General features: G+C 41.0%; 46 protein-coding genes across 46 annotated transcripts; 20 read left to right on the top strand and 26 right to left on the bottom strand.

Moving 5' to 3' along the window:
* Positions 1–1,965: 1,965 nt before the first annotated feature.
* MELLADRAFT_88096 (uncharacterized protein) lies at positions 1,966–2,396 on the top strand (the record flags this gene model as incomplete). The annotated part of the gene is made up of 4 exons (XM_007411278.1): positions 1,966–1,992; positions 2,062–2,172; positions 2,248–2,307; positions 2,379–2,396. The coding sequence occupies 4 exons, from the start codon at positions 1,966–1,968 to the stop codon at positions 2,394–2,396; spliced, it is 216 nt and encodes a 71-aa protein (XP_007411340.1).
* A 736-nt stretch (positions 2,397–3,132) lies between these two features.
* On the top strand, positions 3,133–6,180 carry MELLADRAFT_78123 (uncharacterized protein; the record flags this gene model as incomplete). The annotated part of the gene is made up of 4 exons (XM_007411279.1): positions 3,133–3,292; positions 3,429–3,881; positions 3,954–4,680; positions 4,758–6,180. The coding sequence occupies 3 exons, from the start codon at positions 3,536–3,538 to the stop codon at positions 6,178–6,180; spliced, it is 2,496 nt and encodes an 831-aa protein (XP_007411341.1).
* A 53-nt stretch (positions 6,181–6,233) lies between these two features.
* MELLADRAFT_36766 (uncharacterized protein) lies at positions 6,234–6,398 on the top strand (the record flags this gene model as incomplete). Its single annotated transcript, XM_007411280.1, has 1 exon — positions 6,234–6,398. A coding segment is annotated over one exon (165 nt), but the record flags the coding sequence as incomplete, so codon positions are not given.
* A 10,835-nt stretch (positions 6,399–17,233) lies between these two features.
* Positions 17,234–18,981, bottom strand: MELLADRAFT_88094 (uncharacterized protein; the record flags this gene model as incomplete). Its single annotated transcript, XM_007411257.1, has 5 exons — positions 17,234–17,481; positions 17,562–17,862; positions 17,982–18,349; positions 18,417–18,496; positions 18,569–18,981. 5 exons carry the CDS (start codon positions 18,979–18,981, stop codon positions 17,234–17,236), a joined length of 1,410 nt encoding a protein of 469 aa, XP_007411319.1.
* Positions 18,982–28,231: 9,250 nt separating this feature from the next.
* Positions 28,232–30,152, bottom strand: MELLADRAFT_64212 (uncharacterized protein; the record flags this gene model as incomplete). Its single annotated transcript, XM_007411256.1, has 6 exons — positions 28,232–28,656; positions 28,793–28,902; positions 28,969–29,358; positions 29,433–29,796; positions 29,878–29,964; positions 30,056–30,152. The coding sequence occupies 6 exons, from the start codon at positions 30,150–30,152 to the stop codon at positions 28,232–28,234; spliced, it is 1,473 nt and encodes a 490-aa protein (XP_007411318.1).
* A 4,708-nt stretch (positions 30,153–34,860) lies between these two features.
* On the bottom strand, positions 34,861–36,748 carry MELLADRAFT_88092 (uncharacterized protein; the record flags this gene model as incomplete). Its single annotated transcript, XM_007411255.1, has 2 exons — positions 34,861–35,268; positions 35,366–36,748. 2 exons carry the CDS (start codon positions 36,746–36,748, stop codon positions 34,861–34,863), a joined length of 1,791 nt encoding a protein of 596 aa, XP_007411317.1.
* Positions 36,749–37,995: 1,247 nt separating this feature from the next.
* Positions 37,996–39,936, top strand: MELLADRAFT_56433 (uncharacterized protein; the record flags this gene model as incomplete). The annotated part of the gene is made up of 9 exons (XM_007411281.1): positions 37,996–38,139; positions 38,211–38,244; positions 38,331–38,362; positions 38,432–38,500; positions 38,579–38,725; positions 38,794–38,942; positions 39,011–39,446; positions 39,521–39,622; positions 39,694–39,936. The coding sequence occupies 9 exons, from the start codon at positions 38,137–38,139 to the stop codon at positions 39,718–39,720; spliced, it is 999 nt and encodes a 332-aa protein (XP_007411343.1).
* A 4,314-nt stretch (positions 39,937–44,250) lies between these two features.
* MELLADRAFT_72166 (uncharacterized protein) lies at positions 44,251–46,261 on the bottom strand (the record flags this gene model as incomplete). Its single annotated transcript, XM_007411254.1, has 7 exons — positions 44,251–44,941; positions 45,009–45,144; positions 45,209–45,334; positions 45,414–45,584; positions 45,653–45,732; positions 45,816–45,923; positions 45,996–46,261. The coding sequence occupies 7 exons, from the start codon at positions 46,069–46,071 to the stop codon at positions 44,706–44,708; spliced, it is 933 nt and encodes a 310-aa protein (XP_007411316.1).
* Positions 46,262–46,485: 224 nt separating this feature from the next.
* Positions 46,486–47,989, top strand: MELLADRAFT_72165 (uncharacterized protein; the record flags this gene model as incomplete). Its single annotated transcript, XM_007411282.1, has 8 exons — positions 46,486–46,553; positions 46,639–46,688; positions 46,780–47,151; positions 47,233–47,282; positions 47,362–47,372; positions 47,451–47,541; positions 47,620–47,687; positions 47,784–47,989. The coding sequence occupies 7 exons, from the start codon at positions 46,551–46,553 to the stop codon at positions 47,667–47,669; spliced, it is 627 nt and encodes a 208-aa protein (XP_007411344.1).
* Positions 47,990–51,061: 3,072 nt separating this feature from the next.
* MELLADRAFT_107676 (uncharacterized protein) lies at positions 51,062–51,379 on the top strand (the record flags this gene model as incomplete). The annotated part of the gene is made up of 1 exon (XM_007411283.1): positions 51,062–51,379. One exon carries the CDS (start codon positions 51,062–51,064, stop codon positions 51,377–51,379), a length of 318 nt encoding a protein of 105 aa, XP_007411345.1.
* A 3,103-nt stretch (positions 51,380–54,482) lies between these two features.
* On the bottom strand, positions 54,483–55,033 carry MELLADRAFT_88088 (uncharacterized protein; the record flags this gene model as incomplete). Its single annotated transcript, XM_007411253.1, has 2 exons — positions 54,483–54,561; positions 54,630–55,033. The coding sequence occupies 2 exons, from the start codon at positions 55,031–55,033 to the stop codon at positions 54,483–54,485; spliced, it is 483 nt and encodes a 160-aa protein (XP_007411315.1).
* A 10,149-nt stretch (positions 55,034–65,182) lies between these two features.
* On the bottom strand, positions 65,183–66,829 carry MELLADRAFT_56427 (uncharacterized protein; the record flags this gene model as incomplete). The annotated part of the gene is made up of 6 exons (XM_007411252.1): positions 65,183–65,433; positions 65,524–65,738; positions 65,829–65,873; positions 65,949–66,228; positions 66,341–66,523; positions 66,599–66,829. 3 exons carry the CDS (start codon positions 66,663–66,665, stop codon positions 66,137–66,139), a joined length of 342 nt encoding a protein of 113 aa, XP_007411314.1.
* Positions 66,830–78,780: 11,951 nt separating this feature from the next.
* Positions 78,781–82,515, bottom strand: MELLADRAFT_116842 (uncharacterized protein; the record flags this gene model as incomplete). The annotated part of the gene is made up of 10 exons (XM_007411251.1): positions 78,781–79,061; positions 79,176–79,674; positions 80,067–80,771; positions 80,846–80,900; positions 81,012–81,103; positions 81,211–81,320; positions 81,439–81,491; positions 81,580–81,811; positions 81,895–81,950; positions 82,176–82,515. 10 exons carry the CDS (start codon positions 82,513–82,515, stop codon positions 78,948–78,950), a joined length of 2,256 nt encoding a protein of 751 aa, XP_007411313.1.
* Positions 82,516–84,417: 1,902 nt separating this feature from the next.
* Positions 84,418–84,909, bottom strand: MELLADRAFT_124538 (uncharacterized protein; the record flags this gene model as incomplete). The annotated part of the gene is made up of 4 exons (XM_007411250.1): positions 84,418–84,511; positions 84,617–84,679; positions 84,764–84,800; positions 84,870–84,909. The coding sequence occupies 4 exons, from the start codon at positions 84,907–84,909 to the stop codon at positions 84,418–84,420; spliced, it is 234 nt and encodes a 77-aa protein (XP_007411312.1).
* A 10,211-nt stretch (positions 84,910–95,120) lies between these two features.
* On the bottom strand, positions 95,121–97,238 carry MELLADRAFT_88084 (uncharacterized protein; the record flags this gene model as incomplete). The annotated part of the gene is made up of 6 exons (XM_007411249.1): positions 95,121–95,350; positions 95,413–95,517; positions 95,568–95,621; positions 95,694–96,512; positions 96,579–96,912; positions 96,978–97,238. 6 exons carry the CDS (start codon positions 97,236–97,238, stop codon positions 95,121–95,123), a joined length of 1,803 nt encoding a protein of 600 aa, XP_007411311.1.
* A 2,899-nt stretch (positions 97,239–100,137) lies between these two features.
* On the top strand, positions 100,138–104,002 carry MELLADRAFT_88083 (uncharacterized protein; the record flags this gene model as incomplete). Its single annotated transcript, XM_007411284.1, has 2 exons — positions 100,138–102,032; positions 102,082–104,002. 2 exons carry the CDS (start codon positions 100,138–100,140, stop codon positions 104,000–104,002), a joined length of 3,816 nt encoding a protein of 1,271 aa, XP_007411346.1.
* Positions 104,003–107,211: 3,209 nt separating this feature from the next.
* MELLADRAFT_107671 (uncharacterized protein) lies at positions 107,212–108,629 on the top strand (the record flags this gene model as incomplete). The annotated part of the gene is made up of 6 exons (XM_007411285.1): positions 107,212–107,443; positions 107,535–107,582; positions 107,675–107,767; positions 107,824–108,048; positions 108,125–108,334; positions 108,478–108,629. The coding sequence occupies 6 exons, from the start codon at positions 107,212–107,214 to the stop codon at positions 108,627–108,629; spliced, it is 960 nt and encodes a 319-aa protein (XP_007411347.1).
* A 1,589-nt stretch (positions 108,630–110,218) lies between these two features.
* MELLADRAFT_88082 (uncharacterized protein) lies at positions 110,219–110,997 on the bottom strand (the record flags this gene model as incomplete). Its single annotated transcript, XM_007411248.1, has 3 exons — positions 110,219–110,633; positions 110,724–110,796; positions 110,883–110,997. 3 exons carry the CDS (start codon positions 110,995–110,997, stop codon positions 110,219–110,221), a joined length of 603 nt encoding a protein of 200 aa, XP_007411310.1.
* A 1,449-nt stretch (positions 110,998–112,446) lies between these two features.
* MELLADRAFT_88081 (uncharacterized protein) lies at positions 112,447–115,927 on the top strand (the record flags this gene model as incomplete). Its single annotated transcript, XM_007411286.1, has 13 exons — positions 112,447–112,486; positions 112,576–112,673; positions 112,756–112,869; positions 112,964–112,978; positions 113,165–113,410; positions 113,522–113,791; positions 113,916–113,994; positions 114,081–114,294; positions 114,384–114,549; positions 114,641–114,832; positions 114,964–115,140; positions 115,223–115,401; positions 115,537–115,927. The coding sequence occupies 13 exons, from the start codon at positions 112,447–112,449 to the stop codon at positions 115,925–115,927; spliced, it is 2,181 nt and encodes a 726-aa protein (XP_007411348.1).
* A 1,603-nt stretch (positions 115,928–117,530) lies between these two features.
* On the bottom strand, positions 117,531–118,118 carry MELLADRAFT_107668 (Cu/Zn superoxide dismutase; the record flags this gene model as incomplete). The annotated part of the gene is made up of 1 exon (XM_007411247.1): positions 117,531–118,118. One exon carries the CDS (start codon positions 118,116–118,118, stop codon positions 117,531–117,533), a length of 588 nt encoding a protein of 195 aa, XP_007411309.1.
* An 860-nt stretch (positions 118,119–118,978) lies between these two features.
* MELLADRAFT_88080 (uncharacterized protein) lies at positions 118,979–121,326 on the bottom strand (the record flags this gene model as incomplete). The annotated part of the gene is made up of 11 exons (XM_007411246.1): positions 118,979–119,064; positions 119,253–119,276; positions 119,339–119,840; positions 119,923–120,025; positions 120,099–120,162; positions 120,247–120,323; positions 120,406–120,517; positions 120,604–120,750; positions 120,825–121,130; positions 121,205–121,233; positions 121,304–121,326. 11 exons carry the CDS (start codon positions 121,324–121,326, stop codon positions 118,979–118,981), a joined length of 1,473 nt encoding a protein of 490 aa, XP_007411308.1.
* A 10,202-nt stretch (positions 121,327–131,528) lies between these two features.
* Positions 131,529–133,461, top strand: MELLADRAFT_88079 (uncharacterized protein; the record flags this gene model as incomplete). Its single annotated transcript, XM_007411287.1, has 8 exons — positions 131,529–131,753; positions 131,877–131,971; positions 132,095–132,155; positions 132,248–132,415; positions 132,497–132,645; positions 132,750–132,978; positions 133,077–133,209; positions 133,316–133,461. 8 exons carry the CDS (start codon positions 131,529–131,531, stop codon positions 133,459–133,461), a joined length of 1,206 nt encoding a protein of 401 aa, XP_007411349.1.
* Positions 133,462–137,359: 3,898 nt separating this feature from the next.
* Positions 137,360–138,517, top strand: MELLADRAFT_107665 (uncharacterized protein; the record flags this gene model as incomplete). Its single annotated transcript, XM_007411288.1, has 3 exons — positions 137,360–137,491; positions 137,560–137,637; positions 137,708–138,517. 3 exons carry the CDS (start codon positions 137,360–137,362, stop codon positions 138,515–138,517), a joined length of 1,020 nt encoding a protein of 339 aa, XP_007411350.1.
* A 1,204-nt stretch (positions 138,518–139,721) lies between these two features.
* On the bottom strand, positions 139,722–140,871 carry MELLADRAFT_107664 (uncharacterized protein; the record flags this gene model as incomplete). Its single annotated transcript, XM_007411245.1, has 3 exons — positions 139,722–140,516; positions 140,593–140,670; positions 140,740–140,871. 3 exons carry the CDS (start codon positions 140,869–140,871, stop codon positions 139,722–139,724), a joined length of 1,005 nt encoding a protein of 334 aa, XP_007411307.1.
* Positions 140,872–142,112: 1,241 nt separating this feature from the next.
* Positions 142,113–147,900, bottom strand: MELLADRAFT_43904 (uncharacterized protein; the record flags this gene model as incomplete). Its single annotated transcript, XM_007411244.1, has 16 exons — positions 142,113–143,698; positions 143,763–143,938; positions 144,012–144,129; positions 144,196–144,374; positions 144,451–144,472; positions 144,556–145,204; positions 145,274–145,326; positions 145,387–145,473; positions 145,552–146,316; positions 146,378–146,570; positions 146,634–146,796; positions 146,884–147,061; positions 147,134–147,298; positions 147,385–147,556; positions 147,619–147,702; positions 147,791–147,900. 16 exons carry the CDS (start codon positions 147,877–147,879, stop codon positions 142,535–142,537), a joined length of 4,257 nt encoding a protein of 1,418 aa, XP_007411306.1.
* A 6,397-nt stretch (positions 147,901–154,297) lies between these two features.
* Positions 154,298–156,705, top strand: MELLADRAFT_107662 (uncharacterized protein; the record flags this gene model as incomplete). The annotated part of the gene is made up of 5 exons (XM_007411289.1): positions 154,298–154,378; positions 154,473–154,545; positions 154,633–155,141; positions 155,204–155,620; positions 155,830–156,705. The coding sequence occupies 5 exons, from the start codon at positions 154,298–154,300 to the stop codon at positions 156,703–156,705; spliced, it is 1,956 nt and encodes a 651-aa protein (XP_007411351.1).
* Positions 156,706–158,090: 1,385 nt separating this feature from the next.
* MELLADRAFT_64198 (uncharacterized protein) lies at positions 158,091–158,639 on the top strand (the record flags this gene model as incomplete). The annotated part of the gene is made up of 2 exons (XM_007411290.1): positions 158,091–158,393; positions 158,466–158,639. 2 exons carry the CDS (start codon positions 158,091–158,093, stop codon positions 158,637–158,639), a joined length of 477 nt encoding a protein of 158 aa, XP_007411352.1.
* A 58-nt stretch (positions 158,640–158,697) lies between these two features.
* MELLADRAFT_107661 (uncharacterized protein) lies at positions 158,698–162,909 on the bottom strand (the record flags this gene model as incomplete). The annotated part of the gene is made up of 2 exons (XM_007411243.1): positions 158,698–159,422; positions 161,901–162,909. 2 exons carry the CDS (start codon positions 162,907–162,909, stop codon positions 158,698–158,700), a joined length of 1,734 nt encoding a protein of 577 aa, XP_007411305.1.
* Positions 162,910–167,963: 5,054 nt separating this feature from the next.
* Positions 167,964–171,833, top strand: MELLADRAFT_88075 (uncharacterized protein; the record flags this gene model as incomplete). Its single annotated transcript, XM_007411291.1, has 6 exons — positions 167,964–168,435; positions 168,536–169,798; positions 169,950–170,140; positions 170,215–170,426; positions 170,506–171,232; positions 171,312–171,833. 6 exons carry the CDS (start codon positions 167,964–167,966, stop codon positions 171,831–171,833), a joined length of 3,387 nt encoding a protein of 1,128 aa, XP_007411353.1.
* An 822-nt stretch (positions 171,834–172,655) lies between these two features.
* MELLADRAFT_107659 (uncharacterized protein) lies at positions 172,656–173,425 on the bottom strand (the record flags this gene model as incomplete). Its single annotated transcript, XM_007411242.1, has 5 exons — positions 172,656–172,681; positions 172,750–172,818; positions 172,909–173,028; positions 173,128–173,184; positions 173,284–173,425. 5 exons carry the CDS (start codon positions 173,423–173,425, stop codon positions 172,656–172,658), a joined length of 414 nt encoding a protein of 137 aa, XP_007411304.1.
* Positions 173,426–178,963: 5,538 nt separating this feature from the next.
* Positions 178,964–180,705, bottom strand: MELLADRAFT_107658 (uncharacterized protein; the record flags this gene model as incomplete). The annotated part of the gene is made up of 4 exons (XM_007411241.1): positions 178,964–179,668; positions 179,745–179,822; positions 179,890–179,993; positions 180,534–180,705. The coding sequence occupies 4 exons, from the start codon at positions 180,703–180,705 to the stop codon at positions 178,964–178,966; spliced, it is 1,059 nt and encodes a 352-aa protein (XP_007411303.1).
* Positions 180,706–182,014: 1,309 nt separating this feature from the next.
* MELLADRAFT_56424 (uncharacterized protein) lies at positions 182,015–183,324 on the bottom strand (the record flags this gene model as incomplete). The annotated part of the gene is made up of 1 exon (XM_007411240.1): positions 182,015–183,324. The coding sequence occupies one exon, from the start codon at positions 183,285–183,287 to the stop codon at positions 182,712–182,714; it is 576 nt and encodes a 191-aa protein (XP_007411302.1).
* A 211-nt stretch (positions 183,325–183,535) lies between these two features.
* On the top strand, positions 183,536–186,108 carry MELLADRAFT_116836 (uncharacterized protein; the record flags this gene model as incomplete). The annotated part of the gene is made up of 11 exons (XM_007411292.1): positions 183,536–183,584; positions 183,656–183,692; positions 183,765–184,177; positions 184,268–184,378; positions 184,445–184,524; positions 184,565–184,697; positions 184,776–184,918; positions 184,994–185,334; positions 185,429–185,540; positions 185,613–185,829; positions 185,897–186,108. 11 exons carry the CDS (start codon positions 183,579–183,581, stop codon positions 185,984–185,986), a joined length of 1,683 nt encoding a protein of 560 aa, XP_007411354.1.
* Positions 186,109–186,806: 698 nt separating this feature from the next.
* Positions 186,807–189,824, bottom strand: MELLADRAFT_22633 (uncharacterized protein; the record flags this gene model as incomplete). The annotated part of the gene is made up of 4 exons (XM_007411239.1): positions 186,807–187,009; positions 187,106–189,516; positions 189,603–189,697; positions 189,786–189,824. Coding segments are annotated over 4 exons (2,748 nt in total), but the record flags the coding sequence as incomplete, so codon positions are not given.
* A 3,971-nt stretch (positions 189,825–193,795) lies between these two features.
* MELLADRAFT_88071 (uncharacterized protein) lies at positions 193,796–195,223 on the bottom strand (the record flags this gene model as incomplete). Its single annotated transcript, XM_007411238.1, has 4 exons — positions 193,796–193,910; positions 193,982–194,253; positions 194,318–194,790; positions 194,872–195,223. 4 exons carry the CDS (start codon positions 195,221–195,223, stop codon positions 193,796–193,798), a joined length of 1,212 nt encoding a protein of 403 aa, XP_007411300.1.
* An 892-nt stretch (positions 195,224–196,115) lies between these two features.
* On the bottom strand, positions 196,116–197,977 carry MELLADRAFT_107653 (uncharacterized protein; the record flags this gene model as incomplete). Its single annotated transcript, XM_007411237.1, has 5 exons — positions 196,116–196,211; positions 196,747–196,828; positions 196,904–197,172; positions 197,239–197,585; positions 197,773–197,977. 5 exons carry the CDS (start codon positions 197,975–197,977, stop codon positions 196,116–196,118), a joined length of 999 nt encoding a protein of 332 aa, XP_007411299.1.
* An 859-nt stretch (positions 197,978–198,836) lies between these two features.
* On the bottom strand, positions 198,837–200,838 carry MELLADRAFT_64188 (uncharacterized protein; the record flags this gene model as incomplete). Its single annotated transcript, XM_007411236.1, has 4 exons — positions 198,837–199,529; positions 199,594–199,752; positions 199,820–200,206; positions 200,266–200,838. 4 exons carry the CDS (start codon positions 200,836–200,838, stop codon positions 198,837–198,839), a joined length of 1,812 nt encoding a protein of 603 aa, XP_007411298.1.
* A 27,569-nt stretch (positions 200,839–228,407) lies between these two features.
* MELLADRAFT_123847 (putative peroxisomal biogenesis factor 6) lies at positions 228,408–231,437 on the top strand (the record flags this gene model as incomplete). The annotated part of the gene is made up of 5 exons (XM_007411293.1): positions 228,408–228,664; positions 228,854–228,979; positions 229,059–229,351; positions 229,453–230,691; positions 230,737–231,437. 5 exons carry the CDS (start codon positions 228,408–228,410, stop codon positions 231,435–231,437), a joined length of 2,616 nt encoding a protein of 871 aa, XP_007411355.1.
* A 7,024-nt stretch (positions 231,438–238,461) lies between these two features.
* Positions 238,462–239,086, top strand: MELLADRAFT_107650 (uncharacterized protein; the record flags this gene model as incomplete). The annotated part of the gene is made up of 4 exons (XM_007411294.1): positions 238,462–238,473; positions 238,548–238,643; positions 238,707–238,825; positions 238,897–239,086. 4 exons carry the CDS (start codon positions 238,462–238,464, stop codon positions 239,084–239,086), a joined length of 417 nt encoding a protein of 138 aa, XP_007411356.1.
* A 2,056-nt stretch (positions 239,087–241,142) lies between these two features.
* MELLADRAFT_56421 (uncharacterized protein) lies at positions 241,143–244,111 on the top strand (the record flags this gene model as incomplete). Its single annotated transcript, XM_007411295.1, has 8 exons — positions 241,143–241,246; positions 241,335–241,570; positions 241,651–241,763; positions 242,309–242,569; positions 242,644–242,967; positions 243,031–243,372; positions 243,445–243,510; positions 243,603–244,111. The coding sequence occupies 7 exons, from the start codon at positions 241,561–241,563 to the stop codon at positions 243,750–243,752; spliced, it is 1,266 nt and encodes a 421-aa protein (XP_007411357.1).
* Positions 244,112–245,061: 950 nt separating this feature from the next.
* MELLADRAFT_64185 (uncharacterized protein) lies at positions 245,062–245,946 on the bottom strand (the record flags this gene model as incomplete). Its single annotated transcript, XM_007411235.1, has 2 exons — positions 245,062–245,389; positions 245,480–245,946. The coding sequence occupies 2 exons, from the start codon at positions 245,944–245,946 to the stop codon at positions 245,062–245,064; spliced, it is 795 nt and encodes a 264-aa protein (XP_007411297.1).
* Positions 245,947–247,202: 1,256 nt separating this feature from the next.
* On the bottom strand, positions 247,203–248,545 carry MELLADRAFT_72156 (uncharacterized protein; the record flags this gene model as incomplete). The annotated part of the gene is made up of 5 exons (XM_007411234.1): positions 247,203–247,609; positions 247,834–247,935; positions 248,000–248,021; positions 248,177–248,277; positions 248,448–248,545. Coding segments are annotated over 5 exons (446 nt in total), but the record flags the coding sequence as incomplete, so codon positions are not given.
* Positions 248,546–250,263: 1,718 nt separating this feature from the next.
* Positions 250,264–253,381, top strand: MELLADRAFT_64183 (uncharacterized protein; the record flags this gene model as incomplete). Its single annotated transcript, XM_007411296.1, has 7 exons — positions 250,264–251,485; positions 251,574–251,618; positions 251,699–252,106; positions 252,208–252,267; positions 252,391–252,657; positions 252,884–252,940; positions 253,035–253,381. 7 exons carry the CDS (start codon positions 250,264–250,266, stop codon positions 253,379–253,381), a joined length of 2,406 nt encoding a protein of 801 aa, XP_007411358.1.
* A 1,275-nt stretch (positions 253,382–254,656) lies between these two features.
* MELLADRAFT_72155 (uncharacterized protein) lies at positions 254,657–257,611 on the bottom strand (the record flags this gene model as incomplete). The annotated part of the gene is made up of 3 exons (XM_007411233.1): positions 254,657–256,623; positions 256,689–257,169; positions 257,277–257,611. Coding segments are annotated over 2 exons (1,350 nt in total).
* Positions 257,612–260,638: 3,027 nt separating this feature from the next.
* Positions 260,639–262,659, bottom strand: MELLADRAFT_88063 (uncharacterized protein; the record flags this gene model as incomplete). The annotated part of the gene is made up of 5 exons (XM_007411232.1): positions 260,639–261,163; positions 261,244–261,519; positions 261,568–261,793; positions 261,848–262,300; positions 262,373–262,659. The coding sequence occupies 5 exons, from the start codon at positions 262,657–262,659 to the stop codon at positions 260,639–260,641; spliced, it is 1,767 nt and encodes a 588-aa protein (XP_007411294.1).
* An 11,048-nt stretch (positions 262,660–273,707) lies between these two features.
* On the top strand, positions 273,708–274,297 carry MELLADRAFT_64180 (uncharacterized protein; the record flags this gene model as incomplete). Its single annotated transcript, XM_007411297.1, has 2 exons — positions 273,708–274,016; positions 274,250–274,297. The coding sequence occupies 2 exons, from the start codon at positions 273,708–273,710 to the stop codon at positions 274,295–274,297; spliced, it is 357 nt and encodes a 118-aa protein (XP_007411359.1).
* Between the last annotated feature and the right edge of the window lie 10,626 nt (positions 274,298–284,923).

The following is a 284,923-nucleotide window of genomic DNA, read 5'->3' as shown; positions in this document are numbered from 1 at the left end:
CATCATCATCAACTACGCGAAGGCTCTTTAATCAAACTGTGGAGATCATCGAATTCATCGAAATCAGCCAGATGAATGTCTGGCAGTTCATCTTCAACTTTTTGGATCATCGTTTCCTCCGCCGAAGACCCCAACGACATGACCTGCGTGGGAATAGCCCAGTTTCGCGCCGCTTGATACGAAGTGTCTTGATGAGTATACGAGGTTGCATATATGATGCAGGCAACGGGGATACTATATGGCGTGAATTCGTGCAAGAGCAGGTGATTCTATGCTCGTCATATGCCTGTGTAAGCAATTGACTTAATGCTCTCCTTTGCCCGTCCTTTGCTTTAATGTTGCTCAGGCAGATGAACTTCAAATCAACATCAACAAACTGGGTAGCCCCCAAGAATTCTCCGTCTGAAAGGTAGAGTGCTTGCGCAGCTACTAGGATTGTGTGGTCAGTTATATTGCCTGACCCAATGACCTCATGTTGCAACATTCATACTGACATATTACTCACTTCCAGCTCGGGCCTACTGGATCTGTTATGAGCAATGTACTGTGAATCATGCCAAATGCCAAAGCCAAACTGCATTTCCAACTGTAGTTAAATCTTTCGCTGAGGCAAAGCTTTCTGACGCGCAGCGTTGGGAGCACATGTAACCTCAGGCGGCCCCGGTGATGGCCCAGAACCTTTTTTGGGATCTATTATTAAAACGTGATGGGCCGCTGGGGAATTGAGCATGGCAAATTATAGAAGGCAGTCCTGCGCGTCTTTTTCATTATAGTCTCAACATGTGTTGATAAGTGTTTGAAGTGAGGGAGTGAGACAAGAGATTTTGGGCAGAAGCCCTCCCTGATCTCACGCCAGATTTTGGAGATTGCGCGTAAGTCCCTCGCTGGCGCTCGGAGGTACGTGGTACTTGTACCGTCGGGGCCACGCGAGTTGGACTTATATAAGTTTGGTCCTTTCCCCATCTTTTGGGTTGCTACTACGTTTCGATATTGCGTCTCTTTGAGACGATACTTCTCCGCTCCCAAGCCATGGCAACTGAATATTTACCCAAATTAGTGTGACTCCCCCGCTGGCCAAGATGTGCAAAATTGTCATTTCCTTTATTGTGCAAGCGTACTGCGTGGCGATGCTGACCATGAGTTGATGGAGGCCAAAGGTCGCGCAAGACCAACCCAATACTTCTTACTCAATGAGCCAAAACTGCTTGCCTGACTTTCACCTGAAAATCATTGGTGATCCCCATCCGCGCATTGGTATGTCATCAATTTCATGTCTTGTTCAAAAATTCACAAGTGTCCCAAACATCTTCATGAGAGCTGCCCTCAATTCGTAGACCCCAGGTTGGAGATACTTTTTACGTACGTTTTCAAGCTGATGTATGTCGCTTCATATACCTCAAAACTATCAGCTTGAAACCCCTCATCGAATCAAACTTCTGTGAAGACGAACACTTTGATTCATATATGAGTTTTACCATAGCAAGTGCTGTTAGGATATCAAAAGGCCTCATGAGTTTACTGTCTCTCATCTGCGAGTGAAGCAAGTTGATGATGGCTTTTTGGCTCGGTTATCGTTTGTGCCGGATCGACAGACCGTGATTTACCTTTCTTTAGTGAGCGCCGATCTTCATCGAGTGGAGAATGGTGTAAGCCATTACCGGGTTAAGTTCTATTTGAAGTTGACGTCATTCTTCATTTTCAGAGCCTGTTGACCGTTTACTTTCGACTACAAAAGCTGACCTCAATCGTCGCTTTCTTTCCTCCTCCCATCCCCAAGTCATCATTCAAATCACCAACAACCAATCTTTCAAAAACTCACTTTGTGCGTTTTACCTCTTACTCCAGACTCTCTCTTTTCTTTCTCTTACTTTTCTTCTTTACCATTGTCTCATCTTAATCATACCATTGCTTTCTCTTCATTCTCTTTCGTCTTTAGCACAGCCCAAAAATCTCATCCATATCATCATGCAAACTGTTAAAGACAGCCTAAACGTCAGTACTCATGTCTTGCTTTCTGTCTGTTATCATTGATCTAATTCTGATTAATGTTCGAGTGATTAGTACGTCGGTGACAAGGCCAGCGAGCTCACAAACACTGCTTCCAAAGAAGCTAACAAGGATGTGGCGAAAGACAGCGACGCTAGCATGGGTACCAGGGCATCTGCTGCTAAAGTAAGTTTTGAATTATTTTCTCATCTTTGCTTTTAACGTGATCAAGATTTCTAATACGTTTTTGTCAACTTTTAGGATGCAGTTGGTGACAAGATGAATGAGGCTAAAGATGGTGCATCGGCCACTGCTAACAAGGTGAGTCATAACTCTAATGTCCACTCGTGGTGTTCAATTTCTGAACCTTTGAAATATTTGCATTTCTTTAGGAAAAAGCTAAACATTAGAGATGATTTGTTGTCATTATAATCTATATATTGCTTTGTAATTGCATTATTATTATCAACAGTTGGTCAAATTGAATTTTAGAACTATTCCCCCTTATCTATGCTTTGCTGTTGACCTTCGTCCACCTGTTCACCTTGGCCTTTTTAATCTCTGCCGATGCTGAGTATATTTGAGGACCTCTCTTGTGAGATTTCTAAATTCTCTCACTGAAGACGTTTTCCGCGTCCAAGACTGTCACGGTCTCAACTTTTGCCTTTTGTTGACTTACCTTTCAATCCAGTACTCATCTTGTCAACTCATTTCAACCAAAATGCGGCGTCTTGTCTGAGTCATATGTGATGATGTGTTTATTCCTCATTCGTCCTCATTTTAGAATTTACATTGTAGTGGAGGGCATGGGTTTGAGAATTCTGAGATTATCACTGGAGAGTGAATTCAAGAGCCCATGGTTTTGTCAAAGTGAAAGAAGAATACAAGAAGATGATTTATGCATATTAGGAGTGGCGGATGAGTGAGGAAGACAGGTAGTGAATGAGTGATTTATGTGAGAAGAGTAGATTGGTAGAATGGATGGGTTGTTAGGGTTAATGAATTGAATTTGACAATCCGATTGGTTGAGATTCTCATTCAAAACCATAACAACTCAATCTTTACTCGACAACGACAACCAAATCAAAGAAACAAGAGAGAGAGATAGAGTGGAATATCTCAGATTACTTTTACTTTCTCAATCCAATCCAAGCTATCATCACCAAGACTATATCAACTCGATTGAGCTTCACTACTTCACTTGACTTGACTCTTGAAGATGATCAAATCAGATTCATCAAAAAAGAAAATCAACTCTTCATCTTCATCATCTTCATCATCTGACTCATCAGTCTTCGATAGATTAGTAGGTTCATTTGCTAAACTAATCTCAACCAACTCATCAACTCATCATCATTCAACTTCTTCAACTTTGATCAATCACTCATCCAACTCATCTGATTCTTCATCTCTCATTAACTCATTCGATTCATCATCTTCAGATTCAAACACAACAACCAATCATCCTACTTCATTCAACTCTTCTCAACTAGAACTCTCTTCAGATCTCGATTCATCTCTCATCACTCCTACTCAATCTATCACCAAGATGATGAATCTCAATCTACATCAACTTCAACCTCCTACTCCTACTTTCAACTCAATCTCAATTTATCAATCATCTTCACCTAAACCCGTCTTATCTCTCGATTCAAACTCAAACTGGCACTCCTCATCGTCTGATCCTTCTCTAAATCAAAATCAAGATCATATCATCAGTCCTTTAACTTCAATCAAAACTCCAACTGCTTCATCATCTTCTCCAATCCAACAACTCACCCCTTCCAACTTGACTAAATCATTCAAGTCACAATCTATCTTGGGATCTCATTCTTGTGACTCTAAACGATTTCAACATAGATGGAGTTCAGGTTCACATTCCATCAGTCCAAAAGGTTAGAATCAACTATTCTACTCACTCTCTCCCTTCCAATATCTTACTGACCAAATACTCTTCAATTCTTCAGATGCCATCTCATTGGAATCCTCCTCACCACGTCTACATCACCTTTCGCCACTCAGTCCTAAAGCTTTCATCCATCCGAACACTGTCCTTGGACCTCATCCTTCCTCATCTTCTCCACATCGTCGTACTCACTCTGGAGCTCCACTCCTCTCATCTCTTTTATCTCCTGCCTCAAAACGAATCTCATGGAATCCGACCCCAAACGATCCTTCTACTCCTGTTCGAAATCGTGCTCATTTCTCTTGGGCTTCACCTTACGTTGCTTCTTCACCCGAACCGGCAATGCCTATGACCGAAGATGAGATTCAATCTATTGAAAGTCTGGGTGTTAAAATCGTAGACTGTACATCAACAAGTCATCTCAATCATACTTCAAGTCCTTTTCTCTCTACCAGACCATCAAGGTCAACATCCATCAATTGCAAAAGTCCTTCTCATCGAAATTCGATTGCATCTGCTAAACGTCGAAGATCACTCAAACTTCAATCTGATGGTTCAAACCTTTCCCCTCTTGGTCCGATTACTGGATCACTTCTTAGTTTACCGGACCGAATTTCAAATGCAGCTACTCCTATCCAACCTACACCTGTCAATGCAGATCAACTAATAGATTTGATGAACAGAGCTGGAAGAGGGAAAGAAAACGATATTCACTCGTCTCTTTTGATCATTGATCTTAGGAGCTTACCTCAGTATCTAGGGTCTGAAGGTCGACTCAAAGGGTCCATGTGAGCTCTTTTTTTATAAAATTGTCTTCCAAGTATCCATTCATCGTGTTCTGACTTTTTTCTCTTTCATTATCAAGTAATGTTAACTTTCCATCATTGTTAATCAAGCGATTTCGAAAAGGACATCATGGTCAATTTCAACTTGGCTCTTTCATCACTACCGAAGTTGGTAAACGATATTATGCAAAGCTAGAGAAAACTCATCGATCCCGCCATGAAACGAGTCAAGTTTTAGATGAAGTGGACATCTGTGTCATTGATGATGATTTGGCGTCGGATGAGAATTCAAGACAGAAACCCAAAGAAGCCATTGGTACAATCTTGTTGGATGTGTTACATCAACGAAAACGTATCAATCATGGACTTTACTTTCTCAATGAATCTTTCAAGAGATTTGTTGATAATCCGGATGCTAAACGATGGCTAGTGACTGGTGAATGTGAAAGAAACAGTTACGACTCGAGTGAGGCTTTTGACATGATCAGTCCTACGGATCGATCAGAGCAGTACGAGGTTTCAAGTGGATCAGGACCTCAAGGCTTAAGAAGGTTACAACCTAGTGGACCTTTGAAAGGGTCACTTCCGTCGATTGAAAAAGGTCCCAAGTTGATTATTCCGGAGACGACATCATCAGCTAGTTCATCAGCTTGTGATTCATCTACTTCGAATACACAATCACTTCGATTAATGTTGGGAAATAAGCTTACGGTTCAAAGTAGTAAAAAGAACAAACCACCTAAACTTCGAAGGATTGATACTTCTGAATCATCACTTAGTGCACCAAGATCACATCATCTGAATGAAAATGGCACAAGTGCAGCATCGTCATCTAAATTATCATCTGAAGGAGGATACACTAGATTATCACCCAACACAGGAGGTTCTAGATTACCATCACCACTTGGAGCAGGAGTAGGAGCAAGACCAGTATCATGTCATACACCTAGAGTCGATCGAACCAACCTTGGTGTAGGTCGTTCAAGTGGGTTTTGTTTTCCACCCAAAAACCATACCAACAGTTCACCCATTCAAAAAAGACCGTTCTCACATCACACACAACCCATCAATCGAGCTTCATCTTTATCTTGTACATCAATTCCTGCATCAATTTTCCAACATCATCCACCATCTGAATCATCACCCACACAAGTAGGCAAACTAGTTTCACCGGATTCAGCTACACAAGCATTGAGTCATCAAAGTAATTCAAGGTTTAAGACCTCGACGATCATACCTGGATTTCTTTATTTAGGACCTGAACCGATTGAAAGTGAAGATTATGAAAAATTAAATCAAATGAAAATCAAACGAATCTTAAATGTAGCCATTGAAGTTGAATCATATAAATCAAATGAAACTGATGATCATCCAAATGAAACTGAATTTATTGAAAAATATATGAAGATTTCATTGAGAGATTTTGTCGAAGAAGTAGGAGTACAGGATGGAATTGATTTAGCTAATAAGTTTTTAGGTAAAGCCATTGCCAAATACTTTTGACCCATCATCTGTTTCAAAGATTGAACTGATGGATTTCTTTTTCTTTCACAACAGATGATGCATTATTACATTCATCAGCCGTTTATGTACATTGTAAAGCAGGTAAATCTAGATCGGTGACCATCGTCTTGGCTTATTTGATTCATCGGTATAAGATCTCATTAAAAGAATCGTATGAGTTTGTTTCGAATCGAAGAAAAGGAATTTGTCCAAGTTGAGTTTATAGATTTGGTTTAAGATTTGATTCAAACCAATGAATGAAAAGGGAAAGAAGTTGATGTGATGTGACTTTTTTTCTTTGGGTTAGATATCGGATTCTTGGCTGAATTAATGAGGTTTCAAGAACGAGAATTAGGTACGAATGGTGTTGGAGGGAATGGCGGAGGAGGAACAGGAGGAGCAGGAGGAGGAGTGGTAGGGAATTTGATGGGCAATGGGAATGGAAAAGGGTTAGGTAGTATGACACGATCTATGAGTTATCAGTTTCCTTCGAATCATTTTCTTAAAAAGTAAACTTTCAAAGGGATTTTTTTCTTCGAATGGGAAGAGTATCGGAGTATGTAGTAGATTGTAGTGAGTATGGGTTAAGTCAATCGAATTGGAATGGGAAACCTAGAAGAAATGAAGAAGTGAATCAGTAAGGAAGAATAAATGAATAAATAGGAAGGAAGGAATGAAGGAAAGGATGGATGTTTTTTTTTGGGGGGGTTTTGCCATTGGAAAAAAAAATATTCAAGTTACATTGAAAAGGCTTTCATTTTGTCGTTTTTTTTTTCTTTTTGGATTTTGTAAATGTTTTGATCTTTTTCTTCTTTTTTTGTGATTTTTACTCAATTGGGTTGATTTGTTGGATTGTTAAAATGTTTGAAAAAATATGTGGGTATATGTGTGTGTGTATAAATTGTTGTTTTTTGTTTTTTTTGGAATTGATTTTTTTTTGCAGTAAAAGTAAAGTAAAATGATGATTTCATACTATCTATCACCAAAAGCACAATGAGTGAATGCTTTCCATTGTTTGTACAATTTAAGAAGGTAAAAGAGAGACTATGGCTGAGGCTGTAGATGATGTAAGTTTAACATGATAAAGTCATCAGAGCTTGGAAAAAGAGAAAGAAGAGTGTGTTGGAACTTGAAATGTTTTCTGTTACTTCTTCCTGTATATGTATTAGGTAATCCTCACTTAACTGGTCTCATAAAGTAGTATACAAGTGGTTTGACAAGATTTTTGGTTCCTAGTCTTTTTCTTTTGTCTTACTCATTATTTTTGTAGGCTAGGACTTCTAAGTCCTCTGGGTCCTTTCAAGCTTAGAGCCCAGAGGGAACTGGATCTTTGAGACAACTCAGGGCCCTGGAAACTAGAGCCTCAAAGTGTTACTGAAGCTACATAGGCTCAAGACACCCCCCAGCTCTGCCAACAGAGTACTCTTGACTTAGGAGAATCTCTACTAGAGAGTTAGAGTAGTGTAAAACAGTAGGCTGAGAGTCTGGAAAAGAAATTAAAAATCAAGTTGGAATCTAAGACTTTTTTAAATGTAGAATTCAAATGGATTATATTCATACATTCATTCAAGAGACTTGTACTACCATTCCATTACTACATTAGTAATCAAGGTATGTTCAGGTAAATGGTGTCACTGTCTTGCTTGAAGAAAATATAACTTTCTTTTTTTTTCATGTTTTGGTTTTTCTGGATGATTTTGTATGTAGTACCTACTTTGACCTAACATTACATATGGCTTCTTAACATTTAGATAGTTCTTGTTCAATTAAGTGTAAGTCTTTTGCCCTACCCCTCCCCAAAATTCCTTGATCTATGAGTTTCAAACATATGTTGAAGTTTACTGAGCCTGTGCTTGCAAATATCAGATCAGAGGAATAGAAGCATGAAGAAGAAGATGTGCATACTTTGAAAAGGTTTTGAAGGATTTTGTTTGGGTACTGATCATAGAGAAAGAAGAATACATACAGTGGAGATGGTATAGATATGGATTTCAAAAGATCTATGTATACAGAAAAATCTTAGCTCAAATGAATGTCAAACCTGTCAATTTGAAAGACTATTGCAACTAAACACACCCATCAGGGTTAAGAATCTTACAGCTTTTTGCAACACAAATTGCTAGGTTATCAATTCATAAAAACTCACATACATTTGGTATCTCACACCAAAAGCTTAATGACTACAAAATATGATATAGGTTCCATCAATCAGTGGCAGAATGACTGCTTCATCACATTCAGAGCACAGTATGATGTATATCCACACTGGGATCACCATGTGTTTACTTGACCAGATGGTGCTTTTCCAATTTGCAAGCTCTTTCAGTTGTTGAACTATTGTAGGGTTTAATAATCAAGGGGAAGTTGGTTTGGTGGAGACTTGTACACAGAGGGGACAGGGATCCTTGGTAGCATATATCATCAGGATGTTACTGGAAAACCTTAGCAGATTTGGTCTGAGCAAAATCCCCATTGATGATGCTGCTGAAAAAATTGGTAGTGATGTCTGAACAATATCCAAAAGTCTTCATTAGATGGACCTTGTTTTTGATTTCATGCTCATAAATTCATTACATATGAGCATAAGATTTTTTCCAAGAACTTCTTGTGATGCTATGAGAATTTTTTTTTTTTTTTTTGGAAAATTCTAATTATAAGGTATATTGTATTGGTAAGCTGAGAATTGGACCACAAGAATGGTAAGAAATTTGAAAAAAAAAATGAGAAGAAAGATACTTTTACCATTTTGAAGTTTTGGAATATGGTCTTGATCTTTTTCAGCTTTGATCAAAGAACTAAAGGTGTGTTTGAGTTCTGTTTTGAACTTCTTGGTCCAATAATAACAGAGGTAGTGATTGTATACAGAGAAGTGAGAGTCTTAAGACATGGAGATATTGGTAGCAAGGGCCGGATGAGAGCTTGTAAAATGTTTAAGTGGAAATCTATCAACAGACAGTTTTGAAGAGGGCTTTGTGGCTTTGAGTCAAGTTGGGGCCCCATAGAGACACTACAAAGATTAATGTATGTCTCCAATGTGAAAAATAATTGGATTTTAATCTACAAAATGATTAATAATACAGAATGAAAGTAGAAAAATATAGAATGAATGCTGACTTAATGCATTCTTAATCATTTTCTAAATTAAATGTAATCATTTTTCACCTTTGAAAAATACATCATATTTGCAGTGAGATTATCTGGCCTTTGAAAGAGAAGTGTGGATTGTGTAAATTTCTTCCTGATCTAGTGTAATCATGCCACAGGACACTCCTATTTGAAACATTCTGTCTTTGCATAGTGTTTGAATTTGAGAAAGGGCTAACAGTTGAGGAGTTGCAGAACTATCAATGGCAGCTGCGACTTTCTCAAGATTGGTGTATGAGGTGGCAAAGAATTGCATACTTGCTTTGTCAGCTGGGAGTGGAGATGACTTGACCTTCAAAATCCCTCAAAGGACTTTGATGTTAACTTCAAATACAGTCTAGAGTTCAAAAGAAACTCAATGGATATTTACCAGCTGAGAGATAATTGATCACATTTCCTTGTTTTTTTCAAACCTGTCTGCATACTCAGCAGTAACTACTTGATGGGGACCTCTTCTGTGGCTTTTCCAAGCCTGCCTTGACACTGGCTTTTGCCTTTGATGAACCTACATGCAGCTCCAATACATCTCTAACAGGTCTTACCAAACCAATGTTGACAGAATTTTGGGGGACTGGTTTCTTGGTGGTGGTGGTTTGGGGTTGGGCAGAGCCTAAGGTACTGTTGGATGGAGTGGGAGATTTTCTTAATCTTGAACCCTTCTAACTGAGATAACAGTTTCTCTATGAGCAAGTTTCAAGATTGAAGTTTTGCCTCAAACTTTTGGCTTTTAGATTTAAGAGCCTGAGACATATGCAGCCTGGATATCAGATGGGGGAGAAGTGGTGATATCAGGTTTCTGAGAATAGTTAGGATTAATGTGAGGAACTATAGACATGATGTAGAATGATTATGATTTCAATGATTATTGGATATAGGTGAAGAGTGTTTATAAGCATTATGAATTAGGGTAATACTAATGATATGAACTTATTGTATGATATGTGGGTATTGAAAGTGATGTGAAATTGATAACAATTTGATTTATCAGCAAGACAACTTTTTGGGGATTTACACTGTTTCAACACAGTTGGTAGATAATAGGCTCATAACCTCTTGTAATCATCTAGAGCACATAGAAAATGACCAGCCAGTTGTCCCTCAGCATAAGGGTGAGGAAATATATCCCCTCAGAAGTTGAACTCTCTTGTTATTTTCAGAATTTGCCTTTTGGTTGATGGCTCAAGTGCACCTCCTGCTCACACAAAGGTCAACTTTTCATGAATTCCACATCCCCCATGCCCACTGTGGTACCTCCTAAATGCACTATCAGGTTTGACTTTTGGATCAGTGGTGTGCCTAAGCAGAATTATTGATCAAACAAGGAAATTGAAAGCAAAAAAAGATACAAAGTTTTGACATCCAGAACTTGAAGAAGGAGTGATATCTAAGCAATCTTGGGGTCAATTTCAGGTCTACTTGTTCAGGTCACAGCAAAATCTCAGAAAGATTAAGGCATCATTCTGATCTGAATGGTGCATCACAGCTCAGCCCTAATCATCATAAGAACCAAACATCACAGAGAACACAATGTATAGATATGTAGAAACATAGATATATAGCAAGCCACAAACACAGGAAATCTAAACTAGGGAAGTGAAAATCCAGTGAGTATCTAGTGTCAACCTGTCTGACCCTATTGATACCATTAATAGCAAACATTTTGAATTTATACCTGGACCAAGCCTGGCTCGCAGCGCTACGCAGCGCCACTGGCGTTAAAATGAGAGGCGTAGCGCATAAAAAAGTCGGCCAGGCTTGGTAGCTCTGGCAGTAGTGACCAACTATCCTTTGGCTGAAAAGGTAGTTGGTAGCGTATTTTTTTTGCGCAGCGCTACTCAGCGTTACAGGCAAAAAAGTAGCGGTTTTTTTGTTGAAAATAAAAATCTCTTTCAAAGATGAAAATAAAAGAAAACTAGTGATAAAGGAGTGTAAAGAAAGGAGAAAACAACTATGTGAAGGAGTGTAGAGAAACAAGTAATATAAAAGAGATGTAAATTTTTTTTTTTCAATTGAAATAAAATGAAAACTCAAGAGTAATTAACTCTGGATTTCTTCATGAGCGCTTTCTTTGCAAAATCAATAACTTTTCCAACCTCTGCAAAATCACCTGTGAGAGGGATGCCTTCGCCCATCCAGAGAGTGCTACTAACTAACATTTCAGTCATTCTAGGTTTCAATCCACCTCGTTTGTCAGTACAGATCCGGCCAGCGATTGAAAACGATTGCTCTGGAGCAGACGAAGCAGCCGGAGTTGCCAAGTAGTCCCGAGCCAAGCGTGACAGAACAGGGTATTTGCCTTCTAACGACTAGAAACAAAATATGATTGGTAAGGGACTAGTTAACTTTAGTTACAAAGATATAACAGAAGAATCTTATGCTTACCTTCCACCAGTCCAAAGCGTGTTGGGGATTATTGACATTACGAGATTTGACTGGATCGATTCCTTGAAGGTATCGGTCGAGCTCATTGAGGTTGCTCTCCGTAGCTGGCTCATTGTAAAAATCAAGGAAACCCGGCGAAAACAATCTGGGAGGGGAATTGACTTGGACTGGAGAGGTGGTGACCGGTGCAACATTGGCTTGACGCTCAGCCTCGGATGTGAAGGCAATTTCCAGAAGTGATTCGGCTTGAATGTGCTCAGGAGAGCCCTCGCCAAAAGAATGGGAGAAGAAACGCACTCGTAGACCTGGATGAAAAACAGCGGCTAGAACTAAAGTGTCACACGCCAGGGCCTCTTCTAAATATAGTCGGATTTTTTCTAGCATGATGTCGACCATTGGATAAAGCGGATTGTTCAAGTGCATCACCTTTAGTCAATTCTCCATAGATATCTTGAGCTGCACGTACTTTACAAGCACCAAACAACCTGTAGGTATATTACCTTCCATTTCTCGGGTTAAAATCTTGTATGGCTGTAGAGTGCGTCAGAACAATCAGTATCTGAGATCAATAAAAGAGGAACATGAAGTACTTACTGTGAGAATGTCCAGCATGTCTCGCATTGCTTGCCAATCAGCAACTGAGAATATGACCTCCTCAAAATACCTGTGTCTCTTAGCATCCTTGCGTGGTCGGCGTCTCTTTGAATGAACATCAGCCAAATCTTCTTTCATCACTCCATCAATCAGCTGAAAATAAAATATACTTGTCAGAAGTATATTTGCAAGAGAAGATGGTGGAGGTGATTGGGTACCCACATCCCTTGCTTCCCACATTCGTTCCCATCTTTCAGCACGAATTCCCCACCGTATCCCATGGCCAGATAAGAGGGCCTTGAGAGGTGGTAAGTCGTCAAGCTTATGTTGAATGTTGGCTCTTTCGCGGCGTCGATTGAAGTCGGCACGGTGGCCACTAGAACGGGTAAGCTTTTTATTTACAGTGTCCATCTAAAAAACAAAAAAATGAACAAAAGAAACTGGGATTGAGAAGATGGTTTAGTTGAAAGACTCACATCTTTAGCCAACTGCTTCATGTATGTATCACCAAGTAAATAATCAGCTTTGCGTTGTCGATATTGTCCAGGTTCATCATCTTGTTCCATGTCTTCTTCCTCAGAGTCTGAATTGGAATTGTGGTCGGAATTCGAGTCAGAGTCACTGCTGTTGTTGAAGTCGTCTTCAACTTGACTATCAACAACATCTTCATCTGAATTGGGTTCTTCGGATCCAGCAACAGTCGCTCCTTCCAACGGATCCTCGTCAATAACCGCCATGACTTCGACCGGAGGAAATTGGCCCAAGTTGCTGTGGCGAATACGCCTGGGTTTCATTCCCAGCGCGTCGAGTCCTGCCTTAACAATGAGCCCCATCTTGTGGCAGAAGCATCGCACCGACATGCGCTTGGGGTTCCAAGTAAATTCAAAACCGGTCTGATGGCCTGTGTCCCGAAGTTGTCGTTGCATCTCACGGCCAAGGGTTATGTTGTTACTTCCTGAATCAGACACGCCAGCAAGCATGTAAAGAAAATTTTCATGTCAGCAAATAAACAAACAAAATCAAGATGACAAGAGCAATAGAAAGAAATAGTTCAAAAGAAAAACCGATAAATCAAAAGGAAAAGGGTGACTCATCTTTTGATAAAGATCATTCTTTTTCAAGATCGTCACCATGGGCTCAGCAAGGAGATGACCCTTGTGATGCCATGCAACGAGTTTGAGAGACAAGTGCCTAACTACATATGTCCAGTCCTTTCGGATGAAGGACACAGATGCACCAATGAACGCGTGAAGGTTCCCCTTCACGGTCCACACATCCTGAACTAAGCAAAATTTGCTATCTAACTCCTACAAAGGTCAAAAGAAATGTGGTCAATCAACTAGTCTGGTAATAATATACGAGAATTGAAACAACAATAATTGAAAGATGGAATGTTACCTTGAGCTCCTTCTCAATTACCAAATCCCTGAGGGAGAGATAAAGTCGCTTGGCTTCTTCAGCTGACCACTTTCGACCAAAGACACGGGCATCCGGGCACATCCAATACATAATAGACTTGAGGATCGGGTCGTTGATGCGTTTGAATGGTAACGCCTGAGCTACTTGCCATACCGCTAAGCATTGATTTAAGGTCCGATTTGAAAACTGAGGTGCCGAGGTTATGAAAGACGCCAGAGAGCCTTGATGTCCTTCCTGAAGATGTTGATGACGTAGCTCGGATACAGTTGGAGGGAGCTTTGCACCTGCTGCAATAGCCTGTGCACGGCGAGGACACCCCGCTCCTGACTTACCAGCTTGATTGGAACCATCACAATGTCCCTTAAGATTCGATCTACGTGAGCTCGCACTCACTCGAACAACCTTCCTGCACCAGAGGCATGGATAGGACAGTCCGGGTTGATCGAGTGGCTACACATCATAAAGTGTTCAATATCAGCAGTGATTCATATACTTATGAATAACTAAATAGAAATATTAAAGCTTACATCATTTTTTCCATGAGTAGGTGGTCCAAAATGTTTGAATGGACAATCATACTCCTGAGGCACCACCTGGTTTCGTTTTCTTTTGCGGAGCCGCAAGTTGTCTTCATCCGAATCTTGGGCCAAGTCCACGTCAGGAGGGCCCACAGGTGCATGATCCTGTAAGTAAAGTGATAACATTCAGAGATTTTGATATATACAAATAAGCGATGACTATTGAAAAGAACTTACATTGCTTATGGGTTTGTCAACTCCAGCATCGGAAACCGAAAGAGAGCGGGCTCTCTGGGTACCTGTAGCCTATGATATGTACATATAAAGATGAAATAAGTATATATGTGAGACAGATCAAAAGAGATGAATCGAAAGAGATTGACCAAAAGAGGAGATTTATCAAAAGTGATTGATGAAAAGAATATGTAAAGAAAATGACTTACGGTAGATGTAGAAGATGCACGTGAAACCGTTTTAGATCGTCTCCGAGCTGGTTCACGAGCTGGTTCACGAGCTGGTTCATCGCCTGGCAAAGAGACAGAACGATCGCGCCGACGATGGACATGCGCGTCCCTGACATCTCGGACCCCGCCAAAAAGACCACGGCGAGAGTCAGAAGACGGCGTAATCATTCCAGGGGCTTGTCTCGCCGGTGTAACTACACGAGATGAGCGTCTAGGAGCAGGGTTGCCGTGATCGGTCTCGTATCCAGACAATACAAAAGAATTGATAGTCGGTTGCTTGTGCGATGTAGACATGTTCAAGATGAGGTTGTTTGGAATTTGGTTTAGTTGATAGATAGAGGTTATAATGGGAATGGGTTGGTGTGGTTTGAAGATCTTCAAATGAGAAAATTGATAATGGGTAACGAGATTCAGAGTCAGTCAAGTGAAATACTATGAAAAACTGTAGTCAATGCTGGTGAAGTTGGAAAGGAAGCTCACCTTTGTATCCCAAGAGCACGGTCGATGAGAGATGCATCTGTTGTCAAAAATGTTGAAGATGTGGACATTCACATTCAGATCGATCAGATTCATGGAAACCATACACGGAGACTGATTTGATTTGTTCGGTATTGAGAGTGATTTGTGTTGAATGATGGCTTGCTGACGCCAGATATGGCGGTACTGATCGAAAGATCGATCGTACTTCCAATGTTCCATAATTGATCATATGGAGTTGGGTGGCTGAGAGGTGGAAAGTCGAGTAGCTTACAAGATAGTGGGGAGGGCTATCCAGTGGCGAAAGGCGCTGCGGAACAAATCCCGGGCCCGGAAAGTTGGCGTGGGGCGTAGTGCCCCAGTTTTGCAAATTTCGAGTAACGGGGCGGCAGCCCCGTGCCGCAGCTCCGCGCTACCGTTGGCGCTGCGAGCCAGACTTGCCTGGACCACTTCCTTCATTATCTTGCTGATTCCTGTTGAGTTGGAGCAGAATTTTGAGGCTCCCTCCACCTGTGCGCCTCAGATCCTTCGGCACTTAGTCGACCATACAGATGTACTGTACGGTCGGCTACGAGCCCCAATGGTATACGCAGACGTCTGCAGACTCAGCAGATGTCCCACTTCTAGCACTCCTAGAAGAAAACCGCTCTAGTATCCTCTATTTCAGCTAAAAACAGTACATTTCCTCAAGTTTTGTGCCTTTAACGCTGCAGGATGACTAATGCCGTTTACATCATCTTTCAACGGTCTGAAAGTACATGGTGCAGACAGATCTGCATCTGTATAGTTGAATTACAGACACATCTTACACTACACCGACACAACTACACAGATCTGTCCGCATCGCTCCAGACAGATCTGGCCCTCTCAGCCTGCCAAGTCAAAGAACGCAGACAGATCTGCGTCTTTATACAGACGGATCTGGCACTCTAAGAAACAACCAGATGGATCTGGATCATGTATCTCCATAGCCAGACACATCTGTGTAGTCAGATGGTTCCGGCTCTAATCACCGTTCCCCCTAGATATGATTACGAATCTTCAAACCACAACCCGGCATGAACTTTCAAAGATTTGGAAATCTTTGATGTTAGTCGAATCGAGTCTTTGGGTACATACTTGATCTTACTTCCTCAATGATATACATATTGACCTGTGTCGTCCTTCACAATTACTAAACAGAAGTTTGATACACTTTGAGATCCTACAAGATCTATCTGATCTCATCGAGCTTTTCTCCAGGTTGACTAATGACTCGAAAATGCTGATTCAAACCATTAGTACCCTGATGCGATTTGTCAACTTGAGCACAGTAAATTTTCACAACACTAAACACAACCAGGTGAGATGTGGTCATTCGGAGGATTGAGCCCAAATACACACTTCCAAAAGGCTTGCAAACTTACAAAAGTCAAAGTCTGATGTGATCTCATCTCAGAAAACGAGCACGTGTGTCTCGGTTGAAGTTGAATAGATGTGATCAATACAATTCACACAACTGATTAAACTCCTATGTATAACTTTCAAGATCATGACACGCTACATTTTGCAGATTTTTCAACATCAAAAGCAAAAGACATTGCTTTGGTTAGTGAGTTGAAGTGGTAATTAACCTTACTCAGATCTCACTGCATAGGATCCTCGCGGTGTCATTATAATCCGTGTTCATCACAAGGATCAATTCTCACAAATACATATCAGATGAGTGTGCTTGCAACAACTCGGAAGCTAAAATACTATCATGTATTTCACAAAATACAACGTTGAACTAATTGATCTTATGTTAGATAATTGTCAAGAAATCTTCAGTTGACAAGATACAGTAAAGTAGACTGTCTTGTGTCATAGAATTTGAAGCGATTTAATTTGATATAGATAAACTGATTTAGAGTCCCCATTTAAGACATCCCACAACCTGCATTCCCATTAGTAGACGAGTTTGTAGATTCATTGTTGCCACCAGCTGAGTTATTACCAGTGTTAACTTCATTGTTACCGCCAGCTGAGTTATTACCATTGTTAGACGAGTCTGTAGATTCAGTGTTATCACCAGGGTTAGACGGTACAGGAGTTGCTTGTGGGACCTGCTTCACAATCTTGAACTTCCCCATTGGTGAAGTCTTCAATCCAATGGCGTCGACCCAAAGTCTTCATCCCATCAAAGCCACGTATGAATTCGTCGTCGGTCATTGCTGAATCGGGACTACGCTCAAAGTTGACATTGATCTTGTTCTTCTTGAATGCGGCCACCGGATCAGGGCCTCGAGGAATTCCGTTTGGTGGCGCATGACCCAGCGCGTTCACTTCCCAAGGAAGCAGTTGTATCATATCAGTCAATAGGCTGTTCAGAATAGAGATAAAATGAGAAAAAACGACTGCTCACCTATGTTTAGAGAGATCAGCTCTGTGAGCTGAGCCTTCTCAAGATCACACTTGTTTACGCGGCGTCGCTTTTGGACATCTGACTCAGCGTCCTCTTCAGCAGCCGCGGCGTCCACGTCCTCGATAGTGTCCAACTTCGATTGAGAGTAGATTGGGAATATTGCCTGGAAGTTGTGACGCCGCTTCAACCACTTACTAATCTCAGGCCGAGTAGTTGCCTCTTCACACCAGCCAGGACCAAGAGTTTTGCTGGAGGCGATGATGTAAAAATCGAAGTTTGTTAAGATGGCCTCCTGGTTTAGCTACATAATACAAGCAGCAAGGGGTGAAACAAAGCGAATGAAGTCAGAATGTATTATATTCTGACGCAATATCTTTGAATATCAAGGAGGATGAGACAACGAGAAAGGGAACTACGGACCTGATGTGCTCTTTTTTTGAAAGCTTGTAACGATCGTTGCTCCATTTGGCCAGCCGAAGGAGCTTTGTTATGCTCGCGGTCTTTGGCCACCTTGGTTGTGTCAACAAGATCATCATAAAGTGGTCGGAAACGTTGTTCTTCTTCTTCGGTAAGCTTGGGCACCTCAGGTATGAGTACTTCGAAATCGCCAGAGGTCTGATGATCAGCAACTCGGATTGCCGAATAATCCGGATAGCCTCCTAAAGCAAAGAAGATTCGGGACGAGAAGACCAGATTCTCATCGTCAGTTAAAGCTTCGTATGCCCGACGATTGGCTGAGTTCCTTCTGCTCAGAATTTCACTAGCATTGGGATCGTTTCGTGCAGGCACTATAGGACACATAAGAAGTGTCAGTGTGATAAGAGTAATTAGGAGGATAAATGAAAATATACATACTTGCTATAGTGTTGGCAGCTTTGGCAAAGGAAAGGAAACGAAGCCACGGATTTCCCTCCCGACTGCCATTAAGAATTCCACTAGACCATGGTAAAGGTTGTCAATAAAAAGTTGTTTAGAGATAAGTAATTTAAAGAAATCAAATTACTTACACCTTGCGTTTCAAAGTGTCAACACTAACTTCACCAACCATGGCAAGCATGTTGATGCTATGAATAAAAGCCGTGTAAAGGGCGGTTGCCTCGGCAACAATCAGGGGACTCGGTTTACTGTTGTTAATGGGGGATTGCCTGGCGAGTTGTTCCTCAATGCGCGGTAAAGGCCAGAATTGCTTCTGTAGATTGTAGTTGTGAACGGTGACTTTGTGAAGTTCAAGCTCGGCAGTGGCTGGTTGGGGATCAATTGTGCGAGTAGGCTGGGTAAGAGGTGGAGATGGTGGTCGAATATCATCAGGGCGAGGTTGCGAGTTGACACGGTGACGTTTGGTTTGATTGGTTTTCTTAGGTCGATTGTTGAATTCCGCTTGCACTTGAGCTTGAGCTTGGCCTCTGGTGGTCCGACGCATGGCAAATGGGGGATTAGTGAAAAGGCTATATGATATGAATTAGGGATGTGGATATGAAGCTAAGAACAATGTAGAAAGAAGATGTGTCTGGCCTGAGGGGTAAGTCCGATGACTATGGCCATTGGACCAGACGGATTTACTGCGCAGCCAGATACAGACCTATCTGCTTCTCCGACATTTGGACCTATAGAGTGAGTCTGGTTCTGTATCTGAAATCCATCTGGGTTTGTTTCAAGAACATTGAATCCCACCATGTATATGCTGAGCCTAGTGTACACTGCGTGAAAAACCCTGTCGGAACCGGCCCCGCGACAGCCTGTCGCCCGGCATAGGTATATAGTTACATAGCCAGCGACAGATACACTTTTGGCCAGCGACACTTCAAGTTTTTGTGCGACAGTTGGTTCGGTTTTGCGACATCTCATCCCTGTTCAGCTCATAGGTCGGTGCTGCGACACCTTTGCCCTTTAACCGATCTTGACTTTGATTGTCCAGCTTATTAGATATCACAACTCACCTCAATTTGCGATCTCATTTCACCACGTCCGACTTTGGATTCCACCTCGTAGCCGATCCATCTCCATCTTTCAATGGGAGATCCGCCGAGTAAGTACCTTTGTCATCTACGCTGATTTTAGGATCAATATCACTCATTGACCTCTTTGATTTCTCCCAGAAATCATTTGCACCTGCTTGCAATGTGTGATCAAAACATGCACGGGTCCAGATGGAAAAACCATACAAGGCCAATTTCAGTCACGTAGAACTCAACTGAGTCATCATCAACGCGATATCAGACTACCTCAATTACCTCATCTACCCCAAGCTTCACACTTGACTTCTGCAAGAGACAATAACGATAGCGACTCAGATTCAGTAACATCACAAGCCGACTCAGATTATCATCATAATGACTCAACGCCTACTGGTAAGCTAACTCACTTGATCAGAAACCAGGTTACTCAAGCTAATCCCTCAATTGCCATCAGTCATAACCCTCATTTCGATATTTCTCGCTTGGCTTCATCTTTTCTGCGGACTTAGTCACATCAACTGTCAAAAAGCCCGAAGGTTTGTCTTGCGTATAACAGACATTGTACAGTCCGAAAGCAAAACGAAGGAGCGAAATGATTACACTCGTGTCCCCAAGGATATCCGTACGATACTCAAACGACTAGCCATCATACCTGAATTAAATGAACAAATCTGTTGTCCTGCATGTTTCTCTTTGTATACCCCGGCCGAAGCACCTCAAACAATTAAAAAACAAAGAGAAGAGGAAAGGGGTTAGGGTCGTCAATGTAGAACTGTTCACCATCAAGACAAGGTTTATGAAATGGGTATACAAGAGTGGAAAGAGTTCTAGAAAAGACGGGGGAAAACAAATGTATGATGAGCGGTGAGAAGACACCAGATCGTAGGGGTATATATACGCAAGCAAGTAGGCTGGTGAGATCTTCAGACGGCTCGGGTATGACAAGACCCTTTGAGATTGACCGCTCATGTGACGAGCTTCCCCTTCAGGAAAATTTGCCATTGTGCTGTGAGAAAATAAATGAAAACAGTGAGGGATGTGAAAGGAAAACCGGACTAACCTGGCCTGAGACGTTTGATCCTTTACGTCACTGATGATTTCAACTGCTGCTGTACTGCTAAAGTCGTTCGAGATTTGGAGTCTGGACTGCTGGAGTGGTTCGAGAAGGATTTGGCGGATCCAGATCAAGAGGTGCGATGAAGAGGGAAGAAGGGCGAAGGAGATGTCGCAGGCAGATCGGAGGGGGAGTGGGGATGAGATGTCGCAAAACCAAACCAGCTGTCGCAGGAAAACTTGAAGTGTCGCTGGCCAAAAGTGTATCTGTCGCTGGCTATGTAAATATATACATATGCCGGGCGACAGGCTGTCGCGGGGCCGGTTCCGACAGGGTTTTTCACGCAGTGTGTAGTGGGTTGTGCGAGCAGTGGAGCATGGTGTTGGTCTGATGGTGCTGCAGGGGCTTTGTGTTCAAATCCCCTTGGAGACATTTTTGAACAACTGTTAGTTTCTAGCCAACTTGATTGGTTTTTTTTGTTTCATGTTGAGATAAATTTGCAATAGATAATATATGTGAGTATATTGCTCACAAATTTCACAATTTATCATATGATCCTATTGCAGTACCCAATGCTCATGAGAGCAAATCTTTCCATTGTCTTTGAAGCAACCAAAAAAGTCAATTAGTCAGGTATGTGATTTTACGGAGTGCTTATGAAACTTTGTTTGGCAGTTTTTTCATGAACAAGCGGTGGGATTTTTATTCCTATAGGGCGATAGTGAACCTATTATATGTCTTTACACCAGAATATTTCTCATAGTTGGACCTAGGATCCAATGGAGTGAGCAATTCCATCAAATAGTACAGTTTGTAATTTTACGGAGTGCATATGAAACTATGGCAGTTTTTGACATACACTAGAAGTTGAACCAGATTTTCAATTCTGTAAAGTGGTAGTAAGAACTATTGTATTGTATTACAACAAATCATATCTTAAATTTGTACTTCAGGGCAAATCAAATGATAAAAATCAACAAATAGTACTGTATCTGATGTTACGGAGTGCTTATAAAACATTTGCAGTTTTTGACATCAACTGAAAGTTGAACCTGTTTTATATTTCTATATAAATATTTTAGGAACTATTGGATCACATTGCATCAAATGGTAGCTTACAGTGGCACTTTGGGGCCACTTAAGTGGAACAAAATCAACAAATAGTACTGTGTGTGTTTTTACGGAGTGCTTATGAAACTTTGGCATTTCTCGACATAAAATGACAACTTAACATGTTTTATATTTCTATAACATTGTAGGAGAAACTATTTTATTGCATTACAACAAATGTTATCTTACAGTAATACTTAGGGACTATAGGAGTGATAAATGGCACGTTTAGGGAGAGGCGGAGCTCCAATGAAACTTGGTCAATTTTCAAGATGAATCAAAATTTGAACTGGAATCATCTTTGGATAGCATGGTGCTAAAAAGTGATCAGGAGTTTGAATCTTCTTTTTTCATAAGTTTTTTTTTGGTGCAGGTGACACAGCATATCATATACTTGGTATGGTGTTAATTCAGTATTTCACCATTGGGAATTACCTTGACTCTGATCTTGGCTATATATGACAAGGTTGACAAAGCTTTTTTTGGAAGGTGTGCTCTTTGTGTGTTCAAAATTAAAAGCCATTCAGTCATTGGGACACACAGTCAGCAAGTAATGGTTTGTAACAATTGCTTGATTTCCTATCAAAACATGCAAGCTCAAGTTTGGAGAGATATGAATGACTTTTCCAATTAATTGTTATTCATTATTTCCAATTAATCAACCCTCAATACCCATGTGATTGAGGCAGCTAAGCAAATTGATGAACACAGATTCAGGTTTTCGAAGTACGGGTATTGGGACCCTTACTTTGAATGTAAAGGACATTACACATATTTGAGCCTAAGGAAAGCACACATATCATTAGCTATTCAGCGCGTATAGCAATTATACCAAGCTGAGCATATCTTCTGCTGACTGTTATTAACGGAACATTTGATTTTCTTCGTGCAATGCATGAACAGTTTGATTGAAATAGATGAGATAGCATTGTGGGTTGCTTTGAACCCACAATGTGACACCTATTGAAGTGCTGAAATAGATGAGATAGCATTGTGGGTTCAAAGCAACCCACAATGTGACACCTATTGAAGTGCTGATAGTGCAAAGTGACAGATTGATCAGACAAACTACTCTAATGAAGTTCATATATAAAACAAAATGAAAATGAAATGAACAACTTAAGAAGTGTCCCCCAAATTGATAGAAGAAGGATGTCCCCCCCCTACGGACAGTGGAAAATTTGCCCCTTTTTTGAATCTTCAAACCACCATCTACACATCCTTCACCCCGGTCCCAAAGTAGCTGGAATCCCTGCGATTGTACCATTTTCACCGTTGAGGAAACCACAACATGCCAACTTCGTCAAAGTCAATTAAGCTCCCTCAAGCTCGGCAAAAGAAGAAAGCCAAGTTACACACCGAAGCATCTCAAACAAAAGAACGGCTTGAACAAGCAGCCCACCTGTGGTGTGAACGCAAATTCGACAAACTCCATCGTGATCACCTTGCTAAGAACAATCCCCCTCCTCCTAACCCCCCCAATCAACTTGCTGCGGTCGAAAACCCCAACGAAAACGAACCAATTGTTGCAAATGACCTGAACCCAGATGACGTAAATATCACCAACAAAAGAGAAGACAAGGTCCCTCAAGAAGACAATCAACATGCACGTAACATGGGTGAGTTTGTAGCAGCCCCTGCTTACTCGAGACAAAGAGTAAGAGAGGAACGTGCTTGGGAGCGAAACATGCGTTCGATGTTCATCACCTGGATGCGATGCTCAAGCCTGACTTCTCAATGGGGGCACAAAGCAAATTGGGATCGGAATCATTTTGAAAATGAATCGTGTTACTGTCCGGGGAGTACTAAAGTCAAGCGCCAAGTGGATCTAGTGGACCTTTGTGGTAATCAATACCTCACTTTTGATCACATTTCATCATTTCATTGCTTACATGACCAACCAAATATATCAGGTCGCGAACAGAGGGAGATAGAATTTTGTAGTTGTACACCTGATCAGGTTCGACTTATTGCCCAGGGTTATCTCGGAGGCTCCCCAACCCACCCTTGAACAGCCTTCTCTCTCAGATTACTGCGAGCGTACCACATCTTATGGAAATACAAACCAATCGGAATCCAGCCCTTTGCTTTGGCCATTGACGAAATATTAGATGCCTTTAGTGCTGTGATAATGGTTAAAGGTACAAACCAGGTGTGTCCAAGTTTTTTACGAATCGTTTAATCAATTTCGATTTTGTTTTGATGAACCAATTTTGAGTTTGTTTTGATTATTTAATTTTGTTTTCTATCCATTTCTCTTATACTTATCCCCAACACAGCCTCGACGATGGAGAAAACCTCTATCTTGCGCTGTTCACGCCTACAGACAACTTTTGAAGATGCATGAGGAGTTGAAAACGCAAGCACTTGAAATGAAACCGATTGAATCACTGGCAAGCATCTGTCCACGCTGCTTTGGACCCGGCGAACGATCCAAACGAGAAGCAGAGCCTGATTCGATAGTGTGCATGGATGCGAACTTTCAGCAAAGAAGACATGCGGCTGCAAGTCGAGAATCAAATGATATCGCACCAAAAATGCCTTCCTTGTTTCTCAGCGACGAATATGTTCAACTGTGGGCTGACCGAGCCGCTGCCAGGGGACAGGTAGATGAACATGTAGTGCGTCCACTTGATATCAAATGTGTAGAGCTTTTTGTTGTACATTAGAGCACTAACATTGTTTTTCAAACAGGATCCGTACACCCAGCAGCACACTGCTGCTGCAGACACCCGAACTGGCCAAACGTGGCGAGCATGCGACGAAACTGGTTTGATGGCATTGATATGTAGGCATGACCAATGTCTGTCATACATCAATATTGTGAGGAGCGGCGAGAAGTATGTGACAAATAGAAGTGGCACAATCGGCCGGTATCAATCTGACATGATCTATATTTTGATTCCAGGTCTTACTTTGCACATGCCTTGCTAGGCTCTATAGTAGATTGTACAAAAGAGCCAGATCAGCCTCTGTGGCGCTTTGGGGTATTGTATGACATTGGTTGCACCCTGGAAAAGGGTATCAAGAGGGTGAGACTCTCGTGTATTTGCTGAATGAGACTGCCAGAAGATGACAATTTTCATCTGGACTATACACAGCACAATCTCTTTGTTGATGAGCGTGCCAATGCTCAATTCAAGTTTGGTACCAGCGCTTTCCACGCTTCTGTCCATCGGTGGGGCTGTCAGCTTGAATACAATCCCCGACTCAACCTTGGTTGGGGTTTATCAGATGGCGAAGGGTGCGAAAGGAACTGGTCGTTCCAATCATTCCTTGTTTCTCAGCTTCGATTTGCTACCAAACAAACCCGAGCTGACGCATTGCACTTGCGAGCCGGTCATAAAAACAGTCTTGGTCTCACAAATGCGGGTATGTGATTACTCTGTTGTGTAATACACCTCAAAAGCTCATCATGTTCTATATGACAGCTTGCCTGATGTCTAAGAAATTCGATGAGGTTTTGAGGGATAAGCGTGAAACACAAGCAAAACTTACCAAACTAGAAGCATCTCACCAACTTAACGTCGAATACTTTGCACAACAGTGGGAAAGGCAGCGTACTTGCCAGCTTCAATTGATGGCGATCACTAACATTCAACAGCTTGAAAATCGATTAGGCCGGCTAATTGAACTTGAGGAGAATTTTCGAGAGGCCCAGTGTGTTCAAATATTTGTCATCTGTTCCTATCCGTTCCCAACACACTGATACACAAGTATCATGTTTTCGGATTTTTCAATACAGCGCTCGACTTGCTTTCCTACGAGGACAGCGGCGGCGCACATTGTCAGAAGCTGAACATGCTGAGCTGGCTGCTTTACCAGCTTCGGTTGTGGCTTTTGAGCATGCAATCGACGACATCGTTGCTGAATTGGGGGGAGAGGAGTTTCGGGACATGGCTGAGGTTAGGCGTGCGTGGATCACACTGCACTGTACTGGAAGTTTTTTCACTGCAAACTCACACACCAAACTCACACACTCTTCAAACCTCAGACCCATGTGCACGAGCGCGTTTTCGAATTCGCTTGGCAAAACAAAATCTGTACGAAGCTAAAGTGGGAGTCATTGAGCATCGAAAGAAGTGGGATCAGCCTGGTATCGGTTAGTGACCTCTAAAGCTCAACCTTACATTTAAAAATTCATGTTTTTTTTTTTGGATTGACAGGCACTACAGATCAAGAGCGATATAAGACTGCAATGGTCAAAAAACAGAGCAACTTGAAAACTAAGTGGACAACTTATGACTTTCACATAAAGCAGTTTCACACACGGTTTCCAGATGAGGAAGCATTACAGCTTCCGACTTTTGAAGAGATCTCACACTTCAGCCTCGAAGACCCATTTTGGAACATCGGTCACTTAACCCATCCTGACGAGCTATGGGCTACAGATGTGACCACTCAGCGTTCAGCATGAGCCCCGTTTCCCGCGGGCTCGGGGATCTCCGGCTTCCGTACCGTCGGTACGGTGCCTCGGGCTAGGTATCTCAGCCCCCCGGCACCGTACCGACTCCGACGGAGCGGGGACCGGGCAAGAGTATGAGGATCCCCGGTTTTTATCGGGGAACCGAGCTATAGCAGAGAGCTGTAGAATCGAGGGCAGATAGAGAGAAATGAAAGGTGAGGAAGGCCTCGTAACAACTCATACATCAGTATAAGGAATCAAATACAATGAAATACCTGTACGAAACAGTAGAATATCAGCCGGAACTTGCTCGTGAAGCAGATTTATGAATTTTTTTGATCTAGCAAGCTCTACTGACTAACACTCGACGGGGAACCGACGGGGAACCGATATTTCGGTAGGCCCCCGATTTTTGGTGGCGGGGGACGGTCTGAAGACGTACATGAAGATCCCCGACGGGGAGGGGTCGGCTCGGAAGCCGGGATGCATTTCCAAAAAGTGCTCGGGGTGGATTTTCGCCGGTCCCCGCTCCCGAGCGAGCGGGGCTCATGCTGACTCAGCGTGGGATTCAATTGTACCGCAGGTGGCGAAGTTGCAATGAGGAAGTTCGTCGGATTTCACGTGAAGTCAGGAATACTGTGTTCGATTCTATTCGGTTGGAAGAGAAGCTGGAGAATCTCAAGATCACTGCTGAAATGCGTAAGCAATCAAGGCTCACTGGATCTGTATATTTTGAGATTGAGCAATGACTTGGTCCCCTCAAAATGCTTAAGCTTGGATCCCTGGATTTCCGAACGGAACTCGGCCAGTAGAGTTAGTTCAGAAGGGTGGCATTCTTTCGGAAAAAGCTTGGAATCAAAGCCAAGAGGTTTTGAAAGCTTTGCACCAGGAGATCTCTCTTGATTACTGCCGAAGATGGATGGTCTGGGATGTGGACATTCAGAATATGCTTGACAAGTCAGAAAACTATTGCGATCAGCCTGTAGAATCAAATTCTATCTTAAAGACTCGCTGGATAGCTCTAATTGGAAAAAATCGAGCAAGGTGGGAGAATTATTGCTTTCCAGTTTTGACGGAAGGTGTAGACGATGAAGATCTAGAGGAACATCGGTTCCCTGTGGGTGATGATGAAGAGGGCTACCGAGGAAATCTCTTTGATGTCATGAACGATGTAGGATTGGAATGGATAGTGGTCTAGCTAGGTCTAGCTATACCGTATTGTTTCTGATTTTGACTGATCCATTCAAAACTTCCTGTTTTTTTTGTTCATTCCTTTTCATTTTGGTCATTCTCTTTTTTCAATCAATGGTTCATCTCTTTATTTGGTACATACGTACATAGTAACTACATCGCTCTGATATTGATATCAATTCCTTGTGAGATACTCAGGATCCTTTGAAATGAGTGAGCGAACATACGTGAGAACAGAGATTGATTTGGACATAGCGTTAGCGTGGGTGAGCAGAGCCAATGGAGGAGTTCTCAGTGAGTCTAGAATGACCTGAAGACCAGATCGATCTGTAGGTTTTGGGTATCAAAGACTTGTGAGGTGGAAGGAGCAGATCCATCTGAATGTGCAGATGAGTCTGTCCAGTAATGTGGGGAACCGATCTGTGGCCCAGATCCATCTGGTTGTTTCTTAGAGTGCCAGATCCGTCTGTATAAAGACGCAGATCTGTCTGCGTTCTTTGACTTGGCAGGCTGAGAGGGCCAGATCTGTCTGGAGCGATGCAGACAGATCTGTGTAGTTGTGTCGGTGTAGTGTAAGATGTGTCTGTAATTCAACTATACAGATGCAGATCTGTCTGCACCATGTACTTTCAGACCGTTGAAAGATGATGTAAACGGCATTAGTCATCCTGCAGCGTTAAAGGCACAAAACTTGAGGAAATGTACTGTTTTTAGCTGAAATAGAGGATACTAGAGCGGTTTTCTTCTAGGAGTGCTAGAAGTGGAACATCTGCTGAGTCTGCAGACGTCTGCGTATACCATTGGGGCTCGTAGCCGACCGTACAGTACATCTGTATGGTCGGCTAAGTGCCGAAGGATCTGAGGCGCACAGGTGGCTCCCTCTGTGATAATAGTGAATCATGTTACCCAGTATGTCTTAGATTCCATAAATATTCAACAATCTTCAAGAGTTTTTTCAGTTGCCCCCAAAACACCTGTAGATTGCATGCAGTTTGAGTTGTTTCCTGGGGTGAGATAGAGCTTTCTCAGCAACTTGGTTCTTTGCAGACTGATCATTTGCCCCATCAGCTCTTTCATTGTTGACAAAATGATCTTGCAACTCCTCAGGAACTTCATGGGTATCCACAGACTGATCTGGCAACTCCTCAAGAACTTCATTATTCACAGGCTGATCTTGAGCCTCCTTAGCAACTGATTTTTTCACAAACTCGTCCAAAGCCTTCTCAGCAACTTCCTTTGTCTCTGTAGATTGGGTGTTGATTGAATAAAACTTGAGAAATTGGGCTAGGGCAGTGTTCCTGGCAGTACAAATAGGAACTGTTTTGAGGAACTCCCTCATTTTGTGTGAAACCTCATCAAAGTCCTTCACCACAAAATCCTCTATGATTGTTTGAAGAGGTTTGGTGTCTTCAAGTTTGTTGATGAGCAGGAATATATCCACATCTTCCACCAAACACACAAACACACACATTAGCTTTCTAAATTTTAAAATTTACTTCAAATGAAACAGGCTCACGAGTTGCCCAAAATTGGATGACTTTCATTTGATCCACATCTGTTCTGTTGTCAATTTCTAATCCATATGGAGAGATGTAATTTTGTGTTCTGATAAACTGACCAATATTCCTGTTCATTTCAAAACTTTAAGCAACTTGAAAACCCATCAAGTTGACTCAATATAAAAAACCTTACACATCACATTTCAGCGATTTGATGTAATTGACAACAGTCTCGGACTTTTCCAACAAATCAGAACGAGAATGGGCCAATACTTGGCGTCCTACCTCATGGGCATATCTGCCAATGTGCTTCAGCCGAATAAGCCTTGTCTGCAAATACTGAGTTTCCAAAACAAGTTGTAACTCTGGCTGGTGTTTCACCTGGTTGTAAAGTTCCCTTCTATCTTCATGGGGCCCGGGGAATCCCATTGAAAGAGTTAAAATAGTGTAACAAGCAAAAACATTGTACGACTCACAAGGCATCCAGAACTCAGCAAGTTCCCTTTGATTTGTTGAAGACCAATCACCAGCCAGAAATATACCTCCCAGTCTTTTCTGGGTGCTCTGGAAATCCTTGAGTATTCTGTGATTTTAAGAATTTGATGAAATGAGATAGTCAGAGATATCCTTGTTGCATTTCTGAAAAATCTGACTTACTCTCCATGACCAAGGCTGCTTATGTAATCCATGTACTTACCTTGAGAAATTTTGATAAATCCCTCAATCTTCTCCCTCAATTGAGCTGCACGAGGTGAATCAACATGAGTAATTTCAACATAAATCTCCAGTAACCAGTGATGAATTCGTTGCAATACATTAAATGGTATCTTCTCCAATGTAAGAAGTTGATGTATAACCTTGCAAGGTCCACCGTTGTACTTGAGGAACATTGGCTTAACAGCTTGAAGGATTGTGGTCATTTTACCAGCCCATCTTTCATTTTTTGATATGATAAGGTCATTTGTCTTTGCTATCAAGGATGGGTAGTAAACCAGAAGGTCATGCAAATCCTTGGGTATGTCTGTATCACCTGGTGAGATGTGTCTGCATTAAATTGATTGAAGGTGTGGTCTAACTGCCAGGACTTTCAAGGGTGACATACTTCTTTTCCAAAACGCAATGATAGTGTCATGTTGTGATTGTTTTAGTTTTTTTAGGGGACTGATTTTCTTGGTGAAATCCTCCCAGTCTATAGATGACTTCCAAGTTAAATCTACACATTTAATTTGTGGGTGGAAGTTTCATGAAGTTCATTGCCAAGTATGTCAATCATTACTCACCTGATTTTAGAAATGGATTTCTTCCAATGCTCCCAAGATGGCAGAAAGTTGATTGAAACATTGACAGCAGAAAAATGTACCAATGGATTGTTGTCATCTTGTCCCTTTCAAACTCAATGAATAAGGCTTCTTGCTAGGTGATCTTTTGATTCAAGACAAGGAAGGTGTACCAAAGACAAGGAAATGATTTTTGTAAAAACCAACCAATGAGCAAACACCAAATTCTTTATGTTTTAGAAATAAAAACTTTCATGTGCACAGTTTTCATAAACCTGATTGTCTACAAGTTCCAAATTGTGATTCTGATATTGTACATTTTACCTCACTGTTTCTTATGTAATGTGCTCTATATGAAATCCTCACTGTGACATGAATGTGATTCAACAGGATGCTCAGCTGCATATGTTACATGTACCACCACATGACAAGTTCTGCAAGATTTAACAGTTGTGAGATCTGGTTGTCTTGCACAGTGCCTATGGTACTGCAAGTCATAACTGACAGACACTACAACAATACAACACTGCTTTGCCTGTGGTCTGGTATTTTTCAATGAAGTCATATACATTGGCACATTTCATATGGTAGTTACCTGCTTCTGTATTCTTGTGGCATAACTGCAATTTTGCTTGGACCTAGGGAGTGTTGAGTTTGGCCCAAAATAGGGCTCCCTGTGGACAATCAAATTAAGTATGTAGCAGTATTTGCTACAGTTGAGATATGGTGTAGAAATATATGCTGGCCATAGAGTGGGTGCAATAAATCTTACAATATTGAGGTGTTTCTTGAATCAATGAAAACCCTAGGTGAAAAGAATAGCATAGGTGAGTAACTGAATATTCTTGTTGGGAGCAGATATATAGATATATGGGAATGGGTCTGGCTCAGTTTGCTATGGCAACTTGGGTTTTTACGCTTGTACTGCCGTGTGGCAAGTCTATTAGCGTGCATTGAGAGAAAGAGAAGGCCGCATAGTAAGACTGAAAAGGAGAAAAAAGCGTGAAAATCTGGAGATAGCCGGAGCAGAAAACATGAGGATCTTGAGTTCTGCGGGTGGTTACTCAGCTATTTTACAACGTAAGTGAGCCGTTTGCGGCTTTTTTGAAAGGAGGAAGAAAAAAGAACACAAAAAAGAGTAGAAGCATTTTTGATGAATAGGAAGATTACAATTTCTCGGTGTGAGCTATCTAGTTAGAGAAAAAAAAAATTCTTTTGACGTGCCAGGAACAAGTTTGCCAGGGCGGGTGGGAGGTAAATGAAAAAATGAAGATATGATGTTTTTCGAATTTTGGAGTTGATAGCAAGGCTTGGAGAGAAAGCCGCGGAGACACGAAGAGAAATTTTTTAGAATTGACTTTTCGATGGGGAACAGATTCCTTGATGGGGAACGGGCGTTGTCTTTATAGGAATCTTTTTCCTCAACCCTTGACGTCCATCCTTTTTCGTATGTGAGATATGGTTGATCACGCGAGGAGGATGGACGTCTAGGTTGGGCCCGCGTGCTTTCACTACCCGACGCCGTTTCGACCCATTCCCGTGTGTCAATACCCGTACCGACTCTCAGGAATGGGTCTGGCTCAGTTTGCTATGGCAACTTGGGTTTTTACGCTTGTACTGCCGTGTGGCAAGTCTATTAGCGTGCATTGAGAGAAAGAGAAGGCCGCATAGTAAGACTGAAAAAGAGAAAAAAGCGTGAAAATCTGGAGATAGCCGGAGCAGAAAACATGAGGATCTTGAGTTCAACCACCCTCGTAGGGAGGAGAGTTGGTGATGGTATTTGAAGAGTGGTGATGTCGAAACCATTGAATGGTTGAGTGGTGGAGAACTTCCGAACGTTTTCTGTTGGTGGCAATCAGGATGTACATCCGTTGATTTGTGTTAGAGGTACTCTCGAATGTGAGTGAGGAAGTCGTAGACTTTCCGTACCTTGGATGGTGATTGCTAGATCAACGCTTTCCGTTAGGGGACCGATGATCACGCCCTATGAAAGATACCTAGGACGGGTACTTTGTCAGATAAGAGGTGTGGTACGGTTATTGTAGATAACTCACCTTATGCTGCCGGCGACTGCGATGGTCGCTACGGGTTACAGCTTTATCGCTGGTCCACGGCTGTGAAACAGGAAGACATGTAATGAAGAAGATTGTCAGTGACTATTGACTTTGTTAGCCGAGGCTATGGTAGGGTCGCAGGGAGTATCGGGCTGCTTACGAGAGCGGCTCCTGGAAACTCGACCTGCTCTCCTATGGACATTCCCTCGTTCTGGGCGAAACGTTGGGCGTTATTGAGATTTAAGAGCGGGTGCGTTCTGATATATGTTTCGAAAGCATTTGATGACCAACGGCCGATTTGTTGTATGGTGTTCAATTCCATTCCGCTTTGAGCGAACGCCGTTGCTCCTCCTGCTCGCAGGGAGTGGCCCGTGCGAGTGCGTTGGAAGAGGGCTTGCAGTCGCATGATGAACCACGTTCGAGTTGGTTGGGTTCCGTCTTCTTGGACTAGCATCAAAGGTTCGCAAGGGAAGCAGTGATCTCGCCAGACTGTGTAGTAAAGCAGGGTCTTTACAGGGCAATATGGGTCTTTCGGCCTATCAGTGATCGAGACGGAGGCGCCCGAGTAGCAGTTATCGGCTTTTTGGAAAGGGAGGTTGTAGCAGGCCACCGATCCGCACAGCGAAAAAACCAGGGAAGATCTTCGGATTGATTTTCGGCTGTTTTGTAAAGCGATTGAATCTGGTACGGTCAGTTCTCCCAATCTATGTAGTCCGGAGAACCCTAAAGCGACGATGGTGTTGAATAAAGCGTCGTCAAATGTTTTGTTGTAGAATTCCGCGCACGATTTTACGTCTCGGAGTGTCATGGCATTCGCTTGGGTTGACGGAAGTGAGAATCCTTTATAGCAGCCTTTTAGAGATTGTTTGACTCGCGATGATTCACGGGCTGAGTCCACGAAGGGAAATTCGGCGCGCATGACGTGGGCTATGCCCGTAAGATATTTGCCTACTGTTGAGGGTCGTAGAACCCGTGATATTGAAGATACAAAGTGAGCGAGGGTGGTTTCATCCGGGCGTAGGGCGTAGCCTTATGCGGAGCAATTTTTTTGGAATTGGCGATACCCTGATTGGTATTTTGATTTGGTGTTTGGATCGAGAGCGTTGTTGATGTCTTCTTCGTTTTTCGTTTCGTTTTCGAAGAAGTTCAGTGCTGCCTTTCGGCTGCTTTTGGTTTTTCCCATGATGGCGGGAGCGATTTGAATGAAAAAGGATTTTAGAGAGAATAAATGGAATGGAAACGGATTTGAGACAGCGAGCCGAAAATAAACGAGTTTAGAAGACTAGGCGGAAATGAAAAGTTTTTGGGTGCTTTTTGGATGGCCTTCTTTCAGATCAAAGAGAGGAACAATCGGCTGTTTGATCCTCCCACTAGTAAAGATGAAGGGGGTTCGATTTTGGTAACTGACAAGTTTGGAGCTAGAAGTTTCGTCCGGTCTGAGTTGTTTCTAGATATGGCGTCGGCTATTTGGTTATCGTCTGCCGAAACGTGCCGGACCTTGACATCGATTGAGTTCTTGAGCATGAGGTCCACTGCATATTTGAAGATGATCCGTATCGATGGTATTGGCTTGTGAGAGCTGAATAAGTGGGAGACTGATTGGTTGTCGGTGAAAATCAGGGCTCTTTTTGCTTTAAGCCCGACAGCAAGTTGGATGGCCAGAGTGACTGCCAGCAACTCGGCCCAATATATGTCACGGGCTGGGGGAGGTAGGGTGTGACTCCATCCTCTTGCTGCCGCCGGCCTCCAGATTCCGAGGCCGTGAGGGCATGCATCGCAGAAGAACACGCAATCTGCCGATTGCAGAGGCCAGTGAAGGGTTTGTAAGACAAGGCGCCCTTCCCATGCTTCCAGAGCGTCGGCCAGCCAGGTCAGATCTTCCTTGTTTGTCCGGTTGAGTGGTATATGAGCTCGTCTGATTGTTTTTCCAGATGTCTTGTCCCAAGATGACTGCAAGGACCATCTTCCTAACGGAAAGGTATTGAGAGCCCAATTGGCCCAACCTGTCAGACGCTGCCATTCTATCAGAGGATGGGATATTTTTGACGTAAAGGCACGGAGTGCTTGGATTAGCTCTGATCTTTTCTTCTCCGATAGTGATATTGATAGGTCATTGCAGCTAATTGTGTGTCCGATGATTTCTAGGACTGGGCCTGAGAGTTGTTTTTCCCAAGCCCACGGGATTCCCAGGAATTCAAAGATTGACAAGAACTTGGCTTGCTATAGGGGAATTTTTTGGCCTTTGAATAGGACCACGTCGGATGCGAGGCTTGCGCCCCACGAATCATCCATATAGGAATTCAAGTTTTGAATACCAAACTTTTTTGATGCGATCCATAAGACCAAGGAGAAAAATGAGCACCACAGCTTCGGTGAGCTGGAGCATCCGAAATTTACTCTCCTGTCTGCATGGAAGGCTTTTCCTACTCGCACGATTTGGCGGAACTGCCATTGTCGCGAAACCGGTAGGATTCTGAACGCCCCGTCCACGTCCGATTTCCATAGGATCATAACTTGATTTGATTTGTGATGGATTATTAGAACCGGTACGAAGGAGGCTATGGAGTCAAGATCAATTTTTATTTGGCTTTTGTCGATAAGGTCGTTTGGGGAGGGATTTCCGAAGGACATGTTTGTGCATGTCCTAATTTTTCCCGAGTTTGGGTTTGTCGCTAGGCACAATGGGGACACTTTCATGCCTGGCAGGAGGGTGTAGAAGGGTGGAGAGTACCTTCCCAGTTGTACTTCCTTGTCTCATGCCTTTTCAAGAATTTGTTCTTCTTCTTTATTGGACACGTGGTTGTTAGGGCAGGTAGTTTCGTTGGAGGGTAGCGATGAGATTGGCCAGAAGCCTTTGGTTAGGCCCTGCAATACTGAGTCGACAAATGGCCGATTTGGATGGTTGGTTAGTAAAAATGAGAGGTTGGTTACGTTGATTGGGCAGCTGATGGAGAACAGGTCCGGCCTGCGTTCGATGGCGTAAGCTGCTAGGGGGTCCGAGGAGAGCGAAGGTGGGGATGGTAAAGGCTCAGCCTTTAAGGATGATTCGACTGAGGCTGAGAACCCGTCGGAGAGTTCGTCGATTTCCAGGCCTCGCAGATAGCGTCGTCCGTTTGGTTCATTTGTGCTCTCGGCTTCCTTGATGAGAGCCATTGCATCCAACTTTGTTGCAGATATTGTGGATTCGCTCGCAGTCACGGTCCGAGTTGGGACAAACGCCAAGATTCCAGTTGTTACAGATTTGATCAGCAATAGGAACATTTTTTGCCGGTTTGACCTCATAGTTTGGTTTCTTTCGTTTGCCTTTGGTTTTCTTTGCTGGAGCAGGGCGTGACGAAGTGGACTGATAGCTCTCCGGCTCGGTAGTGATGCGAGGCGCCAAAGGGGTTGAAGCTGAGGTTCTGTGAGAGCGAGAAAATCGGCTGGCTGCACTGTAAAGGACTCGATTGTCGATGCCTCGTAAGCTGTCGTGGGTGTAGTCTCCCCACACCAGCCATGGCCTGGATGAAAATTCTTTTCTGAGCTCGACGTCGAAGTCTCTAACATCTTCCCAGTTGACCTTTGCTTGGAAGAGTCCCGGCAACCCGAAAATGTAATCGAAGTACTTTTTGATGGAGTTTGCCGCTGGGGGATACGCCGCGATGTATGCATGTCGTAGTACCCCCATGAGGTCCTTCCAATGGTTGTTGTCGTTGATATCTTTAGGTGTGGCACCATCGATACTCTTGAGTTTGCCGGAATTGTTAACCTTAAGGAAGGATTCCGAGGGGGTGGAGGATGAAACTTCGCCATACAATTTTCGAAGATCCACAAAATTATACTCCAGAAGGTCTCTTGTGAGGGAGTTATGCCAGTTGCCTGGTTTATTGCCACAGGAATTGAAAAGCGAGACATATTTTTTGATGTTTGATTTATACAAGAGTGTGATTTTTTGGACTTCTCGAGATAGAGGAGTAAATGCTTTGGGGGAGAGATGCTCATTGTGAGCCAAGAACGGAGCCAAGCCGTCATCGTCATCCCCGTCCGACCCAGAGATGGCTGGTGCCCCAGAGACAGCTGGTGCTGGATTAGGAGGAGGGGAGAAATCGTCGTCTGACGACGAATCTGATGAAGAAGGCGGAGGAGAAGAGTTTCTTCTGCGTTTGGATTTTCCAACGGTTGGTGGTGGAGTTTCCTTGAATCCTCCGGATGGCCCAGGAGCCATACGGTCAAACAAGCTACCGCTGTGCTGGGTAGCGACTGGATGAGGGTTTGATGTTCCTGTTGTAGATTGAGTAGGCGGCGCAACTCGAACGGACAAGGGCACAGCTGAGGTTGAAGGTATTTGTTTCGTAGAGATAATGCTAGAACGTTTTTGGCGTCGGCGCCGGTTCTTCCCCTTCCCTGACGATGGAGGAGGGTCTGGTGAAGGAAGTTTTGGATTGAAGGGCGGTGGTGGAGGTGACGATGAAGCCGGGGTTTTTGTGTGATGTGATACTCCTGCAGGGAACATGGAGTTATCCTCGATTTCCTCTGGAAATCCGTCTTTGGTTTTGACTCCCGCCGGCATTCGTTCCCCAATGAATCCTTGTGGAGGACGGTAGTATTCCACCTCGAAAGGTGTTTCAACCTTCCTGCTGAGGACGATGGCTGGTTTCCCCATGGGGTCAGCGTTCCGGGGGATCTCATCCACGGTGTGTATTCGATCCTCCGGTGCTTGTGATTGAGGGCGATTGCGACCCTAGCAACTGCAGACCAGTGGTACAAGAAGTCTGGCGCCTTTGGATTGTATACCTGTGCCACTTGGTCACGGAGCTCGACCATGCTGACATGGGAGCTGCCGCCTTTGACACGGTAGTTTTCCAGGATCGCATCGATGGCTTTATAACGATCATTATGCGAATTTGCTTCAGCTATCATAGCCTTAAAACGAAAAAGTTTGAATCAAGAAGAAAAATCGGGTCTCTGAAGGCTTTATATATGGCAATTAAATCTATGTCGCGATGTACTCTGAACGTATTGTCTTAAGAAGGCAAGACTACGTTTCTCTAAACGAAAAAATGAAGATATGATGTTTTTCGAATTTTGGAGTTGATAGCAAGGCTTGGAGAGAAAGCCGCGGAGACACGAAGAGAAATTTTTTAGAATTGACTTTTCGATGGGGAACAGATTCCTTGATGGGGAACGGGCGTTGTCTTTATAGGAATCTTTTTCCTCAACCCTTGACGTCCATCCTTTTTCGTATGTGAGATATGGTTGATCACGCGAGGAGGATGGACGTCTAGGTTGGGCCCGCGTGCTTTCACTACCCGACGCCGTTTCGACCCATTCCCGTGTGTCAATACCCGTACCGACTCTCAAGGATACATATTGCTACTCATTGGAGATCATTGTGAATCCGAGACTGAGTCTTCTGAAATATTGGGTTCCGAGCTGTCCCGATGGTGACTCGTGCAGATTCTTGGAAGACTCAGTGCTGCACAGGATACTAAGCTTATCCAAGTCCCTTGCTCTCCTTTGCTGCTTCTCGCACGGAAGGGACTTGGATAAGTTTAATAGGATACCAAAAATCAAATTCTTGGAAATTCTGCAGCTAACACTCACACAAGAGTTTATTGATTGTCCTAGATATGGCATCATGGAATTTGGTCATTCACACATGATATTCAACTCAGGCTAAGCCTAATTAAAGTATGAAAGAAGTGACTAATGATGCCAAGGTTTAAGAGTACTTGGCATCAAGTTTATATCAACTTGGCGTGGGGCTCAAGTTAACTGAACGTTCCCAACTTCCCAGATAAACATCTTGCATCGTATGTTGTGTAACACTTGTGAAGTGTGTATGTATGTAAACTGTACAAACATAGTTTGATCGATTTCCTTCCAAACGATCGACAATCAGTTGTTTAACCCCAACCACTCAGTCATCATATCAAGTCATAGCATACCACACTATAAAACAACAAGTTCTATCGTACAAAAGATAACAAATCTACCACCATCTTCATATCCATTTACCCATCCTATCAATCCACTCATTCAATTTCTATCATGGTTGGTTTGTCATAAACTATACACGCAATCACTCTTTTATTGATTTGACTTTCGTGATCTTGCCTTTTTAGCCTCTCAAAGTAGCTGTTTTGGGTGCTGCCGGTGGTCAGTTTAACTTGATATCTCAAAATCTAGACTTCCATCCCGATCAATTGGCTGAATAACTTCATTTCTTTTCAATCTGATCTCAGGCATTGGCCAACCCTTGTCACTGTTACTCAAGGTGAGCTTTTGAATTCAAGAAGTTCTGATGAGACAAGTTCAATAGACTAACCGATCGGGTTATCTTTAGCAAAACCCTCATATCACTGAATTGGCTTTATTCGATGTGGCAACTATGGTAAAGGGAGTGGCGGTAGATGTAAGCATGACGTCATCCAGTCATAATCTCAATCACGTCGATGCGGACGAAAGTTGATGAATGGGATGTTTGAAACAGATTGCTCATATCAATACCCCTAGCACAGTTTGTGGTTACTCGGCGGATGACGAAGGATTATCGAAGGCTCTCAAAGGAGCCGATTTGGTCGTCATCCCTGCAGGTGTACCTCGAAAGCCCGGAATGACCCGAGATGATTTGTTCAATGTTAGTCTCTTTCCGAATCTCGAAAACTTAATTCCGTTCATATAATCTTATTCATGTCTCTTTGCTAGATTAATGCAGGGATCGTAAGAGACTTGGCCAATGGAATGGTGGCTCATTGTCCAAAGGCTTTTATCTTGGTGATTTCTAATCCAGTGAATTCGACTGTTCCGGTTGTGGCCGAAGTCTTCAAGAAGGCTGGTGTCTTTGACCCTAAGAGGTAAGACTTCTCCCATGAACCGATGAAAATTTGAGAAATATCTAATTTTGATGACGCGTAAACTCTAGATTGTTCGGTGTTACCACACTCGATGTAGTAAGAGCATCTGCCTTCACAGCTGAAGTAGCAGGTCAACCCGAAAAAGCACACCAATACAAGGTCCCAGTGATCGGTGGTCATTCGGGTCACACGATCCTACCACTCTTATCGCAATCCTCTCCATCCCTACCATCATCTATCTTATCAGATGAAACCAAACTTAAGGAACTTATCAATCGAATCCAATTTGGTGGGGATGAAGTCGTCGAAGCTAAAGAAGGGAAAGGTAGTGCTACCTTGAGTATGGCTTACGCTGGTTTCCGATTTGCCGACAGTTTGATCAAAGCTAAATGGGAAGGAAAGACTGGAGTGACAGAGATGGCTTATATTGCTGTTCAATCTGAAGCTCATATTGCCAGTGTGGTGGAGGGACTTGGGTATTTTGCAGTTCCAATTGAACTTGGAGTAAGTGAAAATCCATTGATGACTCAGACCTCGAAATTTCATGAAATTTCACTGATGATGACTTTGGTTCATAGAGCAATGGGGTTGAAAAAGTCTTGCCAATCGGAAACCTTTCTTCTCTTGAACAAGAAATGCTTAAAACTTGCATTGCTGAACTTAAGGGTAACATCTCCAAGGTAACTTTACATTAATTCAACTTTTTTTGTCAAATTGTTACCTGATGTTCACTTTTTTTAATTTTTCGCAGGGTGTTGGCTTTATCAACAAGCTCTAAATCGGGTTTTCTTCCCGAGTGTTTTTGGAAGATTTACTCTTGATTTGGGGTTGTGTAAGAATGATTACAAAAGTTGAATGAATTCAAAGGAATATGATGATGTGTGTAGGATATTGAAAGATTGTTTTGACTGTGTGATTTCAAAAAAGAGAAATGTAAAAAAAACAAAAGATGGTGATGACTGAAATGAATTGGTTCTTAAAATTGGGATGAAAGATGAATGATGGGAAATTTATTTCTATATATAACCTAAAAGAGTCTCTCGGCGAGTGAGCCTGCAAAAGAGGGACTTATGAGCTATCCACAAAATTTGGCCTGTGAGCAAGAAACTTATGGCTGGGGCGTTTATAAACCTGTCATAACTTTTTACCCTACAAATAAACAGTCTTTTGATCAAAGCAAGGTATTGTGTGTCTGCTCAACCTGCATACATTCACATGGATGATTGTGTATTTGATGCAATGATTGCAAAGCAATGGAAGGTTGAAGTTTGCAAACAAGACCAAAATCTCTGAGCAACCTGTTCAACCTGTCAAAAGCTGCAAGCTGAGATGTTACATGTAAACACATTTATCAAAGTGGAATAGGTTCACTATCATTGACCAATCAGCACTTAGTATTTGGACTAACTTAACTAAGTCCCTCTCGGACGAACGAGTAGTCGAGACTAAGTCCCTCTCGGACAAACGAGTAGTCGAGAGAGGGACTTATACCTTATACCACATCTTTGGCGGATGAGCCGGAAACATTTGGCTGGGGACTTTTTCAATGCGCCATATCTGTGGATCCTGCAAACAAATGTCCTTGGGACCAAAGAAAAGAGCTATGCGCCTGCTTAATCTACACACATGTGTGTAGCCTACATCTAATTTGATTGAGAACTCACGGAGCAATGCAATTGTGAAGTTTGCAAAAATCACCAAAATCGGACAGAAAGCTGTCCAGCCTGTCAAAAGCTCACACCAAACGCGCTGAAATGTTACACAAAAACAATTTTTCAAGTCGGTTTTTAAGGGCTTCCCTGGCGGCAAAGAAGGGATTTGAAAAGATGTGCGTGTGTAAGATGATCAGGCGCAGAGGACTTTTCTTTGGTACAGAGGATATTTGTTTGTAGGCTATAGAGATATAGAAGATTGAAAAGGTGCCCAGCCAAACTTCTCCGGCTCATACGCCAAAGTTGTGGTATAAGGTATAAGTCCCTCTCTCGACTACTCGTTCGTCCGAGAGGGACTTAGTTAAGTTAGGTATTTGGACGTATATTAGTGGTCTTCAAAACTCGTGTTTTGTGTCCCAGAAGTGTCAAGAAGTGACATCCAGAAACTTCTGGGACACCTCCAAAATGTTTTTGGATGTCACTTCTGAACCTTTCTTGATAGATTTGAGAGCGTGACTATTCCCCCATCCCCATCCCCTCCCTTCTGTCTTGCCACAAACGCCTCTTAGCAGGTGACTATCATCTCACTTCCCACTCTGCAAATGACAAACTTTGACTGCCATTGCCATACAACACTTCAAGGAATCAACTCAGTCTTTGTACCAATCTCATGGAGGAGCTATCTGTCCAACTATTTGTGTCAGTCATTCTCTTATTCATCTTGTCCATGGTTGCTTTGTTTCTAATTTGAAAATTGCTTTTGCCATCAATTCATCTCACCTTTTGTTTGCTCAATCACTTCAAGAAAAACAATCACATTGAATCAGAATTCAAGTAAAACAATCAATCATTCAAATAATCGATCAAAGTCAAACAATTGATTAAAATTGAACAATTGATTAAAATTGAACAATCGATCAAAATCCAACAATCTACCGGAATCCAACGATAGATCAAAAGTTCACAATTGATTCAAAATCTAACAATCAATCAAATTTCAACAACTAACTTTGCCACCCTCCCTATTCCATCTTTCAAAAGTGATTTGTTTGTTGTATCTTGTCATATCCACATTGGTATAAAAGATTGCATTTAGGTATGGCTTATATAGCTTTGAAATGAAAATGAAATGAAAGGTATAATTGAGAATGAGCACTTATAGATATGTGGTGTGATGATTGATGAGACCTCTGGAGAAAGAAACACAGGAGCAAGTGAGGATTGATGGGTGAGTGATGGGTACAGTGGATGCTGTGGTGTTTGAATGTAAAGTGGTGGGAGATTTGAGGAGGGTCCGTTGGTTATGAACACACAGGTGTGAAGATGCTTCTGAAGCCCAGAAACCTCAAAAACCCAAAAACATCTTGGAGGTGTCCCAGAAGGTTCTGGATGTCACTTCTGGACACTTCTGGGACACCGAACACGAGTTTTGAAGACCACTATTATAGGTAATGAGCTGTACATGTAGCAGTGGCACAAAACCAAAATAGAAATTGCAACATGAGAAACTAGAGAGAAAAGCAAACAGTATGAAGCAGACAAGTCAGCCCTTATGGGGAAGCGGAAGCCTGAGGCCTGAAACACAACCTGTAACCACTTCCTGAGAACAAAGCAAAATACAAAACACATGAAAAAATATACAGCAAACTGAAAAAAAACAGAAGCAAAGAACCAGAAACAGCAAAAGATACGGAGACAAAAAACACAATAGCGCCCCATTAAAACAAACAATTAGAAAATGAAAAGAAAAAGAGAAATAAAACTACACAAATTTGAGACTATCTGGTAGAAACACTACACAGGTGAGGGAGGGCAGGAAAATAAAAATTGGCTAGTTATGAAAATTCTAGCAAAACCACTATTGAGTGTGCCTAAGAAGCTTGATATCAAAGATGAGAATAAGTGAGAAGAAAATTATTTGGGAAGGAGAGATTGAAAAAAGTTTTGCCTAACTTCAGCTGGATAATTACCTATAGGTGAATCTAGCTGACATCTTGATATAACCCATGGCATGGATCCCTAAACTTCATAGATAATTGGGTGTGAATTTTAATACAACTATAGCCTTTCTATTGCAACACTTCACCATATTCCACTAGGTTAATAGAACACTGAGCCCAAAGAAACCCAGCTTTTTTCAAGTTTCCCAACTTGGACTTTTTGGCTGTAGTGAAGCTTGGAAACTGGGTGACTGTTCACAGTTTTTTTCAACTTTGAATCCATGATCAGACAAATCTTCACCTCACTTCCATTCCAACTTCATGTTGAGTGTGATCTTGACTAACCCAGTCACACCTCACACCTCACACCTCCATCCTAATTCTTAATTCACAACCACCACCTTCAACTATGCCTTGTGTTGAAGATTGAATCAACAACAACACTTGGTCTTTCCTGTCAATTGATTTTGAATTATGAGCAAAGCAAGATGTATGCTCTTCTCCTCCCATTATTTATCACTAAAAACAGAACTAAAGGAATGAAATCTAATGATCAATGTTGCTTATTCTTCTCTTGCAAATCATGAAAAAATGATGTTGATCAATTGATTTCAACCATCTTTTGAGTTTCACAGACCGACTTGAAATCTCATTACCCATGATTTTTTTGGTCAAAACAGACTTGAAATCACACATTCGACTTCAGGTTTCAAGTACAATTTCAATACACTTTCAACTTCAGCTCTTACTTGTAGATCCAACAGAAATTTCAAAAGCCAGGTGTAAGGAAACAAACCCATCCTTTACAAGACCCTTGATCATCTTGAATTGAACACAATCTTCAGTTCTTTGTTCATGTCTTTCCTCTATGTGTTTATGGGGCCAATTCTCCAGTGTTATTTGAGAATGACTGAGAGCAACTGAGAACAAGGGGAATTGACTACATACAAGTTGTGCTTAAATCTTCCCTTGATTTGACTTGTAGTCAGGCAATACATGGTTCTGTGGTGTGTTTACTGAGATTTAATGTTATGGTCAATGTGGTGTTGTGGGGCAAAGTTTTGAGAACATTGAGCTCAAATTCTAGGGCTCTCGATCTCCTTACCAAGTTTCCCAGTTGTGAATGGGGAAACTTGGAAACTTGTGAAATCCTCTAGGTTTCTACTTTGTATTCCTAAATTTTTTGAGTTTTTCTGTAGCACTTTCCTGAAACCAAGAGAGAGATTCCAAAGAACAAGTATGTGTAGGTTGTGTTAAAGTATTGAGAGTTGTGATTGTCACAGAGTAAGTGCAGATTTGTCAGTCTTGAAGTGTTTTCTGACTCAATCAAAAGCTTACGTGAAATGAAGACCATTCGCACTGTAAACATATGGATTTTTCAATCTGAGGTATGATTCCAAACCTTGGACAGAAGCTTTCTGTTTTAATCTGAGGTCATTCTCACTGCAGAAGAATACCTTGGAGAAAAAGCTTGAACAAGGTCTTTCTGAGGATTTACATTCAATGATTCCTCCCATGTCTCAACCCAAGGCCTCTATGTTGGCAGTGCTGCAGAGGATTACGGCCTGGAGACGTGGTCTTTGGGCATCACAAAGGTAAGCTTAACCCAAAGGCCATATTTCACAATCACCGCATATTTCAACAGGTTGCATCGTACCTCACTGTGAGTCAACCATACTATTACCAGGAGGCTCATGGCCAAGGCCAAATAGATATGGGCCAAAATCACCAACAAGTTTGAATCAAAAAATCAGCAATAGTCTATAGAGCTGAATACTGAATTATCAAACAGAAGAGAGTGAGTTTTGAAAACCTTGAGGATTCAACAAAGAAAAATGACTTCATTGACATAAGTGTTAGATCATTCAGACTCAAATTCTAGTCAGATTTTAAATTCAAATCATCATGTCTACTGTTCAACATGACTTTATGAAGAAAAATCTAAATAAAAAAGATAGACTCATTTTGTAAACTTCATGATAACTGACTGTTTTGTAAATTGCGAAAAAGGATTAAAAGAGAATCTCCATAATTGTACAAAAAAATACAATGTAAAAAGAAAAAAAGGAAACACTTATTTTTTATGATTTAGAAATGTTACAAAAACACACAAAATACCAACGCTCCACACCATCCTTCAAAAACAAGAGATTCAAGTTTGAATTCGATTTTCATTTTTTCTGAGATCCCACAGGTACATAATCTTTACTAAGATCAATCCCCAAGTCTTTCAAATGAGTATTAGTAATTTTAACTTTACCACCTTTACCTTTCTTTTTAGATTTCTTTTGAACGATATGTGGTTTGATGATTTCTGAATTAGATGAACTTAATCCAGCTTCTTGTAATTCTTGTGGTAAAGTATGGATCGGTGGTGTTTCTAGCGAATGCCACATGTCTTTGAATTCTAAGAAATTAAAAAGACGTTTAGTTGATATCAAATTGACAAAGAAGAAAGGGGAGTTTGAGCTCACCTTGATCTAGTGCACCTCTTGTAGGTCCTAAGTTTTCTCTACAACCTAATTCATCATAGAAAACGGTTTTGACCATTCCTTCTTTACCAGGTAAACCTTCAGTTCTGAATACCAAAACTTTTCCTTCGTTCTCAAGCTACACAAACACAAGAACGATTCATGAGAAGTTGGAATGATTGATAAAGAGATAGAAAACTAACCTCAGTGATTGCTGACATTACATTTGGCCAAGATTGTTTCAAGGTGACGATGGGCATTCCACCCCTACTTGAAAACCTTTGAAGTAATTCAAGCACTTGTTGAGGATTACTGATTAAGTAATCAGGCTAAACGTCAAAACGGAGAAAAAAAGGTTTTAATCAGCTCAAGAAAACTAAACCAAAGATGGGAAGAGGAATGACATACTCTGTAACTCCATAATTTTACCATACCTCTTTCAGTCACATTGACTCGATCATGATTATTGAATGCATCATAAAGGTCTGGATTGAACGGTACATCTGTGTGTTCGGAAAGTAAACCTCTTACACCTGTTACTGCTTCTAAATCTGATAAATTCATAGGTCCTCCATTGGTCTAAGAATAAACAGATCAAATAGAATGAGTTTTTCTCCAGGTCAGGGGAGGATATGATTTGGTTTTACTTTTAATGCATCGACTAGTTTGAAAATTTGTGTTGCAAATTGTTTTCCTGGTGCAGCAGAATCAAGAGCAGCCACTGAAACTGTCCCGAAACAAATGATCAGATCTTTGATTAGTAAGAGTTTGATAATGGTTTGGGGTTATTTTTGCTTAGATATGTCATACCTGGTTGTACTTTCTTCTTCGATTTCTTTTTAGTTTTTGTATCGATTGGCGAAGTAACAGCAGAGGAAGAAGTTGATTTTATTTGTTGTTCAGGTTTAATAAGATCGACTATATATATCATAAAAAACGTAGGATTAGAATTAGGTGACCAAAGGTTGTTCTGATGATTCAAAAACTTACCAGTTTTTTGACTTAATGGTGATGGTTTTTGAGGAGCGAATCTAGGGGCAGGTAATGATGGAAATTTGTTGGCCATTTTTTTCTCTTTTGTTCAAGTTTCGAATTTGAGTTGAATTGTAAATCAAAGAAGTCAAAAGTATTCAAGTTTGATTTGGTAAGATGGAGTTGATAAGTCGGAGAGAAAGGTTTAGATTTCAAGAGAATTGATTGGTGTTGAGGAAGATGGTAAATGAGGGATGAGTTGAGAATATTAAATGAAGATGGATGGAATCTGAATGAAGACTGACACTGTGCCTGTTCCTGAACAAGGCAAATCGTACCATGGCCCCGATCATGCCCTCAGAGGTTGGGCTACTACACCTCGGGTAGGGCTCGGGTCCTGCTTGGCCGCATACATATAACACGTTGCAGATTTACATACAAACGTAGAGAGATTATCAAACTTACCCGAGTCGGCCTTCTAAAGCTCAATCACATTCACACCATCACACTCAACTTCACCATTTGACATTCATCAATCAAGTTAAAAGAAGATACCAAAGAACAATCAACAAAATGGTAAGAAAGACCATGCTCATATGATTTAACAAGCACATCGAATTCATTTGCCTGATTGTTCTGCTCCATTGTGAATTATAAATAGGTTCGAAATGCTGGAAAATTTGGAAAACCTAAACGTGGAGGTGGAAAGATGTTAGTGCCAGAAACCGTTTAAAACATGCTTCATTTCCTTAGTTTTCCATTACTAAAAACATTCAAATTCTGTCAATGATTTTATAAATAGGTTTTCAAGGGACCTTAAGCCTTTAGAAGATAATGAAGGACAAGAAGAAGGTTCAGGTTCAGGTTCAGAAGAAAGTGAAGGATCTGAATCTTCAGAATCAGAAGTAGAAGAACCTACAAGAATGAACAATCCGAATTACGGTTCGACTGCTGTTCCAAATGAATCAAGTAGTTCTATGACCACTGCCGAAGCACGTGCAGCTCGTAAAGCAGCAAAGAAAGGTGGGAAAGGGGCCAAGAAAAATGAATCGGATGATGGATCCGAAGATGAAGGATTAGAAGAATTGGCTAATTCTAATAGGACTCAGAAAAAAGTGGTGAAAGTGACTGAAATTGAAAAAGTGGCGTCTGGTCCTATGAATCGTAAAGAAAGGTACGTTCTTTTGTAGATGTTTACAAATCAGGTTTTTGATTATAAGATTTTTGACTTGGTTGATAATTTTGATGAATTTAGAGAGGCAGCTGAAAAGAAAGCGGCACAAGAACGATATTGGAAATTACATCGTATGTTTTAATTTAGGTTAATTTCAACTCAATTCATACTGACTAAGATTTCTCAACTTGTCCAATTTAACAATAATAGAGGCTGGAAAGGTTAGATAAGAAACTTGATCTTTCAAAATGTACCTTTCAGATTTGCTTATTGAAGTTTTCGTTTCTTTCTTTTCTAAGACTGATGAAGCAAAGGTCGATTTAGCAAGACTCGCTAAAATTCGTGAACAAAGAGAACATGCAGCAGCAGTAAGGAAAGCAGAAGCTGAGGGTTTGTGATCTTTTTTCCTTCTTTCGGTTTGAATTTTGATCTGAAATTGACTGTGCGTGTTTCTTGGATGAATGATAGCCAAAGATAAAGAAGCTGCTGAAAAAGCTGCAGCTCGTAAGAAACGATGAAATTTTTAAACTCTTGATGTAAGTTTTCTTCAGTTTACGTTCTTTTTTTTGACTTATTTGGTTTTCAATTGGTTGATTCTTAAATTGAATGTATTTCAAATTCGTAAAAAGAAGAGAAAAAATCATCAAAAGTTGTAACAATATATAGGACTAGAAAGATAGGAAGATACATGTTCACTTTGTATTTGTGACCTTCAAGAAGATTTTTTTTTGAAAGAACTTATGGGGGGAAAGTTTCGATTCTTAAACTCTTACTTACTGTTTTCTAAGTGTACTTTGTGAATGGATGCTGAAATTCAATACCTAATTTCTTGGAGGCTCATTTTGGTTGATATACTTGAAGCTTTCAATTACATATTCTTTGAAGCTCTTCTCCAATATATTCTAATGAGGTATCACAATCTTTAATCCTAGATCTGGTAGTGGAAGCAGACCATTTTGAAAGAGGTGAAGAATCTATCCAGGGTCAGGCCTTGACCGTGATTCTTGAAAACGAAATGCAATTCACACTTTTCTGTGTGGTCCTTCACCACGCCTTTATGATGGATGACATGTTGCACATGTATGATGTAGAGGACTTCGTTGATTTAAAATCTCGTGCTTGTACATATACCAGATGTGTATGGATCAACGTACAATCAAGCCTCGCGAAATAACAAGCGATGATACTAAGTCTTCAGCACTTATACTTCAGCACTTATAGAGAACACTATTGAACACATGCAAAAACTCCTCAGACCAAACATAACCGTTTTCAAGTTAAGAGATCAACAAAACAAGTACTTAAAAGCATACGCCAGCGCTTATAAAATTGACTAGAGTTCAGATAATATTAATCATGTAGAAATAAAAAAGTGATAAAAAACGTCGTGAGAAGATGGATAATATAACTCAGAGACATGTGGATGATGAAGGCATTTGTGGCAAATTGGGATAAAAAAGAGTAGGGATTGCTTGATTTGTTTGGTTTCGAAAAGAATAAAATTTGGTTAAGCTAAGATATATTCTGGTATGGAAAGAATCATTGGTTAGCACGATGTGCCGTTGAACAGAGGATAAATATGAACAAAAAGATCAAGCTTAGATTTACCTAATCAAAGTACTTTTAAGCATTGAACAATTAGACAAAGACCTCTTCAGCTTGACTTGAACTGTGTAGAATAAAGTAGGATTTAGATAACATATCACGTTGATTGATGATTGGTGCCTGAAGTAGATACTTGTTCTTCTTTCATGTTGATTTGATTGATTGATCGTTCATTTACTCGAGACAAGACGCTTGACTCTCGAACCGTATCTTGAAGGTTTGAGTCCATAGGATTCAAGGACCGTTTTGTATATATTGATCACCTATCTCTTCCATCTGATGATCATTTTGGTCTATTCCACCTATGGACCGCTTTAATCACATCCATCTCAGACGGGAGAAGCGAGAATCTAAACCACGTCGGAATAGTTCGACCTTATCTCTAAGATCTTTGAATCCATCTTCACCTCTTGGAGTGAGAGTTAGAGATGGGTGATAGGTCAAGAAGGAAGTGAATAAGATCATAGCAGAGATAAAGCGAAATGATAGCATAGTTGATCTAATTTGAGGATCTCAAGGATTGCAATTGATGTTTGAATAAATTAGTCTAGCTATTGAAAAGAAGAAACAATTAAAGATAACAAAGTGTTATCTTGATGAGAAGGTATATTTCAGCCAGCCGAGAATTTTTTTCAAGGTAATAATCAATCTCAATCCTCGAGGTCTGAAGCAGTTTTTATACATAGGAGCTTTTTTGTCGAATGGTTTTTTTCTCTTCGTCAGAATCAGATAGAATTTCTATGGAAGAGAACAAAAATTAAGCAGTGGAAAGATCTTATACCGCCATATATTGAATATTGAGGGATCACCACCATTTTCACCATGTAATAGCTTGTGCTCTTTTTTCATAGAGCTTGGTCTCTAAAAGGCTTTATTGACTTTTTTAAACAATCTGCATGGCTATTCATTTTCTATCTTCTTCTTTCAAACTGTTATCCGCTGGCTTCTCCTGTTCCTTCGAATTAAATTCTTCAGCGTTCTTTTGTTTGTAGTCTGCCCAATCAATATAAGTCTCATCTTTTGTCATTTTCAATCACAGATTTAAATCCTTCGGTTGCTTCTTCTTTGGGAACCTATTTCTTTTGCTTTCTTTATTTTTATTCATCTTCATCTTCTGCTTGATTCTTAAAACTGATAATCTTTCTTTGATGTTGCTTTATATTTGATTTCCTACAGTTATCTTATCTCCGAGTCCGATTCAGCTACTTCTCTAACGTCTTTCTTACGTAAGTCTTCATCCTATTTTTATCATATTCTTTGATTTTTTGGTTTCCTTCTTGTTTACTGGTATCTGTATTGGATATGATATTGATTCAGTCAAAAACAATGAAAGAATAAAACCGATTTTTAGACTAACATACGCAAAAGGGTTTGGCCAAAAAACTACTTTCTTTGGTTTGAGGCTCGTTTTTTGAAATGATATTTTTCGGTGTATTTGACAGGTCTGCTCAATAAAAACGACCACGGCGTCAAGAATGAGTGATACAGTTATTGTTGTTGTGTTGGACAATATCTTTCCACGGAGGGTACAGATGTAAATTTCGAAATCTGAATCTTATCATCAATCTGGATCAAAAAGCCATTTCTATCCTTGCTGAATTGATATCAGGTAAGTTTGATTCGCAGGCTTTGCAACCAGGACACAAATTTATCTTGCATATCTAGTCTGGTATCTGGGTTTTATGGTGATAGGATGTGAACTCTTTCAGACGCGATTGTGTGGATGTAATTTGACAATTCAATGTCAACCTGATATGCACAACAGCTATATGACGAGTGTGCTGGGACAGGTGCTCTCATTTGACACAATCAATTATGCAGACATCTGCACAGCTGTGCCATATGTACAACAAGAAACTATCAAACAAACTTCTGTGCCAAAGTGCTGTTGGATCTTGGTAGATATGTATTGACAGTTCTAAACCCACTGAGTACTAGCTTTCAAAGCATTGGCATGCATCCTTGAGGCATATAGACTTTTTAGAGAGTCTGACAGATGAAATCAAGGAAGCTGCAATTTACTTCTGAGAAACAGCAAAGGCTGACCACGGTTGAGGTCAATCAGCTCCACATAGCCGGTGAGAAGATAAAGGAGCTATAATAGCATGGCAATTCAACATACAACCTGATTCAAAGACTGGTGATGGAAAAGGTAAGCAGAAACTCAAAGTACCCATAAATCACACAGATCTGGAACAAAAAAAGACAATCAACCATACTATATTTCCTGAGCCTTTACATCTGAATTAGGCAGTAAATGTCTCAGAGAAAGAGCTGAATTACATAGATAATAGCTTAGTATACCATGCAACTACCTCAGCCTCTTAGTATTACCGAATCCATGTATATCACAGATACACATACTTCCTCAAGACATAATCATAGCACTGTAAATTGTGTGGCAAATTGTGACAATTTACGGCCCTGGATCTCCTTACCATGCGGTGGATCCATTCTATCCCAGAATTTATCAGTATGTATTTCTGGTAATAAATTAAAAGCAACCACTCATACCTTTGATTCATTTTTCACTTTCCGACGTATAGCAAGGAATGTTGCACAGAAAGCCAATGCTGCTCCACTACCAATTGACAATTTTTCCCAGAGGGGAAGAGATTTATAATGTTCTGGTTGTATTGAAAGTTCTTTGGCAATGATGGATGGTGCTGGTGCAGTCTCAAATTGATTGCTAGGTGCTTCAGCAATGAATTTCTCACTAAAACCCTTCCCCAATCTTCTGTGATAAATTTGAGGAGCTGGCCCATAAGCCTTCTGTGCCTGTGCAGCAATCTGTTTTGCAGATTCCATATTTTCTTTCAATTGGATACCTGCTGCTGATAATACCACTCCACTTGATCCAAAAGCTTCTTGACTAGCTAATTCATTAGGTCTTGCATTGTGTTCCAAGTTTAGGAGATTGATAAATGCACCAGATACCTGGTGATCCATCAAGAGATTGATAGAAATGAAAGTCTGTCCAAATTTCATCCTGTGGTGGCTATCATGTCAAGATGTCAGCACCCAAGAGTAGCAATCTCAAAAACCTCCCCCGGACAGGACATCCAACTTTGAGAATAGCAGATCAATATGAGAGAATATGAGCTGACTGGTTTAGATCAGAAGATGTGTTCACACTTAGTGACTGGGTCACAGCCAATGTAGAAAAGATTTATGAAGGTCTGGGGTGATTTCTGTCAAAAGGAAAAGACTAGTAATAAGAGATCTGAAAATGTTCCACAACTATAATGAAAGATATTGGAAGTGCAAGGGGTTGTTGATCTGGGAGCATGGAATCATTACCCACCAATCAATAATATTCTATATGGGAGTAATATCTCAGCTCAGAAACAAATTTTGGAAGTTGAAGAAAAGAAAAAGATCAAAGGTGGAGATAAATGACCAGGGAACAATTCAAATACAGAAATTGAAGTAAAGCTGTTCTGAGCAAGGTTACAAGTGCAGCAAGGAGGCACTATTTGAGTTGGAACATGATATCCACCACACTCCCTTCATGAATACCCTGAAGCAACTTGTGCATTCTGTTCAACTGAATTAGTCAGAATCCAGATAATGCTGCGCATTCACACATGCACAGATGGAATGATTTTTTTGATACCAAAACTTTGCTTAAAAATGTTGCAAGCTTCATATGATCTTTCATCAATTCATTTAAATCTTTCTATTGATTCATAACCCAATTTATTAAACCTGTGTTCTGAAATTAATTTTTCACTATCAATTTATGTAAGAGACTTTTAGTCCAACTTGTTTCAAGTTGTACTCATATAAGTTGGTGTAAAAGCCCAGAGTGTCTCATGGGCTTCCCTGATGTCACATCCAGCGGCAAACCCGCAGCGTGTTAGGACTGCTCTCGGGGTTTGGTTCTGACGGAGGGTTAAGGAGTTCTTCCGTATATCTATCCTAGTAATGCAAATTGTCGGATGAAGAAGAAAGAGAGGCTCTCGCCGTACAACGTGGACTACACTATGAGGTATCTGTGATATGTAGCATCGTAGCTTTTTCACTGCTGTCTTTCTTTTTTTCTATTTTCCACCGTTACTAACATCACAACTCTTGACCTAGAATTCAATTATTATTTCTGTTTATCTAATACCTTCTACGCGTGCTCCTCACGATTCCTTTCGAGCTCGCAGGTCAGTGCTTGATCATTGTCGTAGACTAGCTTGTTCCGCTGTAGTCTTACACAGATTCCTGTGCCCTCAGGTCAGTGCTTGATCATTGTCGTAGACTAGCTTGTTCCGCTGTAGTCTTACGCATATTCCTGTGCCCTCAGGTTTCCTTCTCTGAACTACACACAGATCTTTAGCAGTCAAGACTCTGATTCTTAAGAATCTCAAGACACAAACTACAACTAGAATTTATAGATCTTGTCTGAGGTTTTTTTCCGAGGTATTTTTATGCTTTGAACAATACCTTGGATGAAAACCTTGGAATGTTTCTGTCCAAGGTTTGAGAGCCAAGGATACCTTGGACTTGCCAATCTGAGGCAAATTCGTTAGCGGTGCACAAGGTATGGAAACAAAAGAATATGTTCTAAGGTCATGGTTGCTTTCTAGTTTGGTTTGAAAAGGTGTTCTGAGTCCCCTGGATGTGGACTTGATTTGTGGTCTTTGAAACTAGACTCTAAGGTGTTATGTATGAGTTTATTGTGTTGTAATAGTTGTGCTAGTGTAATAGAAGTAGACGGAGTGGGTTCCCATTTTACATTTCTTGTGGTTCACTGGCAAGCATTTTTTGTGGTATTTGAAACTAGAGGCAAAGGTGTTAATATAATTCATGGTGTTTTTTATCATTTTTCCAGAAGAATCAATATTCTTGTGGAAGCTCTCTTGGCTTTGACTTTGTCAAAGCTTGAGGCTGACAGGGGCACTCTCCACGGGTGCTGTGAAGAACACACAATCAGGGTAAGGAAAGCTAGAAGATGTACTCAAGACCTTTTCGCAACAAATACTACTTATTAATCTGTGGGTAGGAAGTAGTTTGTGAAGAGCACAAAAAATGCTGTAAAATGAGTGAAGGCAAATGCCAAAGATCAATTTGACCAAAGACAAATAAATCTGAGGGTAAGTGTGAATTGCATAAGAGTAAATGGATAGATCAAGTGAATGAAAATGAATGATAGAAGACTGTGGGAGCAAATTGAAAGATCACAAGCTCACAGCAGTTGGTGAAAATTGATGAGGGATATCCTAACCCTCAGAAGCTCCTGATCAATCAATCATGGCATCTCTCAGTCTTTGTTAACTGGGATACTCAGTATTGTTACTATGTCAAAGCAAAATCAAAACAGAGTTGAAGCAAATTGAGACTATTTACCCTTCTGATCAACATCAAGTTTGGAGGTGGTGGATGCAGTGCATAGTACTTGCAAAAATGGGGACAAGAGATAAAAAGATGACTAGCAGTGGAACAATTGAACTCATAAAGCTTTTATAAAGCACACTTTACTGGAAAGCTGGGCATTCAAGATAAGATAAAATTGGTACAAAAGGAGTGAATTACCAAAAACATTCAATCTGATAAGGTTTTGAGAAAGTGGACTAGACAGAAAATTTGGGAATTCTAGAAAGAATGAAATCGGTACAGAAGGAGTGAGTTACCAATAATATTCATCCTTATAAGGACATGTGAAAGAAAATATGAGGTTCTATAGATTCCATTTAGCTCTCTTCTTTGATATGCTTTGAAGTTTTGTTTGGGTGTCTTCAGTGTTTTGCTCGGCCTAGCTCACATGTGTGCACCTCATTAGGGTCTGAGTCATATTGTGAACATGGGTCGTTATCCCTAATTATGCACAAAACAAATGTTGGTCATGATATTTGCAAGGATAAATTGAAGATGAAGTCTCATACCTTGATTTTTTTTTGATACAGAGGCAGGCAATTACACCAGACAATAAAGCTAATGAACCCCCAACTACTCCTAGTATGATTTTGTTCATGGATACACCGGATGAACTATCATCTGGTGGTGCATAACCAACACTCCCAGGCAAAATTGGGGGTGTATTGTAAATTCCCTCCTGCAATTTTCTATTATTATAGATGTGACCAGTTGTAGGTTGATACTGCTGTTCTGCCCCTGCTTTCATTTGAGCTGCATATTCCAATTTTTGATTGTGTGCTTGAGTGATGAGTGGGTAGACCACATCACTGGGTGCATGAGGTGCTGGGCTAGCTAATCCAGTTTGCGTGGCAAAGCTGGCCCTATCAAGTTGAGGAATCATGGCACCAGAAGCAGTGTGGTCCATCAACATATTGATTGTAACAAAGATCTGTCGAAATCTCATCTTGGGTAGGCTGTTGAATACACAGATAATGTTAGCACCAAAACTTGATCATATTTAAAGCTCCTAATCAATTTTATAGATTAGGAACTGAACATGGGAAAGGACTAGAGTTTTATTGAGATCACCAGATGTAGGGGAATGGAAGAAACTGATCATCTCTTTGGACCAGCAGATGAAGTAGGGTATATCAAGGTTGTAAAAATATCTCAGAGAAGAATATTAGGGATCTAAGCAAAGTTGATATTTGATGACTGCCCAAGTTCTAACAAGTGAAAGAGTGTTGGTGTATAGTAGAAGGATAGACACAAAGAGCAGATTTTATGGGAAAGAATATGAGGGAACTGAGGCAAATTGATATCTCATCTGCCTAACAAGTGAAATTATCTTAGAAGGAGAGGAAGAGAGAGCAGAATTTTGGGAAAACTCAAAAAATACTGACCAAAATCAACTCTTGTAGCTAGAACTTATGTATATATTGAGCTCTAAATTTGACAAGATTTTAGAGATATAGTATGAGCTTATGAACAAATAATTGGAAGCAAAAGGGAAGGAATTGAGTTTGACTCTGTGGGATATGATGTTGAGCAAGAAAAGTCCAAACTTTTTATAATCATGAAAATTTACACAACACTTTCCCCTCCAACAGGTGTAGGCCCGTTGAGACATTGTTTTCAAGGGAAGATGCCCAATAAAACGCGCGGGGATTGATCAACTTTGATTGTAAAATTTCACTCAATGTGATGTCCCAAGATGTACCTAACTCATCACCACATTTTGATTTGGGATTGTTTGTTGGTAAGCGCATTTGATTTGTAAAAATTCAATAGGGATATCATTCTAGCACTTTTCATCAACTTCAAACCATTTCACCATTACAATTAATTCTATAAATAAGTCATATTCCAAGGGAAGTTTCATTCCACCGAGGTGTTGCAATATCTTACCAGGTGTGACATTTGAACCAGACCCGCATGTGCCAGATCACAATCTAGCGGGTGGGGAGTATCAGCCTTGCAAGCTGAAAAAACTGCCTTTTTTGCCACCATTACCCCCTCCTCAGACTATGTTCCATCTCCTGTTCCTTTAACTTTGAACTACAAATTCAGTGGCGGGCGCCGCCCTGAGGACATCAAGTTTGATCCAGAATAATTAAGTGAACTCACACCCACACAGTATGTTGACAGACCCAAAAACTTTGGAATCAACTTCAGTTGTGAATCATGTTGTCCCACGGAGAGGCAGACAAATTAGAGAAATGATGAGGATTTATTCTACAGAATCTTTGGAAGTTTTATAATCAGGATACTACTCTGACACACACAATCTTAATTTTTGATCAATTTAACACTACACCAAATTGAAAATTTACCGCTGAGTTTAGAAAATTGAGCAGACATAAAAAAAAATTGGAAAAGCTGGGAGGGGTCAGAAAAATATGAAAAATATTGGTTGGACCCTTTGGTGCATTCCAATCATCTAGCATATTTTTCATATTTTTACAACCACAATACAAATAATATCAGAAACCCAATTTTGGTCCAAAACTGGCAGGTAGAGAGACAGTGACCTTGCAACACCAACAAAATCATCAATTTTGCTCCAACACATGTAGTGTCTTGACATTCTGAATGCCAAATTCTGGCTCTACAGTTTGGGTGCACAAAAAAGCTGTGTGTCTCCAAGAATGGGTGAGATATATCAAGAGACGTACACAGCAGGAACCATATATAAGCATAGAAGTCATTACTACAATGGCTGCAGCACCTTAATGAAACGCAATATGGATCTTTGGGGGGTTCTTTGATAACACAAGAAAAGTGAACAGATGTATACTTCAGATCCATCACCTACTCTAACGTTTGAAAGATTAAAGAATTTATTAATAAAAGAATTTATTAATACAATTTGAAAAATTGATTAATGAGATCTCGTTAAGTGGATTTGGTGGGTTACCCATTGATTCACTTTATAATCTTCATACACTATTCAATTCTAAAGAACGAGAAGTTCAAGAGCTTTATGTCGAACGACAAAAACGACGTGATGGATCGAATATCGTGATGGGAATCTTACAGTCTTCGAATAATTCCAATGGGAATACTAATCCACCGGCTATCTGTTGTAGAGAGGTGTGTGCGTGCACGACTGCGCCTCAGCCAGTCACGTGATCGTTGTACAGTTCTAGTAGATGTAGTCTCTCCTCCTCGGCCGAAGCTTCCACATCATCATCTGTGTGGAAGCCAACTCCTTGGAGAGAGAACTGACGTGTCCGTCGTCCTATTCGCTATAGGTAATATATCATCATCTGTGTGGAAGCCAACTCCTTGGAGAGAGAACTGACGTGTCCGTCGTCCTATTCGCTATAGGTTATGAGCAGCGCTGTCTTTTGTACGTTTTTTCTCGCTGAAGCTCATAGTGTAAGACCGACCGCCATCGGCATCCGAATCTATGTCAATACCTCGAACTCCACCAAAGAAGTTGCAATCCACGTCGCAGATAGGAGCTCAAACTCGATCACAGTCACGTTCAAGATCAGCATCAATCAATCCTGAAGAACAACAGACGCTAACTCGAGAAGCTACTCCAGAATCAGATCAGGGTACTCCCAAGAACATCTTCGTTAAACCCCCTCCATCAAATTTCTTGTTAAATCAACCACCTCCATTCCAATCCAATATCACAACACGTAACTTACCTCACATTCGTACTCACAACCGTCAATCAACCAACGAAGACGAATTCGAAAACACGTTCACGATGACCGATTCTACTCCCACGCCAGATCGTTTAAAATCTCTTCTCGATAATCATAAAGACGTAAACAAATTTATCAGCGGAATCGACAAACTTGAATTAGATGGAAGCAATCTTGCAAGATGGAAACTACGCACGGCCACGGCTATCTACGACATGACCAACATCTCTGACTACTGGACTGCGGATAAGCCTGACGAGAACTCTAACGTTGAGATGGCTATCGATAAGTGTGCTTGTAGAGTGATCAACTCGACAATCAGCGAAGAACTCAAGGATATGATCTCCGGCAAACGTCTAGCTCATGACGCAATGGCTACCTTGGAGGATTTATTTCAACAAGGTGGTCGCACAGCCCAATATGTGGTGTTTAGGTCAATCATGTTAAGAAAATGTGATGCTGGTACGATGGATCTCATGACTTTTGTAAATCAAGTTAATAAGGATTTCGAACGCCTCAAATCTGTTGGTTTCAAATGGGAGGAGGATACTGTAAAAGGAATGATCTATCAACTTTGCTCTCCTACTACCGGTGAATACGGGATGGACGTACTCAATTCAACTCTCGACACACGATACCGCACCGACAAATCTCAATTCTCATCTGCGGAGATACGAACTGCTTTGTCAAACCTGATCCTAACTCGTAAGACAGTGAACAAAAACAAAAACGTTCAAGCTTTGGCAGCCTCATTCGATTGTACTATGAATCCTTCTTCATGGACGCCAAATCGTTCGACAGTTCATGGTCCGGCTGCTACTCCAAACGCTTACCAGACTCCCCATTTCCAATCACCTCCCCCCCATCAATCGTCACGTAGTAACCGTCAGACACCACCCGGCCCGATAACGACGTTGGAGGAAAGAACGGCATCGGAGAAGGAGAGAATCGTTCCAGGACCACGTGCGGCGAAGGAATGTCACAGTGGCGTCTGGCAATGTTTTCACTGCGCAGCTTTTGGTCATGGCAAGAGCGTTTGTCCTCTGGATAAACGTGGTGTCCCGCGTTCAGCGCCGCATTTCTACGACTGGCGCAAATGTACCAACAATAGGTGGTATAGCATCATCTCTCTCGGTCTTTATCCCCCGCAAATTTCGGCTCGAGCAGCAGAAGTCGAAGAACCAGCACTTTCATCCTCATCAGCACAACCGTCCCAAATCTCGGCATCAACTGTGGCATGGAGTGCTGAAGGAAACGAACTCGACGAAAGTTATCCAGAATATCTTCTGGACAGTGGCGCTACACACCATGTGAGCAATGCCATTAAATCACTGATCAATTACACTCCCCTCCCCACTCCAATCAAAATGAAAACGGCAGCTCATGGGGATTCCGCTTCCATAGTAGGAAAAGGATCACTCAGAGTGAAGACGGAAGAAGGAACCGATCACATCATCCACGACGTCTACTACAGTCCTCAAGCCACCGGCACACTTATATCTCAAGCGGCGTTGGTGGAGAGTGGTGCAAAGCTATGGTTCTGGGATAATCACGTTGTAATCCGAACACCTTCTAAAAAATCAATTGTTGCTTCTTATTCTGATCGTCGCTGGATTATACACGCAATGAAACCTGTCATCATCCCAAATGTAGAGCCTGAGAGAGTTGGAAGAATAAGTGCCATGAGTAGTCAACAGAAAGTGGAGGATGTTGCATATATGTGGCATCGACGTTTTGGTCATGTGGATATGAAACGTATACGAAAGCTATGTGCCGAGCAAATGGGGATGGGTTTACCATCTTCAATCCCATCTGCTGATTTCACTTGCGAAGATTGCCTCACGTGCAAAAGTACTCGACAACAAAAACTGGGACGAACCGGCCGGGAATATGGGCTACTCGATGTCATTGTTTCTGATGTCATGGGTCCCTTTCCAGAGGATGTGAGCGGAAATCGGTTCACGGTAACTTTCAGGGATGTGGCTACGACTTACTCCGATATCGTCATCATCAAGAACAAATCAGACGTACCTGATACTTTCACGAAAATCATCAACAAATGGGAACGTGAGACAGGATATAAGGTCAAGCATGTAAGGACGGATGGTGGAGGTGAATACGTTAAGACAACTTTTGCAAATTGGCTGAAAGGAAAGGGTATTGTACACGAACACTCTAATCCATACGAACCAGAACAAAACGGAGTCGCAGAAAGACTCAACCGCACGATCAGCGACATGGGTAGGACGATGCTGGCGGCTTCGCATCTACCGCAGTTGTTTTGGTCGTTTGCGTACGTGGCAGCTTGTTACCTCCATAACAGGTTACCAAATACTTTGACTGGAAACAAAACCCCTTATGAGTTATTTTACGGCCAAAAACCACAGCTCGATATCATTCGAACCTTCGGAGCAACGGCTTTTGTTCATCAACACGACGCTCAAAGACAAGGGAAGTTGGATGAGAGAGGTAGAAAATGTGTTATGGTTGGTTACCTTGAGGGTAGTAAGGGGTGGGTGTTTTATGATGCTGGATCAAAGGTTCTGCTGAAGACTGGTATAGCGACGTTCCCTTACGAGGATAAATTCTCTAATCCCACTATCGAAAATACCCCGACCACGCCAACTTCTTCGACATCCCTCAACAGAATACTAGATCTACCACCAAAGAAGGGAGGTTTGGAATTTATCGTCAACGCCTTACGACTCGGTGACTTTTCAGGTGAAATGAAAGCACAAGCGGAAGACGCTCTAGTCGAATCTCTAACAAGCAGGGTAGACCTGTCAGCTGGCATCAAAGAACCATTGACGTACTCAGCTGCGATGAAAGATGAATTTTCAAGAGAGTGGAACAAGGCAATGGAGGCTGAACTGAATGCAATGGAGGAGATGGGAGTATGGAAAATTGTTGATAAGCCTGATAACGTCAATGCACTAGGCCTGAAATGGGTTTACAAACATAAGCAACTGGACTCAAACGGAACACCAATAAAATTTAAAGCACGGCTTGTAGCTCAAGGTTTTTCTCAAAAAGAAGGCATCGACTACGATGAAACTTTCGCGCCGACCGCGTGCATGGCATCTCTACGTTTCCTCTTAGTTCTAGCAGCGAGAATGGGGTGGGAGGTACATTCGTTTGACGTGACGGCAGCATACTTACACAGCGACATCACAGGAAAGGTCTATTTCAAATTACCACCGGGTGCTATGGAGGAAGCTAGAAAGGCAAACAAGATTTTAGAAGCGGTGAAGGATCTCTATGGGACGAAGCAGGGTGCACGTTGTTGGTGGAAGCACTTCGAGAAGATTTTGAGAAAGTTAGGTTTCAATCCTTGTCAGTTCGATCAGTCATTGTATTTCTGTAAGAGGGGTGATGGAATCTGTATAATCTGGGCTCATGTTGACGATGGAGCGGTGACGGGTAACAGTGTAGAGTTATTAAGAGAGGTTGCAAAGGCTTTGACGGAGGATCTGAAAATTAGATGGTCTGAGACTTTAGATTGCATAATCGGAATTGATGTGAAGAGGCTCGAGGATGGATCCTTTCAACTTTCGCAGGAGGGTCTCACGAACAAGATCATCAACTCGTTTCTGGAGACACCGGGTAAAGCGTCCACGCCGTTAAACCCTTCAGCCTTGCCGACGTCGCCAGTGGAAGAAGAAGAAGATATCGACAAAACAAGGTTCTTATCGGTGATTGGCAGTTTGAACTATCTTGCTGTAGGAACAAGACCTGATTTGACGTATGCAACTAATTTTTTGGCAAGATTTTTGGCTCGGCCAACAACTCAACACTGGACAGCAATCCAAAATGTTCTGCGTTATCTAAAGACTACCGGTTGTATCAAATTACATTTGAAGCCTTTAATGGGGGAAGTCAAGACAGGTTTGCATACTTATGTCGACGCAAACTGGGGTGGAGAATATTCAAAATCTGTCCATGGATTCACAACATTTTTTCTAGGATGTCCTTTAGCTTGGAGTTCCAAACGTCAAGGGTGTGTAGCAACGTCGACTTGTCACGCGGAGTATATGGCTTTGGGAACAGCGGCGAGGGAGGCAGTTTGGTTGAGAAATTTAGTAGGAGAGGTGTTGGGTGCAATGGGACCGGTAAAGATGTTTTGTGACAATACTGCGGCGATTCACGTTTCAAAAGATAATTCATCAAATAAACGAACAAGGCACACGGATAGGGAGTTTTACTATGTGAATGAACAATTATTTAAGGGCACAGTGACTTTGCATTGGGTAGAATCAAAGCATCAAAAGGCGGATATACTTACAAAAGCATTAGGACCTATGCTCTTCGCAGCTGGAAGGAAGAATTTAATGTTGACGGAATGATTCATGTTTTTTTTCTTAAATTTCTTATTTTTTTGTTTTTATTATTTCATTTTTTTGTTGTTTATGTTGTTCGGGAGAGGTTGTCTGAGGCTTGTCGTGGGGGGGGTGTTGTAGAGAGGTGTGTGCGTGCACGACTGCGCCTCAGCCAGTCACGTGATCGTTGTACAGTTCTAGTAGATGTAGTCTCTCCTCCTCGGCCGAAGCTTCCACATCATCATCTGTGTGGAAGCCAACTCCTTGGAGAGAGAACTGACGTGTCCGTCGTCCTATTCGCTATACTATCTTGGTCACTGGAGACTCTGGAGTGGTATGATCCTTTGGTATTGGAATCGATCACTTGGACACATGGAACATTTCTTGGCTTACGGATCAAGGAACTACGATAGACATCACCCATTGAGCATAGTCAACATGGTGAAACATTGCCAAAACATTAAACATATTGACCATGAATGCTACCAAAGCGCGCGAGAAGGTTGTACTCAGCTGGATCACATTACATGACTCGTCTACATAGGCTCAATGATCGAGGACGAAACTGACCTCAGACAAATCCCAAGCATACATTCGTGTTTAGTTTATGTAGTAGGCAAAGTTTTGTAAAATATATAGGTTGATATCCATCTTCAGATTTCTTGGACATACAATTTGATGTATTCATGCGCTGATGGTTTGTTGAAAGAGTTGTTATTGTGTAATGTATATCGCCATTCCCTTTAAGTATCTTTCCAAACAATCTGGTGAGATCATGATCGCAAGTCCAAAATCAAAGCCCTAGCTGTACACAGATAGAAACATAGATGTTTCCCTCCTTGTTTTTTGGACAGCTTTCAAACTACCTGAAGCAGAGCCTGAGGGCCATAAGTATACGCCTGTTGAAATTATCATTATTATCAGATTTTCATCATCTTTTGTGAATTGATTTTGGACTTTGAAATAACTAGAAGAAACGTATCGAGGCCAAGCCTTCTTGAAACAAGCTCAAAAATCTGACACCGTGATATGATTAGTACGTCTGATAATTTTGTGATATGCAACATTTCCTCATGCTTCACCTTTTCCAAGTGCAGTCAAAGCGCGCATTCATCATATCAACCCCTCCGTTCTCCTTGGCATCAGCTTGTACCGTACTCATGCCGGAGTTTTGACTTCGTAAGTTTGTTGAACAAATTTATTTGCCAGGTAATTTGCATTAAAACCTTTCTCTGACGGTATCCTTCCGCCTTGGACTTATTGTTAAACAGGGAGGGATGGACGTGGCAAGTAGCAGTGTTCACAGACCAATTCCGCATAGCAAGTGTTATCTCTAAAAGACTGCAGAAAGCCGCGCCCATCTTCTTATGAATTTGGTCTTTCCTTTAAGCATTCAGAGTAGAGCTTCTTCTATAAATTCCCTTCTATTTCATTACCAACTTTTCTTCCTACACTCCAACGAAACTCATTCTAGCTTCCATTTATATCATTGCCTCGTGTATATCTGTATATCAATTTTGATTCGAGATCATTAAATTTGAACATATTTGTTTTCCAAATCAACCCATTTATTTCAACTTTTTGTTTACCAATCATACAAGGAGTCCTTTAATCTCTTTCATAACTACCAAAAAATATGTTATCTTATCTTTCACCTCGTTTCATGACTCTTGCTTTACTCATCACAATGATGTTTGGAGCTTATAATGGAATTCCATGTGACAACAAAGTACAAAATGAAGCAGGAAGAACCATAGAAGAAGGACCAAGACCATTGAATGATTTACCTTCGAGTCAATCAGAACCTCAAGATTTCACTCCTGTAAGTTTGATTCGAATCCTTCTTGGATCCTATATCATCGTTTTTTCCAATCAGATCTTTTTCTTTTTTGAAATTCATTAGCTTCGAAAACAAAGACCTGTACAAGATCGACTGGTCCGACGACAAAATGGATCTATGGGAGGATATTATACTAAGAAAAATCATTGATCGTGGCACTGCCAACATAGATGCCTCGGGTTGCGGAATCCGAGGCATCATCGGAGGTAAAACCTCGGACAAGGTCTGTCCGAGGTTTTTGTCCGAGGTAATCTTCTGCGCTGGGAGTTGCCTCGGATCAAAACCTCGGACAGCTTCTGTCGGAGGTTGGTAATCCGATAATACCTCGGATTTTCCAATCCGAGGTAAATATGTTGGCGGTGTGGTGTTGGTCACTAACGGTGTTGGAAATTTATGGCACATCGAATGATGGACATCTTGATCACTTGACAAGCATCATACCAATATCTCTTTTTGATTTCTTTGATAGAAAGATTTGTATATATATAAATGTAAAAAGCATGAGTTGAGACAATAAAGAATATTCATCAGTTTCAGTAGAAATTTCTTGACAAAGTACAACTGGTTTTCCAATGATTTTTATCAACAACCAAAGACATTTGGAAATCATAAGTAACAATAATAGAATGAGTTTTGAAAATGATTATTCTTCTAAACTCCGAAGTAAACATTGAATAAAAAAACTTGCAATCTCTCTCAAAAACCTGGCAAGGAATGTACTTCATAAAAAATGACTTTTTTCTCTAAGAAGCAAATGTCAATGAACTTTCTCTAATTCTTAATCTACATGATCTATTAGTGACCCATCCTAAAATTGCTCCACGACTCATCATACCTAACCAAAACACAGATTTAAACAAGATCAGCTTTTCCTCTAAACCTCTCAAGTTCAACATTTCATCTTGAAAGAAGATCTACTAACCTTCTTCATCAACACTGATACAATCACCCTTTCTACAATTATTTTTAGAGAGGAGAAGGATTGGAGCTATTGAATGTGGGTATGCTAGAGTATCATATACTCAAGAAAGTGTCTTTATCTTCTGGAATGTAAACTCCCGCCGGCTTGCCCTCATTCCAGACTTCTAAATTCAAGTCTTCAAATTAGATGACATTTGACTTTTCATAGTCTTTTTTCCGTTCAATTGAGGAGAGTACTTCCAACGGTGCGGACCTTCTAACAGGGCAAACCGCAACTGCAGCTGGACCACGCAATCACAATATTTATCAGCTACTCCGCTGTCTCATAGGTGCACAAGATTTATGCAAAAGTACCAAAGTACAGTACAACCTTTGATTGTGCTGTAGGAAGTTCTTGGTAAGACGTCATAGAGAATCTATAGCAATTCTTACACTATTGGTCCCAATTTGTTTTACTTACAATAATGGTACTATGAGCCTTTTCAAGTTCAGGAACACAGTTTTGTCGAATATAGTCAATAAGTCCAATGGTATCTTTTATAGATTCCTCCACCAAATTTTGCTTATAACTTTCAGATGTTTCATTCCGATCCATCTACAACCACCAAAAAACAAAATATCAAATCAACCATCATCCTTGGAGCAAAAAAAACAATCTTTCTGGGTTTTTCGCGGTTCAACTCACATTACATTTTCCAATAAATGCACGTGGACCAGCATTAAAACAAACTTGACTTGAAACTTTAGAAGCCGAAAGATGTATCGAACTAAAATAACAACAAGTAGTTGTACCTGAATTCAATAATCTCTTGACAACTTTTTCAAAAATCCTTTGTGAATAACCCTTAGACAAATACTTTGTTTCTTCTAAAAAGGTTACATTCTTAAGCCAATCAAGTACTAAACCGTCATCAAACAAATTTTTAAGTTGGAAATCAATGAGTCTTGAGTCTTTGATTGGGTATGAAAGGTTTCGGATTGGGTGCTCACATTCGTATTGTTGTCCAACTGCTACGTTCGTGTACTGTACAGTATCTAAAAACCTCATAAAGATCTCATTAAACATCCAAGCAAACCTTTCCAAACCCCATGAAAAAATCAAGAACTCACGAGTATGAGTATCAATAAAGCCAAGTAAAAGAAACTCTCCATTTCTCAATCTAATCAACCACAATCGATCAACATCTTCTGCTTGAATCCATTTCTTTTTCAATAAACATTGAATCACATCACTTTTTCGATTGCATTCTTGATTTGTTAAGTTTTCTTTTTCGATCCCAATGATCTTTCCATTTGAATTAAAAACAATGAAACCGGTTTTGATGATTTCTAGGTCTTCTGGTGAGATCGAATGAATGAATGATCCTATCAAGACTGGGATTGTTCCGGACTGTATTGATTGACAAGTCGATCGAGAAGTTTAGTGATGTTCGATTGAGATAGGTGTGTGTGTGAGTGAGTAGAATTGTGAAGAACAAAAAGGTGATACAGGGTTGACTTACATTCAGTTGGATCAGATAAAGTAGAGGTACCAGCCGATTTACGAGCTCGATCACGAGCACGTTGTTTGGCGCGTCCCTTTTTAGTTGAAGTTGAGATGGCAGTAGAAGGTGTTCGATGTGATGGAATGTTCGGAGTGGTTTGTGAATCGCTTTCTGAATCTGATTCGATTGATTGGACTGCCACTAAACTCACCATGAAAGAGATTGGGTCAGTATATTTATTATGGAACGATGAGTTGAATGGGTCTATCGACTTACAAGCTTGAAATGAACCACCAGTTGAGAAACCAGGTTTGAGTGAATTGGTTTGATTTGATTTTGGCATCGTACTTGATTGATTGATTGGTTTGAGGAAGTGCTACTTTGACTGCTGAGCTGGTATTTCCTTGACTCTTCCCTGTCGTTTGTCTCCAACCCTCTTGACCCAAATATGAAAGGTAATCAAAAGCTTAAGTACTACTTACTTACTCATGAAGACTGACAGTCGACGTTAAGGGGTTAAATACTCAATCAACAAACATTCAAATTTTAACAATTCATCTGGATCCATTCACCCTTTTGGTATTTTAGTTTCAGGAGTTCTTCTCAAGTTGAACGAACTTCTTACACTATATCTCTCATTTGAACAATCCATATATCATCTCGAGTGGACTCAATCCATGCAGTCTTATAGCAAAACATATCATTACCCATCTTCAATGACCTACGTACCTGTCATGTGTTTCTGAGAAAATGGAAGGATTTTGATAAAGAGCTGTGACGCGTTCAGCTTAAGGCTATCAATCAACTTTTGATTCATTCAAACTACTCTTGATCACACATTGGATTGTTTCCGTGTGATAACTACGCCTGAATACGCATCAAGAAGAAGAAAGCTCCGAGATAATAGCAAACAGAATTTGGACTCCGTGTGATCGGACACCTGGGCGGAAAATCCTTTACTTCCTCTTAGACTCGTGTAGACCTTGTCGATGAGAGAGGGCAACAAACAAATCATTGTCCTACTCATCTAGCGTAGGGCTGTTCAATCATCTGTGAATCGGATATAATGCAGATATCTCGGAGAACGAGAGACTCAGTACGAGATATTCCAGTCGAAACTCACAAACCAGCCACTTCAAACCGAACAATTCCTTACAAGCAATGATCACTAGGATTGTTAATCCCACGAGACTTATACTTCTTTGATGCATAACTGAGCTGTGCCAAAATACAATATATGACCATTCCGGATCAAGGCAGATCTTGAAGCTTTGAAATATCTTGCCTTCTTTTTGGAGTTCTTGAGATGAGAAGATCACATTGATTTCAATTATCATGACTCGACGTGAGTCTGATCAACAAAAGTCAATTTTTGTTACTAGACTCGCTGAGCTGCCTGTAGAAATCATACGACTTCATCAACATCGTATTCAGTACACTGAAGAGTGCAACTTCAAGTAAAGCTGAAGCAGAATGAGTCCAAAGAACTTCCTCTTCCAGTCTCGGTTTGTGGTTTGGTATGAATGCGAGATACCGGACTGGACTCTGAGATCAAATCGATACATTGAAATTGACTAGCTTTGAGGATATAAACGCTTGTTTACACCACCAAAACTGCCACAAGAAACTCCCACTCAGAAACTCAGAAGAACCCATGATGTTTAAGACATACACAATTCAGAACTTCCTCCTCCAGTCTCAGTTTGGAAGTTTGGTATAAATACAAAATACCGGACTGGACTCTGAGATCAAATCGATCCATTGCAGTTGATTGGCTTTGAGCATATAAACAGATTTTGCACCACCAGAAATGCCACAAGAAACTCCGACTCAGAACCTCAGAAGATCCCACAAATCGTAAATTTCTCCAAAAATAATGGGAAACTCTTTTAAGACATAAATGTTTTTCCCAGTTTTTGTTCAATGTAGACCTTCAAACTAAGACTAAGGTTTTAAAACTTTACCATTTTGTTCTCCGAAAGGCAATATCAGACTACTAAAGCCAAGAATTTTGAAAAGAAAGTCTTAAGTTGTCAAGAAAGGCTTTGAGTACATTTCTTGTCGAGTAATTTTGCAGATCCGATGAATAACATCTTGTGTCAAAAAAAATCATCTAAAATAACCAATTGGTATATGAAGACTCGCTACATGACAGAAACCCAGGGGAAAAATCTAATGTTCAGGACCTCTGAATCTTTTCCAGTGCTTATAGATAAGATTATCTCTTATGGGTTCCTGATGGGATGAAGATACGACACAGTTGTAACTTGAACAGATATCTCCGGGTATTCCTACCTAGCTGCTTAGTGTTACGATGGAACGCTCCGTTTTGAAAAGCATATGACAACTCCAATCGATGATGGAAAGCTTCTCTGGCTGAGAAGAGGGGATAGTGAATGTAGGGAATTTAATCGTGTTGTGAAACTTGGATATGAACTTTGTATATATATATATATAAGCAAATTCCCTCCTGCCTCCGCACCTGTTGTTTTTGTAATGTGGTCTTGAATGATAAGTCTGACCGATAATCATATACAAACCAATTGTAAAGAATAAGTTTCAGTTGAAGCGAGGGCTATTGATTTTTATACTTTAATGAATGACTCCTTGCCCCTCTCAATCCCAACTACTTGTTACCATGGAATACTTGAGGGCCACCCATCTGACCAAGTCGGCAGATCCAAGAGCGACACATGCACAGTTCCTCACCTATATGGTTGATTTTTCATCATTTGTTTTATCAAAAAAATAGAGAGAGTTATAGTGATCAAGCATTGCGGATCCCGGATGGATACCATTTACTGCTGAGATGCTTAAGCTTTGCTGAAGTAAAAGGTATGGTGTTTTTGGCGCAATCTTCGGATTTTGAACTATTCAGTGAATCTCCTTGTGGATATGAAGCTGAATGAAGCGCGATCTACGATATGAAAGAGGAGCATTGAAAAATGAGAAGCAAAATAGATTTTTAGCCTAGCTACCTGACATTTATCCAGCTCTTTGAGAAATCAATGAAAAGCTATCGGACCTGTGAGAATAGGAGATGATTTTGACGATCAGAACACGAGTTGAGTTTAAAGATTGAGAAGAGAGAAATATCTCTTTGCATGTCTTCCCTTGAAAGATTCGCCAGAAAAAAGGTCCCAGCTGCAGACAGAGGCAGGTAGTACTAGAACGCTCGGTCAATCGTCATGGGAGTATTATGAAAGCTCCACAATCCAAATTAGTGAATGGACACGTTGGTTAAATAATCCATTCGGTCTTGAGGGAAGCGTGTTTTTCAACCTCTGGACTCAAATAGTTTGAATTATCAAAATGTATCAATAGAGTGGATTGACGCAAGCTGGAGGTGGGTATCAACAATTGAGGTCGAGAAGGGGCAACTATATCACCTTTATCACATTATTATCTTTCTATCCAACACAGACTGATCAGCTCGCGTCAATCAGTACATATGTATTTCTTTGCGTGTATATAAGCTTTATGATCCAAACAAAAATAATGACTCACGTGACGCGCGTTGAAGCTGATCCGGCAACTCAGTATCTGAGCCATATAAATACCGCTCATCTTTCAGAGCGATCCGAATTTCACTTCATCATCCGTACCACCAGCTTCCGATTCCATTCCTCCAATCCCCCTTTCACTTTTCTTTACCTTTCACTTCCAATCTCACTTAACAAACTTCTCCGATTTCAAAAATGTCTCTTCCCCAGTTTAAAAAGATTTCCTTTCGTGATAGTCTTCTCGCTTTTCCATTCTATTTGGTCGTTGCCTTCTGTCTTCACGCCGCCTTATTAAACTTTGGTCATCTCGAACTTCATCCTGTCACCAACTTCTTCACCGTCTTTGTCTTCGACATTATCTTTACCACCTTCACCTTTCCTCTCTTCTACTTTCTCTACTCTTCCTTCATCGATTTCTTATCCTGGATGATGGATCGTCGCTCTCGTAACCAAGATCTCGACATTCCTCTCCATCGATTTTATCCTGCCATCTCTCCACCTATCGCTTGTTTATGGGCTCCTTTGATTAACGTTACTCGTCCTACTGAACCTCCTTTGACCAACTTACCACCACCTTTTCCCATGCAGGACCCCGACTTTCTTCGTACTATCTATGAGCCTCGTCTTAGACAATATGTACCCCCGATTCAATTATTCGAGGTCTCTGAATCATCTGAAGTCGAAGTATCGAGGCCCTTTGTTCTATTCGACCTCTCAGACACTACCTCTTCACCATGTATGTCTCCTTCTCCTTCTCCTTCTCCTTCTCCTTCTCCTTGTCTTTCCCTTCCTCTTCTCATTTGATCATTTACTGATTTGTTTGATTTTGCTCGATTTCAATCACAGCTCAATTTTGTGCGGTGAATGTAGATGAAAACATCTTGGGCTTTGTTCCATTGGATTGAGGTGAGCACTTCTTTCCTTTCATTCTTATGAGTTGTGTACTGATTTCTTTCCATTTCTTCATCATGTATAGTTTGATCTTGACTATTTCACATCCTCTCATTTTCTCTATTCCTCCATGTCTATGATCTTTGGACATGAGAATTAGCGGATCCTTCCGTCTTTGCTCGTTCACTTAAGGAAGAGCAAGATGACTACGCCGAATGTCCTGGTGGTGAAGGAATGCACCAGGATGATAAAAATTGTAATCAATTTCTCTCTCGATGAATATCTTGTTCAAACTGCCTTATCAACTTCTTCACGTACACTCCTTGTCTTTATTATTTTTTGTAAAACAGTTTTCATCTTCTCTCAACTGTCAATCGTTTCTAAAAAAAAATATACATGTATTGGTTTTTTGTTATTCATTTTGGGTCTGCTTCATTGATAACTCGTTATTGTTTGTTGCTAAACTCCTAAAACGTGCCCAATTGACCCGGTTTCCAAAATGATGAGAGCCTCAGTGAACTTTGATGTAAGTTAGACTCGATCTGAGATTTGAGAGAAATATCTTTGTGTGACAGGATCTGATGTTAATCGTTGCAAAAGATCCTCAACCCACTGAAACAAACACCCTATCTACAAGTATCTTTGGGAATAAGAAGATTTGAAAATATTCACTGTGCGTAGCTAAAGTATCATACCCTCGAGAAAGCGTTTTTATCTTGTGGAAAGTAAACTCCCGCCACTGGAGCTACGCCAAAGTCGTATCTTGCCCTGATTGCAGAGTCCTCGATTTGACTTTTCAAATGAAATGATATTTGACTTTTCATAGTCTTTTTTCCGTTCAATTGAGGAGAGTACTTCCAACGGTGCGGACCTTCTAACCGGGCAAACCGCAAGTGCAGCTGAACCACACAATCACAGTATTTATCAGCTACTCCACTGTCTCATATTGCACAAGATTGATGCAAAAGTACCAAAGTACAACCTATGATTGTGCTGTAGGAAGTTCTTGGTAAGATCTCATAGAGAATCTATAGCAATTCTTACACTATTGGTCCCAATTTGTTTTACTTACAATGATATACAACACACTTAAGAAAAAGATGATATAGAGATGTTTGTTCAAAAAGATTTCAAGTAATTATTAATCAAATTATTGAGAAATTTTACAAATTAATAATGAAAGAAGGATGAAAAGAAAAAGAATATCAATCCATAATCATCTTACAGTCAATCTCAAATTCAAATCTCAATTTCTAAAAAGAGAGAAGAAAAAAACAAGAAAGAACGAGGACCGAAAAATCAAAGACAAAAAACCTCTAGGACAACCAAAAAAGAATCATTAAATACTTATTAACCCACTCTAGTGCGCATGGTTTGGCGAGTTGGTACCATTCGTCCCATGGCTTAGGAATTGGAAGAGATGGGGAACTTTTCATAGTTAGAGACAAGCAATGCAAACCATTTTGATCGAAGCATAGAAAAATTGGAGGGTTGTCATTTACAGGACTGTCCAGAGGGAATGCTGAAAAGGTTCCATTACCAGGACCATAGACGCAGAATAACCGCTGGTACGTGGTTGCGATGAGGTATAGCATTTGGGCCGAATTGAGCCGGAGGGTTGGGGTGTCCAACACTTCTGGCCTTTGAGTTCTGATTAGCGAGATGTGTTCAGGGATACCCCCATCGCCTCTCTTGCGTGAATTAAGTGAGATTCATAAAAATCGGGTTTTCCCAGTAGCTCAGCGATGAGCTCTTCTCGCACTGCATGCCAGTCATCTTCAGATTGTCCCAAACCGATTGCGATCGCGCGATAACCACAATGACCATCCGCTCGTGGGTTGGAGACTGAAGAAACATGGTTACAAAGCCAATGCGGTAGACGGGAGTCCTGTAAAAAGGTTGTATTGGATCAACCCGACTGTCAAGAAAAAATGCAAGGTGTGATGATTCCAATATGACGTACACACATTTTTGGTAACACATGTTCGGGCGGACCTCCAAGGTACACATACAGAAGTTGCATCTGTCGTAACTTCTGTCTTATTGTGCCTAGCGGACCTTCGAAGATGGGCCTCTCCTTGAACTTGGATTGCAACCTTGGCCTTCTTGGGTGGGAGAGTTTACGTTTGTTGGTTTAACAGTGAAATATCAATGTGTTTGTTGTAAAGACCAACTTACCTTTGAGGAGACTTGGATTGGAGAAATCGGGGTGTTTTCGTCCTGGTGATGGGCCAAGGGAGGTGGTAGCAATGATTCCAGCGCGAAGCTGCCATCACCTTCGTCAGCCTCACCGATAGTCGATAGCTGATCTGTGTTGCTGAGGTAAATATTGGTCGTTAAAGGCTAAAGAGAAAACGAGTGGTTGGTGTTGGATACTTGGGGTGATGACCGAACAAACAACTAACCTCAACTACTGTGCTTGCAGTGTGGGTGGTGGGGAAAAGTGTAGGTGAAGGCTAGTATACATATTCGATGTGTCGGTCAGTAAGGACTATTCCTTCATGAAATTTTGGACATTTCACTTACCAAACAGTCCGAGTCTGGAGCAGGCTCCGACTCGTAGTCTACCAAAGGGTCATGGCCTACTGAAGTTTCAAGGGTGTCTTGAATGTCTCGTGATTGATGCACCGGATGGGATTTGGGCAAAGGCGCGGGTTCTGAATTATAAAAAAGATCTGGGGCCTGTGTTGGGGGTGAGGGTGGTGGAGGTTCTTTCTTAACTCTTTTGCGTTTCTTCTTAACAATCAAATGTACCTCTTCGTCTGTCTGCTGAGTGTGGGTGTTTAGAACGGGTATGATGTTGATGTGGTAATGGATTGATCGGGATCTGGAGACCAAACTGCTTGAGAGTGAGGAAAAGTAGAATGTGACAAAGGTACGATGTTTGAAGCTCGCGGTTGAGGTTGGGGTAACGGTGGGTTAGTGTGTTCTTCACCTGGTGAAGTGAGGTGTGAGGATCCTATGACGACGTTGGGTGGGAAGTGATTGGTTGTTGAGGTTGGAATGGGTGAGTTGGGGGTTCAATATTTTGCAATGACCACTTCAATCTCAGCAAGGGCAACGGACCAAAGAGCTTCTGGAAGCCGAGATAACTGTTGTGATATCTAGAGCAATAGTGTGGGTTTGATATGTCAATAGATGTAAAAAGGTTTGTTAAGAGATTGGACTCACCACAACTGATCGTTGCTTGATGACTGTCAACGTGTTGACACGTGAATTGGTTGTTGGCTACAACATTAGGAGATTTTGATTTAATACACCGTAGGACATAGAATTCAAAAGATTGTTAGAATTGTACCAAAGATCCAATTGGTTCATGGTTGTGAGTGGGATTTTTGATCTTGATGATCCAGCACCCAACCAGAGGTAGTGATTTGGAGGTATCCTCATTCGTTACTAAAGCTTGAAGATAACTTGGAACATTGGGAGCAAGGACCTTAGATATAGTGAAGGCGAATGGACAGTCGGTTTTGCGGGAGGAGGAAGTGTTGGTTGGTTTATTTCCTGATTGTTGACATTCATATTGGACACTGATGGTTTCTAAGTTTTGTTTGTCTTTTTCGGAAGATCGTATGACAAGTTTGTATCCATTGGTGACAGCATGCTCTTTGAGTATTGTTTGCATTGCTGTTAAAGATGGTGCGGTAAGGTCATGTGGCGGAGGTTGAAGGAGGGTATTATTGTTGGTTGTGGTCATGTTGAAGGTTAACTTAGCGAAGTGGGTCTTTGGTCCGTTGATCAAGCTGGGGTCTATTGTTTAACAGTGGTAGGGTTGGGGTGTAACATGTGCGGGTGGGGGTATTCGTGTGTAAGGTGCAACTGGGGTTGTCTGGTGTACCAAGTTTGAAATTTGGGAGTTAGGGTAGGTTTTGACTGGCGTGGTGAGGATGGATGTGTGTAGCATCAAAAGGTATTTGTGAGGTGTGATATTAATGATAAGGTGGTGGGTTTGTGTATGAGGTGGTGGGTGATTTTACAATGGTGGTATGTTTTGAGGTTGTCTTGCTATTCAGATTTTAGATCGAGTTTGGTATTGGATGGGGTGGTGGGAAAGAAATGTATACAGTGGTGGGTTTTGACATCAAGGGTGGTGGACTACTTGTAGGGTGGTGTTGTGTGCTGTGTGGGCACTCGAGGCTGGTGTGGATCTCCTTAAGGGAAGATGGGACTTAGCCAAATTTGGAGGTCACCAGGATCCTTCTTAAGATGATGCATCATCTTGGCAGGGGAGGTCGAACCCCATTGGGTCATACAGACGTCTGTATGGCCCAATGGTATAGGGTACAAACATAACTGTACAGGTGCAAAAAACTTCAAGACCAATTTGTTGGACCATTTGTAATACTAAAATTCCATGGAAGCAACGCAGTAGAAGTAGCATTGACAGAGGAATTTGGGTGCAAACACCCAGTATTCCCAATTTCATTAATCAAGAAATTTCACCCTTCAGATAAAAGCAAATTCCCTGACAGGGAAATACCCAAGAAAGCTCCCATCAGGTTTGAGACTGACGGAGAAAAATTTTTCTCACATATAATAAAACAAAGAGAGACACAAGTCAATGGTAAATCTGCAACACTTTACCTTGTGAGGTACAAAAACAGGAGTGCAGATGAAGATGAGTGGCTCCCAGCTGATAAGGTACCCAATGGAAAACCCACCTTAAGGGACTTCAGAGCACAAAAAAGAGCCCATAAACCTTCTGAAAAGAAGTAATGACCTCCTTTGAGGGTGGGGAATGTCAGCCCTGAGTACACATACATGTACCCAAAACTAACTTGTAACATTAAAAACATTATGTGTAAAATTAATTACATGTACATACTGAGCTTAAACGGTATGTAGCATGTAATACAATGTACCAAAACACTTATTACATATACATGTGCACTTAAAACAACATGTAATATGTAATAAAACACCATTTACACCTCATAACTCAGTGTCAAGAGTTAAAATGCTTATATTACATATTACACATAACATGTATATGTAATCAAACACTGTTAATAATAATCATTAACACATAGTAATGATTAGCCCTGAACCAATGTAGTGATAATAACAAATATCACTACAGTTAGGTTTAGAGAGAAGAGTATATAAACCCCTCCTCTCTCAGCCTTCAGACAATCCCCCAAGCAATTTATTACACCCATCTTTTAAAGAACCCTTTAAAGTTCAATTGAAGTACACAATCAAAAGTCTTATAATAATAAGACTAGTGATTCACTTCATATCTTTAAAGCAGCTTCCTGACTAAAAGATAAAGTAATCTCTTCCTTCCCCTTTCTGGATCCTCTACTTTCCCTAAGTAGAACATCTCTAGGTTAGTGACCTTCCAATTAACTTCAAGGTTAGTTACCTCTTGAACAACTACAGGTTAGTGACCTATATCAACTCACAGGTTGGTGTACCTTCTGAACAACCGTAGGTTAGTGACCTATATCAACTCTCAGGTTGGTGTACCTTCTGAATAACCATAAGTTGGTGACTTTGTAACAACCAGACTAGTGACTCTATACCTCACTCTTCAATCAGTCATTTGAAGATTGAAGGAAAGCCCTGGATCCAGCTGTCATATTCCTTATAATTATAATCTCCTCTTCAGGAGTCATTTAACTGTAGCCTGTCTGGATTTACCCAAACAGGCCAGACCCCTTCTCCTTCCCTCCTCTTCTTCCCTATAATCTTATTGTAATTACATTATATTGAAATATACATATAATTATTTGAGATTACAAACTACCCTGACCACCTTTAGTGAGCATTGAGTATCCTTTTGAATACCCAACCCTCACAAATACTATTACATAAGTTATAAAACCTAACTTGCCCAAATTGGTGAGCCTTGAGCACTCAATAGAGTTCCCAACCCTCACAACAAGACAGAAGGTTGAAGATTCAAGGTTTGTAGAATCAGGCTTTTAAAAAGTTTAAAAGTTTCTAGGAAGATGAAATGAGCAATCTGTAAAGTTGTTAAATGTTAAAGTGATGATTCAAATCTGGTGTGATCTTTGCCCACAAATTGTGGTTTTAAGGTTAGGTTAATTACAGTAACACAGTTACTATTGGGTCATAAGTATATTTCACTTGTTACATATGTGTTGGGGTTGGGAAATACAGCTATTTCAACAAAGATTCTTTTTTTTAACTCTCATCAATGTGCAAAACCCCGGTTTTGTCCCTCACCTGATTTTGTCTCTTGGTGAATTGGAAGAATACAAGTTGTCATTCTTTGTTGGTACAGCTGTATATGTAGCTTTGGTTCACATCAAAGTTGTGTACATACACATTCTCTGATGTAAGTATTGCACCTGTTACATACATATGACAAATTATATGTAACTGGACTCTTGAAACTGAGCCTTGAGTTGTAGCTAGTGCCGAGAAGTGTGTAATTTTGGACCGGATATTTTGAAAATGTAATGATTTTCATATTTGATTTTGTGTGATGGTGGTACATTATGCACCACAACCAATCAATTCAGCCAAAATATGCAATACAAAACACAATCATTTGTTTGAACATGCATCCAGCATGCTTGAGAAAAGGCCAGCATTCTCAAAATTTGGAACAGAGAAAGCAAGTCAAGTTTGATCCACCCAAGCCTTGGCTCAATCTACCCAGCAATCTGGATATGGCCTCTGATTGTCAATCAAGTTTATTGTCTCCCTCCAAATCCAAAACCGATTTTGTTTCATCATCTGCCTTGGACAACAACAATTTGTGGAACCTTTCTGATTTCAGCTCAACACTCTCTCTGACTCTGATTCAAACTCACTCTCCGGCTTTGATACATGTGACTTCAAGAGGCCAAGGACTTGTTTGAAAGACTCAGGAAAACCAGTCCTCTGGCAACTATCCATTGCTTCTTTCGTCATGCTGATGGAAAGATGTATGAACTTGTGTATCTTCATCTTGTCTTGATTTCAAAGTTTTCTTTGCTCATCCCGACTTTGTTGATGTGCCCAGAGAGGCTATGAAAGCCCAACCTGCCCCAACCCCAAAACTCAGCTTTACAAGTCTCATTGAGCAGTTTCACTCAAATCGGAAACTGATGCCAATTCAAGATGATTTTTTTTCCTTTTTTTTTGTATTTTCATCAACCATGGATGTTTCCTTTCCATTTTTGGATTGCATACTCATTGTATCACCAGCAATTCATAACATATTTAGTTATCAATTTTTATTAAGAATTACATTTTTCAGAGGCCAATTTGTAAAGCTGTAGAACCCAAGTAAAACAAGAATACGTAATTTTCATGTTTTGATTGCATTTCCTCATTGCCACTGATGCCAGGGTTTCAACAGTATCCTTGGCTCCCAAATCGAGTGAGTTTTGTGACTTGGCATTGATTTTCCAGAAATTATCCGCTCAGTCCAAGATTACAGCCGTTCCAACAATTAACGGCAGAATTCTTTGATCGTGTGTTGCTCTCAAGGTTAAATCTAGAGAGGTCAAAACTGGATTAAACCCAGTTTTGCACGCAAATGAACAAGGAGGCCTGGGAGACCTGTCACTTTGAGCCGGCTTTAACTAGTTTTTGACTTTTAGATTAAATTTGGATGCAACACACCAATGAAGATTTCTGCTGTTAATTGTTGGAACGGCTGTACATGCTTCTCGGGACTAGCAGATGATGGGTAGTGCCTAAACGTGTGAAATCAGGTAATTTGAGAAAAAAGTTTATAAAACCCACAAAATTGATCCAGGTTTGAAGCCGAGGGCAGATTTGGAATTCTCACATCAATAGCAATCCAAAATTGTATTGAACATATTGTTTTCAACAATTTTTACAGTAGAGAAAGTTCTTTTCATACAATGGAGTTTTTGATAAATCAGCTTCTTGGGCGGCCCAACATTACCCGCTTTTAGACACTACCCACTATATGTACACATACATACTTGCTTTCAGTACGCTAACTGACTTCAAAATTATATAAAACCCCAACTGATGTATCATCATGATTTTGTTTTTCCTTTCAAAAGAATTAAAATCGATCAATGCAAAAAAAATAAAACAAGTTACATTATTTGGTATGTGTATATCAATTTCATTCAGGAAAACAATCAAATGATAATCAAATTTCATGAGAAAAAAAAACCTCAATTATTCTACAAACACATTTAAAAGATTGATGATTTCAAAACAAAAAGAAAAAACCAAAAAACCAACCCAAAAACAAAACCAACTGGATTTCTTCATTCATTTCTTCATTCATTTCTTCATTTCGGTTTTGATGTTTTATTTTGACAAGTTTCATATGCAAAAAGGATTTCATCTTTCCATCTTTGAGCTGATTCACTTGGATCTTCAAATTTGAAGGTTTTTCCATTCGACTGAAAAAACAAAACACACACGAATTGATCATTAAGCTCAAGAAACGAAGAAGAAAAAAAGATGTAGAAAAGAAGCAGAAGGAGAAGGAGAAGGAAGAATCAAGCTTCACGAACGGTTTTCACTTCAAATGTGTTACAACTAATCAAATCAACTTGTTTAAATAAAAAATAATCTAATCCTTTCTTATCAATTTGATTCTGATCAATCTGATTCTGATTCCTATGATTTCCAATTTGATCCTGATTTCTATCAATCTGATTCGGATTCCGAGTTCGATTAATTAGATCTTGATCATTTCGAGTTTCATCAACTTCAATTTGATTTCCAAGTAAAGGTAATTCTCTAAACAAGATCTCAATTTCAATCTTGACCATCAATTTATTCAAATCTTCCGAAACAAATAACAATCTAGGAAAATCAGTTAAGACTAATGTATAATTCATTTTACCTTCTTTCTTCTTTTTCATCTTCTTGGTCCGTTTAAATAATCTTTGAAATATTTTAGGTTTGCTTTCTTCACTTGTGCTGCTCTCTTTAATGAATGTTTTGGTTTTTTCCTTCATCGGACTGGTTGAATAGATCATCAATTCATTTGGTAAGAAAACTTCTGGCCTGTGTTGTTTCGGTATGGTGTGGTGTGAAGTATAGTATAATTTGGGTTTTGGTTTTTTTGATATCACTTTTGGTATGGTTTTTTTTGCATGTGCGTATGAGTAAGTGTATTTGATGAATTCCTAAATCAGTCAGTGTTTTTTTGTCCTCCCTAGTTTATCTAGAGAAGAATTTAATAAATAAAGAAAAAAAGGACGAACCGGTTTTTTAGGATTGGTTTGGTGGTTTGGTTTGGTTTTCGAGTACGATGAAAGTCGGAAAATGACGATTTGTAAAAAAGAAGATTGGAGTAAGATCAATTAAAACCAAATTATCAATAAAAAAATAAACGCAAGGTTTTCATTGGAAAAACTTGATGAATAATCAAAAAAAAAGAAAATCATGAGATGTACCAAGTAGAACCCACTTCCGGACCACCATCACTTCCACTACTCTCTCCAGCAGCATCCCCAGCAGCAGCAACGCCAGCTTTCCTATTCCCATGACTTCCTCCAAGCCACGCTTTCTTTGTTGCACTAAGTGAACTTTCTAATCTACTTTTCCTTCTATCCAACTTTTTCTCGACCTTTAAATCTCCACCTTTCCTACCTTCATTATCCACTTCAATCTTATTCATAACCCTTTCCCCTTCCGCTCCTTCTTCTTCTGGTTCTTCTGGTTCATGATGATGTTCTTCTCTGCCTTCTTCTTCTTCTAGATTATTTCCTCTAAGATCAGGAGAAACATTCACAGAAACTGGTAAGGGAGGTAAAGTTAAAAAATCTTCAATCTTAACTTGGTTTGAGGTTAAAGATTTATTCAAACTAGCTTTCACAATCCCAGTTTCAAATTTAGGTACATCACCAATCCAAATCGAATTCCAATCTAAACCAAAAAAGAACCCATGTGATTTAATTTCGCTTAAACTTAATCTTTCTTTTGGTTCGATTAATAGAATCTTTTCTATTAGATCTCTTCCGATTGATGGAAATTCAGGTAAGAATTCGTAGTCCAAGTTGGTAATTTTTTGAAATGTTAAATATTCACTTCTAGTTCTGAATGGTGGGGTTCCTGATAACATTTGAAAAATTATACATCCATATGCCCATAGATCTGAACTAGAATTTCGTAAGAAAAAAGATCAGATTAAGATCTATGTAGAATAACAAGATAATCATCGGGAAAAACTTACCTTTTGGTGGTAGTCTTGTGAAGTAGAAGTTCGGGGCTTACATATTCCGCTGTACCTACAAATGAATTTGATCTCTCTTAATTGAGAACCAAAGGAATAAAATCCAAAACATAGAGAGTTTTAGTTGAATTGATTACAAAATGAAACACATGAAAAAAAGACTAACGAGGTTCAGTAGATGATTCTTCTTCAGGTTTCAAGATCTTTGCACTACCGAAATCAGCAATCTTAATTCTCATATGACTATCTAATAAAATACTATTAAAGAACCCATCCCAAAAGAAAAAATCAAAAACATTAAATTTTAACATCTTGTGTTAAATTCTTTTTGGAAGTTCGAAAATTGAGAAAAGTTGAAGACTTACTTTTCTGGTTTTAGATCACGATGGATCACTCCACGTGAATGCATATGATCTATTGCATCTAGAATTTCAGCAGCATAAAATATCGTACAATCTAATGATAATGAACCGTACTATCAGCAAAAGAAAAGAAAAAAAGGAAAAGAAGTCAGAATAAGACTGATTATCAATCGAAGATGTTTGTGATGGGTAATGAAAGAAAAAAATCCAATCCGAATTACAATCACTCACATCTTTGATGACTTTTAAAATCTCACCATTAGCAGCATACTCTAAAACGAAATCTAAAAGTCAAACCAATCCCAAATCAGTTTAAAACTCACTTCCAGAACCTTTCAAAAAAATTAAACTAAAAAAAACTCTGATTCTTACATAATGAAAAATCGTCTTGAAAAGTAGCAAACAGTTTAATACAACCAGGATGATGATGTAATAAATTAAGCGTATCTCTCTCAACTGTAACATATTTCGTTTTCTTTTCTTTTTGAATATGACGTTTATCTAAAACTTTAATGGCATATTGTTCTATGATCGAATTGGGTTTGGTTTTGTCGATTGCTTGGTATACTGTTGAATAAGATCCTTCTCCTAAAATTTCTCCAATCTTTTTTGAATCGAAAAATCAAAGGTTAGGAATTCGAAAGATTGGACTTCAGGTTTAAAGAAAAGTCGAAAAGATTCACTCACATGATAATCTTTGATTGTCTTACGAGTTTGTTTTTGGGTTTGGGTTGAGGTAGATGCTGAGGTTGAAGATGATGAAGAAGGGAGTTGATATGAAATTGAGCTTAAGATTGAATGAGTATCGATAGAAGGACTGTTCCTTATCATAAGAGAAGGAGAAGCTGAAGGTAAAGGAGAATTGATTAAAGATGGTGAAGTGATTGAAGGTGGTAAAGGATTATGATCAGATTGTAGAATCGAAAGGTTTGCGATCGGAGGGAATTGATAAGAAGTCAAACTAGAACTGATCAAAGTTTCAGTATAGTGTTCGGTTGGAGTTGGTACGATGATAGTTTGATTTTGAGATGGTGTTTGAGAAGGTCTTCTAGAGGGTCTTTTGATGGGTACTGCTTGTACACTTGAAGTTGATCTTGCTGAGCTTGCGCTACTGATAGTTGATGATGAGTTGATGTGATGGTCATAGTGTTCTGATGAAGGAGTGGTTAAATGAGTGGGTGATGTTAAAGTGTGATGAAGTTCAGTTTGGATTGAGTTGATTGTTGGTCTGCTTGGTTTGGATTCGATTTCTTCTCTTGACCGTTCTTGCTGAGCTTCAAGTTCTACTGAGTCATCCTTGGAATTCATTCTGATAGTTCTTTGGCTTACCTTCTTGGTTCTTTGCTGTTCTTTGCTTTGGTCTCTTCGTTGTCCTTCATCATCGTCCTGATCCCCTCATAATCCCATATCCCATAGCCACCTTCATAAACACATAATCACGTGTGAATCGCTCCAGACAGGTTTACCGTTTAACGGTAGGGCTAGAGCCTAGAAGAAGGTCTATCAGGTGTTCTCTGTGATTTGGCCAAAATTGAATACAGAACTGATGGTGCGGATGAGCCCCAGATTTTCAAAGTCATGGGACTTCAAAGAAATTTCAGACCCCATCCTGTTCACCCATCAACACGCGCCCACCACCTGACTTGTTGGTTGATCTCAATTGTGTCTTAGGGTGTGGTTTAAATATTTAGGGAAATGATTAAAGAAAGTTTATAATTCCTTCAAAGTGAAGCTTGCTTACAAGCCTTGTCAATCTTGCAGTGCCAGTTGAATCACTTGGTATCTCCATTTTTGATGAAAAAGTAATGAATAATTAAAAGGCATTTCATGATTTAATTGTCAGTTTTTATGAACCAATGTTGTGATGGAATGAGATAGAACAAATACAATTTGAAATCAATCACATCTATCTTTTAATCTCAAGCAATTGATTCATATATTGAGATAACTGTGATGTGATGATTGATTAAATGTGCAAGAGGTGAGAATACCAATTCGTTCAAATATCTTCAGTGATCAATCTTAAAAAATTCTCAAATTGTTTATAAATTTGAAAATCAATGAAAAATAAAATCAAAACCAATAAAGAAATTACAAGTGAAATTGAAGTTTTAGGTAAGAAACCAAAATAAACCGCTTCGATTAGTACATCTAGATCGATTGATTTCGTCAAAGAATCATGGTTAGATTCAATCAAGATTAATAAACGGTTAAGTTGATGATAAGATGAATTGATATCTATATGATCTGATGCACTCCAACTTGTACGAACAGTATATGTTTTAATATTATGAAGTGAGAGATGATTTGAAATGGATGTGAAGTGTTGAAGAAATGAATTTGGTGAAAATGGATTGCTTTGAGGTTTAGGGGTGGTGATATGATTTAGGTGAAGACAAAACGATTTGGTGATTGAATGATTGATTAAATCTGTTGTGATATGAATCCAACCTGGAACCGAAAAGAATTCATCGAAGTCAGAACTAAGGAAGAAGAAAAACGAACGGATTTTTAGATTTGTTTGTTTAGTAACTCTTTTAAAGAATGTTTGATGGAGAGAGACTTACCATTCTTGGTTTAAGAAAGGTGGAATTAAGTTTTTAATTTTTATAATTTCAGTGTTTGATTGAACGAAAGAAATGATGATGGTAAGAAGAATGATAAGAATCTTGATGGATGTTTTTAAAGAAATCATCTTTTTACATTGCTTGCTTGAATAGTTTGAAGTAAGTGATCGATCAAGATTCTAATTTCTCACTCAACGATAGAGGTCGGTACTTGTATATATGTAAATTAAGACCTCGCGAGGGACTCAGAGTGAGTAAGGTTAAGCAAGGCCCTCTTCCGACGCGACCACGTTGAGAATCAGAACGATCCTTCGAAGAACTTAGGTGAACAGACACCTTAATCAAATCAAGATTGATCAATACGAAGACTAAACAAATACATTTGACATTGCCAATTTCCACTGATTCAGAACAATCAGAGTAGTGAAACTTTTGATGAGAAACTACTAAAGTTGGGACAAGATTGTCATAGGCGTACAAAAAAATAAATTGGTATGATGATGGCTATGAAGAAAGCAAGCCGAGTTCAAAATTTGGCCAGGAGAATGCATAGAAGAGTCTTCTCGAGGAAAGAAATCCTTGCATGTTATAATAAGGTCTGCGTTCACGTTCACCTATAGCCCTCTTGAACTTGTCACAAACGTCAATAACAACAAACGGTTCCACATAGTTCGCAGGGTTTATTGAAACCGGGTCCACCACGGGGAACCATTTGGGAGGCACGAGTTTTGAGAGGTCTTGAGGTAGTCCGATTTGTTTTGTGTAGACGGGTATCATATCAATCAGTCAAATGATGTAGGAGAGTAGAGTGACGAGAGTTGATGCTCATAACATTCACTTACGATCTCTTTTCAATGATGGGACTAAATTCTACAAATCGACGTTGTAGGACTTCACGAGTGAAACTGAAATCAAGCAAGTCATGCGTTAGGCAAGGTTTCTGAGAGCGGTTGCACCAACACAGAGAAATATGCCAAGGCTATCCTCACGTTTGGTCATCTTGGACCGGGCTGCCGGAGGTTGTGGCTGTAATAATAGATAGAGAACTGAGTAACATCGAGTGCGAATGGAGGTATGGTGGATGAATTCACTGACCTGCTAGAACAGCAGCAATGACAATTTTGAAGAAAAGCATGGCAAGTTCTTTCAATTGTTGAAGAATGAGACAGGTTTGATGAGATATTTTAAGATGTAAGGTCTGGACTCTGGAGGAGACTGACAAGTTTTGGTGTGAGAGGGAATGAACGACATGTCGAAAAATGTCAGAGAAAGTTGGAAGTGACAGCAGGACCCAGGAAAGCTCCTGTAGATGTTGGTGTCGAAAATTCCGACCTTAAGGGATTGCCAGTACGGGTGACTCCCAAAAAATCCTCAGATTCCGACATTTTTCGACACCTACATCCCTCACCGGGAAAACTCATAAGCCCGGCCCGGCCCGGCCCGGCATAGTACCGGGGCTGACGTACAAACAGCCCTGTTTGCAGCTCTCAGAAGCACGAAGCAGGAAGATTTCCTTATAGCAAGATAAAAAAACAACTTTTAGAGCATGTAGACAAGGATAAACAATTGTTATTCAACTACGTAGGCAGAGATGAAATGAAAATAGAAACATGTATTGAGAGACGTGATATAAAATAAAAGTAAAAGTAAAAACAAAAGATTCACGATTCATCTTCTTGATGGACTGTCGATTTCAACTTGTTTCTTTCTTGATTGTGACGTTGAATGAGCATGTCAATGTTGATACTTCGCAACATCTCACGGATGATTCTAGGAATGGAATAACATCCTTGATGGAACCAATAAGGCACGTTTGGTTCCAAAGCCCATGGGGACTTAGCAAGGGTTAAGAGTAGACCTTAAGAGCCTGTACGCAACATCTCCCACGGAGAATTTGATACAGCACCCAAAGGGAAAATTCACCACAACAATTTTCACTCTGCAAACACCCTTCGGCCTAAGTCACATTCTCATCAATACACGCTCAATAGTGCTACATTCATATCAATTTCAAAGATAAGAAGCAAGATTAAGAAGAATTGAAAACATAGAAAAAATTTTCTCTAGGCACAAGATGAGCGGTACAAATGAAGAACTGGCCGCAAGACTGGAATTGGCAGAAGAAAATGTGGCCCAAATCACTCGATCAACCTCAGCAGCGACAGGGGTCCTGCCAGGCCCCGCACTTGCACCAGCAAGCAGAGGAAATGGTAACAAGAAGACGACCGGGAAAGGAGCAAACGTCGAAAACGTTATCTTGGAAGAAGAAGAAGGCGAAGAAGACGGAGAACCCATTGACTACGATCTTCTCTTAGACGGAGAACTGATTGAATCCGATGCTGACAACGAATCATACCGACCAGAGGTAGAACCAAAAGGAAAAGAGAGAGCTAGATCTGAAACCGAAGACCGTTCATCAATGGGTAAGTCAGAAGAAACAAAGTCATACCTCCCCACCACCAATCAATCAATCCCTACCTCGAAACATTTCATCTTCATCAGTCATCTTGAATCACACGAAATTTTGCATACACCCGAACACATTCTCCACGGGGCAAATCTTGAAGTTTCTGACGAGTAAGACCAAAGGTCTGAAAGCAGGGTCCTGGGTGACATGCCACGTTGATAGTAATCAAGAGTTGGCGAGCTTAATTGCTAGAAAGCCACGCAGTGGCGGCCATGTCAAAAAGACCGCTGGCGGATTCGCATATTGAATCGATCACGTTAAGTGATGGCTATGTTGATCAGTAGACAACCTCTAGCGAAGCCAGAAATGGTGGATGCGTAGGAGGGAACGCAGTTAGCTCCAGTTATAGTCGTCAAAATAGAGGAGTGACATGAATGACTAACACACTGGGTAATTTCTGACCTTTCCAGACGACGGTGACGTCATGATACGGATGCAAGCAGAGATAGATGACCTATACTCAGCAGGGAAGGTGACTCAAGGAGCAGCGCTATTGGCATACTTCAGTGACACGTTCCTACGTGAGCCACGAGGGCGAACATCTAGAGGGCCAACCCCAGGCCTGAGCAAAGCGAGAAATCCCCTACAGACACAACGGGGCACACCTCCACCAAAAGCTCCCCATCACGGGAACCCCACGATGTCCACGCGCCCTTCACCCCCTCCACCACCACAACCTCTTCCCGCGCCCCCACCAGTGGCACCACGACGGAGTCCCTATACGTTGATCCAAGAAGATCTTTCAGACGCGACGTCCGAGGCACCGAGGATGCAAACGTCTATACAACGTACCTTGCCGCAACGAGCCATCATCCAAGCTCGCCAAGAACCAAACCGTAGAGACGACTCCTCATCACCGCCTCGTAGACACCGACGGGACAGATCGGTTACGCCCCCGCACACTCAGCCACCACGCCACGATCCCAGAAATGATGTTCGACCATCTAGAGCAGAAGTCGAAGGCGGGAGGACGGCAGAGAAGAACACCGACCAAAATGGGCAAAATGACTCTCCAACAGCAGCCCCGGCAAGATCGGAAGAAGAACTGGCAAAAGCCATGCTAGAATCGGGTAGAGGCCGGATGGTTCTGTCAAACGGCGACGTAATAGAAAATGGTCGAAGAATCTTAAACAACGACGCCGAACAAATGGAGAAGATTCTCACCCCATTGTCCCAAGTTCTGCAAGTGTGGATGAAAACATTTAAAGCATACATACCGTTAACAGTCTTCAACAAACGGTGGTTACGTGACAATCAAAAGGAGTGGGAAATCAAGGAACCCCTAACGGAAGCAAAGATATTGAAAGGTGGTGCGAACGTGAAGGCGTACGGAGGAAAACCCCCACCGGATGAACTCCTGATGCAGTTTGAACAATGGCTGGATAGTATGAAGTTATTCGTTAGATACGTAGAAGAGGCAGGTTGGATCACCCAAGCATCAAGGTTCAAGTCACACATGGACATAGTGATGGACTTACGGGAAAATATTGGATGGATGGTAGCTCTTAGGTACTGCAGACAAATCCGGCAAGGCGTGATGAGGATCACGGTTGATCAGAAGATATGTAACATATCGAAAGTCCAGACACGAATCCTAGAAGAAGTGAAGTTAGTGTGTGACAACATGGGGGAGAGAGCGTATCAGACGAACCCTTACGCAGCGGGTGGCCCAAAAGAGCACATCGACCCAGACACGGGACTTCCAAGAACATCCACGTCGACGTCAGGTGCCGCAAAGAAGGCAAACGTACCGGTGTAGAACTTATAACCCAACAAGGGTTATACAGAGCTGGAAGAGGATAATCTACTAATAAAATGACTAGTAGAAGTTGTCTAAGGACTGCTCTTCTAAAACAACACAATCAGAAAGAGCTCTGTTGTATTGAGTACTGATAAGGCACCAGAGAAACATAACTTCACACGTAATTTTAACTTCAAAAGCACACTTTGTATTACTATCAACACTGCTATAGTGTTATTCCCAATTGATAACTGAAAAAAAATAAGCAATATCTGATTGATATTATTCCCAATAAGTCTTTATGACTATAAAACTAAAGTAAATTTCTCTTTATAACTGTAATAAAGGGCGTATTTAAGTGAACAGGTACTATTAAAATAAGTTTATGATGATAAACAAAATAATAATGGCGTAAATGATAAAGAAAAAAAAAGGGGAACAACAGTCCCAAAACCCTCTCAAAGTATATATAACAATGTACTAGAACTTTTACAATGGTCAACAGCCTCAAAACCAATCAAATCCGCCCAAAATTCCCTAAAAACCCTATGATGACGCAATGTAATGGTTTTGTTACTAATAAATGATGTAATTTTCACAGCTAAAAGTGATCAATGACGCAATAATATGATGTACAGCACTTCTTATGATGAATACAGGTGATTTTTTCCTTGTAAACTAGCTGAAAACCAATTTTTGAGATTACGAATTTTTTCAGATGTGCTCCAATTTTTGATTACTAAAGTGCATCTTGTAGTCCACGTGTTACTGATCATTTCTGACACCTACATGACCTACTTCTGATGAGTGATGAGTAAGATATTGAGTTGTGAAGTTAAGGTTTTTAGTGTTACATATGACTTGTGACTGTAAATTCGAGATTCACACCAATTCTTTATTTGCCTTATAACTTTTTACACACACCTCCTTTACTAATGATTTAAAGTTTGTACATTATGTAATCCACTCTTCTGCGTTGAATGAGCCATCTACCAACCTATTCTGACGTCATTTGACATATATAATTAGCTGAAAACCTCCATTTTCCACGAATTTCACCCATTTTCTTCACTTTTCACAGCTACTACTAAGCCTTTCTTGCTCATGTAATATTACATCATCATCTATAGCCTTAAAAATCCCGGAAAATCCTCTTGGCAACCTTAAATTCCATCACTACCACTATTACACAACCAAACTACACGTGTACCTCTTGTTTACCAACTTCGAAAAAGTGCTTTCTTCCTAATAACTTCTGTTTCTACTTATCAACCTTGAAGATTAAAATTTTCATAGTATCATATAATGTTGTTCTTTCATATTCTAACCTCATAATACCCATAACTTTATTTTTACTAACCTAAAAACCATTTTCCAACCTTTATACCTATAATTTCGAATTTTTCTTATGTTTTTCTTTCTTTCTTTTTGTAATAAATTTGTAAGTAAACTATAATGATCTTAATATATAATGTGAAATAAAATAATGTAATGTTGACCTAATGACCAATACATAAGCCTACAAGAGCTTCAATTGATCAAAAACCTCCATTTCGAATTTTCTTTCCTGCTGAATCCTGCTAATAAACTGGTAAACTGGTAATTGTGAATTTTTTAATTGATCCCATAAATTGATCACCACACCGGAAGCCACAACATCTGATTCTGATCGCAAACCAAAACGGAAGTGGCTGCCCGACGACGTTTGGGAAGCTAAGAAGAAGGCGGAGAAGGCTGCCAGGAGTACGAAGAAAGAAGACTGGAGCAAAGCAGCCGGCCGGTATGCTGATCGCGGTAGTTGGAGAGACGAGAAGAAACGTGAGCGTAGTCGTAGCCGTAGCCAAGAAAGAGGTAGTGGATACAAGTACGGAGGGGGGAGAGGAGGAAAAGGGAGATACTAGTGAGTATTGTGTCATGATTGACGATTCAAATTCAGAAGCTGTGAAATGGAATAGAAACACACCAGACACATTCCTTGAGACTTGAGACGCGTCCAGACCACATGAGTCCAACATGAGTGGTGTGACTATGATTCAAGTAAGAATTGAGCCTTGACTGAAATATTGAACGTTCCCCTCCCACGTGCTTAGCGAAACACCAGGTAATCCAGCTATCCACAAAGCTATTCCAGAGAAGTTAGTAAGATGGCCATCGCGAGTAAGGTGCGAAATGAATATCAAAAAATGGATAGAAGAACTGAGGAAAGCGGGCATACTCGATGAATTCTGGCACGTGATCAAAGGTTTTGAGAATGGCTTTGATCAAGGGATCCCAGAAGTGCCAATCAACGGAATGAAGTTCTATTGTCCACCTAACCATTCCTCAGCCGCCGAAGCAAGGGAGGAAATAGAAACAAGCTTGAGAGAGGAAATAAAAGCGGGGAGGATGTATGGACCCTTTACAAAAGAGGAAGCTTACGAGAAGCTAGGTTTCTTTCGTTCCAGCCCACTCGGCGCCGTCACAAACGGAGATGGCTCCCTTAGGCCGATTAACGATCTCTCGTTTCCAAGAAGAGACTCATATATAACGTCAGTAAACGCAAAAGTGGATAAAGACGATTTTATTACCTCATGGGACGACTTTGAAAGGGTAGCCGCGTTCTTCTTATCAACCAAAGGTGAACTATTGCTCGGGATCTTTGACTGGGCCAAAGCCTACAGACAAATCCCAACATTGCTGTCACAATGGCCCTTCTTGATGATTCTCGACTTCAACGGCGATGTGATATTGGACACAAGAGTAACTTTCGGAGGTGTTGCTGGATGCGGTACGTTCGGTATGGCCGCGGACGCTTGGAAACGAGTGGTGCTAGCAAAGTTTGGATTTACGGCCGGGTTCCGGTGGGTCGATGACACTTTATTCATAAAACCGAACGACGGTAGCAATAGCGCGACCATGAAAGACATCGCTGCCCTCAGTGAATTGATGGGAGTAGTAACCAACACAAAGAAGTGGCGCGAATTCGATTCGACACAAAAACATCTTGGGTTCCTGTGGGACGGTAAAAACAAGACAGTCAGTATACCAAAAGACAAGCGAGAGGAACGACTCAGACAAATAGACAACTTCTACCAGGCGAAAGCAGTGAGGTTCAAGGAAGTAGAGAAACTGGCTGGGAGGTTGGCGCACATGATGCTAGTATACCCACAACTAAAGTGTTACTGCATGGCGATATACAGATGGATGGCAGAGTGGGTACACAGATCAGCCCTACGCGACATTCCAGACGAAGTGAGGGAGGATCTGAAGGTCTGGAGACTTACACTGATAGAGGCCGATCCGAGACGGTTGATACCACATAAAGGAGTAAGGAACGTCGCGTGGGTGGGCGACGCTTCGACATCTTATGGAATTGGAATCATAATTGGCAAGAGGTGGGCCAGATTCAGGCTGAGAAGAGGATGGGATCTCCCAGACGAAAACGGCGACCGCCGAGAGATCGCGTGGGCCGAAACGGTGGCCGCACGCTTAGGTCTGTTGATGCTAACAAAGCTGGTTGACGTACGGGGGTACGAGTTCTTGATGTTGACAGATAACGCGGTGACTGAAGCAGCAGTGAGGAACGGGAAGTCGAGAAACTTGTTAGTGAACAGGGAGTGGATGAAAATCCAGAAAGAGCTCATAACACTAGACTGCAGGATAAAACAAAAACGAGTCATTTCGGAGGATAATGCGGCAGATAAATTGTCAAGAGGAGAAGACTCATCTAAAAAATGGTATGATGAGGTTTCGGTGGAAGTACCCCATGACCTGAGAGCCTTCCTGAAACAGGAGTGAAATGCAATGAAACATCATTTGACCGCACATGAATCGGACTTGCGAAGCGTGAAGACAGAGTGAGATTGACCTGAGACACACGGAGATCAAACCCCGCGCCGGGTACAAAAAGGTTAGATGAGCCCAACGAAGTCGTACAACCCACACGGGTACTAACGAACTCACTCGCAACACTCCAAGATCGCAAGTTACCTCGTAGTAGAACCCAGACGCGCCATAAGATGAAGAGGTTACCAAAACACTTCAAAGCAGCGAAGGAGACGGCAGGACCGGCAGGCAGACACGTCGCCCTGAGCGGATGGGCCGGGACAACCTTAAGCGGCTATTCCAGCGGAATGTCAAAATTCATAGAATTCAAGATCAAAACCACAGGAGAATTCAACGAAAACGACCCAATCAGCAATGAAGAAATTTATGAGTTCATAGCGTGGGCTGGAGAGTCGAAAGTGGGAAAAGCAAACGGACCAAAGAGAGCAATAGCCGCAGTCACGATTAAGAAATATTTAGATGGCATCCGAGCATGGCACATCATAAAACACCTATCAAAACCATCCGCAGATAAGGACGTAGTGTCAGTTTTGTTAAATGCAACAAAGAGGAACGAAGAAGAGAAAGAATTAGTTACCGAGAAACAACCGATAATGATCCGACAATTGTTTGAACTCTTCAAGTACGCTGCATGTAAAACCGACGAGCTAGAATTGGTGGCATCAATAGTGGTGATAGCTTTCTGGGGGATGGCCCGACTAGGAGAGCTATTGAGGCATTCAAAAGAGGATGGCGCGATCTTAAGGAGGCACGTTGAATTTGGAGAAAGAGACGGCAAACGTTTCGCTCGATTGCATCTACGGAAGGCAAAGACAGCTGCCCCGGGAGAAATTCAAATAATACACCTACAACAGCAGAGGAACGTGTTAGATCCGGTGTCAGCTCTAGAAAGGGTGTTGCGACTGAACGAGGTGGGTGATAGGGACGACTTACTGTTCGCCACACGAGGTCCAGAAGGCATATGCCCAATGAAAAAACCGAGATTCATAAAACTAGTGGAAGAGTGCTGGGGAAGATCAGGAGTAGGCAGATGGTCTGGACACTCTTTTCGAGTAGGAGGTGCGTCGATAAGGTACAATCTGGGCACACCAGTGAAGAAAATCGCAAAGCTAGGTAGATGGAAATCTTTAGCTTACTTACAATATTTCAAGGTATACTCGGAGGAGGAGATTGAAGATACAATAAAGTTCTTACAAGCGATAGAAGAGGACTGACGTTTCAATGAATAGAACCTTGCTGCATGCGTAGTTCAGTTGAACAGATTGAACTGAAACCTAACTGAGTGCCACGCGATGATCACCCAAATAGCGGAACTTTAATTATGGCAACAACTGTAAATCAATTAAAGTAGAACTTCTCGGTGTTAAGGGAGAGCTCCTGGAAGGCTAGGCACCGCGAACGTTCGGTGGCCCAGGTGAAGGGATTCAAGGAGCCGATGGAAAAACCCCTCGAACAAAAAAGGGGGGGGCGGGCTGGCAGGTGAGAGCCCAGTCAGAAGAATCTTCCTTGGTTCGAAGGAACCAATTGGTTTCTCAGAACCAAAGGGAGACGGCTGGGCTCCGCCGCTACCGCAAACAACATCTATCTGACATGAGGTAAGAGATGTTTTCCGGGCGTAAAGATTCTCAGAATCAGTTTGAGGAAGTCACCTCAACAAGAATTGAGAGTGTAACTCTCAATGAAACACAGCTCACAATATTGAGCGCAACTCGCAGCTATATGAGGAATGGGTTCCTCAAGTAATGCGAAGTTTGAGCCGTCAGAAGGCTTGAAGACATAGATGATGTCAGGGGCGTCGAGGAGGGCATAGACCCAGGTATTAGGATCGTCGTCTTTGGTAGCCATTGCCACTGGAGACCCTGGTTGATAGTATAAGACTTGTACGCCGATGTGCGATAACTTCTTTCTTGATGTAGCACTCGTAATAAAGGCGTGTTTTCCTGCCACATATTCATAGACAACTATTGTCCGCGCAAGATATAACGTCTGAGTCACATAAAACATCAGCAACAGGCTACTATACTTTCAAAAAAAGATGAAATACTTACGTTGTTCTTGATAAAGATGATGATTTTACCCGGCTCAATTGGGTTTTCAACCCCAATAGAGCCCCCATCAAATAACTGCTGCATATCCACAGCTCGATCTTTGGTGGTGTTTGTGATGATACCCGCCAGATTCATCTTGACGTGCATGTTCCACCGGTGTCGACGTGCAGCACCAGCTGGGGTTCCAGAGAAACTCTTCATGAAGACCGCGATAGCTTTTGAGCATACGCTAGGTTTCATGCTGCCATCATTTATAGTCGATGTCAGCCTGAGTCTTAAAAGGGTGTTCTTTTAAGGATTCAGAGGTGAATAAAACAGACTTACGTAGTTAGTCTGGCAGGCTTTGTTACGATGAGGTTGGTTATCGAGGTAAATTCTAGCCTATGTATAAAACAAGTTAGTCGTTGAAGATAAGTTTTCAAACAAGTTATCTTAACTTGGAGGGAGGTACTCACTAATTGTTCAACAATCAGAGGTCTTCTGCGAAATAGTCTCGTGAACTATTCCTAGGGCTATCTATTTCTACGAGGTCGTTTGATAAGTGAATTATCAAACTAACACGATCTACAAAAATGTTAGATAAGGTGGTAATGGTTTGTCGAGGATGGTCTTAAATTCGTTAAGCGTTGATTTACTACTTTAGGTATTTCGAAAGGTTAAAAAGATCTTTGTTAAACAAACAAAAGAAGCAAATAGGAGAGACAACAATAGTGCTTGTTAAATCTAATCTAAATGTATTGAGCTGGTTTGGTTTTCAAAGTTTTTATAGCTGTGAAATTCTAAATTGTAATGGTGCGGTTAAGATATAAGATGCCTCTTCTCTTCTACGCAAAAGGAGAGGTTTATTTATACTCGTTTGTTGCTTTACACTGTTACTCCGAAATCCTAGTTATTCAGTAGTCGTTATGAAACGGGTTCAGGTGGTTTCAGTCTTGGCTAGTCAGGGTTCGAATGGTCCTGACTGGTGATTTCATTTGTGGCTTCTACCCAGTTGGGTTTTGAGATAAGGGTCTATTACCTAACCTGGGTATTGTTAGGGAATGATACCCTAGATTGGTAATTATCGGTCGATATCGACGGTTTTATCATTCTTCTTTTATGTTTCGTTATGTTTAAGGGTCTTTTGTTGTTTCACTCTTGAAACTTGAGTGGGAGGTGTGATCTCTCGAAGCTCCTTAGGTAGTTTCGAGAAGGAATTTTTTATTGTTCTTTTTTGTATATATTTTTATAGGGTTTTTCTTGTATGGTGAGTGTATCATGTCTTCCTAGGGAGTGTTGATTCTACTCTCTGGGTTGACAGTCGAATTGAGCTCTAGTCGTAGATTATCACCGTTGGTCAGCATTCTATCATTGCCTTTGTTCTTTGCTACTTGACTATTGTGCTGTTTTCGTAATTCGATTATGTTCTTGACATGAAGTCGGTCATTATCAATCAGGCAAAACGTAGCTTCTTTTCCCAATCCAGAAACAAGACCATTTGGATTCTGAGGCTCATCTGTTTTGTAAGAGATGATCAGTCAGTTTATGGACCAAATTTGATGCTAAAACAAAACATACCACTCGAGTTGAGAAGGTTTGAAATGGACATCGCAGAGTTCTGGACCACTTCACCCTCAAACGTCTCGGGTACTTGATCCAGCATGACACTGAGAGCATTCTGCTCTTTTGTCAATGTTGCAGCCGTTTCAAAAGCCACATTTTCAGGAATTCACCATGTTCATAGCTATAGTTGATCTCGTAATCTTTTGCAGCACTAGTCAAAACATCTGAAAAATTGAGACGTTCATCAGCTCTACAATCAAAAGCTATTGATATTAGAATTTTTCAGGGCAACATACCTGGAGAGTGTTCTTGAGCGTTATGTACAGTGGAGCCAAGGATTTCTTCAACTTCGTTGTCTGAATTGTTGAGCTTGATCACAACCATTCCACAGAATTCAGCTAAACTCATAGCTCGTTTCTTAGCGATGGACAGGTCTTCTGATATCTCCTTATTCGAAGGAAAATCACGCAAATGATCGAGGTTATCAGCATTATCTTCATGAAGATCGATCTGGTACCCTGCATGCACATGTTCGGAAGGTGGAATCTTGATCCTCCCACTCATGATGCTCTTGACAACTGCAATGATTTTGGGCATCATGAGACGGGCATCGAGAACACTAAAGTTTGGAGAGATGATTCTCATCCACCCAAATATATGTTCGCATGCTTCGGTTCCATGTTTCCATGGACAGAACGGGAAATCTGGATAGTACTCTCGATGTGAGATTATTAACGCTATCAATGATTCAGCCAGAGTCGAAAAGATCTTGAAGCTTGCGTGAGAGCTTCCGTTGAGGTGAAAGCTCATTAAACCATCGGTATCTGACTGACGCTGTAGAAGGTGTGCTTTCCACATTCGGAGGAAGAAAGCGGCTGTCCATGCAGATCGAATTCGCTCCCGATGATTCATTGTCTTGTTCAACCATGCATCACATAGCTCGCCAATGATGAACAGATAAATGGTTAAGCCAGAACAGTCCGGTCGAGCCAGAGTTGTGGCAACTGTTTGATAGCAGAAGGTCCTCAATGCACGTCCGTCGTCTTGTTTATCGCAGTCAAACACATCTTTCGCAAGGAGCGGGCTATTAGGTGTTTGTAGAACCTGGGAGAGGTCTTGAAGAGAGACAGTGAATTTTCCAATCGTTATCAAGCGGGACCCTGATCATAATTGATTAGCACCAGTCTTCCTAGCGTGCTTAGGGTCCTGTAAAGTAACGATTGGGCAAGGTGGATTTCCAAAAAGAGGGACTTTGATGTTGACTTCAAGATTTTCATTCGAATATGTTAAAAATCGAGTTGACATTTGGTTGAGCTTTGCCTGCGCAGCCAGCTCATTGGCAGCTCCATCCGCACCAATCGACAAGACATCGATCCCAGAAGCCCGACTCATTTGAATGACTGTATTGTGAAGTACTGCAATATCATCTGCTCCTTTGTCAGATTTACTAGCTAACAATGCAACAACTAGTGTTGGAATATTGGGAAGAGGAACCTGGAGGGTATAAGCCCGGATCTAGTGGATAACAGATATGATGAATTAGTGTATGGAATTGAATAAGTATGTGGATAAAGACTTACTTTGGAGCATAAATTATTTTTGCTTTTGATATTCTGAAGTAATTCTTGCAGTTGATCCGGGCTATTAAAGGGTATGTCGCCTCCTTGGGCTCCCACAATGAAACCGCGATGGTGTCGAAGAGTCTGGACACAAACCGTTTGATCTGAGGCAACCGCAACAGGTCCTGAATATCCAAGCTCAGCAAGTATTGCAGCCGCACGATCAAAATTGCCTTGAGCCATTCCATCCTCTATCTCGGTCTTGCTTTTTGCCCGATCCATTCGTTGACACCGTAGTGTTTTACCGACAAAGTTCTTGGTGATGAGTTTAAGAGCACTCTTGCTCATAGCACCCAAAGTCGTGAGGCAATCGTTGAGATGAGCGTCAATCCGCATCCCCCGGAGTGACTTTCCTGCCTCCTCACGCTCAGCGCGTACAGCACATCCCATGATCATACCTTTCATTGCTTCACGGTTCTCAAAAAATCCGTCCTTAGCCAAAATCGAAAGGTGATAGAGAAATTCACCAAAGTCGCCATTGGTTGATGATTCGAGAGACTTTTGAAGAACCCTTAGCTCTGAGTGCTTTCTCAGGAGGCCATTGAACTTATCCATGCACATCAGATAGTTTGGTATGTATTTGATTTTATCGCCGTCGGCATATTCTCGGTTGATAGCTTGTGTCAAGCTGGTAAGAGCTTTTAAAGCTAGGCATTCATCGCAAGGTGTTATAGGGTCATTTTTGTGGCGTTTGTAAGTCTTCTTGCAAGATTTCGAGTGAATAGCATTGCGTTCCGCATTTTGCTTAACCTCCCAGATTGCTCGTGCGTCCATTGTCGAGATAAGTTGAGACTTTTGTGAACTAGTAAGATCGTTCTCTTTGAGATCAGGCCCAAAGAGTTCTTGCCGAATTTGATGTTGGATGATACCGCGAAAGACACTGCAAGTGCTTTCCATCAATTGAGAGATCAAATATGTCGCACGAGGTCTGGTCCAGGTTTCATCGGTCAGACCGGGGCAGACAGTGTCGATTAAGTTCTTGTTGACAGGTTGGAGAGCTGGGTCTTTGGTAAAATACGAGCTCAAGACCGTGTTTGTTCTCAGTGTAGCAGTTGCTTTCTTACACATACCTGGTGGTACAAAAACATCAAGCACGTCAGCCCAGGCTTAACAAATATTCACAAGATGGGCAAAAAGAGTGCTTACCACTTTGCCAGTGCACTTGTGCGCTTTCAATTCTTCCTCGATGAAGAATGACTGGTGCTGAACCGCAGTGGCACTTTAAAACCTTTCCCTTTGCGTGCTTCTCAACTTTACAACGCGTGCAAGGCTGGTTCAGTTTGGAAAGAGAGCATAAAGATGTAGGATCACTTTTTTTCTTTTGTTCTTTTTTTTGTTTATCGGGTTTACTGGTGGTGCTTTTGATAAAGATGACTTCGTTATCATCATCAGTTGCCTCTTCATCAGATGAGATCGTAATTGGATTTGTGTTCGGGGTCAAGGTAGATTTGCTGGCTAGATTATGTTGACGTTTTGCAGGAGGCTTCGGTTCGTGGGCAACTGCGACGTTGAGATCGGATGTTGGGTTGGAAACCATTCGGCGTTTGACTCCGTTCGAGGGTTTTTTTGCGGATTGAGCTGGTTCAGGAAGAGATCCTCCAAGTGCTGATACACGCGAATTGATAATCAACAAACCTGTTTACTTGTATGATTGAGGGAGAACAAAAAAGCTTACCCTTAACTTTATCAACAATTCTCTTGAATTTGAGCTTGATCAACCTGTCTGATGCAGAATCAAACTTTCCCTTTTTATGTAGCCGTTGTTTCTTTTCTTCCGCTGACTCCCACGTCGGGTGCTTACGAGCCTTATTAACAAAACCCACGACCAAAGCAATGCCGTTGGAGCCTTTTAAGATGTTCTTGTGACCATCGTCTCGTCCAAATAAAGCGTCGAGTGATTTATTGACTGATATCCATATTCCTTCCTCCGCATCTTCCTCCGACATACGAGGTGGTTGCGAGAACGTCTTATAAATCTGATCGGCGTATGTAGCTTCGGGTATCATTGGGGATGCTTCAACCAGGCGTAAAGCCTCTTCCATGACGTCTTCAAGCAGCGGCATTTTAATTGAATGGTGAGTTTCAAGCTTGAACGTTGATTGTGATTGATGGTGTGTGCTAATTATGGTGGTAAACTGATATTACGTTGGAGTTTGGGAGAGTTCGGGCGGTGAGAAAGGGTGAGAAGTACTGTTCATCGGATATCTTGTGACATCTCACAAGGGCTTTCACACTTTGCTGCCTCTCTCAGGCAGACCTAACCCTAAAATCTATGTGAAAGAGGCCAAAATTCTGCCGTAAATCCACCCAATTCCGACATCTTTCGACACCTACATTCTGGCAAAAACGGCCAATTCCGACATTTTTCAACACCTACCTAGGTCGAATTTCGGGGTAAATTCCGACATTTTTCGACACCAACCTCCGCAGGAGCTTTCCTGGGTCCTGTGACAGCCGTTCTGAGAACCATTGGTAACTTTTGAGGTGATGGGTGAGAATTTTGTACCATATAAATCAAGTGATCTTAATTGGTGGTACAATATGCTCGTGATAGACTTGATGGGATTGCGTTGCGATTGAAATTTGAAGTCAAACCTGATGATTGATGCGATTGTAATGGAGTTCTATTGAATCCACAAATCAATGAAAGTGCTTGAGTGGGTGCACTCATCTTTGGCTATTGATATGTGAGTCTTGCCTATAAAACATCAAGATATCAACATGTCAGTATCATGAGATCAGAATCACACAGTCAGAAATCAATCGACGTTGGCACAAAGTGTTAACACAGTGGAATCTGTGAAAGGGGCAAGTGACACCTGGCAAAGAGAAACACGCGCAAGCTACTCAAAGAAGAGGTGCAACAAAATGCAACTCGACAGATTTCCCCAATGAGTCTGGACAAAGCAAAGTAATCCAGAAATCTTTCTTTCCCTCCATTTTGTTATCCCCCAGATCTAAAATTCTTTATCATCAGTAAAAATTGTTAGCGAAAAAATCTTATAAAAAATTATTTCACTATTATCTTAGTTATCGTAGTTCTCTTAGTCCTCTCTCAAAAATCTTAAATTAATTAGTACATCTTAGTTATCGTTATAATTTTTTATTTAGTCTAAAAATCATGCAAAATGACCAACCTCTTTCGACCGAAGAAATTAATACCGCTAATAATGCAGCGACTATTTATAAAAAACTCGATCAGATCCTTTTCGACTATGATAAGTCGGGGGGTAGTAGACTCATATCCTTGCGAGTCTTACGAGGCCTTTTCGCAGAAATCGTACCCTTCAAGCAAGATCACATACTGCACTGGATTTATAATTTTTCAGTCTTTGCCAGAGCAGCGGTGGAGCTCGACACCAGAGCCGGCCGACCAATCCACAAGATGGTCGGAGACAACCACATCTGGCCTAATACGGTCCAAGGATTTATGGAAGCGGAGCCAGCCATCCTTAGCTCAGCTGTACCCATTGGCGAACCGATCGAAGGTGCTCTCCATTTCTCTGTGTCAGAAGAAAAGCTCCAGGAGATTGCCAAAGCTTCATCAGCGGCGAGACACGGTGGAGTCCCAGTGTCATCTTCTAGTGAGCACAAGGGGAAAGGACGACGTTCGAGGAGCCCTCGAAAATCAAAAAGTCCACGTAGATCTAAAAGCCCGCGCAGGTCAAAAAGTCCTCGACGCTCAAGTAGGCGGTCGAGTCGCGAAGCACGACAACGATATAGCCGCGATCCGCAGCGACGTTCTAGTCCAGAACCTCATCGTCGGGCTAGTCCAGAACCCAATCGACGTCGCTCAAGAAGTCCTCCTAGAAGGATATTTGCTGCGACACATCAATACGGCTCATCCCCAGTTCCTTACGAAAGCAATCACAGGCGGGGTAGGAGTCCAGCGAGATCCGGAAGACGATCCCCAAGTCCGCGACATAATGACAGACGGGATCCTAGTCCTCGACCCTCGAGCAGCTATCGACGAACTTCTCCCCCTCGCAGAGAGTTTGACTCTCCTCCTCGCAGGGAATTCAATCACACTTCGTCAGGCAGAAGGGCAAGATTTGAAGATTCACCTCAAAGAAACTCAAACCCTTCCCTGCTCGATAGGATCGACTCTTCCATATTCAACAGAGTCAATCACAAACCCCCTCCACCTCGAGGTAGCGGAAAAAGACGTGCTAGATCTCCATCACCAGAGGACAATACTAGTAGCACACTTTTCGAAAAAGCTTTTCAGAAATTCGTTAAATCTTCTACTAAATCAACCAAAAAATTGGCGTTTCAAGAAGCGGAGGACGAGCCGCAAGACAGGATCAAGGATCCAATTGCTAAAGAAATCAAGCGCATCAAATATGAATACAAGGAAGATATCAAGAATTCTATCAACCTATTTGAAGCGTCCTCAGTCAAACCTGATCTCTGGCCTACATCACAAATTAAGGATCTCCTCGAGTACAACTTTGTGGATCTCAAAAAAGTCTATGTCGAAATTTACGGGAAGCCAGGAGCTATCAAAACTATTAAAATCAACGAAGCAAAGGATTTGGAATTTGATGAGAAGATCAAGGGTACTCCCATCCTTGACAAAACTCACTGGCAACATCTCATTGCCCTACTCAGCTCAGCTTTTCAAGCAGCTTTCCCTCCAGCAAAGGAAAATGCAAAGAATTACTTTGAGTACATACTTCACTTGGCTAGCAACCCTTCGACTGGCATCCACTGGATGGATGTTCGAGATTTTGATTCGGCTATGCGCCTTCAATTCTCTCGTCTACCCTGGATTGCCTTTGGCGATTGGAAGAACGACAACCTTGACTATCTCAAAACAAAGGTCCTCTACAGCAAAATCAGTCGTATTGGGGAAGGATCTGAGATTATTAAGTCGTCATCCAGGAGCGAACCCAAAGCTTCAGGTTCAAAATCATCCTCGAAATCATGGTCAAAGCCCAAATCGAGACCAGAGCCGAAACAACCAAAATCTAGACTCAACTTTCCGTACGACGTCAAACCTGCGGGAAATTGGAAGTTTTCTGATCAGCCTTGCAATAATTGGAATTATAACATTTGCCAGAAGCCCGACGGTGACTGCATCAGAAGGCATCACATATGCAACAAAGTGGGATGCGATGCCGATCATCGAGGAATCATCGCGCACGTATAAACCGAATTCTAGGAAATTTTTAAGAGGATTAGAGATTGAAGAAGAAGCCCAACATTTCTCTGCATCAGTCAATTTCTCAGTCGACGCCGAACCTCTCCCTTCAGCTCCCCCAATCTCAGAAGACCCTTTAGCAGCTTACGCAATAAAAAATAGCCCACACTTATTTAAAATAATATGCCCAATCAAAGCATCAAGAATTAGAATGCTCACGTCTTCACACCCCAATCAACCATTTGTCGACTCCATCATCAAGGGGATCACAGAAGGTTTCTGGCCCATGTGTCCCCTCCCGTCAGAAGAGACAGTTCAACATGAAAATCATATCAGAACAGAAGAAGGTCTCGAAATCATTAGGAAAACTAGAGATAAAGAAGTAAAGCTAGGCAGATATTCAGAAGGGTTTCATTCTCCGTTCAGAGGAATGAAAACGGCTCCTTTATGCTTGGCGACAAACAAGAACTCGGGGAAGACGAGGATGTGCACGAACATGAGTTACGGAAACCCATCACCGAATGATCTCATTGATAGAAATCAAATTAGAATAAAATTAGATTCTATTGCATCTTTCATACCTTCTCTTCTCCATCTTCGACAGTCCAAAGACTTGCCATCTGTCAAAAACACAAAATCCTTATGGACACGAAAAAGAAGAGCAAGACAAAAAAGAACAACCATCTGGAAATCGGATGTAGACTCCGCATTTCGAATTCTCGGCATGCATCAGCAGTGGCAACTCCGGCAAGCAATCAGAATCGACGGAATGAACTACATCGACAGATGTGTAAACTTTGGATGTGCAAGCTCGCCAAAGATTTGGTGTAGCTTCTTCTCTCTCATACTGTGGATAGCGTATTTCGAGCTGGGCATCGAAGGTTTAAATTCATATATGGACGATTCATGGGGAGCATGTTACTCAGAAGAGATGGTGTCCTTTAAAGCTCACATAATCCCATTAAATCAAGCAAAATTCCTGTCTCTCTTCGACTTTCTCGGCATTCCATGGGCATGGGAGAAGCAGCTCTGGGGCGAAAAGCTAGAAATCATCGGCCATTTGATTGATTCAGATACGATGGTAATCTCACTAGAGGAAGAGAAGAAAACAGCCCTAGTCTCTCAACTTTGTCTGTTCGCCAATTCAATTTCCCAACCTTTAATAGAATGGCAAAGATTGACGGGATGGGCGAACTGGGCCCTCAACACATTTCCACTCGGTCTTTGGGCTCTGCAATCTTCCTGGGACAAGATAGCCGGGAAAAACCTGCGAAACGCTCATGTGCCACTCAATAAATCTACCAAAGAAGATCTTTCGTGGTTAGCTGACGGGTTAGAAAAATGGAACGGACGCCAAATCATGGAATCATTTCATTGGGAACTCCAAGAGGCCGAGTTGGTATTCTTCTGCGACGCATGCCCTACGGGCATTGGCATTTGGAACCCTCAGACAAACGAAACGTGGGACCTCTACTTCCCACCGCCGGCTCGCGACAACTACTGGGCAGAGTTGATGGCAGTCGTCATGGCGATCGACATAGCAATCACCACAACAGCCAAGAAGATTTTGATTTTCTCCGACAACGAATCAGTGTGCTACCTGTTCGGATCCCACTCACCAACTGACCTGACTCGGGTTCTGTTCAGGCACGCAGTTACCAGAATGTTAGAACACTCACTCAATATCGTAGTAAGGCACGTAGCAGGTGAAAGGAACGTCATAGCCGACGCTTTATCAAGACAGAAAATAATCTCTCACGAGGGAGCGCCGCCATCTCGAGTCCACTTAACCCTCCCATCCATCCCAAAAAGTCTAGACGGCGGCATCCGACGCTCTAAATAGACAAATTCTAATTTTCAATCTTCGATTACCTGTTCATAAGTTCGACTATTCAAGTTATAAAACATTAAATCACTAAAAAATATTTTGTTCTGAAGATTACATTCCAAAATGCCTACTAAAAAGTTTTCAACCCAAGAGTTATCGTTTGAGGAAAGAGAAGCAATGAACGCTTCGGACCGAAACCAATGCCTAGAACCTTCCTCGAAATCAAAATACGACTGCGGCGTCCGTCGATTTATCGCTTTCTGCAAAAGCCAAAAAATAGAACACCCGATCCCATCAGAAATTAATCTAGCCCACTTCATATCAGTCGTCGGACGAGAGATCAAACCCGGAACGATGAAAACGTATCTAACTGGCATCGTTAGGCATTACAAGCAAGAGTTTCCGGATATCGTAGCAATAAGAAGTGGAGATATAATCAAGGACTCCATCACAGGCTGCGAGAAGCAATTTTCCGAGCCTGGAAAACAAGCACCTCCATTCACACTTTTAGATTTAGAGATTGCATCACATCGATATAACACCACATTCGACGATCTTTTATTCAACCTCATTTTAGCACTCGGGTTCGCGGCATTACATTGTCTCGGCGAACTAGTCACCCCCGATGTCATCGCTTTTCGAAATACCAGAAAATCGATCCGAAGATCTTCAGTTAAAATCTCTCTCAGAGGCGAAGCCGCATCATACACCCTCCCATATCATAAAGCCGACAGAAAGTTCAAAAGCACTCCGGTGGTCGTAGTACAACGCGAAAACAGCCACCTGTGCCCAGTCAAAACACTGGTCAGATACATTAACATGCGAGACAAACTCTTCCCAGCCCAACTCCTTCTTCTAGTCAAGGAAGACGGCATACTCCCGACCCGAACTTGGTTCATGGATCGCCTTACATCAATTTTCGGCAACGACAGAACCGGTCATTCCCTTCGAGCAGGAGGCGCGACAGCTTTAGCTCAAGCCGGCATGCCTATGAAGAGCATCCAAGCAATTGGCAGGTGGTCTGGTGACTCATACGCTCTGTATGTCAGAAACCACCCAATACTCAATATGCGCAAGGCAGTGGAGCATATGCCACAGATTGGACTCACAATGGGCGAGCATATACAATTCCCAGGAAATGCTCCCGTGCGTCATTTCAAATACCAACCTACCTTTGCTCAATCTGATCTGGCTCTCTTTTATACAGTCATTGTATGAAAGTCACAGGTCTTGGTTTCAAAGGGTCGCATCGGAAAACCATGCGATCGGCTCTCGTAAGTGACTCGTCCTTCAGGACTTCACTCTTCGACGCTGACATCCTTCTCTGTTAAACAGAAGCCCAAACCCCTCGCTTATTAAGCAGGGAAGACAACGCGTCTTTGATGACTAATAGTCACGCAGGTCAGCTCTCAGCAGTCACAAGCTCGAGCTCCCTTTCCTCGCTGACCATGTCTCATTCTTACAGAATCGACAGATGGCGGGTTTTTTCAAGCATAGGCGGGGATCCTCATACATGAGCACCTAATGACAGTACGCTGCGTTCCAACGGAATCAAGCTACTCCTAGCCCTGCTAACTGCTATATTCCACACCTTAGGGCCAAAAGGATTCACACCAGAGTCGCACAACACAGCGGCTCCGCCGCACATCAAGCTCTCATACTATACCATCACCGACTCTTAATCATTACGTGGGCGGTTGCGCTCCTGATCTTTCTTTCGCCCCGGGTCAACCATTCATGCAAATTCAGGCCCCCGGGCCACCATGAGTAGCAAGCGTGTCAAATTGCCAAACGAACCCAGCAACTGATTCCTCGACGTTGGCACGAAGTGTTAACACAGTGGAATCTGTGAAAGGGGCGAGTGACACCTGGCAAAGAGAAACACGCGCAAGCTACTCAAAGAAGAGGTGCAACAAAATGCAACTCGACAGATTTCCCCAATGAGTCTGGACAAAGCAAAGTAATCCAGAAATCTTTCTTTCCCTCCATTTTGTTATCCCCCAGATCTAAAATTCTTTATCATCAGTAAAAATTGTTAGCGAAAAAATCTTATAAAAAATTATTTCACTATTATCTTAGTTATCGTAGTTCTCTTAGTCCTCTCTCAAAAATCTTAAATTAATTAGTACATCTTAGTTATCGTTATAATTTTTTATTTTCCCGCCCACCACCCTTCTTCTCAAACAAAGGGTTCAAGTTTCACGTGGTGCATACATTTCAATTTTCTTTGTTATCCTTTTCACTTCGACGGAGCGGGGAGCATCCCAGTGGGAGAGCTCAGCGCCGAGTGTGGCCACCCACATGCGCTCCTGATCTTTCTTTCGCCCCGGGTCAACCATTCATGCAAATTCAGGCCCCCGGGCCACCATGAGTAGCAAGCGTGTCAAATTGCCAAACGAACCCAGCAACTGATTCCATTAGAATGCATCACATACAACCTGTCAAAATCGATCTGCCTGAGCCAGATGACGCGGATCAATGAAAGTCCTTGGCCGGTAGGATATTGGTTAATCAGAGAGCAAGCGCTACGGAATATGAAACATAATCACAATGAGTAAGCTAAAAGATGCTAAACAGACAAAACTAAAACAGCTATGTAGCGGGTCTATGACAGATTGTGAGAAATAAGAAAGGTGAAACAAGAACTCATGAGGAGCGAGAAGTGTGCACCATGTGAAGACTTGAGGATGATAACGTATGAGACCAGCGTGGTCAAGTTTGAAGATTGATGAGACGTCTCATTATGCGTTGTGCAGAGTTCTCTTGTCGAGCAGCTCTTCTTTCGGACATCCATCACACAATCATCTTCGAACTATACACCTCTCTTACCAAACGATTAGTTTTTGGTGTGATCAAGATTCAAGACTCATCCTCAATGTACAGTCGAACCTTTTGATTTGTCCATTCTTTCTCAGCTTCACCACCTAATACAAAAACCTCAAAATCACAATCTCTTCATCAATCGGGCACTTTCATTTTGAGGTGACGTGAAATTACGACATATCAGGAAGAAATCATACAACGCTGACATGATCTTTCATCAACTTGACTAGATATCGTCAATAGCAAGAATACTCCTTTGGGTCAAAAACAAAAATTTCGAAGTTACTGCTTATATAATTTTCAATAGTTCGGAGAAATTCATCCAGTAATTGCTTTCTGTCCGAGGAGATATAGATTTCAAAAAAAAGTCTCCACCCCACAATCAACTTATACAAAAAAACATGACACTCAAATTAGAAGCTACGAGGAACCCCACATCTTTTTTAGATGAGTCCAGAAAGAGGAACCTTTTCAACTTCAAGCTCTCGACTTCGTTGTTCCTGGCTATAATCTTATGTGGACAGGTGTTGGTGATGGCCTTACCGCTTCCTTCACCATCTTTCAATGTGGTATCTTCTTTGGCTGAAGTGTCGAGTAAGAATCATGCTGTTGGGATCAAGGATGCAACCAAAGGTCTAGTGTTACTATCGATTTTGAACTCTTCCTGCTCAATGTATCTCCTTCACAAGGTTATCTCAGTGACTGATCTGATCCAATGTTTTAGGTTTGGATACTGTCAAGTCTACTGAACGTGTTTTGGTTTCCCCAAGAGGTGAGCTTTATAATCTACTCAATGGTTTAAATCAGTCTTGATATCACAATTCATTTCCAGACCCTATCAAATATTCTTCTACAAACCTAAAGAACATTCATTCAGAGACCTTGGCGTTGAAGACGCCGTAAATCTGGATTCTATCAAATCTGCGGAAGATGCTTTGAGAACCAAGAAAATCTTAGGTAAGCTTTGTGATATAATGGTTCAAATCAATCTTGACATCACAATCCATCTTCAGACCCAGCTTCTTCTCCAAATCTCAAGAACTTTAGTCCTGATACTTTGGAATCTAAAGATCTCCCACAGATGGACGATGCTTCTGGCATTGGCAAAGAAGGTCTTTCTCTTCCATCATCTACAGACAAAAGCAAATTACCGGAAAATCAGATACCTCCAGAAGATTCAGACAGATTTGGAAAACTGAAATCAAATAGATTCTTGAGTTGGATTGCGCAATTCAAAAGTGAGTTCTGATTTGAATACGCAGATTGAGAAACATACATTCATCTACATATTTTGGTTTGACAAATTCTCCTTAGATTGGAGTAAGAAAATTGCCGAATCTTTTTCAAAACTCATACGACGTGTGAAAGTTAAACAAACGCCATTAAAGGATACATTGCTCCAATCAGCAAAGAATTCCAAGCAGACATTGGGCAAAGTGAAAACATCAGTAAAACCCAGTCGGATCCAATTGATCCAGACCGTCATAAAGAGATATGCCAAAGCATTAAAAGTCAAATACAAAAGTAAGTCTCAATTATATCTTCATGATAAACAAGAAGTGTCGACATATATTTAAAACCCATTTTTAGATACTATCACAGAACGCGCAGAAAGGAAAGCGTACCGCAAGCAACAAAATGCCCTTTACGGTCATCAAATTGCTCAGGATTGGTTTGGGACACTACCACCACCGCGCCCCCCTCAACCGCGACAGCAAAAGACGGCAGCGGAGCCTCACCATATTTCCCAAGTAGTACCAATGCCATAGTTATGGAAAAACCTAATCCAGATGGTGGTATCTGCATGCGCACTGTATAGCACTCGGGCACCTCATAGAGCCATAAGGCCTCTACAGCTAAAAAATAGGGTCTGGTGTTTTATCTTGATGTGTTTGTTTTCTTTTTTTCATCATATACCACTCCAAGATCCCCATCCTTAATATGCATTTAATTTAGCACAGGAATTGGAAAAAGTCGCATTTTTTATTTCTCTCTTTTACTACGCTATAGCCATCGCGGGTTTATTTCATGACAGAAATGCCTTCAAGAGCATTTGAGGCACATCTTTCTAAACTCACATAGCCTCTAAAAACATGAAGTGCAGTAGTAGGGCAATTTTCACCCGCAAAGCAGCAAAACTAGGCAACCTACACCATTCATTGAAATTGGTGATATAATGCGGCGGCGGTATTAGCGTGGTTAGTGATGGACACCAGCAACAGGAACTGAGAGGAAGGATCAGAAAAATCGCTTTCTTTAGTCATCCAAATACATCAGCATTTTGCTTTAGTCATTCACACAGTGGCACTGGGAAGTGTTTGGATATACTCAATCATCTTTGTGATGTGATATGTCTTGATCATCATGTTCTATACGTGTTGATTATTCAGTTTTCATTGCACCATGAAGAAAGCTTTCTTTCGTCTTTCAACATAGTTTTTAAAATTCAGATTGTTGAGATTCAATCAATCTTCTCAGTCTCACCAGATGCACTGCAGCCACCTTACCTGATTTTGCCCTGGTATGCTTCCGAGTCTATCTCAACACACCTGTTCCGATACCCAATCTCACAATAGGATAGCTTACGAGAACCTGCTGATGTATGAGGGGACCCAGTCGAGTTGCTTGCATAACATTAAAGGATGAAGATGTCAAGGTTGGGAAGGAGAATAGTTGAGCTATACTCATCTGATCTCACGAGGCCATTTATGAGGTTACTTGCTCGATACATCATTCAAATTTAGCTGCTAGTACGAGAAACGCTTAAATTTCTATTAAGTATGAACAGATTCGCATCGGCTATATGTGTTTATGGAGCTGAGGTGGTTCTTTGATATTTGGCACTGGAATCTATGAAAATCAATCGCTTTCAACAAGAGACGTTTCACTGCGTTCAAAACCCGGGCGTTTGAAACTTTTCGATTTTTCATCCATAACGAAGCGGTGTTGGCCTTCATTGATTCTTATCAACACATCTGTTCAGCAACTTTTAGCTACCACTCTCACTTTTTACATCTACTTGATCACACCTTCTCATATACTTATCGACGTTGATCGATTACCAATCATTAGATGCATTTCTAATTTTCTTACCATCATCTTCTGGTCCAACAAATTTATTTTGGAATTCATGATATAAATCAAGAATGATTGAAGCAAATGAGTTTCATGAACCATAGTGTAAATAAAGACCTTTCCACTTTGTATTCTGGCTCAAATAATGATCAAGGGAAAGCTAAAATACAATACTGTCTCCAAAGTTTAATCTTTCCACAAATGTTTTTTAGGATAAATCTTGGAACGCAAGAATAAGAAAAAGGATCCAAAAAGGATTCACAACTTAGAAACCGGTTTCTCATGACACTTCAACTTGAATTGGTAATGAAGGATAGAAAGAGTGTGGGGAAATCAAGAATGTGTGGGATTAGGAACGTAGTAAATAATGGTATCTGGTGGTGGGGGACCATAAGTGAGACTAAGTGGACCACCAGGATTTAGTCCAGTAACAAAATAAGCTTGATTTGCCATTCCAGCTACTGGATTGTGAACGTAGTATGTTGTGGTTCCTGGTGGAGGTGCACCTGAATAAGCGACCGGAACGGCTGTTAGTGTGACATTTGCCACGCTATAAGCCCAGCCTGAAGATGATCCGTTCGAAGCCGGTGGTGGTGCTGGCGGCGTTGGAGTGATGATCGCTGGAGGTGGTATGATCACTGGGGGTGTTGAGACTGGGGCTGGAGGAGAATCAATTGCCACGTGACATTCACAAGCATCGTTCCAATCCTCTCGATTCGCAGTTCCGGGCATATCATCCGCTACCACGCTATAAATGGTAGAAAGTTTCAGTTATAAGGATTATTGCTAAGGATCCGGATATGGATGTAGATGGCCCGGATGATGAAATGGGACTCACTGTTTACAACATTGAGTACAACATCCACTCCAACCGTCCTTACAAGCTTGAGCAGCGTCCTGTTTAACACATACTTGGAAAGTAAAAGATGAGGAATACATTAAGCGTAAGTAAGTAAGAAGTTTGATGGTGAGAAACTTTGATCAGACTGATACTAACAAGTGACATGGAATATGCCTCTCTTCGCCAGCATGGAACTCGCTGGCTTGGCATCAACGAGCACCAAAGGGCTCCATAAAAGAAGGGCGCATAGAATGAAGTTGGTGATCGACATCGGTACTGAGATTGTGTTAACGAACGTCAAAGGTCACAAAAGAATGGATCGTGTTTTTGTAAGGAATGTGGTACAAATCAATGGGTTCAGCGCTGGACTGACGATGAGCCTTTATAGGCAGAGCTTTCGGTCGCTTCGTCCCAAACTCAGATGATGAGATCAGTTTCGTCAACACATGCTAAAGCTCAGAAGGAAAAATATGAAACGCGCTTTCAGGATGAATCATCTATTGATTGATTCGTTTGTCTGTTTTTCCGAACATCCGTCCACTTCGCACGACATTTGTTGTTAGACGCTAAAACCGTCCACTTCTCTCTCTAACATGCATGTGAAAGTGCATTTGCCATGGGCTTCTGTTACACCGAAAGTTTCATGGTAAATGTATTTCCTCAGTTAGAGATATGAGGTCACGGTCAAGGTTACACTGGGACTTTGCTTTCTCTTGCTCTATCATCCTTCTCCTTCATCGTCTTCTTGAATTGATGATAAAATTTGTCAAGACAGAAGTCGGACGTCTACTGGGTATTGCAAAAAGAAAATCCAAAACTCAAATTCAGAGCTTGAAACAGAACATATGTGAAATATCTTCTCCTCTTAAGGAACGATGTCCTGCATGTATATTCTCAAAACAACCACCCTACATCAAGATCCTATATGAAGACAAAGATCGATGTGTTTCCGCTTGAGTATCACGCCAGATATGTGAAAGATAATGAGATTGCCCGGGGGCGGTAGATAGCGGTAGATTCTTGTTATCTTACAAAGAAGATTGACTTTCACTTCTGATATGGAAAAATGTAGTCCATCTCACTAATCATCGTTCAACAGGAATATGTATGTAGAAAAAAATTCAAAAATAAGTCACCCTCTTTTGTTCGATCTTTGCACACCTCTTCGAATTTCTAAGCCTTGCGTCTTGATGTCTAGTCAAAGTTGTAAAAATTGATATATAATTCAATTTTTGGCATGTTAGTTTGCTTTTGGGCATAAAAGTTCCTACTTCCTTACAGATATTTGACTTTGGATGTTGCATAGATGGAACATACTTGGTATAGAAATCAAGTAGATGAATAAACCAGAGCAACCACTTGATCTCACATTTGATCCATTTGCTGCCGGCTGCAGCCTGACTGCAAGAACACGTTGCGTGTCCATTGTCGAGGTTGTTTTGAGAACAGACTCGGATAGGTAGCACGGATCGGATATGACCCGGGTAATCGAAGTCCATTGCGTCACAGTCACAATGTCAGAATCCAATTCAACTTCTTCACCACAACACCATCGATCATCGACCATCAACCATCGATCAGCATCCATCAAGACCATCGGACTCATTGGGATCAATCTAGTACAATTCCAACGAAGCTGAACGCTGCATCATTTGATACCTAAGACTCCAACTCAAACCAGCTCAAACCAAGCTCAATCTTAGATTGCTTTCTTCGTCATATGGCATCCAAACCACGATTCTTTACCGCTTCAAAGAAAGGTACCACTCAAAGCACCTCGATTTATTCAGACAAGCAATCGACAAAACGAAGCTTTACTCATCCTTTCATCTCTTTCACGCAATTTTAGGTGAAAATTACGAATTAAGAGCCGGACTCAATTCACAATATGCCGATCAAAGGAAAGATGCAATCAAGAGAGTGATCGCAAATATGACAGTCGGAAAGGTAAGCTTCTTCTTCCTTTTGCCTTATACGCTGATAAACAGAAAAAAAAACACTTCATTCAATCTTTGTTTGCGATTTTTAGGATGTCAGTGGATTATTTCCGGACGTATTGAAGAATATGCAAAGTGATGATCTAGAACAAAAGAAATTGGTTTATTTATACTTGATGAATTATGCTAAATCTCATCCCGATCTTGTGAGTGAAGCTCTTTGATTTTTCCGATCACATTTCACCAAAACAAATTTACCGATCTTGATATACATGAACAATTCTGGACTATCGCTTAAAGGTTATTCTGGCAGTTGTAAGTATACTTTTCTTCAGATCACTTGAGATTATGAACTTGAATTGACGGAATCTTCCTGGTTGCTCAAACTCATAATAGAACACATTTGTAAAGGTGCGCCCGAATATCCCGATCGAAAGAAGCTATTTAGAATCGAGCAGATTCTGATCTTCTCCAATCTTGCTCGATCAAAAATGTATTCAGGACACAGAAGATTCAAATCCACTCATTCGAGCTCTTGCAATTCGTACAATGGGATGTCTTAGAGCTGATAAAATCTTGGATTACGTCTGCGATCCGTTACGAAAATGTCTACAAGATGATAATCCGTATGTACGAAAGACGGCTGCTATTGGGGTAGCTAAGCTTTATGACCTCAAACCTACTCTCGCCTTGGAGAATGGATTTGTGGATCAATTAAAAGACATGGTGGCTGATAGTAATCCGATGGTCAGTTGAAGGCTTTCTTTGTCTGTTGCATTCTTATTTTTTAACAAACTTGTTGCGCAATCTCTCATCCTATCATCATATCCGATTCCCGCTCTCGATCACAATCGTCAGGTAGTAGCAAATGCGGTGACAGCTTTGACAGAGATTCATGAATGTGCTATTACCACAGATCCATCAGATACAGTGTTCATTTTGGATCAACCCGTCATTCAAAAACTATTGGTTGCCTTGGGAGAATGTACAGAATGGGGTCGGATCGCTCTCTTAGGTGCAATAGCAAGGTATCGATCGGTTGATCAAAAGGATGCTGAACAGATTTGTGAAAGGGTTATACCCCAATTTCAACACGCTAATGCTAGTGTAGTCTTAGCAGCTATCAAGGTTTGTGGTTTTGTTCTTAGGCTCAAAAGGTTTTACTGGGAGATCCTTTGATGTCATAATATCCAGGTACGACCTTTTTTGAAAAATACTAACCTACATGCTCGTGAATCGCTTGACATGCCAGGTCATCATGATCCATGTTAGGGATGTTAGACGGGAAGAGTTTGTAAAACAGATCATGCGAAAAATGGCACCACCTTTAGGTCAGTAATTGACTATAGAGATCTGGGTTATCTTTTCATCGCACATTTCAAACACGACTTCTGATGTCATTAAATTTTATATACAGTGACACTAGTATCGTCAGCACCTGAAGTACAATGGGTAGCATTACGAAATATCAATTTGATTCTTCAACGTAGGCCTGACGTCTTACAAAATGAAATGAGAGTGTTTTTTTGCAAGTATAACGATCCTGCGTATGTGAAAGTTGAAAAACTAGATATCATGGTTAAACTTGTAACAGAGAAAACAGTTGATACACTTTTAAGTGAACTGAAAGAGTTGGGTTCAATCGACATTTCATTTCTCAATACTTTATATTCGCAGTTTAGAACATCTTGAACTTGAATGCTGATTGTTTTGTTTTTAGGTATGCCTCTGAGGTCGATGTCGAGTTTGTCAGGAAAGCCGTTAGAGCTATTGGACAATGTGCAATCAAGATTGATGAAGCTGCTGAGCGATGTGTGAATGTATTACTTGATTTGATTTCTACTCGAGTCACATACGTTGTGCAAGAGGCTATCATTGTGATTAAGGTTCGTGTGTCTTTTCACATTCTCCTCTCTTTAGATATTTTGACTTAAATCACTTCGGTGTTATCCTTTCTTCATATTTAACGAAACGCAGGATATCTTTCGAAAATATCCTTCGAGGTACGAAGGCATCATACCTACGCTTTGCTCGAATCTAGACGAACTTGATGAACCGGAAAGCAAGGCCTCATTAATTTGGATATTGGGAGATTATGCTGAAAAGATTGATAATGCGGATGAGATCTTAGCCACGTTCTTAGATACCTTTTCTGAGGATCCCTTTGCGGTAAGTGTATCTTTTGGTTGTTGTTCATGCTTGAAGAATCAATGTGGTTCATTTATTCGGTATCTGAATCTTGTATCACAATATAACTGATCACTCTATTGAATGTCTCTCATTTTTCTCAAACGAAAAAGGTTCAACTACAAACCCTCACAGCGATTGTAAAACTGTTTTTGAAAAAACCTGATGGTGCTCAATCACTTGTGCAGAGGGTACTTTCACTTGCGACTAAAGATTGTGATAGTCCTGATCTACGAGATCGTGCATATATTTATTGGAGACTATTATCCACCGATCCTGAAGCCACAAAGGTTCGTATTGAAAGAAGTCTTATATCAATTCACAAGATCATTGGTTTTAATTTGCTGATATGTTTTTTGGGCCTTTGATTAGCGTGTAGTATTGAAGGCTAGACCTACGATCTCACTTCATACAACTTCAGTATCACCTGCACTTTTAGAAGAATTAATTGATGAGATCTCAACACTCGTTAGTGTATATCATAAACCTGCTGAGACATTTATTGGACGTGGTCGATTAGGAGCAGATGAAGTCCAGCGGAAGGCCACCGAGTCAGTGTTGATTTCAATCAGAATCTTTGAATCTTTTCTTTTTTGGCATTTTCTTATGGAGTACAATGACTGACGGTGGATGATGTGCCTGCTTGGTGTTTTTCAACCCGATACACTTTCCCTCAAACTCAACAGACGAGAAGAAGATTTATCCAGGGAGAGAGCAATTGCAACAGTAGTACAAGGTCAACATGCTGAGAATTTATTAGATTTCGGTGATGACGATGAAGAAGTAACAGCAGGAACAATGCCAGCGGTAGTAGATGGACTTGGTCAATTGATGATCAATAGTCCAAATTCAGATCCTAAGAAATTAAATCCGATCAGTTCAACGAGTGCTAGTAATCCATTAGATGATCTCTTTGGTTTGTTTGATAATCCTACAAGTGTTAATCAAGTAGGCGGTGGTGGTGTTAATAGTAATAACAGTGGGAATGGGATCAATTCGATGGGTATGGGTATGGGTATGGGTATGGGAGGAAATACACAAGGAGGAAATGTGGATTTGTTTGATGGATTAATATGATTTAAATTTAAATGATTCTTGTCCCTGTTCTTCAAGTTTTTCTTAGTTTCTTTTTATTTTGGTAGATGTAACAGACACCTTTTTGATATGGAAAAAAACAATGGTAAAAAAAATCATCAAATGAAAAGAATATAGGTTTAATTGAGAGAAATGAATAGAAGGAAACAAGTTTGTTGTGTTCAAAAAGGTATAACTTGTAGCTTTTCAGATGGGATATAGGAGGTAAGAAAAGGATTGATTTGAAGTTGAATGTAATGGATGATCATCTTTCCAAAGCTGTCTAGAGCTCTTGAGTCTTGAAGCTATTTGACCATGTACTAGTAGCTGATGCTTTGCAGTATGTATATGTTTGCTTGGAGTGAGTTTACCATGTTTATCAGAAAGATCTTCAACTTTACATGTTTTATGATGTTTTGGATCACAGTTTCAAACGTGTGTCTCTGGTACTTGAAATGGATTTAAGTGACCTAATGCAAATTGACAATTCTTTTCTTTGATCGGATTAACGTGTATATAATAAAGAAAATCTCCAGATTATCCAGAGTATTTGTCTAGGCCTTTGGTATTGTAGACCTCCGGAACTCCATTACTGCTATAAGTTGGAATGAATTTAATGGATCCTTTAACCAAATTTTCCATCAACGTATGCGATCGCCTATCTTCAACAGCGATTTGGATATCCGCAAGCAGTGACACTACGGCGTTGTATGCCGTGTCGTTTTGACAATCTCATGTTGGCTCCCGCAAGATCCAAAGAAGCGAGAATGGATACAAAGGAGATGAATGTGTAGAAGATCATAGTTGAATTTTTATAAGGAGATGTGATTTTGACTTGAAGTTGTACAGATAAAATGAAAGAAAAGAGACTCTTGAGTTGAATGAGAAGGATTGTAATCAAAAAAGCAGGAGCGCGCTCGATTACTGGTCAACTTTAAAGGATTGGGCACTTTACTTGCTACTAATGGTAAGACTTGTAGTAGATTTTCAGAGGAGAGTCCATAGGAGTCCATCTGTTTGCATGAATTCATGGTAGGGTCATGACCAGAAGACTTCGATACCTTTCAGAGATCCAGCATGCGTATAAAGTACGTCTCAAAAAGAATGAAAGAAAGCTATTAGATGTGAATCATGGTTCACAAGTATTGCCTATTTGTTTGATGTAAATGATGAAAATCAATGTTGTATATTTCTCAAGATCCTGTCAAGATGAGGAAACAATAGAATTTGTTGTTTAACATGATTCTTCACTACAAAAAGTTTTTCTTTAGAAATGAAAGTGTTTAGAATTGAATTTAATGCAAATTGGAAAGTATCATTTCGGAACAAAGAAAAACAAAAGAATGTAAGAAAAATCGCTGAATTTCCAAAGAAACAGAAATGCGGAGATGTCCTTTGAGCTTTTTTTGTCAGATTGGCTGGATGAATGAATTGATTAGAAAAGATCCATCCCAAAGGCCTGAAGGCTTTAATATTATCGACGACCGTGACTGCACGGTTGAAGATTGGGAATTGTAAGTCGAGATAATGATCAGATAAGCAAAAAACAAAGATGAATGTTAAAGGAAAAGAACCGGGGGCAAAACTCACCAACGATGTGCTTGAACTAGTTAGTTGAATGAAACACAATAGTACCACAAGCAATCCTTTTCTTATTAGCGTCATGGATCACAACACTTCTACCAACAAAACTGATTTCTTCGGGTGTAAATTTAAGTTGTGAATCTATATAAGATCTGTAAGGTCTTGCTGCAGTAAGTTTTCCATGTTTCCCCGAAAGATCTCCGACTTCACATGTGTTAACATCTACTGGATCACAAGCTACTATTTCGGGTAATTTGTATGGATTTAAATGACCTAATGCTGTTTCACAATTCTTTCCTTGGATCGGATTAACGTGTACATGATATGGGAAAGGTCCAGTTGTTCCAGAATATTTATCTAAGCCGGTGATACTCAAGATCACTTTAACTTCATCACTTTTATAAGGTGCTATAAATTTAACATATCCTTTCACGCCGAATTCTCCATCCACATATGCTATCGCCTCCCTTTGACAGTACATGTTTCGAGGTGTACAAGCATCAGCACTTCCTTGTTGTACGCCACTTCGTCTTGATAATCTCATGTCGGCCTGCGTAAGATCGAAAGAAGCCAGAATGAAGAGAAATGAAACAAAGCTGTAGCAGATCATAGTTGAAGTTTGGTAAGAAGATTTGAATAAAGAAAACGAGACTCTTGAGTTGAATAAGAAGTATAGTTAAGTATGTTGTGTAAAAGGAGTTGATGTAATGCTAGCAAAGTGTAGAAAATCTCGGATATAATAAAATCAAGTGTTGTTCTGAAGGATTGTAAAGAATGGGGAATGTACAGTTCTTTGAAAGAGAGCTTCACGTCTTTTAAATGTTGTGATGAATAAATTTCAAAATCCAGCCAAAATGCCTCATGAACGTTGCGTGTTTTTTGCTTGATATCCCTTCTCAACAATCTGGATAAGTGGCGTTTAATAATTTCAAAGGGAGCTCCAAGCCTTCAAGCCTTTCCCAGCACGAATTGAGCAATCGACTTTGCCACATCTTCTGCGGCTTTCTGCGTGGGGTCGTGGGGGGAAGAAGAGTATATCCGTCCTTGAGTGAAGGATTCTGACGAGTTCCTGCTCGATTTAATTCTTAAGCACAAGAAGGGTTTTGGAGTGAGGATCAGGGATGACTTCAAAGACCCTGACAAAGCTGATTAGAAGTGACTGCGAAGGACTGCGAACTTGACAACCCAACTCGCTTTCAGTGTTCTCAGCTGCAGCTGTCTTCTACCTCGGTATATATGGGATCTGGATCAGTAGGACCCAAAGTTGAAACACATCTTCTTGTCGGACGAGAAACATTCCACTCAGATCTCTAGATTCACTCAAGCCTTTATCTGATACCATGGTGATCTCAGAGTTTCCGCATGTAACCAGAAATATAACAGGTGTCTTACTTAGTTGAATGTAAATAAATACAATCTCCCCAAAAGACAAACCAAAAGGTCAAATAATAATTGAATGTATGCATATGCCTAGGTTTCAAAAAGATCAGGAACAAGAGTACGGGAACAATAAAGAAAAATGTACAATCGAGTGAGAATTGAAGAGATCAACATGTCTGCAAAACAAAGAATCCATGAAAGCGATATGATCATAAAAATTATATCAGTACAATACAAAATCGGCGTTATTGAAGCTATTATTTTTGAATTTCACCAAGAATTAGAGCAAAAATAGTCAATTTGATACACGAATAAACACAGATCAGTGAATGCGCGAGTTAAACGAAAGGTCAATGGATGTTACAATGTATACAAAACTGTTCAAAGTCTAAGTTCCGACATTTTTCAGTCAAGCCTGATGATCAAATCGAGACATTGAATCAGCATGACCAGCACTCTTGCTGATCCAGCTCTTTGCTCGTGGTTTGATGGAAGCAGTGGTAGCTGCAATGAGGAAGTAACCGGGACCGCCAAAGGCTCTAGGAACAAGGATGGGCTGAGAGCGGCGTCGGCGTAGCTCCGGTACCGGGACTGATGAAAGCCGCTGAGTCGGGATGAAAAGCGATTGGATAACGGGGTGATCAGATCGTTCTGGAAGGTTGTTGTCAAGTGCGATAAGGTCCTCTTCGGCGACTGAGCTGAGTGGCGCACGACTGCGAATATAAGCAGTCGAACTCTCTCGTAAGGGTTGCGTTGTGGTGCTCTCAGCGTTGTCCTTGTCGCTTTCATCGTTGTTCCAAGTAAGAATATATACTCCTGTAAAAATGAAGAGGCAACCAAAGAAAAAGTTCAAAGCTTGGGCCGAGGTCACGTTCTTAAAATCTTGATAGAGGATCGCAGATCCGACGATGGCGATGATTGTAAAAAGCACAAATTGAACAGGTACGACATGCTGTTCAATGCAGAAAATACGGCCAACCTTCAGTGCGCCTCTAGCTTTGGAACAAGGGGATAAATAAAGGAAGTTGAATCACCTTTGAGTCAAATCGTTGGAGAGCTCGATTCAAGAAGATTACTTGAGTCACAGCGGTGACAACAAGAACGGCCGTTACTAACCAAGATACCGGATAATTGAAGCTACAGTTGTATGATCAAGAATATGTAAAGTCAACTTTGAAGCCACGTCTACCTTTTAAGAATATCTAATCACCATGCGATGAACATCTGATTGAGTAACGAACTCAATGCCTTTGTGGAGAGAACGGTGAAGCCACCTGAGGAACAGGCAAGGGCAAATCAACTTTTGCCCAGAATTGCATTACGATACTCTGAACGTATGTGAAAAGAGCAGGACGCACCTAGAATTGCACACAATCCAACGTCAATCACGATGAAACGCTCTGCGTAACGCGAACTGGACAGGATAGCCAGAGCCCTACATTGAGATGCAGGGTTTTCCTAGTCAGGTCAGCTGATACCGAGATTAAATGAGATATCGCTCAAATAGACCTACTCACACAACTGCGACTAGACACAGGGAAACATATACTATGAAAGTCACTTGAGATAATGCTTCCTGGAGTTGCGCGGGAGAAAAAGCCTGTGTACTACGCGGGGTGCTCAGAACAACTACAGAGATAATCCAATGCGGACGGTCAACTCGGGATGAACACGCTTTTGAAGGCAGATGACTAAACAGTGAGAAAAAAGCCTACTGGTAATTGTACCAAGGATTGCAAGTACGACACCAAAGATATCGGACTTGTAAAACTGTTCGCCAAGTAAAAGGGGTGCTACCGCACAATTACTGATCAGGGCCACTGTCCCTAGAGGAGCTACAAGCGAAGCCGGTGCAAATCCATCTGATAAAACACTCAGAGACAGGGTCAATAACTATCAGGAAGTCGAACATGACATCAAGACCTGGGATGCTTACATGACAAGAAGTTGCACAGTTCACCACCTGTCATCAAGAGGATTCCGAGCCACCAGATTGGTGAGCGCAAGTAAGATAATTTGGAGGAAGAATCCAAGTTCGAACTGTTCGCCTGCGATGCGTATCTGGGGGAAGCTGGGTTATCGGAGGATACAAGAGGAGTCTGTTCGCTGGCATCTGCGGCTTCATCGAATTCTCTTGCTGGTTTTGCAGGTAATGGAGATGAATTGTTCTGATTTGATGATGTTTGAAGCCTCTGATGAGCTAGCTTTTGAAGATTGAGGGCGATCGAAATCCCCACATTTCCTAAAACAAAGGAAAAACCATTAGCTGAGAGCTGGGAAAACCATGGATCGCGTAAAAGACAAAGACAAACCGACCGCAGATAGAAATAGCCACACCGATCAGGCTGAAGGTGAGAAACATTTCTTGTAAGTTGTTGTAAGCGAGATGGTGATGAGTAAATGGGAAAAGCTTACCTGGCAGTTGTCGGACTAGTCATCAGGAAGGAATATTGAAGGTAAAGAGGAAGTGACGTGAAGGAATTCGGATAAGGTCATCCATCACATGATACATCAGCTCCACAAGTTACAAGTGTGCGTGTTGGCCCTGTTGACAACGGCCGCACCGAGCCGGGCTTTCTGACACGGGGTTCCCATGCCGGCGACAGGACCACAGTGCACACCACACTGACACGACAAAATGTCTTTTTGGTTGATCCTGTTTACTTGAGCTTTTGACATCATATTTGGTGGAGGGAATTTCAGGGTATGTGATTCTGTTGTTCATTGAGATTGTTCAATTTTTCCTTCTTTCCACGTTGGCAATATAAGGAAAATTCTAACGGCTTTAAGGGCCCGTTCGGCTGGAGACCAAAAACTCTGTTTGGCCAAAAACCCCACCAAAGCTAAAAACTCTGTTTGACCAAACAGAGTTTTTGTTTTTGGTCAAAAACTCCGGTGTTCGGAAACGATATCTGATCAAACAGAAAAACTCTGTTTGATCAAAAAATCATCAATTTTGAAAAACAGCCTCGAGGCTGTTTTTCGAGCCAAAAACTCTTTTTGCCCTTCACCTCCATCGATCATCTTCCACTCACCTCCATCTTTCCATATGATCGAACCTTTTATTTCGTTCACACACCCCCTCACCTTTACTCAGATTCCTTTTCTATCATCGTCTTCAAACCCTTTTACTTCCTTCACACACCCCTCACCTTTACTCAGTTTACTTTTCTATCATCGTCTTTTTATCAACTCACGTCGTTGTCTTCCACTCACCTCCATCTCTCCACATGATCAAACCTTTCGTTTCATTCACACACCCCTCACCTTTACTCAGATTCCTTTTCTATCATCGTCTTTTTCTCAACTCACGTCGTCGTAGTCTTTCAATTCTATCCGCCGTAGTCTTTCAATTCTATTGTTGTAGTCTTTCCATTTTATCCGCCGTAGTCTTTCAACTTATCCGCCGTAGTCTTTCAACTTAATCGTCGTGGTCTTTCCATTCTATCCGTCGTAGTGTTTCCATTTTATCGTCGTAGTCTTTCCATTCTATCCGCCGTAGTGTTTCCATTTTATCGTCGTAGTCTTTCAGCTTAATTGTTGTTTCTGCTATGGGTACTGCCGACACACCGAAAACCAAAAGACCGCGAGCTCCCAGAGCAGCCCGACCTCTAGTACAGTCACCTAGCCCAGAACCACCTGCCTCGATCTCAGCTACTCCAAACCAGCCAACTGCCTCAAACCCACCAATCGCCGAGACATCGAAAGAACCGAAGATCAAGGCGCAGTGGGACGATGACGACAATGCCATTTACATCGAGGCTTTGCTTTCTGAACGCCGGCCTGCTAACGGACCGATTGGGGCCCAGAACGCTACTACGGCGCATGGATTCAAAGCCGCTACTTGGACCGCTGTTGTTGAAAAACTTGCAGGAAGCAAAAGAAAGAAGATCCCAGGTACTGATTTATTTACTGTTAGCGGAGTCAAAACCGCAAAAGCTTGTAAGACTCACTGGTATGTTGTAAGTAGCCTTTTTACATTCTTTATTGTTTCATTTTGTTTCGTTTTTATTGATCTTTTCTTGCTTCTACAGTTATCAAAACTGTATGCCGATTACAAACACCTCAATGGGCTGAGTGGGGCAGGGTGGAAGGATGGTTGCATTGACCTTCCTGATGCAGTTTGGGCACCCATTCTCGCTGATACAGTATGTTTTTTTTTACTTTTACTTTTACTTTATTTTCTTATTTATTCAAACTGACTTCTTTACCTCTTGAAGAAGAGTACAAAAGCGAAGGACTACGCTCGGTTGAAAGGTCGACCTTTCCCCCTATTCGATGCGATTGGTACTCTGGTGGAAGGTCATAAGGCTACAGGGAAGTATGTTACAGGGTCAGTTGTCGATAACACCAATCTAGCTTCGACTTCAAGCACCCCAATCAACAAGCAAACGGAGATCCCTTCCAAAGTTGTCAACAAGCCCGACTTAGCTATACCTTCAAGCAGCCCAATCATCAAGAGAACCAAGCTCCCTTCACCTTTTATTGGCCAAACCGAGGATCCTTTCAATCTTCCGTTCTCTTCTCCACCACCTGAATCCGATCGGTCTGCCAAATCACCTCCTTTGGATGATTCCAACTTACCTGGAGCTGGTGACAAGCCCAACAAGGACGACTTGAGTTCAGAGGACGAATCTCCAGCGGCGAAACGACACCGCCAGTCTAAGGTTGCTCTGCAAGAACGCGCTCCAACCAAATCGAAGAAACGATCCGGCATTCAGATTCTCAACGGAATGTCTTCGGATATGAAGACCTTTGGCTCCAACATCCAATCTTCTTTTGCCTCGACTTCAGCCTCTATCGACACTGCAGCCCATATGATTCAAGCTACCAAACCCTCAACTCATGCTTCAGCGGTTTCTCTAATCTATAAATCATCTCTTCAAAACACTCAACGCTACATTGCTTTAGATCTTTTTGCTGAAAAGCCTGTGATGGCTGAAACCTATGTTAATACCCCCGCTGATGAGCGTGATGGTTGGCTCCAATACATCCTCAACAAAAAAGGTCAGTACATTCATCTCTCACCATTTATTCAATATCAACTGACTCATTCTTTCTTAACCATTCTTTCTCTTTACCTTCAAGATCAACTTTAAATTATTATTGATTACATCCATACACGCTGATACAAATGTCTCTGTTAGCTGTCTGATCTTCAATAAAAAAAACTATTAAATCTTTAAATAAAGTGTTGTAGCTGTCTGATCTTCAATAAAAAAACTATTAAAGCTTTTTATAAAATATATTATCAACTACATTTGTATTTATACATGCTGATACAAGTGTAGTGTAGTGGCTGTTACTGTCTGGTTTGTTAGTGATTGCAATGTTAACCTATGTATGTGTTCTTAATTCATATGAACTGATCATGAATTGAGAAGAACTTGTATTGAACAAACAAAAACAAAAGGTTTGATTAATAAAAGTAAGATAACAATACTTCTAAGTGTAAGTGAGACTTGTAATACATGTAAGATAACTTGTAATACATGTAAGATAAAAGCATGTAAGATAAAAGCATGTAAGATAAAAATGCTTTGATTAAGAGTTGTAATATAAAATAAAATAGCTACATATGATTTAAACATCAGGATACATGGGAGGTAGTCCATGTCTTTGTTTACTTTGATTTACCTTCTTTCTTCTTTCAGTCTCTACTAAGTAATCCCTCCACATATCTTCTGCAATTTGATCTCTGAGGTTTTTAGCATAGCTATTACCTTCAGCAGTACTACCAAATTCTTGAAGATAACCAGATTGTTCTTGAGTAGGCGCTTCCGTAGTTTCTTGAGGGTCTGGAATGAATCCTTCTCCGAATTGAGGGAATTCTTCAGCTGAACCTTTTGGATCTTTAACACGAATGAAGTTGTGAATGAAGCACATAACAGTAACCATTGAAATTTGAATCTCAATGGTGTATTCACACCCGTGAGCCATGATCTTAAAGCGCTTCTTGCAAACTCCAAAGATACGCTCAATAACGTTACGTGCGCTAGCATGTCGAAGATTGAAGAGTTCTTCCTTATTCATCGGTCTAATATGGAAGGATAGGAGTGGTGAGAAGAAGAAAGACAGAGAAAAGTATGAAAATGATGGAAGAAGAATCAATCTCACTTGAAACCTTTCTGTTCCCACTCTCGTAAATGATAACGGACTTTTCAAAAAGGAACAATACAATCTTCAGTGAGAGCAAAGCCAGCATCACCGAGATAATATTTTCCGGCGGGGATAGTAAGATCACGACTTCGAGCCAAAGTCCAAAGAGCACCGTCGGCCATACTTCCTTCAGCTCCGACCAATAAATAAATAAACTCCATGTTGAAATTACAGGCAGCAAGGACGTTCTGAGATGTGTAGCCTTTACGATTAGAGAAAGGAATGAATTCGGAAGCTGGCGGAGTGACCGGAATGTGAGTACCGTCAATTGCACCGATGCAGTCTTTGAAATAAGGCATGAACTTCGGATTCTCGGAAAAGGTATCCGCAAGAGGAGTGTTGGCATTGGGAAGAGGAATATATTTGCTGAGTAAATCTCCGTCATTGGAAATTCCTTTAATAAGGTGATTGATTGTCCTAGCCGAAAGAGATAGTGATGAGAAAATAAATTCAAAAAGAAGCAAAAAAAAGTGAAAAATGAAAGACAGATGAATTACTTAGAAATGGTATCAGCCAATCTTTGAAAACGATTTTGAAGTTTACGATTAGAAAGGCCGGTGATGACAGTATAGATAAGTATCGCCAACTTCTCAGTTCCGGTGATCCAACGGGAGTCAAATAAAATTCCAGTTTCTTCAAGTACTGAACGTAGTTCGAAAAAAACGTGTTTGTTCATTCCAAGATTATCATAGAAAACCGAGTTGTTTGGACTAGCAATGAGCTCATCAATCCAAGCCTGACCGCTGAGGATGGAAGTAAGACGCGGAGTTTTGGTGAGATGAGGCAGGATTTGAGCTGCACAAGCCTGTACACCAGTGCTAAAGTAACAAAATACTTGAAACTGTTGATGTTGAACAGCAAGGAGCTGTTTGAGAAATTGCAATTTAAGCAACTTTTGCTCTTTGGCGCGCTTTTCAGGTGTGAGAGACTGAAGTGAAGAGCGGGAACGATGCTCCATGATGTTTCAAATGAAGTGATTCACGATGATTTTGGTCAACAAACGATGAATTTGGTCTTTGATGACCGTGATGGATGGATGGATGGATGATGGGAAAACGAAAACAAAAACGGACCGATTGATTTTCAAGTTTCAATCGGTCAAGTTTTGATCGAAAAACACTTTCATTTCTTCGTTACCGAACAGTTGACGTTGATCAAATGGTCAACGACGATCTTTTTGATCTTTCGTTGACCTTATTGGTCAACTGTTCGGTAACCGGAAAAGCCGAAAAACGAAATCTCTATCTGCCCCTTGAAACAGGGGCAGATTGAAATTTCGTTTTTGTGTAACGAATTTTTCGAAAAGCAGCCGAACGGGCCCTAATGTTTTTGCGATGTCATACAAACTGCACCTTGAAAAAATTTCTTGTTTTCGTGACGCTGCTCAGTATGGCTGTGATATGCGTGACTCTTCGGAGCTTTCTTCCATCTCATTTACTTTGAACTGTAAAGAGTCTAAAAAATGGAGACGGGTAGACGGTGGCCGCTGTTGAGCATTTGTGTATCTTACAATGGATGAGTAGTAGGCACTAAAGGGTATATGTATGGAGAAAGGTGCCTAAGAGTGGCAGTGTCTCGTACTCTTTGGGCGTTTATTTTGCAATTTTGAAAGCTTGCTACACACTCATGTCCACTCTGCATCCATCGCAAATTGTAATGCTTCTTTCCTGATGGAGTTTACAGCTACCAGCTTGAGCCGTGGGTATATTTTGGGGGGGAAACAGTTCCTCTATGGCATGCTTGCCCAATTTGGCGGAAGTTTGAAACGGCTGACTGCTGATTCGACGAGGGGATCAATAACAAATCTACAGGCGGAGGTTCAGCCAGAGGTGTAAAAAACATTCATAGTACCTCAAAATCAGGATTCTTGGTTGAGATCCCTTATATGTCTGTCTTTCTTTCTTTCTTTTGGATAGATGAGTGATAATGCTCTTATCTTAATTATGGGAACTGGTGTGTTTCTGTTAGTCTTTGTCCTCTGAAAACGCCTTGAGTGCATCGGAATGGCCATCGATATCTCAAGATGTTTTAGTGGCGACCAAGAGTTCCCCTTCAGAAACGCGCCGCTCTATGCTACGATATTGAAATATCTGAAGTGTTTGAATTCTCAGGTTTGGTGGGAGTCTCAAGTCGTGTGTACCTCATACTATTACAACAGCTGACTAGGGCCATGACTCTCGGGAAACGAAATTCAAGTGGCACTGTATATGAGTTTTATATCGCGAATGAAGATATCTAAATGATTTGTCCACCGGAGTTTATAAGGTACACATGAACAAGTACGACTTTGATTTTTTTATAAAACGATCTGAATAATAATTGACGAAAAAGGACTACGAGAATAATCTAACATTGAGAAGAGAAGAAACCATTCGAGAATAGCCTAAGAAGTTTTCAAGCACAAGAAGTCCTAGAATCGCAATTGAAAACAGATTGGATGTCAGTCAAATTCTTGATAAAACATATAAAAAGGGTATAAAGCACATACCTGGCATATAACAGAAAACATCCTTGAAAAGTAACAGAGCCTCAGGCGATGCGGACAAAGGTGAGTGGGTCGATGACCATCTGTGACAAAATTAAAACCATGTAAGCCGATTGATCCACGAATGAGAGGAAAAGTGAAATGAGAAAAAGAAAAAAAGGAAAAGGATAGGAGGAAAAAACATACATATGTTGTGTAGTCAACGTGATCGACTTCTTCTGGCATCTCGATCAACTCAAAAGGTTTTGGAGCTTCTCGTACGCGTGGGTTGTATTCGGTTTGAAGAAAGTAAGGGTCTTGTTGAGCAAGAGGAGGAGGGAGATTCTTCATAGGAGGTTCAGTAGGAGGAGTGATGTTAATCAAAGGAGCCCATAAGCAAGCAATTGGAGGAGAGATGGAAGGATAAAATCTATGTAGAGGAATTTCAAGAGGCTCGGACTGAGAGCGACGAGCGGAACTCCAAGACACGAGTTTTAAAGAACCATAATAGAAGAGGTAAAGAATAGGAAGGGAGACGGTGGAAAAGATAAAGTCTTCTAAGAAAACAGTGGAAAAACTAGGTTCAAGAACAACCCGACGTCCAAAGTTGACCAAGACGAGATGAAGGATGAAGACCACAAGAAAATAAAACGGGAAAACGGAAGGGATTTCACGAAAGTTGATTTTTTGGTAGAGGGTGGAAGTCATGTTGGAAAATGGGAAGAGCTTGTTAAGCTTAAGGGGAAGTGAAGAGTGAAGAGAGGGATATGAAGTGAAGGGAAGTGGATCGGAAGGTGGTGGTAAGGATGAAGAAACGAAATTCGACTACAACTCCCGGAAGCCGAAATTTATAATGGTCCGCGGCTGATCCGAAGCACGCTCACGTGACAAATAACGCGACGCGGTTCCCATTGTTTGGATCAGATGCTCAACAAAATACACCGAAAAGCGAATACATTTTTGGCGATCAGCTCAAGCTGAACATTTACGTCGAATGCAAAAAACGAGGGATGAAATACTGCAAAATAAGGTAGGCTTCAAGATGTTCAGCTCAAGAACATTCCCATCGACCTTCTTAAACTCTATATGTTCGAGTAATCAAGTCACAATCCAATCTAAAATCACAAACACTTAGGGATACACCTGAATGCACCTATTGAAACTCAACACAGAGCAAAGCAAAACGGACTCTATCTATTAGCTTCTCAAATTCTGAGTGCTCTCCGTCTTCGACATCGATGCCGAGATCTGTGTTCAGATTGCTTCAATATACTCTAGTCACCGTTTTCAGAAAACTTGATCTTCTAGATCAAGGACGTGAAAACCCCAATCTATTCAGAAATACATGAGCAACGAGATGATATCCTATCAAGTTCTACATTACATCCGCTGATACAAAAGCATTTTAAAAAACCTTGACAGCATTCGAAAGATTGGTCGTACTTCCTATAACCTCATCATCCCTGTTGGATTTTGTATTCTTCTATAGATAGGCAGAAATCAAAAAATTCTCTCCCGCGCAAGATCTCGATCAATTTCAACTTTCGAACAACAGGATCGATTTACCTTTCGGTAAGTATAATCATTCCAGTTCAGTTTTTCAACGTGTACCAAATGTTTTACATAGCTAGGCTGCTGAACATGAAATTCCTACTTCCTTCAACAGTCAAAGATTGAAGGGAAAATCTGATGTAGAACGATCAAAGCGACCACATCAATGTGATTCTTTCAATCACAAAATCATCAAGATCAAATCGAAGTAGGTGAGAGGGTCTGGGTCTATTGGGTGTAGAGGACAGTCTTCAATAGATGACCGATGTATGGTCTTACGGTCTTTATCACTCCTTTCAAGATGATACCGAGTCTTTAGATCTACAATAGGAGAAAGCCTTTGGTTGACTTGGCTCGCATTCAAGCTACAACGTTTACCCAACATGATGCTAAGAGCTTCCTGTGGGAGTTCAACTTCCAATTCACTCGTGCTAAAGAATACGGTACTCGAGCGTTGAATATGAAGAAGATTGAACAAGTTCATTTGATTATTCTCGAGCACTTTGACTACTAAATATGCTAAATCTACGTTTTGGTCATTGCTTCAGACGACCTAAGATTTATTGTTGTACATAGCATTCCATCGTCTAGTATCATGGCTAGCTGATTTTAACACTTTGGATACTTTCTTTCGCGATATGACCTTTTCCTGTACAGTCTCCTTTAATGAAACTTGATTGAGCATCTCCTACATTTCCTCTCTACACATAGAGCCTCACATTTTGGGTGACTTTAATTCTAGGAGTATTTGGTTTCAAAGTACCCTTTCAAGATTCACATAACGATCTTTAGCCATAGGTTCTATCAACTTCCATGGCTTTGACCGATTTCTCTCCACTCGTAAAGATCCAATCGTCTTTATCTGGTGTTGTAAAATCAATACAAAAAATCCTCATCGTCCCATGCTTGTTTTCTTGATTGTAACAAGATTAAGGTCTTCGATCCCGATTCTTCTCTTTAACAATTCTAGAACAATAAAGCTCGGTGCAAAAATGGACTACAAGCGTTCCACTTTCTTTTGATTGTTCTGTGCCGGATGTGTGACTTTTTTTTACAGTGAAGAGTCACTTTGATTCGATTTCAAGATTGTTGTTTTCGATCTGGACATTATTTCATGATTATTTGATACATAACGATATATATATACACTCTAAGAAATCTGATCCAATCCATAACGTGATTCTTACCAAGACGATCAATTCAATTTCAACTTGGTTGGTTTTGATTCTCTTTGGTATGTTACACTCTAGTAAAGTTTCTTAAACATTTCTTGTTCAAACTTTTTACACACTCTCTAATTCAAAGATTCGAAACCTTCATTTGTCTGAATGTTTTCTCATAAATCATTCATTTTCAAGAGAAAAACACAAAAACGATCGATAATCATGGACGGTAACCTCCTTGATTTCTTACTATGCCATAAAGACATTCATATGGAAGATTGGTTTACAAACAAACATATATCAAATAAACAATTTCTCTTCTGATCTTGCAATATGTACCAAGATGTTGAGCCTATCTCTTCGATAATCAATCTCTGTGTTCCAAATTCCAAAAAAAGGTTTCATATAACTACAACATTGAATATGTGTTCTTCTTTAGAAAAAATGTTCATCAGTGATGAACATAAAACAAATTGTAGATTGAAGCCTAAGTCAAGCGATCATAAGGTTCTTTCAAATTTGAGAAAATTCAGAGTGTATGTAATGATCAGATTCATATCAAAAAGACAATCACAACTTCATTTTCATGGTTTTTTTTACAGATATACGTATATTGGATAGCTGATGTTTCTTCTGAGCTAGACCCAAGTTTTTGAGAATATGGTTTCCTTGATGACGATCGTTTCATGTTTCAGTTGTTCAGAAATTCCAAAGAACATGACCTTTATCTAACTCAGACTTGTCCAAACTCTTCCTCATTGATTGAATGAATGATGTTGGGAGTAGAAATCGTACGCTCATGTGGGGAGTACATATAGTCCTTGATGATCAGATGAGGAATGAAGAGGTAGTGCTAGTCTAGTACTAGAATGGTACGAAGCGATTCAGACGAAATTCTTCAACAGGTGTTGTGTCTCTGTTGGTATGGTTTGGAATCTTGATCTGTAGTATGATAGCCAGGAATGCAGTTGGTTTCGCTAGTTTAGGAATGTGAGCGCTAAGCTGAGCCTGGATGGATTCGTGTTGAAGGGATAGTTAAGATCGATGACCCCTGTTGACTGGAGAGTGAAGAGTGAAGAGTGAAGAGTGAGTTGGTGTATTGAGTTAAAGTGAGTTTTAATGAACTGCTTGGTTGTTTAAACTACCAAATTACATAATCAACTGATTACCTCCTTACCTTCTCCACGGTCATCCCTCGACTATCAACATCCATCATCAACTCACTATCAACCAAACTCATTTCATCAAAACAACGAACACGAATGCCAAAACGCACAATCAAATAAAATCAAATCAAAATCAAATGTCACACTATTCAATCAATCTTGGATCACCAATCTATTGTGTGGTGTTTATTGAGAACGATCAAATTGTTTTAGGTGGTGGTGGTGGTTCATCAAAAAGTGGAATAGCCAATAAACTTTGGTACATCAAAATCAAACCAAACTCTAAAGAATTTTCAATCTTACACGAATATGGGCTACCTATCGGTTCTGATGCTCCAATGAGTATAGACTTTGATCGATCAGTTAAGTGAATTTTAAATCAAACAAAACCAATCTTATTATTTAGTTATCATTCTTGACTGATTTGAAAAATCTATTTTGTTTTCTATTACGCTTGTGTGGGGTTTTTCTTTGGATGAGTATAGACTAGTTTAATCCTTTCAGGTATTAATTCACCTCCAACCGATTTGAAAGTAGGTCGAAATCAACATTTACGTACATTTAAACTCAAAGATTCTTTGTAAGTTTTGTCTCTTTCTTTCATTTCGAAAGTTTTTTATCTTGATCACTTTTAAGAAGAAGAAGAAGAAAACAAAAAGAAAGCTTTTGAATTGATTCCTTTTGATTCTTTCTCTTTTCATAGACTTGAACTTAAAGAAACGTATCAGATATTAGACTTTGATCAAACTGGAAATGATTATCAAGTTAGTCAATCTCTTTCAATTTCCGATCAAATTCCAGAAAAGGTTTCACATACCAACCTTTTCGAATTTGATTTTTGTTTTGTTTTTTACAGCGGATCAATTGTTTATCAAGAGCTTCACCTCAGTTACTCGCTGTAGGTGGTAGTAATAACCAACTCAAACTATTATCTTATCCATCTCTGAAACCAGCAATCTCAAGCCCGATCCCATGTCCAGCTGGTGAACTTTTAACTGCAGATTTCTCAGAAGATGGTACACACGTAAAACCCCCTTTCTTCATCCTTCTTTAAAATCATGGTCATTGATCAGATTCAAAGCTGATAGACTGTCTTTTGACTTAGTTTCTTATATGCTCAAGTCAAGCTGTACGAATCTTTTCGATCATCTTTCCTTCGGGTTCAAAAGAAAAGAAAAAAGAAATCCAACTTAAACAATTACACGAGTTAATCCCACCTCAAGCTCATCTATCTACATCTTTTCGTAGTGCAAAGTATGTGAAAACCAACTCCTTCAACCTTTGACCTCTTATGAAAACCTTCTTAATTAATCTCTTATCAAACTCATGAATCAATTTATTCTTTTTTTCGATAATAGGTTCGGACGTGGTCCAACGTCTGAAAATGTTTATACAATCTTAAATCCACAGGATAGAAAAAAAGGTGCTAAAGTGATCAATTGGAATTGGACAGATGGATCTTTAAGAAAATCAAGATCGATTAGTACTAGACCGGTCACTGCATTTGATTTAAGTGAAACAGGTCTACTTTTAGGACTTTCGAGTAGTGATCTAACCGTTTCGATCATTGATAGTTTGTCTCTTAGAGTTTGTATTTCACCATTTTCTAAATCTATGAAATCGAAAAAAATGAAAAAAATGATCAGGTTTGACTAATTTCTTGTTGTTGTTTTCTTTCCTTTTAGCCTATTTTATCGGTCTTACATGCTCATGAATTTCCAGTGACTTCTTTAAGATTTTCAATGGATTCTAGTAGATTGATTAGTGCTTCTGCTGATACAACTATTAGAGTGATTGAAATTCCAGAAAGAAGAAGTCGTAAGTCTTGTTTTGGACCACTCGAAATATTAAATCACTAATCTGATCATATCTTTGATGTTTGTTTGGTTTGGTTTGTTTTTTGGTTGAAATGGGATTTGAATAGCTTGGAGATCTTCAGCTTCGATTTTGTTATTGATGACGATCTTAATGGTATTGATTTCATGGGGGTTAAATCAAAGTTCATTAAGTTTGGATCAGCTTGTGGATTTGTTTATGGAAAAGTTAAATTCGATTTCTTTATCATCTTGATATATATATAAATATACAAAATAGAAAAGTAGAACAAATGAAAAAAAAAATCTGGAAAATGAAAATGAAAATGAACATGAAAAAAATCATCAAATTGTATTTATGAAGTTTTGAGATTTCTTCAAGAAAAAATCAGAATAAAAGGATTTTGGGTTTGAAGAAATGAGATGAGAAAAATTCAACAAGTTTTTTTTTTAGTTTTTTTGAATGTAAAACAAATGAAGAACAAACGAGAAAACAGCAAACCAAATTAAATCTATAACAATTCCTTGGTAGCTTCCTTTTTTTCAAAGAAAGAAAAGTTGAATTAATTCAGTTACCAGCAAGCCACATTATACATACATGAAGCCTGTTTATGGCTTATGTATATCAGGCTGGTATACACAGCAAAACCACCAACTCCATCACCATATCACTGCCCTCACACGCCAGCACACATCATTATTGAACCCATAGTTATGAGGGTTGTTTACCCTTTTCCCATGAAATAAAAACTCTCTTGACTCTGAACTCAGTGTGTATTCACTCTTTGAAACAAGAATCAAATCATTCTTTGATCCTCCCAAATGCAATGCTCCAAAAAAAATCACCAACAAACCCATCTTGAGTTTTTCTCTGTTTTCCCCCTTTGTTCCCTTCTGAATCTCTTGATTTTTCTTTGACACCAAAATCAATCAAAAACTCTTCTCTATTTCTGATTTTTGTTCTGTTTATTCCTCAAACATCATCATCAGAAAGGTAGGAAACCAGTTGTGAATCCATCCCTTGGGGCCTGAAGATCTGTGTCAGTTAATGAGTTGTGAACCCACCAGTGCCCAATCATATCAGACAAGGTGATATACCTGTACGACCCTGGCTCAACAGTGGTCATACCATTTAGGACAGACATGATTCAAGACCCTTTCTGGCCTCTATATTGACTCAAATGACTTCATTGACGGTGACCCCAGTGAACCGATTGACTTCAAGTCCAAGGACTCTATATTGTAAGTGCTTCTTTTGATTGTTATCGAATCATCTTGCATACTTGAATTTGATTTACTTCTGCAACATTTGAGCATTTTACAAATCATTCAGAATCTCTTGATGATACCAAAAATCCTTTAACTTTTGACACTTTGTTTTGTTTTCCTTTATTTTTTTCCAATTTTCAAAGTTATGTTTCTTTCTTTTGATCTTTGAATAGGGTTGAGATCATCATTTAACTTCAATCCAATACCTTGAGTCTAATACCCAGAGCACTTCATTTGACAAAACTTACCTCAAGCTGCCTTCCAGATACCTCCTGGTTTGACTAGTTTGAGTACTGCACAATTGATCCCCATAGTAAACCAAATTCTGATGATTATTTTTCTTTTGATTTCAAAAGCTAATGTTCTTTCATTGTTTGCACACACTCAATATTTTCAGATCATAGAGCCTGAGGTACTCAGATCAAGGCTAATACTAAGACTGCTTCACTTGACAAGATTTGCTTTGAGAAGCACTACTATCTTTTTGTTTGACTGATTTGACCACTCAAAATCATGGTAATGAAAGGCCTCCTGCAATTGCGACCATAAAGCCCAATGATGAATTGTGCAGATGAACTCAAAGAGCAAGAACGAAAAGACTGGTTATCAGGAGGGCGGTTACAAACGCTTGACGATATCTTCTAACTCTGATTCGATCGTCATTGATTGTCCAGTCCATTTCAGAAATCTTGTACACTTTGCCCGCATGACTGAAGCCAATCAGCGCGGCTTTCTCGTTGATCAAACTTTTTATTACCTACTTTGATCTATCAAGGAGTTTGTATGCTTACATGAACAGGTGGAAATGATGGGGTAAACCCACTACTCCTAACTTATGGATTGTCAATCCGTGTGGTATTGAAAGGTTGGGATTCATGTTGACACACCCCGGCGGGAGAGTTATGATGAAAAACAGCATGAAAGGACTGAGCCGCGTGGAGCCAACCAGGCCTGCGTATGTATATTTGATGCTAAGTTTACATCTATGCACACATTATATGCCCAATTCCTGTACCAGGTGGGTGTTGTCGGTGGCCGGTCAATAGATTTAGTTATTTCGTAGCTCAGGGAGGCTTTGGTGTGATGATGCGCCTGTCCCTTGCACATATTCAAAAAAGAATTCTCTGACAGCCCGGAGAGTATAGAGGAACCGGTAGAGCTCGAAAGACGTCGAGAGCCATTCACGTGACGGTCAAGGCCACTGGCACGATGCAGACACAGAAGTGGTCTTCAGTCTAAGTGTTTCAAATTCACCAGTTTTCTCAAGGATCCCCAAGGATTGTCCGAGGGTGAAAAAACAATAGCCCATATCATAAGCCAGGTTCTGATAACAGACCTGAACGCGACCTTAATGGACGATAGACTAATTGTGAACCAGAACCCGCAGACCGTTACTTCTTCAAGTGGTCAGCGATGCAATCGGTCACTGCCATCCAATGTTCCATCTGCATCCCTCCAGCTTTGCACACCTTCAATCCTCCCTGTCCCCTCAAGATCCCAGCTTGTTAAGATTAGCTGTTTACTCTGAACTTGCTGAAAAGGTATTTTTTTTTGAAAAAAAAAGTGATCTCGCGGGATCGATTTCACCGAGATCAAACAAGAGGTGAGAAAGCTTGTTGGCTAGTTTCTTGTCAACAACTGAAGACTTCACTTTGGTTCTTTCTAGTCACCAAGGTGGTCATCAGCATAGAGGTGAGCTGGGTGAGGTGCAGTAAGATAGTATAAGTCAGTTCATGATTTTGCCATAGAGTGTAGAGTGTCTTAAGAATGCGTTATTGTTGGTAAATCACTTGTTACATCAATCCGTAGTGGATTTCATGCGTTTACCAACTTAGGTAAAACACGCGTGATTAAATTTTGCGCTCAGGAACGCAAACTGGCACGATGCAGACACAGAAGTGGTCTTCAGTCTAAGTGTTTCAAATTCACCAGTTTTCTCAAGGATCCCCAAGGATTGTCCGAGGGTGAAAAAACAATAGCCCATATCATAAGCCAGGTTCTGATAACAGACCTGAACGCGACCTTAATGGACGATAGACTAATTGTGAACAAGAACCCGCAGATCGTTACTTCTTCAAGTGGTCAGCGATGAACGACTTTTGATGAGCGGACGGCAACGCGGTCATTGTAAGGTATCACATGGGTTGTGCAGTCATCATGGCTATACACAATCACTAGTTATCCCACTCGCTCTCACTTGCTCCACCCTTTCTTCACCGAGTGACTTCGGCTGGAGCTAGGTGAGCCTATCAATTCTCTGTTTCTTTCTCTTTGGTTCTTCTCTTTCTAGCTGTCACTATAGAATGTAGGAGCTGATGACTGAATGACTTCGGCTGGAGCCAGCTTTAGATTTGTGTTTGGAAATATACACTTGGGTTCTACTAAGTACTAGTTTAGTTTTTGGACCTATTGCTCCTGAGCCTTGATCCAGTGAAGACTCACTCTGCGAGTCTTACAGTCGTCTTCATAACCCGTCTGACTCTAGCAGACTTTGTCCAGCGCTTGCCAGGGCAATGAAGCATAGCTCTGGTCTGACGTCTGATTCGGAATGCAATCTTCATCTTGACTGACGGCAACAATTTTCATGGCGCACAAGCTTGAACGTAAAATGAAACTTTTACGGAACTATCAGCGTATAAAAGGATATCTCTTTCTCTAATTCCCTTGCGATCCTCCTCACACACTTCTTGTTGTTTCTCGCACTCGTCACTCTATCATCTTATCTATCCACATCACTTTCTCCATCAACCCATCAATTCCATCAGCAACCGTCTGCAACCGTGTTCTCCATTGATTGAAGCCTCGCCGCCTATACAAATCACCTTTCATCACTCATCCGCCCTCTCCATCACACCGTTTCAAAAATCTCAACCCTTTCTTGGAATATGTCTTTCATAAACCTTGGCTTGAATCTTGCTGCATCGTCTTCCGTCGATGTTTGGTTTCATCTTAAGCAGGCCGTGCTTCAAAGCGCGTGTACTGCCAAAAGCAATGAGCATTCCACGATCCAACAAAATGTAAGCAGTTCACTCCTTTACCTTGATACCGAAGCCATATCTCTGACCTATTATCATTGTGACATCAGAACGTCATGGAATCGTACCCCTTCAAGCTCTTCCCGAGCAACAAGCTTCTCACTTGGGCTCCGGAAACAGTCATCGATGTAGGTTTATTTACTGAGATTGTTTCTATTCGCAGTTGGAAGAGATTCTGATGATTTATTCGCTTTTTAGAATGCATCATCCGATGATCAAATTTTGATGGACACTAATCACGTGGAAGAATACTGTGATACATTATTTGACTGCTTACTCGACTGCCACAACAGTATCATCGAAATTGAGGGTCTCAAATCGCCGTCTAGCTCGGCATCTTTGAACAGTTTATCCTGCTACTCCTGTGAATCAGAAGAAGACGAAGCCAACTATCATGAATGCGAAAGCTCTTTTAGTTCTCTCTTTGAAGAGGATTGCATAGACCACTCTATCATCTTGAAACCCGTCGCAACCTCATCATTCTCAATCTCCGAACCTAATCACACGGATATTCCAGCATCTGAAGAAACACTGCTTCTTGAACCAATCTCGTTAAAAAATCGCTCATGGAATGAACAGATTAATCATCTTGCTACTGATGAAGAATGGGACGAACATATCGATGAATTAGCAAAGGAGTTTGAAAAGGAAATGGGATTTGACTCTGAAACCGAATTCCTATCATTCGACAGTACCATCACCAGGATATCAGCTGCGTTTGATTGCAAAGAGGAAGAAGTTGATAACGGTGATCTCGAGGATATATTTTTATCACCAAGATCTTTTGACGAAGAGGAATTCGAGCAATCTTTTGATTCTCTCTTTGACGGTGAAGATAGTATGATTATTGAAATTGAGAATTCCGATAATAGTCAACAAACGATCAAGGAATCTAATAACGATTTCAAACAAACTGAACAAGAGAAACATGAGTATCAGTTATTATCTTTACATAGACACGCAAGAGCAATTCGAAAAAACCCTCACCTTTTTCATCTTTTCCGTTAGAAAATTTGAACCCATCTACACAAGAGGAGATAGTTCCAGAAACTGAAATTCTTGTACACTCAAAATTTTAATCAAAACACATTGCATATTCCAAATATTTGTATCTTTCTCTTTATATTCTAAATTTGTATCTCTTTTTCCTTTTTTGTAATTTTCTCTATTTATCTTACACCTGAAATTGAATATCAACACCATTTCAAAAAAAAGTTTGTTCAAACACATGCCATGACCAAAGACCCATTGGAGAAAATCCTATTCTGGTTGAGCCCACCATTTACCAGTTGGTTATTCCCATTGGCACCACCCAAATTTCAGAAAACAATGGGCCCCCAATGAGGTTTAAGATTTGATTTCAATTTGTAGATATAACAGTTACCTCCTATCAAATGGAAAAGTGGAAAAGTGACCCACAGATTCCTAAACCTTGCAAACTTTTCAAGATTCTTTTTTTAAATGCAAGTTCTGAACCTCATCATAGCTTTCTCCGAGTTTCTGCATCTTATGACATGGTACAAAATGTGCATACAGGACATTCCCTTTGAAAAAACCAACCTGGTCAGAGGCAAAAGACATTGTAAATGCATCCCTTTCTATTGGTCTGTGCTGTTACCCAGCTGCTCCAACAATCAAAAAAAGAAACATGATTCACAAAAAAATGATCTTCCAAATCCTCCCCAAATTGGAATCAAACCTTGAGCATCATGAGAGGCCCATTTTTCTTTATTTTTGGGTGGTGCCAATATCCAACTTGGGGCAAGTATTCAGGCAGACTGAATATAACCTACTGCTGTGAAATATCACAAGTCATTATGTGTATGGCCTTGTTTGGAATCATTTTTGGTTGGCCAAGGTGTAAGTGGAGTGAAACAGAATTTTTTGTCAAGTGCCTTTTGGGTCATGTGTTTGAACAAACTTTTTTTGATATGATGGTGATATTCAATTTCAGATAAATTAAAGAAAATTACAAAAAAAAGGAGAAAGAAATACAAATACTGAATATAAAGATGAAAGATACAAAGATTTGAAATATATACAATGTGTTTTGATCAGACTCTTGAATATGCAAGAAATTTCAATTTTGATCATTCTTTTGTTGAAGATGATTATATGATGATTGAATTTATATTGCTGGTGATAAATTTTAGAATGAAATATTGTTTTGTAGGTGCACTAATATCAGAACTCAAACATCTATCCAAATCTTCTAACGGAAAAGATGAAAAAGGTGTGGGTTTCTTCGAATCGCTCTTGCGTGTCTTTGTAAAGATAATAATTGATATTCTTGTTTTTCTTCTTCACTTATTTTGAAAATATTATTAAATTCTTGGCTTGTTTCTTGACTTTCAACAGAGTCTTCAAATTCATCCATCATGCTATCTTCACCGTCAAATAAAGAATCAAAAGACCGATTGACTTCCTCTCCTTCAGAACATTCTGGTGATAGAAATATGTCCTCAAACTCTCCATCTTCAACTTCTTCTTTGTCGCAATCAAACGCAGCTGATATCCTGGTCATGTTATTGTCGAATGAAAGACATTCAGTCTCAGTCTCAGAGTCAAATCCCATCTCCTTTTCAAACTCCTTTGCTAATTTGTCGATATGGTCGTCCCATTCTTCATCAGTAGCAAGGTAGTTGATGCGTTCATTCCACGACTGATTCTCGAGTGAGATTGGCTCAAGTAGTGCCTTTTCCTCAGCTAGTACAGTATCCGTAGGATTAGGCGTGCGTACTGAGTTGACATTTTGATAGATGGAAGAATTTTCGATGGAATCGTCTTCGAACAGAGAATCAAAGGAGCTTTCAGATTCATTGTTGATTTCTTCTTGTGAATCGGAGGAGTAGCAGGATAAACTCTCCAATGATACCGAGCTAGCCGGCGATGTGAGAAGTTCGATTGCAATCGTGCCATGTTCACGGTTTAAAGAATTGAATGCAGTATCATAATTTTCTTCGGAGTTGACAGTGCCCGATGAAAGTTGATCATCAGAGAACGTGATCTGAAAGTCAAATGAATCATAAGGATCGATGTCAACTGATGAGGATAAAACTGTCGCAGACAGAAAGTAAACATACCTCAACAACGGTTTGTGGAGTCCAAGTAAGAAGCTTATCGCTTGGGAAGAGCTTGAACGGATACGACGGGATGTTATCCTGATAGCACAATAACAAACAGATGAGTAATTTGGCTTGCGTCTCAAGCGAAAGAAATGAGCGGCTTACACTTTGTCGGATCAAGACATCTTCGCTGCTCTTGGTATTGCGCGCACTTTGAAGAATGACTCGCTTGAGATGAAACCAAGTGTCCACGGAAGACAATGCAGCGAGATTCAAGCCAAGGTTTGTGAAAGACATTTTCCGAAAGTAAATGTGAAGATTGTTTTAGGGTGATATGATGAGAGCGCGGATGATGGAAAGATCTCTGCAATAGAGAATTGGCTGAAGGATGATATAGGCGGTGAAGCTTCAATCGATGGACGATAAGGGGTTTTAATCAAATTGATAAGATGATGTGGAAAGTGATGTGGAAGGATAAGATGGCAGGACGGGAAATGGGAGAAAGAACAAGAAGTGTGTGAGGAGGATGGAAAGCGAATCAAAGAATCAGACATCCTTTTATACGCTCACAGTTGCGCATAAGCTTCATTTTGCATTCAACCTCGTGCGCCATGAATGTTGTGCCGTCAGTCAAGATGGAGATTTCATGCCGACATCAGGTCCGAGTGACGCTACATTGCCCTGTCAAACGCTGTAAGAAGTCTGCTAGAGTCAGACGGGTTATGAAGATGACCAAGCCCTGACGTCCGCACATCCAAAGTCTTTCTTCAATGACTACTTGAAGAAAGAAAGGTTTGCGCCGGAGTATAGGGATTTCATTCACAGTACTCTATCGTCCATCAAAGTCACGTTCAGGTCTGTTATCGGAACCTGGGTTGTGATACGGGCTATTAGTTTTTCAACCTCGGACAATCCTCAGAGGGATTCTCGAGAAAACCGGTTGAATACGAAGACCACTTCTGGTGAACAGCGTTACGCTTGGCTCATCATACTCGAGAATGAGTCCTCCTCAAGGCTCGATAGCAGCAAATCACCACACCCAAACGTTCCTGAGTGAGCAATTAACCAAACCTCAATTGACCGGTCGACGACGACGCCCAGCTGGTACGAAACTTGAGAACAGAGCTTGCGTACGTAGTGAGTTCATGCCCGCAATGATGAATCCACCCTTTCCTTTAGTGCCACTGATGAAATCAATTTCTCTTCCAAGCGAGCATCAGTCATCAATCCTGCTACATGACCATGAATTTCCATCATTTTCAACTGGTCAAAGATGATCATGTAAGTACTTACAAGCTCCTTGAAGACGAAAATAGATAGAATTGACATACCATTAAAAGACAAATGCATAACCTCCCAATTTTGTAAACCTTATACATAAACTTTTGGATTTTTTTATGAATCACATCAAAACTTGTATCGTTGAGAAACAAATCTCCCACTACAAATAAAACAATTATACATGATATCCTGATTTTCTCTATACTTTTGTCACATATCTTGATCTCATTTCTCTGTTTTGAAAATGTACCAAAGAAACCGAAGCAAAACCCGACTTTAAAGATGTCTTTCTCATAAACCCTTCAATCTTAAATTTCAACATGTATTGATTGTTTAAGTATAAAAAACTAAATTAAAATGAAAAATTAAAAAAAAACTACACAACAAATTCAATCAATCAATCCAAAAATGAAAAACAAATAAAACACACAGAGCATGATCATGTCCACGTAGCAAAAAAAGAATGAAGAAAAAACCAAAGGTCTAAAGATTTGCTGTATAGACGGTGGAGTCGGACCTTGTATTTCTGCCAAAAAAAAAATCGTAAAAAACAAAAACAAAAATCACATAATTTTTTTAAATGTTTCACAAAAAGTAAAAGAATTAATAACGAAACTTCAAAGAGAAAAGATTGAAATCCCACGAAGCAGAATAAACACATCTCAAATTAAAATTAACATTAACGATGACGCTGTAAAGAGAATCTCGAAATCGATCTATTAGATTTAGAACCAGGAGAAGGCGGACCACCAGGTGTAGTGGTCGTTGATGAAGTTCCTCCATTCAAATGAGCAAGATGACCATGATGAAGACCTCCAGTACCACTATTAGGATCTCTGTCTAAAAAACTTCCAACTCTGGCTTTATTTCCACCATTCCCATCAGGACTACCGATTAATTGTTGATTATTAGGAGTTCTTAATGAAGCCATCATTTTAAAATTCAAGTTGCCAGTCCCATTACTTAAAGTTTCTAAAACATCTGCATCTAATTTCCCTTGATTAGGTAATACATAATTCCAAACATCAACTGATAAACTACCTAATTCTTTATCTTTACCCAATTTCTTTTTATCATAAATTATAAAATCTAGTTTACAATTCTGTCCAATGATTAAATCTAATGTAAAGCTTTCTTCCCATGTAGGTGTAGTTGTATGTCGAATTGGTTTTGTATCAAATACCGATTTTCCATTTCTTTTGACATGTAAATATGGTTTTGCATCTGGATTTTCTAATCCACTAGCTCCTAAATTCGTTATTGTTAATTTCAGATCTGAAGTTGATTTAGATGGGGTAGATTGTGGCATATCTTGAGAAAGTCTTGGACTACCTATCACCTTGTCAGATAAGATTCCAAGCGAATTGCTAGGTGGTGTTCCCAGTCCTGATGTATTCTCTGCTCCTAATTTATCACTATCAGTCGTACTACTCCTTTTATGAGTTCCTGTGACTTTTCGGATCCCTGTAAAGCCTAATCTACCAACTCCTCCCACTCCTTTGATTACACCACCCCCAACGTGTCCCACTCCTTTCACTGCACCTAAACCAACACCAGCACCAGTAGAAAGTACCGTTCCACCAAGACCTGTGGCCACCCTGCCTAGACCTGTAAAAGTGGATGTAGCTTGTCGACTACGAGTGATGAAACCAGGTCGAAAGGTAAGTTTGAGATGCACAACACCGTGTTCAGTTCCTTCATGTGAGAGCTTTAGCGCCATAGTAGATTGTTGCATTGGTTCAAGTTCTTTCAAATCAATTGCTGCTTGTCCAAGTTTATCACTTGCCCCAACACGATCCCAATCAAACACTTGTACAATAAAGTCTGCATGAACTCGCGAAGGCTGAGATAAAAGTAATCAGATTGAAGGTCAAAAACATACAGGATCGAAGAAAGAAATTACTGACGACTTCTACATCGAATTTTTCCATCCATTGTGGATTCAATGTCTTTTTCTGTACATCACTCTTAAAGACCTTCATACCATTCAAAACAAACTGAGCATAAGGATCAGAGTATCCATTCCTATCGGCCGCCAACAAATTCTTTGCATTCTCCAGCATCACAGTCAAGATGCCCATATCTATTTGACATCATTCGATGACAACGTCAACGACTAGCCAATAAGCATAATGAAAAACTCTTTAATTGCTCACTGTTGATGCTCTCCCGAGGCTCCAAAGTGATCGGCACTGGTACGTATCTACACTGAATCGAAACAGTACTCTTATGACCACCTTCTAAATCTTCAAGTACAAACTCATGAGGCGCTTCCTATAATTAATCCAAAACCCATCAGTACCTTAACTTAATTTCAATTTGAAAAAGCCAAAAACTTACTAAACAACAATCTAAGAAATCTTTAAGACTACAAGAATATTGAGCATAAACTTCTTCTCTTGTATCTTTATCAGCCGAATTCAATTTCAAAGTACATCTAGACCAATCTAATTCTCTGATAAAGCATTCTCCAGTTTCATCCCATTTAGCATTCACAGATTTTGAGGGTTCAGTAGAGTCTAAAACAAAGACCAACGATCAATAAAGTGAACGATTATATTTGATTGATACATCAGATATAGTTGAGAAACTTACATGCAGGCCAATAACCATCATCCTGAAAACAAGGAAGAAAAACCGAAGCCCAATCAAAACCAAATACGTTTTAAAAACTTTGAGCAAAAAAAAAATCAAACTGACAAATAAGAATTCCAACCTAGCATTCTTCCTTGCAATCGTACCTCCCATGATATTAAACACAAGTATACCAGATTGAGCTTGAAGTAATTCAGTTTTACTTAATTCAATAGGTTTAGGATCTAAAGTCGAAAGACCTGAAATAGCCGAAACTCCAGATGGAAGTTCAATTGCACTTTTCAATTCACCGATACTTGATTGCTTTGAATGTGCACTTTGAGCTTTAGAGACGGTTCGTGATCTAGGTTTAGCAGTAGAGATAGGTGTGGCCAAGACTTCAACACCTTCAGGTTCATTCACAACCGATCCATTGTCTTCAAATTCGGCATCGACTGTAGAAGCTAAATCTGAAGCGTCATCTGCTTTGAGTTTATCGAGGTCTGATGCTGGTCGATCAAACGGTGAAAATCGCATATATGTACAAGGGTGAAATTCCACCTCAAAGTGTAATCGCCCCTTCACAACTGCCTTCTTACCATCAGTCTTGAGGTATTCTGAGAAAACTTGTTTACCGGTTGATTGATGGGTGGTTGCGCCTTTGGGTTGACAAGGAACCGCAAAACTTTGAACCGATAAATCATACATTCCCAAAGAACGGTCTTTGGTCATTTGTTGATAATCCATCACCTCAAGTCGGTAATGGTCTTTCATACTATGCAAAAGATCAGGTAATAGAGAGTAAGTATAAAATGAGAGGACTCAGTATATGATGTAAACTCACCTATGGACTGGGACATAAACAATCTCATCGAAATCTGGATCAAGATTGCTGTTCTAGAGATAACATGGTAGGTAAGTAAAACCGACGAGTATCTCGCTGAAGAGAATACTCACATGGATCTGGGTTCTCGACAAAACAATCCCTGATCTCATCACTCGAATATACGGATCACTCTTTCCACCCGTCAAAGCTTCGACGTTCTGTGAATCAAAACCCATCCTGATGAAGTCAGACCAGTGAAATTTACTTGATGCGTTGTACGATAACAAAAAACAGACCTTCAAATCCTCTGCTTTCTTAAACCAAAATTTCAAAACACCGATTGGAGGTGTATATGCTCCAGCCCCATTGATTGCTCCTGCCATCAATACACCTTTCCATGTCGCACTAAGTCTGACTTTTCCAGTTTTACTAGTATTAAGAGGAAACCAATCATTCTTATGATCACCAGAAGTAGCTTCTAATAAATCATCAAGTTTCGCATTGACATATCCAATCGATGCATCTTCTCCAACACGTTCATCATACATCTTAACAGTAAAGACAGCCGCTGATCTCTTCTTAACTAATACTTCGGTGTATACTTCGTATACAGGGTTATTTGTTCTTTTGATCACAGATGTTTTCTTAACTTGAATCCCATTCAAGTAAATCTTAGCATAAGGTGATAATTGACTGGTACCCGATCGTTTGTAATCAAGGTCTTTTGCTTGATGTAGTGTTAGACGTACCACCCCAGTTGTAGTTTCAGGCATCGGTTCTTCTTCACCGCTTTCAAGAGCTTTCGGAATCAAACAAGGATGATAGGTGAGATCGACTCGGATTTCACCTCTGGCTTTCGATTGATACATGACTGGGATAGTCAGACTATCTTGTTCAGGGTCAGCTACCAAGGTTTGAAGATCTATATTGGCCGTTCCTAGCGATGTGTCTTTCCTGACTTCGTTATAATCCATGATTTCTAGCGTGAGAAGATCGTTGAGAGAGTTGAGAAGTAAAAAGTGTATACTATTCCAGTGTGGGTTCTGAGTGCTGTGCTTAACCTATATATGCTTTGAATGTCAATGATAGTGCTCTAGATCGTGATCAACCATGCGTACTCACCTTGGTACGATCTAGATGACCACGGGCGCCGATCGAAATTGTCACATATGGATCAGGGGTCCCGCCACCAATCTTGACCGCCTTCAATCCACGAGCATGATGTACAGTGAGTTGAAGGACTCCGATAGCTGAATCAATCGGTGTACCAGCCAACATCTGCTCTAGATTGAGTGTGAAAACATTTGGGTCGTACCTTTGAAAAAAAGAAACACATGATGAGGATTCGGACAAGAATTGAAGAGGAAATGAGGCTTACATCATGGGGCCAAGGGTTGCATGTACTTGAGATTCAATGAAACCTGAGAGACCAGGAATCATGTTAAGATCAAAACCCACAGGTTTGAGTACAAAGTCAAACTCTGGTTTTTCCATGAAAGATAAATCCACCAATTGCAGGTGTGGAAAATTATTCATAAGTTCTGATAAAAAGATACAAAAATAAGTTATGATCAGCGTCTGTCATAGTGAATGAATCAAGAGAGCAATATAAGTGGCAAGATATTCACTGATTCGGATCCTCATGATACCGCAAAAGGAGATATTTTCCACTACAATATCCTTGGCTGCACCAATTAAACCTTTCCCAAATCTAATCGTCAGAACAATCTTTGGATTAATCTTGGCCGCTGCAGCCTTGGCAGTCATTTCCAAGATATCATTCGGAGTAAAATCGAATTTCCAATCCTGAATGATGCAGATTTCAGTTAATAAGTCTCAATAGTGAATTTATAAGACGAGAAAAGATTGAGATCATACCATGACCACTACATCATCTTCAGTTTCAGGATGAGATCTAATAAAATCAATTCGAGGTGCCTTTGAACCTAAAGTAAAAGTCGACATTCGAATCGATTCCAAAAAAGTAGGAGTCGAGGCTACCAAGATTTGATCAACAGAAGCCACAATAGTAGCGGAAAGAACCTATGTATCATCCAATCCAAGAGAATAAGAAAAACCCAAATCTCAGAAAAAAAAGAAAAGAGAGATGATTTTGCAAAAGGCATTACCGGCTCATAAATCAACCAAAACCGATGAAAGAAATTGTTAAGCCAGTCTACTGTTTCATGATCTTGAAAAAGTCTTTGTTTAGCTAATTCACGAGCTACATCTCCTCTTGCGTCTCTTCGAACCCTACGAATACTTGTTTGATAATAGGTTGCACAAATACTCAAAATAATACTACAATAACATATCAAATTTCAGTATTTAAACCATTGAGGATTATCGCATGATCAACGCACATTAATGATGACCATCCGCCACCAAAGAGAGTTATGTAATGAGATGCCGCCACAGCAAAGAAGATGATAGCAGCGTTATGATACCTATGAAAACAAAACAAAAAGGTTAGATTAAACAAGTCATATGACAAGTAAGATAAGAATGATGAGTAAGATAAGAATGATGACAGACCAAGTACCATAATACATTTCACCTAAAAAAGTTTCTAAGATTTCAGTATGTTTGACTTCTGAAGGTTCACGATCCCTATTTGATTCCATTTGAGCAGCCCATCCAACTTTATACCAATCTGGAATCACACCTGTCATTGGAGTGACCGCTGAGATCTGACCCGGTAGATCACCAAGTTCAGTATCGGTTTTGTTTGTTGAATTTAAATCATTTTGTTCGGAATTCGCATTGGCTTCTGATGTGGCTTTGATATCTTCCATATTGACTGAAGGCTAAAGAACCGTAGAACGTATTAATCAAAACCTCGATTTCAATTTGATAGATCATGATCGAACCGCTTACTTCGACTTTGATTCCATTGAGATCAGTTTTGAGAGCTATGGATTGATAATACAATTTGATCAGCTTATCAGAACCTGCGAAATGGGCTTCAAGAATCTAAAAAAGTGAACTTACCAGTCGTAGCAGTTGGTTTTAAATGAAGATTACTCATATCTAATTTAGCCAACTTATCAGCACCTAACATGGCTTGTTGTTTCTTTTCTTCCGGTGTAGCATCTGGATCGAATGAATGTTCCTAAAACAAAGCATATATCAGATTAAGATGATTGGTCAAGAAGAATTATCAACTTACAGGAACTAAATTTGAATCGTTAGTATTAGGACGAGTCGGAGAATCTGAAGGAATGATGTATCCATTTGGTTTTGGAGTTTGAAGATTTGGATATTCTGATGGATCAGCCGTTGTGGCATAATCTTTACCAATGACTGACATTTGAGATTCGTTAAAGAAGATATAAGTCGATTTAAATGTGGTAAAGAGAAGGTAAAGAGAAAAGAAAGAAACCAGATGATGATTTGATTCGAATGAGTTTGAAGTGTAATGTTCTTTTTTCTTTGAAAGTGCTTGTATTTAAGAAGTTTCTCTATCGAACAACCTTGATAAACTTTTTCTTTCTCTTCAAAAAGAAACAATCAAGTTTCAATTAACTGATTCAAGTTTTCTTGGAAGTCTGGACTCTGATTCGGTATTCGGTAAATATGTAGATTCTAGAATATAAACTGAGCTTTGATCGATCGAACCACCATCAAAATCAAAAATCAAAGTATTGCACTATGTATGTATCACCAAATCTTCACCTCAACACAGTTCACATCACTCCTATTTGTTGGTATGTACCACATACACACATTCATTCTGACCAAATCAAATATCACCATAAAGCAATTCAAGCAATTCAAATGTACACCCACTTTGGTAACCTGTGTGTGACGTGGTCGACCGACTGTGCACCACCAAAAAGACTCAGTGATTTTCGTTTAAAGGGCTGTGGAAGCAGACGGCCGCTCTTAAGATTAGAGTGAGGGCGGAGCTGCGAGCACAGTCCGGCGCTTTGGGATTATCAATCTTAAATTAACTTTCCCACGTCCAGACCTGTAAACACTTTCCCCGCCAAAGATGAAATTCATGTACAGTCTAACCCGCGCTGTTGTATACCCGCGCATATGCATATCCAGCCAAAATGCATAGGTTTTGGTCTCCACCACGCTGGTGCGGGCCAAAACAAGATTTTAATTGCATATTGCATGATGCATAGGGTCAAAGCAAAAAAAATTATATCTTGGAAGCGGTATTGCATAGGTCAAACCCAGTGATGTGGTGGTGATACTGACAAAAAGCAACAGCAGTTGTGCTTTGGAATGATCAGCAAAGTGATATCACCCACCTCACACGATCTTCGGCTCCCTTAGATCAATTTGCATCTTTTTTCATCATGTCTGCTACTGAAAACAAGGAATTAGCTCACATAGAGGGCACTGGTACAGCTTCTGGTCTCAAATTGGACAACTCTTTGCAGAAGTATGCCGAGATGCTTGAGTCCGAGCTGTTTTTTGGTAACAAAAAACAAGTGGCAATAACTGATTTCTTCCAACGTGTGACTATATCTAACACTTGATCATCAATAGCCTTCAAAAATACTTCAATTTCTTTCTTTTTGTACATGTCGTACCAAATAAGCACAAGTCCTCAAAAGTTATTGTTTGTTGACTGTTTTTTGTAACACATTGTACTTGATAAAGCATGTTCTTGAAAACAATTGTTTTTGTTTCTTTCTGTACATATCGTACTAAATAGACAACAAATGTCCTCAAAATTAAACGCTTTCTTACTGAAGTTTTCCCACCTTCACCCTCTCTTGTCCCATATGGGTGGGGTAATACAATAACCGTACTAATGCATAATTCTATGCAATACACCCCAAAATCTAAATGCATATTTTTATGCATTTTGGGGGTGTAGGTCAAAAAGCATAACCCGTCTAATTGCATAGGAAAGTGAGTCTCCCCAAATTATGCATTAGCGCGGGTTAGACTGTAGTGAACAATAGAAAGATAGAAAAACGCATAAGTATGAAAATAGGCTTTGGATTCCACAATGATGATAAAGTACCTGTAGTGAACAATAGAAAGATAGAAAAACGCATAAGTATGAAAATAGGCTTTGGATTCCACAATGATGATGTGGAATCTCAGAGCGAGTTGATGGGTTTTGTTGACTGAGCACGTGATGTCTGTGCCGCAGTTGTGCCCAGGATCATGTGACTCTTACACCCCCCCACGACAAGGCACTGACATCCCTACAGACCATAGAAGAAGAAAGAAAACAAAAAACAAAGTAAAAAAATTGTAGCCAGTACATGATTTGATGATGTGTTGAGAATAATGAGCGTAAGAATTAAAAAACAAAGTGACACACAAAATACAAAAAAACAAAACTCGAAAATAAGAAATGAAAAAGGAAACATAACCGTAGACTATTTTTGATGTGGCTTTGATGAATTGATGATTGATTTGATAAATGATAGAGCACCGTAGTCTGGAATCTGTTCCCCCGGGATCAACAATCCTTTCTCCCAGATTAACTGGAATCAGATCGTATAGCCACGGAATTATTTCCACCAGATACGTTGTCTTCATTTGGGCTTGGTTGCATGTTATTTGAGGTTTTAGATGCTTTGGCGTCGGGTTTTATTGCGTCTAATGTGATGTGTAAGTTCTTGATACCCTGATCGTGTAGGTTCGGACCTAGAGGTTTTGTAAGAATGTCTGCTCTTTGGGATTTGGTATCGATCCAGTGAAGGAAAACTCGTCCTTTGTAGACTTGTTCATTGATGTAGTAGAATTTGCGATCAGTGTGTCTCGTGCGTTTGTTGGAAGAGTTGTCGCTCGCAACGTGTATTGCTGAGGTATTGTCACAATGCATGTTGACGATGTTCCCTTCGCCGGTGATGTCCTCAATTAGATTTCGCAACCAAACTGCATCTCGACATGCTGTTCCAAGCGCCATGTACTCAGCATGGCAGGTAGATGATGCTACACAGGTTTGTCTTTTTGATGTCCAAGAGATCAGGCAGTTAAGAAAATACGTGATGTAACCATGAGAAGATCTCGCTCCCTCCCCTCCCCAGTTGGCGTCTACGTAAGTATGAATAGGCGTGTTGACCTTAGTCTTGATGGGCTTGATCATGAGTTCACGAACTCCCGTTGTGTTTAGGTATTGGATGACGTGCTCGATTGCCGCCCAGTGTTGTTTCCTGGGATCAGATGAAAATCGGGCTAGGAAATTGATCGTGTAAGTGATGTCCGGCCGTGTTGCTACTGACAAATGGTTTAAACTTCCTATAGCTGATAAGTATTTCTCGGCATCTACTTTCTCTTCCTCTTCGTTTGGCGATGTCGGGATCTTTTGACAGTTCATGGGCGTCTTAGCTGATCGTTCATCAGGTAGGAAAGATTGAATGATTTTCTTTGTGAGTCCTGGTTGAGATAATGTAAAACTTCCGTCTTCGTGACGTTTTACATTGACGCCTACAATTTGGTCTAGGTTCTTTTCCCACTTAATTAGGAGCTTGGCTTTCAATGCTTGATGTATTTCATCCAGTAATTCTTCTGAGCTCGCAGTGACTCCTCCATCATCGCTATGTAACCAGATAATGCATGTGTCTCCATTACGGTGATAGATGTATAGGGACTGATCGTATTGACTGCTCTTAAAACCTATGGATGTGAGGATGTTGTCAATGTGTTTCCACCAGCATCTAGCTCCCTGCTTTGTGCCATACAGCGCTTTTATTGCTTCTAAAACTTGATTCTTCTTCTTTGCTTCGCACATGTACCCTGTTGGAATTGAGAAGTAAACTATTGAGTCAATCGCGCTATGAAGATACGCAGAGGTGATATCAAAAGAGTGAGTTGGCCATCCTTGATGTGCTGCAATAGTGAGCATGATTCGTAATCCCGCAAACGTTGCTGTTGGCGCGAAAGTTTCTGTATAATCAATTCCTTCCTTCTGTTTGAAACCCTTTGCCACAAGTCGCGCTTTGAATTTGATAGGATTGCCGTTTTCATCTACCTTTTTATACGCAAAAACCCATTTTAAGTCAATTGGTACTAATCCTTCAGGCCTGTCTACCACCTTCCACACCTTCATCTTCTCCATCATCTTCATTTCATTATCACATGCTTCTTTCCAGTTAGTTGATTCTTCGGACCTTAATTCTTCTGCGTATGAACGTGGAGGCTTCAAAATTTTTAAGTATTCTTCATTGCTCAATGCGTAAGCTGCTGATACGTCTTGTTTATCTAATTTTATTTCCTCGGTGAAGTCTCCTAATTTCAATGCATTGATGATGTGACTCAGGCTACCTTTGCTCGTTCCTTCTCTGTTCAAGATGTTGTTAAGTGACGATGATGATGTGTTTTCTTCGTTTTGATTAGGTTGTGGTAAGTCAGCTTCGTAAGGAAATTGAGCTATGACGGAGGGGAATACTGTTTTCGAGTCTTCATCATAAAATAACCATCCTTTTCCTCCTTCTACGTATCCAATCATTTTACACTTCCTTGCTCTTCTTTTGCGGTCGTGAAAAAGTTCGTAAGGGGTTTTGTTGCCAGTGGAGCTGTTTGGGATACGGTTGTGAATATGTGCTGCTGTCATATACGCAAAATTCCAAAACTTCTGAGGTAATTTACTTGCTGCCAGTAAAGTTCTTGCCATCTCTCCTAGTGTTCGATTTAGGCGTTCTGCAGTCCCGTTTTGTTCTGGTTCGTAGGGGTTTGAGTATTTGTGCTTGATTCCTGCTTCCTTGAGCCATTTGTCGAGGTTTGCTCCAATGTATTCTCCACCTCTGTCTGATCTGACTGTCTTGATCTTGAGGTTTGTTTCACGTTCCCAGCGTTTGATCGTGTTGATGAGTCGCTGATATACCTCAGATTTATGTTTGATGATGCAGATTTCCGAGTAGGTCGACGCTAAATCACGAAATGTAACCATCAGTTGCTCACCGGTCAGGCAAGGTGAAAAAGGGCCAGCTACGTCTGTCACAAGAACTTCCATTACCCTAGGCTCACGGTTGGTGCTACCAAGAACTCTTCGTCTTGTGCTCTTACACGTCAAACAGTCTTCACAAGTCACAGGGCAATGCTTGACTTCAGGCAAACCATATTCTTCATGATCTTTGAAAAGTTTCTGAACTCTCTTCATGGAAACGTGACCCAGGCGTTCATGCCATAACTTCGACAGTTGATAAGATGACTTCATTGCACATAGATGACTTGACAGATGAGGGGAATTACAAAATTTCGGACGATTCTTTCTAGTTTTTATAAACCACCTTCTATTCTTATGCACAGCGTATAAAGTCTTTCCATTTTTCAATTTGATATGATAGCTGTTATCTTCTTTCATTGATATCTTCGCTCCGCTTGCAATCAACGCTCCAGGTGAAATGATTGTAGTTGTTGCTTTTGGACAATAATATATGTCTTTGATGATTGCAGTTTCTCCGTTCTCCGTCTCTATTTCGATGTCACCTTTCCCTACTATAACAGCACGCGAGTCATTAGCAGCTGTCTTGATAGGAATCGGACTGGGTAGTGTTTGATAGTTAGTTAAAGACAATCTGTCGTTGCTTACAGCGTCAGTCGCTCCTCCATCAAACAAATACTCAGTTGGAACATCTGATTTGTTGTTCATCAAACCGAAACCTTCTGATGCCCAGTCGAGATTCATGACTGTTGCTTCAATTGGTTCTTGGGTGTTTTCATTCATCACTTCAATGGAATTGGCGTTTGGTCTGATTGATCGTTGATTGATTGGAAGATTGTATTTGTTGGGAAATAATGCGTTTAAACTGTAATATTGACCTGATGTGACTTTTCTCCAGTCCCTCCAATGAGCTCCTAATCGCACCCCGGGCAAACAGGCGACGCTACATATGAAGCGTCGCCCTGACGCCCCGGGGCCGGGCCTGAGGCGTCAGATATCATATGTAGCAGAGTCTGTAAGGGTCAGCTGTTAGTATGTAGCGTCACACACACTAGATTGGCGTCAGCTACTTTCGCCTCTCCATCATCGTCGGCTCAGCGTCACCTACCGTTTCCGTATTGATTGCTTTCATTTCCGTTTTGTCTTGGACCCTTTGGTAAACATCAAGAAACTTACACCCAATGTCAATACCCCTTTCCGCCCCATTCAGTCCCATCGTGGCATTGCTGAACATGCCCAGGCGAGACGGATTTGCAAAATCGGTGAGCCAAAATGAAATAACTTCTTCGTTTTCATATTCATGTTCGACGCTATGTTTACGCTTGAGTTCCTTTGAAATTTTCAATCCCTTTTTAGAATCTCATGACAACGGGCCCACGCCATGTCAATGACCTAAGGATTTCCTTTGGTGTGGTCTATAAAGCTAGCCGTAAGTCCCTCCAGCCTACTTGTTCTTCTTCCCTTCCTGAAAAAATTATCTTACTCACAAATTGACTTGCCTCCTTATAAATTGTAGCTTTTAATTCGCTTGTTTCACTCTGCATTTACCTCATGGATCCATCTGAGCTTCAGGCGTTGTTGCAAGCAACCACTCAACAACTTGCTGCTCAGACTCAACTGATTTCCCAGATGCAAACTCAGGCTGCTTCCCGCGACCAAGCCTACGACACTCTGCTCAAAAAGCTCAAATATGTGGGACTACAATCACCACCTAAGTCGAAGTCCAAAGCAAAATCGAAGGCTGCAAAGGATCAACCTGCTGCCGCAAGCTCATCAAGAGCCCCGCCTGTTCCTTTGCCGTCAAACAAGACTACCGCCACTCCTCGCCCGAGAGTGACATCCAAACGCCACAGTTCTACTTCCACGCCTAAGAAGTCGCCGCTTCCTGCGAAGTCAACCCCAAAGTCGTCACCAGCTGTTAGATCTACAAAAAAACAAGCTGGCCCGCCGATCACTGCATCCCCCAAACGAAGTCCTCATCAGGTACTCTCTGGGGAGTTTCCAGAGGATTATACACGTACCAAGGTGTGTTTTCATCTATTTCCATCTATCTTTTTTTCGGATTGGTCCTAATCATTGGCTCGTAGGAATGTTTCTTTACGTTTGTTCGAATCATATGGGACTTGGCCGCGGCCGGTTCAGTTCCTGTGGCCCCGGATCCAGCGCTTCTTACCAAATTCAATGCTAGATTTTCCGACCCCGCTCAAATTACAGCCGTTGCTGATTCCTCAAACAGTCAGGATCTCATTCCCCAAACTGAAATCATCTCTTTGCGTGAAGCCCGAGCTGGCCGTGTTAAAATCGGTAAGGGGATTGTATATGTGCAGGATTTCTTCGTTCGATACTCTCTTGCGATGTTGGCAAAACTCGGAATTCGTCGATGGGCTCCAGATCTTGACGCTGCTCCGGACTCGATGTGGAATGAAGCCTGTCGGCTCAGTGCAATCAGGATCTTTCGGATGTGGGTTGCCGGAAAAGCTTTCCCGAATGCGAACCCCTACTATGTCGACAATCTCCTGCTACTGGAAAAGACCTACAACCACTACGTACATCATCTGATGACCGATAAGTACAAGAAGGAAACGAAAGATGCTGGCAAGAATCAAAGAGATGATGCAAGGAAGGTGATTCAAAGGAATCGACAACGTGTAAGTCAATTGTGGCCTTTACCTTGATTCAATTAACATTACACTCATCCTTCTCATGTTGGCAGCTTTGTAAACTCCTTTGGAAACACGCCGAGGCGCACAACTTCCCTGCGCGCTACATCAAAATGTTGCGCAAAATCGACGCTCACAGTGACGACGAAATCGATGCCCAGCGAGGAATCCACATTGTCAAGACACCAATCTACCGATCTGAGGCTGCTGGCGTGTTCATGCGACGTCTGGATGAACACATGAAACATTCCGACATAATCATTAACAAGCGAACTCAAAGACACCCTCGCCTTCGTCCCGCTGCACCAATCCTCTCTACTTTTACCAGACCCCCCCGAGGCTTACCGCTTGACTTTTACGACTCCGACTGGTGGAACAACACGCTTTCCCAATCCCAACGGGACATGATAGGCGACTGCTTAAATGTAATGTTTCTCCCAGATCCTTCAGTATCTCTGCTTGGTAGATCACATCCGGATGAGAAGCTTCGCGACCGAAAGTTCACTGAGAAGCACTGGGCCAGGGCGACTAAGGCCTACGACTTAGAACATCTGAACCTGGGTCACGATTCAAGTGATGGTTCCGAGTCAGATGATGAAGAAGATGGATCTGACGCAGGCACTGTCATTGATTTGGATGACACTGATGATGAAGAAGACAAAGATTTTGAAGACGAAGAAGACAAAGAAGATATAGATGATGATGAGGACGAAGAAGAAAGCGAGGAGGAAGAGGAAGAGGAAGAAACTACTAAGAGGAGTAAGGGTAAGGCGAAGGCGAAGGCGAAAGGTAATGACTGGGCGGAGTCGGAAGAATTTGAAAAGCCAATTGGTGGTGGCAAAGGGGATTATTATGTAGACGATGCAACAATGGATGACGATGGGGATGAAGAACGCGCACAGAGGTGGGATGTTTGGAAAAATGCCTGATATGTTTGTGATTTGTTGTGTACATAGTTGACTCTGATCGTGGTTTATCATTGCTTGTATTCAATTCTTTACCTGTTTCAAACGTCTTTCCTTTATCTCGTTTTAGCTTTTGTCTTTAGTCGTTAGTTTGGTCTTTTTTCCTCTACTTTGGTCTTAGTTTTACGAAAATTTTCTTGAATATTTTCTTTCACTGTCTTTACTGCTTATAGTTGTGGCGGAGATTAATGAAAATCAATGTGCTCACGTTTGGACTGGACTAATTTGAGATTGCCAAATGGGCAACTTGGGGCTTGCTATCATTTGGCTGCTAAAGACAAGAAAAGGAAGACATGGAACACGAGACAAAAAAAAGAGACAAAAAAACACGAGACAAAAAAACACGAGACAGAAAAAATATAATGAGGATACAAGTGTAACTACGATATGAGATATACCGACGCCTTCGGGAGCCAGGGATAAGCCCAAAACTTGGGCCAAACATAATCTTTGGCCCAGCCTTTTTCTTCATCCGAAAGAACTGCCCATTTAGTGCGGCCAAAATCTTTCATAAAATTGGTATCATGAATCCATAGCGTCTTTGTGTTTTCCGCACGCTCGGGATACTTCAAGGCGATTATGTTGAGTTTGACTAAGGCCACCATGCCACTAACTCTGAGATCGCTCCAACACCTGTGAATAACCTTGTCAGTCAGGGGATGGATCATCCGAAAAGCGGAAGGAGAACTCACATTCGAATAGCTGCTTGGTGCCAGCTCTTGCACACTCGTGTGAGATGTATGTTTTGATGGCCCTCCGGGAATCGTGGAAGTTGTGAAAAGATGTTTTGCAAAATATGCTCAGGTAGAGTTGACCAATCAAGGGTGTCGTGGAAATTCATTGAAAAAGACATGATGGTGATGGTATTTTAGCCTGACTTGTTGGTTGGTTGATATGAGTCTTGTATATCGTTTTGATAGGTGGATAGGTGAAGGGAGAACCCTCAGCTCTTTATATCGTGTTTGACTTGAGTGCATGGGAGGAAGCACTCCAAATTGGGCGGGTTGGTCACATTAATAAGGGATGGGCTTGATCGTATTCGGTGTCGTTGAAATGGACAAGAGCGTCGAGAGTTCCCAAACAATCTCTCTTTTAATAATTGCAAAAGGACCCTTTCTTCTTTTTGATCATTGCCAATCACCCCTTCCATCTTATCAATGTTCGAACGTCTGATCAGTATATTCTTGTACCTTCTTCATCGCTGGAAGAATGTCCCTCGACATCGCGTTAGATCACATTTTTCTTTCTTAGATCTATTTCATTACTTGTTCGAGCTTTCTTTCAAAAAATCAACAAGGATCTTGCTTTGCAAAGGCGAAATTTCGATTACTCAGCACACACAGTTCGTTATGGAGTCCAAGGTTTCTTTTGAAACCCTACGATTATCAACTTTCACCTCCTTTGTTGTCACCTACTACCTCCTCATTTTTTTGGAATCAGAACTTTCCATGCTCACTGGAAAATGGTCGATCCGCCCTGTTGTTTCATCTGAACTTTTGGATTTCACGCTCAACGGTAAAGCAACAGGATCTATTCCCATGTTCCTTTTACCATTTGCGGCAAATTTTGTGGATGTGGAGGAGGAAGTCGTCGTCGATGAAGTAGTCGACCCGGTTGACGAAGCTTTGGATGTTGAACAATCAGTCCACCAGGTGAGTTTTTTATACATCCTTTTCGCAATCTCAAGATCTGACATTATAATCTTTGTAGAACATTGAATGAAGAGTGTCGCAACAGTGTTACGAACAGAAGTGGACGTTCCAAAGTTTGGAGGTAGCATGGGAGGGATGGGTTTAAATCGTGTTTCGCCCTTGATCAATGAGGCAGCAAATGATGAAATCACACAAATTGATATTGAACCACAAGATCAACAAGAGATGAAACACAATGAGATGTAAATAAAACAACAAGAATGATATGAATGGATACATATGTGTAGGAATCAGATGATACGTGTTATATCATTGATGGATCAGTATCAATGTCCATTGCCATATCATCTTCAGCTAATTGAGAGGCGTAAAGATTATCCATGTCCTGAACGTCTGAGGTGTTTTCCTGAAAATTTGAGGACTCTCCAGGTGCTTCTCCAGATATCGTCATCATGACAAGCAGGCTAGGGTTGTTCAGCCCCATTGTCCAAGCTGGGAGTTGTCTATGAGCCACTGGTGAAACTATCGACTTTGCCGGAATAAATCTAATCTGGGAGTCTTCAACGACACGGGTGATACCTAATCTTTTGAAAAGCGGATTCAGCAATGCATCATCGACTCCTAACAACCCTTGCACCTGTACCACCGTGTCCAAAGGTTCTTGCAATTGTAAGATATGAAGTACCCTCGCACAAGAAACCGCCCCATCCACTTCAATCCTTACGATGTTGTTTGGGCTCTTCTTGCTGTATTGAAGGCCATATTGTCCCACAAGACCAGCGATCTCCTGGACAAACGGTCCAAAAACCCGCGCCCCATCCGGATAGGGAACCTTCCTGAAGTTGACCCACTGATTATCCAAAGCATGATAATATTTGAAGAGACGGTCGTATGTTTTATCATCCACCTCAAAAGCCGGACCGATATTCCTTTGGCTTTTCCCGAGATTGGTTGTATCAGCCGGAGGGGATCGCGCGAGCAACCTTTGAAGCTGACAAAAACGACACATTATAGTCTGCGCCATTTGTCCTACAAAAAAATACATTTTTCAAAATAAATTAAGCTGACGATGGGTAAAAAACAATGTATAAAGAACTCACCAAGTTTCCCGTTAGTATTGACTTTTTGTAGAAATCCACACATTCGCTCACCAGCGAATTCAGCGACTCCCAAAATTGGCCCCCACCATTCCATCTGAGATGCCAGATGAATGGCATAGTGGTGATTGGGTTTGATTCTGACATCCGGTTCGATCTTTTCTGATGTGGTTGTATATTCGAAGTAGGCTTTTTTGAAACGTTGTGGATCCAGTTCCCCCAGTTTTCTGGATGCCACGATGTGAGTGCACTCCACCAGCGCAACGAAATTTTGAAGTAAAATCAATAGGCGAGAATTAGTTTGACCGTCGACGTAAGTTTCGTAATTCCCAATGAGAGTATCGATCGCAGCCAAAGGCAAGTGTATAGCAAAAAGGGCATGCCATTCACTGGCCTTGAGCTTCCCGTTTGCAGCTGTCCCAACGCCCTTCGGAATTCTCGTCATACCAGTTGGCACCTTCACGTCTCTTAAATTCTTCAGCATTAAGACTATCAAACCATGCGAGAGCCATCCTTCGCCCTCTTCACAATCATCCAATTCGGCTTCCGCTTCGTCTAACACTTGCTGGTCTAGCTTCTTCTGGACTTGAAATCGCCATCGATACCGGAAATGATTCGCAAGCACCCCCTCGAACCAGTTGTGCATGATACCGACACCAACATTCATCACTGGGTCCCAATAAGGCAGTCGGTTAAGCTCAGACCATCGGACACCCGTTCGTTGAACACGTGTCTCTTGTTGTACAAGCGTGTCGGCAGCCTTCCAGTAATGTGCCGCCTCAAGCACATCCCTTCTAATTCTCTTCTTGCCGACCGTCATTTTTGGGAGATCGGATTTGAGACACTTACACAACCGGCAGAATAATTTCCCAGAATGAGACGTGAAGCCTGCAACCTTGTGATTGGCAACCACATCGCCAACAAGGATGCTGAGCCGAACGATCACCTTGCGTCCATCCGGATGTCGATGTGTCTTAATCATGACCCCACGGTCGAGTTCGATTAGTTGATCAATTAGCGGAGCAAGGACATGACTCGTTGTAGTCATGTCTGGTTGGTCTGGAGCAGGGACTATTCCAGCTAGGTGAGTGTACCTGATTAGATGGCGATCTTGAGGTGGCAGATTTAAGCAGTGAAGAGCGAAGATACCAATCGATGCCTGTAGTCCTGAAATTTTGTTTCCCAAAGGGTTAAACCAATCCACAAACAAAGAGAACCCTAATCTTAATGTATGAGATGAGCTATGTGTGGCTGATGATTTGTTGATTCCGGAGTAGAGAGCGCTCCACGCCGGTGACTGAATATAATCCGAGATTCCATTTGACTCCAACTTGCACAATTTATCCCATTTTTCAATGGCATCTTCAACGTGAGCTTGAGATAAAAACCAGGTTAACCAATGCTGAAAATCTTGAAGCATGAAACTGGAAACAGGCGTCCTCTTTTTCTTGAGATGAGAAGGCCGAGGTTTTTGATGTTTGTTCGTTATTGATGGCAATTCAGGAATGTTGTGCGAGGCAAATAGATCGGCTCCACATGGATCGCAAGTGCTGACCTCCCGGTATCCACATTCTGCAGGAGATGTTTTGATGTCGTATAAGGAAAAGCATTTGGGGCAGCAGACCAGGCGCTCGATTGATGCTTCAAGATCCAAGCGTTTGGTTATGGTTCGCGGATCCTTCGGTATAGAGCCCATCCAGCCTTCAGTAAGCCGAGTGCGAGAGGTCAGGTCTATGATCCGGGCGACATAATCTCGTGCCGCTCGACAGTTGGCACGAGTCATACTACAAGCTAGGTAGAGCCAAGCAATGAAGAAAGTTACAAGGTCTGATTATAATTTGTTTGTCAGCTATGCAGAAATAGTCGATGACTGGAAAATTAATGAGGAACTTGGTTACTTGCAGACTAGTTCGACTGTAGATCCAGCTCGTTCGAGATTGTCTGATGACTCGGAAGAAGAGTATTCGCTTTCAGGACCAGGTTCGGTGGTACCTTTCATGCTTGCAAACTTCCCAATTAACTCCGTCATTATTTCGCTTTCAAGGTCTTCCGTATGATTCTCGAGATGCCTTTGTTGAGTTCTGGGATGAACCATTTGGCCTTGAACTTGTTTACCATGGCTGTCTGTACAAACTTGTTTGATACACTGATTGCAAGTGCAATGAACCGACGAATCAATCATAATGAAAGAGCAAGTTGATGATGAGGTAGAGTCAATAGGATAATGGTGACGTTGATTATTGGGAGGCGAAAGTAGCTGACGCCAATCTAGTGTGTGTGACGCTACATACTAACAGCTGACCCTTACAGACTCTGCTACATATGATATCTGACGCCTCAGGCCCGGCCCCGGGGCGTCAGGGCGACGCTTCATATGTAGCGTCGCCTGTTTGCCCGGGGTGTCGATCACTGTTGCCGTCATAAGGTTTACAACCACCCGCACTGTACGTGTGACCAAAACTACCACAGAAGAAACATTGAAGTAGGCCTGCTTTCACACCTCCAACGGCTGAACTCGGGATATCTAATGGTCGATCGACTGAGTTTTTTCTTTCATTATCGTTCTTTGTCCAGGCTGGAGGTCCTCGTTGCCATCTGATAGGATCTATTTTTTGAATCAATCTGTTAGGTGTCGCAAAACATTGATTTTGTTGATAATTGCGTATAGGCGTAGACTGACTGCTCGGTGTGAAGCTTCGTGGTGTGGAGTTGACTGCCATCATCTGCATTTGAGTACTGATGTTGTTGATTGTGATTGTTTCTGTGGCTGTTCTTTCACGAGCTAAATAGATTTGGATTGCTGATTTCACATCTTTCAATTTGTAGTTAGGATTAGATTTGTCGTATTTGTTATCTAAGTCTTTATTAATCTCTTTAGTCATCTCGGGAGGCATTACAATTTGATAAAATAAGCCTTTGATTGAGTCTGAGTTCCAAATAAATCCAGTAGATTCTATTTCAGCTACGATCACATCAACTTTTGACATATGATTTATCATTTCAGTTTCATTTAGGTCTAAACGTAGGTTAATCAGCCTATTAAAAAGTGAGAATTGAGCAGTTCGGCCTCCTTTCCTGAAGTGATTCTGTAGAGCTTCCATGGCTTCGTACGCCGAGTCCGCGTCGTCCGTCACGTTCTTCAGGGTCGCATGGATTGTGTTGTTGATTACACTAGCCGCTAACGCATCTCGTTTTCTGTCTAAGTAATTGGACACCGGTAATTTTTCATCCCAATAGTTCTTAATGCCGATCAGTGCTTTGATTGCTCTTGCTGTGTTCTTCTTCCAATCAATGAAGTTTGATCCGTTCGTAGATAAGTGATCAAATTTGATCTCATCGCTGAGGTTTTCGCGGGCCTCCAAGATATCTTGAGCCGTTAACGTATTGTTCGTAGATTGTGATTTCGATTCAGTAGACATGTTGGAGATGAAGTATCTTGCTGGGAAGGTCACAGGGTTTGAGTTGTAGAGTCGCTCGGTGTGTTCGAAAGGATTCTCAGGTAACGTAGGGTATGGCTTGATAGGTCTAGCAGTAACGTAGTCAGTATTTGATGTTAAGTTGAGTCGTGAGAACTTTAGAATGATCTCCGAATCGGAGTCAGCAGGATTGAGTAATATCGGGGAAGTAGGTAGTGCAGCAGAGTCGGGTAGAGGATTAAACGCAGTGGAATCTGGGAATTCCGGTGAATCAGAGATGTATATCGAATATACAAGAAATTGCGGGTGAACAGTAGGTGAGTCTAATGGTGAGTGGGGAGAGTACGAAGATGTAATCGGAGAGTCTAGTGGAGAGTCTGGTAACGGAGGTAGAGTGGATATGTTAAAGTTAAGTGGAGAGGGCGGTATTGGTGGTAATGAAGAAAGATTATAAGATAACGTTTGTGGATTTTCAATCGGAGCACTTATTTCAGGTTCTTGTAAAGGTTGATTATTGCGTTGAGTTCGTTTTCTACGTTTTGGCGGAGATCGAGGATTAGCAGCATAATCTTGATTCCGTGTTCTCATTCAGGTCAGCCGTATCGTCAAGATCTAGAGCGCGGGCTCATAACCTGTAGTGAACAATAGAAAGATAGAAAAACGCATAAGTATGAAAATAGGCTTTGGATTCCACAATGATGATAAAGTACCTGTAGTGAACAATAGAAAGATAGAAAAAACGCATAAGTATGAAAATAGGCTTTGGATTCCACAATGATGATGTGGAATCTCAGAGCAAGTTGATGGGTTTTGTTGACTGAGCACGTGATGTCTGTGCCGCAGTCGTGCCCAGGATCATGTGACTCTTACAATTCATCACCGCAAACTTCAAAGGTCCCGCGCTCGCGCCCTCGCGAGACGTTGGGCGAGAGACTTACATACGACAAACTCGATTAAGTCACATATGTTGTACAACATACATATAAACTGAGAGATGCCTCTTATGCAGGGAGCATTCTTGCATGCTCTCTTGTACACTTCTCCCTACCCAAGATTTTGATCTGGAGCAAAGAGAAAAGTGGTCCACCTCGTGCTTGCGTACAATGTACAGTAATTTTTTCTTGAGGAATCAAAATATTTCTTCCTTCAAACAAGTACAATTCTTTTCATCTTCCCAAACTTGTAACATGTAGCAACTGATGTGCCACTGCTGCAAGGTCTTAGAGCATCCACTACACCACAGGGTAATCCATACCGTCATTTGGCAGGCATGGATTACCATCACGTGGCAAGATTGGCTTGGTGGTGGACGTCCGCCACCAGATGGTCAGTGGCGGGAGCTGCCGTCAAAAAGCAAGATTGCCTGACCGCTGTTGGATGGGCCATCTGGCAGCCTACAGACAGTCTCCAAGACAGGTTTGTATGCTGTCAATCATTGGGGAGCTGATCAAGCAAAGCTCTTTGTTCCCTCCCATAGCAATGCCATCCAACCCTTGTGGGTTGAGGCATTGATGTCAGGGAGGATGGGGAGGAGCTCCCAGACCAAAGAATGGATTCTAGGAGCTCTCCTGTTGTCAAGATAAAAAAGGGAGGCAAATGCACAGAACCAAATTCAATTTCATGGGATCAACACCATGTCCTTGTGGCAGTTTCCCAACAACAAGCACACGTAGACTGCCTTTGAGGCTCAAAGGTGACTTGTGTCTGCTTGTTGACGGGCAAACACCACACGGACATGGTGCAAGTTGGTTCATGAAGACAGCTCCTTTTGCTGTCTTTTGCTTGCCAAAAGGCTGGTCAATCTCTCACCAGACCAAATGGCGGGTAACCAGCTGTTTTCTTGTCAAAAGGCTGATCTCCTGACCAGAAATCAGCTGGTATTGTCTGGCCAAACACTGATTTTTTGTCCAGCATTCAGGCAGATTGTGACACAACCAAATTTTTGCCAGTATTCCAACAAAAAGTTACCCTGTGGTGTATCATGAGGGTGTTTCATTGTAAGTTTTGTGTTCCTGATTGAAAAGTGTAATTGTGTGGATGACAACTAAATTGGTAAACACATGAAATGAACTACAAGCTGCTTTACTTTCTGATTTACCAACAATAATACTCTTGGAACAAGCTAAACCCAATAGCAAAATCACTGATCAAAGTATTGTATCTTACCCACCTCATGCAACTCAATCCTCGCCAATGACTGCTCTTGTGACCAGACAGATTGATGCCTGTCAACTTTGGGCTTCATATGTGGAGCATGAGCAACAAGAATGTCTTGCTTGATTTCAGTAAAATCAATCAGGAGAGCTCACTTTTCTTAAAAAAAATAGCATGGCATGATTTGAAAGGTTCAGAGGGAGGACCCACTGTTGATATTTTGGTATCTTGAGCAACCCTGTGCCAGCAACGCAACGCGCCACAGCACACCTGTTTTTTGATGTGTTGCTCCACAACACACAACACCAACAAGCAGCAGACACTGTGTTGCGGGAAGTACCACAACAACAAAAGTCAAGGCTAGGTTGCGTGCTGCCTCAACCGTTGCACAACGCAACAGGCGCAACAGCGCCAAAAAAACACCGATTTGTAAGTTTTTGGGGGCAGCAACGCAACAAACGTTGTTGTGGCCCCCAAAAAATAACAATTTGAGTGATCTTGTTGCACTGCAGGTCAGGCCGCAACATAGAAATTAAGTCTACGGTGTGGTGCGGTCAGAAAAACCGCAATGCAACCGCAGCGCCGCACGCAACATCTGTGTTGCTGGCCCAGGGTTGTCTTGAGGTCAGAGGGAAGTTGTCAAGTGAAGGTGTTGGGTGTGGAAGCTGGATGTACGGCTTTTGACCAATTCAATGCGCCAAAAGTCTACAATAAATCAAGTTGCAGGCCTTTGTGAATTCAAACAGGTGGGATACACAATTTGACACAGTTTTACGGACCACAAGTCTAAAACTGGTCCATAGTGGACCTTGCTGTACTTTAGTGGTAATCTTACTTTGAATCACTTGGTTACCATGCCCATAGTGGATGCTCTAAGTACAGTAGACTTAGAGCATCTCCCATTGTTGCAGTAGCTTATCATCTCATCTCATCACACCAAACATTAGGGATTGGGCAAAGTGACTTTGTGTACATTTTGATTTCAAAGTATCTTCACATATTTTCAATTCAATAACACTGGACAGCCACTCCCTGATTAATTAGAGTTTGGCATATGATCATCATGATCATATGCATCTACCCCACATTGAATTTGATGATCTATCCAAGACACATGTTGCTACCTCACATCAACCTCAATGATTTATCTATCAAAGACATGGGTTTTTGTGAGGGGAGTGTTATCTCCCCTCACCATGAGGTACACTACAGTTGGTGCAAGCGCTAGACAAGCTGGGATTTATTCAAATCGCCTTGTTCCATTGCTAGTCCAGCAACTTGCCAGTCAGAAACAGCACAACTGAAGAAACACATCAAAAGGTACACACAAAATTCAAAGAGAAAGAATCCACAAAGCAAGATAATATAGTAAGGGGGGATGAATTGTGCTACCTGTCACATCCTTCCATAATCCCAGAACCACACATATCCCTCACATCCACCTGACCCTTACAGTTTTGTGTCTTTCTAATATGAACAATGGGCCCAAAGCTAAAATTGACTTGTGCCACTTTGGTAAAAGGATGATATTACCAATCATCCAATCTATTGCCTTCTCTGTTGGGATTGGTTAATTGAATGCTTTTGGCCTCATGAGGTATGCTGTCTTGACTGCGCAGGGACTTCACAAATTGGAATCTATCCTGCCAGTGGGCGGTGAACGGGTTGCACAAGTCTTCTGATGCTCACTTTCTTTGTTAACTTAAGAAAGTCCCCCTTGCGGTGTCCCTCAGATCCTGCAGAGAGACAGTTACAACTAATTGCTGTTTTTTGGCTTGAGAACTCCACAGCTTAAATCCTCTCAAGTTGTTTTTGCATGTTCTCACTGCCCTCATTTATAAATCCGTTGTTTAGAATCATTTTATACACATCCTTGTAGCCTCAGTTCTTGGGGAATGTGGGCAGTGTGTTCTACCAGATACTTGGTAGGATGCTACAACACATTGTGGCTCTTTTCCAAAGCTTTTTGAGCATGATTTTCTGCTGTTGACAAAACTCTCAATCCCTTTTTTGCCTCCTTAGCTCCCTTGAATCAATAATCATGTTGAACACATAGAGATTTTAAGGCCTTGCCAGGGCTTATATATAGGGCAAGTGGAATTGAAGTTGCAAGTGAATACCAAAGAGGTACTTGTTTGAATTTGGTTACTCCACTCGATCAAAGAATTAGAAAGAGATACATCACTTGGGTATATGTGTTTTTGTACAAATTTGGAACGGTAACCAAGCTTAAGAACTCAAGGATGATAGAGCGCTTTGAGTTCAGATGAAGTCCATGGAGAGTTGAAATTGTATTTCTCAAACTGCTCAGAATGACAACAAACATGTTTTGGACTTTCTGACATACATAGTCATATTCTCCAAATGACGTAGATGGTACAGTGTAAATACAGGCCGTCCTCCCACTTACTAGTGGGACATAAGCACTTGAAAAATGAGCTCATGGAAAGACTTTTCAGGCCTTTTTCCTGGGATCATGGTGGGCTCAACACATGTAGAAGATGGTCTGAACAACATTCATAATGACAAACAGGTGGATTTATCCAGGATGGAAGCTGGAAGATTCAAAAAACAACTAAAGAGGACTTCTAGTAAGTCCCTCTCTGCAGGCTTCAATGGACACCGCCCCAGCTCGGGCCTTTGGTGAGGGACTTTGTTATGTTTACTTTCTTTGATGGTTGCAAAGAGTTGAATTTTTGATGATTACATATATGTACTTGCAGTTTGAGTTATGTTACATGTGTAATCATCGAGATACCCGGGTGTGATGAGTGCCCGACCCGATCGGTCATGGTTTTCTGCAATGAGATGGTGCGCATACAGTTGATCGGTTTACATAGATTTGTTGAGTTGTTTACCATTGATCGATTAATCTTCATCGAATTCCTACTTTGTCGAACTTGATGGCTACTACTTCAAAGTCAACCGATTCGATATATCAGCTCAGAACATTGATCAAACCTGTCTTCTCAATCCAATCAGCTTCATCAACAGCTTCATCTTCTAAAAGCCCAGTGGTCAAATCCGTAGATGGTTATCATTCTTTCCTATGGATCGGTTCAAATGAAGGTCGAGTCAAAGGTTTCGATATCAAACCCGCAAAGCAAATCAATCAATCAAACCCCAGCTCTCCGATAAACCGTTTAGAATCGCAATCAATCTCACCTACTACTTCCACTTCACTGAGTAGTCCGATTTCATCAAAATCGCCAACTGGAACTAAACACTCTGAAACTTCAGATCTACTCGACGGACACCTTGAAGCAAATTGTTTTCAAGATCATCATGTCTTTCCTTCAACTGAGACCACCAAATCAAAACCAGTGGAGAAGCTGATTTTGATTCCTATCATCTCAATGGCGGTCATTCTATCAGGTGTCGATCTTCGTTAACTTCAAATTCTTATTCATTCTTGAATGAGCAACCTCTAATCTCAACTTTCCTTTTTCTAAATATCGATCATTTTATTGACTAGAGGGAGCTGTCAGTTTTCATTCCATCAATGATTTAGATCCTCTACCTGGATTTCCTACCATCAGAGGTGTTTCAGCTGTCACTCTAGATGAAGATACATTTGATAATCTACCTCAAGAAACAGATATAACGATGTGTGTGATCAAGAAAAAAACTATCCATCTTTATTATTTACAAGAAAGCGGAATTCAACAAATTCATGAAGTTTCATTTACTTCTGCAGCTTTTAATGGGATTCTTAGACGTTCAGTTCTACTTTTATCTGATATAGAACAATATTATTTAGTTTCTTTAAATCAATCTGTAGCCAATCTGATTCCACTTTTACCGATTTCTCAATCTAATAATGATCCAAATCAACAACTCAGTTCACAACATAGGCCTTCTATGTCAGCTATACCTAATTCAGATGAATTTCTTATTGCTTCTCATACTGGTACAACCTGTTTAGGTGTCTTTGTTTCTTCAACTGGTGATCCGTGTCGTGGTACTTTGGAATGGCTCTCGAATCCAAGAAGTATTTCAGTAGATGAAACTCATGTGCTAGCTTTACTCTTCAATGGAACAATTGAAATTCATTCATTAGAAACACAAGAACTTTTACAAACTATTGAACTTCCTATTGGATTAGAGCCTAGAACATTATCATCCACTAAATTCGGACTTTCTCTTCCGGGTAAATCATTTGATTCTGATTTCGAATTAATCAAATCTCGATTCTCTTCAAATCAACCTCAAGATCTCTCTAGTCCTACTACACCGACTATACCACATCATAGGAATTCATCTTATAAATCAAATGAAGTTCCGGCGTGTCAATCTTCACTTTTATTGGTTGGAAGAGATTCGGTTCATGCGCTGTGTACTAAACCTTTTTTGACCCAGGTGGAATCTCTTATTTCTAGTCTTCGTTGGGATGATGCACTTCGATTAGTCGAATCTACCGTGGCCAAAAGCATGAATGAAAACACCTCACCTTACTCTTCTAGATCTTATCAATCCACGTCCCGCTTAGGATCTACAGGTCACAAAGACTTCATGATTCGAATTTACTATATATATCAAAAAATCGCATTACATCATCTAGTAGAAACTAAATTCCAAGAAGCTGGAGAATTATGGTTTAAAGGAAAAGGAGATCCACGGGTGTTGATTGAATTGTTTCCTTACTTGAGAGCCAATGTGGTAGCTCAAGATGATGAAGTAGATGTATACCGTGGCTTAGAAACACTGATAAAAGAGATTAAAAGTGCTAATGCGATAAGTGAGTAAATGATTCTTTCATCTCATCACTTTTCTTAATATACCCTTCCTCTTGAAATGATCCGATTCTTTAATTTCTCAACGATCTGTCGAATCTCTTCCTCTTTCTATCATGTTCTATTTTCCATTGGTTGTGGATCATTGACTAAAAGTTATGGGGAATCTAGTACGAAATTATTCACCTCATATCAAACCAGATGTAGAAAATGCAGCTTCGACGATGGATTTGAAAGCCGTCTTATTAGAAAAATCGAAATTGATGGTTTTATCTTATTTACGTCGTTGGAAACGTGATAGATTATTAAATGGTGGTGCAAGTCTTTCAAATCGACATCTTGATACTGTTAAGTTTTCTCCAGACTTGTTTTTCTTCCAAATTTACGGTGATACTGATGATATTCTATGTTATTTCTCCAGATTGTAGATACTGCTCTGGCTGAACTCTTAGCTGAAAGAAGAGGAAATGATCAAGATTCTTACAGAGAGTTGAAATTGTTACTTGAGAGACCTAATACTTGTATACCAGAAGAATTAGAGATCATTTTACAAAAAAATCAATGTTTTACACTTTTAGGTGAATTGTATTATAGATTGAATAATCTTCCAAAAGTATTGGAAACTTGGTCAAGGTATGAATCTAGATCCTCTTTGATTATCTCTTCAGATCCACTAAATAATTACGCTGGTTTGATCTTCTTTGGCGAATAGACTTCATGATAAAGAATGGGCGGATGATTCATTCAACGAACCATTGGGACAAATGGTCAACTTATTACAAAAAACAAATCAATTAAACTTGGTGACACATTACGCGATTTGGTTAGCAAAACATAATTGGAATTTGTCTATCAAACTTTTAACTGAATCATTAGTTTCTGAATCGATTGACATACAAGAAACTTTAGAGAAATTAAAAGAAGTGAATGAAGAGGTTGTCGAAGTTTATCTTGAACATCTTGTGTTACGTAATTATTCTGCAAGAAGGAGTAAGAAAAGACAAGTGGCTATGAATGTGGATGTAAGCCGGTTAAGGACTTCTTTGATTCTTGGATACTTAGGTAGACTTAAAGAAGGAATGAAGTCTCAATTAATTGATGGAAAACCTCAGAATTCGGCAATTAGTGAATTATTTCGAAAAATAATTAATAGATATCTTTTGGAAACTTCATCTGGTTCAGAAGTACCAAATTTTGTGGATTATCTGTTAAAAGTTCATTTGGAATTGGTTGAATTACCTAGAGCTGATCCTAATTCATTGGATAGGTTTGGTCATCATGATCCGATTTTAACTAGATTGAAATTGATGGTTTGTTTGGATCCTTGGGAACGTAATGGGGATGATGGATATGATGTGACGAGTGTTAGACGTGCTTTGGAAGATATGGGTGGGTGTTCTGAGATGATGGCTTTTGAAAGAGCTATGGCTTATTCTAAAGTAAGTTTTTATAACTTGATTAGTCCTTTAAGTCTTGATTGATTGACTTGTTCTTGATGATCGATTGGGGTTTATTTAGTTAAAGATTCACAGACCTGCACTTTCTTTACTTGCAGTGACTTTACAAGATTTGGATTCGAGTGAAAGATATTGTCTTAGATCTGGATCGTTATTAAATATAAATCAAGTGAAAAATATTTTAGAAAGATCTGGATTACTTACTTCTACTTCTACACCACATCCTATGATGATGAATAATAATGACAACAATATAGAGAAAAAAGATGAAAATCAATCCAGAGAATTACTTTTAATTTTATTAGATTTAATGATTAATTCAACATCTACAAATCAAGAATTAGATAGTAAAAGACAAAAAGAAAAATCAATTGGAAATTTATTAAAGAAATATACACCTTTACTTGATTGTCAAGATACATTAAAAAGTTTACCAAATCAATTCTTGTTGAAAAATTTTGAAGATCATTTCAAAAGATCTTTGAGGTTTTCTAATCATTTGAAATTTGAAAATCAACTAATTAAATTTATTTCGATTGGACAAGAGTTGAGAACTTTGGAAGGGTTGAAAAGTTCGGAATAATTATGGGTTTGGAGGATTGGTGAATTGGGGTTTTTCTGGGGGGATCATGGAAATGGAATGGATGAGTATAGGAACATTGGGGGGTTTGAGAAAATTAAAAGTTAAGTTGGGTCTTGGTTTGGTTTGTAATCAATTGAATTTGTATTTTTTATGAAATGAATAGATATAGACTTTCAATGATCTTACATGTCGCCATTCTTGCAGAGCTTAGCGGAAAATCAAGTGTTCATAACCTCATTTTTTACAGGGCAATTCCTCAAAATATCAGGTAGAATTCTGAGATGTGCTGGTGATCATCTTAAAGTCCATGGGCCATCGGAAATTTTATCAGGTTTTGACTACTCAATTCTTCAATTTATAGTTGTTAGGGGAGGCAAGCCTTACAAGAATGGCTGCAAGAAAAACGATGAATGAACAGATCGAATTCTATCGAATTTTGATAAAGATGTACAAAGAAGCTTCGAATATGATATTTCAATGATCAGGATATCATCACCTTGACTAACATCAGTATCATTCTTTGAAAGTCGTTGATAATCTTTCAAAAAAGTTTCAAGATCAGACCTGAACCGAATGATTCTTCTAGTTCTCATTATGATTGGAAAGGTTCTCTCAATTAAGACCTCTTTTTTGTAGGATAGAGAGGCGGGAGACATCTCAAGCTGCCTTTATTTACCAGCTCAACTCATCTTAAACGTTTTAAATTTGACAAGGTCTTGATAAATAAGTCATAACATACAAAACCGCTCTCGAAGTGATTTTGTTTATATTCTTTATGGAATGATACGAGACGAGCAAGGACTGGAGTTTTTGTGCAGTCATTCATACCGGATAGCAATCGGAACATCCTGAAAGAAAATCAAGTCGTTTGTGTTAATTTATTGTTTTGAAATTGTATAAACAAAATCGAACTGACCCAAGACTTTGCCAATATTATTGGCATTAGGAGGACACAGATAATCTACATTACCAGGATTCCTACACTCTGAGGATTTTTGGATTGAAACAGAACAATCTTGGAATAAGGCACTTTTTGTTTGGGCCATAAATTCGTCGAGAAATTGAAGATACTGACTGAAATGAACATTTCTCAGGTCGCTGTTTATGAATTCATATTGAGCACATTGTTGACCACTTAATCTTGTGTCGGTTGATTTTGCGAGCTTGCATTCAGTCATTGGAACGTATTGATGACCTGAGATAAATGGGTATAAATCAAAATCAAGCTTGTGATGAGCTTTACTACAAGATCGAAACATTCAAGGTAATCAAGATTAGTTTCTCAACCACTTACCAGCAAGCCAGCAAGATTTATACGCGCAGTTACGCACAACATCAGATCCGATGCATTCTTTGAACATGAGCGATCATAAAAGCGGTCTGGATTAGCCTTGAGCGCGGATGATGCTGAAGGGCTAAACAAATGATGATTTTTAATGGTCTCACATACCTGCTCGATCTCCGAGTATTCTAAACTTGCCGTTACAAGAATGAACAACCGGAGGAGGATCGTTGGTATTAGTAGCGCCGAACACATCATGAATCAACAAGGAAAAGAGGAGAATGGAGAGCTTAAGAAAGACGTGGAGCATTTTGGTCATACAAGAAGAGAGGAAGAAGAAGGAGGTCTTTCAACTTGGAAAAATTCAAAATGATTCAGGTTTGCACGAGAGGGATGAAACGGAGAGCAGCCTTGGAGGGTCCCAGTTCTTATAGAAAAACAAATTTACCCAAAGGTGAGGGGGCTAGACAATTGGATGTAAAAGCCACAGGATCAGGGTAGCTTCTGGATTCTGAGCTGTTGCCGTTATTGAGCATTGGTGGCACTTAAGCTTAACTAAGCCCCTCTCGGACGAGCGAGTAGTCGAGAGAGGGGCTTAAATGGGATTCGCGTTTCATGGCGGGAGAGCTCCAGAAATTAAGTACCTTTATGTACTTTTCTGGAGCTCTCCTCAAATACTCATTGTGGGATTTCTCAAGGTTCAGATATGTGTAGCTTCATGAGAAGCTACACAACCTCGTACCACTTTCAGCAAGATTTGTTGGAAGTAAGGGTATTCAAAACGGATTTCCAGTTTGTTGCAATGTGTAGCTGGCTATTTCAGACCAGGAGGCTGAAATGGCAGCTTCGTCGGAAACTACCAATTTCTTGACAAAACACCACAAGGGTTTCGTCTTTGTAAAACAATAAAGGACCTCGCGCCACCGGGATAAGTGTCCCTCGATATCCAAGGGTTTTGATGAATATCTTAAGGGTTTTAGCTTTTATCCATTTCGGCGGCAGTTTCGGCGAAGGACCAAACATCCAAATCTCGGTGAAGGCCAGTACAGGCCTGTACTGGCATGCTTAGGCTGTTACAGGAGGACGTAAGAAACCATTTGCGCAACGTTTCCTGAAAGCGTCACAGCTCTCAGTTGTTGATGAAAGTGGTACGAGGTTGTGTAGCTCCTCATGAAGGAGAACATACCTGAACCTTGAGAAATCCTACGGTGAGGAATTGAGGAGAGCTCCAGAAAAGTACATAAAGGCACTTAATTTCTGGAGCTCTCCCGCCATGAAACGCGAGTCCGATATAAGCCCCTCTGCGAGGGCGCGGCGAACGCGCTAGAGGGGCTTAGTTAAGCTTAGGTGGCACTTAAGCATGGGAAGGCGCGTGCAAGTCCGGGAAGATTCAAGGGTGCGGACGTAAGCTTAGTTAAGCTTAGCGCGGACGGCTAGCTTAAATGCGACCAGGTCCAGAGGCGTATCTCGAAAAGATCTAACTTTTCCGGTAGTCTTGGCTGAAGACTGAAGTGATATGTATGTACTACGTACATAGATACGGCCACCCACCCTCTGAAGACTCAAGAGCCCTCAAGCCCCCGCGACGGGAATGAATTGGAATTCTAGCGACGTGATTGAAAGTTAAACTGAGAATGCCGAGGACATCAATCATGATTTGAGTACACTTCAAATTTTCCTCGTAAAACAAGCTCCCTCGCAGGCCAACGCGCTCGCGAGGGGCTTAGTTAAGCTGTTAAAACAAGCAACGATTTGGCATTCTTGCAGACTTCCGCAAGTAAAAGTGTAAAGTCAAGACTGAATGTGCTTTTCACTATAGAGGTCAAAAATAAACTCAAAAGAATCCGCTGAGAAAAAATGTGGAGGTCAATTGCCTGGAGTCCTCACGCCCAAACTACCACGATGGCCATTAATTCCAGACATGGACAATTCATTCAGTTTGGATCATTTATCTTGAAACATATCTGGACGCATAATTAGCACCATACAAAGTCACTCTTCAAGGTATTTATGTGTTCTAATCTTCTAAGGGTAAGTCGCGGTGATCTACGACGCTGTGCAATCCGAACATTCTGAAAGGAGATCACCTCTTTTTAGTTTGGTTATACTTGAAATCGATAATGAAATCTTGACTGACCCAAGACCCTTCCAGGATTGAGTGCCTTAGAGCATCTAAATATTTCTCCACTCTTTGAAACACGACACACTGAACATTTTGCATCGATGATTTTCAAAGGAAAAAATCAGCCTTGAATAACACCTTTCTATAAGGCGTAGACAATCAAAATTGAAGACACTGACAAATATAACCGGTGTTGTATTCATATTCATCACATTTTACTATCCGCTCGGATCTGATGTTATCGAAGCTTCTACAGAATTGTAATGTAAGGTAACCTTGAACGATTTTTCGAAGTTTGATCACAGCTAATCAGCTTTGCTACAAGATTGGATTTCAAAGCAATCGAGCCTGATTTGACAACTGCTTACCGGTCTCCAAGCCAGCCGAGCAGGATTTTGTCGCGCAGTCATACGTACTCACGTCCCCCATGCATGCTTTTAATGTGAGTGATGAAAAAATTGGTCTGCATCAGTTGTGGGTACGGGTTATGCTAAATTCTCAAGGCAATGAAGATTTAGATGATATCACATACTTGATCTACCTGGTTTGGCTGAGTGAAACGATTGCTTGCACGCATGTTTGCCTAAGACATCACGGACCAACAGGCAGAAAAGTAGAAGGGAGACTTGGAGGAACGTGTAGAGCATTTTGATTGAAGCCAGTGACGAAGAACAATGTCAATTGAGTTCTTTCAACTTGTGGAAAGATGAAATGATTTGACCAAGAGCAACGAACCCTAAAGGAGAGAAGCGGATAAGACGCTCTTATAGAAAATTGCTTCTACTTGTAGAGGGGAAGCGCTTAAATGATTTTACACGTAGTGTTCTACATTGTACAAGCCACAGCTCAGGGAACTTCTGACTTCGGAGCTGTGGCACTGTGACTGAAGTGTTAGAAGGCACGGGCAAGGTGGAGAAGAACAAACCAGAACATGCATATGGGATTGGAACTGATTGGAAACACACCTGGCCGGGGTCAGGGGTGTGAAGCTGTGCGAACTTCAAAGGGCGCCTAGCCAATTTGAATGTACACTCGGCAGGTTTACTGAATAGGAAAACACTTTTCTCTCCACCAGTTACCGGTGGCACCAGTGTGTTTCTCAAGAGATGATCAAAGCCTACGTGCCCGCGGCCTGAAAGGTTCTGTTGGTGAGAAGCTTCACTGGATTCACAAAGGGTAGCTCGAAAGCTCACACTACCTTTCAGACGTCACCATAAATTCCAATCAACCTGGCTCCGAGTAGGAGTCACTCCTTCTAGTCAACTACCACAACTAAACACACATATGAGAGAAAATGATAAAAACTGAAAAGAAACAAATGCTCACCTGGCTCCGAGTAGGAGTTACTCCTTAATTAGGAGAGCAATCACTCGGGAGCAAGGGCAAAGTAATACTAGAATCCACGATCTAAAGACATAACTTCTAATCCTGAATGCAACCCGCAAGGGGAACCCTTACACGGCTCTTGCCGTTCGCGATTTGGTGTGTCGCACCGCACACGATAGTTTTTGTTTTCAAGCATCTCATTCTTTTGGGGTTTGACATGATCTTTCAAGCAAATACGATCATTTCCAAGGTATTCTCAACAAAGACCGTACAGCCGTGCTAGAACGTACCAGACCTGGAGGCTCAAAACCAGGACGTGGGCAAAAAAAATGAATGAGACAATTCCTAAAGGGAATCGCTTTCGTGATTTATGAAAATGTAATTACCCCCTCATCCTTTATCACAAAAACCTGTCATTACCATACGTCATTTCCATCCGGCGCGCCCAAGGCGCGTTTTTTGCGCTGCGCCCGCAACCTGAGCGGGAATACAGTACTTTCCCTTGGTCTCTTCAAGGTGTCTTCAGCATCATCGAGGTCGCTCAACCCGATGATATATAAACTATTTGAAGCTCAATAACAGATTAGAACGAGTTTCCATAACAGTCCATGCCATTGTGCCTCTGCCTGATGCATGTCTCAAGTTCTCTTGATACATATTTGGTAGTGTAGAAAAGTTGATGGAATTTCTAGATTCTGAGTATAAAGAAGGAAACTTTTCACTGCTCTAGATTCCTCACCATCCCCAATTCATACACTCAGGTGACATTATCTTGCTCTGTTGTGCCCTTGACCTTTGGCTAGATCCCTGTTGCTTATCATTTTAGTTTAACCCGTATCCATAAATCATCGGTCTCTATACATCAGACTTCAACTAGTGGATACTTGACTCCTCTCCATTCTCGACCTTACCACAACTTGTAGAATCCGTCCGAAAGAAGTCTACCCATCCGAAGTGCCTTAACGGCTTATCCCCTTCCCAAAGCAACGTTCACCAAACAGCTCTGATTGCCCAGCCAGTATCCTCATCGTCATATCGTCAAGTTATACTTACCTCTTGATATTGTACAGGTTCGAATCCAAGATGGAAAGAAACTCCCAAGAGATTGTAACCTTTGAAAAGGTGAGATAAAATCTAATATATCCGATGAAAAATTGAGATGTTCTTTTGACAAATCAACTTATAAAATGTTCCTTAGGTTCAAGATCCTCACTCAAAAACTTTGAACCTCAACAATTCAAAAAATCAGTCAATTTATTATCATCAAAACACCACAAACACAGAAGTTGGGACTTTATTGGTAAGTTCACAAATTGGGTTTCAGAATTCCACCACCCCGAATAATTCTATTCTGACCAAGATTGGTTTAAAATCCACTTTTTTATCAATGGTAGAACACAAATAATTCTCATCCTAAAGCAGAGCATGAAGATTTAAATTTTATCTCTATCTTGTTCTCATCTAGCTATCTTTAGAAACAAAACCATGAGATGTATTCTTTTTTGATGCAAATGAGAGATATACGGATGACTTGAAAAAAATGATCATAGCTTCTGGATTGAGTTGATTAACTTTCAGACTGAAAGTCATCAGTGATCATCATGAAAGCTAAGGTCCTTGCATCTTTGATAAGTGAACAAGTTTATGGTGTATGGTTAGAAGTCACCTTGTGTCAATTTTCTCTTGTATGACAAATATCTTGTTCTCTTAAACTCTCTACTGTCATATTATTCAGCCAAGTTTTTCCGCTGTCTCACTCTCCCACACCTCTACCCTGTTCCTCATCAACATGACCCACTGACCAAGACTGCTGGGCGTGCACTACCCGGGCTCTAGGTTAATGGTGCAGGCAACACTGGGGTTTTTAAAACTGCGCTGATTTTGGGTAGATTCAGGTAGCCCGGTTTAAATCTACAGGTGTAGAATAACATGAGCTGTTATTTTTTAAAGTTTTTGAAGCATTTGTGTTCCCTTCAAACAGAAGAGTTTTGTTTCAAGTGGCTCCAAAGTCATACCTGATACATTTTTTTTTTGGAATTGATGGTTAATTTTTTTGCTTTCTGTTATTAGGTAAAAGTACTGAATGTTACAACAATAGGAAATGAACGATATGAGATAAAAATTAGATCCTGAATAGAACCAGACACGCACAAAGGTTATCTATGGGATGCTTTAAATAAGATTTATCTACTTACAAGCTGTGTTGAGCTGAGGGTGTTTGCAAAATCTATCTCGATTTGGTATCTAGCAGTGCAGTATATCTTTAATGGATTCTTCGAAATTAAATTTTTGTGCCGATGTTGAAGTAGTGATTAGCGGTGCGGTGGTATATGTGATGGAATTGACAGCGGTTTCTTATTAAAAGACTAAAAGCAAGCTGATCACCTTGGCTCAAAATATCTAATTGAACAGATGTGAAAGGAATGGGTTCAATCGAATCGCTATTGAGTGTCTCTGTGCAGATAGCCACTGCTTTTCTCGTCTTTCTTGATCGAGGCAGTTGAGATCGTGGGATTGATCATCGGCATCACCCATTGTGTGTTCATCATCAACCAAGTTCTCAAACTCAATCATACCATCTTGACCGTCGAAGAGAGGATTAAAAGATTGATCGGCGTCACCACCCTCGAAAGATCTCCGCGATAAAAAGACTGATTCGTCCATATTTATCGCTACGACTGTTCCTTCGTTGCAATCCATAACAGAAGATGGTCCGGGGAATGTTCCGTCGTTTGATGAGAATTCAAAGTCAAACCCCCAATCTCTCTTGAATTCTTCTGCCAGTTTTCTGATGTGATCGTCCCGCTCTTTATCAGTAGCCAGAGAATTGAAGACCGATGAGACTTCGACGTGGCCTTTGGAATAGTCTTCGGAGAGAGAGCCAAAAGTGCTTCCAGATCCATTTGAGGTGATCTCTTCTGCTTCGGAAGAGCAGAAAGATACGTTTTCCACCAATACGGAGCTAGTGGGGGAATCTAAGACTTCGATTTCGATTATAGAATCATCACCGTCAAATGGCAGATTGAACGATGTAGCGCAGTATGCTTCCGCATTGTCAGTTTTTGATCTTGTCGAAGCGGCACGTTGATCATCTAGGGTTGAATTCTAGAAAGCGGATCATTCATCAGAATGTATTTTGACTGATCATACCCGGAATGAAGTAGGCAGTAAAAAAACGTACCTCAGTAACCATCTGTGGAGCCCACATGGGGAGCTCATTGCCCGGAAAGAGCTCATAGAAAGACAGTTGGATGTCATCCTGATGAAGGGATGATAGAAAGGTTAGAGATGTAGCTTCCTGCTCAAGCTGAAGGAAAATTGCTTACCTTCTGTAGGTCTGTGGAATCTTTGTGGCTGATGTTTTCGGCGTACTGGCGAACAGCGTTCATCATATATGCCCAAGGCTCCTGGGCAGAAATCTCGGCGACGACTAAGTCAAGAGATGCGAAGCACATGTTTGGTACGCAAATCTTACGGTTGGTTTGAGACTGATACAATTGAGGCGCGTATAACTGAAAGAGCTTTGAAATAGAGACTTGAATTAGGGATGAAGAAGAGACGGTGAAGCTTAAATCAGGTGAGAAGATGAGAGGGTTGTTGATATGATTGATAAGTTAATGAGTGAGATGATATATTAATGGATGATATAGTAGGAAGATATATCGATGGATAAGATGGTAGGGTGATGGATGCAAGAAACAAGAAAAAGTTTGTGGATAGGATAAAGAGGGAATTGGAGAAACGGGCGTTCTTTTGTAGGCTCCCAGTCACGTATAGACTTTACGTTACCTCCCAGCTTGTGCGCCATCAGGATTAAGACCATCAGTCAAAGTGAAGTTGCATTCCTCCATGTGGTCTGAGTTACCCTCCAATGCCCTGTTAGCACCGGAGAAAGTCTGCTAGAGCAAGGCGGGTTGTGAATATGACCAAGGTCTGGCGTTTGCGCATCAAAAAGTCTTTCATCGCTAACCACTTGCAGAAGGAATGGGCCGTGCCGGAGGTAAACCGATTTCAATCCTATCATGCAGTCGATCATCCAATATAGTCAAGTCCAGGTCTGTTGTAAGAACCGTTACCCGATTTATAATGTGAACTATTGTTTCTTCCACCGGCGCTTTTTTACTCTCGAACGTGCCTTGCATTATCATATGATATCGAGAGAACCGGGTGATATGGTGTCTAAGTAGCGGCCTTGACTATGAAGTCAAGGTCTTATGCCATCTCCGGATACCCTTCTGAATCTCGGCCTGCAAGAGAATGGTCCAATGCTCGAACCCTTGGAAGGAAGCAGCACATCATCACACCAAAGCTCTCCTGAGCTACTAAGTAATCAAACCTCTATTGACCGGTCACCGACGACACCCACCTGGCACAACAGTTGCGAAGATAGAATGTACGCGTTGAGTGCCCGCCCGCTTGAATGACGGGATCAGCTCTTTTATATCATCCACCGACATCCAGGTAGACTTTCAAATGGCCCTTGTCTTTTTACTTGTTTTACATAGTGTAATATGCAATTGAACAATTTCGCACTTGTTTTTTAAAAAAAGACCAATCATCCTATCTTCAAATTGATGAGTACAATGTCGCGCCGTCAGATGTGTAAACATGTCTTCCGCAAGCAAAATGCCTCACTAAATCAGATGTAAGCAATTTTGTCTTTGTTTATAGATTTAAAGCTTCCGGGGGTTCCAAATATCTGGGTCAAAAGTTCTTGCTACTCGTAATGTACTCTCCAGCAGCTTCTTTGGTCCAGATGACATAATCACATTTTATGCCTGATCAATGCGTTTATGTCATCTTAAAATTATGTATGTGCGTGATCCCTTTTTTGTTGTTCTGTGTTATTAACAAAGTACGGGCAAAAAGACATCGCGCGCACTCAGGATGGTAAATCCTAGTGAGGTAAGCTCAACTAGCTCCTAGGGGCTTAGCTTACCAATGAGGATAGGTATGGTGGAGAAAGAGCTTGAAAAAATCTATCAAATGGTCCCGATTGTAGTTCATAGTTCCCCTATTGAGAACCATTCTTGCGGAAGAACATATCAATCAAACCACGACGTCAAATCAAACACAGTATTAACACATCAATACGTGTGCTTTGGATCACACTTTGAAATGAAAAGTATCTCAAGAGCCCTCATCCGTTTGTAGTTTTAATCTTATGAGGTACTTGTTCTTCAAGAAACCCTCAAAACTCAGGCACCTTGCCATTCCTTTTGAACGCATCGGAGATCTAAAACTTCGGTGGTCTCTGAACTCAGGTTTGAATGAGATAAACCAAGGTTGTTCATCTGAGAGGTCCTCAAATGTCTAGACTCGAGTTCATTGTGCTGGGGCCAAAGCCGGCAATTGCTGGAAGTCGGAATCAATTTTTTGATTTCTAAGATATATGTCATCCATATCTTTCTTTCATATATCTCCCCTCATGGTTCGCAAATTCGACCGAGTGATGGTTTTGACCAGGTTTGATTCAATTCTACCAAGAATTTGGACTCTGCATCTCCATACATTATGGCTAGCAAGTCCCTTGAATACATAGTTGGTATAAGATTTGTCTTATGTCATGAATTATAAACAGGTAGCAAAGCTTTTTGAACTGGTATCTTGATCTTCGATCGTCCGTTCTACAATCAAAGCCCATAAGATGATAAAGTGGCAAACACTTTTTCATCAAGAAGCTGGTACTGGGGTAGGTTTGGATCGAGACAGTGGTAATTGCTCGGTAAGTCCCAGCGCAGCTGCTCGTCTCCTTCGTTTGACTTTCCACCATCCTGGATCTGGCTTCTGTCTGGCGGGCGTACTAGGCTGGCTTTCAGAGTTAGATCCGTCAGTCGGCTTCCATCGTCGGTGTAATATCCGTTCAGGCTCTTTCTTCAGCAATTGTTCTGCCTTGCTGAGATTTGCGCGCACTTCACTTGGGAACAGAGTGAGGTTCCGACCCGACCCTAGAACAAGAATGGATAGTAAACATCTTTTCTTGATAATTTGGGCATGTATATGGCCAGAGTTGGCTTTTACGAACTTGTGATGATTCCAGGAATCCTGAGTCGCCCATCTGGTAAAATTCGAGTACCCAAAGGTAGTAGACCTATATTGGATTGTCTACCCTCAGCATCAAACCGCTTACTTCGGCTGCTTGAATAAATTACTTACCTCGTCTTCTGAATCGAGAAAGTGTGCCTTGGAGTCCTCGGCGAGTCGAAGCAACCAGAAAGCGGAGGGGGACACGAGCCTCAGACTTCGGTGTAGATGTCTTGGCTCGTAGGCGTGATAGGTCATTGGGATGATTGACTAAGGGTGTAAAATAACAAAGGGTGAGTCTTTTCAACAACGGACGTTCGAATGCCCAGAAAAACTTACTGATCCCTCCAGCTCTTAGCAATCGAAGAGCACTCTCGGTAGGCTGTGCACCGACACCAAGCCAATATCGGATGCGATTGACATCCCATCGAATATCTTTGCGCACTTCACGTAGTCCACCATCTGCAATACCCCTAGAAATTTTCTGGATGGCTTCGGGTTCCCTGTTGCGAGCCAGCTGAATGGACTGAACTAAATCGATCAATGACGGCTGCTTGACCCGCAGTACAGGATGTGGTGTGAAAACGCCGAGTTGTTCAAGTGGTTTGGCATCTCGTCTTTTGGGAGCTTGAATGGCCACGAGATGGAACAGGGGGTGATTTCTTGGACCAGAACGAGCAAGCCGGATTCGAACGACCATCTAAGAGCTCTTGTTGGGATATAAAGACGAAAGTAACTGCTAACACTGGAGATGTGTGTGAGATGATAAATTCGAAAGATTTTCAGACTCAGCATCGCGCCGGGGCCATCAGTCAAAGTATCCGGTCCGATGCAGGCTACAGCATTATTTCAAACTGTAGTTTTTGATAATGACGTGTATGTAAACTGCATTGAGAGGATGACCACCTTGTTGACCTGTTTGAACATTGACCCAATCGAAACTCACTTCGATCATTCATCATTTACCCTCAATCTCCTTCAACTTATTAGCATGGTAGTCAGTCATCATATCCCTCTTGTCCTATGATTAATCATCTCCATGGAACTAACAGTATCTCTTTGAACCAGGTCCTCGCAGCCGCTGTCGTCACAAAAGGCGGAAAACGTGAGTCAACAGGCAATTCTTCTAGATTCTAATTGTGTCAACTGCATTCCTGATCATGGTTTCTTCTCGTAGCCGTGATCGCTAGAGTCTTCAAAGACCTACCCCGTGCGAGGATCGAATCACTACTTTCGACCTTTCCAAAGCTTGTACCGCCTTCATCCCAGCACACTGTGATCGATGACCCAGCGTCTGCTATCCGTTATGTCTATCAACCGCTTGAAGATCTTTGGCTGGTAGTCCTCACAAATCGCCAAAGCAACATTCTTCAAGATATCGACACTCTTCACCTACTCTCAAGGATAGTCTCAGACTTTTGCCGTGGTTCTGTGACCGAATCAGAGGTCTTGAGCAGAAGCTTTGAAGTTCTCAGTAGTTTCGATGAAGTGGTCTCTCTGGGTTACCGTGAAAAGGTCGATCTCAATGGAATTAGAAGTGTGATGGAAATGGAAAGTCATGAAGAAAAGATTCAAGATATCATCGCCAAAGTCAGTCCCCTTCTCAGTGATCGCCATGCCTTCATTGAACATGATTTCACAATTATAATGTCCATTCCGCACGCTATCTGCCTCAAATAGAATAAAGAGCAGGAAGCCAAAGAGGAACTTAAAAGGCGCGCCAAACAGCTCGACATGCAACGTCGGGATGCCGCCAAACGAGGTCAAGCTGATGTCTATGCGGCCGGCATGGTGAGTCTTTCTAAACCCTGTCTATCCTTGTTGGAAACGAAGTTTATTGAGGGTATGATTTACCAGCAGGGATCTGGCGGTGGCGGATATGATCGACCTTATCAACCTACACCCGTCCCACCTACGATTCGGGACGATCCTTACAGGTAGTTATATGGTTTGATTGATAAACTCTCGCGCAATCAGATTGAGAGCTGACATTCAGCGATTCTCTAGTCGACCGTCAGCACCCGCTGCGAAACCATTCAAGACGAAGGGTATGCAACTGGGGAGCAAAGGCAAAAGTGGGCACGGTCAAGGAGGATTGTTGGACGCATTGGTCAGCTGCCATTTCAAGCTGACAGCTTCTCATTGCGTGCTTGGGCTATCACTCAAAAACGTCTTGTGCTTGAAATAGGGAGATGATTACGTTGCGCCCGAGCCTCAACTTGCCGCTGTCAATACTTCATCTCATTCTGGGCTTCCAAGTCCGACCCCCGCCCCACAGTCTGCTACCACAAAAGCTGATGTCAACCCATTCGCGCCTGATCATCAAGAAGAGTATGTCTGCTCCACGTGTACTGACTGCTTCACCAACACTGACGTCATCTCCAAATGATTTTTCTTACTGCGAAGCGTGCATCTCGTTATCCGAGAAAAACTTTCAGCTGAATTAGCTCGAGATGGTGGTGTAGCCGCCAATGCGTCAATGGTTCTTTCAGGGTCTCTCGATCTGAAAGTGGGCACAGCAAGTGCATCGAAGATTTGGCTAAAAGTTCAAAGTGCTGTCAACAAAGGACTACTAAGTGCTGGTGACTTACAATTTAAGACACATCCTAACGTCGACAAAAAAGCTTGGGCAGAAAACCAGGTGATCAAGTTGAAAGATCCAGCTAGAGGTTTCCCAGTCGGTCAAGGGTTAGGAGTTCTGAAATGGCGTTTAATGACCAAGGATGAAACTCTAATTCCTGTCTCAAGTTTGTAATTCTTACAATTCAACCAATCCTTTCTCAAGGAATTAACTACTGAGACTGATTGTGTTCCTCTCGTCCTTCTCACGGGTCAACTCAGTTAATTGCTGGCCCACTCAGAATGACGACGGAAGCTGCGACGTAAACATTGAGTACGAGGCCGAAAATGATCACATTCAGCTCCACAATTTGGTCATAACCCTCCAACTTCCGTCAGTTTCACCTTTAACCTTGTTCTGTTTGAGCTGGTAATGTTGAGGCTAACTATCTGGCGATTATCACAGTGAAGGATCTGCACCAAATGTCACGCAGTGTGACGGAACATGGAAGCTTCAAACAGATGATGGTACTTGGGCGTTACAATGGTCAATTGCGCCCGATGAGTCTGGTGTCGCACCCAGTACGGGGACGATGGAATTCAACTGTCCAAGGGCCGAGACCGACTCATTTTTCCCTGTGACAGTGGACTTCATCAGTGAGAAGGGGTTATGTCAAGTCTCGGTATGCTATCTTGAAAGTTTCTCGAGCCCCGTGAATGTACTGACTAATCTTATTATCTCACCTCCAGGTGGACGAGGTATCTAACATCGAAGGGGATGAGGCAGTAGAGTTTTCAACTGATAGCTTGTTGAATACAGATGAGTACTTTGTGGCATGATTGTTCTATTATTGGTGTCTTTGTGTATGTAGTTAGAATGAGAGCGCCTTCTTTAGGCAGTCAGAGAGGTCGAAAGCCATGGATTCTAAAAAACTAAAATTTGAAGATACAAATGTTACATCACTCCGAGCTGGACTCTGTTTCTTTAGAATGATGGTGATATTGTTCCAGAACTTTGTCTGCCTGTGCAGCTTGGAGTACTGTTCCATCCGAATCCATGACTACCACTGAATTTGTGACAGGAACTGGTTCTGCTACCGTTGAGATGTCTTCTGTATTTGGTTCTTGAAATTCAGGATTTCTGGCTTGAACCTCATCGTATGCTTGCCACTCTCGACCCAACAAACCATTCAACACTACCTTTGCCCCAAATTTCGCTCCATCCACTGCCAGGGCTCCTTTAGAACATGAAAACCGCGACAAAAGGCCTAGATACACAGAGATGCATCAGAAACTTCTTATGTATCATAAAGTACGAACCAAAACAGAGAGTCAAACTAACAAGATCTGCAACCATTTTCACATTCACATTTGTTGAGTGTCTCCGTTACAGATGTTAATAACTGCTGTAACTGTTCAAATGCTCTGATAGATACACCGCCAGACTTACTTGGATGGTCATAAAGGATTAACCTTTAGACGATATGTGTAAGAAAGCAATATGGAAGTTTGTTTATTTCAACATTGTTCAGGTAAAGCATTATGGTCAGAAACTCAAAGATCTGACGTACCTGGCTGGTTGACTTTTCTTGGACCGATCAGTGGGCAATGATAAAGGATGATCATAACCACTACAATGTACGTTTAAATCTTGACCTGCAAGGTTCAACAATGCGTGTTCAGCAGCATGGATTGCAGTGGGTAAATGAATTGAATATTTTCGTAGAGTGATGATCGCTATTGAAGGTAAGTCGATCCATAAACCTTTTGAATTTTGGATTAAAGGATCAGTCTTGAGTTCATAACTGTCTAAAACATTCTGTCGCCGATCTAGCTTGAGATATCCGTATATCGTCGAAGTAACTGTATGTGGACGAAGATAAAAAGGGATCAAAGATACTTGATTCAGTGACCGTGTTTGGAATGAGGCATGTATAAATGATGGAAGGGAAGCTCAACGTTTGATTGTACCGTAGCAAGCAAAGCTAGAATAATTTGAGACCGCTTTGATTCTCATGGTTCTCATCGGATCAAGTTCGTTAAGTTCTCGAGGTCGAGTCATATAATCTACATCAACTTCTCGTAGCTTACAAATCTCACCAGCATGATTGACACTGATGACTTGAAATGTACGACCTTGATGGATGAAAATAGCACCTTCATAACACTCATACATCACTCTAGATGATTCAATTTCTTCTAATATCTTAGGTTCCTCGGCTTTACTCACATCTACAATCGAGTAAGATATCTCTTCATTTTTGCGAATAGAGACATGTTGAGCTGGGCTTGGTTGAAAGCGTGGATGTGAGTGAAAATATCCATGTTTATCTTCGATGAGGCTCGATTGGCATAAAGTTGGTAGATGAGGTCCAAAGTAAACTTCATCGTCTTTTGGATGGATCGGAATCTCGTGAGCTGCGCATTGAAGGTGTCCAGCTACAATGACTTCGTTATCAAGATCCAGACGTATCTCGCTATGAGGTGCGTCGAATAGATCTTCAGGATGTTCAGCAAAATGTTGATTCGATGGGCCTCGGTCTAAGATTAACATTGCCAAAGACTCCTTATTCCTACGACCGGCTCTTCCAGCTTGTTGTCGAAATCCTGATAAGCTGTGGGGAAATCCAACTGTAAGGACTGCATCTAGCATTCCAATATCAATGCCCAATTCCAGCGCAGTGGTCGCCACGATGCCTAACAGTTCACCACTAAACATCTCTTGTTCAATTACCCGACGTTCTTGTGAAGTGTAACCTGACCGGTAAGATTTGACACGTGAGCTGAGATCCTCTCGACCTTCACGTTGAAGTTCTTCTCGTACTTGTCTAATCATCAATTCACAAGATTTACGAATCTTACAAAACACAATTGTACGAATTCCGTTTCCGATCAGGAATCGAAATATTCTAGAAGCTTCAGAAATCGAACTGATTCGACCTTGACTCGGATCTTTTTCATCTAATAAGGGTGGATTCCAAATCACATGATGTTTTGAACCACTTGGTGAACCATCTTGAGAGACAAGTTGAACATCTGATAAACTAAAGACAGTTTTCATATGTTCAACCGGATTGTGAATTGTAGCTGAACAACTAACAAATTGTACAGATGGATTGCCTACTGCCTCACAGATTCTTCGAAGTCTACGCATCAAAAAAGACATATGAACGCCAAATAAACCTGAGTAGATATGCAATTCATCAACTACCACAAGTTTAAGATTCTGAAATAGTCGTCTCCAAAGTTGTTCATGAGGTAGGATAGTAAGATGAAGCATATCTGGATTGGTGAAGATGATGTTGGCCGTTTCTCTAATTCCCAGACGATCCTCTCGAGGTGTGTCTCCATCAAAGGTGGCCAGTTTAGTTTTTGCGAAGTCTTCACCACATTGAAAGATTAAATCACTCAGTGTACGTTTTTGATCTTGGGCTAATGCTTTCGTGGGAAAGATGTAAAGGCCACATGAGCTCGGGTCTTTTTCTAAAGCTTGTAACATCGGGATTTGATATACAATTGACTTTCCACTGGAAGTACTGGTGCTGACGATCACGTGTTCTCCAGCAGAAAGATGATTGATTGCTTCGGCTTGATGTGAGAATAATGATCGGATTTGCTTGGTCGCAAACAAAGCTTGCTCGAGGGTAGGGGAGAGACACTGCTCCAGTTCTCCAAAAGCAGCCGTTCGAGAGGGTGTAGTACGCTGTCCGGTTGGGACAATCTGATCACGATACTGAACGTCTTGTTGCAAATCAGATAACAAGGCTTGGATGCTAGGTCGAGTTTCAGGATGATCCAGGTATGACTGAAGACGCTGTTTGTTATCTTGAATGATTTTCTGATCTCGTGGAGCACTTGAGGGGGAGGGCATGTTATCTAAAGAAGATTGGATGAGAAGATCCACTGGGTCTACCGGTGGCTCATGAGCAGCGCAGGCAGAGAGAAGTTCATCGACAGCATCCTTGAATTTCGAATTACGTTTTTCAATCATCTTTGTCATGACTTTGGGGGAGTAGGTTGGCATCAACAACTCTGTGAGAGAGGGAGGTGATGAAGGGCCTTTTTTGCCACGTGCAGTGCGCGAAATGCCTTGAGAAGTGTCCAACAGATTAGATTTTTGAGGATTCTTGAGCTCTCCGTCAAGAAACTGAAATAAGAGAGCTTCATGTTGATTTTTCGGTTCAGACACAGGATCTTTTGATGAGGTCTGTTGATCAGGTAAACTATATATCTCGAAACCTTTTTTGACATTATTTTTCTTCTCTGATAATGCGGCAAGAGAGCTTAAGGCCTCCGTTTCAACATAAACAAATCGGATGACTGTGGGAAGTAAAGTCTTGATCTGAGCAACAGATTCAAGGGAAAGTGGACTACGGTAAATGATGAGGGGTTTTCAGATAAAGGCTGACTATTTGATCACTTCTCGAACCAAAAAAAAGTTCACAGTCTGGCTTACGCTTTCAACAGGCTCTCGACGCTAGACCTCATATTTTCAATGGTCGTATGAAGATGCTTACGAGCTGAGCAGAATGTGAATATAGTATTCAAGGCCTATTAAACGCCAGTTAGATACGTTGAACAGATCAGTTAAGGTGATCCAATATCTAAAACCAGGAAACATCCCGCGTGCCAAACCTACTTGGTAAACACGCTGTAGGTTTTTGAAGTGATCTGGCCAAGTAAGCAAAATTGAAGAATCATGAAGGCCCTTTCCGGATGATTTGTCATATTTACTTTTCCTCATGTTGTTGGACGAGGAAGTGTCGGGTATGCCTGATTGTATGTTCGATTTCTTCCCTCTTTTGGACGAGGGTTGCGCGATATTCGCATTCCTTTGAGCGCATGGGTTTGAGCCGCTCTGAGCAGGCGATTCCATATCTGGGGACCTGACGCGTCTTTTGCTCATGATGTCGATACGTCTTGTCCAAGTCCAATGGGCAGTTACGCGATTGGGCTTCCTGTAGGACTTGTTGGATTGGGCAAGTCTTGCGCTGGGATGTTAGCGTCCCATGCGTTGAAAGTAAAATTAAGAGAAGATCTGTCAAGATGGGTTGAGGATAAATTATCGAAATCAAAAAATTTACTTGAAATTAATTCATGCCCCAGAACTCGGACATCGGGTGATTTCATGTTTTTTCGGGGTGAGCCGCCGCAGCCAAGGCTCGGGTATTTCACCCGGTCAAGCCAGACTGCGACCGGAAAAACCAGAAGACTCGAAGGGCTGTGGAAGCGGAGAGCCGGCTCTCATTTGAGAGTCGAGAGCCAGCCACATTGGAATTAATTATTTTTAATACCTTTCCCACGTCCGAATGCATCAACCTGTCCAAACGCATTCGGCCACCTAGATACCCGTCCACTAACCCCTTTCTCACCATTCCGCCCCCTCTGTACGCCCCCTCTGTATACTCCTATTTCCCTCCGATTCAAAGTACCTTACTGCGCCAAATCGCACATCGTTAGACCTTTCAGCAAAAGAACAAACTGACACCATGCTAATCAAAGACCTGATGCACCAGCTATCTATGCTGGACCCAGAAACGCATGCCACGCTAACGCTGAGTCAGCTCACAAAGTTCGCTGCGCTCGCGGCTGATTTCTTCAAGAGGACCAAAGGTGCCATTATGACGACGCCCAACCACGCACCATACGAATTCCTCAGCCAATGCCTAGAAGGCGACCAGCCAGACGCCAAGTGGGGTCATCTCTGGAACATCGCTTACGACTCCATTCCGACGTGCCATTACGACATCGCTCTGTTCCAAGACAACGGTATACCTCGCCATCGTCACCGAAGACATCACATATCGTTGACGCTTCCCGAGAAATATTTCCAACCACCAACCTCCCACTGTTACACGTGCAAAGTGGAACATACCGGCAAACCTTGGCCCCTCGAGCTGCGCAAACCCAGCTTTGGATATCTCTTTGACATAGCTGGCGTTCAAACAGTCAGGACCATAAACTATTACTGTCGTCGTAAGTGCCTCAATAGTTTGCTAAGTCAGTCATCTTATTTCCTAAACCTGACACACAATACAGATTGCAAGACGACATATACGCCATGCTATTACAGTTGCGACAAACTGCAATACTACTACGCCAAAGAAGAGGGCAAGGACATGGATAATTTTCAAGTTACTCAGCATTATTTTATGACTCACCGCCTCGCCGATCATTTCAACCACCTTCAAAACCTAGCAATGTAAGTACCCCATTTGAATACCCAGTATTTAATCACAAAATTCCAACAACTGATGACCTGATATCGCCATTTCAGAGTGTCGGTGTACAACATTGTTAATTCTTATAACCAAACTCATGCCAACCGGCAGAAGTCGTACCGCAATGACTTCCACAAGAACCGGTATACCCGACGCCTAAGTGCCAACGTCGCTTCCCTTGCACTCGACATACACAGACTAATGGAGAACTACGCCATTCGAGGAGTCCGCCTATGCGCTAATGCCAAAGGCGCGGATGATAAGCGATTTGAAGAAGCAATGCAGCAGCATACAGCATGGTTGGAGACGGAAGGAAATGCACACTCTGCTCACGTATGTTCAACATGCACTGAGATAAACATTGACGAAGATACTGGAACGGCTAGTAGTAAGACATTCTTAAACTTAAAAATATGTGTAAAGTCACATTCACTTACTAATGATCGAAAATTAGTCATTCGGGCGATGGTTACAGACGGCATCACACTAGGAATATGGAGCTGTAGCGCATCTCAGGAGCAGCTCAAAGCTCTCGACCCCAACAATGCCGACGTCTGTTGCACTCTACCTTTAGAAAAAGTAAACCACAGATTCTGCCCTATGCATGCCGAACTATTGTATGATATATGTCATGCCCAGCCCTGCATGAACAAGGTTGTCGAAAATACCAAGACTTGTCATCTCAAAGAACATATCGAGGCCAACAAGACGTTCAAAGAGCGAAATACATCACTTTTCGGCCTTCCTCGCCGTTTCAACCGTCCCCACTCAAACCTTCACATGGACCCCAGCGAACTTCTAGAACCTGAGACCGGCGAGGTGGCTTTAACCGAGGAAGACCGCTTGTACTCCGAGGTCGAAGAGAGAGCGCACGAGAGCGCTCGAGATGGAGGAGCAAGTGCGGAGAAAGGTAAGAAGAGGATATTGATATCACGAGTCCGCACCCATAATGAGCAACTCATGGTTTTGCCATGCGGAATCATAGTAGCTAGGAAGACTTTCTACAAATCTGAATCGGTGACCAAGGTCAAGGTCAGTCACATCGACTTCGAATTTCCCATTTGTACAGGTACAACTCCTCCAACTTACACAACTCAATCTACAGGAGTTCATACGCGAGGTTTTTCCCGATAACATGCCACAGGTCATATTCTATGACAATGCATGTGGTCTATACTCCCACATCCGAGCGAACGCAACAGACGCTGAAGATTTCAAGAAAACGATGTTACCTGTTGACACGTTTCACATCAAGTCTCACAAGGAGTCGCATACCACATGCCGTCTCAACAACGATCCCCATCTATTTCCTGAGCTCAAGCGGCCAGATGGCAGTTGGAGGTTCAACGCCTCAGCGGCCGAAATAACCAACGCGTGGTTTGGAAGATTCGACACCATGTGCCGAAACATGGGACACATCCAATACAATTTTTTCCTAGACGAAATGATACGTCTCCACAACAATCGCCTCATGGAAAAGTTGGAATGTCGTAAGAATGTTACATTCCTTGGTAATTTTGACACATCCCCCAGCGCTTGCTGAAGAGAAGACAGCACCTGCACAACTTAGCTCATATTGGTTTCCACCTGTATCCTCTTATTTCCATCATCATACCGCATTTATCCAACCGTTCGTTTTTGAATGTCATATGTAGTGATATATATTTGTAATATCTCTTGTTATTTCCCTTACCCTCATTACGTAATTCTCGCAATGCATTGGACCTTCATAAATTAAAATTTTCCATTTAATTTATCAATCAATCATTCGTATCGTATCAAACAATTGGGTCATTTTCCTGGCACACTGCCATCTAACAAACATCAAATGAAGAATATGATGAAGGTCAGGTGGCGAGGGTGATCATCTATTCTGGTAATAATATTGAGAATAGCAAATAGCGGATATTCGTTTTGAATGAGAAGCAAGAGAGGCTTTTCAAAGGACAAAGCATACTTTTCAATAAGCAAGAGGTGGCACTCATGAATCAATAGTCGATTTCACTATCATTGCTTTTGATAAGGTCAAACTGGTTCCTGAATAATGACACACCGGTGTAATGACAACGGTCAAAACACCATAGGTCGTTTTTTTCATAAAGCAAGTCTCTAAGCTGAGTGTATCAGAGGCAATTGTTAAAATAATATTCACCTATCCATTCAATGTATCAGAGGCGATAGGTAAAATTATGATGATCACCAATACCATCACGGATAACTAATGACAAACAAATCAAGTGATCGGTACCTTGTGAGCTGCCGAACACCGTACCCAACAAACATAAAGACAGATTCCTATGGATCAACGCAGTAATATGCTCAAATTGTAAACTTGTCTTTGAACTATAATTATCTTTAAAAATATATCATTGTAATTACATTTATCACTTAGATGAGATAATCAATGTGATCGAGCATGAAACAATGATCATAATTTGAGTCTTACTAGGCCGAGCTGTTGGCACACATTGTTGCAAGGATGGCCTCCTCTAAAATCAAAGAAAGGCTGGTCCAATCCATCACTATTTTCCAAGTAATATGACCTAGGCACACATAACCAATATCAAGTAAATTTCTGTTGAATTGAGTAAGCAACAAAAATTGTGCTGCTTACGCTTTATTAAAGGTCACAACATTTGATATCACCCCCCATTTGTCACAGTCAATTTGCGAAATGAGAGTATCACCGCCACTCTCCTGGTAAGCATAATGAATGAAAGCAAATAGTAATGCCTTCCACCGATCAGCAGCTGGCAAGGTGTCGCGGTAACACGAATGTGTAACATATTGAGCACTGGTGGGGTCTCTAGCCGTTTCGACTAACATCCATCGAGGCAGACCTTCATCCAGTGTGCCGATTGTCTGCATTAGGGAGACTCGTGGAACCTACAAAGTAATTATGAACATTAATATTAACATGGGAAGGTCATTAATGAGAAGGATCTCTTACATGTAAGACTTTCGCGAGCAGATACCAATCGTAAACTTCAGGGGGCCCTGATTTAGACATAATTCGAAGCCGTGACTGGAACCTCCGCAACATTTGCGAAACATACATGTGCGCATTCGCGATCTCTACAGCTTGTTGTTTACCGGATGTAGCTGTCCATGACCAGTTATCATGAAACCGGGCAATGCCGTCATATGGCAGCAAGCCCACCTGATCACCTCGCAATTCGCGTACTTGCCATTCATGATAGTCCCTAGTTGCTGCTAAGTTTACCGTCCTACCTAACTGGAAAACAACTACAAACTCCGACACGCCGTTGCTTCTTTCTGGCTCGTATCGAGGTTTGATATCGTCGCCGTAGTAGTCCTCTACGTGGTAAAGAAAAGCGGCACGTCTGGATGGATAGTCCGGTCTGAAATTAGAGGTACGGATCGGAATAGTAACGCCGAAGACGGCTCCAGGCCCTAGATCATCTAGAACACCAGCAAGGAGGTAGGCAAAAAGGTTTTGCAAAATTACTTGATAATAAAAATAAATAAAAATTAACAACTCACCTTGGCTTTCACTTGGCTGAGTGCGTCTCACAAATCGGGGTGCCCTCCTCACGTTGTAAGAAGCAACAACCGTCCCCTTAGCTATGGGCTGGTTATCACTGGAAGATTCATTGTTACAATTTGTACTGAAATGAACGGCTGTTGTAGACGTGTCTTCACTAATTGGCCTTCCATGATTGGACGAATCTTCCTCCTTGCCCCGCAGAACAGGTGAATCAGAGTTTTCACCTACTTCACCTACAACAACTGATCCATCGGCTGAATCAACGTTGGGAATCACCACTTCAGGAGTCGTAGCTGGTGATGAAACAGGCCTAGAAGAAGTTTTGTTGTCGAAGTTGCGTGCTGGCATTATTACTGAAATGTCTTTAGATCTGAAATATATTATTATATACCGCATAAGCATAAGAAACGTCAGGAATTATTGTGGGTCACCCTCATGGGAATGTTAATGTAAGGTAATAATGGTAAACCTGAATAGCGCTCACGTTAGTTCGTAACAAAATAATTAGATATGTGTTGGGCATGTACATGTATAAATGAGCAGAGTATTTATAAACCATAGAGAGCCTGATTTACAACCGGACACGAACATTACTTGGATTGTGTCAATCACATACGCCTGATTCCCAATGATTTATTACATTGAAGATTGTTAATGGTGAATGCAAATACATTGCATTTATTTTTATTTATCCTAACGGATTTCCACACTCGCGGTGGGGTAATAACAATCTGTTATCTTTTTGATAAATGCAATAGATAATTATAAGATACAAAATGGTATATAAATCAATAAAGGTCGTTTCATCTCATGATGCTCAGTTTATCCAAAAACTGGGCGTATTCATAAGATTGACCACACACACCAATTCAACACACTATTGGTGGACAAGCGCGGATGTGAAGGCCTTTGACTCATATACTTGATAGATGATCCAAAGGCCTTGACGCCAACGCCATTCCTTCACCCACCTAATGGCGATATTTTGTTGTACATGATTGGCTTTATCCTTCTGAGTTTGAGTCCAAAATAAATTCGATATTTGTGTAAATTTATTGAACACCGATATAGCCGATAATAACAAGGCATTTGTGTATATTTATTGAACACCTATATAGCCGAGAATATTATGGATCTACGTCACCAGAAAATGAGATGCCTGATAGCTTAGCCGTACAGTAATGATAAATTATCATTATTGGAACAGATCCACTATGTTTTTAAGTGATCACTGATACGGCTATCTAATTAAATCCACATAACCTGTGTTCATATTATATTGACTATTCGTGTGGATATGTTTCACAGCAAGAATCACCCTAATCACACGTGATCGCTTTGAATATGATCACAACGTATCATTGGATGATACGGGGTCATACATTATAATAATCATCATCTTTCGAGATGACATATGTTTGTATTTGGTAGTTGAAAAATAGTACTCAAATCATGGTTAACCACTTGAACCTGTGCATCAGGCCTGTGTTCAAACATTTTTTAGTATATATCCACATTGTTGTCAAGCAAAGGGGGTGGCCCGCCGCCCCTTTAGATTGCTTCATCTGAAGCATTTCATTCGGCCAAACCACTTGCAGTAGGGCTGATGTTGCAATATGAATACCAAATGTATAACAAATCAGTACCATACGTAACTGGTAACAGGTAAACATGTATAATTATAAACATCAACGATCAACAAGGCTGAGCAATAAAATGATGGAAATGACTTCTTTGTCAAAATGTGAAAGTCAATAGTGGAAGGAAATATCAAAGGAAACAAAAAAATGGATGTAAATGAAAAATATACGAGGGCCTGCAATAAACTACATATGTATGTTACCCAGAAGCCTGCATATCTTGTTGCACACATGTTGCTCAGCAAACATCTGAAAAGCGTGTTGGACTCTGCCGTGCATTTCCACAACATCACGGCTGTGGTAAGGAGGACGGCTGTTCATATCGCAATTGATAGTCAATCAAGTTGAATACCTAGCATTTGATTTGAGAAAATAGGATGTCGCTTACTTTCGGTCCCAGCATACCAAATTGCTGATCTTGCCGTGATCGTCGCAGTCTAGCCTGCTGATTAAAGTCTGGTCTGCACTTAGATCATAAACATAGTGAATGTACGCATGGATTAGGGAGGTCCAAGGTCGACGCTCAGTCGGTTTATTGTGGAAGTTTCCCTCGTGCACATACGCGTGACCGCGGTCAGTCACGCGCTCACAGATCATCCAACGTGGTTCGTCGTCATATCCAGAACCGGCGGATTGCATTGCATGACAGGGCTGAACCTGCTTAAAAAAGATTCAGTTTGCCGTGGAATACATACTTCAACGAATTAAATGTAGAAATCTGACCACCATGGATAACGAAAGGGAGTAATATTGTTGATATTTAGGAACCAGGCGCCCTCTCCCGTTCCTGCGTTTGCAAGAGAGTGTGTATTGAAATTGATTCATCGCCCAGGAAGCGTAACGGTTGCTTTCAGCACGCGCGAAACACTCATACCGTCCCTCTGTATCCAATTCAAGCCATGAGGGGTCAAACTTAAGATGATAAAGGCCCCCAACCTCGTCGTGATTGAGGTACATCTTGCAAATCGTCCAACCGTCTTCAATGGTAACATGCAGAACGAGTTCACCACTAGTGTATACTACTTCATCTTTAATGAGGGTTACGTTCTCCGATTGATCGTAAGAAGTTACTGTTTGTCAAAACGTCTTGCGCCGTAATCGGTATAGACATCCTGATTGTTTCCGACTCAAATCTTCTATATCAACATAGTACGGCGCAGTGAGATATGGAGTTGGAGATACTGGTCCAGATCCTGTGGTTGATTTATTGGTAAGTAGCTAGCCTGAGACTGGGGTGGGGTTTATCATTCAACTGACCTGGTGCGTCTGACATATTGGTGTCGGATGATATCACTACGGCATTTGTCGCAGCGCTTCCCGTGGTGTCAATCAATTCTAAAAGTTTGTTTACTTGGTCAGTAGGCGGCCTGCAAGGCAAGTCCCATAATGAAATGGCTACAGTACCAGGGCCTTCTACTTGCATAACCTTGACATCAGCACCACTTTCGACTCCGGTAACCATGATGATTAGTGAGATCGGACGGCTAAGCGAAAAATAACAGGCAAAAGATGGAATTGGGTAGATATTAAGGAAGGAGAGGAAGATGAAAAGGTTTTTAGTATAACGTAGGGATTTGTAATGTCTGTACAGGTAGAAAAGGTAGAGTAGGAAATGTAGATAGAATGTGAAATACAACAGGCTGTGTGGACGAATGTGAATGGACAGATATAAATAATAAGAAAAAGTTACTTAAAAAATTATAGGGCACATTTGTGGAAGAGAGGTATGCGGTAATTATGATGAGATCTCATTATGATCAATAATAACTCCGCTACGTCGCATTGATGAGATGAGATGCTTCGTAATTACATGGATTGATGTCTATGGTCTGGTCAACTCCGCGGAAATATGAGTCTTACCTAGGCTTTGGTTAAGTGCTCAATAATCTAGGTTGATCGTTGATCGTAGTGATTATTTTACCACTTCATAACCATTTGAGTAGGTGCTCAATGAAGTCTTTGGCTTAATTGCTGACATTCTCCTAATGGATTGTAGGTTTTACTTAAACGGGGCATGTGTTACCTGGTAAATGTGGAAATGTGGGTTTCATGTTTGATTGACACTGGTTGGTGTAACTCATGTATGAGGGGCGTACAGCGGTAGGACAATGTAATTATTGAGAAATCAAGTAATGAATAGATGGAAAAATAGCTAAATCAAGTATAATATAAGGAAAGGTGTGAGTGCGATTAAATATAATAACAATAATAATGGCGATCATGAGTTGAATGAAATATAATGCAGGAATACATAGAATGCAATGTTTGAATGTGGAAACAATGAATCATACAATTATGCTATGCTAAACACGCTAAAGGCCTTAAGCGTTTGGAACTCGTTTGTCCATGTCCTTCCACTCGGCCTTGAAGAAGTCTAAACCATCAGTCACGGTACAATTTTTTCCATTCTCTTTGATGAAAGCGGAGAACCTCTTCGGTGTAATTGACTCAATCCACCGGTGGTATTTGGAGACGGTGGACTTTTTGAACTTATAGTCAGTTCCATACACCTGCTTGAAAGCAGCTTGATTTGTGAGTTCGAGAGGCTCTAGCGTTAGTGTGAAGAATCGCAATAGCGATTCCATGGTAATTATTCTAGGTGATGTGGGCCATCCTTTTACTTTTGAGGAAGTTTTGGCTGCGTGGGCGACTGAAGGACTTGAAGGTAATTGAGGTGTGGGAGCGGGTGGGTTTGTTACGGTGCCAATGTCATTACCTTCTTGAGCGGGCAGACTGCTGGATGGACTTTCAATGCGGTCTTCTTCTTCTTCCTCGTCCGATATTACACAATATTGTTTGGTGTGTTTCATCGGCGTTGGGGTGCGGAAGCGCTTGTATGCCAAAGGACTGATTACCTTGACCATATCCATCTTCTGCATTGATGTCATGGTACGAACTAATTCCTTATTGGCTTCTAGTTCCTTACAATCGGCAAGTTTGATACCAGGGAAAACAATGAGGATGCGACGATAAGTGGGGTTATACCCCTCTACTATGGATGTTTGCATCTTCACCTGCAGAAGATCCATTAGTATTCATTAGTATTTTGTATTAAAGTGTACATATAGATAGACTCACCCAGGTTTTTTCTTCAGGTATCCATACACGAAGGTCTCCGTTCCAGTGGACACCAAATTTGTTTCGAACATGCTCCATCAGCGTGTCTGACGTGTTTAGCGACATGTCAGGCCAACGTGGAGCATATACACGCCATGTTTCAAAGGCCAAGGGGTCTTCCTGTTACACCAAATAGTAATAGTATTTGAGCATTTTAAGTGCGATATAACATGAAAGTTGAACTCACATCGTCAAAACCACCCCACACCACAAACGTTATGGTGTTCTCGGCGAGTCTCGCGTGATCCTTATCTTCGCGTTCTTGTGCCTGCTTCTGGATAGTCGTTGTTCGAAACCTGGTAACCTGCGCGGCGGTTAGTGGGCTTGAAAACGTTAGACTCGCTTGGGTTAATCGTTGGTGTTGAGATGGTGGTGGACCTTGGGTGAGGGTCGGATCATGATCTGTTGAGGGGGTGTCAACATTGTCTGGCGGCTGCTGTGTTGAATTTGGCGCGGCGGAATTCGTAGGTCCTGCATCGCGATTTTGTTTGATCACTGTCACTGTTGGTTTGGTTTTCTTCATTGCATTATGCTTTGAGCATCTAATGTTTGCGGGCTTGAGCTGTTCGCAACACTGAAAATAAATGTGTGTCATCAACATATTTGGTACTTTATTGCAGGTAGTGGACCTACGTGTCGGCACGCCTTGATGGCACATCCTGCATTTCTTCGATCGGTTTGGCCAGTAGCAAAACAATTGTTGTGTCCGTTACACTGAAGATTCGAAGGTAACGCCTTCTTCTTTGATCCATTTGATCCATTTTCGTTCAGCGCCATGTTGTTGGCACCTGGCATATCGCCGTTAATCAATTGTGATACTTGCATTGCGAATTGATGATCGGCTCGCTCTTGGGCTGTCGTGAGGTTGTTTAATGTGCGTTCTTGTATGCTTAGGTTGTGTGCTAGGACCGCGTCTGTTGCTTGTGCAAGGCTATAGGATCGGATATAACTGCCGGCACAGCACTTGATAGGTGTATGAAGCATATAAGTCAGCTCCCATCTATATGAAGTAACGTTCTCACTCACAGAAACACCTATTAGTGGCTCGTTTGATTGTCTACTGGGCTTGAAGTATGATGTGGAGTGACGTTTGATGCAAGATGGGCAAAGCAACCCGGTCTGTTTCGTTGAACCTGGCAGTGGCAATGGCAGATGAGGATTGACGGGTTTAACAGGAAACTCAGCGTATGATCTGGTAGGTGGCATGTTCGCGAAGGGTTTACGCTTTGCTACGATTGGGACCTCAATGAATTGCTTTTATTGAATGATGTGGTATTGCTTTGGCACACGCACTGTGGTCCATGTCCTGGGTACGCCGACCTCTTTCGGCTTGCCAGTGCGATGCACGGTCGAGATGAACCGGTCATCTTGACCGCGGCATTCGATTGGTTAACAATAAGATGAACATTAGTATGGATGTGGAGCCGGCGGCTCTGTGGGATATACAAGTAGATACAAGTGCCCATACTGGAATGACCCGATATGGTCTATGACTTTCGGTTACGACGAATGCGGTACATTTGATTTGCTCGATTGGGATGTGGGAATTTGTACTGGCTCGCAACTGGCTCGCATGAGAGCCAGGCTCTCAACCTCCGCAACCCTTCGAACACTCTCCAGAAGACTCGAAGGGCTGTGGAGGCAGAGAGGCGGCTCTCAAAATGAGAGCGCAAGCCACGCACAGTCATACATATTCTTACATACAGTGAAATTCCTTTGTAAGCATACACTACACAAGCATAATTTTCTATAAGCATCAAATCCCTTCCAACCATTTTTGGTTGGCGGTAATTTTGCAAATACAAGCATATAAGCTTAAAGCATAAACTTTTGGAAGATATGCTTCTAAAAATGGGGGGTAGGCATGGGAATAGAAGCATTAAATCAAGGATTCTGGGCTCATATGCTCCTATTTGGCATGTGACAGACTGAAAATTTGACTCAGCCAAAGATAACTAGCTTCTTTTCCAATAGAAAGTCAGCTCATGTACCTGACACCTGGAGTGTTTCTCTTTTTTCATCATCCGATCTGTCTCCTTCTGGTGACGATGAAAATGGCAGTACTCAACTCAATGAGTGAGTCTTTCAAATCTCTCAATCTTTTCTTTTTTCTCTCATCTTATTTATAATTACTTGATGTTGATTTTGCTTGAACCTGGTCTTCTGATTACTTCTCGCCCTAAGCAACTCCTCTGATTGAGTTTCAAATCATGTCTAATCACCACGTCCTACATAAACCACTCCAATTCTACAAGAAAAAATCGAGACCCTACATCACTTTCTATTTTTACTCTTGTCCCACAATACATGCTCCAAAATCTCTGCGTCTTTTTACACAAGACTCTTCAGGTTACAAATATTGCTTCTGTGACCTTTCTTGCCTTGTGTTGAGCGCCTCCCATTTAAAAAAATGGTCAAGAACTATTTTTTTCCTTAAGCATAGCAGTTTCTTTGATTGGGAATTATGCTCCTATTTGATAAGAAGCATATTTTATGTAAGCATAAGATTTTGCCCAACCATTGCTATGCTTATAAAGGAATTCCACTGTATTGGAATTGATGTTTTGTATTGCCTTTCCCACATCCGAATGTGTCACATCTGTCCAAACGCATTTGTGCACCTGCTACCCGTATTTACGTATTCCACTTTTCTTGCCTTTCCATCCGCTCGATACCCGGTCAAAATCTGTCCATTCTTACATAGAGTGGTGTCAAGAGGTGAATGCATATTATAAGATTACTAATCTCTAGCTCTTGGAAGGGCTCTACCAATTGGATACAGCTTCCCGTCTTCAATTCTCCACTGGCCTATTCTACCACAGCAAGATTTAACCTTTACCAGATCAACATCCTACTAGGTGTGGTGTGGGGGGGGTCAGAGGTAATAAATCTATGGAGAACAGGTATTCTCGCTAACATTTATCACCTCTGGGGACAAGAATAGGCCTGAGGAGGACTGACTCCTCAACCCAGGGATGGTGGGCGGGATTTTTTAAAGAAATTTAAACTAAATACAAGAGAAATGAGAATGTGAGAGAGATGAAAACTAGACAAATTCTCTAGTGCAGATGAAGTTCAGCTGAGAGCTTGGAAGGAGAAGTGATGAAGAACTTTTCACTTCCTTCTGAAACGTCTTCTTCTAGCTGACATGTGGCTACCACACGCCACCTGTCAAAGCTGTGACACCTCATACTGAACCTGTGAATTCGACCGCTCTACTGAATGGACTTCCTTGTACCTCCGCGGGCTCTGGGAACAATGACCAATTTTCTCAAACCTCACAAGTTCAACCAATAACAATAAAGAAGATGTTGGTCTTCACAAAGAACCATAGAGACAGCTTAACCAAAAAACATCAATCCTTACAATCGAAATGTGTTAGGGTTTGCTACTTGACAGCTTTGGATGGACCAAGATTCCCTCGTTTACTGTTCCGAATGATGATGACACTTGCAGTTGGCAATGATGCCAGCAAAACCAACCAAAACCAGGCTCACAATTCCCACAAAAGTATTGAGTTTGGACTTGAGAATCCAACAAAAGCGTTATTGGTTTTTCAACTGAATTTGTGCAAGCAAGACTTATTCCTTCGAAAGACTTTCAGTTTTTGTAGAGTACCACTTTACACACACATATATTGCTTTTCTTGTAATCCTTGCCATATTAAGCCACTGTCATGTTACATACTTGAAGTTTTGATTGACCAAGGAGGAACAGGTCTGTGGGGCAGTTCCTTTCTTCATCGAGGTGACCCAAGGGCCAAATGATCAATGGCTTTCAGGAATGATGGTTTGTACATTCCAAGTTGGTGAATTTGTATTGCCCGTTTGGGGTGTGGGAAAATATAGCGGCTGGCATGAGAGCCAGGCTCTCTGCCTCCGCAACCCTTTGAATTCTCTCAAAAAAACAGGGTGCAGCTAACCCTTCCCTCACGGCCAAAACGGGTTGTTCAAAGAGGGACTTGTCACCACTGCTGCTTGACACTTATGGTACACAAATATCGTTCTGGCAAATTCCAGAACGCCAGAACCCTTTGGGCAGGCTTCTGGTGTTGTGGAAAAAAATAAACTTTACGCTGCAGGCCCCGCAAATGAAGCAGGGCAATCAAAGTTGCAGAACGTCAGAACGCCAGAACACACCAAAAAAATACTTCTGGCATTCTGGAAACAGTGTTCTGGAAATTGCCAGAACAACATTCGTGTACCACAACTGGAGATTTGGCTGGGATGTTTTCCAATCCAAAATATTGCATTTGTGGGATACAAAGTAGAATCTGGGCATGTGCCCAGAATTATTTTGGCAGTAAATTTTGATTTTCTGGGCAAAAGTCCAGGCCCAGAATTCAAATTTACTGCCAAAAAAGATCTGGGCATGAGGCCGGGCACACGCCCAGATTCCACTTTGTATCCTGTAATTAACCTGCTTATAAAAATCCCTTGGAGCCAGAAAACGCATTATTTTTTGGCTCATCCTACATACACCCGCCTTTTCTAGATAGACATTAACCCCCAGGTCAAAAATCAAAACATTCCTTATAAAACTGGGTGCCTGTAAAATTTATGGCTTCTGTGAGTTTTTGACGGGTCTGACCGCTTGAGCAGCACTCATCAAGGTTCCATCTGAACCGACAATATTAAAGAAGAATTTGGGAGTTGTGCCTCTAGAGTGAGTTACAGCCAGTCAAATTTCTCAAAAAATGGGCCTTGATAGCTTGGTAATGATCACCAACTTAAGAAAGTCCCATGGTCAGAAACTTCTTCCTTGCAAGCTTGGGTGTCTGGTGAAGAACTTGGAACTAATTGTCCAGTCTTGGTGAGTGTGCATAGCTGCAAAAGCTTAAATTTGGCAGGGAGACTTTTTGATCTCCACCTCAGAATTTCCCACTTTGTCTCAATCACCCCCTTACCCATTTCAACTGGAGATACCTGAAGCAATTCCTGTCACATCTGGTTATTCAGATTCTTTATATCTCACTCTGAGCTCAGGATGAGCCCCAACCCCAAATGCCGGGGGATGAGCTGCCTGGGCAATCAACTTTTTTTCAAAAGGCAGAACAAGGACCAACCCCAGTAGACCCCAAGCTTTTTTTGTCTTTGAGAATTTCAAGCCTGGATCCTGTACCCTGACCCCCAAACAGCCATCATTTCCCCAGGGAATTACAGGGATCCCCAAGTACCCAGTGATTTCCAGCAAATACCGCTGAGCACAACCTCTCCCAAACTTGTATTTGTCGGCTTTTCACAACTTTATTTGTCCTTGGCTTCCCCAAGGAATAGAATCACTTGTTTTGACTCTCAGAACAACCCCCGGGCCCAACAATCCGCACAGTTCTGGGACTCTCTGAAGGCCAGAACAGCCCCCCAACCCAACAGGCTGTACCACAGGGGTCCCTGATTTGGCGGGTCTTGGGGCGCATCCTCAAAAACAAAAAGACTTTTTTGAATTTTGAAATTTAAATTTGGTTGATGGTGGTGACTGCATTTTCAAAACAGGAATTATAAAAGACCTCCAAGAACAGACTCCTCTGTCTATTGAAAGAGGACTGCTATCTAATCAACAGGATTTGGTCAAAGAACAATGCTGTTCAATTGATTTTTCTGAAGATTTTGGTCTCCTCAAAAGAACCATAGCACTCAAATTACAAAAGATAGGCAATTTATATACCTGCACGGGGATTTGGGTCTCAGCTTTCCCACCAAAAGTGAGTGATAATACACAAGTCCTGTCCAGAGCACCAAGCTTGCAAAGGTTAAAATATCCCTGCAAGGGATTTGTCAGCCCTGAGTACTAAACCAGCGTACCTGGGCAACAAATATAATAAAAAACCTTAAAAACAGCAATTACAACTCAAGGCTCAGTTTCAAGAGTCAAGTTACATATGATTTGGCATATGTAACATGTGCAAAACTTACATCAAAGAGTGTGTACGTACACAACTTTGATGTGAACCAAAGCTACATATATTTCACAGATGTAACATGTATGTAACAAGTGAAATATACTTATAACCCAATAGTAACCGTGTTACTGTAATTAACCTAACATTAGAACCACACTTTGTGCGCACTTGTAGTCCAGATATTCTCAGGGTTCAGACTATATAAACCCTGAAGATCCCACCGGTTTTTGAATCATCACTTTAACATTCAACAACTTTACAAATTGCTCATTTCATCTTCCTAGAACTTTTAAACTTTGTCTAACATCTACAAACTTTGAAAGCTTGATTCTAAGAACCTTGAATCTTCAACCTTGTGTCTTGTTGACCTTATTTTGTGCGCATCCAAACCTTGTTTCTATCTGATCAGACTCTATAATCAGTTATTTTCGTAATATCCATTTGGTGGAATTACGTGTAAGGAAGTAGTCCTTGAGTAAGGCTGTTATCAGATCAGGGATTCATCTGATATAAGAAACTCTAAATCTACAGGGAACCTCTATTAGTCAGAGTTCAAAGACAGACTTTAACACCCCCTTTATTGATCATTCTTTGTACAAGAAGTGACCCAATTCAGGCTTGAGAACTGCGTGTCAGTGACTCTATTTTAATTGTTGCAAATAAGAACAATTACCCAAAATCCCTGGGCTTAAATCCTTTGTTAAAAGGTCATCTAACTGGAGTCTTTACTTGTTTATTGCAAGTAAACTCCTACGCCCACGTCTTTACCCGCTCAAACTCATGGATAGTAATCCCCACAAGTCTAGTAGAAGTTTGTTTAAGCTTCTGTTCTTCCTTTTTATTGATTCTACTAGCCAGACAGACGCTAGTAGGCTCACAGGATTGGACTTGTGTTAATTGAGTAATGATGATCTGGTTCAAAAGGTGGAGACCCATGCAAGCATATGTTGGATAAGGCAAAGGCACCACAGCAACAGGTACTGTACTAGTATAGTATCAACAATACTAGTACAGTACCTGTTTTTAAAATACTGAAAAGAAAGGTACCTAGTACAGTACCTGTCAGATGATACTATACCCGGTACAGTACCTAGAATATAGGTACCGTAAAATTCTGCATGCAGTACAGTATTTTTGGTCACCCCTCAATACTGTACTGTACAGGTATCATGCGGCAATACTCAGGTACAATACAGTACAGTACAGTACCTAGGGTAGGTACTATACTGTATCATACAGTACCTGTGTCAGTATCTGGCGCATCTGAAAGAACTTGTATTCAGATTGGTGGAAAACAAAACAAGCAAGACATCATATAAAGCTAGAGAGAGATAGACAGATTAATCAAGAAACCAAAGGCCATCAGGAAAAGAAAAAAACAGAATAAACATAACTCAAGCACTGTTTTAATAGTTGAGAAAAAAAGTGTCAAGACTTTCTGGCACGAGACACTTCATTGTTAGCAATGCATTGGGTCATGATTTCACCCTCTTTGACAAATTTTCCCTTCATTTGCACCCCTTCAACTACCCACATACGCTCACATAAAAGCCTTTCAATTGGGAGAGCTTTGATCTCGAGTGCAGATATCCACAGCGCATGACGTCCCACTGATGGCCAGGTAATCTTGAGCAAGGCAGCTCAAGATTGGGTATTTGCCTTTGTGCAACTAAAGACATAATCATTATGAGTCATCTTGTTGAAGAGATTTCAAGTGGAACAAGTGAACAACTTACCTTCCACCAATCCAAAGCCAGGTGAGGGTTCTCGGCGACCTCTGTTGACGGATCCTCTGCCATCTCCAGGTAAGATCAAAGTTCATTAGCTGTGTTACGTTGGTTCTTGGCCTTGTGTTTGCGGAATTCTTCATCTTCTTCAGCTGCTCCCAAACTGTGTCCATTTACAGGACGGTTCAAAATTGATGATATCGGTTTGTAAGGCCCATTGGCCTCCATTTCTATCTTCTTTTTGGCATAAGCTAGTTCAATAAGATCCTTAGCAACCACCGATTCTTGTGATCCATCTCCAAAGGCAAAGTCGAAATAATCCAGCCTTAAACTTGGGTGCAATATAGTTGCCAGGATAAGAGAGTGCGAGTCAAGTGCCTCCTTCAGATAGGCCTTGACTTGCACATGCATAGTGTGGTACATAGGAAACAAAGGCTCTGCACGTGATTCCGTTGCGTTGATTTCCTTTTGAAGGAACTTCCTGAGCTTAACATATTTGTGTATCACTAATGAGCCGGTTGGTCCACTTTTTTCAAAGAACTTTGTCAAGTTCTCAAACTCCTACATAATGCCATCATTAGATTAGATCACACAACAGATAAACAAGATAAAAGGCTTACCTGGAGAACCTTGATGAGATCTCGCACTTGTCTCCACTCATCTGGCAAAACCATGACCTTGTTGAAGACTCCTCGAGGTCGGTAGATGTCCGGAGGTAAAGGAGTTTCACCCACCCGACTTGTAGTTGCCCTGCGCGGTAAATCCATTTGATCTTCTTTCAGAATTTGATCAATCACCTTCAGTTACAAAGTCAGCTGTTAGTAGTATGTACTCAACGAGATGTTATGAAAAGTACTAACCTCACGAGCGTTGTACAATTGCTTCCAACACTGAAGCTTGATGTTCCAACGTATTCTGTAACCAGGAATTGGTTGAGGTAGTTTTTCAGAGAGAATTGCCAGGCTGACAGCATCAAATAGTGAGCACATCACCATGGAACCGCCAATCTTGTGTCCTATGACATCAAGCTGTTATAACACAAAGTCAGTAAGATGTTGCTAAAATTGAAGTAAAATAATTAGGCCAATAAAGATTGAAACGCTTGCCTCGGTCATGAGCAAGTCCACTGCATTGGCAGCATTGCGATTGCTTGGCAATTGTTCAACTGGCGGCGGAATTTCTTTGTGCAGCCCATCTATCATGCCATACCAATCAGTAGTATCTGCAGCAGCCTGAATGTCGGCATCATCAACCTCGTCATGATCCTCTTCCTCAGCTTCTCCATTGCCTCCAACTCCTCCTGGAGCCGTTTCATCTTCTTCAGGTACAGATTGCAGAGTTGTCGTTGGAATGGGGAAATTGCCCAGCATGGTCGATTTCACAAGGGGAGGTGGAGGGGCTTGGATACCCAGGGCTTGAAGGCCGCTGCTTACCACAAGTGCTAGCTTGTGACAAACACATCTAACTCAGTGAGTCTTGTGGTCCCATTTGAAGGTTTGGTTGTTGTTGTCACAGTGTTTCTGAAGTTGTATGTTCATCGCTTTGGCAAGAGTGTTGTTATTGCTACCCAAATCGTGGGTCTGAGCTATCACATAGATGAAATAACAAAAAACATTAAGTTAGATTAAAAGTATTAAAAGAAAGAACAAAATGGAATGAAAAGAAAAGATGAATAAAAAATAAAATTAGTACTTATCTTTGTATGCAGGCCGTGCTTGATCAGAAGATTGATCAAAGGCTCAGCCAGCCAATCGCCTTTATTATGCCAGGCGATGAGCTTCAAAGCAAAGTGTCAAGTGACATAAATCCAATCTTTGGTAACAAAAGTATTGCTGGCACCTAAGAATCTGTACTGATTACCTGGGGTGGTCCAGGCATCATGGATGAGACCAAATGAGCTTTTAAGGGACTGTGAGTGAATTCAAATCATCAGCATGAATGATCAAATTGACAAGAATAATGTTAAGATGAAATATAACCAGGTACTCACCTTGAGTTCTTCAATCACCGATGATTGCATGTCCAAATAGGCCTCATGCGCAAATTTAGCGACCCATGTCCTTCCGAAGAGATGAGCGTTGGGATTTGTGTATCGGAACGCCACATGTAGGTATTGGTCTGCCATTCGTCGCCATGGCTGAGCAGTCTTTATTACCCACATACCCAAAAGCTGATTTAATACCTGATGATCAAATTTGGGTACTACCTGAGCAAAAGTCGTCATTGATTTTTGACCTTCAATTGTTTTGTCCTCTTTGGATCGCTGCTCAAAGACAGTAAGTGAAAGTTTACAACCGTTTGCAATTGCTTTTGATTGCTTTTGGCGACCAGGCTTCCCGGACTTGCCATCCTGTTGTGAGCCATCTTGATGGGCCAGTAGATTCGTCGCCAAAGAGGGAGCAGAGGCAACTTTGCAGCCACACCATTTGCAGGGAAAACCAGTTGCTGGGTTGCCGTTTGACTATGAGAAAATAAATTGAAATAGTCAGTTGTTGATTACATATCAGAAATCTAAAAACAAAGAAGAGGAAAAAGAGAAATCGATGACAACTTACGTTGGTGATCAAAACCATCTCTTCAAAATAGTCACGGATGTTGTCGGACTGCATCTCTTTCTTTGGTTTCTTCACAACCTTTTCATTCTCCTCTTTGGAATCTTGCACCAAATTGATATTGAGGCTTACAGGCTGACTACCTCCATCTTTGTCAGTTCCTTGGGTAATTGGTTGTGAACAAGTAGATGAACGCTTGGAACGACGAGAGTCAGCTGGCAAGGTAATCATGTGTGATTGCTTGATTGCAGGAGACGCTTGGGTACTGCGGCGAACTTTGACACCAGAAACTGATGAGGAGGACATTATAAGAGAAAAGTTGAAATGACTATCACAAGACGAAAAGGGTTGGTGTCAAAGGTGGTAAAGGTTGTTAGATGTGTAAGAATCAAATATGATTGATTAAAAAATTGGACATAGGGAAGGAAGGGATGACGTACCTCTCTGAGACAATACAGATAGAACCCCTGCTCAAGTAAGTCGATTGAAAGGTCACTGGTTTCCATTGCTGCACGCCTAGATCACTTCTGAAGAAAATTTAACATGCATGGGTCAGTGAGGGAAGGATTAGAGGGTCATTTTTGTTGGAATACTCACGCTGAAGTCGTATGATCTATGATGTATTCCATATCATTCTCATGATTGATCTGCTTACCATCCTAGTTCACATCAGATCATTAGTTGATCATCTTATGTTTCTCACCGGATCCTGTGATTCTATCCGGTCTCTACCTTTTCTCATCGAATCTCATGATCCTTGATTTAGTGTCTACGTAGTTGTTACATAAAGTTTACGTAACAAACCTTGTATATAGACCACCTAGAGCATCACCAGGAAAGGGTTTCTTCTCCACCCTTTCCGCATTTCATATTGTGTGCTCTAGGTAGGTCATTTCTTCTTTATGCTTATGTCTTTCTCCTTTATTGTTGTCTCATGAAATACTAAGGATCTTCACCCTTTCCGCATTTCATATTGTGTGCTCTAGTTGATCGCAACAATTTTAGATCAGATAGGCTGGAATGAAGTCCCAATCCGATGGTACTTACCAATGAGGCCAGATCATGATGTGATCTTCGGTGGTCTTTGCCGTTCCAGGGTGGTGATGAGTGAGATGATGTACAAAAGAGGGGAATGAGGTGATGTCTGATTGAGCACGGAGGGCAGATCTTACCAGGTACTGTACCTAGTATCACGATACTGGCAAGTCTGGTACTGTACTAGTACCGCCCGTGGGCAATACTATACTGAGTAGAGTACCTACACTTAAAAATAAAATAAAACCCACCTGTAGTACAGTATTGGCCGCCAAGGTACTGTACTGCCAGGTACTGTACTCATAAATTTAGGTACTATACTATACTGTACCGGTACTAGTACAGTACTGGCTGCTGTGTTGGCAAAGGATGATGCATGTCTTGGCTCCAAGCGTTTTTTGTAAGGGGGAAAAAGAGATACATTCATTCTGGACTTGCTTGTTGCAACTTTTTGAAAAAGGTTAGTGAGCTCAAAACTTGATTCGAATCTCAAATGGTCTATGGGATTATAGCATTATCAATTAATGATCAGCAACACATATTCTGTTGAAAGTGTATGGGTTTGGGGACAATCCAAGGTATGATCCTGGAGATCACAGCCAAATTCAATGTCATATATGGTAAGATTTAGGTTTGGGGTTTTCTAACTGTGTTTTTTTGAAATGTTGCAACAAGCAAATTGTAATGGATTTGAAGGTGTTGCAGCCAAACCTCAACTGGCTCACACAACAAAATTTGTGGACAAGCTCTGATTCCCTGTCTCAATGGCTCTTTGATATCAGTTGGTTTATAGAGGTGCAAGAGAGAAGGCTTCAAAGGCCCTTTAGATGAGCTATCAGATTGGTATGTGCGGAGTAGAGGTTTTACTCCTCTGGTATGATATAGGGCTATGATCTGGCTCCAAAGCTTCAAGGCTGGACACAAGTGCAGGTCAGATCTGGCTTCAGCCCTGGGGTACTCATGGACGCTATCGGGCAGCACTGGGTAGACCCTGGCCCAGGCCACAACATCCAAACCAAACCAAACCAATACAATATATCTGGGCTTTTTCATGTTGTATTGGGACACCAATATATGTGAACCAACTCCCAATGCAACATGAATTTTTTTGGGGGAGCCTGCTGATATTGTATTGCTAAAACAATACAAGCCAATACAAAATGGTGGTAAAAATGGGTTTGGATCAAAAACAGTTCTCATTTTTTTGTAGTTAGCAAAATCAAACTACCTAGTATAATTAGTATCTATAAATAGTTGTATCATTTTGTTTTTTTACTGCCTTGCCTCACGAGATACTTTTCAGTTAATTCTGAAGCTCCAGGAAACTCTTTTGGTGTAGCCACACCCCATCTGAGGTCACTAGTGTCAAGACTTCAGACTCAGTTGACCAATGATTGGTGGTGTCTTGGTGTGATTGGATGTGAGGAATGGTCAGGAGACTGACCTAAAGCAGGGCAACACAGGATTAAAGGGGTTTTAAAGGCCATATGAGATACTGATATGAACCTATATCATATTGGGTATTGGAATGTATTGTGTGGCCAATACCCAATATTGAAAACCCCCAGTCCCCATATTGGGTGGGCTGAACCAATATGGGGAAATCTGAGTTTTTGGTCTTGGGTTGGTGACACACAACCAATACAATACCAACATCTGTCTCATATTGGTTTGGGTGTTGCAGGGCAACCCCTTGTCAGATAGTTTGAGAGCCTTGGAAGAATGCTTGAGAACATCAATTTTTCCAAAAATGAATGCCTCTATAAGCCCTTTACCCTTGCCTCCACAAAGTTTTTTTTGATGGTTTAGAGCTCAAAGCTCAACAAGATCTTTGCAGAGCTTAAAGAGGGATACTCTCTAGTATAACTAACTAACAGAAGTTGCCTGAAAAGATTGCCCTCCTTGAAAGAATAAACATGGGTATTTGCTGACTTCTTTGGGATAAGGCACCAGATAAATATTTGTCAATACTTAATTCAAGTATTATAACTGTGAATACATAAAGAGAAAAACTCAACACTGCTATAGTTTTATTCCAATAAACTTGGCAAAAACACAATTTTATTAACCAAAACAAAGCAACAATCAATTAGATTGGTATTCCAAGAATACTTGTAGTCTTATCACACATAAAGAACTTTCTCCGTTGATTGTAAAGGGGCTATTTAGTGAACTTGGTACTGAAATAGTAATTCAATGGTGATTGAAAACACTATAACCAATGTACAACATGAGAAAAAAAGCGGACCAAATCCTGTAAAACAACCATCCACAGTATATATCATCTTTACAAACACCCAACAATGATAAACAAGCTTCAGAAACCTACAAAAACTTGACAGAATCCCTCAAAACCCCTCAAAACCCCTCCAATGTAATGCTATGATGTAACTATTACTAACAAATGATGTGATTTAAAATGAAGCTGTGAAATTGATCAATTGAAGTTTAAAAATTATGGAAAGATCTTCTTATGATGAACACAGGTGATTATTTGTAATACCCATAGCTGAAAACAAATTGTAGAATTTCTACTTTTTTGTAAAGTGGTCCAATTTTGGATTACTAAGGCGCATCTTGTAGATCTCATGATACTGATCATTATTTGTCCTGATATGACCTACTTCTGATGTGTGATGAATAAGTTACACCATGTAAATATCCTTGTAGCATGTCGACGTGCACACACAAAAGACTTTCCTTACACTACACAAAATGTAATCTTTACCAGGCGGTAAAGAAAACTACTGACATAGAAAAGTCCTGAGGCAACAGGAAGGGAGCTAAAAATTCTAAAAAAGTATGCAACTTGTTCCTAGATGTTGGGGCACTGTGATGAGTATTTTTTTGTATTTTACACACAGATATTGGTTAATGTACTAACAATAAAGGCTGAAAATCATCAAAAACCCATCTGTAACAATACCTGAAGTTTGGGTCATGATTATGAAGACCATATTTTGTGGTCTAAAAACTTCAATCACTTCTGCAATTATGCTCCAAATAACTCGATTTTTGGTTCAGTCAAAAGCTGAACCATTCTCCTTTACACTTCATAAAGGTAGCAAGGTGTTATCTAGTCATATAAACACTCTACATATGTTCAAACAGTTCTGCATGAATAGGTCTGTAGGATCATTTGAAGACCGGCTACAGATGTGATGTCTCAATGATAAATGTAGAGGAAAGACTCACCTTTTTGATGAACTTAAAATCGAGTGATTTGATTCAGAATTGCAAAAGTTTTTGATGTTTAAAGATTTCAAAATCCTGTCTTCAAAATCATGGGCCAAATTTCAGGTATTGTTACAAGTGGGGTTTTGATGATTCTCAGCCTTTATTGTTAGTACATTGACCGATATCTGTGTGTAAAATACAAAAAAATAGTCATCATGATGCCCCAACATCTAGGAACACAGTGCATATTTTTCCAGATTTTTAGCTCTCTTCCTGTTGCCTCAGGATTTTTCTATGTCAGTAGTTTTCTTTACCGCCAGGTAAAGATTAAATTTTGTGTAGTGTTAGACCCTGTAAAGACCCATCAAAGAGGTACCACAACAAGCACATCTTTCCCTTATCACCTGGGAGGTTGAAAGTCAGTTGACTCCTGCTGACCACAAAGGATTCCGCAAATCCTTTGAATAAATAACTATTCACAAAGGGTGCTCAACGGCAATCTCAGTCTAAATCCGACCAAAAGACTTTGAGATTGGTTTCAAAAACCTCTGTGTGTGCACGTCGATGTGCTACACCAATATTGACATGGTGGTATTGAGTTGTAAATGTTGGTAAAATACGCTTTTTGTCATGTAAATGTTGCTATAGTCAACACCCAAATCGCATCAAAAGATATTTCAGTTTCGTTGCAGTTGTGTTGCGCTTTAGAGCCATAAACGCAACCGCAAAGTCATTTCGGTGCTCCCGCACCAAAATCAGATGGCCACCAACGTCATTTCGGTTCAATCGAATCGAAACAAGTAAAGGCCAACCGCAATTCGCAACCAAACGCAATATATTTTGTTTGGTTGCAAATGTTTACAAAGTGCACAGAGAGGCTTGAGATACTCCATTCCATGTGAAAAAGGAGTGAAGATTGTTTAGGATTATGTATGTATAAAAGATTTTCTGCTTTCGGATCATGAAACATAAGCAGAAAATTTTTGAGAGATGCCATTGAATTTGATGATCCACTCAAGTGAAGGCTCTTCACTTGGTCTTTTGTATTCCCGACTTTCTTTTCATTATCTTTGAAAAGATGGTGAGCAACTCCTCCTTGCTGGCACCCCCTGGTTCCGCACATTCAGATCTTGATGTACCCACCACCACCTCTTCATCATTGACAGTTCCAGGCACCGGACGCACTCTCCGGCCACGTAGCCCTGCTAAGCACGATGGTTCTTTCGTTATCGGCTCACCTGATGGACGAAGAACTTGGAGACGCCCCGGCCCTACTTCACCGAAATCAAATGGTGAAGACAAAGGCAATCAATCCAATGCCAACAATCAAGACGACGATGATGAAGGCAGTGGAGATGATCCTCAGATCATCTCGAAATCAAACCCAACAACTACCATTATATTTTCTGACACAGAAAATGAAGAACCTTCAACATCGACACAACCCCAGAAGCGGAAGAAACGGCGTTCTTCTGGAGGCCATGCAGACTCACAAGCATCTCAAAAGAAAAAACGCACCCAACCTGCTGCACCACCTAAACGGAAAAAGTGTTTGGCTGCGCTTCAGCAGGTAAAGTCTCCTATTCAACTTGTTCATGTATCTAACACATCGATATAAGAACACTGACAATTTTTTTTTTTTAAAATCGATTGAAAGATTATTGAGGTTCCACAAGATATGAATTTAAATCAGGCGTTTGATGAAGAGGATGCCGTTGAAAAGGCTAAGGAAGATACAAAGTCCTCTAACACGAAGGCACGCACTGCCAAAGTGAAGGATCTGTTTGATTATTTTGAAAGCAATCCTCGTTCGGCAATGGAAAAATACAAAGTTAAAAACGATGTAAGTCAAGCTAAGATTAATAATCAGATACCTGCTTTGTACTGAACTGATGCGGTATGCTGCACTATTTGCTTGTTGTAGGAAACTGGTGAAGTGGTCAAGCATGAAAAGGAGGTGTATTGGTATACATGCAAATTCTGTCGAGGAGAATACAAAGACGGTGAAACAAACCATTACAACTTACGGACCCATCGTGATGGTAGCAAAACCCGTAAGGCATGTCCTCGACGTCATGTGGCTATCAAAGCGGGTGTTACATGTCCACCAACCTGGGAAGAGGAGAATCCGCCAACGTTACCTTCAAAATCGAAACAATCTACTATTACGTCGTTTGTGAAATTCACAGTCGAGACCTTGAACAAGATCATGGTCTTGTGGATTCTACTTCACGCCTTACCATGGCTTCGAATTGATGACAACGAACTCGGTGCAGCTTTTGTGTGGGCCAACCCACAAGCTATATTACGATCACCTACTTGGATAGCAAGTTCAGCCAAATCACTGGCCCGATCTCTTCAGGACAAGGCAATTTCCACCCTCAAGAACAACCAGAGTCGATTTTGTCTCATCCATGATGGATGGACTACCAAGGGAAGCCGATATGCTTTCCTTGGTGTCTCAGCTTGTTATATTGATGATAACTGGGATTTCAAAACGATTCATCTTACTCTCAAGCAGATCATATGGGATCATTACGGTGTTTTACTCGCTCGGCCAGTTGGAACCTTTCTCATGCGCCATGGGCTCCATTCAAAGATAAGTTTGCCTCCTCATCTGTTTATTCCGTGATCTTATCTTTCAGTTGTAGTTATCCAAGCTGATTTTCCATGATTGTATCTACATGGTAGCTCAAACTACGGACTCAGCAGGAAGCAACAACTTCCTTGCGCGCGAACTCGAGCGCATGTTCTTAGAAGACAAGAACAACCCTATCTTTTGGAATTCTCAGGGCAACCACATACGTTGCTTCTGTCACAAGTTGGCACTGGCAGTCAAACATGGTTTGGCAACTCTTGAACTCAACGCCGGTCATGTCAAACCAACCACTCAACCCGATGTCCGTATGCCGATTCCGATAGTAAAAGTAAATGGTGTTGTAATGGAGGATGGAAGTGATGATGGTGCGACCTCCGAGTCCGAGATCGAGGCCGAGGATGACTTGGAAAAAGTCTTAGTGCCTGACAGTGAGGATGACTTACCATCTTGAGGGTTAGTTCCCAAACCGACATGGGGTTTGGTTACAAGTGAAGTAAAGAAAGTAGGTTTGTCCTTTTTTACCTTGATACATATGACGAATCTGATTTTTGGATATATTATTATTCATCATCAGGTTGAACAAGTCAGTCAAGCTGTAGCCTCATCTCCCGCCAAGCGTGGGGAATACGAAACCGTGGCGGCCAGCGTTCTTTATAAGGGTATGATGCTGATTTATGGGTATGGAGTTCGATGGAACTCCAAGTTGGATAGTTGGAAACAAGCCTGTGATGCTCAAAATGTATGTACACATGTCATGCGCGAGTTTAATGGCAGCTGATGTGATTGATTGCAAAATTGTTCAGGTGATCAATAAATTCCTGAACCAGGATCGCAAAAAAGATAAGAAGGCTCAGTACTTCAACGGTATGCGTATTTCTGATGAGGAATGGGGAGGCGTAGAAGCTTTACTTGATGTGTTAAAAGTATGTCTCTTTTGTTGATTTCGGTTTAGGTCAACCATGATATGAGACTGATATTAGATAATGTAACTGTCTCTTTGTTATCAGATTTTCAAGGAGACGACTTTAGCAATGGAAGGTAACCATCCCACTGCTTACCGTGTTCTTTCTGAATATATCAATATTCTCGCACGTCTTGACGATTCCAAACGTGAACATGGAACTTTGTATCCTGAACTTGCCCGGGCCATCGACGCTATGAAGACTCAAATCGAATCGTATCAAGCCGAGGCTCTCAAATGTGATGCTATCCTAATTGCAACAGCTATGCACCCCCGAGCCCGACTGCAGTTTTTTCAAAAATACTTTCCTGATCATGCTGAAAGGGTCCGTGGCCTTGTCGAAGCTGCTTTTGCAGCTGAAGTGTCTTCTAGGCCCGCCACCAAGAGCAATCAAGACCCACCACCAGTCACTTCCAAGCCACCGACTTCCGAGGACATCCTTGACGACTTCAGCGATGAAGCAGATGATGACGACTCATCTGATGCGAACATGGAACTCAAACAGTACTTAGATAAGAAAACAATTGCATCAAAAGGTGTCTCCCCCCTGGCATGGTGGAAAGTACGTACTACTACATACCTTACTTCGCTGACCTTGTTATTCCACTCACTGATAGTCTTTGTGATTCATACATAGGAGAATCACAAGTTATATCCAGTGGTCAGCCGCGTGGCTCGCGACTACCTTGCTTGCACTGCTACGTCGTGCGCGTGTGAACGTACGTTTTCTGCGGCTGGAAGAATTGCCAGCGCAGACCGAGGACTGGCGCCGCGAACCATCAAGCGCGCTGTAGGGTGCCACCAATGGCTTCATCAGGGCATTAAGGTCCCAGCTGAATATGATGAGGCTGTAGCTGAAATCAAAAAGTTGACCGATAAGAAAAACTCAAAGAGAATCAAAAAGACCTAATAATACAATATTTTCAATTTTATTTCTTCAAAAACCTCTAAAAGCTCTGATAATAATTCTTTTCTTTTGAATCAAATTATATATATATATGATCTTAAAGAAATACATTATATTAGTCCATTAGTTTGTTTTGGCTCCTAGGTTTGAGTCTGTTTGTACCTAGAAATCTCGAAATTAATTTCGATTGCGTTTTGTTTCATTTCGAGTTGCGATTTATTGCATTCTACCAGACGCACCGCAACCCCTCCGGGGATTTGAGCATTTCGGTTTGAATTGCGAGTGCGACTCATTTTGTTTTGGTAGTGTCGCAACAAAACAAAATTCACCGAAATTTCAATGCGTTTCGTTGCGATTTGGGTGTTGCTATAGTGGGTTGTGTCAAGACCATGGTAGCCATAATGAGAAAGTCTTAGAACACGGTCTAAGTTGGGGGAAACAAACAGGTTCAGAGCCTAATCTTGGGTCTAACAAAGATAATGACTGGGACTAGAATAAGATAACATAAGTCAGAAGAGGTCACAAAGAACAAGAAAAAAATAAAGAAATGAGTTCGCTTACAGTCTTCTTTTCATAGATGAGGAAAAGAAGACTGATGGAGGTTGTTGTATATATATGTAAGAAGATTGGGGTGATTCTGCTATAAGCATAATCTAGACTTGTATGCTTGTGTTGATTGAACCTCAACACATAAGTTTTGGCACAAAATTTACGGCTGTCTACAAATCTAGATTTTTTGAGAAATTGAATATAATTCCAAAAGAGTTCTTCACAATCATTCTGAAAATGATTTCTCAGCCCTATTGGAGACAATTGTTCTATATTTTCACTATAGACTTTTTGATTTTTCACTGACTTTTACAGACTCATAGTGTCAAAGGTGTGGAGCTACTGATTTGGTGTTACCAACACCCAAACCGCACCGCTCCAAATATCGGTTTTGGAGCGGTTTTTGAGTCCGCTGTGACCTCCGCATTTGATAGCGGAGGCTACGCACCGCAGCCCAAACCCGGTTTTCTCCATAGCGGAGCCACCGAAACGCAATGGGCCGGGGCCTCGGGTTCTCCGCTATATATCGGAGTGATACAGGCATGGGAGGAGGGTATGTATCAGACTCACCCCACCCCTGTAGACACTCAACTCCCTAGATCCCATCGACAACGCCTCACGCCATCTTAGATCGATTCAACTGATGGAACACCCCTGGATCAGGCTTGGAAGGCTCACTTGTGGTCCTTTTGACTGCCAAATATCCATAATCAAATGGTAAGTACGATTTTATTTCGAAATCGTATCTCAGAAATAGGAAACTTACCAATTTCTTTTTCTTTCCTTCTTTGAATTCCATTCATACCTTTGTCTCATCCGATTCTTCATTCGATCAATTCTAATCGCCTGATCAATGGCTATCCCCAAAACCCCCTCCCAATCCCAATCTTCATCGAAAAGTACTGGGCTTCAAGTACCAAAGGCATCGAGTACTCAAACCCTCAGACCACCAAGTCCCTCTCGACCACCCTCACCAGGCTTTGTGGCTACGCCCAAAGACTCTCGTACCTCTCTCACTCTTCCTTCCAATGACGACGGCCAAAACTCAACTGGTCCTCTTGCCAATCGTTCTGCATTGCCTCGACCCCCACCTCTTACCACAAAGAAGAACACCAGCAGTCAAGCCTTGGTTGCTGCCAAACCAACTAGCAAAGGCAAAGTAAGCTTTGCATTTCTCATGGTAGACTAACAAAGAAAGAAACTTACTTGTTTCAAATTGTTTTATTTTTCTAGGCTTGCTCCTCAACTAGCAAGCGAGCCAAATCACCATCAGGAAGTTCAAAGGGTGGCTCACCCCGACCGACCAAGAAATCAAAAGATGTAAGTGAATATATTTATTTTCTTTTAGCCTCCCACTACAGACAATGACTAACAGTATGTTTTCCATTATAGGCGGCCTATGAGGTACCTGAAGACGCCAATTTGTCCCAAGAATCTGATGTTGAGATTGTTGGGACCAGCGAACCGGGCTACATGGAGGTTCGAAGCTCTCGTGTGAGAGAAATGCTTAAATTCTTTCACCCTCCTAAAGTAAGTTATTTGTTCTTTTTTTTATCTTGTTCTATATCTTATCTCCATCCTTGTTACTTTATCGCTACAGCTGACCTTACTTGTTTGGTTCTTTTCTAGGGACGCAGTTTTAAGTGTCGTTTCTGTGGAGAAACATTCTTAAAGCATCCAACCTCCTACTGGAATTTATGGGGGCACCGCGACGGGAACGAGAAACGACCTGTGTGCCGAATGCGCCATAAAGCTATCAAAGCTGGTTTCAAACTTCCACCTGCGTACGAACCTGAGCTGAACCAAAAGAAGGACTCAACCTTAGACGGGTTTGTCAGTGGACCGGTCTTCTCGGTCGATCTATTGAACATGATCCTTGTCTTGTGGATTGTTCGACATGCTCTCCCTTGGATCCGATTCCACGACCCTGCCCTGCAAGCTGCTTTCTATTCAGTCAATCGTGGAGCGGTTGTGCGATCTACTGCTTGGGCCTCCAAGCAGTCTGTCAACCTTTTTTCAGGCTTGCACAATAAGGCAATCAACAACCTTAAGGTAATGTTTCCCTCAACTTTCTCAGAGCTTTGGCGTTGCTGATCATTTAATTGTATAATAGGAAAATCAAGGTAAATTTTGTTTAATTCACGATGTTTGGACTACCAAAGGAAACCGCTTTGCCTTTGTTGGTGCCTCGGCCAATTATATCGACAACAATTGGGAATATCAATTGACTCATCTAACTCTCAAGCTGGTTGCATGGCGTCATTTTGGGGCCTTGCTAGCCAGACCAATTGGCCAGTTTTTAATCAGACATGGACTTCACAAAAAAATGAGTTTGCTTTTCTTTTCTTTTTCTCATTTACTCTGTCACTAATTCCTTGCTTTACCCTCCTTTCCTTTTCTATTTCGCATCTTGGCTTGTTGATAATTACCTTCTAGCTCAGACCACCGACAGTGGAGGAAACAACACAACGATGGCCACCAAAATTAAAGCAATGTTTGCAGCGGCCGATGATCCCGTCCAATGGGAAAGTGAATCTCATCATGTCAAATGTTACGCTCATAAACTCAACTTGGTGGTTGGCCACGGTCTCAAAGCCCTTGGTCAGAAGGCAGGTAATTCAAAACCTTTTGTACCCAACGGTGTTCCTCTTCCTATCCCCGGTTTTGAGATCAACGACGGTGAGGATTCTGTCGAGTTCCATGCTTCCAATACCGAATCAGAGGACAAAGCTGGATTACCTGAGAAACCGGACGGTGTTGATGACAAAGAGGATACTCAAGTTGATGATACTGAGAAAGGACCTGGTGATCAAGATGACGTGGTCGCCTTTGCCCTTCAAAAGGTAAGTTTGGTTTGGCATTATACAATTGTTCTGATCTAAGCTTACAATTGCTCTCATCCACCTTTTCCATCTTGTATATATATATAGGTGGACGCTGTGTCTGGGCAGATTGCAAGTAGTGCTGCCCGAAGAAACGATTTTAAGACACGTGTGACTCGTATGGGATACAAGGGTCGGATGCTCAAAAGGACTTGCAAGACACAATGGAATAGTCACTATGAAAGTCGCACGATTGCATGCGAGGCACAGGAGGTTAGACATTTTTAATCAAACATACATTCAGCATTTTATTAACTTTTTCTCATACTTTTCTATACAGGTAATCAATTCTATGATTGCGGCCGATCAAAAGGCCTGCTTTTTCAAGGGTGTCACAATTTCAGCTTCAGAGTGGCACGCTGTGGAGATGGTAAACAAAGTTTTGAAGGTATGTACCCCCTTCAATCTTGTTTTTTTTGTTATTTGTCTATTGATTGCTTATCAATTCGTTTTTGTAGACTTTTGTTGAAGCGACGTCCCGAGTAGAGGGTAACGGGCCTACTGGTTGTATCCTCTTGACTGAATACAAGAGGGTAATCAACGAACTCAAGCAACATCAAGCTGAAGCATGTATTTTCCCGAGTCTCGACAATTCCATCAAGGTAATGATCAAATGGCTGACCGATTACAAAGAGGAGGCTGCCATCTGTGAAGCCATAGTCCTTGCAACCGTGCTCAACCCTTGATTTCGAGTCAAATTTTTCAACCTCCACTATCCCGAATACGAATCCTCAGCTCAGGAGGCTATTGAGTGCGCGTTCAGCAATGTAGTTGAAGAACTGAAGACTCACGAGTCAACTCCACCACCCGAGGATGAGGACGAGTCTGCTGAGGCCGATGAATTTGATGTTTTTGCAACTGACAAAGGTCCAAGTCAACCTTTGACTGCAGAGTTAGAAGAGTATCTACATGGTAAATTTGCGATCGGAAAGGGTCAAACTCCTCTTCAGTGGTGGAAGGTTTGTCTATTTCTTTTTTATCTCCTCTCATTCATTCTGATATAACTAACCTACTAATGACTCAAATTACAGGAACACAAAACTCATTTCCCTATCCTGGCAACACTTGCCCGCGATTACTTGTCCATTTTGGCAACCTCATGCGCATGTGAGCGCACATTTTCAGCTGCTGCCAACGTGTGTACCCCATCAAGAGGTAGTATGTTAGCCAAAACCATGGAGCGCCTGGTTGGCTCACAAGCTTGGTTGAAGGAGGGCATTGTCCCTGATGGAGAATTTGAAGAAGCTGCCAAAGCGCTTCAAGCCTATGTGGATGCAATGGCCAAGTCCAAGAAACCCCGATAGCCTCTTGTGTTTTTTCTTACTCTAAAAAAATGTTTTCTTTATATCTTTTCTTTCTAAAGACCTTACATCTAGTAAGGTCGGATTTGAAATAAAAAAATTGTCTTTCTTCTGTTTTTACTCCAAAATATCACAATATATTGTGATATAGCGCGATATATTGCAATATATTGTGATATATTGCAATAGCACTGGCGTCGCAATATATCGCGCTATTTAGCGGAGATATTGTGATTTCTCCGCTTCGATACCTTGCGGAATTTTTTTTTTCGTAGATAGCGATTCTGGAGCGGAGCGTTTCATAGCGCCGACTCCGCAACAACAGGAATTTGGTCCAATTTCCATAGCGTTTCGGAGCGGTTTGGGTGTTGCCTACTCAGAGTGCAAGACGCCCTGCTCAACCCAAACAGTTATTTTCTCAGGGTGTGGAAGGCACCAGCTTAACTAGATTTTGCAGCATCACAATCCAGGATCAAGCCCAGGAACAGATGGCAAAAGAAGGCGATGACAAGGTTAATGTTATGATCCTATAACATATGTAACGACGAGTGAAAGACGGGTTAGACATGTCACAGATAGAGATTGAGTCCCTAGTTGTACACATTGCTATTGTACAAGTTTCTCTTCTCTTTATCCGACAATCTACTTTATAGACTTGTCACCAGATCTTTGACCTTCGTCCCAGACCCCATTACTGGCCTTAACAGTTAACAAAACAATTTCCCTGGTTGTTTGGCCGGGTACAGAGGTCAGGCGTCATATAACGTTTCATTCATGGTGTCAAAGGACAAAAATGAACTAACACCACTCACACACTTTTGCAGCTTGACCAATACGCATGTAAAGTTTGGCGTGTACTCGCACCTCAATGGCCCAAATTTGCATTGGACCACTTGGCACAGCTCACGAAGGAGGTCAATAGTGTTCTTGGAGCGGATTTCAGTGATTGCTTGCAAGTGTGGAATGCAGATGAAAAACTCTGGGTATGTACATCCTACTCGTAAATATCTAATGAGTCCAACATAATCTAATTCAATAACGTTCATAATCGTCATTAATGAAAAGGTCCTGATGGAAATGAACATGTTGGAACAATACCATCAAGGCACGTGCAAAATATTGGTTGCCTTTCCAAACGTCAACACAACACAATGCAAAAACATGGACAACCATAGACTTGGGTTGGGTAAACGTAGCACCCAAGGTGAGGGGGGTAAGGTGGTGTGATGTTTGGGACTTGTACTTAGTGAGGACAGGCGGATTGTCCCTGAGCATTGTCACCATGGGGCCGGGCTTATAGGTTAAGTTAACAGCCCTTCTTTGCTTTTGAAGCACAGCCCTTCTTGGCTTTTGGAGTTGTCAAGTGAACTGAAGGTGGTCATTGGCATTGTCAATGAACTTTATTTTGTCATTCAAGTCTCTAAAACTGCTTATGCTTTGAGATAAACCAGGTTCAAACTCAGATTCAACATCACCAGGGGTTGGAGGTATATGCACCAAAATTTTCAAGTTGTTGGACCAAAGGTTAAATCTAGGCTTGGCTTGGGTTGGAGTACAAGGCCAAAGTATAAGACCAGATTGAGTAAACAGAGTAGCCGGAGGCGGAGAAAGTAATGGGATATGATCAGACATCTTGTGTTTTTGACAAAATAAAAACAGGAAGGAGGATCAAGAAATTAAATAAGTTTCAGACAAAAGGTTCAAATCTTTGAGCTACAGAGGGAAAAGGAAAATTCAAGAGGACTTGTGTATTTTATATAAATATCAAGATTCCTTGACAAAGGTCATAGATCTCATGATGTTTACCAAGACCCCAGAATTGTCTTGCCGACAAGAATATCAAAGGGGCATTTGATACAATCAGCAAGGATATAAAATCTTATCTGATCCTGAAAGTTTTGAAGCAAATTGACCCAAATTTCCACGTGGTTGATCTTGGTGATATCAACATTGACTGGAAAGGACTTGATCAAGAGGAAGTGAGAAGGTGGAGGTGTGATTGAAAGGAAGTGTGGTCATTCTGATATCTGTCAGAAGGTCAGTAAAATTCCATCTGGGCTGCTGCCAATCACTCTGAGACTCTGTTGCAGGGCAGTCTTTGTGAGCTACTCGCGTCTTTTGGGCTAGTAATTCACAAAACAAACGCTGGGATAATAAACTGATCTTATTATGCATGTCATGAGAGACTTATTTAAAGTTTGAAATAAGATTAATAAAGAAGCAGTGTGATAAAATCAGCACTTACTTCAGTTAGATGACCTCTCAACAGAGGCTTCTGGATACCAATCCAGTGGTTAAGGCAAGACAAGAGTCTTCTAGCCATGTAGGAATTGACCACTGGCACCCAGTGTTGTGCTCCAGATAACTGCACTCTACTCTAGAGTTGTTAAACAAGGGCAATATCACCTAGTGATATTTTGAAGTTCTTTAGACTCTGAACACAGACAGACTCCTGTGAGTTTAGAGTTTGTCCAGTTAGAGCATCCACAGTGCTGGGCTCCAAATTGGGGCTATCACCAAATTTGGTGACTGAGCCCCAATTTTTTGTTGCAATGCCGGTCCCCATTGCCAAATCATTTTGTAGCCGGCTTCAAATTTTGAGCTTTGGGCTACAAATTTGGCAACAAAAAGCCGGGCTGGAAATTCCCGCACTTGCTCAATCCCATACCTCACACATGTAAGCCCATGCACATCAATCTCAAAGTGTGTGTAAACACATAGAATGTACACTTTTGTAGCCCAAACGACTGCATCCGGATTGATTTGGGGCCCCACCAAATTTGAATTTGCTTGATTTGGAGCCCCGATTTGGAGCCCACCACTGTGGATGCTCTTATTGGATCCCTTTCAGAACTTAAGCAATACTTCTAGGATCACCCTCTGGCACCAATAAAGAAGTTTTCAAAAGGACTCTCCCAAAAAAACCAAGGTAGATCCATAAGAAAAATTTATAATGTCTAAATCTTGAGGACAAGAACTCTTATTTGTCTGATTTATAAAGTTGTTGATAATTTGCTTAGATGTAATGATGATGATGGACTTTTATGGCAGGTGGGAGAGCTCTTTATATACTCACATCCCAGAAAAATCTCTCTCACACAACTTGTGGTTTGATTACATACACATTTGGTGTATGTAATCTTGATTTAATATTTAGACATTTTAGCTTGTTACACGTGTGCGTGACTCTTGTGTTACTCACATGATGGGCCTTGTGAAAGGTTATTTTGCTAATTGTAACCACTTGGATAGATTTACATGTTTGTACATATGTAATTACATATGGAACTATATGTAATTATATATGTAATTGACTCTTGAAACTGAGCAACAAGTTGTAAGTATCATTTTTATTATTTTGTTATTGTATTTCAGCTCTTTGGTACTAGTAATAGGGCTTGGGGCTGAAAGTCTTGACAATTGCCCAGCAACATAGGCACTCCACTACATGAAGATTTGATATAGGGCTTCACAGGTAGTGTCTTTCCTTCTTCTCTTAATGTTCTCCTTTCCTGATTTCCTTCCTCTACTTGCTACTTCTCTCTTCTCACTCATAAATAATAAAAATCACTGTAAAGATCATACATTTAACCCAAGTGGGAATGGAAAAATGATGAAGAGTATAGTTTGTCATTAAAGGATCTATCACTGCACATCTGAATCATAACACCCACACACACTACATATGTTCAGCAGGCTGGGTGAATGGGTGGCTATCATGTACATACAGGTCTTCTCATTTATCTTCTTGTATAAATTAGTAAATCACATGTGATACATCATGGAACTTTTTCACTGTGACAGAATTGTCCCAAAAACTGATTACATACATACACTTCCATAGCTATGCAGGCAATACTCTTGAAGCCAATTGTCAGTAACAGAAAGGGTGTTACATGAAGTTTGATTGACAAAATCACACCAAAACCTTGAGTGAGTGTATGTAGTCAATTTTTGACATGATTTTCTTAAGCTGAAAAAAAGTTACAGCATGTATATTACCCATGATTCAATTATCCAGATGAGCCCATAGCTGAGCAGATCTGTATGTACATGATAGCCACCTACTTACTCAGCCTGCTGCACATATGTAGTGTGTGTGTGGATGGTATGGCTCAGGTGTGCAGTGATAGATTTGAAAGTGGGTGTAAGGGTGTTTTTTAGTGGTGTGAATTTACATTTTATTGTTTGTTCTGTAAAGTGAACAAAAGAGACGAAAAGATTTGATGTTTGAGTATGAAGTTTGAATTTTAAGGTGAAAAATGAAGCAGCAATAGCCATCAGAATAAGAATAAGAAGGATTTGAGAAGATTGGGGTAAGCAGTTGAAACCTAAGCTTGGATAAGTAAAATGAACTAACCCGATTCGAAAGTTACATCAGCAAGAAATGATTATTGCAAGATGAAAGAAAATTTAAAGATTAAAGTCAACTTGAACTTCATTCATCATCATCATCAAACAACAAAAACAACAAATCAAGAATCAGAATCAGAATCAGAAGAAGATATCTTCATTAATCGATCAGAATGGAACTCATTAAATTCAAATCTAAACTCGATCGATCCAATCCTAATCTCAATCTCATCATCTTCATCATCATCATCATCAAAACCATTAATCATTAAAGCTAAACTAGATTCAAATTCAACCAATACTCCAACAACAAGTAAGTCATCAAACTAAACCAAACTAACTCATACTAAGAAACTCAAACTAACTCATGAATCCTTACTGATTCCTTAGGATCTCATTTGATTTATGATCATCTCTTCATTCATCAAGAACCTTCCGTTCCAATCCAAATCTCACCAATCCATCAACTTATCAATCTAAATCAAATTTACTTACGATCCATCAATCAAATCTCTTATCAATATGCTAAATCAAACCCATCTGAATTCCGTCATCAACTCTCAACCAAGATCATTCGTCAATCTCATCACATTCATCTTTTAAAGAGTTATTCTTATCAGGTCATTCTGACCGATCCGGTCATCCAAGGTGGATTCGATTTACATTCAACTTCTCTTACTTTACTTTCACCTTCACCTTCACCTTCACCTTCTCATTCTCAATCAAATCATTCATTCATTCAAACCGATCAGATTCAAATCCAATCAGATCAAGAAGATGACATCGAAATCGAACCTGACTTTCTGGCTCATTCTGCTCTACGAGTACCCTTGATGCTCACTACATCTTTAACCACTTCAACTCCACCACTCTTACTTAAACCAATTCCATCTTATCATCATCTTTCATCAGATAATATCCTTCAAGCTTTTGTTCGTACCAACACCTTGGCTCAACTTGGAGTATGTAAAAATGATTGGGTTTTACTTTATTCGACTTCAAATCAAGAACCTATCAGATTAATCAAACTCTCAGTTCCTTCAAACCCATCCAGGCTTTTATCAGATCAAATCTTGATCTCTCCAATCTTGTTGAACCAATCCTTCAATTCAACTCAACTTAAAATCTCACCGGCTCGATCTCACTTGAACCTTCCACCACGCTTTCCTACTCTAAGATCCGTGACTTTGGCTCGCATTGCTTCTCCTCAAGTTGGACTTAAACAATTACAACTTGTCTTTTTACATTCACTTTCGGATTATTTTAAATCTCATGATAGGATTATTAAATTACATGATCTCATTCCGATTCCTCTGGATACTCGTTTGTCTCATTTTCTTCCTTTGAACAGTACTACAAATGATGAACTAGGATTGATGGAGAATCCTAATCTTTTAGACATCGAGTTGGTTTATCTCTTGATGTTTTTTTTCCTTAGAATCATTACCAAACTGATTTTTTTTTTGTTAATTTGTTTTTTCAAGTCTAGATCTTGGTCCACCTCAAACGATAATTTATTTCAAAGTGACCCATTTAGAATGTTTTCCTACTTCAATCCCACCAGTTTTTAAATCTAGTGATCCAAAAGATTTTAATAAGTTAAATCTTAAAGAAGAAGTCACGAATCCGATTGAAGAAGTAGAAGAAGATCCAGAGATGAGTGACTTACTTGAAAAAGCAAAACTAGGTGCGATTCTAGATCCTAATTTAACTAAACTCGTGCAAACTGGAGTAGAACAAAGTTATGTTCCTAATTTAGCTTCGTCACTTGGTTTACGTAAGTGATTCATCCATTGGTTCCCTATATGAAATCATGAACTAAGACTTTTTAGTTTTCTTTGATTGAAAATCCAATGGATTTTTGGCATATTCGTTTAGGTGGATTACCTCCATTCGATCCTTTGAATCTGGATGATGAACCTACTAGAAAGTTATACGAAATCTTACGATCAAGTTCACAAGCTGATGCAACCCAATATGATTTACCATCAACCATCTTGATTAATGGTCAGAGAGGAGTCGGCAAACGAAGATTGGTTTCACAAGTCACCTCTGCCTTAGGTTATCATTTAGCAGACCTTAGTACGTTTTCGATTATCGGCGAAACAGAGATCAAAACATCAGCTTTATTAGAATCTTGGATCGAAAGAGTCACTTTGGCTGGACCATGTGTCTTGTTCTTAAGACAGATTGAAGGGATTGCAAGAAAGATTCAAAGTATCGAAACAGGTGGTCGAGAACCTTCGTTAGTGAGGATCTTGGATGAAGCATTAAAAGGATTGAAAGAGAAAAAACCCAAGTTTCCGGTGATCTTGATTGGTAGTACATCTGAACTTGATCAAATCTCAATGGGATTATTGAATTTGTTTAAATTAAAACTGAATGTTTTAGCACCTAATGAACATCAGCGGATTCGAATTTTAAAAACTTTAACTGAAAGAGATTTGATTTCAATAGATGTGAATTTTGATTTATTAGGTAGAGAAACCAGTTCATTGGTTGCGAAAGATTTAGTTACACTTGTAAGTAAGACTCGATATAATGGAATGAAACGAACGATCTTACAACGAAAAGTTTTAATGGAAGATCTCAAAGGGTCAGGAGGGATTCAATTAAATCAAGAGGATTTTGTAAACTCATTAAAAGAGATTCGAAAAGGATATTCCGATCGGATTGGAGCTCCAAAGATTCCAAATGTGAGATGGGAAGATATTGGAGGATTAAAAGAAGTGAAATCGGTGATTTTAGAAACCTTAAGTTTACCATTAAACCGACCTGAATTATTTGCAAATGGATTGAAAAAACGATCTGGAATCTTATTATTCGGACCACCTGGAACAGGTAAAACATTGATTGCCAAAGCGGTAGCTACAAGTATTGGAATGAATTTTATGAGTGTCAAAGGACCTGAATTGTTAGATCAATATATTGGAGAATCTGAATCGAAAGTTAGAAAGGTGTTTGAGAAAGCAAAAGAATGTAAACCGAGTGTGATCTTTTTTGATGAGTTGGATTCATTGGCTCCTAGAAGAGGTAATCAAGGTGATAGTGGTGGAGTGATGGATCGGATCGTGAGTCAATTATTAGCTGAATTAGATTCGATTTCGAACGTCAATAGTACAGAAGAAAAAAATCGAGACGGAGGTGGTGGTGGAGGAGGAGAAGTGTTTGTGATTGGAGCGACTAATCGACCTGATTTACTGGATCCGGCTTTACTTAGACCTGGTCGATTTGAGAAATTGGTTTATCTAGGAGGCATCGAAACGGATGAGAATCGATTAGAAGTGATTAAAGCCTTAACACGTAAGATGAAATTAGATGAAGATGTAAGATTAGAAGAGGTAGTGAAAAGATTAAATCGTCGGTGTCAAGTTGGAAATGGAAAGATGATTGTCACTGGAGCTGATCTTTATTCGATTTGTTCGGATGGAATGATGAGATCGATGAGAAGGATTACGAATGAGATTGAAGTGAATCGAAAGAGAAGAGGATCGGATGAAGAACTTGAAGGGGTTCAAGAGGTTTTGATCAAACAAGAAGATTTCATTGGAGCTATTGAGGATTGGAAGAGTAGTGTTAGTGAGAATGAAATGAAACATTATAAGGCGGCTCAATTGAAGTTTACTAAAGAAGGAAACTTGTTAACTGGAATGGATCAGGATGAGAAACATGAAGAAGAAGGAATGGGTAAAGAAGGAAATGGGAATGGAGGAGATGTGAATGGAGAGTTTGAGCATGAAGGCAAGGGGAAGGGGAAGGGGAAACAAAAAGAATTTGAGAATGGGAATGGGAATGGGAAAGAGAATGGGAAAGAGATGGAGAATGGAAAAGGTAAAGGTAAAGGTAAACAAAAGATGATTTGATTAGAAACTCAAAATTAAATTTATGTGTATGTGTATGTTTATAAAAAGTTCAGATTGAGGTGTTTTTATTTTATTTTGATGTAATATAGGGTATATAAAGTAATAAATTATGAATATTTTTGATTGACAAACTGAAAATGAAACATTAAAAGTTTATACAGGTGTTTGAGAGTGGGGTTTACTTTTTTTTTGGTTTGGATGAAATTCAATTGAAAGGATGATTTGAGTGGAAAAGGATTTACAAAGAACATCAATGATGTATGATGTATGGATAATTTTGATTTGGTAGAAAAAGAAATGTGGGATGAAAAGAGAGTGGTTTGAAAGATAAAGATGTGTGTTGAAGTGATGTCTAATTAAAGCTTTAAGAATATTTTTTTGGAAGTCTTGTTTGAAAGAAACAAACTTCAAATAATAAATCTCATTAAATCTAATCTGATCTTCACAATAACCTAAAAATTATTCTTTATTTTACTGATGATGAAGAAGAAGAAGATTCAGAAGGAATGCATATGAGATGCTTTGTCTTCTGGGATCACAATTGATTTGGGTGACACGTTGGGGTTGTGTGGTGGTGCTTCAGCCGCTATACGTGCAGCACACTGTGGGTGGAAGGGCGAGTGCAGCAGGTTCTGGTCATCTGCGTTGAACAAACGTTTGGCCGTTGTGGAGGGGTCTAGCTTGATCAGACCTCTCACACACGCGGTGCACTTCATTGGGATGGTGCCTTTTTTGCTGCACACATGAGCATGGTGTTCTTTGCCACAGTATGGGCACATGGCTTGGTCTGGGCAAGACGGTGCTGTATGACCTGTCTTCCTACAGTTGTAGCATCTTTTGGGCGGTTCCCTACCAGTTTTGGTTTTGTGGAGCCCGGGTCCAAACCAGATTTTTTCCTTGACACATTTGTCAGCCTGTGCTTGGTTGTTAAGACCAATCAGCAGCGTGGAATACCGCTTGGATGGATTGTCTTTCAGTTTGGGATTGAGCCATCTGATGAAGCTCACGCCTTGGAGCAGCTCGGGATTGAAAGCAAGTAGCTCCTCCTTGTGGTTGTAGACCTCAGGGTCAAAGGTGGTTGGGATTGCGTGAACCAGGATGGTGAAATGCTCCGGCTTCACTTGTAAGTTTGTTGAAATGCCTGGAAGCCATGTCTGTTCAGATTCTTTGACTTTCTCGGCATGGCTAGCCGTTTCAAAATGCAGGACCATATCATTTGATGGCTGCTGTTGTACTTTTTTCACAGTCACAGTTGCCTCGGACAAATCAGTAGCCTTTATCTTGTGTGTTTTGAAAGCTGAGTTAAATCCCTGAATTAACTGGGTGACCAACAGTCCTCCTAATGCAACAGAAGACTTGTCTGTCTGTGTGAGGGTGATAGTGTTAGCCATCCATTTTTGAGAAGCAGGCTTAGGGTTAGCCTTCCTGACCGGACTAGGGCCCAAGGGGGTTGCCTTTGGTGTGCTATCAGCGGTCCTTGAGGCTGCAGCTGCATAGGAACTAGTAGTGCTTTTGTTGGTCAACTGGGTGGTCTTTTTGGAGTTTTGTTGTGTGGTGAGGAGGGCTAGTTGCTCAGCGAGAATGTCAAGCTTTTCGCTGATTGCGCTAGCTTGGAAATCAAACACCGGTGTAGGGCCTAGTGGTGGGTTCAGCAACAGCGCCACCGCTCTTGTGGAGCTTGCTAGGGCAGATGCCGGTTTACAGAAGAGTTGTCTTTTGGACTTCTCCATCTTGTGTTGGTCAAAGGTTGCGTTGATCAAGACGAGGAGATCTGCTGCTGATTCAGTGTTGATTGTCACTTTCTTGCCAATCCGTCCTTTGGCTGGTAGTTGTATAATGTCGTGGGCAACTGCTACCAACTTTGCCAACATGACGGTTAGGGATTGGTTGTCTTCGTTGCATGGGATCAGGCGTGTCATCCTCTTGGATCGAGGTGTCCCGGTTACGTTTTGGATGTGTTCCTGCGCTGTGAGGCCTGGTGTGCTTGCTCGAGCTCTCTTCCTGGAGTACTTGACAAGCAGCGGGACTTTGTTTTGTTTTGGTGTGACACCTAGCGTGTCTGACATGATTTTGATCTGTGGTAGTCCTTGGTCCAAGCCCTTGAGGAATGCCACGATCACGTCGCTGTTATGGGAAGACGTGTTTGGATCTGTCCAATTGTCCACCATGTTGTTGTTGTGGTTGTCCTTGACCATTTGACCTGTGTAGGTTGTCTTGGGGGGCATTTGACGCGAGTCCTTAAGGAGAAAAGTTATTTGAGGGAGGGGAAAAAAGTTACACTACAAGAAACATGACATTTTCTGGGCAGAAAATTAAATTATCTGTATACAAAAATCTGGAAAGGTCAGAAACAGAGCAAAAAATATGAAAAAATATGCATCCTGTTCCTTGGTTTGAGATCTCCAATCTGCATATTTTTTTGTATTTTTGGGGTTCATATTGGTGAGTGTACTAACAATAAACCCTCATAATCATCACATTACCACCTGTAACAGATGCTGGAATTTGGCTGATCAGTGCTGAGAGAAAATTTTGATTACTACAAAACCCCATAACTTTGTCAATTATGGCTCAAAACACTTGATTTTGAGTGCATCGGAAAGCTGGTATTTGCTTGAAGATAGTTCATAAATGAAGCAAATACGTGGCAGGCCTGCAAAGAAAGATATCCCCAATGAAATTGAATTTCACATATCATCAAATAGAATGTCAGTCATTCGGATTACACATTTTGTGTCACAACAAAAGTTGTAATTCAGGAATTCAGCTTTCTATAAAATACCTGATCAGCCATGGAGTACAATTGGCATAGACTTTATTGTAAAGTTGCCTATCTCTTCAGGTTGTGATTCCATACTTGTTATAACTGATCATTTTTCAAAAGGGGCTCACTTCATTCCTTGTAAGGAATTGATGTTGGAACCTCAGTTGGCTGCTCTTTTTGTGTCTCAATTTTTTTGCTATCATGGTTATCCGGACAAGATTGTCTCAGATTGTGGTTCTACTTTTGTCTCTGCATTTTGGACAGCTGTTCAAAGGCAATTACGTATTCAACCTGCACCATCAATGGCTTTCCATCCGCAGACAAATGGTCAGACTGAACAAACAAATCAAACACTAGAGTCCTATTTAAGGCATTTCATCAGCTATAGACAGGATGACTGGGTTGATCTTTTACCAATGGCGGAATTTTGTTTCAATAATACTACTTCTTCTTCTACCAATTTGACTCCTTTCTTTGCTTGGCAAGGTTTTCATCCAAGAGCTAACAGTTCTACAGAGTTTTCCAGAGTACCGCATGCTGATAAATTTGTTGAACAGTTAGAGGCTACACAACTGAATCTTTTAATTTTGTTAAAACAGGCAAAGCAAGCTCAGGCAGAAGCATATAATAAACATCAAAGACCTGCTCCAACTTATTCTGTAGGAAATCTAGTTTGGTTATCAAGACAAAACATTACTACGGCAAGGCCGTCTTCCAAATTAGATTTCAAGAAAATCAGGCCGTTTCCAGTGGTAGAGATGATAGGTTGGAATGCAGTCAAATTAGATTTGGGAAGTGCTTATTCAAGGCTTCATCCAGTGTTCAATATTTCTCTCATTTCCCCATATGTTTCACCTTCTGTAGGAGGCAGGCCAGATACAATCCAAATACAAGAAAAACCAATTTTGAAGTCACATGATTGGAGACATGTCTCAGGCATTTTAGACTATAGGAAGAGGGGAAGAGCGCAGCCAGAATACCTTTTGCAATGGTTAGGAAGACCTGTGTCAGATGATACTTGGGTTTCTTTACCAGATATTTCTTCAGATCTTGATTTATTTCTTTTAAATTTTCATGCCAAATACACGCAATATCAAGTACCACCTTTGTTGTTAGATTCACGTTTTTCTATGGGAAATTTCTTAGGGTAGACGGTGATTATTATTGTAACAATTTCAAATTATGTAAAAAGAATTATAAAATACTTTTCAAATATGTATAAAGATAAAACTAGACTACGGATTAAGATAGAGAAATTAGATTGTTGAGAAACAAGTCGTTAGAAACAAATTGGAATTATGTTGTTAAGGAAAAGATGTTGGATATCAGAATATGTATATATAGTGTAAAGTTTAGGGCTGTGACCCGGACCTGTGAACTCGTGGCCGGCCCCAGGGCCGGATTTGGCCTCGGGTAAATCCAAGGACCTTGAAAAAACTCACATGGCCAAGCAGGGCATGCCCTGAAAGCCTGGCCACGGGGCCAAGCAGAGCTAGGCTCACTTGTAGGGGCGAGAGAGTCAGAGACTCAAAGTTAAACAGGGGATAAACTTCTGACATTTCCAAAATACTAAATACTTGTATGAGCGCTTAATCTGTTGAAGACCAGGATTACAAGATAAAACAAATTTGAGAGGCTACTTGGATAGATAACAAAATTAAACAGCATTGAGCGCCTCATGAGATAATAAGAAACTTTGCCTTTACTATAAATTCTAACATATTTATTCAGGAGCCTACTTATTGATCAAAAAGAAAACAAACAGCTACTTTGTTAATTATAATAATACCTTATTCCAGCTTTTGAGACAGACTTGGGCCTCAAGATTAATAGGAGTGAAAGAAGCTCTGTGATTGCTCATAACTCTCAATGTGTTAGAAAAGGAGCTCTCAGAAGGCGCACTTGTGGCAGGTACCGCAAGCATTGCCTTTGCCATTTGAGCAAGGTTTCGCCAGTGACGTTTGTGAGTTTGCCAATAGACAAGAGGGTTGCATACCTCATCCTCTTGAGGTGCGGTGAGATACTCATTGACCTCGTGCTCAATGGGAACCGTCTTGCAATGTTTAATGAAATGTTGAGGACGATCAACGGTCAAGGTTTCTTGAGCTTTGACAATTTCAATGTCGGGGTCGTAAGCTGGTCTGAATCTGCTGGTGTGATCAGTGAAATATTGAATTAAATCTTCAAGCCCTCAACCGAGGGATCCCATAGTCTGAGCTTTGAGGGCCAAAAGTCCAAGACGGGGATTGAGAATTGCTGAGCATATGTAGACTGCCTTCTTCTGGGCAGCCTCCTGGTATTGAATAATTTTCTTGACCATAGGCATGATCACAGCTTTGAGCTCCTGGCATTTTGAATCAACCCAGGCCTAGTAGAGATCAAAGTTGCATTAGTAATTTATAAAAGAAATAAATGAAAAGAAAAAGTCTTGAAAAACTTACTTTTTCAAGACGCAGCAGCAAGAGGTGATAAAAATTGGACTAGGTTTTCAACCAAAGTCCACTCATCGTGATTGGGTTTGAAGGGCTCAAGTGTGGGGTTACAATTGAACTGATACTCTAAGAAAACTCTAAGGTGAATGAATCTTGCGAGTGAAGCGTGGGTTGACAACCATCAAGTTGAAACCTCATGAACTAAGCCTACTTTCTGTTCCAGAACAGCACAACTCGCAATTGCATTGTCAAGTGAGGTTTTCAACTGACTACTATGCTTGATTTTCTTGTTAAAGCCACAGATTTGAGTAAGTGCACTTCCAACCTCAGAAGTGGAGGTTGGTTTGATAAACAGAGGAACTGAGGAATGACTTTGGGGTATGGCAGGGTCAAGAGCGTTCATTGGTAGAGAATGAGATGGATCCTTTTGATCAAAAACAGAAAGTCCAGCCTTTGCCACAAGGTTGATGGCATGGGCAACACACCCATGTAGATTTTGGGAAGCGTCAAACTGGGGAATTGAGGTTGCAAGGGCTTGACCCATAGTGGTGTTGTTTGATGTGTTATTGGCAGTAATGCAATACAATCGCTTGGAGAGGTGAAAAGAGTCAAGGATTTGCTTGAGAAGTGAAGCCAAGTTAGAGCCAGTGTGAGGGCCTTTGAACGGCTTCAAAGCCAGAGTAATACCGCGGAGCTGATAGTTGTCAGAGATCCAGTGTGCCGTCACACCAAGCATCGCAAGGTTGGTGGGAGATTTCCATCTGTCACATGTGATACTCACATGGCCGATGGAAGAGAGGAGGTTCATGATGGCAGATTATTTGGCTTGGAAAGTGTCCAATATGCCATCTGATATGGCAGTGCGTTTTGATAATACAGCTAATCCGCGGGGTTGATCATGTTTATGATCTCACAGAACTCCTGACCGTTGACAAAGGAGACTGGTACCTCTCGGTTGACAACGAGGCGGATCAAGGCATCCTTTAGGTTGGCTCTATTGAGAGGTCTGACCTGAAGGAAGTAGAATAAGAAAAAAACAAATCAAAAAATGGGAAACATGAGAAATAAAAAGAAAGGATCACTTAAGAAAGAGAAATGACAACTTGAAAAAGAAAAATGAAAAGTGAAAATTTACTTACTTGAACAGCTTCACCATTGATATAGAAGGCCGAAACAGTGGGTTGATTGGTTTGAACAGGAGGTTTGATATGATGTGCTCGGGAGAGATGTCGGCTCATCAATTTGGTGCTGCCGTTCTTGTCAACAGCCAGAGGTTTGTTGCATATGGCAGTCGGCATCTTGGAGATGTTAGTCGTAGAGTCAATGAAACCCTCTTGGGCTTGGCAGACATTCTTGAGGACGCCGTTGACTTCTTCAGTGACGAAGCACTGCCACACCCAAGATGAACGGGCGGTGGTAGTGGTATCAGAGGTGATTTTGGAGATTGAATCGGATGGAGCTAAGCTTGATGTTGATGTCATTGAGCGCTGTAATGTTGGAGCAGCAGATGACCTGGTCACGGGGTTTAGCATGTGATTAGTAATATAAGGTTGTGAATAGATAATCTGCAATATTGGGAAAATCATGAGATTCCTCAGAAAAACCGTGATTCAGGCTTTTAAGAGGTTGGCTACCCGGATCGGGCAGCTATGTTAGGTTTGAGTGCCACAGGGTGCGTACCAGAGAAAAGCTACATACCGTTGTAAGCCGTTATATATATATATATATACTCCGCATCAAACACTAACTTTGAACCCAGCTTTTGACAGGCATCCATGATGCTAAAACCAAAGAGGTTGTTGATTGTGCAGTGCCATTGATCAAAAATATGGTGCAACGGGTAGGCCACTAGATCTACTTCTACCCCATTGTAGAAGTCGAGCTCTCAATAATTTCTCCATTGTCACACCACAGGTTGCCGTTAGATGTGGTATTGCCGGTGAGAAGGCTGAACCCAAAGCCGTGTGGGCAGCCACCGATTTACCCACTCGTGCATGTATTGCTTATCTCGTAAGTCTTTTTTTTAAATACGTTTCTGTACTACTCTTGCTCATGCTTGGTTGTCTGGCTCAGCGTCAAGAAGCAGCGCGGCTGGTGCTCAAAGGTTGTCAAGGATGCAAATCAATATGGGCCGCAGTGGATAAACAACTCTCTCAGTTGCGATTGAGGCGGGACAAGGACTATACTACGGCGTAAGCCGAAACATATGGATATGTTTGTGTTGGCCCAATGCTTTTGTATGCTGACATTCATTCCATCGCAGCTTCTACCAAATCATTTATGACAAAGATAAAGTATTATTCCCAGGGGAAGTTTGGTTCAAAACCCTGAAAGCGCGCAAACCCAAAGTTAAGTTGGACATGCCTTCCGACGAGGCAATCATGGCGCAGATTCCTCGAGGGGCGGGCAATGGAGGGACACCTCCATCCAACCTCAATCCACAACCCAATTAAAAAAACAAAACCATTGAGCATATTAGAAATCAACTTTTATTATGTCATATTCACACATATATTATTATTAGTACAAGATGTTTGGCTGGAAATGTGTGCTGCTGCGTTATTTAGCTTGATGAAATGAAATGTGTGATTGAATTGTGCAATACCTGTTCCTGCGATGTGAGAAGAGCTGAGCTAGTGAGCTGGTGATCTGGTCTGAGCTACCCGGCCCACCCAAGTCCCCCCATCCAATATCCGTAACCTGGATTGCCTCGGGGAAGCAAGCCCGATGCGCAAATACCCCGTGCAGGGGTCTCCGCCCCACACCCAGCTGACCGTCTGAGGGCAGGCTGCAGCAGGCCTGCAGCTGGGTCATGGGCTCCTGCACGCGCCTGCTGGGCTCGCCCGCAGGCGGTCAGGAGCCGGCTGCCTGTCTTGGGGCGATTTGCAGATCGCCAGCAGGCGCTAACTAGGCCAGCTGCAGGCGGCCTGAGCTGGCGCCTGGCAGTCGCCTTCCGTGAGGCCCACATGGAGAAAGCCTGCCCCTCTGCAAAGGTTGGCCGTCTCCCGCCGGCCTGGCCAGCCCGTCTGTAGACGGCGAGACACCTCTGTGGTGTAAACAGTGTGATCTAAAATGTTTTCCTTATCTAGTTGTTGGCAACTGGTTATTAACGTATGGGAATGTGAATGTAATTCGGGCGGTACATTCTGAGTGTAATAATACTAACGGGTCGGATTCTTTGTTTGTCTTATAGCACCACAGCTTATGATGTCATAGCTGTTTACTGCCTTATCGAATTTCATTGATATCCATTCCCATAGTGTTTACTTTCGTATTCTCCGTCAATTATCTTTCCTCTTTGGTTATTTTTCAAGCCCACCCTCCCTTTCAGTCCCTGTTTTATTTTTATTGCTTTTTTCATTGTTGATAAAAGAAGAAGAAGAAAGAGTAGTAGCAGTATATATTGTTTTTGAAAAATAGGTGTCAAGTTCTCTATTTTTTTGAGTCTTATATTTTTTATATGTACTGCTGAGTTCTTCTTCTTTCAGAAGTTTTGTTATTGTCAGTTTTATTGTTATGTTTCATCTTTTTTGTGTGTGTAGCTGTGTTTTTTTTCTCAGAAGTCATGTTATCATTAGTGTGTGTTAGGACCGCTAGCCTCCCCGTAGGGTGTGCTTTATATTTCTTTTTAGCAATTTATTCACCCTCGGCAATCTGCCTTGGGTTTCGCCCAAACCAATGCCTGCTTTAGTATTTTTTAATACTAAGTTTTGTGAGTTTAATACGTTCACATTTCGAATTATTAACATATTTTTGTCTCCTTTTAAATCTGAGTAAAACCTCGATTAAGAGTTATGCTCTTCGAGATCCTAGACCAAGGCCCTTCTTACACCTGGCCATGGCTTCGGATTCTCTGTTGCTGTGAAGCCCCTTTCAGTTCGCCGTTCTTATCTCCAGACTCCAGGTGATGATATCATTGCAAGATTTGACACGATTTCAAATTACAACATACCAAGGCTTTTGCTGTGATCTTAAAATTGAGAATCACAACTTGACATGGATACATTGATCGATGAAGCTAGTCACGTGAATTGAAAACTTTCTACATGATGAAATTCTCTTGGCACTTCTTCTTGGCACTCTCACTGAGATTGTACTCTTTGGATCCTCAAGATGGATCAAGGTTCTCTGGTTGGTTCTTCCAATTTTTGTGTAAAAGGATGAAAGTGATGAGGATTATGATTGATTTGGATGAATGTTTCGAAGGACAAGAAGGTCAGGATGAAAATGATGAGTTGATGTGCTGGTAATCATGAGTCGTAGGAATATGATACACAAGTGATTCTTGGTTGTCTTTGTTCATTTTGAAATAGATTAACGTTTGAAAAAGATGACTTGAATGAGAAGTGTGGCAGTGTCGAGATAGATAGTGATAATAGAGAAGAAACTAGTTTGGTTGATAAGGTGTTATCAGTCTGGTCGAAAGGGAAAAAAGATATAAAACTCTCGACTCATCAAATCGAACCACTTTTAAGATTTCTTTTGATTTCTTAAGATCGAGATCATTTTGATTATTTAGATTAAACACACAGACAAAAGGTCTGATCCATCTATCAAGAACTCTGATGATATTTTGAAGCAAGCTCTGGAATTAGAAAATAAATCAATAAAAGGTAGGTTTGTAAATTCACTGGATATTTTGTTAGGGTGGATTTGATTGGAAAACTAATTTTTAATTTTCTATCCTTCACAACTGATCAGAAACCAGCCGCGATCTACTACTTCCCAATCAACCAGCCAATCAAAATCACAATCAACACTCAGCACTCAATCTCTCAGCTTTTCTCAATCAGAATACATATTTAAAAGATAATCTTACCAATCTAAACAAACCAACTTCATCCCAATCAACTCATTCAGCTTATCAACATTCCAAATCATCTAATCATCACTAAAACCGATCCATCTGTTTCTCCAAACTTCAAGAATGTCACAACGTAAGTCAGATTCATCCATTTCGATTTCTTGGTTTTGAAAACTGAATCCTGGTTACTTATTTTGAATTGATGCTTTATAGAAAAACCTTCGCTTCGTATTCATTCAGTTGATAATGAAACTACTCCATTAATTCAAGATCTCGAATCTAGTAGACCTGATCATAACAGATCTGATAGTGGTTATGCTCTTCATGTTTGTGATTTCTTTCTTTAAATAAATCAGTTTCTACTTTTTGCAATTTCTTTTAGCAGCTTTCAGTTTTGTTTCATTCTATATTTCAAAGTTCAAGTCAGAAGAGTTGATGATCAGTACATATTGATATGAAACCTTTTCTTGAAAGGTGAATCATATCATATCAAAACATCTTTCTTCATGACCTTGAAAGACTTTAATCGTTTTTCCATTTCTTTTGGATCGATCGAGTTCAATCGGCTAATCAGAAACCCTCGATCGACTTTCCTTTTCTAACTCTCTCTCTCCCCATCACTTTCAGATTCCAAACTCATTTCATCCCCCTTCACCTTCCTCATCCCCTGGCGACGCTCGCAAGCTCTTCTTTGGCGTGAGCATCTCAATATCCTATCAGTTTGATTTCCAGCTTCAAATTCGATCAACTTTCACAAGCCATATTCTTGTCCTCTTCAAAACTATCATCCGTCTTTCCTCTTTGATTCCTTCCTTGACCACACCATCAATTTGATCAACACACTGACTTGACTCTTGTTTTATCCTTCCAGCCTAGCACACCAACCAATGCAGAATCCTTTAAACACTTTTTCTTCTCATCTTACCTCAACTTACTCCTTGTGGCTGTCCCCTTATCTTTTTTATCTCATTTCTTAAAATGGGGTTCAACATCCGATTTTATCATCTCTTTCATCGCTATCATCCCTCTGGCAAGCTTATTGGGTGATGCAACCGAACAAGTAGCTCTCAAAGTGGGCTCAACCCTTGGTGGTTTAATGAACGCTACCTTTGGAAACGCAGTTGAAGCAATTGTCAGTCTGATCATCTCAATCACTTCAGCACTTACAAGGCTCTGAAACCGTTTTGTTTTTTCGAAAAACTACAGGTTGGAATCGTAGCCCTACAACAAAACCAATTAAGAATCGTTCAAACTTCAATGTTAGGATCAATCTTATCCAACATTTTATTAGTCTTAGGTTGTTCATTCATCGGGGCTGGTTTCAAATTCAAAGAATCTCGTTTCCAAGCAACTGCCGCACAAGCTTCAGCCTCCTTGATGTTATTAGCTTGTATTGCTCTCGTCATCCCTGCTGCTTACTACACCACTACTGTTGATCGCTTAACGGGTCCTGGAAAAGATCTTACGGCTACTTTGCCTCATGATGCTGCCCAGCATGGCCTCTTGGTCATTTCTCGCGGAACATCGGTTGTAAGTTGTGCTCTTATTCTTCAAACCTAACTTTAACTGACCTTGCTGGTTTTCCTCTTTCAGCTATTATTGGCCATGTACATACTTTACTTGTATTTCCAGCTCAAGACACACACATATCTTTACCAAGAAGAAGCATCAGACGGTCCTGAAGAAGAAGCTACTATGAACCTCAAATCTGCTTCAGCAGCTTTAGTCTTAGTGACCGTCATCACAGCTTTCTGTGCTGAATATTTAGTGGATTCGATTGATGAATTTGCTACGAGTGCTGGAATTCCAAAAGCGTTTATTGGTTTGATCTTATTACCTATTGTGGGAAATGCAGCGGAACATGCTACTAGTGTTTGGATGGCCATGAAAGGTAAAATGGAACTTGCTATTGGTGTGGCTGTTGGTAGTAGTATCGTAAGCCTTTGGGTTTCGTTTCTTGATTATCTTGGTCTCTTGTTGATGGATTCATTTTGTTTCCTTCTTTAGCAAATCGCTGTTGGTGTGATTCCTATTATGGTCATCATTGGATGGATCACTGGAAAACCTTTAACAGTCTGTTTTGTTTCTCTTCTGATCTTTGTTTTATCATTTCTTCATAAACTGATTCTCTTCTTGGAATTCATGATCTTCATCATGATGATTAGCTTTACTTTGAGAACTTTGAAACGATCTGTTTAGTTTTCTCTGTCTTATTGACTACACTTTTAATTCAAGATGGTAAAAGTAATTATATGGAAGGTGCAATGTTAGTTTCACTTTATGTGATTATTGCTTTAGCATTCTGGGTTTCTTGAATCGATTTTTCTTTTTTTTTTCCTTTTTCGATGATTTCTTTTTCTGTTTTTACACAATCTTTTTTTCTTTTTTTTTTCTCTTCTTTTTACTGGTTGGCTTTCTTTTTTCTTCTGTTGTGTTTTAGTTGTATACTTTTTGTGTTGTGTTTTTTTTTTCAATGGGTTTTGTATAAGTGTGGATTTTTTTTTTGATTGAAGATTATCATTCAATTTAAACACAATACAAGATTTTTTTTTTCTTTAAAGCAGACTTTTTTGGGCCGGAAGGGGGGTTTCTTTATGATGGAATGAGTTTTGACTTTTTTTGCTTTTTTGTTTGTAATCAATATTATCAATACAATGAAATCATCAGATTGGACAATAAGAAGAAGATCAAGACTTGAATTTAATAAAAGATGAAACAAACCAAGTTAGAATGATTATCTTTGATTTGAAGTGTCAAGAATCGAGTTGAATGAAATCTTATACAATCAAAAAAGAAGTCAAACCAATTACGATTGAAGAAATCTATAGAAATTCATCAAAAGATTCTCTTTTACTGAATCAGCAAAATACATGGCCCGTTGCCAGATTTGAACTAGCGACCTCGGCATGAATCAAGATGATACAAGTGCCGCGCAATAACGACTATGCTAAACGGGCTTGTAGAGTTGCAAGAAAATTAACTGCAGATTCAGTTTTCATTCGATCAACTTTTTTAATCAGTCATCGCAATTGAAGTGCATTTGTCACAGTCATAGGTTTCGAGAAGGTAGAGTGAAAGGTTATATCTAATAAGTTTGTAAACTGAACACTTGGTTTTTTCCTTTTTGTTTGATCATATGTATTTTTCTTGTTTAAGTTTAAAAAAGAATATTTAAACCGATTGATAAAATTGAAATTTCTTTACAAGATAAAAGAATGTTGTGTTGTATAGGAAAGAGAGAAACAAAGAGAAAGAGATAAAGATGAAGAGAAAAAAAAAACTCAAAAGAGAAAAAAAAAGGGTATTGATATAAGATAGAATGTTAAGATTTTAACCAATCTGTTTGTCTTTTTAATCTTTTCTCTAACTTTTGTTCTTTAAATTTAATTAATTCTTGTGTAGATAATTTACTTGGGAATTTATTTTGATGATCTTTTGATGTACCTGTTAGTTTACCATTAGATTTTTCGAGACTTTTTTTGCATAGAATCAAAAAAAAAATCAAAGAGAAGAGAAGAGAAGAAAAGGGAAGAGAAGAGAAGAAAGATAAAGACATCAGTTTTGAAAAGACCCATGAAGTCAAAAAAAAAAGAGAAGAGAAGAGATTTTCGAGAAAAAAAGACATTACCTTTTTTCCCAACCTTCTACATCGAAATAAGCTTTAGCTTGAGTTCTAGATCTTTCGATTTCAGTAAACCGATTTCCATTTGGTAAATCAGTAGAAGATTGAAATTGACCAGTTCTAGAATTAAACTGAGCTTTAAAGCTTAATGAACGATTCTCATTTAATGATAAACTTGAATCTAAGTAAGCTAATTCTGGATGAATTCCATTTAATGATGAAGAAGTGTTGATTTGAATTGAAGAATTGGTGGTCAAAGTTGTGCTTTCGAATGGGTTTTGCCATGTGCTTTCTCCTGTTTTGGTGTTTACATAATAATAAGCTGTTTGTCTATTTAAACAACGGGGTGGGTTTTTGGCGTCAGTGTTGTTTGTGGTGATGGGTTGAACAATAAGGATGATCAAGGTTCTTATTACTTACTGGTAATCATAAATGGCTTGCCAATCTCCATTTGCGAAAACAGCCGTTGAAGCAGACGGATCAACTGTTTGATGGTCTTGTTCAGAGGTATTACCTTTTGAACTTGAACGATTTTCTTCAGTGGAATCATCCACTGTTTCTTCAGTGGAATCATCCACTGAGATTTCTTTTCCTTTTCCTTTTCCTTTGACGATTTTTGTTTTTTGCTCTTCCTCTTCCTCTTTGTCATCTTCTTCTCCCTGATCTTTTTCATCATCGGTTTCACTTGCTTTAACTTTTGCTTCTTTTTCTTCTTCTTGAGTTAATTTATCATTTGGTTTTTCATTTTCATCAAGTTGATTGATTGGTCGATTTAGTTCAATTGAATCTGTTTTGTTCAAATCATTTGATTGGTCTATGTTGGATCGTTTACTCAGATTGGTTTCAACTTCATCTTCATTAGAATTTCTTGATCTTTTATTGTTCATGATTTCGTTTGGTTAGACTTGAAGTTTTGATTGGGTTTCAATATTATAGATTTCTTGATTCTTGATTGTGGATTGTTGTTCTAAGGTCAGTTTTATCAATCTAGATCTGCGCTTGAACTGAGGCACATAATCATTTGGCCCGAGTCCGTGTTTGAGGTCTGATATTTCAGGACTTGCTCCGGTACCGAGCCGGTCTCATTGTGGTCATATCAAGGTCCAGCTCTCAACTTGCTCCAGTCCAGAGTCAGGACCTTTTTTTTTAGCCAAAACAGTCACCAATTTCAATCTTACATATATGTAAGCACAGCCATTCTGATATCACTTCTTGCAAGCTTTCAAAAACTTAAAAAATAAATCACATTCAGAAACCCAAGTTTCTACCAAATAAAACTTCATCTTTAGCTGTACTATTGCATACAATCCTTCTTGTCTTTCAGTAAGACAGTATTTACAAATTAACTTTTTCTTATGAGATTTATGTAGATCACATTGATCAAAACTAACAGTATGCTCAGTAGAAGTGATAAGATCTACACCTTCAAGTTCTTTGACTAAAATTCCATTTAAATCCTTGAGGATTATTCTTTAAAGCTATCTAGCCATTTCATCAAGACCATAGATGCTCATTATTATTCTCAATGTCTGGCCCAAGCACTTAAAATCACACCTCAGAAGTGGTTTCTTTTTGCTCATTTGTATATTTTTGATTGGGTATGTATTCTGGGCTGAAAATCTTTTACCCAGCTGTATTTCAAGTGTCTGAATGGAAGATAAAAAAAACTCACTAGTACTGATTTGATTTCTTTCACCTTTAGCAGATGCATCTAACAGTTTCAACTCCCCAACTGATGATATAATGCATTTGATTTATGCTTTAAAACTAGTTTCACATTCATAATCCAATCAAGATAAACAGTCTTGATGAAATCCTACTGAAATTCTAGTGTATTTAAAGATGATGTCTAGCAAAATTCATCCATTGCAATCACATTCTGCCACCACCTTGAGCTTGATTCTCCACCCTCACTACAATTCCAAATAACCTGCAGCTTTTTTCCCTCAAAGCCAACCAACTGCATCCTGGACTTTGAAATCCATTTCAATTCTTTCTCCTGTTGATTTCATCCTTTGATCCAAATCTATGGGCTCTGCTTAATTCTGTTGAAGCTCTATAGACATCTAAAAGCAGAAGTTACATAAGTTGATAATCTTTCATATTTTGCTTTAAAGATGAAGTGCACTGCCACAGTCATTTTGAATTTTTGAAATTAGTTTTCTTTATCCTATTGAATTATCAATACAAATACCAAACGGATTTTCATGATAAAGTAAAAAGAACATATTAAAAAGACCTAAACCCTCACGTCTATGAAAAAAAAGAAAAAATGACCGCATTATAAAAAAAAGGACTTATGATGTAAAAGATCTATGATATTGAACACCTACTTATCACTTTGATAAATCTTCTCAAACAATGACAGAGAGAAAACTTATAAGATCAGAATTGAAAATAAATGAAAAAAGTTTATTTCGTGATCATTTATTCTTCTGAATCTAGATTAGTTTCTCTATCATTTAATGAACTTATGATTACTTCTAAAACTTGTTGTTGTCGTTTTAAAATGATTGGATCTTTTGTTAAACAAAAAGTTGGTACTCCTAGCTAGAAGATATAAAACCATATTGCATAAAAAATTCAATTTGGGTTGAAATATTTATCGATCATTCGAATATTAATCATTTGTAGGGGGAAATAAATAAGAGATATATGGATTAGTATTTGATCAGTTTTCGTTTCAAAAATGACGAATCTAATTTTGTCAAAAAGTAAATGAGATTGAGGTAAAAAAAGTGGGAAATGTGCGAAAACTAAAAAAGATCACTGACGTTTTGTAAAGTAAGTTGTTGTTGAGATTTCAAACTATCCCATCTCATTAAAGCTGATTGATCGAATTTTTCTAACTCGATTTTCATATTATCCTCACATCGCTGTGAATGTAAAATGCCATATTAAGAATCAATCTTGTTACGAACAAATTGAGAAAAAGCTTACTCGGATTTCTATTGCAGATTTTCTGATTGTAAACATGAAATAAATATCATGAGATGTCAGTATGAAATTGAAAATCGTAAAGAGAATTGTTTTCAAAGTTACAAAAAGACATATTGAGGTGAAAGAAGAGAGGTGGTCGTGTAAATGAGAAACGGACGAAGAAAAAGGAAAACTTACCCAGATGAATCAGCATGTTTGATAGTACGCTCATTTTCATTTTTTAATCGATTACGTTCATCTAGTAATCTTAATTCAAATTCTTCTTGTTTTTCTTTGATCTAAAATCATCATCAACGATTCAAAGAGAGACAAAGACAGACGAAAAAAAAGGGAAAAAAAACTCTCGAAAAGAATTAAATTAAAATTAAAATCTTTAATGTATTTGTTTTTTTGGAAAAAAAGTGGTTTTTTGGACAAATTTATAGAATTTGAATTTAAATAAACTTACATCTTGAAATGCATCTAAAAATGATTCAGTTTCAATCAATTTTGTCAAAATAGGTAACGCTTGAGAGAATTTCAATTGGGTTAAATCTTTTGACATCGGAGAAGATGAAGATGAAGTAAGATTTGAAGCTTTATTAGTATTTTCATGATCTGATTTATTTTGATCAATGACCAAGGGTGGTGGTGAATGTTCGAAATTGGAAGTCAAAGGATCAGGTGAGAATGAAGTAGATTGAATTGGATCTTGATCATTTCCTGATAAAGAAAGATGGGAAGAATGCGATTGAATCGGATTTTGATGAGTATACGAGAGATCAGGTGTATCTTCTCTTGGAGTTGTCGGAGTTAATGGCGGAGAAAGTAGTTTAGGTTTCTTCGGATATGGCATCAAGCTGGATGAGTCTTGATTGAAATCATCCCTAGATCTACTAAGTGAAGATCTCGCAGACAAAGGTGTAGTCGGATTCGATTGGAACTGATGATGATCTTGATAGTATTGGGAACGTGAAACCGGTTGTAAAGCATTGATTAAATTAAAGATATCATTAGTTGAAGAGCTTGAAGAAGATGGTAAAGGTGGAGAGAACCCCGGATTGACAGGTGATGATAAATTACTAAGTAAAGCTGAAAGAGAAGTTGAGGTGGTGGTGGTTGACGACGATGATGATGAATTAGTTTGATATTGATATTGATGAGTAGTAGGATGATTATAATTTGAATGATAACTTTGATTATAAGCTGATTGTTGATAAAATTGAGAATTGATATCGGCAGATTGAATTGGCATCGGAGTTGGTATTTGAGCTGGCATTGACATTGGCATTGACATCGTGATTTGATTTGAGGTTGGAATTGTTGGGGAAGTTAAAGATTGTAATAAGTTTTGCAATTCACCTAGATCTAAATTCACACTTGGTTCCATTCTTCATATGATATGTGTTGAGATATCGATGTCCTTAATCGTTCGATTGATATGCTATTCACTTCATCGATCGTTTGATATCCTTTCCAGTTTCTTATTTGAGCTGACTGGTGGTGGTGGTGGTGACCAGCTTGTTGACCATAAACGATCGAGTTCAAGTTTTATAAAATTTTGAATTTCAAGTTCAACAAATTTGGTTTTGGTTTCATTACATTCGGTAGGTCACGTGACTTGTCGTCTTCGCGTCACCAGCATGATCGGACTCGTGCTCAGGGTCAACTTCCACCATTTGGCTAGAGCTCACTCTCCTTTGGTAAACATGGGTTTGTTGTGGAAGTTTGTGACATCAATTAAATATGAGGATAACATTCAACACACCACGTATACATAAACCTGCCCACATAACTGAAAACAAATAAAATCAGAAGTTATACCATTTTTGAATTCTGATTGAGTCCCTCAACTTGTACCTTCTTGAAGCTCTCTAGAGCCTGACGTTCCAAGGGCGGCTTCAATGCGTCACAAAACCATCATCTTACACTTTTCTAGATGATGTGGCACTCAATGTGTCAAGAGTTCCTTCATGTGCTGATTTATATCTTGATAAGATGTATGTCACATATTTGTGAGACAAACAGAACAAGACACAAGTCTTGACCTGATTGCAAAACATTCCTACAGATCCAAGTGGGTCCAAGGAAGACTTCAATGTGCCATCTTGACAAGTTTTATATTTCATATCTCTGAAAGAACCAGAACAAGACACATGTTTTGATCTGATTACACAATCTTCAAGCAATCTTAGTACAAGTTTTTCACCTACAAAAATAAAATACTATGAAAGTCCTTTGAATCACAACTGTCTGATCCGATAATCCTTGTGCTTTTTACAAAAATGAACAAAACAAATTTCAACATCTACCTGGTAGCTCTCTTTGGAATTTTTCATCAATATCTCTGCAGCCCATCTCCTAGTCTTCAATACATAAATAAGATCAATGATGGTGATGTTCAAGACTTGGGGTCCAACTTTTTCCTTGGACCAACTGATCAGCACTTCCCTATTCCTTCTGAGAAAGCAGAGTTCCTGGGAAAGAAACAATCCCAAAGCAGCAAGAATATAGGAATTCAATTGGCCTCATGTTTTGCAGCCAGAAATCCTCCACCAGGGTTTGAAAGTCCAAAGTTGAAAGTAGGGATCAGTAACTCTGATTACTCAAGCCTCAAGGACCAGGATTTGATTTATAACAGGCTAGCTCACAACAATGTTCATACAGAATCAAGAGTTCAGTCAGAACATGGTGGGTTTCATGCATCTTCCTCTCATTATAGTGAGAACAACTGGACCCCACATCACATAACACAAAAGGGCTTGGGTGGACCTGCAATTACTGAATCCAAGGGATTCCAAAAAGCTGTCCAGCCACCAAAGTCCCCTAATTCTGGGTTTGGGCAAGTTTTATGCAATCATAAAGGATATGATATGAGTGAAGAGAAAAGAAAAGAATCTAATTTGGGTGCTTCAAGTGCTATGTACAAGCAATGGGATGACAATGCAAGACTTAACAACATGTTATCCCTTGAAGGTTTGAAGATGAAGGATGATACAAAGGTCATATACACACCAAAGATACAACATGGCCCTCATCATCCTGGAAGCTTCCAACTTGGCCCACAGAATATGTTAGGAATGACTAAAGCTCCTGTAGGAAACCAACAAGGCATGGAGCTATCAGTACCTCTGTCATATCCTGTTTCCAGAGAGGGTCAATTGAGACATATCACACCGGATATTGAATTTGATTTAAATCAAGGGCATACTTCTCATTACATCCCTGTACAACTATCAAGAAGCCAAGTGAGTCCTCATCAAAAACAATTGTTGCATTACCTTTTCATTGATTATTCCCCTTTTTCTGTCTATATGAATAAGACGAGTTCTTGGACACATCATGATTGTCAAGCTTCGAATACTTTGGGTAATCACATTTGGAAAACACCTCAAAGTCAGCCTTCTGGGACAAATCCTCATGAATATCATTCATTTGAGCCCCCAAAAATTGTTCCTTATGCACCATTTGTGGCTTTGGAGAATGGCCCAAATGGTTCTTTGAAAGGTGTGATTTATAATTAATCATGTGACTCACTTTGAAGTTCTTCTATGTTTACTGAGCCACATCTATAATTCTCCTACTTCCTCAATAGGCTGGAATCACCAGCATGAGATGTATGATCATGGACTGAAAATTAGTGAGTGTTATTTTGGAAATTCTTTTTTGCATAGACTGATCATTTGGCTTCTGAAATTGCTAAAAACCACCTCTGTCAAGCTCTGGAATTGTTTGAAGAAATCATTTCTGACCCTTATATGGAAAATCCCTTCCAAGACAACTGGGAGGGTATTTACAACTTCTTTGCTGTATTACACCAAAGGTTAACACAAATCATAAGAAAAGGAAATTGGAATTATTGGGGAATGACAGCTGATTTCAAAGCTTTTGTTGTCTATGCTGTGAAAGTACCAGAAACATTTTCTCAAGTGAAGTCTCAGTTATTAGCATGGAAGCTACAAAGAAAACCAGGAAGTTTTCTACACAATGCAAGTGAATTTGCACTGGAATGGATTGACAGTCAAGATCATCTTGAACGGAATAATGGAATATATCCCACAAGACAACTCAAAAAGAAAATCATTAAATCAAAAGGGCTTTGGAAGAATGGGAGTGCTTCTGAAAAGGGTATGTCAGAATGATCCACTACTAGATTCACTTCAACTTCAAATCAATTTTCTGTCTGAATGTGAATTTATCATGTTTCAAATACACATCAATTTATGTAGGGCCTGAAGCGGAGGGTTATGATTCAAGCTTGAGGCGCTGGGAAATGGCATTGAACAGATGTAAGAGAAAGAACCTCCTGTTTATCAAACCAAACTTTGGTTAAGAATGTTTTATGTTGATATCAATATGGCTTCCTACTTTTCAATACAAAACAACACATTTACATGGTTATTGTTCTATAGCCTTGAAATTCTGGAGAGAATTTACTGCGGAACAAAAACCAAGTAGACAACACAATTTTTTTGGTCTCACACGCGATCTCCAGAAGACACAAGTGCAAATTGACAAAAAGATAAAAGACAGGAGCAGAAAATATGATGATTGGTACTTCCCAGGGGAGCTAGCAGATTATGTAGCTTTTGCTGCAAGGAAAGAAGATATATCACCTGTTGTTAAAGTAGATTTAAAACGTTGGATGTCATTGAGTGGTGATGGGAATCCCATCTCAAGTATGTGTGAATATGCACTCTCATGGCTTGAGAGACAGGAAGTATTTGCCCACAAGAACTACAAAAAACCTGGTTCAAATATTGACACAAGCACTTGCAATACTATCAAAGACATGCACCACTCAGATAGTTTGTTTCTGTCTTCAATATTCCTAACATCTTGATCCTGGTTGAATGTGGTGTTTTTGAATACTGATGTCTTACCTTCTTCTTGTAAATTTCATAGGTCTTCTTCAATACACACATTTGAAGGAGTTGGACTACAGAAAAAGGTTGAATACTGGTCAGTATACCAAAGTTCAAATCATGTTCTTATACTTGAAGTTAGATTTGATGGGTGATTGATTGTTACCAAAAAAAATTGCACCCATACACAGCATTGAATTACTGGGAAGATATTTTGCACATGCCTTGGCAAGTTCAACAAAATAAAATCAAACATGAAAATTTTGCCTTAAATTCCTTTGTACAGACAGACCATGATTTGCATAAGAGATTTTCACAGAACATCAGAGACAAAATTGACAATGATTACATGGACAAAGTATTTGCAACTTATGTAGCTTCTGCTTTTAAATGTCCAAAAGTCTTCAACCGAATCAAGGAGAGCCTAGAGTCCTGGATGAAATTAACTGACAAAGGAAGTGCAATGCAGTTCAAAGCTCAGGTTGCAGCTAGCTGGCTTCAAGAGAAACAAGCTGGAGTTGTTGCGGGATCACCTTGAGGATGGAGAAGGAAGTTTCACTTCAAGGCTATTGTAAAATGGCATTGACATGGATGCATATTCATTGAAGTCATATTTCAATCTACTGATTGGTTAATTTGTAGATAAAGTTTTGATTATAGGATTGATTGGGGCTCATGATCTTTATAGTATTGAAAATGTGAAACCAGTTCATATGAAGTTTACAAAATTTGAAATTGAAATTTTAACATAATTTTCATTGCTTTCATTACATGTTCAATGTCACACAGCATATCTTATAACACATTGCCCTGCATTACCCATCTTTGATTCAAACTCTGCGTGCTCATCACAAACATTACACAGCCTCCTACCAAAGAGAAGCCCTTTCCCTGTCATTTCTTGTAGGCATAGGGTTAGAGCAGAGACCAGTGAGGGATCTCTTTGGGGGTTTACTACAAGGTACTAGATATATTGCAGTATAAGGGAACAGCTATGCGAGACACGTGGGTTGGAGATACAATGGTGTCCCTGTGACATGTCTACACAGGTGTCACTGATCCAGGCTTGTTACATTACCCCCCCTTTCAATGCCCAAGCCCCCTCTTTGTGGGTCTAAATTCTTTCTGTGGGAGGAGTGCAAAGGAACCTAGTGGTGAAAAATGCCTACCTTTCACTTTCTCTGTTTCCTCTGATGTCTTGTTGCTGCGTGTGAGTGTGATGAGTTGAATTTTTCCACTCTAGCAGTTCTTGAGGTTCTTCTCTGTCCCCACAAATTATGAGTTCAGCTGAAACATTTCCATGCTGCTAGATACATACTTACACCTGTGGTGTGCCTATCATTGACTGTGCAGCCAATAAAGCAGCCAATAAAGCAGAGTACATTTTCATTGAATGCGGACCTGATGCTCACTGCTAAATTTCTTGAGATCATCTAGATCAAAATTTTGAGCTCATTTTTCCGCCGCATAAGTCATCAGTAAGTCTTGCATCTGTTTGGACATGTTCATAGGAGTCTAACATGTGCAATGAATGTGATCCAAGTCAAACATCAAGCCACTTTTTTCGTCTGAGTCTCCTCAGATTGAGCTGATATGGAGTTTGATCCAAATCAGATTGTCCTTTTTCACCAGTACCTTTTTTGAGCCTTGTCTCATTCAGCTGAGATGAGTACCCATCCACTAGGTGTTGTGGTTGCCCATCGACAAGCACGCATCACTTTGGTGCACTTGACAAGCGCTCAGACACGGTGAACAACTTTCCAAGTGTCCCTCTCCCTCTTTCTTTCTCTCATGTCATGGTACCTAGCCATATACCTAAACAAACACTTTATTTTCTTTGTCATACTTTTCCTGCAAGGGATTTATCAAACCCATTAATCTGTAACTTGAAAACAAAAACAAAAAAACTATTAACAAAATGCTGATGAATTTTTTTTGCTAAAGAAAAACAAAACAAATGAAGAATTCAATTTTTTTGATGGGAAAGAAGCGCTACAGAGAAAGAAGCAGGAAAACAACAATGAATACAAAATGAAATCAAAATCGATTGAAAAAAAAGTTTTAACTGAAAAACGCAAAGCAAAAGTAATCTTCACTCAAAATGTGATTTAAACAATTCATATTCACAATATTTTGTTCTGCTTCTTAAATTCTTATTCAATTCATTTTAAATTTTTGATAATTATTGAATAAGCTTTCTTTTTTCTTTTTTTTGAAAGGTTTCAAAAATAAAGAACAATCAATGAACCATGAAATCAAATCGAACAAATACCAAACAAAAAGAACTCGGTTATTTACGCACACAGACTCACACATTAAAATGAGAAATTGTAAATGAAAGATGAAAATGAAAAAGGGCAATGCATTGGAGAGAAAGATGATAAGCAACAAAAAGAACAAAGAAACGAAAAGAAAAACAATTTGACTTTCATTTAACCTCTTGAACGTCTCACAATCGTAGCAAATCCAGTCCCACCTTGTTCTTCATCTTCATCATCATCCCAACTATGTCTTGTAGATGCGTTGAGACTAGGAGTAGGCGAAGGTTGAGCAGGTAAGATATTAGTTGATTTGTTATTAGTATTGATGGGTGGGATTCTCTCTTTATCTGTAGTTTGTTCAACTTCGAATTCATCTGCATTATCAATTCCTTCTGGTAAATCATCCATCTCACTTTCACTAAGTGGTTCGACCAATATCGGGTGGATTTCAAATTCGGATGTATTCGAATTGGTTTCATGTGCATCGATCGGCACATCGGATGGTACTGGTCTTGTGTTTTCTGGTTTGATCGTCGTGACTGGCGATGTTTCACAAACATGATCACTTAACATCATCAATGAAAGTGGCACACCACAATCTGCACATTTCACCATTGGCATATCCGCTTCTTCATCTCCATTCATAGATCCTTCTACTGATGAGTTCACTGGATAAGCATCTAAGATTCCATCATAAGCTTCATGTGAATCTGTACCATCTTCTTCTGGTTTTTCTCCACCACTAAGATTAGAACTCGTTTGAGATGAAGATCGTGAGATAGATTCGGATGTCAATGCAGGTGGTTCGATCGGTGCTCCATCTGCACTTGAAGATGTCGTAGCATTGTCAACTGTGATGGGTCTTGCAATCGGATCAGTTACTTCAGCTTCGAATTTCGCCAATTCTTCTTTGGTTGTCTTCGCTCTCGTTTCGTCATCTGGTTCAGATGCCGTAGTAGGAAGATTGATTTGAGAAATCTGAACAGGCGTTGGAAGGGGTGAATTGCGCTCAGATCCAAGTTCAGCTCTAGCAGAGTTGACGCTCATGGCACTAGGTGTGAGCGGAGGTGCAGGAGCGAGACTGAGATTTTTGAGTAAAGTTACAGAATCACCGGATCCATGACGTTGAGATGGTCGACCGCTGTTAGGAGGTGAATTGCTGACATCTGATGCGCCAGAGGTATGACGGTAGTGTTGACCACTTTGGCTCCGCTGAACTGAGGATCTGGAAGGTACCAAACTAACAGGTGCCTGTCCACCACTGACGCCTAAACTAGCGATTCGCATTCGATCAAGACCACGACTAGATGCAACAAGAGGAGCACCGAGTCCAAAAGAACCTTTAGGCACTAGCGGAGCTTCATGTTGACCGGTAGCTTCGTATTTCGAAATTTTGGATTTGATTTCACCAGGTAAACCGGAAGTCGAACTGGAAGAATTTGATTTTTCATTGATGACATTTGCATTGAGCTTGGCAATCCTTTCAGCCAAGGAAGTGGTGATTTTAGGAGGTTCAGGCCTATTGATAGTTCAAAGATGATCAGTAAGATGAATCAAAATGAAGGGAAATGGTAGTAAGCTTACATTGTAGAAAGGTGAACGGACAGATTACAAGATTAGGATAATTCAAAGGGAATCGAAGTGTACTTGATTGCGATTGGATGATCGGAGTTTATTGTATTTCGTGGGTGACTGACGGTAATCGACAAAGTTCGGTAGGATGATCAGATGATGATTTTGTTGATGATGGAAAGATTGATTGTGAGAAAGAGGGAGAGAGAGATTGAAACTGAGATAGATTTAAGAAGAAAGCAAAAAGTTAATTGATAAAACAGAGAATGTTTTCAATCTGAATCAGAATGAAATGCTTCGATTGAAGGTGTCTTAGAGGATGAGTGATAATCGAAAAAGAATAAAAGATGGAAAGAAGTACAACAGCGATGGAAGTGACGAACAACCCAAAGTTGAGAATGGATTAAAGAAAAAAATCAGTTGAATTGAATTTTAAATGTAACCACTAGTTTTCCTTTGGGGTCAGTGGGGAAGGGGTTCAGGTAAAGAAAGCCTTTGAAAGGAGGTAGTTCGAGAGCAACGGTTGCGTAAGGTTACGATAACTTAGAATTGTAGTGGGGTGTTAACCAATCTTAAAAGGGTCAAGAGTAAATCACTCACTAACTTTTTTAACAACACTCAGTTACCGATCTCCTTGGAACTTCAAATCGAGTTCGGTCGAGCGGAATCCAGATTTGATAAATTGATGACAGTCGTTGAAACTTGAGGATTGTCGAGAGAAGCAAGTTACAATCCACTCAACTGTAGAATAGAAAGAAAATGATCAGACAATCGAAAGATAGCTGACGAAAGGTCTTGATGTTTTCACTACTAGAAGAGGGTCGCTCGAATCGGAATAATTGAAAGAATTGATGATGATGTACTCCGAATGACGAAAGTTGAGGATAATGAGAAGAGAGTTCAAGCTTTTATTAAGAAAGCGTGATCTCAATGATGAATGCACTGATTATATATCTGTTTACTAAACACCCATCGAAAGTAAAAAAAGGTCGTTCCTCAATTGATTATTAAAAATGTAATCATCACTGACTTGATTTGTATTGCATTCAATAGAAAAATATTAATCATACATTTGACTCCTACATAGTGCACATGGTTCATTTCGTTTCCAGACAAAAAATCACTAAACTCTTACTCAACTTGAACTTGAAGGACCAAGCCTTTAAAGGAGCTTCTATCAAAGAAGTGGCTTGATTCTCTAGAACTTCACCCACTGATTGATCTGATGACTTCCTAGTTCCATTGAAGTTCAAGCGCGCGCTATGCGTCCTCCTTCTTGAGGTGTATCCACACAATCTATGTATCGAAATTTCTTCACATCAAAAGTTGTTTTTCCTCTCATGGTTTGTCGTTTCGCATGTCTCCATGAATATGTAATTTGATGGCGATCACTCTCATGACCGAATTTTCGTTTCATCCATAAAGGCTCTATGACGTCATCTGTCGGTACTTAATGTGTGAAACGCTGTGAAACGCAATTTTCAAGTGATGCCTGTTGAATCTTGATGCATCTGGATTCTGTACACAAAGTTTCGATCATCACAATCTTGAACAAACATCGAGAGCAAACGAAGGGTTGCGGAAGATGAGAGCGCGCTCTCATGCGAGCGGCTACCATATTCCACGCTGCGACGTAGACCAATTCAGCAATACAAATGTCCCGATGTAGCCAGCCGCACTTACAGTAACATGCAAAAAGGATGAAAAATCCTAAAAACAAGATTGTCCTGCTGGTCCGTGCGCCCTGCGAAGTTGGGCGAATCTGGACCGCCAAACATCGCCTGACTTCTGATGTCCATAGCCACTGACTACCATGACCTTCGAATGGCTTCACAAGCAAACCAGAGCAAACCCCCCAAAAACTTCCACCCAGCACCTCCGATCCGGATCCCCCCCTCTCCATCCAATCAAATTCCTCCTATCCCCATCCAACATCACCAATCCGTTCACTTCAATGGGCTTTCAATCCTACTCAGCGGATATCAAACTCCTGGCTGTCGAGATGGCCATGGACGATGTTGATCTCATTACAATCAATCTGACCCTTCGAACTTCGATCTCCGCCACTTCCCTTTGGCGTTGGAGAAAGCTCTACGAACAAACACGGAGGGTTTTTCGCGATCCCAAGCAATACCAGACCCGTGGCCGACCCCACCGATTGTCAGATCAACATCTTGCGGTACTTAATGAATTGGTTACCGACTGTCCCTCCATCTACCTCGATGAATTGCAAAAACAGCTTGAACGAATCATCGGCATCCCTGTGTCTCAATCGACCATTGGCCGCGAGTTGCACAACCGCTTAGGACTCTCTCATCTTATCACTCGAGGTGTTCATGCCGCGCAGTCAAAGGCAGATCGAACTGCTTATATGTTAAAGGTGGGCTGCATTCCACCTGAGTACTTGGTGTTTATCGGTAAGTCACTGTTCTTTCAATAAATATTGGATGTTTCTGTGTAGTCGTATGCTCATCGCATTGACTTTTCCATTTCAAAGATGAATCTGGAGTGGTAGGGCGCGACGCCCTTCGACTGAAGAGCTGGGCTCCAAAGGGGTCTCGTACAGTTCGCCAGAAGCGCCACACCGAGCAAGACCACTGGACGATTCTCCCTGCTGTATGTGAGCAAGGAATCATCGCAGGAAATGTCTTCAAAGGGGCTGTGGAACAAACTCATGTTGAACTATTCCTCGCATGTGAATTGGTCAGTTTTGTTTCATCTTCATCAATCTCTGGGTCTGATATCAATCCCTTTTGACTTACTAATTATAGTGTGACCTCTTCCATGCTAGCTTCCTCGTATGAACCCATACCCCGCGGTTAACTCGGTCCTTGTAATGGACAACGCCCGCATACACCACGGAGGACAAATCAAGCAGATGTGCAAGGATGCTGGGGTACTTTTAGTTTATTTACCAGCTTATTCACCCGACATGAATCCAATTGAGAATGCCTTCCACAGCATGAAGGCTCAGTTACGGCGAGAAGAGCAATGGTTTGAAGTCCCAGATAAGGGTGATTATCTGCTTTTAACCGCCGCCAAAGTTATGACTCGAGGTTTATTACAACCGCTGATTGCTTTTAGTGGCTATTCAACCGCCCGTTATTGGGAACAATACAATAATCAAGCGGCCGAATAAGCCAAAATTCGGCAGCTTGATTATTGTGTTGTCTTTATAAGTTTTCACTGTCTGGAAATGTGTCCCTTAAGATATGTCCATCTGAAGCTGTCTACAATCGTTTGAAATGTTGTGAGCTTGCTCAATTACCTAGTTCAACTTTAGGATAAATGAAAATTTGTTATTCTTTCATCTGCGTGACCGGGTGTTTAGAGCAATTTGAGCAACCGATTGAATTTCCTCCAAAGGTTATTGTCGCAAAAGCTCATTTTCGGTTGAGGTCTTTTCAGAAAGACTTGAACCAAATAACTGAGTCTTTGTATGATCAGAAACCTGGAATTTAACCAGTCCTTTTGAATCGATTTTCGAAGTTGTTCTCCAAAGAGGAAAGAATCACAAGTCCAAAAAACAAAATTCCCTTTTGTTGAGGTTTTTTGGACTTGTGATTCTTAAAGAAGAATCACATGGGTTTTTTTGAACGGTCGGACAGCTCGATGCCGACTTGAACATCAAACAAAAAAAGGTAGTTGAGCAAATTAAACACATTATGATCAAGGTCGCACTCTTGGTTTGTGAACAATTCATGAGAAATTTCATTTAGTTTTCATGTGGGAGTGGTGATGGGATACCTCAGTTTGAATAAAGGATTTGTAAATCTTAACAAGTTCAAAAGCACACATTTGGGTGGTAGCCATACAATCATCGTGAGGGCATACATATCTTGATGGACATTCATTATCATAAAATGAGAGGAACTACGGTTCGTGAAGGGGGAAAAGCCGTACACAAGACAATCAAGAAATGCACATCTGGAATATAGGCAGGGAACAAACTAGTGCATGATTCAATTGTCGATGTTGTCTCCATGGGCTTCAGCAGAGGCAGCTCTCATGGCTCGGAGAGTCATGAGTTCTTCTAACTTGTTGACTTGGAAAGTGTAGTACTCGCGAGGTCGAGTCATTAACTCCATCACAACTCCGTATGGAATACCCCAACTAGCGATGGTCTTTGCGCTCAAAACAGAAGGAAATAGAAATCGATGGAAGCTGGTAATCAAATGCTTGAAGAAGATCTGAACATAATCGTCGATCTTGTTGTAATCGATCTCGCACCAGGTCAAGTATTGTTGCAAAGTTGAATGGATTTCGATGCGTCGTATGTTTTTGAAATCGACGCTGACCGTAGATGATTGCATTTCAGCATAGCTGCCCAACTCAGAGGGGCGACTCGCCTCTTCAACCTTAATCTTCTTAGCCACCGAAGTAGGGGTTGCGAGGGAAGGGCGCTTGACCGGCTTGACATCAATCCAGAAGAACTCTTCCAATTCCATAGGCGGGTCATCAATAGTAACATCTCTGGTACCCTTGACCTATCAAAATGAAACCCATTAGTTACTTGACATCAAGTAAGGAAATCTAATCACGAAAAATGAGGAAGAAAACAACATACCAATTCGCGAGCCCACAGGATCAAGTGATGGAAGGTTAGTTCCATTTTCAAGGTCAAGTCCTTCGGATTAAAAATTCGCCATCCTTCAGCCTTGTTATTCTTCAATGAACCATGATGATCTTGTAACGCAGTGAGCCATCGCGAATGAGGATCAACAGGAGTTGCATGAGCAAGATCCGAGGCAGTGGTAACAACATTATTGAGGGTGTTCTGTGCTCTGAGTCGGGCTTGATTCTTTGTGAGTTCCTGCACCAAAAAGAACCGGGCAAAGTTAGCCTGTGAAAGGATAAAGGCAAAATGTGAAGTGAAATAATGGGTACATACATCAATTGCCTCTTGAGCACATCGTGCTGGGTTGTCCATCACAATGACGAAACCGGCGTGCTTTCCGAGAGCTCCAAGGACCGATTGAAAGAAAGAGGAGACATGGATATCTTCGGTGATGGTACGTTCTTGGTTTTTGGCCCAGGTGTCGTGGGCAGTAATAAACGCATAGATCTTGACTTGTTTCATGGCATCGGCGGTTTGGAGAATAGCTGTGTTACCTTTGCTTTGGTCGTTATCAATCTCACTTGCCAGATCAAATAAACGTTGCTTCAATCACGCCAAAGAGGTTTCGTTTAGGTCGAAAGGTTTTTTGGTGGCGGGGATGGGAATTGTGGAATAGACTGGCTTCGCATTCTTCTTAGCGGGTCCCTTGGTGATATCCGTCCCTTTGAGCAAACACATAGTGTATGCCACGCTGAGCGGTTGAGGAGTAGTCACACGAGCTCCTGATGGTTGCAAAACTAAACCACAGACAAAAGTCTTGAATGTTAGAATGTGACTTCCTAAAGGACGGAAGCAGAAAGAATGCATACCAGGTTTTTTGTCGGACAGAGGGACACGAGGTGGTAAATTCAATGAGACAATCTCAATGTCGGAACTGGCCGCTGGGCTGGGGTCTCGGGCCACAGGTGGACCAAATATGACATCGGCAAGGGGTAGCGAAGAGCTGCAATCACCAACAGAGGCAGTGGTCTCTGAGACATGATCAACTGCAGCGGCAGCCAATGCGCTAACATATCCAGAAAAATAAAAATGTGAGACACAAACAAAAGAAGCAAAATTTCTAAAGAAAGGAACACACCGTCGAGTGCTAGGGTAAGGACGCTGCCCAATGGGGGTGTCATCTAAGTTGATTTGAGCTTGTGAGAAGTTTTGCATGATGGATCGAGAGTAATCAGAGTGAAAGGGGTCAAGGGTAGGCTTGAAGGTGAATGCTTTGGAGTAATCTGATCGAAACGACTGATGTGTGGTGCGATGAAGTCCAGAAAGGGTTGCAAAACCTCGCGGAAGGGCATTCGTAACGGTGAAGGGCTGAGTTGTGGTTCTAATCGATGGCCGGTAAGGTGGATCGGAAAGGTGCGGAGCCATGAGGAGCAGTATTCGTCTAGTCCCCCTTGACTGAAGATAGTTGAGGAGGCTGGTAGGCTAAGGATAGTGATGAGCGGTTTGAGGATGGATGGGGATGGGTGTTGGGGGCTGGGGTTTGGGAGCCGTGAGGTCTGTATAGGTCTGTATGCGAAGCCCTGGTAGTCGGTGGCTGTTGGAGACGAGAAGTTTGCTGAGCTTTGGCGGTCCGGTTTCGCCAGACTTCCCAGGGCGCACGGACCACCAGGTCGGTTTTGTTTCCGGATTTTTTCATCCTTTTTGCATCTTACTGTACATCCTGATCACTTTTTAAGTTTAGATCCATTCACACTAATACAGTCGCTACAGTCGAAGTCCAGCAACACCGCGCCCGCAAGTAACTTTTGAAACGTTACAGCGTGACTCAACACTTTACTATACCTCAATCACTTGTAATTAAGCTGGATATAGAGTGAGGAGAGCCTTCTTAACCCAAAACTAGCTTGCTTAGGCAATCCAACCACTTTTCAATTTTTTTATTTTTTTTTGCCCTCACATTTGGGACCTCCTACCTATAGGTATACTTATGCTTATACTTAAGCTCTTAGGGTACTTAACTAGGGCCTAAGGTATGTACATAAGCTTCTTATGTTGTCTTTAGGTGCTTCACGCATCTGCAGCAGCACTTTTTACATGGAGTAGACAAATATCAACATGGAGTAGACAAATATCAAATCATATTGACTGATATATCATTGGTATCTGTGGTATCAACATCACACACAGCTCAGTTAATAATCACATCTGGTTTTAAGTGAGCATTATGAGGAATTTCACGGTGTGATTTGTACTTCTTGACCAGCTTGGCAGCTGTCTCACCAGTGAAGCCCTTTCTAAAAGACAATGATATAAGGAGTCAGTCTTGTTGAAATTAGTGATGTTATCATTAAGAACTTACTCGTATGCATCAATCTGTCTATCAATCTTTCGAAAGTATTTCCGGATTACCAACGTTGGGCAGGCCTGTCGAACTCGTTCAAACAGTGCCTTAGCCTCTTCAAAACTCTGACGTTCGCGGCTTTGATGACGGTATTCTGAAATCAAAACCATAAGCTCTTATCAGTAGATGTTTGATTGGAAATTGATGAGGATGTACTGCTCACGCTGCTTTATGTAAGACCAAAAGAGTTCGATTGGATTAAGTTCACAATGAAATTTGGGCAAAAACAAACAAACATGTCCGGCCTCCTCAATTACCATCTGCAGTAGTGGTTTCTTGTTTAAGAAGTCGGATTGTAAAGAAAGGATGTGTGTAGCACAACAACTTGGATCGGAGGGCGTGGTGGTTCCTTCAGTAGGTAGATTCTCATCAAGGAAGTATCCATGTGCTTGGGCTTCTTTGATGAGTCGATCCTTTCGAAATTGGTCGTCTTGTGCTACCCCGGACTTCTTACAAGTTGAGCAAGTGCCGTTCAGTGGGGGCTTTCCAAGACTTTTTCGCTCTTCGTTGTAAGCTTTCCATAGACCACGTTCTTTGAGGACAACTTTCATACCTTTAGCCTTTCCAGCAAGCTCAGGGTTTGGATGATCCAAAGGAAATACCATAGATTGGGGTAGGCCTCGGAGTTCAGCTGGGATTTTAGGATCATCAGTTGGAATGATTGTATCACGTGGTTTATTTTGTTTTCCACCAGGGTTCAAGTTCATATTCTGAACTCGTAAAGCTGAGGGACCAAAAGCCTCGTGAGCCGACGAGCAATCAAACACAAATACCCCACAGCAGTCAGGGTGCATTGCTTCAAAGATAGGGATCGCTTTAGTCTTCACTTGAGTGATAAGCTGTTTCATGTCCCACCATGGATCCCCCTTCGAACCCGGATAAATCACCTCCGCTGCATCTGTTGGTAATGAAGGACTGATCTCAACCCCTAGCTTCGAGATGATTTCGGGTGTAAGATGAAGTCGTCCATGTGATTCCAAGATCCAATCGGATATGTGGATCAAGCGACCAACATTCTTGGTTCGAAATTCAGAGGTGTGAGGCAACAGCCAAGATATTCGAGACCGTTCATTTGCATGTATGGTGGATTCATCATGAAACAAAAACACGGTTCGACGTCGTCCTTCCGGTGTAGCCTTTACCTCGTCTTCACAATTGATGCCATCATATTGATACGAGGCAGATCGATACTCTTTATACATCCGGATGAACTCTCCACGATACTTCACAACATCGGGCCGCTCATGGCCATCAAAATAGAGTGATTTCTGATACTCTTTCGGTCGGAATCCCATTTTGAACATCCAGCGGTAAGCTGTTACCAAAGTGATGCGTTTTCCAGGATAAAACTTCGGAACGATGGTAGAGTTACAATGCTCAAGACATGCTCGAGGAGTAACCTGACAAAGACAATCTGGGTTAGACATCATTCAGCAGTAACAAACCATTCCCAAATCGAATGAAAGAATGGTTACTGACCTGACCAACTTTTTGATCGGTTGCCCATGAGTATAACACCTCAAATAACTGTGGATTATCAAGCATTGATACATGTGGCGAATTAAGTCCAGTTTTCGGGGATGAGAGCTCGTGTTGCTTGATCAAGTGATCGGCTTGAAAGCGAAGCTTTCTTGCACGACTTCTGCCGGAGCTGAACTGGGGATGTGGTTTATTGCTTCGGCGAGCTGAGGACAGAGCAGTCAAGACAGAAGCAGTGATTGAAGGAGATTTTGCACCAGATAATCTGAGTTCCTTCCGAAGTGAGTTGAACTTGCGAAGGTCTGCAAGGTCTAGATGTGGATAGGAAAACTTTGGATCACGTTTCTGCTTTTCCTTGTACATCACAGATGCGTTGAATATGGCTTTGTTCAACTCTTCCCATTCCTCATCAACACATTGCTTAAGATCCGGCTTTGTTACTATCTTCTTAACACTGTCTCGATACCGGCTGACACAGAGATCGATCCGGGTGTTGTATTCATTAGAGTTGTCTAAGCGACTCTCCTTCGCTGCTGAGGAATCATCACTCCGTTCAGAGCATCCATCATCTTCTTCACAATTGTCGTCTAAGTCGCTAGATTCTTCATCGGCCTGAACATCTACATCACAAACATCATCAATTGGAGGTGTTGTTGTGAGCGGAGAAGGATTGGCCTTGGCAAGCCAGTTGCCAAGTAATGATGCATTCTTTCCGACTGCTTTTTCGCGTTTTAATTTCCAGTTGTGTTTTGTTTGTTTTGAAACAGGAGCTGGTTTGAGTTTTTTTTCCGGGTTTTCAGTGTTGACAATTGGCTTTCTGTAGCCTTTGATGTACCCGCGAGTTTTGTTCTTACGCTTTCCAATCGTAGGTTTTGATCGATCCCGTGCATAGAAAACTGGCCAAAGATTATTTTCAATTATATCATTATCACATTGTTCTTCATCTGAAGAGTCGGCTGCATCAAGGCTGTAAAGCTGAAGAATTAGGTTGTTTTGATCAATTTCATCTTGCACGTTGTTGTTTATATCTTCATCATTGATATCCTCAGTTGATTTGATCTCATTCAGGTCTGCGTCACTTTGTGAATTTTGCGCTGCAATTCTATCATCCCGCTCTCTCCTTTGGCGCTGGCGCTGAGCCTTTTGACTTTTCTTGAGGGCCATTGAGTGTGTTGATTGTTTTTAAATAATGGAGGACTCGGAAATGGGTTATAAAAAAACTTTTTTGGGGCAAAGAGACAGTGGAGCAGACTCAAGGGGTGATTAGTCTGGTATAATGTGCAATTCAAAGTATCTTGATCATCATCTGTCTCTTTCTGTCACCTGTTTCTCAAATTTCTCATCCTTAAAATGTGAGATACGGACGTAATTCACTCGCCCAATGCGTGCTAAAGAATCTGGAAAACAAGGACCAACATTTGGGACCGGTACCGGTACCGGGGCCAGTACCGGCTCCAGTGTTGCTGAGCTTTGACTATAGCGACTGTAGGTCGAGATCTCAGCACGTTTTCATCATCAGAAGAGCTGGCATCGGCTAAGGTGATTGAGTGCCTTTGAAAGCAACTTCGAACAAGCCTTGTGACTCTGCACTCGTTGGACCTCGCCTGAGAGTGAGACAGGGAAACCCAGTTTGAAATTCTTGGACTAATCGGGGCCGCTGTCTCTAAGCACTTTTTTCACGTCGGACCTTGAGAATTGACGACATCAGTCATCACTCACCTTAGCTTGGGGAAGGAAACCTTAAAGAACATCAAATCATCAGAGATCAAACTTAATTGGTGATATCAAAGTGCATGGCTTGAAGAAAGGTGGTGCTCCGTTCATGAGAGGCGGTTCTGTTCCATGTTAGCTAACCTCACAGGTTATGTATAACTTATGCTAAGGGAAGCCACGCTGGCCGTTAGGCCCGCGCGTGCGAACCATTCACATTGCATCATGAGCAAAAGGCAAAGAAACGGACTAAACGAAGACCCCGTTTAAGGGGGAGGAGGTGGAAACCTAATAATATTGTAAGTGAAACTGAAAGGAAAATTATAAAAGACCGAAGAACTAGCGGCCAATTGTCATGACATAATGATACGTGTCGTGGTAACATCACGTTGTATGAGAGCATGTCTAACTTAACATAAAGAACATTGAAATTATGAATACACGCACATTGCAGTTACCAAGGTGAAGTTGAAGAGAAAGAAAACACATCTATACATAACTAAATTTTTCCATATTCTTATTGATATGTTCACACGAGCTGAACGATACCAGAGTTGAGGAAAAGAAAAAGAATATTCATTTTTTTAAGAAAACCGCCCGTATGTTGAGAGACGTAGCCGGCTCACATGATATGGAGTGGGAGATAGGGACTCCGACTACAAAAGCTAGTAGATGAGGGAATAGGTGTGCTAGATCTAGTGAGCGCCGGGTTGGTGTGCTGTGGGAAGTGAGGAATTTGTCCATCTTGTTGTGAGGTGGAACTGAGCCGGACTGCGTTGGATGCACTTCTACGCTTGCTGAGGTTGGGGAAAGGCACTGTAGACGAGGTAGCTTTGAAGCATGGCAAGGTCACAGCTATGTACTCTGTGATTGCTGCGCAGCGTTGAGAGAGCATTGGCTGAGAGTACAAGCACACAAAAACCAAAGGCCAATCCTGTCCACCTCTTGACACATCCGCCTTGCTAAATTGAACACCAAAAACAATGAATGTGTCAGTTCACTCCTTTCATGACATGCGGTCCTGTTCCATGTTACAAACCACACTGGCCATCAGGCCCATGCGTGTGTACCAATAGGGTGGTTCAAGTCAACTAATGCAAACACACGTGCCACAAAGTGTCAATCCAGGATTTTAAGGTCGTCCACTGCTTAAGATCAGAATCGCACAGTCATGATTGCTCTTATTTTACGCACTTAAGCACCTGTATAATCAGGTACTTTTTTGCAAAATGATGTTCATTTTGCATCAACGGTCAAGTTTTTTTTCCTTTTTTTTCAAAGACTTTTTTTTGGGCATCTCAATCTGGAAATGGTCAGTGTTTTTATTGATTCTTTAGCGGTTGAAAAGGTATTGATCCATACCCAAACACGACCAACTTGGCATCAGTGCTCTTCTTTTGACGTCAGATCTAACTCCAGTTCAACACGATTCCGTTTCATCGAACCTCACTATGCCCCGGGTATCTGACCGAGTGTCTGCAATACAAGACCTCACCAACCTATGCATCATGGTCCATATGGACTCGGACATACGCTTACCTGGAGATGCGCCAAATCCCATGGATCCGACAGAAGGCGAGTTGATCTTTTGGGACAATCAAGTTATGGCGCGCCTTTACGACATTGTTTTTGATCAAGAGCAACAGTGGTTTCAGAAGCTTGCCCACGTCATCTCCAGACGCTATCTAAACAAAAGAATTTGGGTACCCTTCCCAACGGTGTGGTAATCAAAACTATAGTTTAAGGAAATCACTATTTACCGCCCGAAAAAAAAAACCCAAAGCCCCCTCTTTGTGGGGTATTACCCAATGGTACCCGATAGTACCCGAAAGTTTCCACGCCAAACACGTCCCTGACGGGCTGCCTCCAGGCTGCTAATGTGGGCTGGATAGCTATCTACCGCTCAATAGGGCTTTTCATTACCAGAGCGGGCTACTAGCCCTCATATCATGATACCACCTATCCCAATCGGCAATACCTCAACCATCCATTGGAACACTTCATCATCACATCCATCAACCGATCGAACAGCTCAGGGACTCCAAACGTGGATTGGATTTGGATGGATGAAGATGATGTTGCCTACAATGGTAAGTAACGTTCCCTTCATCACACTCTTTCACTTCCTCAACTCATCTTCTTATCTATCGTCTCTTCTCATCATATCTGCTTCTTATTGTACCTCAGCCGTCCTCAACACTCTACTTCAGCTGGACTTGCCAAACCGGCAACCACCGACCCTCTGCGTTCACCAGAATCAGCATCTATCTGATGAAGCGAAACAGCAAAGGCCTGCCTGTGAACAATGACCGAACAAAGCCTTTGGGGAACTCAAATCTCACTCATTCTCAGCCACAACCCAGCGCGACACTACCAATTGCATTACCAAACCAATCTGTTATCCACCACCACGTCTATATCCCGTCTCAAACCAATTATGTAGCTGGACCTTTGTACCAACCCCACATCGCCTGGCACTCAACTCCTGGCTTTCAATTTGCACCTTCCAGTCAGTTCGTGTTTTCAAATCCCCCCGGAACCACAGGCTATACACCCACTCTGTCACAAACACAATCTCAGCATCTTGATTTGTCAAGTGGTCAAGCTCAAGCTATATCAAACTCAACCGAGATCATTTCACTTCCTACACACTTGACAAGTGTTGATAACAATCCGAACCTCGTATCATCGCACTGGAACCCTAGTCCCACCGGTGAAAGCAAAAGTGTTGTTACAAATGAAGAGCAACGTGAATCGAACGAGAGTAGCATATTACGAGAGTTCGATTTGGCAAACGACGAGCGAGACACTACACAAAATGTCATCTTTACCGGGCGGTAAAGAAAACTACTGACATATAAAAGTCCTGAGGCAACAGGAAGAGAGCTAAAAATCTGAAAAAATATGCACCTTGTTCCTAGATGTTGGGGCGTCATGATGAGTATTTTTTTGTATTTTACACACAGATATTGGTTAATGTACTGACAATAAAGGCTGAGAATCATCAAAAACCCACCTGTAACAATACCTGAAATTTGGCCCTTGACTTTGAAGACAGGATTTTGGAATCTTCAAACATCAATAACTTTTGCAGTTCTGAAACAAATCACTCGATTTGAAGTGCATTAAAAAGGTGAGCCTTTCCTCTACATTTTTGATTGAGACATCACATCTGTAGCTGGTCTAAAAAAGATCCTACAGAGCTATTCATGTAGAACTGTTTGAACATATGTAGAGTGTTTAAATGACTAGATAGCACCTTACTAACATTATGAAGTGTGAAGGAGAATAGTTCAGCTTTTGAATGAACCAAAAATCGAGTTATTTGGAGCAGAATTGCAAAAGTTATTGAAGTTTTTAGACCACAAAATATTGTCTTCATACTCATGACCCAAATTTCAGGTATTGTTACATGTGAGTTTTTGATGATTTTCAGTGTTTATTGTTAGTACATAAACCAATATCTGCATGTAAAATACAAAAAAATACTCATCATGACGCCCCAACATCTAGGAACAAGGTGCATATCTTTTCAGATTTTTAGCTCTCTTCCTGTTGCCTCAGGACTTTTCTATGTCAGTAGTTTTCTTTACTGCCCGGTAAAGATTACATTTGGTGTAGTGAGACAATGAATGGCCTCCTATTGGTCAGTTCAGTTCACATCTCTTTTTCTTTTCTAATTCAAATCTGGGATACTTATTTGATCTGATCACTCATCAACTCAAAACAGGATCCGCCCCAGTACGATTAATGCAATCACCCAAAATCGGCAAGCAATTCATCAAAAGGGAGGCTGGGATAATGTATCTGAATGTGGTTGCACGGTATCAAGGTTACGTTTTATCCGTCAAGAGCCACAAGCCCAACCCTAACGGACCGACGCCACGCATCTATCTGGAGTGTTCCCGCGCAGCAAAACCCAAAAAAACCAACAAATCAAATGAGGCTAAGGACAATGAGGATGATCAGAACGCTGATGATGAAAAGGAGAAGTGTTGAGAGACACCTTGGTCTCTCGTATATGGTGTTTCATCTGTCATGAAAGATAGTAGAAGTAAGACTATACATGTCAGATACTTATGACATTTTAACTTAAACTGTAAAATCTCAAGTTAAACTTAAAGTCTGAAACCCTAATCATCCTTTATATCTCAAGTGAATTTTCCAACGCGTACTTGCTCTTTTCCTTATCCGTTATTCTACGGAAGGAAAAGAGTAAGTCACACCCCTTTATACTTTCTCACGTCTCATTCTCTTTTCATCATTGTCCAATTATATATATATACATTTTCTCTTTATCTATTCTTTCTTTCTAAATTCAGTTACTTACTAATATGATTGACTCTATTATTATACTTTCACCTGAAATCGTATCGACGCTAGATTATAGATCTTAGACTGAATACGCGTCGATCTCTTTTCTACATTTTTATCTTGACCTGATCAAACCTTATAGGTCAGATTAGTCTTGTTGTTATGAACTTACTTGCTTTCTTCTTTATCTAACTTTTATCTCTTTCATATGATTGTTGTGTTATGATCTGATTATGTAGGTTAGTATCTTCAGGTAGTTATTGTGACTTGAGGTGAAGGAGCTCACCTTTAGAAAACTGTCACGGGAATTCAGGTGAAATAAATCCGTTATTCTACGGAAGGAAAAGAATTATAGATCTTAGACTGAATACGCGTCGATCTCTTTTCTACATTTTTATCTTGACCTGATCAAACCTTATAGGTTAGTATCTTCAGGTAGTTATTGTGACTTGAGGTGAAGGAGCTCACCTTTAGAAAACTGTCACGGGAATTCAGGTTAGTATCTTCAGGTAGTTATTGTGACTTGAGGTGAAGGAGCTCACCTTTAGAAAACTGTCACGGGAATTCAGGTACCTCGACCGAATTTTCGCTTTTCAAGAAGCGTGCATCGTCTTCGAAGAAGACAGGATGTACCTTTGAGGTCTCACTGAATTACTACGCGTCTAAAGGACGGTGGTTTGTCACCTCGGATGCCATCAAAAACCCTCTGAAAGGTGTTCACAATCACCCTCCTTTCAAACATCTGCATGAAGAAAGTCAATATTGACAAATCAATTTGGAAAATGACAAGACGATATCACTTCTAACTTCAGCTGGCGTTCGACCACGCATCATTCGCCCACGTCTGAAAGTGGACAGCGGCGCCGACGTCCTTGTGCGCGATATCTACAACGCCCGGGCACGTCAAAAGAGATCCTGGCTCAATGGACGAACCGCGATCCAAGGCTTGTTGGATTTGGTCACCGACCTGAAATGGGCTTTCCGGACGGTAACTTCAGACGCCGGTACCCTTCAAAGTTTTTTCTTTGCCAGTCCTGAGGCCATCCTGCTTGCACGACGTTTTCCTACCGTGCTAGGCATCGACTGCACCTATAAAACCAACAAGTTCAACTTACCTCTACTCCACATTGTCGGGACCACCAACGCCCACAAATCCTTCACTGTAGCACTTTGTTTCATGCACAGTGAGACCGAAGATGCTTACGAGTGGGCTATGCAACAGCTGAAGTCGACTGTGTTTGGCTTGGATACAACAGTTAGCCTTCCTCGAACCTTTGCCACTGACGCCGAACCCGCGCTGTTTAATGCGATCAACACGATATTTCCAGATTCTGTACACATATTATGTATCTGGCACATCAACAAGAACATAGGGAAGAATTGTAAGAAGAATTTCAAGACAAACAATGAATGGGATGAATTCATGAAAGTTTGGAATCAGTTTACTTGCTCATCAACTCCTGAAGAATATGACATGAACTTGAAATCTCTCACTGTCATCGCCAAAAAAAGCAACGTTCTCAAATACTTGGAACGTAATTGGCTTCATCAAAGTAACAAGTTCGTTTCGCTTTTTACATCATCAACACCCCATTTTGGCAATTCATCTACATCCCGGGTCGAAGGAGGCCACTTCGGATTGAAAACCTTTCTAGACGGTCCCCACAACGATTTCTTAACTTGTTTTAATGCTTTCAAACGTCATGGTGAACATCAGTACAATGAAATCATGGTCTCCTTTGGAATTGAGAAGGGCAAGACACTTCAAGACATACCGGCATTCCTTAAGGACCTTCACGGTGTTATCTCACATTTTGCTATCAAGGAGATAGCTTCCCAGTACACAAAGATGTCTCAGTCTGAACAGCAACCTGACCGGCCCTGCACCAAGACTTTCCGAACTGCATGGGGAATGCCATGTAGTCACGACATCGCTGCTGAACGCGAGGTATCTTCAACGCTTTCCCCAAACCTAGTGCATGATCAGTGGCGCCTTGTCATGGACATTGCCCCCCAATCTCAACAAGGCCTTCATGATGCCGCACGTTCGAAATTCAATGCCTTATTGACTCTACCGGAACATTCACTCCGTAAAATTTATGAGGAAGTTGATCTAATGAAAACAGGACGTTACTCATTAGTTCCTATATTACCACCTGAAGTAAAGCACAACAATCGAGGTCGGCCACAAACAGGGAGTCAAAAAAAACCAGCAGTCTCTAAGAATGGTCGATGGAAATCTAGACACGAAGTTGAAGAAACCAAACAAAAGAAAAAAGAAAAAGCCAAACGAAGGCGACTTGAAGACGCACTCACTCGAGAAGAGGCCAAGCTGGATGAAGACTCTGACGAAGAAGAAAACGATTCCAATGAAGCCGTCACCAAAGAGCCTAACATTCCCTCTGCCTCGTCAATTCCAATTACAGCTCCCTCTATCTCGTCGAATCCGATAGATGTCTCTCAATTACCCAACCCAAACCCAACCACCAAAGTTTACAAATGTAGCCAATGCCGCCAACCAGGACATCGGGCCAACATATGTCCTGTGGGCAAGTCTCAACCTACCGATATGTTTAATGCCACCCAACCTACCACTCAACCTACCGATTTGTTTAATGGCATAACTCAAACTACTGAATTACCTGATGGCCATGCACATGATTTGTTTTTTCAGGATGAAGACAAACACAAAGAACAATTGTTACTCTTTGAGGATGATGAAAGTGATATTGGGTCCGACACTGAAGGCTCCGACACAGAATCAGGCAAAAACCTTTGCCTGTTTTGTGAAGAAGAGATGCCAGTCAAACCTTCCGCTAAACTTCTCGCAATGCAGGCCGAACTCCTTGCTATGCCCACCACTCAGGGTCGCCTTCCGGTAAGTCAAATAACATATAACATCCTAACAAATGTATTATATTGTTGACCTCTTTTTCAGTTTGCACAAACGGCGTTGTTTTGCGGGCTTCATGTGGAAGAACGCGATGTAATTCCCCAAGGGATCAGTGCAGGATGGCCAAGCTCAATCGACTTCAGCGGTCTTGTGAGGTGAGACCCAACTTGGAGTTTGTCTGTAACACCACTGGCTGACATGCTTTTGTGGTACAACAGCCGCTTAGACTTGCATTGCAATGTTCTTTCAAAGATAATAACACGTGAGACAAAGTCTGACTACTTTGACCTAGCTGTACAGAAATGGAAGGCCGGTGTCTGAGGTCAGATGTTACAATTTGATGGGTTTGAAGTAGAGATTCCTGGCTAGTGAGTCCATGCAAGTTCACAGAGAAATGCTCTGATGCTAATGTTCTGTTACCTTTAGTTATGGATACAAGGGTCTCGAGGTCATTGTAACAAAACTCGAGCAAATCTTCTTATCCAATTCATCACATGTACAACTAAACAAGAAAAACACAGCCCCACTTGGCCCTGATTCGTTCATCCAACAAGTCCTGCTTCCTGAAGTAAGCCTCTCTTTGATCGCTGAGGATCTACGATTACCTCAAGACAATCATAAAGTCAATGCCACGCTTGAAGCCAGTCGGAAGTTTGGCGCTGAGGTGTTTCCAATTGATTACGAGTGGAAGGACAAGAACGAGAACACTTCGACCAAGTACACATCTTTGACTCCAAAAAATATCAACCACGACCCCAAATGTCTTCATCTTCAATCCAATACATTCGACAAAAGCGGTCTTGTGGAACCAAAAGATCAGTTTATATTGAAGCAACTACCAGTTGGAATTGTACCATACATCAAATCAATTCACAACCCTCCTCCGTATGGAAATTGTGGGTTTTACGCGATTGTGGCATCCATGAACATGTACAACAAAGATTCTTACCTTGTCATTCGCCGCAAAATGATGGCCGAGCTCTCTTCCCATCAGGAAGATCACACAAAATTGTTATCCACACCTTCTCAGCGCCCACGAATGAAGACTAGAAAACAGCAATCCGACGCACAGGAGGTGGTACAGGAGCTTATGGCAACACCCAAACCGCTGCGCAACGCTACGGAATTTGACCAGATTCCGTAGTGGTGCGCAGCCTCCGCTATGAAACAGGGCGCTGCCACTCCGCTATTTTGCAGAAAAAAGTCTTTGCGGGATATTGTAGTGCTTAAACCACTACAATATTGCTTTTTAGCGCGCTATGGAGGGAACCGCTATATAGCGCGCTGTGTACGCTAAAAGAAAAGAAAAAGATTTATTTCAAAACCCATGTGTACCTGCCCAACATTCTATAGTGCTGGGGAGGTAGGAGAGTGGGTTGGATTCGACTATACTTGGTATAGGAATCAAGTGGAAGAAAGAAAAACAAAAAAAGACAAAGTGAAAACAAAATTCATGTGAAAGATATCCCAGATATAAAGACTACCCCTTCTTGCCCTTCTTTTTGTGCATCTTGTCAATATAGGATTGAAGGGCTCTTGCAGCTTCTTCAAAATCCCCATCAGGAATAATCCCTTCCTTCAACCAGGCTTGAGACCCAACCAATTGCTCCATTGTGCGAGGTAGCATGCTTCCTCGCGATGGGCTACAGACATCGGCAGCGGCCGAAAACGTGCGCTCACATGCGCACGAAGTGGCAGAGATTGATAGGTAGTCACAGGCAAGCTTTGCAAGTATTGGGAAACGATGGTGATTTACCTGTTGACCGAATATGAGGAGGTCAGTTAACAACTCTTGTAAGGATCAGAAAGGGGATAAAGAGAAGGAGTAGAGCAAAGACAAACCTTCCACCAATCGAGTGGGATTTGTTCTTTTGTGATTGGAAATCGGCCTTGCAGATAGTCTTCCAACTCCGAGCTGGGAGACTTGGCTGATAGATCATTTGAATCCCCAAAAACGTCGAACTCATCAACATCCACCGGGTCATTTGGCTCTTCAGGTGTTGGTGTTGTCTCACGTCCCTCAGAGTCTTCCACAAGTTCGTTGAACGCAGACTCAATCAAAAGCTTTGATGAGATTTTGGATTCAGGGTAATGAAGTGATATGAATTTTTGTTGATATTGTGGTTTAAGGATTGTGGCTAGGACTATAGCTTCGCAGTCCGCAGCCTTGTGTTGATACTTGGTGAGCCATTTGATCATGATGTCAATGGCGTTGTCAAGACTTGGGAAGGTCACAGATTCAGCTTGATGTTGTTTTAGCTTGTTGATAACTCTCTTGTATTCTGCAAGGAGAATACAACCAGTCGGGCCATTTCCCTCAACTCTGGCTGTGGCATCAACAAACGTCTAAAACAAAGAAGGCATTGGTCAATAAACGAATCAAAATAAAGTATGGAGATAAAGAGAGACCTGTACCTTCAACACCTTGTTAACTAACTCGACTGCATGCCATTCAGAGGCAGAAATCGTGACACCTTTAAAAAAAGCAGCCTTGCGATCTGCTGCGATCATAGAGTTGATAACCTATAAACAATATGATCAGTAATGTTAAGTGATATCTGTGAAGAGAAAGGAACATAGACATTGACAAAGTCTCACCTCCTGTGCCTCACAAGCAACCTTGCGACTCTCGTAGTGACTGTTCCATCGAGTCTTGCAAGGCCTTTTGAGCATTCGACCTGTGTATCCCATCCGAGTGGCACGAGTCTTGAAATCGTTCCAACGAGCTGCACTGCTGGCAATTTGGCCAGAGACTGAATCGACCTAAGTAACAGAAGAGAAACACATAGAAACATCAGAATTGAGAAGAGTTACAGTCACTTAATTTAGTATTTACCTTTTCAAGAGCCTTTGCGACCAAATCGTCCTTGTCAAAAGCAACAGCGCCAAGTTCTTCTTCATCTTCTTCGTCATCAACACCATCGGGCCCATCCGGTAAACCATTCTTGTTCTCCTCTTCGGATTCATCATCATACTCAACATCATCCTCACCATTGTTGACCTCAACTCCTGGAATGGGAAGAGGGACCCCGTGTGGAGTAGAGGGCTTTGTCCGACCTACCTTCTGACCAATCGCCTTGAGGCCATGCCCAACAACAAGATTGAGTTTATGGGCGTAGCATCGGATATGGTGAGTTGAGGAGTCCCATGAAACCAAATCTTCAGCTTCAGAAAACATAGACTGAACTTCGGAGGCCATGGGCCCGTTGTTACCTCCACTGTCGGTGGTCTGGGCTAGCATGTAAGTAGGATGAAAAAAAGATATAGGGAAAAAAAATGAAGAGAAAAAAAGTAAGTTATTATAACAAGATCAATTGATAAAACAAAAAGAAGGATGAGAGAGGGAAGTCAAGGAAAAGAGAGACTGATCTTCTTATGAAGGCCATGTCCAATCAAGAATCGACCAATGGGTCGAGCTAGAAGAACCCCAAAATGACGCCAACCGACCATCTTGAGGGTAAGATGAGTTGATTGGGACTCCCAATTGTTATCAACGAATTGGCAGTGGCTCCCACAAAGGCGTATCAATTGCCTTTGGTCGTCCAAACGTCGTGTACTAGACAAAACCGACCTTTGTTTTCCTATGTAGATAAAACATTAGAAGAATGAATGCAAGAATAAAGGAAAGAGGATGTTGAAGTTGCTTACTTTCAACGTATTGATGGCCTTATTATGCAAGGCTGAGAAAAGTTTAATGGACTTTTGAGAAGCCCAACAAGTCGATCGGACTAAAGCACTACGATTGATAGTGTAAAAGGCGACTCGAAGGGCAACATCCTCGAATCGAGCCCAAGGGAGGGCGTGTCGAACAATCCAGACGACTAAGATCATGTTCAAAAGATCAACTGTGAAAGTTGGTCCTTTTACAAAAGAATCTAAGGTCGTCTTTGTGAGTTTTTGTTCCTGGTCCAGCTTTTTGAGATAGCTGAGTGGAAGAATAACCCCTCCAGCAATTGCTTGATTGCGCTGCTTGCAGGCCAGACGGGTTTCGTTTCCATCGCAATGTCCCCAAAGATTAAAGTAAGAGGTAGGTTGTTTGAGATACGTGTTATTACACCATCTACACTTGTACTGGCGGCGCTATATTATAAATGGTGGAAAGATGACATGTCAGTCATTGGGAAAGAGAAGTGAAAAGTTGAGACAATAATAAAAATAAACAATCACACTTTTGGAGGGTAATAAAACTTGAGGAGTTCCTTGACACCAAGTGTCCGACCTTCATTGTATCCAATTTCTTTTGACCCTACAACCTCAATGTCCGATTCCTGAGACAAGTCTACATTGTCAGGAATCTCGTAGGGCTAAACAGAAGATAGTAAAATATAGGGAAAGATTAGTCACATATAATTAGATGAGAGTGATAGTGTTGTATGAAAAAAGAATGATAAAACAAGATAAATGAGCAAGCTCACATCCACATTGGTCCTCTTAGATGGTCGAGGTGACTGTGTGCTACCCGATGAGCTTGGTGATGGAGATCTGACTCGTTTGCTAGTTGACAAAAAAGACTATCAAAAGAATAAGAGAACAAAAGAAGAAAAAGGATCGTCAGTAACATACATTAACCTATAGTATTACACAGTAGAGTAAAAAATCCAACCTTCCCATTTCGAGTTGCCTTGGCTCTTGGTTGTGCTGATGGATGTTTCTTGCTCTTGTTGTTGGTAGGAGTCGGGGGTCGAGGTGAAGCAGCCCGAGAAGCGAGTGGTCCAGGTTCTTCTTCAGCAGTCAAAGAGACTGTGATAGCAGAACGTGAGTCGTTTGGAGGGATGACAAATCCTGGCTGGGTGCAAGCTGGACTTGGTGGTCGAAGGCTTCGCTTGGACAGTGCCTTGCTGGGAACTTGAAGGGTACTTTTGGTTGATTTAGTTGAATTGTTTGAACTTGAAGTTTGTGAAGAGTTTTTTGATGGAGCCATTGTGAAACGAGTTGAATTCGGTAAAATCAAAGATTGAAGATGAGCGACTGAGGAGCTTGGATTTGTGATCGATTGATGATTTACTCGCCTTAAATATGTGGTAAAAATTTGAACTACATTGAACCACAAGCTGACCGTGGTTGGATTCAAAACGTGAGGCCAGGGATTGGTTACCATCGTTTGAAAAGGGATGATTTGAATCTAATTGGCGTTGTATCTGGTGATGTGGCGTAATGTGGTGAAAGAGCCATACGGTCACCCTGTACCCAGCCGGCCTGGGAGGTCTTTCTCCGCTATATATCGGAGAAAGACCTCCCAGGCCGGGTTGCGCAGCGTTTCCTCCGCTATGAGAAAACCCGACCCTGGATCGGGCTGCGCTATGTATGGCGGTGCCTACAGCGCACGCCAAAATCGCTGCAATATTGCTCCGCAACCGCTATATGGTGCAGAGCGGTTCGGGTATTGGTCTAGATGATCAAATTCAATCCCAAGAAAAGACATGGGCGCTTCATTTATACCTTTATGTTCCAAAGATTGTAACATGCTGATTGAATTGAAAATCATAAATCTTGATTGATCCATGAATAAATATTATACAGTCAACTCTTGATGTAAGTGGGTTGATGTGGGCGTAATAAGTGGTTTAAAGTCAGAAGGTTTTTTGTATTTCTAAGCCACAATAACTTGCCTCTTGTTGAAAAATATGCATGAATTTCATGGTGCAAGACACCTAAAAAGGTGTCCCAAATTAAAAATATGTTGGTTTTACAAAGATTTTTCTATACATGACTTGTCCAAATTGTACAAAAATATGCAAAAACAACCAAACTTGAACCCCTATTTCTGTTTACATAGGCTTCCACAGGATTCTTTTGGTATTCATGTCTAGCTCCAGCAAGTGATATATTACAAGTTGTGCAATATATGAACCCAGAATCTGTCAAATGTCAAGACAAATCTCTCATCCAGACTTGTCTGTATCCAACTTTTGATGATTACTTTGCATTAGTATCTTTATTTTATCTGTATTTCTTGCTATCAAAATCTGTTTATAACACTTTTTGGAATTGATTGGATTGATGCATTAAACAAAACAATTCCTCATATGCCTTATCACTTGAAACCCCAATATTTCACCAATCATCCAGAAACATATGAGTTTGTAAGCTCTGGTCCTCCTCACTTTTTACAATTTACATGCATATCCCCGATTTGAATGATCTAATCTTGGGTCTTAAAGGAAGATGCAGTCAATTCTACAAATTTTAATACATTGGACAATTCTCTCAAAGTCAATGTTTGATGTGCCTTCTTCAAGCATTTTTAAGTCTAACAATGTAGACTTTTAAGAATACATCAAAAACAGGGGGAATACATTGAAAATGTTGAGGAGTTAGCATTTGTAGTCTTGAAACTTGCTGATGATAATCAATTATTTGGATGACTTTCAAGTTTTGTAATCATATTCTTCTCTTCAAATTTCCAGTCATGTCAAGGCTGTCTTTTCAATGCTGTTCATATGATATTGACATTTAAAAACACTCTTGGATGTAAAAATTGATGAAGCCAAATCAACTACTCATGACTCTTTTCAATGGTGGATATATATTGATTCATTCCATCTGCCTTAAAAACCCTTCAGATATATGAAGTTGACAATTGAAGAGTTGAAAAAATCCATTGTGATACTATGCAGACCAGGAAAACAGGAACAGAAATTTGACACATGGGAGGAAAATAGGAAACAATTGATCTTCCCTGTGGTGGATAGAGATATAAAACTATGACACATTGGGAAATCTTCATGACAAACATGGGCAGATGAAAATCAATTCATACAGTATGACAAATATAAAACATTTGAAGCATTTGATAAAAAAGCCAAGTCTAATTTAATGCCTTCCTTTTTTTGTTTGAATGTTATATGTTTGAGAATAGGTGATTCTGGATAGAGGTGATGACCTTCTTGCTTTTGTTTAATGAGATTAATATCTGAATCAAACATAATTTTATATCATATATATCATATGATGCAAAATGATGGGACAATGATAGTCTAATCAATGTTGATTTTTGCTTTGCTTGATGTTCAGATGGTTATTTGCTTATCCTATTGGGATCAATTTGAAGTAATTTTTTAGTTTGATGAGATGTCAACCTTTAATGTGTTTTTTATGCTTGTCTTGATGTTGTTTTCTTGATGTTTGATTTGATATAAATATTGATATTAAAGTCGCTTCCACTTAATTTTGAAACAATCCTGACCAAAAGTTTAAAAACTATAATTAATTCAGAATCTGCTTGCGGCCTTCATTAAATGAAAAGGTGAATCCAGAAGATAGGTTGATAATGTATTCTACCTCGAGCTGTTAGATCTGTATCCAATGAGAAGGATGCATCTTCCAACTCGTTATTTGTCCATCTTTCTTTTGTTCCCTATGAGAAGCATGATACATTTTGAATCGTGATAAATTGCTGTGTGATGATCAATTCAATCAGCCTAATTTATAAAATTCTATTTCATCGATTCAGTTCAAACCATTTCTAACAAATCCGTTTTAGCCATTGTTAACTCGATCCGATTTGTTTTGATTTGATTCAATTCGGTTCAATCTGTTTTGTGCAGATTTGTTGTTCCATTCTGTTTTGTTCAGATTCGATTTGATTCAAGTTAAGTTGGCTTGTTCCAATTCGATTCGACTCTTTAAATAAGTCTTACATGAAACTGGATGATGTATTTGACAAGATTTGAACAATTTATCATCAGACACTTTGAGCTGATGCAATCTTCGAAAAATCAATGTCGAAATGAGATTTCAATGGCATTTTTTCAGCAAAAGCCAGATGTTCAATGATCTTGAAGGAATATACATACCTTCCTAAATTGAATCTTCTGACAAATGAGCTTCACTCAGGTATGAAAGTGGCCAATTCACACCAATGTGATTCAATTCCAATCATTGATGCTGATATGCAACCAAGAAGCAAAGGAAGAAATGTTTATTAGTCAGATACAAAAGCTAGAGATCATGGCAAGATTGAAGTGGATGTACTGGATCCACCAGCTTCGCATGCCCAATGATCCCATTGAAATGAAGTGCTTGGATCAAGAGCTTTGAGGGCTTGAACAACATCTTTGCATTGGTTAAGAGCAATTGTTCATGATCTTTGTCAATTGTTCAGCTGTGTTTCAAGGCCGATTGATCTAAGAAGTCATACATATCATATTGTGTTAGTAAGAGTTCTGATTGGTGATGAATCATTGGACATTTACCTCTTTTTCTTCACCTAAAAAGGTCGATAAATTTTGAATGACCTTTGAAACAATATAAGCAGATATGCGAGGTTTGAGTAAGTGAGTTGATTTGTATGCTGATTACGGATTGGTGGAGATGACCTTCTGAGGTTATGAGATCCAAAGCACACATGATCCAAAGACTTTCAGCAAAGCCAGGATGATGGGGTTTGTGATTCAAAGCCACCCCTTGAACAGATGTTGACAAGTCAAACCGAGCATGGCTGGAATACAAGAATGGGGATGAACCGTAACCAACCCTTAACCCTAGAATATGTTGAAGGACTGTGGCGGATCTAGGAACATCAGAACTTTGTGTCAGCTGAAGGTTTGAGTTCGGGATGAAAGCATTGACACTTAACAATGAACAATTTCTTCGAGCTGGAATTGAGGGTGGAGTGAATATTGAAAACCTTTTGATTAGATAGTAGTCAAGGAATGAGTTTGACTGGCAAGCCAAGTTAAAAGAGAAAGTTGAAAAAGTGTGAATCAGTGAAAAGGGGATCAAGAGAGAGTTGATACAACAATGGTCATGGATTGGAGAATGTAAGAGAGTCAGAAACATCAAGTACTTGAAACTATCAAATTTTCAAGCAGGGAAGGGGTTTTGTCCAGTTTTGTTCAAATTGAAAGTTCTCCTTTAATGTTTATGATTTATGATGATACTTTGGTGCGGCGACCCACACAATCAAGACTGCGTAGTGAACGAGAAAACCAGATGATACCTGACTGGCTTATGAATGTGGCACAGTTTACATAACGTGCGTTTCCCTACTCTCGACGGAGATCGGCTTCGGATCGTATTGAAAGCGACAAAGAAGTGCGAGATAGTGTTAGGCAAGAAGAAACGTGACGGCCTGACCTTACTTGATCTCGACTATCTCTTCAACCGTCTGAAAGGAAGCTTGCTACCTAACATAACTTTGAGGGCTCTCTTCTTAGTGGCATTCTGGGGCCTGGCTTGCCTAGGAGAGCTAACCTTACACGATGATCATCCAGCAGTCTACGTTTGACGATGTGATGTACAATTCTCCGCAGACTCAACTTCTGCAACCATCCGCTTACAAATGGCGAAGACGGCAGCTCCCGGAGAGGTTCAACTGTTACGTCTTTGGCATCAGCCAAACCGTCTTGATCCAATATCCGCATTGCGACGTCTCTTATTGGCATCAAAAGGTTTACCGTCAGATCCTCTTTTTCGCGGTATCCTTCCTCACAAGCCGCTACAACAATAGGGCGGTTCAAGTTGAGAAATGCGAGCAACGTGACGCAGAGTTGCGATCAAGTTTTTTAAGGTTGCTCACTCCTTAAAATTCTTGATCGCTCAGTCACGAACGCTCTAAAACTAAGTTTTAAGGCCTTTTAAAAAAAGGGCCAACGTATTCCAACGCTCATACCTCCTTTTTTTTCTGCGCCCAACGGTTCTTCTTTAGTCCTCTGCCCTGTTTCTACTTGCCTCGGTGAAGTTCAACGGCTTGTTTTAGCAGTCGATTATGGAGTATTTCGCAAAAGAATCCATAGCTAATGAGAAAAAACTCTCACATCCAGGTACACCAAAAAACAAAAAAAATGGAAGATGATCTTTTTTTCATCATTCGGACCTGACAGTCGTAAGAAATTTAAGCAAAATCGAGTGATCGCAAAACTGTGAACCACCTCTAGAGGTGGTTCGCGAACTTATAATTATACTTAAAATTTAAAGCACCCGAACAAAACATAAAATTTAAAAAGGGGTGTAAAAGCTCTTCTTGAACCGCCCTAATCTACCGTGTTGGCAGTCCTAAAACATCACCAACCACAAACTTGTAACTGGTCCGGGCACAGCATGCAAATCGGTGGTGCGTCACTACGCGCGAATATGGGCTGCTCCATGAACTCGTTGAAGTACGCTGGTTGTTGGAAATTGTCAGCCTATAAACACTACGTACATCGTTACTCGCGGTCTCTGCTTAAAGACACCGTAAGGCTGGCGCGGGATTTCAGATGACAACGTTGAGGCCATTTTATAACCTTGTGGCTGCAATTTTCTTGTAATGCGCAATTAGTGTCCACTGCCCCATTCTATGTAAAATGCAACTCGATTTGTATTAGTTGGAGAATACTCCCTGGAGTTCTGTCCCTACGAGGACGGGTTTTGATACCCTTCGCAGGGTCTTGGCTCTGCAATCCTTCACTCCCTGTGAGTGGGTTCGAAGGGTCTCTTACCCGTCTTGTAGTGACGCTTTCTTTCTCGTGCGCCTACCGTGAGTTTCCACACAGAATCCTCACGCTTGCGCCGGAGAGAAAACTCTAGGTTTCTCCCAAAGCTTGCCAACCTCACTCCTGCAATGTCAGGAGCAAGGTTGACTACTGCATTACACCATCCTAGAGATAGCCACCACAACAGAGTTTTGAGAATGCCTCAAAACCTTTTTAGGTCTTGACCATGTCCAGACCTTTAGTCGGCAACCCTGACTTTCCGGTCAAGTTTGTCGCTGTTACTGAGTCTTGTGTTGAATCTGGCAAACTGCTGGTAGTCGGAGGGATTATTGGTGTTTCAGCTTGTCCTTGAGAATCCTTTTGGCTATTTTCTTTTCCTTGAGGATTCGGGCCTTTGACCACAATACATTTGATCTTTGACTCCTGATTCTGTTCTTCGGTAGTCTGATTCTTCTTTGTTGGTTCTTTCCTCTGAAG

The sequence above is a fragment of the Melampsora larici-populina genome, assembly GCF_000204055.1.
Source record: "Melampsora larici-populina 98AG31 unplaced genomic scaffold MELLAscaffold_24, whole genome shotgun sequence".
NCBI classification, from domain to species: domain Eukaryota; kingdom Fungi; phylum Basidiomycota; class Pucciniomycetes; order Pucciniales; family Melampsoraceae; genus Melampsora; species Melampsora laricis-populina.
The sequence above is the reverse complement of the archived record's forward strand: the minus strand, read 5'-3'. Positions and strand labels throughout refer to the sequence as shown.